General features: G+C 41.2%; 3 protein-coding genes across 3 annotated transcripts; 2 read left to right on the top strand and 1 right to left on the bottom strand.

Moving 5' to 3' along the window:
* Positions 1-3313: 3313 nt before the first annotated feature.
* On the bottom strand, positions 3314-18495 carry Crym (crystallin mu). The gene is made up of 8 exons (XM_057779690.1): positions 18239-18495; positions 17606-17759; positions 15720-15782; positions 14254-14355; positions 12580-12763; positions 7239-7360; positions 6512-6596; positions 3314-3633 (listed from the first exon to the last, which is right to left on the bottom strand). Exons 1-8 carry the CDS (start codon positions 18406-18408, stop codon positions 3569-3571), a joined length of 945 nt encoding a protein of 314 aa, XP_057635673.1. The 5' UTR covers positions 18409-18495; the 3' UTR covers positions 3314-3568.
* Positions 18496-20900: 2405 nt separating this feature from the next.
* LOC130880341 (phospholipid-transporting ATPase ABCA3-like) lies at positions 20901-126087 on the top strand. The gene is made up of 31 exons (XM_057779329.1): positions 20901-20962; positions 25517-25638; positions 25967-26216; positions 29632-29759; positions 32217-32376; positions 36273-36532; positions 44875-44991; positions 45314-45431; positions 45705-45878; positions 49198-49379; positions 55186-55317; positions 59723-59852; positions 71044-71198; positions 71397-71552; positions 72145-72355; positions 73578-73728; positions 79174-79272; positions 80072-80234; positions 81934-82231; positions 94847-95099; positions 95236-95440; positions 98272-98494; positions 103369-103530; positions 110624-110799; positions 113800-113925; positions 114126-114320; positions 116722-116909; positions 117531-117701; positions 118050-118240; positions 125474-125547; positions 125941-126087. The coding sequence occupies exons 2-31, from the start codon at positions 25579-25581 to the stop codon at positions 126085-126087; spliced, it is 5055 nt and encodes a 1684-aa protein (XP_057635312.1). The 5' UTR covers positions 20901-20962; positions 25517-25578.
* A 2012-nt stretch (positions 126088-128099) lies between these two features.
* On the top strand, positions 128100-207828 carry LOC130880118 (phospholipid-transporting ATPase ABCA3-like). Its single transcript, XM_057778991.1, has 31 exons — positions 128100-128201; positions 132902-132988; positions 133349-133610; positions 136058-136185; positions 138432-138582; positions 142039-142298; positions 146165-146281; positions 146778-146895; positions 150862-151035; positions 151594-151772; positions 156094-156228; positions 159548-159677; positions 170896-171050; positions 171701-171856; positions 172145-172355; positions 176882-177032; positions 177939-178037; positions 178283-178436; positions 179386-179683; positions 185144-185390; positions 185529-185733; positions 187737-187953; positions 189650-189823; positions 195795-195973; positions 197949-198074; positions 198288-198482; positions 200643-200830; positions 202110-202280; positions 203193-203374; positions 207249-207322; positions 207688-207828. Exons 2-31 carry the CDS (start codon positions 132929-132931, stop codon positions 207826-207828), a joined length of 5037 nt encoding a protein of 1678 aa, XP_057634974.1. The 5' UTR covers positions 128100-128201; positions 132902-132928.
* The last annotated feature ends 14176 nt before the right edge of the window (positions 207829-222004 follow it).

Raw genomic sequence — 222004 nt, 5'->3', positions numbered from 1 at the left:
TTCGAGACCAGCCTGGTCTACAAGAGCTAGTTCCAGGACAGGCTCCAAAGCTACAGAGAAACCCTGTCTCGAAAGACCAAAAAAAAAAAAAAAAAAAAAAAAAAAAGACAATGGTGTTTCTCCTCATGACTTTGCATTCTGTGTAGACCAAAGGCTCCCACTGGTCTGAAGCGTAAAAGCCAACTTAAATGGACCTAATCCTTCAACAGATATTTATAAGCAAATGGGTTGGGTTTACAGTATTCCTATCTCAGAGTCAGGACAGTGTGTAGCAGGTAGGGGAATGCAGAAGGAAAATGTGAGGAGACTGTTATGGATCAAATTTCTAAAGTTCATGTCTGAAAGCCCTAACCCCTTGGTGAGTCATTTGGACAGAGTACTTTAAAGAGGTGATTAAGGTTCTGTGAGATGATAAGGGTGGGCTCTTTATTCCATGTCACTTAAAAGAAAAGAAAGATAAATTAAGGGTGTGCTCACACAGGAAGAAAAGAGAACAACAGGAAGGCAGCTGTCAATCAGCCAACGAGAGCACCCCCACCTTCCAGGAAAATTGACAATTGTTTGAACTTCCAGCCTCCTGAGATGGGAAAAAATAAATTTCTGTTGTCTGAGCCACTCTGCCTGCAGTGTTTTGTTATGGCAGCCTAGGCTGTCAGTGTGGTGTGTAAACAAGGGGACGGGGAAGGGAGAGAAAGAAGGGTCAGGAAAGTGATACCTGACCCATTTCACAGTCTTTCTAAGGGCTAGAGCCTTGTGAGATTTAAAAGGAGGTATAAAAAGTATAGGAAGACTAGTTTTCGGAAGATTGATGGTTAAAGTAAATGTTACACATTCATGCTTGTCGTGTGTGCCTTCCCTTTGTGAGTGTGTATTGGCGGTGCCGCTGTCTGGGGAAGTGTGCTAAGTTATAGCCTCAATCTTAGATGTAGCCCAAAGAACCATAGGCTAACAGCTTGAACATCTGCCTGTGGAGCTATTGGGAGGAACTAGATACCCATCTCCCAAACAGGGCTTAGTAAAAGGAAGTTAGGTCATAGAGGTATGCCCTTGAAGTGGGTATTGGGATTTTAAATACCCCCTCCCTTTGCTTTCTGTCCACCTTGAAGTGAACGGGTTCCCTCTGTCACATGCTCTAACAGACCACATAGCCACAGGTCCAAAGCACTGAGACCAAGTAATAATGGAGCAAAGCCTCTGGATTAAAAATTCAGTGATAAATTGAAACAAACCATTCTTTCTTATGTTCAAATGTCTATTCTACCCCCCCCCCCCCAACACCAGATAGGACACCAATGACAGGTCAAAGCAACAATTCTACCCAAGTTTAGTTCAAAACCATGGAGCTGTTGGACTTAACAGGAGTATGGAAAACTCAAAAGGTAGCTGTATCAGCCAAAAACCCACCCGAAGTGTGAGAGATGATTCAGAAAATATGCATCCTGGGAGCTCCCTGCCTGAAGCTACAGGTGGCTCCACCAGAGACCCCTTTTCTCCCCAGTAGTGTTTGCTGCTTTCACAACCTTGGGAGGGGCCTTGTGAATCTCATAATTCTCTTTAGCTTCTTGAGCCTTGTGAACCTCTCTCCAATAGGCAATGTTTCAATTTGGAGGAAGTAGCTACGCAACAGTTATATTATATAATCTCTCTATATATTATGTAATGTATAAATACATATGTGTGTGCAATTGTTACACACACATATATTTCATTTTATTCTATTGTTCCTTACTCTCCATTCTCCATATCTTCAAACTTTTCACAGACCCCTTTCTGCTTACATCACACACACACACACACACACACACGAGTCTAGATTCTGTATATGAGAAATAAATATGGGGTATTAGTCTTTCTGAATGGGGCTTATTTTGCTTAACAGTCTTTGATTCCTGAGATCTATTAATTTCTTTCTTTACAGCTGAATAAAATTCCATTGTGTAACGCACTGCATCTCTTTTCCCATTCATCGGTTGCTGGACATCTCAGCTGACCCCATTTCCTGGCTATTGTGGGCAGGTCTGTGTGGTATGTTGAATGGGATAGCTGGGTCACATGATAGCTCTGTTTTCAGTTAGGGAAGGGCTGCTACGCTGGTTTCCATAGCTTACTTTCCCTCCAGCAATGTGTACAGTTCCTCTCTCGAACGTCTTGAATTTTTTTTTATGCTGACAGTTTTTAGAGGGCAATCTCAAATTGAAACCACCCCTAACCAATACCTAAGTTTTATTCTGTAACCAGACTACCACAAGGTAGAATTTACCATTGACTGTGTGCCTAATATTAGAAAACTTATTTTTGCCTAGATAATTTTCCATTTACATCTGAGTTACTTCAGGAAGCTCCATGCAGGATACAGGTATTTAAAGGTGATGAGCTCATTCATTCCTCCCCACTGAGTGGATTCAGGAAGCATATGGGTTATTGGATATGCTACATTAGGGGATAGTTGTTTACAAATTCTGTGCTTTGTTGTGGAATAAGCTAAAGCTTGTCTTCAATAATGTGCAGAGAAGCAGTTGTCATAGGAAGGAATTCAGAGGCTTTGTGGTCACTGTAGATGCCCGGATCCCCTCTAGTTCCCTAGAAACTCCTGAGACACTGTCTCCATATCCTACCCCAACTTACACAGTAAGGAGAGGCCATCAGATTGGGGGAAATGAACCTAAATACAGACTCCTGATGCTTTTTTTGGATTTATTGGTCATGAGACATGTTCTCTTTACGGGGCCTGTTGGCCTCTTAGTTATAAGGGACCAATGGATCAGTGTCACCATTGATTCACTTAGATTCAATGAATCACAAGTTGTGGTTTCTACCGATGTTGACCAAGGGAGCCTCCTTATCTGTGTTTCTTTAAACATTTAAAATAGACATGCATAGCTACGTAACCTGTGATTGATGCATGTGACATTCATTGAAGAGGCAAATCTGCAGCAGTAGAAACCTGAGACTGGGAAGAAGTGGGCAATATACTGTGAGGTTTCTTCAAGGGATGACATCATTCTGGACCTGGTTCTACAAACTTCACCCAAACCCAATGAACTACACGCCTTAAAGTTATAAGCTGTGCTAGGGATGTAGCCTATTGGAAGTGTGTTTGCCTAGCATGTGTGAGTCTCTGGGTCTGATCTCCAGAATGGTAACAGGTAACACACACACACACACACACACACACACACACACACACACACAGTTTTAGGGTAATTTTACTCAATTAAAATGGAGAAAATATTATTCCACCTCCTTTAAGGATGGAGTGAGCATTTGACCTCTTCATTTCCTTTCCACAGGAAGTTATCAAAGGACACACAGAAGAGCTGGAAATGCTTTATTTCAGAGACATACGAAGGTAGTGAGATCAAGGAAGGCAATTATGACATCACCTGTGTAACAGAAGAAAGAGCTACCTGGTTTAGCTATCTAACTACAAGCATGAGTAAGGAAGTCAGCACTTACAAACAAAACTACTACAGTTCACAGGGACCAGGCTCCCTCATTTGATCTGGACATCACGAGACAGCCTTGGAGCTGTAACATCCAGTTCAGTGGACAGCACAGCTCCTTCCTCTCACTTGCCAGATGACCAAGAATCATACACTAGTTTGGCTGCCACCAGGTCTTCCACTGCCATTCCTGTAATGGACAGAAATTTGATTCACTTTTTTTTTCCCCCAGAACAACTTTGTTCAAAAGAATCCTAGCCGTTTTCTGATACCCTGTGTGCGGGTACTGCTAAAGCACACAGGAACAGCAACTGCTACGTGAGGTGCTCTCAGACTCGGTGTACAAAGGACTGACCAATAAAAGAAATCCTAAGCAAGAAATACCCTCATTTTATAACCTCCAACATCTCGTTCAGAGGTCAGCAACATTTCAATAGAGGCTCAGTGATAGTTTAATCTCTTTAAGTCTCATGGTCTGTTACAATGGTCCAGTTCTGCCCTTACAGTGGAAAAGCACCATAGGTCACAGGTAAGCAAACGAGTCTGTGTTCTGGTAAGGTTTTATTTATGGACACTACAACTTGAACTCGCCCCCTCCATCCCTTCCCCTCTATGTGGCTGATGACCATAGGCTGATGCTGTCTTCCTCAACTCAACTCATCTTTATTTTGTTCTGAGACAGGGTCTCTCACTGAGCTGACTGGTTCAGCTAAACTGCTGGCCAGTGAACCCCAGGGGGATCTTCCTGTTTCTGCCTCCACAACACCAGAATTACAGGCCTATCCATGTGCTGCACATCCGGCACTTTCCATGGGTTCTGGGGGTGCCAACTCAGCTTATCCTGCTTGTGTGACAAGCATTCTCCTGACTAAGCGACCTCATCTCCCTCAGTCTCTTCCATATTCCTTATGTGTCTTGAAAGCTGTTCTCTATTTACACAATCCCAATCATTTAGAAATGTAGACACTATTTGTAGCTCATAGCTCATACAACTACAGGTAGTTGGCAGGTTGGGCTACCCTGGACCATTACAAATCCTGTATCTTTAGCATCCCCCGTTTGTCTTAGAGCGACTGAATATCCCTAATCCAAAAATCTGTAATCTGAAATGTTCTACAGTCTAAAACTCTTTAAGATCATATTGAAATTCAAAAGTTTTTCAGTTTGGGTTCAACTTTTAATATTGGGGGGGGTGGTGGAGCATTTGTCAAATCTACAAGCATACTCCCTAATAGAAAAAGGATTCAATATGAAACACTTGTGGGCACAAGAATTTCAGATAAGGCATAGTCAACCTGAAGTTTTAAGATATACACCTTAATTTTTGTACCCAGTATGTACAGAGAGACTCAGCATATATCAGAAGAGAGGGTATGCCAATACACCAGTCACCCAAGGTGGGAATACAAAACTTGCAAAAGAGTAGATTTCTGCAGTATTTGTCTCTTTAATGAGGTTAGCTAAGCCCCAGACACAACTGGATAAGTAGGATGTCACTGGACCAGGTACTGGATTAAGTTTACTTTCATTCGTCTTCTAATGATAAATTAAAAAAAAAACCTTACCTACCTGTCAAGGCCTGGATATTAAGTGGTGGCATAGATTCTGGGTGACCAGGGTACACATTTTATCATATGATAACATACATGCATACAATGTGTTTGATCAAATCCTTTCCTTTTCTTGCCTCCAGTTCCTTCCCATCTCCCCAACACTTTTCCCTCCAAACTTCCTGTATTTTTTTAATTAAGTACCCTTGGTACTATTTGTATGTGCATGGCAACCTCTCAAGGGCCACAACCTTGAATACTTGCCAATATACTTCCAGTCTGCCATCATTTGCCAATAACTTCTAAGCTAGGGGTGAGACTTAATGAGCTCTATTCCGCACCCAAGCTTCCGATTGGCTTGGTCTTGTACCAGTCTTATGCATCAGGTCACAACACTGTGTGTTCATGTGTGCAATAGTTCTGCCATGTCCAACAAAAACTGTTTCACTGTAGTGGCTCCAGTACTGGCCAGCATATTCTCTCTCTCTCTCTCTCTCTCTCTCTCTCTCTCCTTTCCCCCTCTCTCTGTGGTGTGTGTGTGTGTGTTGAGATAGGGTCTCTCTTTATATAGTCCTGGATGTACTGGGATTTTCTATGTAGATCAGACTAGTTTTGAGCTTACAGAGATCCACCTGCCTCTACCTCCCTAGTGTTGGAATTAAAGGTGTGAGCCACCATGCCCAACCATCCAGAGTACTCTTAAAACTGTGGTGAACGTTAAAGTTCCTGCTATTCAGGATGAAGTATGGAAGATGTTGGGCAGTAAGCACTTTTGAGGGGCCCTGGTAGTATCCATTTACCAACCATTTATAATTAATTTATTTTTAGTGTAATGTCTGATTATCACTCTAGTTACCATAAACATCTATTTGTTTAAATATGGCAGAATGAGAGAGTTAATCCAAGGGCAGCCTTTTCCCTGTGAGTCCACCCTTCCTTCATTGCGTCTCCATCCACACTGGTCTATACAGTTTGGAACTCCTCATGCTTGCCCATCATTAGCATTATTTGGGAGGGGAGGGGGAAATGAAGGGTCCCAGGCTGTATACTCCCTGTCTCAGTCTCCTTTAGGTCAGGTCTCTGTCACTTCTGGTTAGCTGTTCACAGTTCTGCTCCCTGCTCTCTTCCTCTGATGGGTATCGACTTCTGAATTCATTTATGTCTAACCCAGTAAATCAGTTCAACACTGGCTCTGTACAATATTTTTTTCTTATATATCTCACTGATGTCATAAGAACTCAGGGTGACAGATGCAAATGGCTCTGAGACGTTAGGTCACTTGCCTAAGGTCACATAGCCAGCACGTGATGTAGAAGGAATCTGATCCTGGACTGCCCGACTCCAGAGTTCATAGGCTAAACCGCACCACCCAAATATGTAAATGATTGATCAAAATGATGGACTCTGCAACGGTTTCCTAACCACTCACCCACAGAGCTTGGTAACCTATTCACTTCTCCTTCCACTGCCTTGTGTTCTGGTCGGATTTGTGCCCAGGGAGTAGTTTGTGGGGCTTACCCAAAGACTTGAACACCGTGGTCTTCTCACAGAGCGCAGGCTTCGCTCCTGATACCACTTCTCCAAGCTCAGCGAAGATGTCAGCCTGTGAAACAAACGCACGCTACCTGGGACTGAGGCACCAGCCCGCGCAGGGCTGGCTTTGGCAGTCAGTGCAGGGTATTCCTGAACTGGAGAGAATAAAAAGTGCTTTTTAAAAAGACCATCTGTGAACTGGATGGTGTTAGGAAGCCTCGGCCCTCTGATATCCTTTTGGGGCAGCACCTGTGTTCTTCATTCCATGGACACAGATCACTGTGTCTGGGTAGTTGCCTGCCAGTTCCCTGTGAAGAAACTGATGTGCGATTGCCTGACCTCGTACTTCGGCAGCCTCTTGTTGCTTCTCTATTCCGATTATAAGTGGGCATAGGCAGTCAGGGATACATAATCTTATCGCGCTGTCATGTAGGAAAGGTTTCCAGGCTACAACTGACTTCCCATCCCACTGCCTTATTGCACAGCAAACTGGGGAGAAAAAAATCAACTCTTCCTCCAAGCAGAAGGACAAGAAGACACATGTCACAGCCATATGGCTATGTTTTTCTAGAAAAAGATTTAAAAGTGCTGCAAGATATTAGGACTGTATTCCTCACCAGAAGGTGAGGTGACCAAGGTCCAGAGGGGAAGACAGTGAAACCCTGGGAACCAGGCCAGGGCCAGCCAATGGTCCTGCCCACAGAAGGCTCACCCCTGACAACAGAACATCTCCTGACTCCTTCAGCGCGGCCTCCCGGGAGTCCACATACAGCACCGCTTGCTTCATGAGCTCGTCATCCAGTTCTCGCCAGTCAGGTCTGCTGGCTCCGACGGCTACGAGATAGCAAAACAGACTCTGAGTCCAGGAAAAATCCTAGGTAGGGTACATTAATCGATAGAGTTGAGCAGAGGACCAGTCAGGATATTTAGATTAGAATTCCTTCTCATTTCCTAGACCAAGGCCTTCCCAATCAGAAGATAGAATACTTGTTAAATAGAACACCTATCTTTTTTTCCTTACTCTTTTGAAAATTATTTGTGTGTGTGTGTGTGCATGTGTGTACAGGTGCATGTGTGCATGCAGATGCATGTGCATATATGTGCAGGTACATCTGAAGGTCAGAGGTTAGGGTATTGTTCCACAAAATGGCTATCCACCTTGTTTTGTGAGACAGGAGCCCCTCACTGAGCTTGCTGCTCAGGGCGAGCTGGCTGGCTAGTGAGCCCCAGGGATTTTCCCATTTCTACTTCCCAGCGCTGAGAGATTACAAGCGCACGCCTCCATGCCTGGCCCTGATGCTCACGGTGAGCCCTTTCAGGGCCGAGCCATCTCCAAAGCTCTTCTTTTCCATCTCACACCCTACTTCATTTTGTAAGATTTCAGATCACTTAGCAGCAGTCAGGTTTGGAAAAGATTTATTTCGTTATTTTAAATCTACATGTGTATCTGGTGTGGGTATGTGTATGTGCAGGTGCCCGAAGAGGCCAGGGATCAGATGTTCTTTAGAACTGGATTTCTAGGCAGTTGTGAGCCACCCAACACAGATAGGAGCAGCTGAACTCAGGTCCTCCGCAAGGGCAGTCCACACTCCTAACCTCTGAGCCATCTCTCCAGCACAGCCTTCACGGGTCAGGCAAACACAGTCCATGCTGTGTTTTCTATGTGTGCTATTTGTGGACCCCACATACGCTTCAGTGTCTGATTCCATTCACAGAGGCACACATGGAAGCTGCAAAGAGTGAAGGGTCCTGCTACCCAGCTCATCAGTGAATCTGGGTCAGAGAGAGCCCTGGGCTTTCACTCAAGAACCTCCTCTTACTGGGAGTGACAGCTAACTGCAGAAACCACACAACAGAGAACCACCGCTTCTTCTCATCAGTTGGTGTGCTCCCCAGTCATCCCTGTTCCTCGCCTGAAACTGTTTTCTTCTGTAGTCACGACAAAGAGCCCAGTGTTAAGCCCACAAAGAAGCCATAACAAAAAGACAACGGGGAGGGCTGTAACTATAGTTCAATGGCACAGCACCTGCCCTGCCCCGCCCCGCCTGTGTGAGCCCGGAAACTCAACCCCCAGTACCGCCAGAAGGGGGAGATAAAAAAGGAAACCTGGACTTTAGACTGCCTTAGCAAAAACAAAACTGATTGATGATGGGCAAATGACCTAGTGGGTAAAGCACATATCATGCACACGTGACCATCGGAATTGAAATCTCCAGAATTTGCGGAAAACTGAATGCCATAGTGCACATCTGGAACCCCAGTGGGCCTGTGTAAGGAAACAGGTGAACCCCTGGAGCCCCCTGGGGCAGTTAGCTTGGAGAACACATGGGTGAACAACAAGAGATACTTTCTCAAACAAAGTGGGAGCCAGAATCGATAGCCAAACTTGCCCTCTGACTTCCATGTTTGTGTAATGGCATGCACGTGTGCACGCACACTTTTTTAAAAGAACAGGAAGAGGATAAGGAGGATAAAAAGGAGGAGCGGGGAAGAGGAAGAAAAAAAACCCAAACTAAGTAACACCTCACACACTGGCTATTAGATCTTGATCATTGGCCTTGTCCCCCTGCAGAGACTGGGGCAATGAATCCAGTGTATCACGCCTCCTGTTACAAGGACATAGGATAATGCACAGGCTGCAACCAAAAGCCTGCGGAGTCAGGAGGAAATGAGCAGGAGCAAAGCCAAGAGAGGGACTGGAAATGTTGTGTTCCTGGCCACACGGAAGTGAGTGTGTTCTTCTCCAGGGGTCTGTCCTTGTCCAGCCCCAGCTAATGGCTACTCCATATGGGTGCATTATCTACTGTTACCAGACTGCCCTCCATCCCCACTGTGTGTGAAGAGCAGCAGGAAATCTATTTGCATACATTACTTCTTGATTTCTCTGTAGTCCAAGCAAAGCCGTCTGCTGTCTGGAGCCAGCACCGGGGTAGCAAGCTAGTCTTTGAAAATATGATAAAGTTTTATCCAAATCTAAGGCAGCATTTATGTGCTTTCTTGAATTTTCCATTTCCTCGTGTGTTCTCTTTCCTGTTACTCTGAGCTCTGATTTCCAGAGAGCTCATCTTCAAGATTGTAGGAGGGGGAGTCTTCAGAACAAAAGTATTCACTAATGAAGCTCATAAAGAAATCATAAGGTGGTGGGAAAAGCTTCCAGTGTCTGGGGCTACTCCCGTCCCTGCTTTTTACAGACAGCCACTGCCTCCAGCAGGATGAATTCTCAAAGGGCCATGTGAGGCCACTCTGGTGGATGTAAATGCTCCAAACCACAAGCCATGAGTCTGACCCAGATCGGAACTTGGCTTTGCTTCAGCGGGGCTAGAAAGAGTGAAGATCTTGGAACCCTTGCTGATGGAATGAATGGGATGTGGGCCCTAGGAGGAAAGAAGTGTGTTGTGGGGGAGGTTAGAGCCAGGCCTGCCCTTTAGCACGGCTATAAACAACTGAAATCTATCCTTGGAATTCCACGGTTATCACCGAGACACACTTTAATGAAGTGTGTTTGAGGCTAAGTGAACACATAAAGAAACTTTGTCTTTAGGTCAAGTGAACACAAAAAGAAGTATCTTGCCTCTATATCAGGCCATCCCTTCAAGAAATATATAGATATAGAAATAGCTAGCTAGCTAGATATTAGATTGATACATGATAGACAGACAGACAGACAGAGAATGAGTATAAAGGACTCATTGTAGCTGTTTTTGGTGGTGGTGGAAGGTCCTTAGGAACTGAGAGTAACCTAGGTCCTCTGTCTCTAGCATGTGGGACTGAATCCTGTTACCACACCAGCCTGGAAAAGAACCTTTGATACTAGATGAGGTTATAACCCAGCAAACACAGATTTTGTCCTTTTGAGACTTTAAGCAGAGCATCGGCCTAGCCTTGAGCGGATTCTCGCTGTTTAGTATTAAGTTTGAAAAACAACAAAAACCAAGTCAGTCAGCTGCAGCTTCAGTTCTGCCCTGGGGAATACATTTCATCAAGACCTGTCTCTCTGGACGTCTCAAGTCCTTCCAGACTGTTTGAATCCCAAGAGGCAAACCTAGATCCACCTTTTACCTGCCAACTAAGCCACCTCTTGGCTTCTTCCTGGACCTATATCCTGGCATCAGTTTCCTGCAGACTGAGACCTTGACTTCAGTTTGACCTAGTCTTCTAATTGTTGTGTTCACTCCCCTTAGGGCCTTGCTTGGAATCTTCTGTCTGGCTGGAGCATCCTGTCTTTAGCCTTTGACACGACTTGCTCTTTCTTACCATTTGGGTTACAGCCCCAAGTCACCTCCCCAGGTGGCTCTTCCAGTAAGTAGATCAGAAGGATCTACCTCAACTTCCCCCTTCTGCTTCCACTGCCAGGCTCTCACAGGGTCCTGTTTGCTGCGCAAGCTCCTCACAAGCAGAATAAAGCCAAGAGGAAAGCCTTGACCTCGGATGCTCTGTTTACTGTGGCACTCCTCCAGCAGCTCGGACCATGGCTGGTGTGTGGAGTAGAGGTGGTAAACATTTATGAACAGACACAGAATCTCTTGGTTTCACTCTTGCCTGCTCATCCGCCTATGTGTGCGGCGCTCTCAGCTTCTGAGATGACAGCATGCTCTTGTCATTTCATGGCGGAGCACGGCTACTATCCTCAATCTGTGACTGCTTGTCTGCCAGGCAATTGAAGCCAGACTTCTCATTAGAAGATAATGTTAAGTGCTATTCAGAAGTCTGGGCTCTGAGGACAGACTACCTCAGTTCAAACCCAACTTTGCCTCCAAGAATCTCTGACTCTTGAAAGTTACTTAATGTCTCCTTGCCTTGGCTTATCCTCCAATAAACTAGGGGTTATAATAACTATTGTTCCTTATCTTAAAAGGTTGTTGTAAGGGGTAAGTGACTATATATAACAAATATACATTACATATATAACATATGTGTATTAGGTATACATATAAAATTATGTATCAGAGAGGGTTGGGGAGATATATCAAATAGTAAAGCATTTGTTGTGGAATTATGTACCCAACATCCATGTAAAAACTGGGGTCATGGCTATGCATATCTGTGACACTGTGGGATGGGTAGGTAGTAGACAGAAACAGGTGGTTCCTGGAGTTCTCTAGCCAGCAGTCTAGCTAACTAGTGAGTGTCGGATGCTGTGAGAGACCTACCTCAAAAACAAGATGGAAGACATCCAGTATCAGCACACACACATACATACACTACAAACATTTATGGGTACACATGCACATGCATGCACACATGCACAGAATTCAGGACAGCATCTACGATCGCTAAGTATTTTATATAGCCCATTTCTTACAATGATCTCTAAGGTTATTTGAAGATCTCCAGAGGCCCCAAGTGTCCTTAAGTTGAGAATACTCCTCACCCCACCTCCTGTTCCATACATTAAAAGCACCCATATGCCACATTAAATTAATTCCAAAAATGTAATTATTTTTGGAAACTGTTTATAGTTCAGCATGTCAAGAACAAACTATTCAGGCCAGAGCGGCGAATCAGGCCTGTCATGCACATCTTTGGTGGCACAGGAGAGAAGGTCACAAGTTCAAGGCCCACACAGAGGAACTTGGTCTCAAAAAAAAACCATTCCAAACACAGCAAAATGAAACACTGTTTGTCCCCAGGAATTGAATGTTGTCACATTTAAGAATGAAGTTGTAACTGACCATTTGTGTGACATTAATTAGTGAAATATTCGCCAGTTTTACATTTTGAGACGCAGTTTTTCAGGCCTTTGGCTATTTGAAACAGGTTCTCTGTAAGTAGCCCAGGCTAGCCTTCAATTCTCCATCTTCCTGCCTGCACTTAGGGGTGGGCTCATTCATTTCTGAAACCCTTAAAAAAGCAGGTACAGAAAGGAATGGGGATAAACACCTATAATCTAAGCACTCAGAAGGCTGGGGCAGGAGGATATCAAGTCTAAAGCTGGTCAAGATGTATAGTGAGACCCTGACTCAAAGAAAAATCAAACCAAAGTATTTGGGCATTCTGTATGATGGAGAAAGCACTTTGGATCCAGTCTGCGAGCACAAAGCCTCTCTACTTACCATTGATATGAGCTCCAGGCTTCACCCATTCACCAAATAAAATGGGCTCTGTTGCCATGGTGACGGTGATGATGACATCAGCACCCGTCACAGCCTCCTGCACCGAGGAACAGACCCGAACATCTCCTTGCACTGTGCTTGCAAACTTCTCTGCATTTTCCCTAGTGCGGTTCCACATTCTCACCTTAGAGTGGGTAACAGAAAGGGACACTGGTGTGTTTCTTCACTGCTAATGCCACGCCAGCCCACACTGCTCTGAGATGGTGACAGCGGTGTCTTTAAGAATGAACATTTCATCAAGGTCATAGCATTAATCCGAACAGGTATCTGCTCAGCCAAATGGAAATGGCCTCTCCTTTAAAGTAAGTGGACACTTTCCAGTTTCAGAGCAGGACGCAGCCTTGCTGGCTTACTGATCACAGGGAAGGGTCTGGAACCACGCAGGCTTGGCATGCATGGCAACTCCTCCTTTACTTTATATTATTCCTGCAATGATTTTTCCCTCATTCAGCCTCAGCCCACATCTGTGAGATGGAAATGACAACCGGGCAAAGACAGTGTGGAACTTTGTCTGAGTCTGGAGGTCTGGATCAAGGTTTCCGTGCTTTGTCATGGAAGAACTTCATCAATGAAGTACAGAGGAGGATTGAAAAGCAAACACTTTTAGGTAAATGGTGTAGCTGATAAAAAGAAAAATTGCCAAAGTCATGAAAACCTGTAAGGTGCTAGGGTGGAGGTTGACAGGGGCTGGCAGCCTTGAGAGCTGAGCTCTTGTGAGTTTACTAACATTTGATGTTTGGGTCAGAGACTGAGAGCCTTCAACTAAAAATAAGGCTCAGTGACTCTCTCATCAGGAGACATAGTAAATAGAAAACCAAGCTTTACATCTAAGCTCATCAAGCCAGGCAAAGGGGTCAACATACCCAGTGGTAAGTCACTGGCCAGCTGTGCCATTTTTTCTGATAGGAAACGGTGCAAATATTACACAAAACTTAGATAATCTGCAGCAGTGACGTGGGAACCATTGATGAAAGCACGGGCTACACAACTGTGTGCAGTCAACAAGGTTAAAGCTCCCATAAGGTGTGGGTGAGAGAAGCCCAGAAGCTACTTGCCTGTCTATGAAAACAGCTAAATGGCTTTTTCTTTTCTCCTTCTTCCCAGTCTTTATTTCTCAAGACAGCAGTATTATTTTTATCATAAAAATGCATACTTTGCATTGCTTCCACCTCTCTCACAGGCATACATTACAGTGGAAAAAAAATGCATCATGAAGCATTTCCTGAGAAGCGAGGCCACAGCAGGGCAGCAGGGGGAAGGTGGCAAGATCTGCGGATGGCAGCGGAAGGCGGCTGTGCCCTCTGCTTAGCAGGTCTTGACCTGATTCTCAATCCACAGTCCGAAATTCTTAAAGCCTCCCAGTAAGAGACACACGGGGAGGGGCTGGAAGTGCAGCTGATCCCCGAGGTGTCAGAGAATCACTTGGGTGGCTGGCGGCACTCCTAGGTGTGGGTCCTGTGAGCCACGAGCCTGAAAAGAGGTGCTCAGGCTTTGTGGGGAAGACATAAAGGTGAGGGTGATCTACACTGGACTCACCCACTGTTTGCCGGTGTTGGGTGGTACCTAGAGGCCCCTGTCCCATCTTCCCCCCTCCCAAACCCCACCCTTACTCACCTCCTTGAAGGAGAACTGTTCTGTGAAGATCTCATAATGACTATATGCCTGGACCCCAGCCCCAAGGATGCACAGCACCTCGCTGTCTCGGGGTTTCAAAAACTGAGAGGAAACAGGGTAGCAAAAGTCAACGGGTGAAAACAAAAACAACGGAACATCAGGTGTTTGAGGCTTTAGCTACCCTCAAAGGCTGGTGGGCACCATGGAGATGCCACTTTGTTTCCATTTACCCTCTGTAGAGAGGGGCAGGAAGGAGGGAGCCTTCACGGAGTGCCTACTGTGTGCCAGTACTCAACTCTCATGATCTCATTTGGTCTGGACAAGAACCCTATGGGATATACACTCCTAGTGTGTGTGTGTGTGTGTGTGTGCGCGTGTGCATGTGTACACATGCCTGTGGTGGACAGAGGCCAACCTTAGGTGTTGTTTCTAAATAATCTAAACACCTGATCTGCCATGGCAACATTCACCTGGGTCATGGCACTTCTGCTATGCATAGGAAAACCAGCATCCCACACCCTCGTCCTTCTTAAATTAATGAAAAAAAAAAAAGTCCAGATTCCAATTATTCCCCCAGAATCCCATTTTCCTCTACAGTCTTTTGAGATATGGTTTCATTATGTAGTCCAGGCCATCCTATAACTTGTGGCGATCCTCCTGCCTCATCCCCAACTGCTGAGATTGTAGCTGTACACTATCCTCCCAGATTAACATCCTAGTCTAAACTTTTGTTTTTTAAGTGATACCCTCCACAAACCCTCCCCCTTTCTCATGGGGGTGTCACTATCGCCACTTGCTTGACCTTCTGCCTGGTGTGATCCTGCAGTGCCTCACTCACTGACTTCAGTCCTCTCAAATGACACCCTGCCAGGGAGGTCACTTCTGAATTGCTTGGAGCATCATCTTTTTACTCAGAAACAGCGGTGTGTACCTGTTGACCTAGCAATGTGGGAGACTGAGGCAAGTGAACCACCTGAGCCTAAATATTCAAGTCCAGCATGGGCAACATAGTAAGGCCTCATTTCAAAAAAATAAAAAGTCACTTCCACTCCAATATTTTTAACTTTGCTTCATTTCGTCTCCCTAACATACACTATGGGTTTTGAAGGGTATTATTTTTTCAGCAAACTCTAAACATACTAGCAATTATTCACTAATTAATAAAAAATTATGAAATAGTTAAGCCTGCAGTAACATTTATTAATAATTAGTATATAATCATTAAAGAGCCATTTAATTTTTTAAAAAGTCAAATCAGTTTCCACTTTAGCTTTTGAGACAGGAGAATGGGGAACTGTGCATAGAAGGTGTTTGGGATTGTGTGGCACACAGTCAATAGCTTTGTGAATTACTGTGCGCATGTAATAACCCATGTTTGGTACATGGAGTCCCAGTTCATGAACAAGGGCAGACAGTATGTTCCACATTCCTCCCCTCTGCCAGCACAGTGTAGCCACTGGCCTTACCTTTGTGGCGATGGCAGACACAGCTGCTGTTCTCTTTGCAGTTATGACATTCCCATCCAAGACCTTGGAGGAAGAAAAGACAGTGAGGAGGGTGCTGTCCTAGGATGGAAACCCCAGAAGAGCAGCTCTGAACTGCAGTGAATGGGAGGGGCTTAGGGCCACACTCAGATCTGTTCCCTCCCCTTAGGAGGGCTTTGAGCACTAATCTCTATTGACTGGACTCTTCACCTGTAAAAACAAGGAGGGTGCCAACAGCGCAGAGGGCACCGAGAGTGCTAAAGACATCTGCGTACAGGGAAGCCACTGCGCACACTGTGCATCACCCTTTTTGTTTTCTTGCCCTGGGATTCTCAGATCTCCAAGCTGAGGAGAAACTTCAGGGGTCTGATTGTCACTTCACATCTCAGGAGCTTTGGAAAGGCACTATTCCCAGAGTCATCCTTCAGAATGACTCAGGCTGACTCTCTGGCTTGGGGTATGCACCTCAGTTGTCAAGGTCTTGGGACCCTTTCCTGGCACAAGGAAAACCAAGAAAATGAAGTCCCTAGGGGTGGGATCAAGCTACCCTTGGTTTCCAAGGCTCCCCAGGAGGTCCTGATGCCCAGGGAGGGGTGAGCATTTTGTCTGGCTGACAATAACTGCCACCCTTTCACTCATCTTGGCTGACTCTCAAAAGACAAGTGTTACTATTTGTTATCATTCTCATTTTACAGGCAAGAAGCTGAATCCTGGAGCTGCAGAACATTCAGCAAAGCCCCAAAGTCCTGCCGTCTAGTGCAAAAAGTGGAACTCCCAGAAGTGGGGATTCATTGTCATCATTGTCCTAGGTAGCATAGATGCTGCTGCCACTGGGTGAGCGCAGGTTGAGAAGGAAGAGCTAGATACTCATCCCTAGTCGGAGTCTGGGCAGACTTCTTCAGGATTCATACACTCAGAGAGAAGGAAAGGGGGTTTGAGAGCCCACTGAGAGCCCTCTAAGAGTCAAGGGTATCACACCAGCATCCATCAGATGGGGTCAAAGAATGACCTTAACTTACGAGCTGTGTGACATCAAGTCAAGGATCTCTACTGACCTCAAGAAAAAGGAAAGGGGAAGCAGCAGGCTGAGGCAGGAAGATCACGTATGTGAGGCTGGCCTGGGACACAAAGCAGACAGACAGACAGACAATGAATAGAACCTAGACTAGGACTGGATACACCATTGACTTAGACGGAAGAGGTCGAAGTCCAGCCTTGCTTAGTAGGGGGAAAGATGAACAGTACTGGCACTCATTCCTAGGCTCTGAAGTGGGGAGAAGAATATTATGTACTTCCTGGGTGGTTTTAATTATACAGGTAATGAGCTTAGAACCCTGTATATATATATATATATATATATATATATATTTATATATTTATTTATATATATATATCCCTCTGTCTCTGTCTCTCTCTCACACACATACACACAAATCACTCAGTAAATGTGAGCTCCTGCTTTTTTCCCACCTCGCTAGATGCTCAAAACAGATATCAGGAAGACAACTAACAGGCTGGGGGATAGTCTTCTGCTCCATGGGTGGGCGGGGGGGGGGGGACTCGATGAATAAATGTCTCTTTGGCTACTACTTTAGTTCAAGCTATGCGGTTGGTGTGTCTGTCTGCATGGGCACAGAAGCAGGAATAATAGGATTGTCATTCCCATAGCCACATGTTTGTAAGCCACTGTGGGCTCAAAGTGGTCTTAGAAACAGATGCTGTCCAGGTCACCTTTGCTGACGTCTCATGCTGGTCACTCGTGATCGTATGTCACTTCTCACAGCTTAATTCTGGGCCTAAGGAACACTCTCTACTCCAGGAGGGACTTGCTTTCCCTGCTCTGTCTCAAGGGAGAAGAGGTTGCTTACCGCCAGCAGGGAGCCATTGCTGGGCTCAAAGAGAAGCACTGAAGCCTGGTGGGAGGGGACGGTGGATGAGTTGCTGTGGCCCTCGTAGAAGGTGACTAACTTGGTGGTGAGTGCATCCTCAGTTGCACTGTAGGCTGGCATGACTCCCAGGAAGCTGAGAGAGAGAAAGAGAGAGAGAGAGAGAGAGAGAGAGAGAGAGGCGTTGCAACTCCATCCAGTCTCCGCTGGCACGCTGCTTTCCATGCCCTCATTCCTCTGCCCTTCTCTGGGGCAGGACTCATAGCCTGGCTTTGGACCAGAAAGCCATCACAGCCCTGCCACTTCTCAGCTGTGTAAGCGTCACTAAATCACTTTATCTCTTTGGGTCTCAGTTTTCAACCAGCGGAGTGACTACCTTGGTACCTTAGTACCTCCTTCCTTGCTAAGTAAGAACAGTGTTGAATTACAGCAGGTGGCCGCTGTAAAGCGCCCTCTTGGCACAGTGCCTGTGGGTAGTGCCCCTTAAGCGGCAGCTGTCATTAGCAGAGATCAAGCAAGACCTCTCCTCCCCTCTCCCACTGCTTTCCTCGGCGTTTCTCCGTCTTTTTTCCGAAACCTTTTCTCCCATCACCTTCTGTTCTCTTCTTCACTCACCCTCGGTGCTTGGCCACCGGCACCACGGTGCGCACGGGCTGCATGACTCCTCCATCCGAACCTCTGGAGAAGTTCGCCAGAGCAGTTTCCAAAGGCGGGATGAGGAGGCTGGAGCTTCGGAGGTGCTCCTGCACCTCGTCCGCGCTCAGGAACGCTGGCGCCCGCCTCATCTCGCCGCCTGCCTTCGAACCCGGGCCAGGCACTCACTCCACCTTCCCGAATCCGAGCCCTAAATGAGCGCACCACCGGCGGCGCAGCAACGATGGGCGGGCTTCCCGGAGCGGAGCATCGTCGCCCCGCCCCTCGATCCCACCACGCCCCCGCCACCCACCCCAATTCCTAGGGTTCCCAGATGGACGCTTCTCCCTAGATTGGAATCAAGGCTTCAGACTGGAGGGGTAATTCTTATTCCCACTCCTGTAATTAGCCATCGCCACAACCCTGAGCACGCTGTGTGTGTGGAGAGGACTTTGGGTTTCCACCTTGTCACTCCACATCAGATCCACTGGGTCTGGTATTGTGAGAAAGATAGGAGAGATGACAGGGTGCTCGCTCTTAGTGCTTGCTTTGGTGAAAAAGGGCTCGAAGGGTTATGCCATACTTTTAATTCCGTCTCCTTCTGGAGTTTCTTCTGTTCCCAGTCTCTCTCCCACAACCACCTCTAGACACTAGCTAGAGGTGTCTAACGCACAGCTGACTCGACTCAGGTTAAACACAACAACCTTCACCTTGAAGTCTCGGACCAAGGTAATGAACTCAGTCACATAAAGAGCCAAATGCGGTTTGTTTTTTGCAAGTTCATGTTGTATTTGAAGAACAGACAATATACATACAATGGAAGGAAACCAGCCAGGACAGTGACAGCTAACCGTCCACCACTGATGGAGTAGGGATGCCTAACCCTCGACCAGCGGTGGAGGAAGTGCTTTCGGGAATCCAGAGGGACTATTCTAACCCAGAGAGGCAAGGTGTCAGGAAGGAGCAAAGAAAATGAGGGTTCGAAAGAATAAGAGCAGCAGCAGCCGCTTATCTCATTTGACTACACCAACTGCTGCTGAGGCATGGAGGTACTGTTGTTAGCCTTACTAGTGAGGTTCTGGGATCTGTTCAAGGTATCCACCGAGTCAGCAGCACATGGGCTTCATCTGGAGTGTGTACGTGTACGTGCGCATGTGTACCTGGCCGTGTGTGTCTGTGTGTATGTGTAAGCCGCTACCATGCATGGGTGCACGGGTGCTATGAACCGAACCCTGGCCGACTTAAGTGGCTTTTTTTTAAAAATTAAGATTAATTAATTTATTATGTATACAATATTCCATGTGGTTGCCAGGAATTGAACTTAGGACCTTTGGACAAACAGGCAATGCTCTTAACCACTGAGCCATCTCTCCAGCCCACAGTCAGAGGCTCTTAACAGCAGTGTTGTCTCTCCTGCTCCTTGTTTTGTTTTGCTTTGAAACAGCATCTCGCCTAGGCCAGACTGGCTTCAAAATCCCTCTGTAGCCAAGACTGGCCTTGAACTCCTGATGCTTCTGCCTCCACTTCCCAGGTGCTAGGACAGCAGGTGTGCAGCCAGAGCCAGCTTTAATTTTTATTATTAAAACAATACAACTGTTATTGAGTGTAGTAATGGCTTGGAGAGAAAGGCTATTAATAAACTCACTAGTAATGTAGGAGAAGCTGCTGTGTCTCTTCCCTGCCCCCTCCTGAGACCTTGTCTCTACCTGGGGAAATTCTCTGCTGACCATCTACAGACCTAAGAAGGCGTGGGTCGCTTGCCCCTCCCTAGACTGCTGCCAACACTCTAAAAGTGACAGCAGGGTAGAGTGGTTCCCGGGCTGCAGCAATACTGACTCAACAAAATTTATTGGACACACTCAGTAAATAACAGTCAATACTCAAGAGAAATATTAAAATAAAACAATAAAGTAAAAAATAGCCAAAGGAGAACAACGATAAACAAAATATTTTAAAAATTAAATAGAAGTTAGAATAACGGAGTTTCTCTTTTGCTTTGGACTCTAGGACAGCTCCTTCAAAAAGACTGAAAATATTATATGGAAGTATTTATCCGGGCTTCTGAGTTCTGCCGTCGCCTCCACCGTCTTGCTGGCTTTACTACAAATCTCAGGTTGTGGACGAGCGAGCGCGCTAGCGGAACTCAGCGGAGTGGAAAAGGCTCCAGGGCGCACGCGTGGGCGACACCCAGGCGGCTCCTTCCGGCGCGCGCCCCGGCGCCGCTTGCGCGTTCCCGTCCGTCCCGACCCGTCCGCGCCGCCAGGCGGTTGGCTGGAGCGTTGAGAGGAGGAGCGGTGCCCGGGCGACGCGCGTCCCCTCGTGGCCGTGGAGGTGGCTGTTGTGGGGTCTGAGAGGTGCGTGTCGTGGACCTGTTCTGCTGCCGCCCTTAGACGCCCTAGGAGTTCAGCGTGGGTCTCTCCACACTCGCCTGTAGGGACTGAGGAACGAATATCATTGTGTATGTGTGTGTTGCCCGCCTAAAAGAAAGGAGCGACTGTCGGCCTGTGCATGCAGTGGCCACAGCCATCTCCAAGGAGTTTGAGACAGGACACTTCTAAAGGCAGAAGTGCGTCGTGCTGGGTTTTGAAACAGAGCCTGGCTCTGGCCGGGGTTCGTTGCAGGTTTTCACTGCAGTTCAGTAGAGGAAGACTGTCGGGCAAGATGTCTGGGTGACTTCCCTAGCGAGCGGCAGTGAGTGGAGCAACTGTAAGTAATCCACACATTCTGGAGGTTGAGGCAGGAGAATAGCAAGCGTGGGGACAAACAGGGCTACAAAGCGAGACCCTGTCTCAAAAGGAAAACAGAAAGACCCTTAGGCTGTCTTGGGGAAAGTTTTATGATAAACACGTGTGCAATGCGTGTGGTAAAGACTTTCAAAACCCATTTTACCTCCTGACTCTTAGTTTGGTTGGTTTGTTTATGACCCTCCCTTCCCCTCCTCTCCCCGCAATTATTATTATTATTATTTAGGGTTTTGTTGGTCCTTAGACTTGCCTGGTCATGTATGCACTATGTAGCCAAAGCTGTCCTCAAGTTCACACAGCCCCCTTGCCTCAGCCTATCTAGTTCTGTGACTAAGAGCATGCACCATCCCACCTAACATAACTCCATTTTGACATGGACACTTTTCAGTTTAGGGGCTCGAGGAAGGATTTGGGATCCAGATCAGTTTTAATCTTAACCTGATTTGACACAAGTCACTTGACTTCTGTATCTCATCTATAGTTGGAAATAATTCTTTATCAATCTCATGGTTCCGTTTATTTAAAATATTGCTGTAGCACAACATAAGCTTAACCATGTTTTTGAGTCCCCTTTACCACAGTTATAAATTCTTCACTAATTCTAGGACATTTCTCACTCTCAAATAAATTTTCTTACTCCCCAAAATAAATCCTGCATTTATTAAGCAGTCACTCTCAACTGCCTCCTCCTCACTGCCCCTGGCAACTGCTGTTCTTTTTTCTTCTGAATTAGTGGAGTCTGGAATTTCACACGAATGGAATCATATATGTTCTGCTTAGAATACTGTTTTCAAGGTTCCTGCCTGTTGTAACAGGTACCACACATCATTCCTCACCCTCTATGGGCAATCGAGACTCCATCATTATATGTGTTTGTTCATCAGTTAAATGGACTTTGGGGTTATGAAGGCATCATGAACATTTATATATATATATATATGTGTGTGTGTGTGTGTGTGTGTGTGTGTGTGTGTGTCCCATTTTGCATTTATTTATTTAGTGTGTGCGCGTGCGCATGTGTGGAGGTCAGAGGACAACTTATGGGAGTAAGTGCTCTCTTTCCAGCATGTTGGTTCCAGGGCTCAAACTCAGATCATCAACCTTGACAGCAAGCACCCTTACCTGCTAAGCCATCTCACTGGTTCTGTACAATTTTTGGTGGGAGGGGAGACAGGGTATGGACATACTTATGTTTTCTAGGAGTGAGATTGGAGAGTCCTATGGAAATTGGGCATTTGGTCTTTGAGAAGCAAGCTGCCAATCTGTTTCCCACTCTGGGCTGCCCCATTCACCACCAGTGGGGAAAGGTTCCAGTTTTCTACCTTTTGGGTATGAATTTTCTATTTTGTTTTTGATGTAGAATGTATAGCGTGTGGTAGATTAAGCAGCAGCCCACTGAGCTTATTTTTTCGTTTTTCTTTGAGTAATGACGTGAAATCTTTTAATGCAGTCATTGGCTATCTGTAGGGTTTCTTTGTAGAAATGCCTGTTTAGGACTTGCCCACTATTTAGTTGGGTTGTCTTTGGCTGTAAGGGTTACTGTATATGTTCAGGTTGTGATTTGGCAATGCTCCCTTCCATTCTTTGTCCCAGAGTGCATTGTTGGTAAGTGATGGTTTGAGATTCTGTTTATTCTAAGCATTTGATTTTGCTACCACATTGCATCCCTAGTCATTTTGCATATGGCATGAGGTTCGAACCCAGTTCCACTCCATTGCACATTTGTTGAAATTTGTGTTCTTTTCCGTGTTTTTGATCTTGGCCATTCTTACCGGTGTAATATCGAATCTCAGAGTTGTTTTGATTTGCATTCCTCTGATGGCTAAGGATGCTGAGCATTTGTCAGGGCTTGGGAGGTGTTTCTATTGCAACAATGGACCTTTCAGTCTCTGAAGACAGGACGGTCCTTTGTTTCTTAACTTTCTTCTCTTTCCTTCCCTTCTTTCCTTTTTAAAAAAGGAATGTTTTATAATTTTTGTTTACAGGTCTTATACTTCCTTAGCTTAATTTATTAAGTATTTTGCTTTATGATGCTCTTGAAAATGGAATAGGTTTTTAAAGATTGTTCATTGCTAGTGTATTGAAGCATGATTAATAAAAACTCAGAGACAGATATTGGGGTTTAACCTGAAGACCAGAAAAGCAAAACAGCCCGGCACTGGCTCTTACCTCAGTCTGAAAATGGCCATCATGCCTCCAGGAATCTCAGAATGAGACTGAGATTGAGAGCTGTCTCCTCCTGTTTTATAACCCTCTCTAGTTCTGGGACTAAGGGCACGCTCCACTATCACCTGGTTTCTATGGCAAGCTAGCGTGGCTACTGGGATTAAAGGTGTGTGTCATTGCTGCCTGGTCTGTAAGGCTGTTCAGCGTGGTTGTTTACTTTTCTGATCTTCAGGCAAGCTTTATTTATTAAAATACAAATGATCTGCCACTATAGGTACAGAAATAAATATTTTTGTATGTTGATCTTCAACTTGGTTAAGCTTACTATCTTGATCTAATACTTTCTTTTGTGGGGTCATTGGGGTTTTCTATATGGAATACTGTGTGTAACATCCCTGAAGAAAGAAAGGTTTGTTGTTTTCTTTTTTACTTTGATTTCTTTTCCTTCTTCTCTGTGCCTCATTCTTCTTTGTTCTTTCTTATCTTCTTTCCTCCCCTGTTCTTCTTTAACTTATTTTTTTGTCTTGCCCATTTGCCCTAGTTAACATTTCCATGCTTATGTTGAGTAGGAGGTGTGGTGCAGATAGCCTTGTCTTATTTCTAGTCTGAGGAGGTTCTTATTCAGTTTCACTAATGATTATGATGTATCTGTCATGTTGAGGAACTACATTGCTGTTCCCTCATTTGTCAAATGTTCTTACCTATTGCCTTTTCTGCTTCAATTGTGATGATCATCAATGAGAGTGGAAGAGAAGTGATGTATTCAGTGGCGGACTAAAGCCAGGAAAACTAACTCCCAAAGACTTCAGTTCTAAGGCTAGTTTGCACTTATTTTATACTCTAAAAACCACAAGCTGGAATAAGCAGGAAAGCAAGCAGGAGTTTACAGAATCATATTCATGCACAGCATTTAACCTTTTATTTTTCAAAGGTATATGTTGCAGTTGCAGGGTGTAAGTGTCTGTGGTCAAGGGCAACATCTACTATGGGGCTGGAACTTTTCAACTGCTTTGGCCCCTATTCTGTCTAGGCGACAAAGTGAAGTGATGTCTGGTAATAAGTAATACTTTCAATCAACAAGCCAATAAATCAATAAATCAGTGTCTTATAATTGTTTTTATCTACCTTATTCCACTTCACCATGGCCATAGATTGTATTATATGGATGGACCTGAATTCCCGAGATAAATCCAACTGTCACTTGATTAAAAAAAAATCTTAAATATTTTTCTGGCTTCAGTTAGCTAGTACTGTTAATGGTTTTGCATTTATACTCTTAAGTGATACCGGTCTATAGGTTGCTTGTGATGTTTTTCTCTGGTTTTGGATACAAGTAATGGAATGAGTTAGAGGGTGTTTGATCTTCCATTGTTTGGTGGAGTTGGAGGTGGCATGTGTGTTTATATATGTGTTTATATATATTTCTCCTGGTTCCTGGCTCAGAGATCTCCAAGCCCCTTGAACCCCTGATGACAGGAGTATCTTTTGTCATTCTTAACTAGTTGCTTCTGACTTTTCCATGAGTTTATCCTTACACGGTGACTACTGACATCAGGCTCTAGACTAACTAGAGCCTCAGGAATAAATTGTGAGGAACAGAGAATTGGGACTGCCGCCTCTAAGAGAGAAGGAGGCTGGAGATGGATTGAATCCCCAAGGACAATGGACTTACTCTATCATGATTGCATAATAAACCTGGATCAAATCCTCAAGAACTAAGAGAGCCTCTGGTGAGCAGGTTGTTGTGCAGGGAGGTACTCGGAAGGGGATGGAAGCCCTGAGCCCCCATCTCCTTGCCCTGTATGCTCTGTGCTGTTCATCTGTAGCGTACCATGGCTGTAAGGTGACAGTTCCTCAGTCTGTAAACTGCTCTAGTGAACGTAAAGCCAAAAGAAGGGCTGGAGAGTCCCTGTCAGTTGAAGGTTCCCAGGCAGAAGTCCTATTGTGCAATTGCACCTGGAGTGGGGCATTCTTGTGGGCCTGAGTCTTACCCTAGCGGGCTAGCCTATGCCAGTACTGCATAGTTTGTGCCAGAGTTGGACTTAATTGTAGGCTACTCAGTTGGAAATTTTGTCATTGCTTGGAAAATCAAATAAGAATCAGCATAAATTCTTTCCCACTCCAGATACTACCTGATCCTGGCCTTTTCTGTGCTGCAAAGTTGTTTACATTGTTCATTTGATGTATTATAAAAGGTCTTCCATTTGCTCTTAAAATTTGTATTTCCAGGCAACACCTCTTCCAAGGTTGGCTTTCGTCTGTTTGATTTTGTGGTTGTCTTTCTATCCATCAGCGGAGCTGTGGAAGAACGAAGCAGTAATTTTCTCGATGGCATTTAATGTGTTGGCAGGTGACCTTGATTGTGTTGCGTCTTTGTTTCATAAGCGCTGAGCTCTCACACTTTCTCATGAAATGGACTCATTGCGCATGAAGCAATTTTCAGCCCTCCTGTGGAAAAATTCCCTTTTGAAGGTAAGTGGAGGTATCTGTGGAGTCAGAGAGGAGCTGACATCTCCTCTGCTGCATTTAATTGTAGTTCATGTCCTTGCTTTTGCTCCGAGGCTGACTAACACTGCTTAGTCTGAAGAACCCCCTGAGAATCAGTAGGATAGAGTGAACTTTTGAAATGCGCGAGGAAGACGGTCGGGGAAGCCATTCTACTGTAGAATGAAGCAGAATAGTTTAGGTCTGTGTTGTGAGCCCTTACCTGCACACAGGAGCACACATATGCACGTGTTCATGTATGCACTAACACAGTCCTCCTTTTTGTTTGTTTGTTTGTTTGTTTGTTTTTTTGCAGAGGCGGAACGTGGTTGGCTTAGTGGTGGAAATCACCTTGATATTTCTGTTGTTTGTGTGGACTTTGACTATGCGCAGAATTTCAAAGAAGACATTTGTTCAGCCTGTGACTTTTAATCCTATCCCCCTGACATTACCCAGGTTCCTTAATACAAAATTTGAATATGAATTGGCTTATGTGCCTTCTGGAAGTGATGCGGCAAGAAATATTACAGAGATGGTGAAAGAAGATTTAAATTTCAACTTTAAAGGTTAGAAATTAAAACACTTGAAGCACTTCTCTGAAATGTTTTAGTATGACTCAGTAGCCTTCATAAGTCATGCATTAATCTCCCAAAGAGTTTGTTCAAATGTCTTCATGGCATAATCACATTGAAATGTAATATTTAAAATCAGATGACTCAATTAATTTCTAGTGCTAGAATTATAACTATCTTTGTTTATGATTATGCTTTTGTGTATGTATATGTGTGTGCATGTGTGTGTGCCTGTGTGTAAGATAGGTGTGGAAGGCAGAGGACGTTTTGCAGACAATGGTTCTCTCCTTTAATTGATGCTGTCACCCAGCTTGGCACCAGGTGTCTCTGCCCAGTGAGTTATCAGCCCTGTGACTATACATTCTGACCTAAAAGTATGTGATTTTGTATTAAGTGTTAGTATACAGCAGACACATTTTATAGTGCACAGATTTCATTCACATCACTAATTTATAAAAATAGTATTTAAGAACAATATATATCTGAAAGGAAATATAGTGTAGAATAATAGCAGGTAAGTCTTTTTGTTGTTGTTGTTGTTTGTTGTTTTCGAGATTTGGGGGGGGGGGTTGCTGTAGCTTTGAAGCCTGTCCTCTTGTAGACCAGGCTGGCCTCAAACTAACAGCGATCTGCCTGCCTCTGCCTCCCAAGTGCTGGGATTAAAGGTGTGCACCACCACCACCCGGCTAAAGAGACAACTCTTTACCAAATATATTTCTGTATATTAAATTTTGCTTGTCTGACACTGCTAGGAGCTTGGCGTCTGTGCCTCCAGTCCTGTCATGTGGCTTATGTCACTGTGGATTTATTTTGGTATATACTTTTAAAGCTATGCTATATAGAGAGTAGTGATAGCAAGGCAGTGGACTAGAGTTCCTCTATTTATATTAAGTACAGCAATAATTTTGCAACCATCTGTGGATAAAAGTGGTATGCAGTTAGGGGATCGTAAGTCCAAGACCTGGAAGAGCCACCTTGAGGGGACAATGCCCAGGAGGCAGACTTACCTGCTGTGTTTCTGCCTTCAGAGCTAGAAATTTCCCGTACCCTCATAGACTTGGTTATGTCCTCATCTGGTAGTCTTGTTCTTAGAACTGCCCACTGGGGATTTGGGGTGAAGGGGGCCCACTGTGTCTCCAGTAATAGACTTCCTGACCTCAACTCTGGTCACAGACCAAAAATGTCCCTGAGACTCAGTTCTAAGCAGCGATTAGCAGTGCTAGGACCCAGTCGCCCCCCACCCCCAGCTCCCCACCCACACGGCGTGGGGAAGGTTTGACTGTAGATTAAAATAGTCCAGGGACTTTGTGTGGCTCATCCCAGCTGCCCACTGAGGGCAGTCTCAGTCTCGTATACAGAACCAGGAAGGTCTGAGTCCCTGAGACACGCTTGTCTCGTAGTTACACCAGACCCTGCAGCTGACTGATGTAAGGTTCACGTAGTTGACCTTTGCAGTAGATTAGATCAACCCTGTTGGTATACAAGGGGAAAGGTGCCAGTGGGGTTTGCTGACCTCAGTCTTTGCTATGGAATCTGAAGCAGCCCTGCAAGTTGGCTTCAGAGCCCTCATCCATGGACCAGGAAAGTATGGATCTTTCCCAGAGAGCTGGATGAATGAAACCTGGGTCTGTCTGAATGCCTAGCACATTTCCTCCCTGCACAGGGTTTTGAGCTTCTTTGTGGAAATTGATGAACCAGTTCTGAAATTCATACAAAAATATGACTCACCGTTAGCAAAAATAATATCGAGAAGTTTTGGACACATGCACACATATGCGCACACGCATGCACGTGCACACACACTTTTGGTACAAAAGTAGATGTATAGATCAGTGTTTATAGAATTGAGCTTCTAGAGATAAACAGATACTGACATAGTAAATTGATGTTTTGAAATTATTTCAAAACTAAACCATGGAGAAAGAATAGTCTTGACCTATTTAGAAGCAGAATGTTCCACATACAATAGAATGTTGTTGACTTGTTTACTTGAATTTTATGTAAAAATAATTAAAATTGGGCCAAAAGTCTAAATATGAGAGCCAAAACTAAAAAGGTCTTTTAGGTATAACCAAAATAAACGAACAAACAAACAAAAGCCATGAAATGCAATAAAATAAAATTGGAAATATTTTCCAAAGGAAGCTATCAAGAAAATGAAAGACAGCTAAAGGTTGAGATAAAATATTTGTGGACTATCTATATGATAGTGGGCTTGTAACCGAATTATAAAGCATTATTAATAACCTAATCATGTAAAGACAAATGTCTGATTCATAAAACAGCAGAAGGTCTGAGTAGACCCTTTGCTGAAGACTGAAGATGGTATCCAAATGACAGAGGAGTACATGGGAGGGTGTACCACGTGCTCACCATCAGGGAAATGTAAGGGAAGACACAATGAGATGTCACTCTTAACTGGAACAGAAAGGTAATCGCAAGGTTGATTAGTGTATGGAACAACTAGGACAAACAAAAATATAGTGAATATTTTAAGTTGATGAACAAAGTATTGATATCATTTTACAAAACTCTAGCTATTTGGGTGAGTATGTGGCGGGGTCCTCTTGGCCTTGATCTGTTTCCCTCTGGTTGATGTTTTGTTGTTGCTGTTTCGGAAGGGCCTTCTCAGGACTCTGTTGTGCTAAGCCAACATCCCACAGCTGAGCCACAACCCTAACCTATGCTGACTGAACTCAGCCTCCATGTGATTATTCGCTATTTGGGTACTTACTTCTTACGGCAAGCCTGTTGACATATTTTGTTCATTTCCTGTTGAGCTGACTTATTCTCTTCCTTGCTTACAACTGTTACAGATGTACTTGTTTGTTAGACATATTGTGTATCTATTTTGGATTCAGTCTGTGACTTGTCTGTCCAATAAATGTTATCTTGAAAAATAGTGATTTTTTAAAAAAAATGTCATTAAGCCCAATTTATTCATTTTTTTAATTTGTTGTCAATGCAACTTTTAGTCAGTGGTTTCCATTCTGTGTGTGTGTGTATGTGTGTGTGTGTGTGATGGGGGATAGAGGCCTTGCATTGCATGCTAGGCAAGTGCTCTACCACTAAATTACAGGCACAGTCCTTTTCTTTTCTGAAGAACTATTTAAAAACTTATATTTTCTTTAAAATCATGAATACAGTCTTTCCATTATCTTATGGAAGAAGCGCTTGTGTGTGTGTGTCTTTATGCACTTACGTATGACATATTAGTAATTTATTTTGTATATTTTTTCATTTGTTTTCCATACTCCAGGCGTATATTAGGTAATGGTCTGACTGTCATTGGTTAAGTGGTGTGTTTGGAATTTTCACAGTTGTGACAGGGCTGTTTTTCTGGTGCCAAGAAGAACGAGCATTAGACCTTTCACGTTTATGTGGGCAACTTGGACTTTTCTCCCCACAGTTCGAGGCTTTCCTTCAGAAAAATCATTTGAGAAATACATTAAGTATGAAAACAGGTCTGCATATGTGCTGGCTGCCATTGTGTTTGATCACGTGTTCAAAACCAATGATGAACGATTACCACTTCAGGTGAGAAAGTTTTATTTAAAGACCTGACGGTTATGTTTTTAGCTTTGAGAGTTTTTAAATGTGTGTGTGTGTGTATGAATGTGTATGTATCTCTTTGTGTATCTATATGCATGTGTATGTCTCTGTGTGTACATGCTTGTGTGTGTATATGCATGTGTGTGTCTCTGTGTGTACATGCTTGTGTGTATATGCATGTGTGTCTCTCTGTGTGTACATGCTTGTGTGTGTATATGCATGTGCGTGTCTCTGTACATGCTTGTGTGTGTATATGCATGTGTGTGTCTCTGTGTGTACATGCTTGTGTGTGTATATGCATGTGTGTGTCTCTCTGTGAGTACATGCTTGTGTGTGTATATGTATGTGTATTAGTACTGGTATCCAAGTGTGGAGGGCAGAGGACAACTTTGGTGCTAATCCTTGCCTTCCACCGTATTTGAGACAGGGTCCTTTGTTTACCAGTATGTATATACACCAGGCTAACTGGCCCATAGAGAATCTGCTTCCATCTCACTGTAGGGTCACTGGGATTATGTGTGGGTACCACATCTGGCTTTATATGGATTCTGAGTATTTAATACAAGACATCATTGTATAACAGGCACTTGGGTCATTCTTCCAGTCCTCTTCTTCACTGACTATTGCTATTGAGGGATATATTGTTTAGTTTTAAGTTATAAAATTCTTCCTCCTATTGATTTCTGGTTTTCATGCTATAGTTATCAGAAGCACTGCCTATATGATTTTAATCTTCAGATTTACTAAGACTAGCATCCTGGCCCAGAGTCATGCAGGCTGTTCCACATGCGCTTGCTTGTGAGGAGGATGAGTTGTGGTTATAGGATGGACTGTTGTATGTCCATTCAGTTTACTTGTTCAATGTTTTGTTGAAGGCTAGCGTGCTTACTTACTGATTTTCTGACTGAGTAATCAGTCCATTGTTGAAAATGGAGTTATTGAAGTCCTCAGCCACAATTGCAGTATAATCTGTGACTTCTCGTTAGTGTACTCATGTGCACATGGATCCATGGAACCTCAGATATTGCCTGGATAAGTATTTACAGTTATTTTATTCTCTTGACACATTAATACATTTATAATTGTCCAATGTCTATCTCTTTTTACATTTTTTTTTTAGTCAGGGCCTCACTATATGCATGAGAATGGCCTTGAACTTCTGATCCTCCGGCCTCAGTTCTCAAGTACGGGGCTACAGGTATGCATCAGTGTGCACACTGTATGCTCTTTCTACATCTTTTGATTTAGGTATATCTGAATCTAAGCATGCTCTTTTCTGGTATACATTTGTCTACAGTGTCTTTTTCTCATCCCTGCACTTTTGTTTCTGTGTGTTCTTAAAAGTGAGGTGACTCTTCGAGGCAATATAATCTGGGTCTTGTCTTTTATCTATTCATGTACTCTGTTTCATTTCTCCCATCTCGATGGTGGCATTCTAGTAGATTTGTGTGAGTGTGTGTGTTGCGTGTATGTGTGTGTATGTGAGAGAGAGAGGAGAGGTGGGGGGGAGAGAGCAGCATGTAACTTTATAAATATGTGCTTATGTGTGTCTATGTACATGCATGTGTGCATACATATGGAGGTGAGGGGCTGACGTTGGGTGTCTTCCTCAGTTGCTTCTATACCCCAGTTTTTGAGGCAGGGTCTCTCACTTAACCCAGAATTTGCTATTCAGCTGGACTGTCTGGCTTACAAGCCTTAGGAATTCTCTTGTCTCAATATCCTCAGTGCTGTGCCCACAGGCTCATTCTGCCACACCTAGCTTTTTTTTTTTCACACCTAGCTTTTTATATAGATTATGGAGATATGAACTCAGTTAATCATGCTTGTGAAACAAGTACTTTACTGACTGAACCAGCCCCCAGCCCCTCTAGTAGATTCTGAAAAATATTTTTATATTTATTTAATCCCTTTTATGTGTATGAATGTTTTGCTTGCATACATATATGTACACAGCATGTATATCTGTTACCCCAAAGGTCAGAAGAGGGCAGTAGGCCCCCTCAAATTAGAGTTATGGATGGTTGTGAGCTGCCACATGGGTACTGAGAACTAAACCCGGGTCCTCTACAAGATCAACAAGTGTTCTTAACCTCTGAGCCATTTTCCCAGGCTCTCTAGGGTTTTGTTTTGTTTTGTTTTGTTTTTTTCTCACTCAGCAGGCAGAACAAAGGTGGGACTAGAAACGAAGAGTCGCGGTGATGACTCCCGCACCCTTGTCGCATATGGAGATGATAGAGAGGATCTGTGGGATTTATTTTGCACTTCAGCTGTGGTTATAGCTTTGCAGTGTATTAGTTGTTCCATGCCACAATGATTCTGTTGGTTTTCTGTCCCCAAAACAAACATATTTAATTAAGAAACAAAATTTACCTATCACTGCTAATCTTTGGTTTTCAAGACTCACTGGTTTAACATGTTTGTCTTTGACTCTCATTCTAGGTAAAATATAATTTGCGCTTTGGTCGTCTCTATAATCCTATTAATCCCTTTCGTCCATCTAAGGACTGGCGAGCAAAGGACTGGAACACATCGACTCTCTTCCCACCCGTGCCTTCTCTAGGACCCCGGAACTTACTTGAACACGATGGGGGGGACCCTGGTTAGTTAGCAGATCCTTAAATGCACTTTATTTTTACTGTGTATGAGCAGTCATTATTCATTATAATTTATTGTGGTTTAAATCTTATTTTTATTAACAAACATAAAATTTGATACTATTTTCTTTATTTCTCAAATTAATTTTCTTGTTTCTGTGCATTTATATCATTTTAGTGGATAACTTGTGCCTTTCTTGGCTCAATATATGTGTACATATATAGACATCCCTCTATATAAACATATATATATATGTATGTTCCACAAACATATATATCTTGTATATTTATGTTGATGAATATCAGCTTTTTATCAGGTCATGATGATAAATTTAAATTTGTGATACAAATTACCTGGAAAGAAGAAAAAAAGTAACACCAGTAAGACCTTTGTGTTAAATATCAGGTCCTGAGAATATTTTTCAATTATTCAATAGGAGACAAAAACTACGTGTGATTTTACTATTATCAGTAAAATCGAAAGAGTAAAAGTCATCCAAACAAGTACATTGTTCAGAATGTATCAGACTGGGTTGTGGAGATGATCAGTGGGTAGAGTTCTTGTTTTGGTGCACAAGTATGAGGTTCCAAGTCCGGATCTCATCACTTATGGAAAGGCTGGCATGGGTGTACTCATGTCCCCAGTGCTGGAGATGTGGAGACAGGCAAGCCACCGAGGCTTGCTGGTCAGCAGTCATAGCCAAAGCGAGGTGCTACAGATTGACTGAGAGACCCTGTCTCAAATAAGTGAGGCAGAGAAGTGAACCTCTGACTTCTGCACACTCACGCATGGGTGCATGCACTCGTGCACACACACGCACACATACATCGTCTTACCCACCTCCTCCACCCCCAAATAATGTGTCAGCTTGACAGGTTGATGTGGCTATTAAAATAATCACAAACTCTGGTGTGTATATAGAATTAAAACTATAGAAAATATATGTAGATCTCTGTAAAGATTTGAGCAATTGTCACTTTAGAGTTGAAAGATTATGAAAGATAAAAGATTATTTTATCAAAAACACTTAAAATATTTTTCTAACTATAAGTTTAGAATGAGTCTAGTCTCTTAAAATCAATACATTGCATCCTAAATGTTTTCTTTGAGAAGAACATAATAGGAAATGCCATGATATTGTTGGAATAAAAGTAGTTTCATCAAAAATATAGACATGATCTAATAATGATAGATGGACCATTTATCATCATGGTTATTGACTTTTTTAGGTAGAATCTGACTATGTAGCCTGACGTGGGATTTCACTCTGTGTGCTGTGAATATGTTTTATGACCGTTGGTTATTAAAGAAGCTGTTTCAGCCAGTGGCTTAGTAGAGTAAAGCCAGGTGGGAAATCTGAACAGAAATATAGAGAATAGGTGGAGTCAGAGAGATGCCATGTAGCTGCTGAAGGAATAACATACGGTTACCGGCAAGCCACGCCTAGTGGAAATACACAGGTTAATAGAAATGGGTTAATTTAAGATATAAGAGCTAGCTAGGAATTTGCTAGAGTCATTGGCCAAACAGTGTTGTAATTAATATAGTTTCTGTGTTATTTTTCTGGTCTTGGTGGCTGGGAAACAAATGAGCAGTCTCTGCCTACAGTAGCCCAGGCTAGCCTTAAGCTCATTATGTAGCATAGGCTGTCTTTAGCCTTGGGATGATCTTCCTGCCTGACCCTCCCAAGTGTTAGGATTACAGGTATGTACCACTATCTCCAGACTGAAAAGGTACTTTTGAAAAGAGTTTCTTTTTTCCATTTTAAAAAATAAAAGCTTTTAAAACAAGAAAGAAAGAAAAGAAAAACCAGACAAATGTAAGTTGCAAATGGACATCTCTAGTAAGTTAATATTTTAAATTGAAATTTGACATTTCTTCTGCTTTTGTAACTTGGCCTGCTTTTCTGTTTGGTTGTTTGTTTGTTTTTGCTTAGATTCTGTTATGTGTTAAACACATTGGGTCATGTTTTTTAATCTGATAAAGATTAAGAAAAGAGTCGTAAGCTCTATCATCACCAAAGTGCTGTGACACCAGTTCTTAGGACTTTGATGCTCATCTGTTTTGTGTCACCATGACTACCGTGAGCCTGAGTGATGCGTATCTGGATTGCTGTTCTGGTGACTGGATTGGTTAAGCAGCATGGCCACAGCATTCCTTCCTGTTTTTGTCTCCTCCCAGCTGCACAGCAACATAGTGGAGAAGCAGAAAGTTTTAAATGCTGAAAGGGCGTGCATGCGACCAAGGGGCCAAGGGGCAGTGAGGAGCCAGGCTTACTCACTTTATAATTGAGGCTTACAGGAATTAATTCACACCCCCAGACTTGTCTACTCCATGAAATCATGAGGCTGTCCCGACGTCAGTCATGACCTGGTCATCCCCATGTGGCTCCCTCCGCATTACCACAATGGGACCCCAGTCTTCGACAAATGAAGCCCATGAAGCAGCAGACCATATCCAAACAGCAGCTGCCTCAGAGAGGCTGAGAATGGTGGTGGGTGAGAGGGGCAGAGCAGAATTTGTTACAAGAGGTTTTAGTTTTGGTTTGGGTTTTAGTTTCTGGCTGGCCTAGAACTTGTGTAGACCAAACTGTCCTTGAACTCACAGAGATACACATCACCTCAGTTTTCCAAGTGCTGGGATTAAAGGTGTGTGCCACCATGTGCAATCCATGAACTTTACAGGTGGATGTCAAGCCTGATGTCTACCTTTAATGGTGTTTTAAAGTGCACACTACAGTGTTATTAACTATGACTACATTATTGTCTATGACTCTACACATAGTCTATGATATACACTTTTTGGTTACACTATCATTGTAATGAGTTTTAAAATCAATGCATATAAAGGCTCCAGCTTTGATCTTTTTTCTGTAGATTGCTTTGGTTGTTTGTTGGTCCTTTGAGGTTCCACATAGATGTTTATCTAGTCTCCTTAGACATGACCTTTAAATAGTATTCATTTTCCAAGCCCCAAAATAGACATCTTTTCATTTAGGTGTGTTGCCTTTATCTCCCCAGTGTTTGTAAGCTCTTCCTCTCCTTGGATGTTTATTTGTGTTGACTTTACTCCTTCTGATGTATTGTGAATGGGATTTACTTCTTGTTTAGAATTTCCTTCCAATGACATACCTCAGTGTGTAGAATTATCTTAGCCAGTTCCAGGGTGGCATAGCAAAATGCCACGATGCTTATAATAGCAGGTTGTTTCTCACAGTTCTGGAAGCTAGGAAGTCCAAGCTCCCAGCGGCCACAGACTAGGTCTCTGGTCAGGGCTTGCTGTGTGCTTTCCAAGTGGCAGCTTTTTGCTCCATCCTTGGAGGGAAGACTGGTGGTTGTTGCATCACAGAGGAGAGGGAGAAGCAGGGGAAGGATTAGACCACTAGACCACTCCCTCCCTTCCTTTTTCAGAGCAGTCCGTGTGGGTGGAATACTTAGAACTCAGTCACTTCTGACAGGTCTTACCTTTTAAAAATATACCAAGTATTAGATTTCAGCATATGAATTTTGGAAGGACACAGGCATAGGAATAGTTTTGTTTAATATTTTTAAATTATCATGGTTGATAAAGATCTACATAAAGTTATAGTATTATTTTCATGCACTATTTTAATTTTGAGGACAGCAGTAAGATTTCATGTGTCTCAAATCACAATAGGTATTTGTAAAATTGCTTTGTTAAGAGTTTTGCATTAGCAGCCGCACAGGTGGCTCAGAGGCTAAGAGCGCCGACCGCTGTTCCCGAGGTCCTGGGTTCGAGAACAGCTCGCCGCTCTATGTAAATAATGGGAAAAAAAGAGTTTTGCATTATCTGAATTGCTACTGTCATCTCCCTGGCCATATGGTAATACCTTGAAATTAACGGTCTTTGTTTTTTTTTGTTGTTTCTTTGTTTGTTTAGGATACATCAGAGAAGGATTTCTTGTTGTACAACATTCTTTAGATAAGGCCATCATGGTGTATCATAGTGGCAGAGCGGCTGAAGACATGTTTGCTAACGCCACCATTCGTGCGAACAGATTCCCATACCCTGCTTTCACCCAGGACAAATTCTTGTGGTCTTTCATATCCATGTTTCCGTGGACAATTTTATTTACATTTACTCAAATGGCACTTGTCATTGTTGGGACCATTATGATGGAAAAGGAAAAACGATTAAAGGTAATTTCATTTTATTTGTAGTATTGTGGGGCAGTAGAACAGGTATGTGCAGAGGGTTTTTATGCACGCTTTTCTCTGCTAATGAATATCCTATGGAAACAGCATGCAGATATGGGCTGGCTGGAGTGTGCATGGTGCCATCAATGAGTTTTCTGTGTTTTTTATTTTTAGAAATAAATTCTTGATTTGTCTAAATGAGAGAAAACATTATATAAAGAAGTCAAATATTAATGCCCCCAAATTATCTGTGGGATGAGATGAGCAACAAAGAAATTAGACAAGGTCTTGAATTAGATAACTTAAAATATACTTTAACTGTTGATCCTGTGGTCTTCTTTGAGATGGTTTTCAGTATGAAGTAAATCAAGACAGTGTTATCAACAATTGTGGCTACAAAGTCAGAAAGCTGTTAAAGCACTTATCTGTCCATTAATTTGTTTAATGCTTCCTTACTAATTACCTCCTATGTTCCAAGGACTTGGTGGCTTTGTTTAAAACCTGGCTTTATCAGTAACTCACTCTGTGATCATCCTCTGTTTCTCTAGACGTAAACTAAAGACTGTAATAGCTGCTTTTGTAGTTAGTGCGGTAGTTAAATGAGATATTATTTTTAAAGTGTCTAGAACGGTCTACAATCATCGTACAAATGGTAGTTTAGAAAAGAGAAGACAGACTCTTTGCTTACACATTGTTCAAAGTCTCGTATTGATGTAAGTTAGTATGTGAAATGTCAATCATCCAAGTAGGTGTTTACCAGCTGGACATTAGAGAGAGGGTTAGTGTCTAGAATATGTTAAAAAATGCAAAAAACTAAACATCAAGAAAACTGCCTGATTTTTTTTTAAAAAAAGCAGAGCGTGGAACTAAGCAAAATTTTCAAAAGATGAAATATAAATGACTAAAACACATTTTTTAAAAAGTTCAATATTCTTAACTATCCAGTGAAATTCAGTTAGAACTACTTTGAGAATTCATCTTATCCCTGTTAGAGTGGCTAAGATAAAAAAAAAAACACAAAAAACTAATGGAAACAAATTTTGCCATGTTTGTGGGGAAAGGAGAACACTTAATCATTGCTGGGGGAATGCAAACTGGTGCCTCCGCTATGGAAATCAGCATGGAGGTTCCTCAGAATTTGGATCTGCCACAAGATCTCACTCTACCACCCAAAGGGCTCTATGTCCAACTACAGAGATACGTGCTTTTCCGTGTTCATTGCTGCTCTATTCACAGTAGCCATGGGAAAAAGTTATTCTTGAAGTACAGAGATGGTTTTGCTCGTTCTGAGCAGTGGAGAATAAAGCGGTTCAGTAGGTAGACACTACCAGAGGGAGGGTTTGAAACTGGCCTGGTGGTGAGCCTATCAGTGTTGCCTCTGGAAAGAGCAGCTGTGGAGAGAGGTGTGGAGGCCTGGCTGACTTGAAGGGAAAGCCAAAGATGGTGAGTATTCTAGTTTGTATGCATCACCATTGCACATTCTTTTCTGCTTCTTTTTACTCACTTAAAAATGCAAAAAGCGTTCTTAGGTCTCAGGATGTACAGAAATGGCACATGAGATTGATTGGTTCATGGGTCATTATCTACTGACAAAGCTTGGCTATTACGGCAAGGCAAGATTAAAGGTAAAAAGGTAAATTGAAGGTGATTCTGACCCGGGGAAAGGCAGGGGGAGACTGCCCTAAGTTGGGTTAGTGAATGTACAGACAGAGATTAATGTGTGGAGCTGATCAGGAAGTAGAATTCAGTGGGCGTGCACATGTACATGATTGACTGCAGACTTTTGAAATTTATCTTTCAAGGATTTTCCCATGCATCAGGTTCTTGTTGAGACCCTTGGAGCTATCAAATGATGTCCAGCTGAGTAAGTCTGTTGATTCCCAAATGAGCAGTGATACTTGGGTTTAATAGAGACAGATTTCATGAGGGCATTCATCATCCTCTTCTTCCTTGGCTAAGGGAGTGAATCACGAGGCCCCAATCTTCCATGCTGGAAACCTGAGCTTTACGAGTGTAGCACAACGCATCCCGTCAATCTCCACCATTCCTGCCGCTGTCTCACTCCTCTGTGCTTCATCTCTGAAACGGAGACAATCACGACCATGACCACGTCAGTGCACACTGAGCAAGCCAGTCTTTTTCCCTTGGGTGTTACATGTGGGAATGAATGTAAGCCCTGTTTCTTCCCGTCCCCTCATGGCTCCTCTGCCTCTTCCATTTCTGGCAATGCCGTCTTCTAGCTGTTCAAGCTTTTGTTAGTGTGTCACCATCTGGCTATGCCAGCAGACTCTCTTCAGTTTTGCCAGCTGCTGTCTGTCCCTCATGTTACTTCATGTCCATCCCTTGCCCTCAGTGAGAACGGCTCACTTTGAATGGCCCTTTAATTTTTTCTCTCACTGTAAAAGCCTTTCTCCTTCCCTAGCTGGGGAACAATCTTTTTCAAATGTATTTTTAACTATCAGTCAAACAGCCGGTTTGTTCTTCCTGTCACAGAGACTCAAACTATCCAGTTTAATTAGTTAAGTTACTATTAATTTTGTTTTATTTAATTAAAACTATTTTCATTGCTAGGTATGGGTGGTACACAGCTTTAATCTCAGCACTTGAGATACAGAGATAGGTGGATCACTGTGAATTCAAGGCCACCCTGGTGTACATAGGGAGACCATGTCTTAAACAAAATAAAATTAAAAAAATATTCTTTGAGAATTTCATGCATCATACTTTGGTTATAATTATACCTCCCTATCTTCCAGATCCACAGCCTCTTTTATACCCACCCAACTTTATGCCTTCATTAAAACAAAGCAAAACAAAAACAATTAACAAAATCCAGTTTGTGCTCCTGTCCCTTTCAAATCATTGTGATGTCTCTATCCCAAAGGCTAGTGATATTTTAAAGTGTGGAAGCTCATGCTAGTGTTAGCTCACTTTTGGAACATAAATAGAATTGTGCAATAGTGACTCATTCATATTCTGCTCAGTTGTAATCTATACAAGTTGTTTTAACAGATGGAATGTGGCAACAGCAGCGAACCCTTGTGACTGCAATTATACTGGATAATAATTATGTTATACCGGATAATAATTATGTTACACTGGATAATTGCACTTTGAAACTTCCTCCTTCACTTTATTTGATGCTGCTGCTGTTAGTGTGCCTATATGCAATTTACTCCTTATTCATTGCATTTTATTAAACTTGTAATAAGGCATAATGTCTTTATCTCATGGTTTCCAGTTCACCCATTTTCTCATGAGCAGTCCTATTTCTCCTTTGCCATATAAGACCTCCGCAACTTAACACATGACCCCCGTTCTTCATCCTGGGCTGTCCCTGTCTTGTTTCAGCCAAGGTTCTTCTCCTGTCTGAGGCTCCAGAGGGGGAGATTCACTTCTTAGCTCTATGGCTGTGAGCAGAATTCAGCTCCTTCTCAGAATCACAGGACTTGATGTTGGCCAGAGCAACTGAAAAACTCAAGTGCAGCAGCCTCCTTTATGGGGTCCAGTGTAATTCCAGGCACAAGAGTTCACTCTTGGCACATCCCACTGACTGAAACAAGTTGTGTAACCCACTTACACCAAAGAGAAGTAACCAGAAAAGAACCTGAACACCAGAAGACACACGCGACACAGTCACCCTGGAGGCTGTGTGTGAAACATGGTAATTTTTAATTGAATTCCAGACATTGCAGTGTTTACTTTATTGGGAACTTGATAATCTTGCATTCCTGGATTTTTGTTTTATTTTGAGGCACACTTAGGTATCCTTTGAGACCTTCTCTCACTCTTATTTTCAGTGCTAAGGATGGAACTTGGGGCCTTGCATATTCCAGGGTAATACTCTTTCATTGAATTATAGTCCCAAATTTTGATTTTTTTAAAGACAGGCTTTTACACATTCTCTACAGCCCAGGATGGCCACTAACTCACAATCCTCCTGATTCTGTCCCCTAATTTCTGGGATTATAAGCATATGCCCTCACATTCAGCTACTACTTTATAGTCTTTTGATAGGCAGAATGGCAGTAGAATTTATTCTAAAGCTTTGGTTCTCGGTTTGTGGCAGTTTTGCTTCATTGGTCACTTGGCAAAGGAGGGAATTTTCACAACTAAGATAGATATTACCTCCAGTGGGTTGGAAGAAATCATGGATACTGTCGAATATCCTACAGTACCCAACATATTGTCCTGTAATGAGAAACTGAACTGTCAGCATCAAAGTCGAGAAACCTTGATATGCCTAAAGACACAGGACGATGTTCGACACAGAAGATTTTCTCGGGAGTATTTAGGTTGAGAATCCAGGTCTAGGCCTACTACATTGGACACACTACTAACATAAACACCATAATAGTACCTTCTTTTGACTGTGGTTATTATAGTTATGATTTAACCTGGCTAGGGAACTGGACCCCCCCCCCCGCCACCTCAACCTTGCCTGTGTTGCTGCTGGCCTGGCCTGGGGTATATTGTCATGGGTTGTAAGATGGAGATGCTGGGAGCACCATCTAAAGGTGTCTGGAGCACGTACCCTGCTAACCTCTGCCTTCTCTGAAACCCCAGCTGCGCTGCCCTCTCTGGGCTTACTCTGTTTCTCCCCACAGGCAGCTGCTGGGCTCTGCTTCAGTGCCCACTCCAGTCAGCGAGGCAGTTACTGGCAATTAGCTGAGCACTGGGTAGACTCCTCTCCCAAGTTCACCTTGCTCTTTCCTTCTTGTCCTTGCATAAAGAGTGCCAGCATGGTTTTCACTGCACATGTGGACTAAATCCAGAGCTGTGGTTATTTGTAGGCAGTGATGAGCGCAGGCTATTGGCTGAAACACTGCCAGAACCCACCCTGGCTCCTCTAACCTGGTGTGTGCTTACTTTTCTCATCAACGTGACAGAAACAAGGACAGGGTGGTTTATTTTGGTTCCTAGTTTCACAGCTGTGGTTTCTTCGTGTGGAATGAGGGGGAACTGTGGTGCTGTGGTGAAACAAAGCAGCTCACATCCCAGGAGAGAAAGGGAGTTGGGGAGGAGGAGGCCTCTACCTGCCATCCTTTTCCAATAATGTTGTTGTATCATGAATCAAATGATCACATTGTCTCTAGAGACAACCCACATACCTACCCAGAGTGCACTCCGCTAGTCTACTTCTCAGTCCAACTGGTTTGACAGTTCAGATTGGTCCTTATACCTAGGTGGGAAACTGCTTTCTCGTTCACCCTTATCAGGGTGCACCACAACAGTCTGTAAGTATTTCTTATATGGGGGCGTCCACCCGATGTTCAGAGCATTCTCTCATGGGAGACTCCCACTCTAACCGTAAGTTCAGCAAAACTAAACACAATTGTAGGACAATTGAATCCTGGTCTCTCACGTCCTAAAAGTCAACTTCTCATTTTTGTGCTTCCCAAATACATAGCCTCCTTTATAATTATCATGAATAATGTCTTTAAAGATGTTTCTAGATATTTTTTCTAGCATTGTATTTTTGTTATATTACACTTTCATCTTTCAGGATTTTAGACCTTGGGAATTCTAGACTTTATAGATTTTGAGCATGTATTTTTTTTTTCAAACTCTCAAACGTAAAGAAGTCATAGAGAGTCACCCAAAGGATCTGACATTATAAATTCCACACTATGACTAAATGTGTTTCCAAAGCCACCTCTCTATGCAGCATTCTGTTCCTAATGCTGCTTGACAGTCAATGCTATCCCTCGAAAGGATCCGAATCGCCTAGCAAGGGATCTCTGGGTGGTCCTGTGAAGGGCTATCTGGATTAGGCCAGCTGAGATGGAAAGACCTGCCCACCATGGGCAGCACTGCTCCATGGGCTGGGGTCTTGCTGGACCTGCAGAAAAAGAAGGCAGTGGCTGGCTGAGCAGTTGTCACACCCAGGCATTCTCTATGTCGGTGTCCCATAATGCTGCCTGCATCCATGGCTAGCAGAGCTTGGTGACTCTACCCCCTTTTTATGAACCATTCTTTCATCAAATAAACTGCCAAACTGAATTGTCTTAAGTTTTTCCTTTGTCACTGGCCTAGGGAAAAGACACACAGAGGCAGCTGGAGGAGGCAGGAACAGGGAGTCCTCCAGAATGAGTCGTAATGCTGTTGCCTCAGTTTAGCTTCTGATCTGAAACTGGCTTTATTTTTTCCTACATGTTTGTACACACGAGCATGCCTGTTTCCAGCAAAGGCCAGACAGGGTGTAAGATCCCTGGAATTGGAGTTGCAGGTGGTTCCAGCATTATGAGGGTGCCAGAACTGAAGCTGGGTCTCTGGGTCCTCTGCAAGAGCAATGTGCTGGTTGGCTCTCTGTCTCTCTGTCTCTGTCTGTCTCTGTCCCTGTCTCTCTCTCTCTCTGTCTCTCTCTCTCTCTCTCTCTGTGTGTGTGTGTGTGTGTGTGTGTGTATTACTTGACACAAGCTAAAATTGTTTGGGAAGAGGGACTCCCATCTGAGAAAATGCCTCCATAAGATTGGCCTATAGGCAAATCTGTGGGGCATTTTCATGATTGATGGGGGAGGGCCCAGCCCATTGTGGGTGGTGCCACCTGTGGACAGGTAGTCCTGAGCTGTATAAGAAAGCAGGCTGTGCAAGCAATGGCAACAAGCCAACAAGTAGCACTCTGTAGTTTGTTATTTTTTATTCTACTTTTTAGGACTTTTGAGGGGCCTGCCACCCAGCTCCCAAATAAAACACAGGGAGTCATATTCTTTCTCATAAATGCCTGACTAGCTTGGCTTGTTTCTAGCTCCTTCTTCTTATCTTAAATTATCTCAACTGCCATCTGCCTCTGAGCCTTTTCCTTTTTCATGTCTGTCTGTGGCTGGTTGGGTGGCTTGGCGGCTAGTGGCTGGCCCCCATTGTCCTCCTCCTCTTGTTCTCTTGCTCCTCCTCCTTTTCCTCCCAGATTTCCCTTATTTACTCTCTCTGCCTGCCAGCCCCGCGTAGCCTTTCTCCTGGCTCGCTATTGGTTGTTCGGGTCTTTATTAGATTATTAGGTGTTAACAAATGTAACACATCTTAAAATATTCTACACCAGCACCCCCAAGGACTCTGCATCAGCTCTTTCCTCCAGTCCTCTCTCTGAATTCCCTCAGTGATGGAAGTATAATCTGAGAGTCTGTGGGCCCATATTTCGGTTTGGCACAGTAGCCATTAGCCTGGTCTGAGCTAGGCACATAGCTCTGCAGACAAGCTGTCGCCTCCTTAACAAAAGTCAGGATGTGCTGCTCCTAGTTTCTTTTGTTAGAATGTGGATTACCTGAGGAGAGATGTTGGCTAAAGCTGATGACTCAAGAGTTTCAGAGGTTCGGTGCTTCCTTCCTTTTGTAACTAAGAGGATGTCTTATAGAGATGCTAATTCATGGCCTACCTGACTGCTAGATGCAGACGTGACCTAAGCCCAGGCACCTGGTTGCCTTGGAGACAGCCTAATGTGTTTTCCCCCACTGAATGGAGATATAAGAGGTTCCGAGAATAAAGAGTCATTCTGGCCTTTTCCAAGATGACCTTGTAAGCTGTGTCGGTTTTATTCCTCACGACTCCGTTTCAGCCGGGTTAGGGAATCTATGTTGGACCCACATGGGCTCCGACAAGAGTCGTTAGCTGAAATCAACCCTTTTCTTCCCTAAGCTGTGTTTGGTTGGGTGTTCTCTCACGACACTAGAAGCCCAGCTCTTAACAACCGGACCATCTCTCTAGGCCCCGGACACTGTAGGATGGAGCAGCTCTAGTCAGTGTTGACCTGAATAAATGTGGCTTCATGCCCATAAGACTTTATTTATAAAAATTTAAGATGGTAATCAACTCACGGGTCATAGTTGGCCTAGCCCTGCTCAAATCTACAATGGAATTGAAATGTATTTACCTTCTGAGTTTATTATTTCCTAGAAGCAGGATATAATGAAAAGAAGATTAATCTTGCTTATCTGTTTTTTCGAGACAGGGTTTCTCTGTGTAGTCCTGGCTGTCCTGAAACTCACTCTGTAGACCAGGTTAGCCTCAAACTCAGAGATCTGCCAGCCTATGCCTCCCCAGTATTGGGATCAAAGGTGTGCACTTGGTTTTTAATTTTTAGTTTTTAAAGGTTTTTTTTTTTTTTATCTCAGAATCAAAACTTGCTAAGTCTTAGGAGAAAACAACAAATTCTGCACCCAGAATTCTGGGTAGAAATTACACCTCTCATTAGGTACAAAGTTTTAAGTAGGTCATTTGGCTATTGTGAGGCCTGGTTTTCTTTGTCTGTAAACGGGAATGTGAGATTCAAGCCATGGAGGTAATTTATGTGTGGAGGCATTTTGAAATGTGTTTTTCATGACACCTGGCTTATGTTGCTTCTCCTTCAGGAATACCAGCTCATGGTAGGACTCAGTAATGCTATGCTCTGGTTCTCGTATTTCGTCACCTTCTTGTTGATGTATTTGATTATCATCTGTTTGCTGTGTGGAATTTTATTTCTCAAGGCAAGTATCCACATATACACAGCACATCACCGCTTTCAGAGGGAGGAAGAGAAGTGGAGGTGTGGGCAGTGTATTAGTTTGCTAAAGAAGAGTAAATGCGTTTTGCCCTGACTCCACTGTGGACGTTCAAAAGGTCTAGTCGATCAGAAGGTGAAAAAGAGACTAGGTGACTGTCCCTTCTGTAGGCAATGCCTTCAAAATCTCTGAGTAGCATGACTCACTTCACTGGGGCCAGCCCTCAGTATTTTCCTTTACTTTGGTGCCTTTTTTTTCCCTCATCACTTCACTTGGGATTAAACCAGCTTTCTAATTATGTCATCAGATTACACACGAGAGAGTCTTTCAACATAGTGACCCGCTGTTCATTGCATTCTATTTCCTGTGTTTTGCCATCTCCTCGGTGTTACTTGGCTTCATGATCAGCACACTCTTTGATAGAGGTGAGTCAGAGGTGCCTTCCATGAGACATCCTAAGAGCTGACTGAGAGGGACTCTCGTTTGGAAGCTCCCTGTTTCAGGTGCCACTGGGTCGGTTTCAGGAACACATCTTCTCATACTATTCATTTAAGTCAGAGTCTCTATGGGGCCCCTTCTGTGCACTAGGCACAGTGCAAGATGCAGGTGATGTGGGGGTGGCTGAAAGAGCCCCCCCTCTTTGTTTCTAGCTGCTGCAGCTTGTGTCAACTAACCATCTTTTCCTTCTCCCTTTGCAGCGTCTGTGGCCTCTTCTATTGCCGGTTTCCTCCACTTTCTCACATTTTTCCCTTACTTAATCATAGCTCAGACGTATAGTCAGACAAGCCTCGGGGGGAAGCTGGCTCTCAGCCTCATCACAAACACAGCGCTAGCTTTCGGGGCTGACTTAATATGCAAGATGGAAATGAAAGGTAAGTCTCCTCCTGGTGGTAGCGCCTTCATTAATTTGCAACCTGGAAGGAAAGGACCGGACATACAGGGGTGGGGGAGAGCATGGGTCAAGTGTGTTCGAGTGGTCTCTCATACAGGCTTTATCATAAAGCATTGTGTTGTGTGTATTATGTATGTACTTACTGTGGACATAAATATGCATGTACATGAGAACTAAAAATTACATAAACAGTATTACAAGTAATATATTAGGTATTTATGTTTGTGTGCATATGCATATATATGTCTCTTCTAGGTGATAATTTTGTCACCCCAGACAACAGAAGCTTGTCACACTGAAAGGTGTCAGTGTTCCACCACTAATGCGATTTTAGCTTTTCCATAGATGAATTTATCCCACTGAGAAAAATCCAGATAGGGTTGTGGTCTATCAAAGAATATGCTTAAGTGTTTAGCTTTATTTAGAATGATGGTAAGTGGTATTGTGTTTTCATTCTTTGTTATTGTTAGTACAATGGGCTTTGTGTTTTAACCAGAGAAGTTTCTATGATTCTTTTTGTGATGTCTTTGTTTAATTTTGGTATATTGTCATAATGCTGACCTTATATATTGACATAGGAATTATTTCATTCATCTGTTTTCTCGTTAATTATCCTTTAAATATTTGGTAAGGTACACAGTGAAAACATACATGCTTAGATGTTTCTTTGCTGAACTTTTATTGTTCTTGCTCTTTACAGATACAGCCTGTCTTAGGCTTTTACTGCTAAGCTAAAACACCATGACCAAGACAACTCACAAAAGGAAGCATTCTCTGGGATGACGGTTTCTGAGGGTTAGGGCCCGTGAGGGCAGAGCAAAGGCATGACGGTAGGATGAGAGCTCACATCCTAAAGCTGCAAGCAGAAGGCAGGCACACTCAAGATGATGGGAGGCCTTGGAAGCCTCAGAGCTCACCTCTGTGACACACCTCATCCAGCAGGGCCACATCCCCTAACTCTTCCCAGTCAGTTCCACCAATGGGGACCAGGCATTCAAATGTGAGCCTCTGGGGCCATTCTCATTCAAACCACCACATAGTCTCTTTGCGTATCTTTCAACTTTTCTGTTTTGTTTTTATTTTAATTTCTATTATATATTATTTATATAAATCAATAGGATTGTGATATTTCTATACTTTCATGTATCATGATTTGATGGTCATTGATTTCTATCCTATCTCAGTTCTTCCTGTTGCATAGTTCTTACTATCTTGTAGCTTTTTTTTTTTTTTTTTTTTTTTTAACTTTCAGGTCATCTTTTTTCACTGTTCCCATGTATTACAAAATATATTGCTTTTACACTTGTGTCTGGCTCATTTTACTTAACAAGATAACTTCTAGCTCTACCCAATTTACTGCAAATGAAGATTTCATTCTTCTTTATTTCTGAATAATATTCTACTGTGCATGTCCACCATGTTCCTTATCCCTTTGCCTTGTGACAGGCGTCTAACTTATTTCATATTTTGTATATTATTAGTTGTTTCTCAGCAAACAAAGGTGTGCAGGTGTCACCTGCACTTCAGTTTGTATCCACACCCCTGAGTGGGATTGCTGCTAGTTCTTCCATATTTCCATCATTCTGTCCCCTCCGTCTTCTAGTGTTTCCTCCAAGAAACCTACTTTTACTCCAGGTAGTTTCTCTCTGTGTGTTACTTGGTCCTTCTCTCGTGCATGTTTTAATATATTCTCTATTTGTCCTGGATTTTCAAAGATCTAACTGTAAAGCATTTCAGAGAGGTTACTCTGGAGGAGTGTAATTTATTTTTGCTGTTCTAAGTGCTTCCTGTACCTTAAAAAGTCTACATTTTTACCAACATTTGGATGCTTTGTGGTATTATTTCATTGACCAGACCTTCCGTATCCTCAACCTGTAGCCCTTCTCCCCTGGGAATGCTGATTAGACAGATATTCGGTCATTTGCTGATGTCTTGGAGATCTTGTGTTTTGTTTTTGTTGTTTCTTTATTTTTCTAGAATGTAGTATTTCAAAGTCTGGTACTCTTTCTTCTGACTGATCTGTCTGTTGAGGCTTTTATGCTTGATTTACAGAGCTTCTAATTTTAAAGGTTTCTCATGAATTCTGTTTCAAAATTGCGAGTTTTTACTACATTTCTCATTTATATTTTGAATTATCTTCCTTAATTCATTTGACTATCTATATTCATTAGCCTCTTTTAAAATCATTCTATTGAATTCTTCATCTGGCATATCACACACTTTGATATCTTTGGAACCTGTTACTAGTTATTCACTTTAAGGAGTGTGCTGTCTCATATTTTCATTTTTCTTGTGTTTGTCAGTGCAGCTTTTACTTTTACCCAGCAGTAACTTCCAATCTCCTACATGCTAGCCTGGAAAACAGAAGCTGAACCTTGTTTCTTCTTACTGACGAGTAGAAGTTTATATGTATTCTTGGTTGTTGTCATGATGATTTGCCTTAGGGAACTGGGGTACTGCTGTCTTGCAACACAGATATTTGTATTAATGGTTCTATGATTTTGTGTGATTGTTTACATCCCTGTAACTTTTAGTTGGACTTGGCTAGAAGTCTCCTTCCATTACTGTTTGCTTCCTTTTCCTCCTGGGCAACCTAAATGTAAGGGTATCACCAAATAACAACTCAACAGCATGTGTCTCCAAAATGCTGTTATTTAATCTCAAAGCAGCTGGGAATGGTGGGGGTTTCTACAAACACTGTGGCCAGCACAATGTTGATATGCAAGAGGCAAGATGGAAGTCTGGTTCAACAAGACTCAGTAGCCAATGTTGGTTCAAACTTCAAAAATCTGACCCTGGCTAGTTTATTTTAGGCCAATTTAAGCACAGCAAATTTGGAATAAAATTTCCTGATAATAATGAACTCAATTCCCTGTTCATAAAAAGCTTAAGATATGACTACATTGAAACTGTTGTAAAGTACAAGTGACATCTTCCATATTCCAGGATAGTTTCTGTAGGTTAACTAAGAAAGCAGACAATGCTCCTGATACGGGTCTGGGGGAAGAGAGTGCTATAAATTGACTGAGATAAATAGTCTCAAGATAAGGGTCTGAGGGAGCCAGTGTGGGCTAGCCATAGAGATAGCGATAGGGCACCATGCTATTAACCATTTCCATTCCTAGCTTTTTGGGAGAAAAATAGGTTATATATCTGCTTCTTTGAAGAGTCAATACTGCATTTTAACATTCCTGGTTTACCTTGTGTTTATCTGTGAACCCGAGGACCTACATGCCTTGTACATGTTTGCTTCAGCCATTGTTGGACATCTGAAATAACTGTCTTTCATTTTGTTTCAGGGCATGGTGCTCAGTGGTACAACATCGCTACAAAAATAAATGCCGATGATGACTTAACTTTGGCTCATATAATAGGAATGTTTTTATTTACTGCTTTTCTGTATGGCATTGTGGCCTGGTACATAGATGCTGTCTTTCCAGGGAAGTATGGTATACCTAAGCCCTGGAACTTTTTCCTGCAGGTGAGTACACCTTCACACACGTTCTTTAGAATCCCTAGTTCTTCTGTAGCTAGTTTGCAAAGAATAAGAAGGATTAAGTTAACAGTCTCTTCCTGGGGACTGTGGTCTAGATCTCCTGTTCCAGCGACAAACAACTGAGAGGAACAAGTTAAAGACTGATTCAGGCTTCAGTCTGCAGTCCCTTAGCCATGTCGCTTTGAGATGAGGAGAGGCAGAGCCTGACAGAACAAAGCCGCTCATCTCAGAGGTCAAGAAACAGAGCCGGGATGTCTTTGCTGGTGGGATCTTGCCCTCTTCACCTTTATTCTGTCAGTGCCTGGGTTACTGGGTGTTGCTGCCCATAGTCAAGATTGTTTCTTCCCCTTAGTTATTTTTCTCTGGAAAATCTCTCAGAGACATACTCAGAAACGTGTTTTACTGAGTACCTTGGCAAATCTCAAGATAATTAAGTAGACAATGAAGATTAGCCACCACAATTCCTCATTCTTGCTGCACTATAACTCTGTTGTTTGCCATATGTATTTATGGAATGAAATTATTTTCTGCAAAGAAATCCCATCTGAATGGATACATGGTAATATCTGTAGACCCTAGTTAGGAGAGGACAAATTGTGCCCATGTCTATTTTTAATTTTTTATTGATATAAAGCCTGCATATTTATGGACAGTGGTATATAATTTTAATATACATATATGATGGATATTTGATTAAATCAGGTTAATTGCCATTTGCATTATCATTTCTTTGTTTTGAAAAACTTTGAATTCCTCTCTTTTAGTCCTGTAGAAGATACATTAATAGATTACTGTAAATTATAGTCACCTTACCATGCTCTAGAACAGTAGGTCATATTCCCTCTAAGTTCATTTTTCCCGTTTTCTCCCTCCATTGCCTAGCCTGTAGTGACTCATTTCTAAGAAATCAGCATTTTTTAGCTTCCACATATGCATGGGAACATGATATATATCATATATATGACATCTCATATATATATATATATATATCAATACATATGTCTTCCTGTATATGGGTTATTTTGTTTAACGTTATTTCCTCCAGATACACATGTCAAGGTAAGCACATGTCACAGTCTTCTTTTATGATCAAACCTTTTTTCATTTGCATGAGTATGCCCTATTTTCTATGTCACTCATCCATCAAATCTGCGTCTTGGCTACTGAGAATGATGTTGCAGTAAACATGAGAGTACAATTGGGTGTCCGCCCAGCCACAGAGTTGCTGTTTGTATCTTTGTTCTTATGATGAACTTCTGTGCCGTTTTACTTAATGGATGTACTAATTTAGATTCCCACTAGCAGTGCGTGAGAGTCCTTTCCACATTCAGCTGCGTTTGTGTGTTTGTGTTTATGCTAATAGTCATGTCACTGTGTGTGATGAAATATCCTTGCGATTTTGATCTGTCCCTCCTGTAGTGATGTTGAGTAATTTTTACTTGCTGGCCCTTTGTATGTCTTTTGAGAAATACCTATTCATATAATTTGCCATTTTGAGATTGCATTGCATTTGTTTTTCTCAATATTGAGAGGTTTCAGTTGCCCATATCTTCTGAAAACACTGCTTTTGGACAACAGGTTTACAGATACTTTCTCCCATTTCACAGGTATGCTTTGCTGTGTTGACCGTCACACCTGCTTGCAGATGTCTCTTGGCTCAGTGTGATTTCATTGGGCTGATTTTGCTTGTGTTGTTGTGCTGTGGGAATCTTATTATAAAAAAAAGTATCGCCTATCCTGATATCTTAAAGCATCGCCCCATTTTTCTTCTAGTAGTTTTAGGTGTTTGATCTCATATGTTCTGAAACATTGGTATCTGACCTCTTTCTGTGCACAGATATCCAGTTTTCTCAGCAACGTTTACTGAAGAGACTTTTAAAATTCAATACATTTTTAATATTTGATACTTTGGTCAAAAACCAACTTCCTATACATATATGGACTTATATTTGGATTCTATATTGTGTTCCATTCATCTGTGTATGTTGTTATTCCAGCTTACCCTGGTTATATACCACAACTTTACAATACAGGGAAAGACAAGAAATGTTGATTTTATGGTCAGATGTGTGTGTGTGTGTGTGTGTGTGTATCCATGCACACATATAAGTGCATGCATATAGTCCAGTGGAAGATGCTCAGTGTCTTCCTCTGTCACTCTCCACTTTACTCCTTCGAGACAGGGCCTCTCACTGAACCTGGAAGGACGCTGATGACCAACAAGCCCTGTATTTTAGTTTCTTATTTAATTTCTTCAGAATTTCAAAATTTTGTTATAGAAGTCTGGTATTTGATTAAATTTATCCCAGGCATTTTTTGTAGCTATTGTTATTATTGGTGTGATTATTTTCTTGATTTCTATTTATTACAATTAGTTTGTTTTTAGTATCTTTAAAAGTCTCTTCGTTTCTGTGGGTTAACTGGTGAAGCTCATTGAATTTTTCAGTCATTGCCTGCAAACTGAAACCATCTGACTTTTCCTCTTCTATTTGGGTAACCTTTATTTATTTCTCTAACTTAATTGCCTGGCTAAAACTTCCACTGTACTAAATAAGAATGGTAAAAATATGAAACCCTTGTTCCAGATGTTAGAAGAAACACTTTCAATCTTCTCCAATTTGAGATGATGTTGGCTGTGGGCTTATAATAGTATTTAATGTGTTGAGTAAATTCTTACCATACTTTATTTTTTGAGCATTTTTATAATGAAGATATTTTGATTTTTACCAAACGCATTTTCTGCCTCTGCTGGGATGATGCTGTATTTTTTTTATTTTTTTGCACTGTACAATTTTCTCTACTCCTGTCCCTTCCACCCCATTCCCCTTCTACCCTCTCCTGTGACCCCCCACACTCCCAATTTATTTAAGAGATCTTGTTGTTTTCTCCTTCCTTTGTCGATCCATGTATGTCTTTCATAGGGCCCTCTTTGTTGTCTAGGTTCTCTGAGGTTGTGAATTGTAGGTTGTTTTTTTCTTTGCTTTATGTCTAAAAGCCACTTGTGAGTGAGTACATGTTACATTGTCTCTCTGGGTCTGAGTTACCTCACTTCAGATGTTTTTTCTCTAGATCCATCCATTTGCCTGCAAATTTCAATATGTCATTTTTTTTTCTACCACTATATAGTGCTTCATTGTGTAAATGTATTGACTTTTCTTTATCCATTCTTTGATTGCAGGCCATCTACATTGTTTCCAGGTTCTGGTTATTATAACACTAATTTGAACATAGTTGCATAAATGTCCATGTGGTATGATTGAGCATCCTTTGGGTATATACCCAAAAGTGATATTGCCATGTCTTGAGGTAGATTGTTTCCTAATTTTCTGAGAAATTACCATACTGATTTCCAAAGGAACTGTATAAGTTTGCACTCCCACCAGCAATGAAGGAGTATTTTCTTTACTCCTCATCCTCTTCAGCATAAGCTGTCATCAGTGTTTTGATCTTGGCCATTCTTACAGGTGTAAGATGGAATCTCAGAGTTGTTTTGATTTGCATTTCTCTAATGCCTAAGTATGTTAAACATTTCCTTAAGTGTCTTTCATCCATTTTAGATTCCTCTGTTGAGAGTTCTCTGTTTAGGTCTGTACTCCATTTTTTTTATTGGATTATTTGTTCTTTTTATGACCAATTTCTTGAGCTCTTTGTATATTTTGGAGATCAGTCCTCTGTCTGATGTGGGGTTGGTGAAGATCTTTTCCCATTCTATAGACTGCTGTTTTGTCTTATTGACCATGTCCTTGGCTTTATAGAAGCTTTTCAGTTTCAGAAGCTCCCATTTATTAATTGTTTCTCTCAGAGTCTGTGCTACTGGGGTTATATTTAGGAAGTGGTCTCCTGTGCCAGTACATTCAAGTGTACTTCCCACTTTCTCTTCTCTGAGGTTCACTGTGCAGTGTGGTTAGTTTTATGTTGAGATCTTTGATCCATTTGGACTTGAGTTTTGTGCATGGCAATAGATATGGATCTATTTGCATTTTTCCACTTGTTGGCATCCAGTTATGCCAAGACCATTTGTTGAAGATGTTTTCTTTTTTCCATTTTGTATTTTTAGCTTCTTTGTCAAAAATCAGGTGTTTGTAGATGTGCGGATTGATATCTGGATCTTCGATTCAATTCCATTGCTCCTTCTGTCTGTTTTTACGCCAATACCAGGCTGTTTTCATTTCTGTAGCTCTATAGTAGAGTTTGAAGTTAGGGCTGGGGATACCTCCAACCATACAGGAATGTTTTGGCAATCCTGTTTTTTTTCCCCATATGAAGTTGAGTATTGTTCTTTTGAGCTCTGTGCAGAATTTTGTTGGACATTGCATTGAATCTATAGATTGCTTTTGGTAAGATTGCAATTTTTACTATGTTAATTCTACCTACCCAAGAGCATGGGAAATCTTTCCATTTTCTGTTGTCTTCTTCAATTTCTTTCTTCAAAGATTTAAATCTCTTGTCATACAGGTCTTTCATTCGTTTAGAGTCACCCAGAGATATTTTGTATTATTTGTGACTATCATGAAGGGTGATCAGAGATGCTATATGTTTTAAGGATCAAAACTTAATAACTTTGTTAAATATGTAATTAAGTGGAGCAGGCTTTCCTCTGTAAATATTTAAATTGTAAAGAAGACAGGAACTACACAGTATAGTATGTTGTCCTTCTTGGTTTTGAACTGAGACACCATGGACTTGCCTTTCATTGTTTGTATAACTGTAGCATGAGTTCTAATTGTTCTTAATAATAAAAACTTGGAGTCAGATACTAGGGGTGAAAGCTGAAAGAGCAGAAGCAAAGTGGCCAACCACTAGAGAGTTCTTTTTTTTTTTTTTTTAAAGATTTATTTATTATATACACAGTGTTCAGCCTCCATGTACGGCTGCAGGCCAGAAGAGGGCGCCAGATCTCATTACAGATGGTTGTGAACCACCATGTGGGTTTCTGGGAATTGAACTCGGGAGTTCTGGAAGAGCAGTCAGTGCTCTTAACCTCTGAGCCATCTCTCCAGTTCCAGTGCTCAGACCAAAAGGGTGATCCTGTCCTCAGACCGACTGCTGCTCAGACTGCACCGAGCTTATGTCTCCTCCCATCTTACATTCCTCTCTCCACCCAGTCATGTCACTCCTGTCTCCACCTCCCTAGTGCTGGGATTACCTTTGTGTGAGCTGTTTCCTTTTAACCTGTATCAATTTCATGTAGCCCAGAGTGACCTTGAACTAACAGAGATCCAACTGTCCCCCATGTCCTGAGATTAAAGGGGTTGTGCCACCACTGCCTGGCCTCTAGTGGCTTAACTCTGCACTTTGATCTCCAGGCAAGCTTTATTTGTTAAAACATAAACAAAATATCACTACATATAGCATCAGTCAAAAGGACAGTTTAGGGGGAAAATCAAAGTGGTTTAATATTTATGAAAATGATTTTATCCATACAGACTCACTGAGAAGTTGTAGGATATCCACAATGAATATCATCATCAACCGTGCTAGAAAGATCTGACTCAGAGTGAGGCAGCGCTGCTCACTAGGCACTTCTGAGGCAACTTCATTGACTTTCTTTTGAAAAGCTGAGCTTTAAGCACAATATATGTTCTGTGATTGTATTTAGAAATTCATAGTACAGACAGACAATTTGCTTCACATCATAAAGTCAGTTATTGTAACTCTCTTCAAAACTAGAGTGAAATGAGCCTGAGAACTTTGAAATCTTTAGAGCACTTAACTTTCCATTATTATTATTATTATTCCATTGGAAATATTAATATTTCCAATATTATTACTTTGGCTGTTGTTATTTTAGAAAACCTACTGGTTTGGAGAACCATCCTCAAGCAAGGAAGAGAGCCAAGTCACTGATCTACCCCCAAATGATTTTGTTGAGCCTGAACCTGTTGGCTTAGTGGCTGGCATCCAGATTCAACATTTGTACAAGGTATTTATTCAACAGGTTTCTGTTTCTTGATAGGAGATTATCTATGAAGATTAAATGTTTGACATAGCTACAACTCTACAACCATACCAATTAAGAGGCTTTTAGTAAGATAAACTTTAAGTGTATACAAGAGAATCACGAGTTTGTGTGTTTGCCTGGGCATGGCAGCACAGGTTTGTCATTCCAGCCCTTTGTGGAGGGGGAGGCTGAGGCAGAGAAATTGTGAATTTAACTCCCTTGGATTTCATAATGAAAGTCTGTCTCTAAACATACTGTTATTTCTCTCCTCCATGTAGCTAATAACGGTATCCTCCAAGATCCTCCATGGTGGAGTCAAGATGCAGCATTTATCAGATAGTTGAAAATTATGCCCTGATTTGTTTACAAGTTAGAATTTATACTGTTTGCACTATTTTATGTCAAAATATTGGCAAATATGAATTGTTAGGCTTTTGTTTATTTCTGATTCTGAAAGGGTGTATTTTTTTTTCCAGGAAACTCATACCTGCTGACATTCCCTTGCCTCCCAAAGAACTATTCCAACTTAATTTGGATGTGTAATTTCAAAATTGGTGGCAATTGAATCCTTTTCAGAGTTTCTGCTATTTGCCGGGTTTGGGGCCAGTGGAGGACTGGTCATGTGGCTCCTTTCCCCCACTGAGCTGCCCCCACCTTCTGCTTTGATGACATTAGCACAGGTGTCAAGCAGTTCTCTTTGGGTATTTACTAACATCAGCCATTTTCCTACTATGTCAGTGCTATAGCAAAGGAGGTACATTGTGCCCTTTCTGTTGTCTCTCTCTTCTCTTCAGCTTTCTTTGCCTGCAGAATTGCCCCAGCATGCTCCTTGATTGTTTCAGTGGTTCATTCAGAATCACGCTGACACACAGCTCTGCTGTTACAGTATTTCATTTTCCCAGATCTCTCCTCAAGCTTGCATACGGAGTGTCATGAGTGTTCAGCTGACCCATGGCCCTTTTCTGTAGCATTGATTGTTTACTCAAGAAATTCAACAATTGGCTTCTGAGAATTCATTGTTTTCTAGAAGATGATTGGTGATAGGGATACAGAAATGAGTACATCAGATAAAATTCTTATGTTAACTAGACATCTGTAAAATCAACAAGGAACAGATTATTTACAAAACCCAAGGATGATAAGCCTTCTAAGCTGAACTTAGAAGGTCTGTGTATTTTCCTCCTTTGAAGCCATGTGCTAATTATAACCATGGACTGAGCATTCCCCCCCGACACACACACAAAAGAACTCTACTAGAATAATGAGACACATATAAAGGTTTTTTTGGGAGGGTGGGAAGAGAGGGAATCGTGGCTGCTGGTATGAGAGATTCAAAGCGTGGAGGATCTAAACAGATGGCCAGTCATTTAGTGATCTGTATGGCTGAGTGTGAGGTGCTATGGCTCTAAAAGGAAGCATGAAATCTCTATTCTTGGGGTACTCTAAAAACAAAGTCAGTTTTGGAGCTTGGAAATAAAACAGACTAAAGAAATAATTCCAAACCCTAGGACAAAAGAAACTGAAGAAATTTAGATCTGCCAGACAGTCTATAAAGAAGCAAGAGGGCCGGCTGGAGCAGAAATGAGCTGGAGGTGAACTAACAAAACCCAAAATCTGTCTTTGCTCTGCTGAGTCCCAGATCAGATGGAAGTGATGCGTCTTCTCTGTGTATTTAATCAAGTAAAGGGTTGCCCTATGGTGGACAATAACAGCTATCACATAGCCATGCTTTTCTCCTACCAAGTATACTGAACAACTGAAAACGTGTCAGACATGTGAAGAAGCATGAAGTAGTGACCATAACTAACAGTAAACATCTACTGCAGAAGAGCTTTAACAGGAACATGCTATAGATGTTAGGATTAGTAGGCACAGATTTAAAAATAATGATCAGTGTATTAAAGAAAATAATTTTTAAAATAATAAAAATATAAAAATAGTAAGACTATGAACATAGAAACAGACTAGTCAGTGAGCATATAAACAACTGAAGCCCATAATTTATTTATATGACCCGATAAGCACACTGTATTCAGCAAATTCAGAAAGCAAGTACATGTGGAATGCTTTCAAAAGCTGGCCTGGGTCAGAAAAAGCATGGGATAAAACCGGACTCGCTGAACATAGCGGACAATGAGAACTCAAGAACAATGGCAATGTGTTTTTGAACCTACTGCATGTACTGGCTTTGTGGGAGCCTAGGCAGTTTGGATACTCCTCTTACTAGACCAGGATGGAGGTGGATGGTCTTTGGACTTCCCACAGGGCAGGGAACCCTGATTGCTCTTAGGGCTGACGAGGGAGGGGGCCTTGATTGGGGGAGGGAAATGGGAGGTGGTGGTGGGGAGGATGCAGAAATCTTTAATAAATAAATAAATAAATAAAAAATGCCATAAGCCCATCGTGATGCAATCTCACCATAAACTAAACTCAGAGTGTTGTTCTCACCAGAGTGGGAAAAACAGTAAAAGATGAATAATTAGAAAGCCCAAAATGTCAAAAGAATATAATTCTTATTGCCCTTGTTTGTCTCCCAGAAGATACCACGTATTTTGGACCTAGGACTTGGAGAAATTAAGTTGTAATGGACCTGGAAGCCTCCTCTCTCAGGACTAGGTCTCATCCTATCAGAAACTGCTGTGAAAGCTGTCTAGAAAGAAAAGCAATAATAAGTCCTACCCAGCTGCATGAATAGTCCTACCCAGCTTAGAGCCTATGAGCCGTGGGTGGCCAGCCCCCATCTGTGTAACAATAGTGCACCCTAGTAATACCTTATACGTGATACTCGGGGGACATTGTGGAAAAGCCGGAGGTGAAATTGTAAAAAAAAAAAAAAAAAACCAGAGGAAGAGAATGCCTACTGTGAGGTAGTATCTTCTAGACATCAAGGGGAGTTTCATCTTGAAATAGCAGCACTATGGGAGGAAGGGAGAGAGGGAGATGACTTAAGAGGGAGGGAGAATATGAATGTACTTCAGTGTGTCTACAGAACAGAGAGGTCAGGTGGAAGATTTTTAGATAGGGCTTTAAGGACCTTGGTTCAGGGCAGGAGCTAATGTCTAGGTGTTTTTAGCAAGAGTTCATGTCTCAGTGTTTGGTGGAAACCTTAAATGGTACCGTGAGTGCCTGGAATTGCTGAAGGTCGGGTCTGCTTCACGCCCGCAGCAGAAAGTCTGCGGTTCTGTGTGTCACACTGCAGTCAAGGCAGGCTGGAGTTTCAAGTTAGGATGGAGAGAGAAAGCAGAAACTGTGGGGGCTGCAGATGGCTTTAAAGCTGTGAGTGACCCAAAGCCCACCCATCTGTCCCCTCTCAATGGGCTGATGGCGCACATTGGATTTTTATTTTTGTTTAAGACACCACCTAAAAGAAAATGGCAGTTCACAAATTCAGGGGAAAAAGTTTAACTTAAGGCAACCGAAGTGACTTAAATGGAGAGCGTAGTGGATGCTCGCTGAGGGGACCAGCGGTCTGCATGCAGTTTGCCCTCTTATCCCAAGCCCTGCTTCCTTCAGGCGCTGGTGGAGATCGGTGTGTCTGATTAGTCCTCGCAAGTTCCCGTCCACTGTTAGACATACGGTTTGCACAGTGCCTACTCCCATGTGCCCAGCTGATAAGATGCCTTTCTTCCTTCGTTAAGAATCTGACTGTATTTACAGGAGCATTGTTCTACGCTCTCTATTTGTACCATTGTATATATGCACACGTTTCCCCATTCTCCTGTAACAGCTTTTCTGTCATGGGGGAAGGTGCTGTGTATGGCTTCTTCACAGCTACCATCACAGTGCATGCGACACCAGTTCTCAGTAAACGGTTCCCACCCATTACTGACTAATGACTTCTTAGTGTGTGAGGGAGATGTCTGAGGTCCGTCAGCCCCACATTTTGGAATGTGTAGCTAGGCAAATAGTTGTGTGGCTCATGCAGATAAGATCATAGGCGAGAGTGTTCTTTTTAGGTGTAACAAGTAGAGTCTGGAGTGTCTACAAGCTGGTGAAATACAGTGGGACTTTCAGCAGATCATTCTGAAAACATTGGAGAAGGCCTGACTGGGGCTGACTGGGGCTGACTGACTGGGGCTGACTGGGGCTGACTGGGGCTGACTGGGGCTGACTGGGGCTGACTGGGGCTGACTGACTGGGGCTGACTGGGGCTGACTGGGGCTGACTGGGGCTGACTGGGGCTGACTGGGGCTGACTGGGGTTCTATCAGCTTTAAGACTGGAACAGAGCAACAACAGGAGACTTGTAAGCACTGTTTGGTAATTGAATCTTTTTGTTTTTTTCCCTCCAACCTTGAGATTAATGGCACTTTTCTCCAACTCTGAATAATTACTGAGTCCTGGTTTACAGGTGACAGTAATCAAATCAGTATTTGTTTCCCTTACAGAAATTCACACTAAAAGGTAGTACCCTGATGGCAGTACAAGACCTGTCTTTGAACCTGTACGAGGGGCAGATCACCGTTCTTCTGGGACATAATGGGGCAGGAAAGACCACCACCTTATCGATCCTCACAGGTGTGTATCTGGGGTCACACTGGGGACAAGCTCAGTGGACCAAGGGTCAAGTGTGAGGTTTCTGCTGACATTTCTGAAGCCAGCTAGTTAACCCGCTCAGTTCTTAAGGTGCCGTCATTATCATACGGTCGGATCAGCGCTTATTCCTGTGTCTCGGACACATCCAGCTCCCTATCTTTTGAGTGCCATTCTGAATGATCGTCCAAGTCCCCACGTTTTTGCCTCACTTCCTGCTGCCCTCTCCACACCGCAGAAAACCACTGCTGTTTTCCTGGCCTGCGTGGCTCTCACTGTGAATGCACACTATGAATACATACTAATTTTCTGAGCTTATTTCAAACACAGCTAAATTGAAGTTTTTGAATTCAAATGTCCCTATATGTGTCACCCCATTCCAACATTTTACTATACTTTTATGTACCTATTAACCCATTTAAAATACTTCAAAGTTAATTTTAGACATTAAATATTCTTTTTATTATTTAACTTAGAAATTTTCTTTTGATAAAAATATTTTGTAATGTTTAAAATTTATTTGTTGAATTTTGACATATGTACACATCTGTGTAGTTCAACAGACTACAGATGTATCTTAAGATGCATAGAAAATTCTCTAATTTCTCAAATAATCCGCTTAAAAATAAACTCCATTCTTATTTATTTATTTATTTATTTATTTATTTTGTGTGTCTGGGGTCTGGAATTTGTGCCACAGCACACACATAGAGATCAGAGGACAACCCTAGCATCTCTCTCTCCTCCCCATGGGGCTGGGAATTGAACTCGGGCTGGCAGGTGTAGCAACAAGTGCCTTTACCCACTGAACCATCCCACCAGCCTAAGAATTGCACTTTTAATACATTTCTACCAATACATGTCATATGAACCAATAACTATGTTTATTCCATAAATATAGATTATTAATATGCAAAGTATTGGGATAGAAACCCAAAGTGAATGGATAGGCCCAAAGTCCTTACCTCCAGGGGTTTTATATTGGATGGGAATTCTGATCTGTTACGAGCTGGAGGACTTAAGCTCCAGGTTCTTTTTGAGTAGTATCTATGAGGACTCTGTGCCCTTCTCCCCAGAGAGCGATGAGTGACCAGACCAAGCAAGAGAAGTGTTTTATGATGATTCTTTACTAGCAACTTCAATATCGAATGCATCAATGGGATTTACAATCTTAATAGGCATGGGGGATTGGTAATGGGCAACACACAGGCACTTCAATATCACAATTATTAATTTTACTAAACCTAATACATAAGACCAATTCATAACCTTAATCTAATATCACTTATCCATAAAACACTCCTTAACCTTAATACAACTTATCCATTACTTATCTATAAAACACTTCTTAACCTTAATACAACTTATCCATTACTTATCTATAAAACACTTCTTAACCTTAATACAACTTATCCATTACTTATCTATAAAACACTTCTTAACCTTAACTTATCCATTAACATTTCCTAATCTTATCAATTATCCATAAGATATCTCTTAACATTTTATGCACTAAACAAATGTATTAACATGTCTATGCTCTTCTCTTAACATCTCATACACTCATGAAATAGCATCATACGACCTGGTTTTCCCTGGCTTAAAAAGGGCTTTTTAAATTTCTTCAGGCTGGACACCTGACCGCACTGGGGGCTGGATAGCGAGGATTGACTCTTGACCCCATAGTCTGTGCTCGGGAGATAAGGTTCCGATGTCCTGTTCCAGGCTGGTATCGGGTGCTGGATCAATCCTTGACCGCGTAGTCTCTGGCCTGGTGCTAGTCTATCTCAGAATGTAGGGCCTTGAACTCAGCTTTTCGGGTGACCGAGTCTCGGGAGACAAGGGTTTTAGTTCTCTACTCTCGAGATAGCAAAGTGTTCTGTCTGCTTTCGAGTCCGAAGGCGAAGCTTTGCTCTTGGGATGGCAAAGCATTCTGAAAGGCAGAGTATTTTGTCTGTTCTCGGGAGACAGACCTTCAGTGTCCACTCTCAGGGAATGAGGCTTTGCATTTGGGATGCAAGGCATTAAATGTCTGTTTTCGGAAGATGAAGCTCTGTACTTGGGAGACAGAGCATTAAATGTTTAGGCAAGGTGTTTAATATTGCTGCTTTTCAGGAGGCAGGCTTGGAGGATCTCTCTTTCCACGGAGGCCTGGTGCCAGAGCCATTGTGAGAAGTGAGATAACTGTCCTGCTTCAGCCCTCTCTTTTATGCCAGTTCAAAACTGCCCCTCGTTTGATCCTTCCGATAACCAGGTGTCCTAGGTTATCAGTATCGACTGGCCACAGAAGTGTGGGGGTCCCTCTTGTGTGGCAAGATTATTTCATTACCACAGTTGCTGGCAGGGCCAGATGGGTGTGACAGCCTTCAAGCGGGCAAATGTTCTCTTAATAGTTCACCTTAGTAGTTTTCCACATCACACACAAGAAAAAATGCTTTTACATTACACCAAGTTTCATTTATTCTTATTCTATAAATTTCCTGTTCTATCTACACTACATATTCCCCTTTATTTATTCATTCAGAGGAATCTGTTTCCATGCTCATTACAGATGTGTAGACAGGAGTTTTATAATGTGGCTTGAGAAACAGATCTCAAAGGGAGAGTTCTACCCTGGCAATCTTGACTAATTCCTGCTTAGGGAGGTGGTTTGGTGGGAATGAAATCTGAGTCTGGGGACAGATGGCAAAAACCATAAACAGAAAGAGTGAGGTGCATTAAAAGGACGTAGAGAGCCTGGGAACAAGAGCATGAGACTGCCACGTGACCAGAGAAGAGGAAAAGAACGAGGAATAGCAGAAAGAACAGGCCAGGCCTGAAATCTCTAGCGCATGCCAGGTGGGTTGGGCTTCTGTGACAGTGACTGAGGCAGACTGAATGTTGTCGAATCTCCCCTGAACCTCAGTTGGAAAATCTCTGCTTAAGGGCATTCTTTCTGAACTAGTATCACATGACTGTGAAGGAATCACTGTCATGGTTGACAGCAGGGTCGAACTGCCTACCACTCACAGAATGTGCCTGTATCTGCTGTCTTGTGTTACATGTCCATGACAAGTGTGCACAAAGATGTGTCTTTGTCCCAGAACCTGTCCCTGTTGCTTTATAAGGCAGAGATTTTCAAATGTCCTTAAGGACAATGCAGTGGCTAGTCCCTTGTGAGGGCGAGGCCGCGTGGAGGAGGACGCACAAGAGAGCTGGCCGTGCAGCAGTGGCGGCGGAAGAGGGGCCAACTCCGCCACAAGCCACTGCAGCATTGTTAAACCAAGGGCCAGTGTGGTGGAATATTATTTTAAGATGTGTTACATTCATTTGTGCTGTGAAATATATGTTTAATGATGCAAAGATGCATTGCATTCTTTCATGTTGCATTTGTTTAGCTCTGTGAAGTTGTGTTACTTTGCCTGCCTAAAACACCTGTATTTTAAGAGAGCTGAATGGCTGATAGCTAGGCAGCAAAGAGAAATGTGTGGGACTACCAGGCATAGAGAATAAAGAGAAAAGAAAGAGAGGAGGAAGGAATGAGAGAAGGAAAAGGAGAGGAAGACACCAGGGGCTGCCACCCAGCCACCCATCCAGCCATGGAGTAAGAAGTAAAGAAAGTGAAATAGTACGGAGAAAGGTAAAAGCCCAGAGGCAAAAAGAAGGTGGGATAGTTTAAGAAAAGCTAGGAAGAAACAAATCAAGCTATGCCTGCGCATTTATAAATAAGAATAAAACTTTATATGTTTATTTGGGAGCTTGGTGATGGGTCCCCAAAAAGTAAAATGAAAACCAACAACAGACCAGTTTCTTCTTGAGCTTCTATTGGAGGCATGCTTTTCTAAAGATCTTTATGGCCTAGCGTCATTGACTTTAGGCTTCTATACCTAAATAAATCTGGCTGTAGCCACCAAGTCTGTGATAATTTGTTACACCAGACAAAAAGCAAATACACTTGTTGACTCTGGATGCAAGAGGCACCTCTTTGTGTCCATATCCTCACAAATTTCTTTAACTGGTCATGCCTAACTGCCTCTCCTCACACTTTAGATTTTTCTACTCATCTATGAAAGCCCAGCTCCAAGGTGGTCTCCATATCTCCTCACTGATAACTGTTAACTCTAGCCTGCGTTTGGTAACCAGTGTGCCCCGGTGACTCGAATGGTCCCTCACAGAGTTCTCAGCAGACGCACGCAGGGCTTATTAACCACATGTCACCTTTGTTCATTCATTTACTTCCATCATTAGATCCAGATTATTTGAGGCGAGGCTCACGATTTGTTAACTTCTCTAAATGGTGGTGTTTCTTTTTTAGTTAGTTTGGCAGAAGTCACCACTTCAAGCATACAGTTAAGTGGCTTTGGTAACTCATACTGTTGTGTAGCAGTTGCCCTAAAGGAAGCCTCTAACTCTCAGCCGTCACTTTTTGATTAATGTCCCATCTTTTCAGCCACTGACTGTCACCAGTTTGATTTCAGCACCCGTGGACTTGACTAATATGTAGCCATTGTGTGAGGATTTGAATGACTGTCACATGGCCTTTCCTTTTACTTCAAAGGAGACCTTTACAGATTTCCTGCAGGGAAGGTTATTATTTTCAGACTCACGCTGTATTGGTTATGTGGAGATATCTTTGAAGGAGAGTCTGGATGGATATAGCCAAGGAAAAGAAGCAACTTAGAGTTATATCAGTCAATGAATAGATAAAGAAAATATGATACAAAATGGAATACTATTTAGCCATAAAAAGAATGGAAGCTCTGTCTTTTGTGACAATGTAGACAGAAATGGAAAAATCAAATGAAACACAGAAAGACAAGACAAAAACTGTACAGTTAAATTTGCATAGGGAATAAAAATTGTTACCGTAGAAGTTGAGAGTAGAATTGTGATCACGTGAGTATGGAGAACAATGGGAAGGGATGGATGGAGACATTGGATTAATGGTTACTGAATTAAGAATAAGAAGTTCTAGTGTGTTATTGTACAGAAAGAAAGCATCTGTATTGATCACAGTAGTTCCCATATGTTAAAAAGTCTGGAGGAGAGGATTCTGAAAGCTTCCAGCATTATATAATGTATTCATTCATGCATTTGGAGGATCACATGGCTCACCATTAACTAATGCAGACAATGTTATGTTTTATGTGTTAAAAAATAAATTTAAACTTAAAAAGATAAATTAATTGTATAATCATATGATATGAAAAATACAGAGCTGGATAAGAAACATGTTTAGACTACTTTCTATTTGGTCTCGATCAGGATCTTTTGAATCTACTTCCTATAAAAATGTAAGTAGACGTTATCTACATTTACCAATGATGTAACGTTCCAGGTCCCTGCATCCTAGAGGTACAACTGACCTATACCCCAACTCTCCCAGGAAAGGTAACATTTACTGAATACTTCTCTTAAATAAATGGCTTAGTGATGCAACTCAAAAGTTCAAAAACAAGAACAAATCAAACCCAAACTCAATAGACAACAGGAATTAATAAAGTCTAAGCCAAAATCAATGAAACAAAGTAAATAATACAAAAAATAAATAAGCCAAAAATCTGGTTCTCTGAAAAAATAAATAAGATTAGCAGGATATTGGCCCAATTAGCTAAAAGAATTAGAGGACCCAAATGAACAGAATCAGAAATGAGCAAGGAAACATTACAACAGACTCCACAAAATACAGAATATCATAACAGGATATTTGAAAAACCTGTACTCTATTAAGTTGTAAAGTCTTTTTTAAAAAGGACAAACTTCTAGATTAAGTCAATCCACCAAAATTAAACCAGGAAGAAGTCGACAATATAAACAGACTGAAAGCAAATGAGGAGATTGAGACAGTAATTCAAAGTCCTCCAGCTTAAAAAGAAAAGAAAAAGTAAAGTTCAGGATAGAGTCACAGAAGAATTCTATTAGACTTTCAAAGAAAATTTACATCCAATCTTTCTTAAACTATTTTAAAAATTAGAAACAGAAGGAGCACTCTCAAACTGGCTCTATGAAAGAAATATTACTGTAATATCCAAATCAAGTAAAGACACAACAGTGAACAAAAACAAAAGCCCCAGACCAATATCCTTGCTTAATATAGAATTTAAAATACCCAATAAAATGCTTGCAGACCAAATACACACATACATCAAAAATATTGTACAGCATGACCAAGTTGGATTTAGCCGAGAGATTTGGGGGTAGTTCAGCATATGCAAGTCAATAAATATAATAAACTTCATAAATGGACTTAAAGACCAAAATTGCATAATCATCTCAGTAGCTGCAGAATAAACTTTCAGCTGAATTCAACACAGCTTCATGATAAAATCCTAGGGAGAGTAGGACTAGAGAGAACACATCTTAACATAATAAAAGCTGTAAGTATAACCCCAGTAGCACAGACACTGAGAGAAACAGTTAATAAATGGGACCTCCTGAAACTCAAAAGGTTCTGTAAAGCAAAGGACATGGTCAACAAGACAAAACTACAGCCTACAGAACGGGAAAAGATCTTCACTAACCCACATCACACAGAGGAACAATCTCCAAAATATACAAAGAGCTCAAGAAATTGGTCATCAAAAGAACAAATAATCCAATAAAAAAAAAATGGAGTACAGACCTAAACAGAGAGCTCTCAACAGAGGAATCTAAAATGGATGAAAGACACTTAAGGAAATGTTCAACATCCTTAGTCATCAGAAAAATGCAAATCAAAACAACTCTGAGATTCCATCTTACACCTGTAAGAATGGCCAAGATCAAAAACACTGATGAGAACTTAGGCTGGAGAGGTTGTGGGGTAAAGGGAACACTCCTGCATTGCTGGTGGGAATGCAAGCTGGTATAGCTCCTTTGGATGTCAGTGTGGTGATTTCTCAGAAAATTAGGAAACAACCTTCCTCAAGACCCAGTAATACCATTTTTGGGTATATATCCAAAGGATGCTCAATTGTGCCACAAGGACATGTGCTCAACTATGTTCATAGTAGCATTGTTTGTCATAGCTAGAACCTGGAAACAGCTTAAATGCCCCTCGACCGAAGAATGGATAAGGAAAATGTGATACATTTACACAATGGAGTACTACACGGCAGAGAAAAATAATGACATCTTGAATTTTGCAAGAAAATGGATGGAGCTAGAAAACATCATATTGAGTGAGGTAACCCAGACCCAGAAAGACAATTATCATATGAACTCACTCATAAGTGGTTTTTAAACATAAAGAAAACCAGCGCACAAATCACAATCCCAGAGAACCTAGACAACAGCGAGGACCCTAAGAGGGACATACATAGATCTAATCTACATGGGTAGTAGAAAAAGACAAGATCTCATGAGTAAAATGGGAGCATGAGGATCTTGGGGGAGGGTTGAAGGGGAGGAGAGAGGTAGGGAGGGGAGCAGAGAAAAATGTAGAGCTCAATAAAAATCAATTTTAAAAAGCTGTAGACGAGAAATCTACAACTAACATCATTCCAAATGAAAAACAATTAAAGCAATCTCACTGAAGTCAGGAACAAGACAGAACTTTCAATTATTCTAACTTCTCAATATTGTGCTCAAAGCACTAGTCAGAGAAATAAGGAAAGAGAAGTGAATTAGACAGATAAAAACAGGGGGAAAGGAGTCAAACTGTCTCTATTTATAGATGATAATATGCATAAGAGATTTCAAAAATTCTACCAGAAAAATTCTAAAAAACAATGAACAATTTCAATAACATGGTAGACACAGACTCAACACACACACACAAATGGATAGCTTTCCTGTGCCCCAACAATGAGTAGGAGATCGTGGACATACTCCGATTTACAATAAATAGCAAGGAGGTGACGGCCATCTACAGTGACAATCTTAAACCTTGGAATAAAGAGATATAGACACTAGAAAATGGAGAGACATCACAGGCTCATGGACTGATAGAATTAATATTGTGAAAATGGCCATTCTACCAAAGCCATTTTCAGATTCAATATAATGTCATTTAAAATTCCCATCTCATTCTTCAAAGAAATAGAAAAACTATCCTAAGATTTCCATGAAAGCACACACACAAAAAAAATCTGGATAACTAAAATAATCCTGAGTAAAAAGAACAGTGCTGGAGAGATTTACATTCTAGACGTGAAGATATATTACAGAGCCATAGGAATAAAGACAATATGGTACTGGCACAAAATCAGACATGTGCTTTTGTGAGTTCATGTGAACAAATTTGAAAGTGAACAAAATTGAAGATTCAAAAAACATGAGTACAAGTAGATACAGCCATCTGATATTTGACAAAGTTGCCAAAAACATGTTAGACAAAAGAAAGCATCTTCAGTGTATGGTGCTTAGAAAAGTGTATGTCCACATGAAGAAGAATGTAATTAGACCCATCACCTATCACCAAACACAAAAGCTCACTCCAAATCAACCACCTTAATGTGAAACATGAAGCTGGTGGAAGAAGACTTTGACAGTACCCTATATGATGCAGGTCTAGAAAAGGATTTTCTAAATAGAACTCTATTTGCCCTGGAATTAAGGGCAACAACTGATAAACGGGACATCGTAAAACGAAAATGCTTCTGTATATAAAAGGAAGAAAATCAAGTGAGAAGGATGCCCATAGAGTGGAAAAGAATCTTTTCCAGCTAAACATTTGAAAGAAGACTAATATCCAATTAGTCTTCTAACTAGTCTGCTAATTGGATATTGCAAATTGCTCCGGGCCCTATAGAAATCAGAGAATTCTCCAAAGGCTAAACATGAATGCATTGTCTGGCCCAGTTATTTAACCCCTTGGTATATGCCCCCAAGGACTCTATATTCTACTCCAAAAATAGTTGCACAGTCATGTTTACTGCTGCAATAGCTAGGAAATAGGAACAACCTAAATATCCTTCAACTGATGAATAGAAAATGAAACTCTGGTACCTATACACTATGGAGTACTACTCAGCTGTAAAAACAGCAACAACAAAAAACCCTGAAATCATGAACGTTGCACTGTACGGAGTGAGGTGACAGAGACCCAGAAAGACAACTGTGGAGTGATGTCTCATCTGCGGCTCCTAGCTCCAAATCTTCAGGTGTGGGTAAATACCCTGAAGTAACTGCAGGTACCAGGAAAGCAAAAGGGGCACTGCAGGAGTGGCGACAGAGAGAATATCAGCGTGCAAGTGATTTGAAGGGAGAAATGAAAATGGAGTTGAGACGAGATCTGATGTGGGAGTGATTTCTTTCTTATCTGTTGCTTTCATTGGTTAATAAATAAAGAAACTAACTAGGCCCATTTGATAGGCCAACCCTTAGGTGGGTGGAGTAAACAGAACAGAATGCTGGGAGAAAGAGGCCGAGTCAGGCAGTCGCCATGATTCTCCCACCGGACACAGACGCAGGTAAAGATCCTCCCTGGTAAGCCACCAGCTCGTGGTGCTACACAGAATATTAGAAATGGGTTAGATCAATATGTAAGAGCTAGCCAATAAGAGGCTGGAACTAATGGGTCAAGCAGTGTTTAAAAGAATTCTGTGTAATTATTTCGGGGCATAAAGCTAGCCGTGCGGGCAGCCGGGTGCCAGGAACTTAGCCTGCTGCTCATATTACAGCAGAGATCAATACAGGAGGAGAGGAAGAGTGCAAACTAACAGTGAACATGTCTGAAAACAACCCCACAAAGAATCGTATTGTTTCTATTCACTTAAAATTACGTATAATACATACAAGTCTAAAGGTATACATATATAGTTTAAATAAAAATTTCTCATCTGGGCTGACAGTGCTCCCCACAAGAGCCATAGACTGTGTGACAGAAACCCCAATACCAGATATGAGAAGCCCCTTTCCAGATTGTTTGGGCAAATCTAAGAGACTCCCTAAACACCATAGGCCATTGCTGTTGCCATTGGTCTTCATCCTAGGGCTTGAAGGTAAATCTCTATTCCTGATGACACCATATACTTCAGACATAGGATTCTGCGGATCTGACCTGGATCTCCCCTGAAAGCATCCTCCCTGAGGACCAGCTATCATGGTAACAGAAGGTGCCATGCAACCTTCCACAGGGGAAAGCAATCAACAGTCCTGTCTAACTGTGGCACCTCTGTACAGCAATGACCCACATGGCAAGGTAACCCTAAGGGTGCAGTAGTGGTATGTATGCCTCGGCAGTAACCACAGCTCACTAATTGGACTTAAGGCCTGCTCAACAAGAAGGATGGCATGCCTGCTACTGAAACCTGGTCAACTACCTAGGGCTAGTGAGGTGATGGATCTTGGAGGGCAGTTACACCACAGCTTTACTAAACCTTTATAATCCCTGACTATATTATAAATATTTACTCTTATAACTACAGGTTCAGGTAGACCTCTTCCCTTATCAAGAAACTTCAATAGATGGAGACCATTGCAGAAAATTACAACTGACCAAAATTCAGAAAACAAGTGTGTGGTGCCTAGCTCAGCTGAAACATCTACAACACACCTCCTGCACCTAAGGCTCAGGGAGCATCAAGGAAGAAGGGGTGGAAAGATTGTAAGAGCCAGAGGGATAGGAAGTCTACTCTGAGATTGTGTCTCCTAGAAATGTCAGGGAAGCTACACCCATGAAATCTCAATGACATGACTTCCCAAAGAAGACCCAAGCAAGGAGGATACTACTAGTAGACATCCTAATGTGGAAGGGGAATCTCACAGGGCCCCAACCATCCACAAAGAACTTCAGGCAACTAAGGAATGTTGAGACAGAGAGAGAGAGAGAGAGAGAGAGAGAGAGAGAGAGAGAGAGAGAGAGAGACCTCAAGGAAGAACCTCCTAATTGGCTATACATTATATAGACTGGGGAGGTTGTATTTACATATTCTGAAATACATATATACCTACTTATCAGCAATTAAAAAAGAGGTCACAAAATTGAGAGTAAAGGGAAGTAAATGGGAGGGGTTGGGGGAAGGGAGAAAATGTTGTGATTACATCTTAATTCCAAAACCAAACTATTTTCAATAAAGATATAAAAATTAAACAAAAAGGAAAAGTAATTTCTTTCTCCATCATTGTCAGATCATGGCCACTGACACTGTGTATCTCTGTGGGAGACATTATTGCTTTTGCATGATCCATAGACTCTGTAGGCTCGGCTCTAGGGAGCGGGATGTCATGCGCCCTTGCTGACGCTAAGCCCTGCCATGTCTTTGCTTAATTTCAGGTTTGTATCTTCCTACCAGAGGAAAGGTCTACATTGGTGGATATGACATCTCAACTGACATGGTTGAAGTTAGGAAAAGCTTGGGCTTGTGTCCCCAGGATGACCTATTGTTCCCGATGCTTACTGTGTCAGAACACCTTGATTTCTACTGTGTGGTGAGCACTTCCTTTCTGCACTCTTCACATCCTCCAGGCAGTGTGAGCAAGGACCTGCAGCTCTGCCTTCATCAAAAGTTCCTGCTGGAGGCAACAAGAAGGGCGAGCGTATGCAGACAGCTCTGTTAAAGCCCTAATGTAAGAATGTTCTAAGCACAAAGTTAAAACCACTATATAAACGTTGATTCTTCTTTTTAGATAAAAGGAATGCCTTCAAATAAAAGAACCAGAGAAATTCGTAGGATGCTCACTGCTTTTGGCCTGCTGCATAAAAGTGATACAATGTCCAAGAATCTGAGTGGAGGGATGAAGCGCAAACTCTCAATCATCATAGCTCTTATAGGGGACACCAAGGTAAATAACAGTTAGAACGGGTTCCTGTGGGGCTGGCAAGATGGTTCCAAAGTCCCTGTGGAGCACGTAGAGACCTGCTTCCAGATCCCCAGCACCCAGGTAAGAGCCAGGCATGCTTGTGGGTATCTATAACTTAAAGCAGAGATTATGTCATGGAGACAAGCAGATCCCCAGAGCTTGCTGTTCAACCAGCCCAGCTCATCGATGGCTTCTGGGTTCAATGTGAGACCCTGTCTCAAAAGAGAAGATGCAGAGTGATTAAAGAAGACATTGGACATCAATCTCTGGCATCCACACATGTAAACACACATAGTAAGAAATAAAATAAAATAGGTCTTTACTCCTCCAGATTCAAACACAAAAGCAGGCACAAATTTAGCTCTCCCAAATGTAAGGAGAGGGGCTTCCTATTATTAATGTAGCTGACATAATGTGGTCATAGGTGTGACAGTCCATGATTTATCAGTTCTCCATCCTAGGGTAGGCTAGAGTCTGTATCTTTGCTTAAATATGCCCCTTATGTACAGTAGGTTATTCCACATCCAGCAAGCACGAAGTAAATAGAGCCATGGTTACTTACCCTTGTCTCTAGGTGGTGATACTCGATGAGCCAACATCTGGCATGGATCCAGTCTCAAGGAGGGCCACCTGGGACTTACTTCAGCAATATAAAGAGAACCGTACCATCTTGCTGACCACACACCACATGGACGAAGCTGATGTGCTTGGTGACCGCATTGCCATCCTAGTCATGGGGACCCTGAAGTGCTGTGGCTCTTCACTTTTCCTGAAGAAATTATATGGTCCGTCTATTTGATTCTTTGGATACTGGTGCTGTAGTGACGTCCTCTTAGCTAGGCATGGTGGTGTGTGCCTGTGACTGTATGCATGGTAGGCTGAGGCAGGATAGAACAATGAGTTGGAAGCTCTACATAGGAGACCCTGTCTCAAAAAACATTTCCAATGTCAATTTCATTCTTTTTTTTTGTTTTCTCTAAAAAGACCTAAGTTCTATTGCATTAGATATAAAGTATTTTGGTCCTCGTTTCTGGATATAACTCATACATCACCTATCTATTCAATTTTTTTCCATTCTGATCCAATAACCATATTCTGACTTGGAAGATGCTCCTTATTGAACCAATGAACATAATCATTATATTTATTTCTTTCACATGGCTGATAATAACTGATAATTTGTCATAGGGACACAGATTAATACATTGATTGATGGATGCTTATAGGGAAGAAAGTCGATGACCACACTGATATTTGACATTTGAACATTGGTACCAAATCCCCACTGTGTGAGCTAAACCCTTTCTAGTTAATGTTCACAAACTATTCCTCAAATGCAGCACCGCATCAATCAGAACTTAATGGACAAGAAATATATGAAAAGTAGGATCAAATAGCCTTGACTTGAGTGAGTATGCAGTCTGATTAGTAAGACTAAATTATTTCCAGGCCTAGTGATATAGGCCTGTAATTCTAGCAATCCAAGAGGCCGAGGCAGGAGAATTGTGAGTTGAAGAACTGCCTTGGCTACAGAATGAATTCTAATCCAGCCTTGGCAATTTAGGGGGATGTTGTCTCCAGAAGTGCAGAGGACCTAGGGAGCTGTTCAGTGGATAGAGTTGGTGCCACACAAGCATGAGGATCTGAGTGGGGTCTCCAGTAAAAGGCAGGGCATGATGGTCTGCCCCGTGACTGCAGTGTTGGGAGGATGGAGGGAGACAGGATCCCTGCACCTTTCTGACCAGGCAGTCTAGCCAAACTGGGGACTTCTAGGTTCAGTGAGAGACCCTTTTTCAAAAAGATAAGAATATGGAGGCCCAGTTGACAAAGACACCTGCAACATCTCCATATGTTCACACACGACATCCCATAGCCCCACACACCTCACACATAACTAAGTACAATTTACAGAATAAAAAGAGTGTTGGAGGTATAGCTCAGTGGTAGAGCACCTGCTTGTCAAGGCATTAAGGCCCTGTGTTTGATCATCTAAATGGAAATTTTCAGGTGTGGGATATCACCTAGTCATGGTGAAGACTCTTGAATGTGATGTTGAAAAAATCTCCGAGTTGATTAAGGATTACATACCAACTGCTGAGATGGAGATGAATGTTGCAGCTGAATTGTCATTTATCCTGCCAAAGGAGTACACACACAGGTAAGGATCCCGAAATGCTGCACAGCGACCATTGGGTCATCAGAAACTGCAGTGACCTTTCTCGGCTTCCTCAGACTTGGCAAACAGATCCTTGCTACTTGCCTTTCGAGACATACTGGTAAGAGCATTTGCTTTCTAAGTTTTCACTAATTATACAGAAGGAAGCCACAAAGGTAGTGTCCATAGATCTTTATGGGCAAGCATTGAAACTGGGATTAATTAATGATAAGATAGGGCACTATAATGATGTTTCTTCTTCTTGCTGAGTAGAGACAAGTGAATTTATATTGCTCTATAAAAAGGTTGCTTGACTGGGCAGTGGTGGTGCACATCTTTAATCCCAGCACTCAGGATGCAGAGGCAGGCAAATCCCTGTGAGTTTGAGGCCAGCCTTGTCTACAAGAGCTAGTTCCAGGACAGTTAGAACTGTTACACAGGGAAACCCTGTCTCAAAAAAAAAAGAGGGGGGGGTTCTTAATGTTTTCTTATGATTTTTAGTACACATATATAATATATAATTTCTAAGGTACATTGTGAAGCTTTGATAAATGCTTATGTTACAGAATGATCAAATAATAAATGCATTACCTCATATACTTATTTTTGCAGAAAAAAGCATGTAAAAGTGTACAACATATGAAATTTATAACTGCCATTCTGTGCTAGGATCAGTGATGCATACTGCTCCTATCTAACTGGGAGTTTGTACTTTTTGATCAACAGCCTCATCCCCACCCCACCCCCACGAGGCTCTCATACCTCCATTGTGTTTTCTACTTCTATGAGTTCTAAATTGTAGACCTTTATATACAGGAAATCATGCACCATTTGCCTTTCTGTGTCTGTGTTTTTTTCACGGATGATAGTGTCTCCTAGACATATGTGGGCTGGAATGGATAATGACCTTCTTCTTATCTTAAAGGCCGTATGGTGCTGCACTGTGCACTTACACAGTGTAGGGCATTTTTTAACCATGTCTCTCCTGTATCTCGGATACTCTGAGTTAAGCTGTGTTAAAGAAGGCATTTAGAGATGCTGATCTGTTTATTTAGCTCTATAACCAGGAGGCAGTGGCTGGATCATACAACATTTTAGTTTTCTGGGATCTTCCCTGTGATACTGCTGTACCAAGGACAAATGGTTAAGAATCACCATCACCCTAATGTCTCCAGAATGTACTTTGTCTCTCTTAATAGCTGTTCTAACAGGTCTGATAGTTGATGTGTTTTTAATTTTTATTTCCTTGGGTTTTGGTTATGTTAAAAATTTGCAAATCTTCCTTTGAGAAGTATCTATGAGTTCCATTTTGATTGGATTGTTTGTTTCCTTCATAATTGAGTTCCTTCTACTTCAAATATTTACCCCAAAATATGAGCTGTCTCTTCTGAAAGACCCCTGGAGTGGGAAGACTCTCACTCAAGTCTCGGGATAACATGACCCCCCCCCCCCACCAGGAACTCACGAGAGACCTTTCCTGCTGAAATCACATGAGGTTTATTGACAGGAACCAGCACACTGGGGCTGAAACTCATTTCTCATTCAGGGGTAGAGAGTTCAACCCCGAGTAGCTGGGAGAAGGGGTATTTAGGGTAAGAAACCACAACCCAAAGGGGATAGGAAGGGCGTCATTGGAAAATTGCAAAAATCCTAGTGATCATCACAAGGAGGTAACTCCCCGTTTCCCAAACTTGTTCTCAAGATTATAATCTGACTTTGTGGTCAGCCAGTTCCTGGAACAGAGTCACTGAACCGGCTAGCCTAGATTTCTGGCTCTTTTCTTCCTGCTAGAATGGTCTGGATTTATCCAGGTCTTTCACTTCATTCTAGCATTAATTTAGAAAATTGTTAGCTAGATGTAATCCCTCTTTTTTTTTAAAAAATAAGTGATCTTATTGGCTGTGCTTTTGAATTTTATGTAAGAAGAAATACGTGTTCAGATCCGCATCATGGATGCCCTACTCTGTTTCCTTCTGCTTGTTTTACAGTTTTCAGATTTCATGTTCCATTTAATCCATTTGGGGTGATTTTTGGTTTTTGAAAGAAAATCTTATTATTCAGCCCTTATTGGTATTGTAGGCTGATTATGTTCCATACAATATAAGATAAGGTTTGGTTTAATTCTACTGCGTGTGAGTAACTACATTCCTGGCACTGTTTTTGTCTATGTGGGGCACCGTTAAGTATCGCCTGTCAGCTGTGTGGGTTTGCTCCTGTCACATGGCTCAGGAGGAGCAGCAGATGGCAATCGACTTCAGGGTGTCAGCCTACCAAGCGAATCCCTGGTGGGCAAATCTAGGATAGGAAAGACCCCGAGACTGCAGACCCCTGTCATGGTCTGGTGCCAGCCTGGATCATAAATTATTTCTCTGTACCAGAGGGGAGGTGTGGGAATAGTTGAGACAACTCACATGGCTTTATTGGGAGGGAGATTCTCAGTGATCCCTCATGAAATCCTGAGTTCACATCCTGAAAATTCCTCGTGTTTATTCTCCAAACAGCCTTTATACCAAAACATAAACTGAGGGGGAAATTCATTAGCATTCTGTTTCCTGGGTAACTAGGCGGATATCTGAGGTCACGTCCACACCTATTCTATGCCCATTTTGTCACGTCTTCCTATCTTCCTGCTCTGTATGCCAGCCCTGTCAAGTAGGCCGAATTAACATCTCTATCCCAGGCATCCTCCAAATTACAAAGAAGGAGCAGAACAATATTAGCATGTCCTGATCCTTTTAGGATGGCGGCATCCTGTCTGGAAGGCTCTGTGACCACCTTCCGTGTGGCCAGGTGTGAAGTGGCCTATGAGTTCGGCCACCATACAATGTGGGGCCTGTATAATGTTGCCCCACAGACCCCGTAATGTCTTTTGCTTCTGCTGTGCCTTTACCTGTTTGCTGTTGCTATCTGTCTCTGGTATCTGGCATGGTGTGAATAGGTGTGGGAAATCTTCACCGCCTATAATACAGTGTGTTTATCTCATGGATACATCCTCTTCTACAGGGCATTTTTATCTGTGGATTATTATGAAGATGATTTCTTCCTAATCTGTACTGTCTAGTTGACAATAATAATAATGCTACTTTAGAGTTTTGATGAGAAAAAATAAAACAAGGAAGTGTCCTACAGCTAGAACACATGAGTTTCTACTGAGGAGATGTATAGACTGTGGCTGAAGTTAATGATTTAGAAGAACAGTTGAGTCCCAGTAGCCCAGCTAGTTTAAATTCTTCTAATCTTAATGTTTGGAGATGTGTTCACAGGTTTCAGAGTGTATCATAACCAAAACAAAGTTTTGAAAATAACTTAGACTAAGATGTTTTTATCAAATAGTTTGAAGGTGAAAAACCCAACAAGATAATCTGAAGTTTTAGAAAGGCACACAGCTGGATGAGGAATCGTTAAGGTCAGGGAGCAAGAACAAAGCAGCCCAGTTGTCATTATCTGCATGCCTTTCTTACTAGGATTCACTGATGACCAAAGGCGATGATTAATTCCTTAGACCCATTTCTGCCCTTAACCTTCTGACATAAAAACTATTGATGAGTGGGTCTGTGCCCTAAAGATTTAAAGCTGACTGATTGTTTCTCATGTATAAAAGTTTAGTTTTGTGATTTCTTTAAGATTCCTTATAAGATCACGTCTCAAGATAAGAAATAAAGTGACCGTCCTTTCTTTGTAACCACAAGACACAGCCTGCCAGTGAAAGAGCACCTTGCTTGATGCACACTGTCAACTGTCAATCTATGACAAGTAGCTTGGATATGAATGTATGTGGGTTCTGGGGATAATTTGTTTTCACCTGTAAAATGTTTAATCATGTAAGGGATATGGAATACATGCCTTTTTTTTTTACTTGTATTTGTTGTAATCATTTACTTGAAAAACAGAATGTAACCACATTGTAATTTTTATATTGCTTGAAAGATTTTGCTTGGGATATATAAGCTGTATGGGAAGGATAAAAATAGAGTAAGTATGATTTAGAAGGAAAGCATCAAGAATGAGTGAGAGAGATCACCCGGAAAATAAAGAGTAGAGAATGCAAAAGAAGAATTAAGAAAAAGTCTGAAGGAAACCATCAAGACTACATGAGTGCCCTTTTCCCTAACCCCCTCAGATAAAAGTCATAGTGCATGCCAACTCTGTGAATTCCTTTTGAGCCCTGTTCTGCTGGCCTCCCAGGCTGGGATAGTCTGTTTTGGTGACTACAGTTTTCTATTAGATTTTGGAGTTATGTTATGGTGTGTGTCCAGCTGAGTCTTTTGCTCAGGTCCTTTTCAGTATTTGGAATCTTTATGCTTACCTGAGAAGTTTTGAATAGTTTTTGCTATTTCTGTGAAAAGACCAGAAAATGATAATAATAAAAATGACATTTGTAATTTTTGTGGTTTTTTTCTGACTTTTTCCATTTTTGAGTTTGGTAGTTAACATGTATATGTATAGACAGTCTTTTCTTAGCATTGTATTTTATTTTGAAATCACCTATGTAAAAACTGGAATATTGTTGATAATATGCACACATACCCAGAGGCTTTTCATTACATGAATGAATGAATTGAATTAAAGGGTTTAAAAATTCATCCTATCTCTCCACAGGATGAACCAGTTCTAACTGCTGGATTTCTAGTACAACCTTGAAGTTACACTGTGCATTTGTTAATGTGTGCATATGCATACTTATCACCAGCATATGCATACTTATCACTATCTTGAAAAATACATTAAAATAATGTATAAAACTTACCCTTGTTTCTGATGTTGAGAGAAAGGAGTTTGTATCCAACTTTGATTCAAAATATAAGAAACTTATCTGAGGTTTACACAATGGATTTTGTGTCCTGTGGCCATGCCAGTCCTTAGAGCACAGTAGAGGCTTTCGAGAATGGAAGATTTCCTGGAGTAAGTGGATTTTAAAGAATGAGGTTCTAAGACATTTTAGAGAACCTAGTCTTGCACCATCAGCCACATGTGTTCAAGATTGCTGAAGACTCCCTGGTTTGGGAAGGGCACTTTCCATCTGGTCTCTAACTTCTGGAATTAATTATTTTTATTTCTGTTTTAGATATCTTCTTATTAGTTTACAAATATTTATCCTGTTCACTTTAGTGTTTCACAGAAGCCATAACATGTAGTAAATTAGATCTAAATAGCAGGGAAAGCAGAAAGTCAATATATAAAGGAAACTAATGGTGGTTTATCAGGGAACTAGGAAGCAGTTTGCTGTAATCACTTGCTGGTGTATCTTCCTTCCGTTTCCCCACATTGTGATTTGCCAGGGACATGGAAACCCATCAACACCAGAAGCTTTTCAGTGATGCATTAACCACACTCTTTACACAGCTGAGGAAAATCAGCCCAGAATAGATATATACATATGTATGTGTTCACATACCTGTGTACATGGGTATGTATGTTTTTACAAATGCTGTCTCTGTTATCTTTTAGGTTTTCAGAACTTTTCGCAGAAATAGAAGAAAGACAAGAAGAGCTCGGTATCATTGGCTTTGGTGTCTCCATGACTACCATGGATGAGGTTTTTTTCAAGTGAGTACCTGCGCCCTGCCCCCATGTTAGGTGACATCATTTGCTCTCTGATTCCCGGTGCCCTGTCTTTGGAATAGTCTTTGGTCTCACAATTCTGCTTGTTCATCTGTCATGCGGAGGCAGCTTCTAAAGCACCATTTTGACTCAGAAGCCCTTAATATTTCCTTATACTGTGGTTTCTGTTATTCTGTATAGCATTTCTCCTTTATATTAACACACACACACACACACACACACACACTTCTCACATAGAAACCATCAACCAAAGAGAGCATATTGACCATATATTCATTTGCTTTATAAAGTAATCCATACATATATTAGAGTTCTATAGAATTAGAAATATAAAATAAAACTGCAATTATCACTATAATTTTGTAAAATGTAGAACATTTAATAACCATTTTACTCTAAAAGCAAGAAATACATGGTCTTGGAACTTTGTTCATGTTTTGTTTATTTTGTGCCTTGGAGCTGGGGCTGTTGTTTGGTCGCCAAGTTCTTTTCTGACATATACAAAGCCTTTAACCAGAAGTTTTGGGATGCTGGATATTAAACCCCCAGGTCTCAGGCATACTGGACAGTCTCTTGACCACTGAGATTCAATGTTCCCCCCACACCCACACCCAAAGCATGTTTTCCATCATTAATGTTAGTGTTGTGTAGAACGGTCATTTAAAAAATGTCTCTTTAAAGGGCAGGAGTTAGGGAACTAATATTATAGTTAAAAGTTATTTCTTAATATATATTGACACGTGTGTGTTTGTGTGTGTGTATGTGTGTGTATGTTTGTTTGTAGGGTCAGTAATTTGGAAGACTTGAATCTGAATACTGAGGCTGCCCATTCGACTTCCATAGAGGACCAAAGCACAAGTAAAGACAACCAGAATATGAATGTACCCAGAAATTTTGATAGAAAAAATTATCCAAGAAGATACTCTAATTCTTCATTCAATACTGGGGTGAGCACCTTCACCAAGAATATAGTGCTAGTATGTTTGGGAGGAATAAAAGATGACATTTTATTTTATTGGCTGAATTCAGAAAAGTTTTGGAGTACTTAGAGCTATTCCATCCACATAGGAAAAACCTTATAAAGAAATTCACTTAATTTTCTTACTCAGTTATGAAATAGTAAAGGGGCAAAACTGATTTATTTGAATTGTTTTATTCCTTGTGTTTACTCATTATGTGGGGGTGTGCACGTGCGCATATGTGGGGTCAGTGCTGGCCACAAATGATCACAATCACTGCCCTCACATACGAAAGACATTTCACTCGAGCGCTGCTGAGCTCCAGGACCCCCGTGTTAGCACTGGACTGTCGCCTCGTTGTCTAACATTGTTTTGTTGCTCTCCTGATTTATCTTCCTTAAAAATTTTTGCATGGGCATGCAGCAGAGATTCTTAGACCATGGATGTATCTGTCCAAGTTTCCTAGAAACACTTCTTACGTTTTCCCCATGGGATTTGGGAGTTTGTGAAATAGGGTATTATATACAACGAGTGTCTAGAATTTTGAGTCAAAGTTGTGATTCCTCGCTGTCATTTACTGGATGGTTGTCTTTGATCAAGCTCAGTTAATGTGGATGAGGCTGTTTCAGGGAGCAGAGTATAGTCATGTGCACTGTGTAATGTCTGACATGAGATGCCACCCTATGCCACCTCCTCTCCTGCTCTCTCTCTTTCTTCCTTGTATGCAAACAAATAAACTATGGGGCATTTCTGTTGCTCTCCTGTTTTTGTTCAGTTTTTGAGGGTGAAGTCTGAGTTTTCAGGTCAGTCCAGAAAGGCTGATCACTGTGTTAAAACACTTTTTATTTTTCTCATTTTATATATATATTGTATATGAACTAATCTCCTAAAAGCAGAAGTTGCCTTCTTTCGGGACCATGATGGGAGCAAAGGATTCTCCCACCACACTTTGTCATACTTCTGGTCAAAGATAACACCAGTGTGGTTTCTTCTACTCAGAACACATTGTTTGACTAGGGATATTGTCCCACTCTGACTTATGTGATGTCTATATGTTGGGGAGAATACAATAATTGTATTTTAAAATTTCAGTATGCTTAGTATGTTCTCCTTTGACTCTCAAGTACCTTTTCTGAGGAGGTATGTATTTAGAGCAAAGGGTTCCATTTTTTAACTAAAAACAAACCCATACTCAACTACACATTGCCCCCAAAGCTTGAAAAGTAGACAAAATTATATATTTATGTAATTTTCTAATTAACCATGGGGGATTGCTTTGAACTTAGAGGTTAAGTAAAAATATACTGGGCACATTGTAATCTTAAACTAAGTTATTCTTCTGTTTCCTGGTGCTCTGCAATCCTGCAGACCAGATATTAAAAGGTAGCCATAGAAACTTGATGCAAAAGGTAATGTTGAAAAATGGTGTTTAGAGTAAGAAAATGGGTATGTTGTTCTGCAGAGGCTCTATGAACAGTGACATTAATGACAGTGACTCCCCTCTGGGGACTTCCACAGTAATGAAGTTAGGTGCCAAGTTGTAGTGCCTTCAGAAAACATGGAGTATCTGGTCTACCAGCCCCACTCTTCCTTCTGTACATCTGTCACCACACAACTGAAGACATTTATGCTAATGACTTCCATCAAAATCTGTGACCACTGTAACGCTGCCTTCTCTCTCTTGTAGCGGGTTCTCTACGCCCAGCAGTTCCGAGCCATGCTCATCAAAAGGGCCGTGTTCTCTTGGCGCAACTGGAAACTGCTGCTGCTGCAGTTGCTGGCGCTTCTGGGTCTCATGTATCTTCTGATGAGAGGCATAAGCTTCTCAACGGCTCGAGAACCTGCCAGGGTGATGGATTTGGAGCAGTACAGGGAGACCATTGTACCCTTCTCAATTTCTGGAGATCCTGATTTGACCCAGAATCTCACCAAAAATCTTGAGATCATGCTAAAGGCTAAAAACCAAGAACTCCATGAAGTGCAAGGTAAGTCTCTTACAACCAGAGAAAGAGCACCAGTAGATGGAGACCTGCTTGTGGTAAGTTGAAAGGGCAGTCTCAGCTGGAATGTTTAGAAATTTGTTCCTCTCCTCTCTTCTCCTCCTCTCCCCTCCCATCTCATCTCTCCCCATCCCTTCTCTAATTTTGTAATAGGGTTCACAAAACCAGCCAATCACAGACAAGAACCATTCTTGAAGGCCAATTGTTGGCGATGGAGATACTCTAAGATAGGAAGGGTCATCTACCATAAGGAGGAGCCAAGATGAGATTTTTAGGGAAATTAAGACATTTAGAAGCAGTCATATCTCAGGAAACTGGAAAAGGGTCTTCAAAGAAGATTTTAAGCCTGTGCTCTTCTAACTATAGAGGTTATTTCCCTGAGCAGATGAAGTCCACAAAACCCAAGAGAGCAGCTATTTCTCAGCAAAAGGTCCAAGTTCCTGAATATGTATCCTAAATATGTATTTCTCCTGAAGGAGAAAATAAATGACCCCACAATAATAGCAGGGGATTTGAAGCTTTACTTTCAACAATGAGTATATCAGTAGACAGCATTTCAACAATAAACAGTGTACTTAACCAACACTGTAGCATAAACAAGCCTAACAGACCTTCACAAAACTGTGCAGTCTAGTAATATATAATTTATAATTTTATCAAGTGCACAAGGATAATTATTCAAGATATATTGTAAGTAATGTGATCTAAAATAAGTCTTAATAAAATTTAAAAATTAAAAACACATAAAATATCCCTTAAGATCTTGATGGAATAAAAATGGAAATTAGTAACAGCAAGAAAGTCACAGAATTTATGCATACAGTAGAAATAACATACTCTTCAAGGACTATTGGGGCAAAGAATTTGTAAGGGAACTAAAAGACCCAAATAAAATGAAATAATAGCACATCAAAATGTATCAGGTGTAGTAAAACAATGCTAAGGGAAAAACTTTTAATTGAGAAAAGCTGTGGGTAAACCTAACCTTACATTTAAGAAACTCGATGAACAAAATAAACCTCTGCTATCAAAGAAAAGAAAAAATAGAGATTGAGCAAAGAGAAACAATAGGAAAAAGCCAACAAATCAAAGTTTGCTTCTTAGAGAAGACCCAACTTGAGGCATTTTTAGATATGTTAAGAAGGAAGAGGGCTCAATAGCCTAACGAGAAGTTAGGGAAAGGGCGCTACTTCTCATTTTATAGAAATGAAGATTGTGGGGAGGGTCTGTGGTAATCTGTATAGGAAACAAGATGTCCTACATGAAATAAACAAAATTTCAGTAATTCACATGCTACTGAGATTCAAACATAAATCAAGGCTCAGTAGATCTGTGACTGATGAAAAGATTAAGCTGGTAATAGAAAAGAATCTGCCCATTAAAAAGCAATCCAAGAGATATCTTTATTAGTCTCTACTAAAAATAAAAGACAGCTGAGTTCCAACCTCCTCAAAATATTCTGAAAATATTGGAAAGGAAAGAATAGTTCCAAACAAATCCTATGAGGCCAGAATTCTTCTTAATACCCAAACCAGGAAAAGATATCATAAGGAAATAAATATGATATTCCCAGTGAGTACTGTTGCAAAAGTTCCTAAAAAGAGTAGCGAGTAGTTTGGTGGAGCATTTAACAGAGTTACGCTCTACGATCAAGTAGGGCTTCATTCTGGGAGTTAAAGGTGAACTCCGTTCAGAATGAGAAAAGACTGGAAGCCTTTCCTCGGACTAGGAACATGACAGACATAGCATGTGGGGTTTTCTACTTCCATTCATATAAAACTTTAAGTCCTACCTAGAAAATTTAGGTAAAAAATAGAAATAGAAAGATACCCAGCGGGGGTTATAGAGGTGAAACTATTTCTGTTCAGATGTAACCTGATATGCAGAAATACATAAGTCTCACACACACATGCACACATGTACACACACGTGCTCGCGCGCACACACACGCATGCAGGCTCACACACACACACACGCACACACTGTTACAGCTAATACATGAATATGCCAATACTGGGTTGTTTACTTTCTTGATGTTTGGCTTTAGTTCTTTGTACACTCTAGATATTAGGTATTTGCCAGGCGAATATATGCCAGAGGTTTTCTCCTGTCCTGGACATAGGGTCTCCACTCAGTCATCTTCCTCTTGGTGGTTCAGAAGGTTTCTGATTTTATAAGATCCAGCCTGTGGAGTATTCACTCTGTTTTCTGAGCAACTGCAGTCCTATTCAGAAAACCCTTATCTATGCTTGAATCTTGAAGAATTTTTCCTACTCTTTCCTCTAGCAGTTTCTGAGTTTTAGGCCTATGTTAAGATCTTTGATCTTTTTAAAGTGAGTTTTTATGCAGGGTGAAAATAAGAGTCTAGTTTCCTTCTCCTGTGTAGATATTCCCTTTCTCTAACACCATTTGCTAAAGAGACTTTCTTTTCTCTAACTAGTGTTTGGAGAATTTCTGTGAAAATCAGGTGACCATAGCTACATTGTTTTATTTTTAGACCTTATATTACATTGATCTAACAGTTGGCTTTTGTGCTAGTACCATGCATTTATTTTTGTTACTGTATCTCTGTAATGTGCCTTGAAGTCAGCTATGGTGATATCTCCACACTACTTTTTTTAAAAAAAAATGTTTACTTAATATTTTTTTGGCTATCTGAGGTCTTTTGCACTTCCAAATTATTTTTTATTTGTTTCTGTGAAGAGTGACAATGGTATTCTGGTGAGGACTTCAGTGAATCTCTAGATTGCTTTAGCAAGACAGCCATTTTCACAATGGTGGTGGTCATTCCAACCCATGAACAAGGGAGACTGTGATGGTCAGAGTTGCTTTTAGGTTGAACAGAATCTGGACTCAGAGACAAGCACCCAGGCACACCTGGGAGGGATTATTTAGCTTCCACATAAGCACATGAGGGGTTGTGTTAAGTTAATTGAGGTAGGAAGACCCATACTAAAGTATGTGGCACCACTTCTTGGGTTTGGGCCTGGTCTGCATACAAAGGAGGTAGGCAGTCTAGTGCCAGCATTCATCAGACTCCTGCCTGACTGCGCATGTGGTGTCATCAGCCCTTGGGCTCTGACTTCCCCTCTATGGTGGACCACCCTTGGACCAGAATGAACCCGTTCCCTCTTCAGTTGTGTCCAGGGTGTTTGTCACCGCAGCACGGAATAGCGAGGCAGGGGTATTTCTATCCAATACTGTTTCTCTGCAATTTGCTGTCGAGTGTTTTCATTTTTCCTGTCTAGGTCTTTTACTTCCTTTGTTAAATTAATGTCATGGTATTTTGTAGGCAGTTGTGAAGGGACTGTCTCCCAGGTCCCTTTCTTGGTGTGTGTGTAACTGGTATTTAGGAAGGCCACCACTTTTGCTTCTTTTTATTGAGTGTTAACCTTGTACGTTTCCACTTTGTTAAGTACCTATCAGATCTATTAGTTCTCTGTCAAAGTCAGTATTGTCTTGCATAAAATCATATGATCCGCAAATAAGAACATTTTGACTTATTTTCCTGTCTGTATTCTTTTTATTTGTTTGCCTTATTCTTCTAGCTAAGACTTCCAGAACTATATTTAACAAGAATGAAGAACGTTAACATCCTGGTCTTGTTCCTGATTTTAAAAGCAAAAATACTTTGAGATTTGCCCAAATAATTTGGCAATATATCTGTTTATCCTGGTTAGTTTTTCCTTAATTTGACACAAGCTGGAGTAATCTGGGAAGAGGGAATATCAGTTGAGAAAATGTCTCTGTAAGATTAGTCTGTGGGCAGGGCAAGCCTGGGAAGTATTTTCTTTCTTAATGGTTGAAACTGGAGGGCTCAGCTCACTGTAAGTGGTGCCACCTCTGGGAAGGTGGTCCTGAGCCGTTTAAGAAAACCATGAGGAGTAAACCATTAAACAGTGTTCCTCTGTGGTCTGCCATGAGTTCCTGACCTGATTTCCCTTTGTAGTGGAACTGTGACCTGAGAGTCATAAGGTGGAAATAACCCCTTTCCTCCACCAGCTGCTCTTGGTCATGGTGTTTTATGACACAACAGACACCTACCTAAGGCACTGTTGTATGTAGCTTTAGTTATGTTTAGAGATGCTCCATCAGTTCCTAGTTTCTTCAGGACTTCTATTGTGAAGAGTTGTTGAGTTCTGTCAATAAGTCTCTTCTGCATCTATTAAGATGATCATGTGGTCTCTACCCTAGAGTCCACACTGGATTTTGTAAAAGGCCTTTTCTACATCTATTGATACAATCATGATATCTGTAGTTGTGACTGTCTGTGATGAATTGGATCGTGTATATATGGACCATGCTAACTTGATTGCTATGAATAATCTTGTTAATGCAATCCAGTCTGGCAGTACTTTGTTGAGAGCTTTTGCATCTATGTTCATCAGAAATTTTGGTATATAATTTTATTTCTTTTTGTTGTATATTTTTGGGTTTTGGATAATATGTAATAGTGGATTCATAAAATCAGTTGCAAGCATTATTTCCTTTTCTATCTAATGGAATAATTTGAATAGTATTGGTATTAGTTCTCTGAAGATGTGGTAGAATTCTGTAGTGAATTGCTCTGGTCCTGATACTTTTTTTTCCCCTTAGGAAAGTTTTAATTACTACTTCAGTCTCTTTGCTGGTTACAAATCTGTTTAAATTGTTTATTTCAACTTGATTTAACTTTGGCAGGTTTTATGTGTTCTGAGATTCATCCATTTTAAATTTTTTTTTCAATTTTCCAAGCAAGTGAAACATGAGTTTTTTAAGTTAAGTCAGATTTTCTGAATTTTTTTGTATTTGTTAAACTGTCTCCTTTTCATTTTTAAGTTTATTATTTTTGTCTTCTTTCTTTTTCTTTTGGATAATTTTACTAATGGTTCCCTCCTCTTTCTTTTCTTTTTTTTCTATCAGCTGAAGATCTAAAAATTATTTTTAGTTTTGAGGCCATAGGTAATAGCCTCGGCTCATAGTTTTACAAGTTTGGTTTAATATGAAGCTTACTTTTAGGAACTTCTCTTTCTAGAGCTTAGATTCTTATTTTGGGGTGGTTTGGGAAGATTTGTAGTTCTATTTATTTATTTATTTATTTTATTGAAAAAAAAAATTTCCACCTCCTCCCCGCCTCCCATTTCCCTCCCCCTCCTCCCGCCCCTCTCCCCCTCCCCCCACTCCTCTTCTCCTCCCTCTCCAGCCCCAAGAGCAGTCAGGGTTCCCCGCCCTGTGGAAAGTCCAAGGTCCTCCCCACTCCATCCAGGTCTAGGAAGGTGAACATCCAAACTGTCTAGGCTCCCACAAAGCCAGAACATGAAGTAGGATCAAAACCCCGTGCCATTGTCCTTGGCCTCTCGTCAGCTCTCATTGTCTGCCATGTTCAGAGAGTCCGGTTTTATCCCATGCTTTTTCAGTCACAGTCCAGCTGGCCTTGGTGAGCTCCCAATAGATCAGACCCACTGTCTCAGTGGGTGGGTGCACCCCTCGTGGTCCTGCCTTCCTTGCTCATGTTCTCCCTCCTTCTGTTCCTCGTTAGGACCTTGGGAGCTCAGTCCGGTGCTCCAGTGTGGGTCTCTGTCTCTATCTCCATCCATCGCTAGATGAAGGTTCTATGGTGATATGCAAGATATTCATCAGTATGGCTATAGGATAGGGTCATTTCAGGTTCCCTCTCCTCAGCTGCCCAAGGAAATAACTGGGGACATTGCCCTGGCACCTGGTAGCCACTCCAGGTTCAAGTCTCTTGCCAACCCTTAGGTGGCTCCCTTAACTAAGATATGTGCTTCCCTGCTCACCTATCCAACCTTCCTTTATCTCCAATCATCCCGTTTCCCCAAGTTCCCCCCATCCTCTCATTCACACTTTTCTCTCCCCATCGCCCCTTACCCCCATCCCACCCCACCCCCAAGATTCCAATTTTTTGCCCGGCAATCTTGTCTACTTCCCATAGCCAGGAGGATAACTATATGTTTTTCCTTGGGCTCACCTTCTTATTTAGCTTCTTTAGGATCACAAATTATAGACTCAGTGGCCCCTATCCACGGCTAGAAACCAATTATGAGTGAGTACATCCCATGATCTTCTTTTTGGGTCTGGGTTACCTCACTCAGGATAGTATTTTCTATTTCCATCCATTTGCATGCAAAATTCGAGAAGTCATTGTTTTTTACCGCAGAGTAGTACTCTAATGTGTATATATTCCACACTTTCTTCATCCATTCTTACATTGAAGGACATCTAGGTTGCTTCCAGGTTCTGGCTATTACAAATAATGCTGCTATGAACATAGTTGAACAAATGTTTTTGTCATATGATAGGGCATCTCTTGGGTATATTCCCAAGAGTGGTATTGCTGGGTCCAGGGGTAGGTTGATCCCAAATTTCCTGAGAAACCGCCACACTGATTTCCAAAGTGGTTGCACAAGTTTGCATTCGCACCAGCAATGGATGAGGGTACCCCTTTCTCCACAACCTCTCCAGCAAAGGCTATCCTTGGTGTTTTTGATTTTAGCCATTCTGACAGGTGTAAGATGATATCTCAAAGTTGTTTTGATTTGCATTTCTCTGATGGCTAAGGAGGTTGAGCATGACCTTAAGGGTCTTTTGGCCATTTGAACTTCTTCTGTTGAGAATTCTCTGTTTAAATCAGTGCCCCATTTTTTAATTGGGTTATTTAGCATTTTAACGTCTAGTTTCTTGAGTTCTTTATATATTTTGGTGTAGGGATATAGCCCCATCCATTGGGGGCGTGTTCGCCTCAGGCTAATGTTTACTGATAAATCTGCAGCCCCTTTTGCTCTGCTTTTCCTGTTCTCCACGGGAACCTGTGGTCCTGTAAGTCTATTTCCTTATTAAAGCTGTATATATTTTTATAATCTGTCTGCATTCATTTACGCCGTCACATTTTGGAGATCAGACCTTTGTCTGTTGTGGGGTTGGTGAAGATCTTCTCCCAGTCAGTAGGCTGCCTTTTTGTCTTAGTGACAGCGTCTTTTGCTTTATAAAAGCTTCTCAGTTTCAGGAGGTCCCATTTATTCAATGTTGCCCTTAATGTCTGTGCTGTTGGGGTTATACATAGGAAGCAATCTCCTGTGCCCATGTGTTGTAGGGTACTTCCCATTTTCTCTTCTATCAGGTTCAGTGTGTTCAGATTGATATTGAGGTCTTTGATCCATTTGGACTTGATTTTTGTGCATGGTGATAGATATGGGTCTATTTTCATTCTTCTACAGGTTGACATCCAGTTGTGCCAGCACAATTTGTTGAAGATGCTTTCTTTCTTCCATTGTATACTTTTAGCTCCTTTATCGAAAATCAGGTGTTCATAGGTTTGTGGGTTAAAATCCGGGTCTTCTATACGATTCCATTGGTCGACTTCTCTGTTTTTATGCCAGTACCACGCTGTTTTCATTACTGTAGCTCTGTAATAGAGTTTGAAGTCAGGGATGGTAATGCCTCCAGAAGTTCCTTTATTGTATAAGATTGTTTTGGCTATCCTGAGTTTTTTGTTTTTCCATATAAAGTTGATTATTGTCCTCTCAAGATCTGTGAAGAATTTTGATGTGACCTTGATGGGGATTGCATTGAATCTATAAATTGCCTTTGGTAGAATTGCCATTTTTACTATGTTGATCCTCCCAATCCAAGGGCAGGGGAGATTCCTCCATTTTCTGGTATCCTCTTCAATTTCTTTCTTCAATGCCTTAAAGTTCTTGTCAAATAGATCTTTCACTTCCTTGGTTAGAGTTACCCCAAGATATTTTATGCTGTTTGTGGCTTTCGTGAAAGGTGATGATTCTCTTATTTCCCTCTCTGCTTCCATATCCTTTGTGTATAAGAGGGCGACTGATTTTTTGGAGTTGATCTTGTATCCTGCCACATTGCTAAAGGTATTTATCAGCTGAAGGAGTTCTTTGGTGGAGTTTTTGGGGTCACTTATGTACACTATCATATCATCTGCAAATAATGCAAGTTTAACGTCTTCCTTTCCAATTCGAATCCCCTTGATCCCCTTATGTTGTCTTATTGCTATTGCTAAAACTTCAAGGACTATATTGAAGAGGTATGGAGAGAGTGGACAGCCTTGGCGTGTTCCTGATTTTAATGGGATGGCTTTAAGTTTCTCTCCATTTAATTTGATGTTAGCTGTTGGCTTGCTGTAAATAGCTTTAATTATATTTAGTTATGACCCTTGTATCCCTAATCTCTCCAAGACTTTTATCATAAAGGGATGTTGAATTTTGTCAAATGCTTTTTCAGCATCTAATGAAACGATCATATGGTTTTTTTCTTTCAGTTTATTTATATGATGGATTACATTGATAGATTTGCGCATGTTGAACCAGCCCTGCATCTCTGGGATGAAGCCTACTTGATCATAATGGATAATTTTTCTAATGTGTTCTTGGATTAGGTTTGCCAGTATTTTGTTGAGGATTTTTGCGTCGATGTTCATGAGTGAGATTGGCCTGTAATTCTCTTTCTTGGTTGAGTCTTTGTGTGGTTTTGGTATCAGAGTTACTGTAGCTTCATAAAAGGAATTTGGCAATGACTCCTCTATTTCTATATTGTGAAATACATTAAGGAGTATAGGTATTAGGTCTTCTTGGAAGTTCTGGTAGAATTCTGCATTGAAACCATCTGGTCCTGGACTTTTTTTGGAAGGGAGGTTTTTGATAACAGCTTCTAATTCTTCGCAACTAACAGGTCTGTTTAGGTTGTTCACCTGGTCCTGGTTTAACTTTGGTATATGGTATTTATCTAAAAAAGTGTCCGTTTCTTTTACATTTTCCAGTTTTGTGGCATACAGGCTTTTGTAGTAAGATCTAATGATTCTCTGAATTTCCTCTGTGTCTGTGGTTATGTTCCCCTTTTCATTTCTGATCTTATTAATTTGCAAATTAGTTTGGATAGGGGTTTATCAATCTTGTTGATTTTCTCCAGGAACCAGCTTTTTGTTTCATTGATTCTTTCAATTGTTTTCTGTGTTTCTATTTTGTTGATTTCAGCCCTCAGTTTGATTATTTCCAGTCTTCTCCTCCTCCTAGGTGAGTCTGCTTCTTTTTTTTCTAGAGTTTTCAGGTGGGCGGTTAAATCTCCAATGTGTGCTTTCTCTGTTTTCTTTAAGTGGGCACTTAGTGCTATGAACTTTCCTCTCAGGACTGCTTTCATAGTGTCCCATAAGTTTGAGTATGTTGTTTTTTTATTTTCATTGAATTCAAGGAAGACTTTAATTTCTTTCTTTATTTCTTCCTTAATCCAGGTATGGTTCAGTAGTTGACTGTTCAGTTTCCATGAGTTTGTTGGCTTTCTGGGGGTAGCATTGTTGTTGAATTCTAGCTTTAATCCATGGTGATCTGATAAGATACAGGTGGTTACTAATATTTTTTTGTAACTCTGGATGTTTGCTTTGTTACCGAGTATGTGGTCAATTTTCGAGAAGGTTCCATGAGCTGCAGAGAAGAAGGTATATTCTCTCCTATTTGGGTGGAATATTCTATAGATGTCTGTTAAGTCCATTTGATTCATTACCTCCATTAATTCTCTTATTTCTCTGTTAGGTTTCTGTCTAATTGACCTGTCCATTGGTGAGAGAGGAGTGTTGAAGTCTCCTACTATTAGTGTGTGCGGTTTGATGTCTGGCTTGAGTTTTAGCAATGTTTCTTTTACGTACGTGGGTGCTTTTATATTAGGGGCATAGATATTCAGGATTGAGACTTCATCCTGATGAACTGTTCCTGTTATGAGTAGAAAATGTCCCTCTCCATCTCTTCTGATTGATTTAAGTTTGAAGTCAACTTTGTTAGAAATTAGTATGGCCACACCTGCTTGTTTCTTAGGTCCATTTGCTTGATAAGCCTTATCCCAGCCCTTTACTCTGAGTAGGTGCCTGTCTTTGTGGTTGAGGTGTGTTTCTTGTAAACAGCAGAATGTTGGGTCCTGTTTTCGTATCCAATCTCTTAGCCTGTGCCTTTTTATAGGTGAGTTGAGTCCATTGACATTAAGTGATATTAATGACCAGTGGTTGTTAACTCCGGTCACTTTTTTAGTAGTAGAGTTTGTGTGTTTCCCTTCTTTGAGTTGCGCTGGTGAAGGGTCTCTAGATGTCTGAGTTATTGTGGTCATTGTTGGACTCCTTGGTTAGTGATTTTCCTTCTGTTACTTTCTGTAAGGCTGGATTTGTGGCTACATATTGTTTAAATTTGTTTTTATCCTGGAAAATTTTGTTTTCTCCATTTATAGTGAACGAAAGCTTGGCTGGGTATAATAGTCTGGGCTTGCATTCACGGTCTCTTAGTTTCTGCAATACATCTATCCAGGACCTTCTGGCTTTCATGGTTTCCATAGAGAAGTCAGGTGTATGTCTGATAGGTTTACCTTTATAAGTAACTTGGCCTTTTTCCTTTGTAGCTCTTAATATTCTTTCTTTATTCTGTATGCTTTGTGTTTTGATTATTATATGGCGAGGGGATTTTTTTTTTTTGATCCAGCCTATTTGGTGTTCTGCATGCTTCTTGAACCTGCATAGGTATATCTTTCTTTAGGTTGGGAAAGTTTTCTTCTATAATTTTATTAAATATATTTTCTGGACCGTTGAGCTGCGCTTCTTCCCCTTCTTCTACTCCTATTATTCTTAGGTTTGGTCTTTTTATTGTGTCCCATATTTCCTGAATGTTTTGTGATGAGAGATTGTTGGCATTGCTGTTTTCTTTGATCAGCGTGTTTATTTTCTCTATGGTATCTTCAGAATCTGAGATTCTTTCTTCTATCCCTTGTATTCTGTTGGTTATGCTTGTTTCTGTAGTCTCTATTCGTTTACCTAGATTTTCCATGTCCAGCCGGCTCTCTGTTTGTGTTTTCTTCTTTGCCTCCATTTCAGTTTTCAAGTCTTGAACTGTTTCCATTATCTGTTTGATTGTTTTTCCTTGGTTTCCTAGGGTATCATTCACTGATTTACTCAATTCTTCGAAATTTCTGCTATACTTCTCATCCATTTCTATAAGGGCATTTTTTACATGCTGTTTAAGGGCATCAATCACTTTCATAAAGTCAATTTTTTCTACTTCTTCTTGATTAAGGTGTTCATGACCTCCTGTTGTGAGGTCACTGTGTTCTGGTGGTTTCATGTTGTTTTTCAGATTGTTGGGTGAATTCTTGCATTGGTGCCTGCCCATCTCTTCCTCTGAGTGCTCCCCTATGGATCTTCTTTTAGAGGATCAGGTCTCCTTGCCTACTGATGTACCTTCCCAGTGGTGGCACTCCCCAGTGATGGCTCTCCTGGTGCTCCAGTGATGGCTCTCCTGATGCCGAGATCAGATCTCCGTGTTGGTTGGGTAGTTCGTAAACAAAGCGCCTACCTTGCTTGGTGCAGGCAGGTTATTGACACACAGGAACTCCCGCCCACCCGCTTGCCCTGAGGGTTCGACCCCAGCGCCTAGACAGGCTGAGCTGGGTGGCGTTATGTGCCCAAAGAGGGAAGGCAGGCAGAAGGGAGGAGGGTTCTGGATGCAAGCTGGGTGGGATAGGAAGAGAGAGGCAGTATGCGGGCAGTAGAGCCCCTGCAGGGAGCCCAGGAAGTATGGGGGGGATGAGGAACATCTGAGTTCCCTGTCCCGGGCTGCTGCTGCGGGTCAGAAACTCACCCCAAAGATGGCTCTCCTGGCGCCGAGAACAGATCTCCGTGCTGGTTGGGTAGTTCGTAAACAAAGCGCCTACCTTGCTAGGTGCAGGCAGGTTATTGACACACAGGAACTCCCTCCGGCCCGCTTGCCCTGAGGGTTCGACCCCAGTGCCTCAGATTTGTAGTTCTTAATTTGTGTCTTCTTAGATTCATGGAATCTCTAAAAGTTCTTCTAAATTCATAGCTTTTTTTTGTTTTTTTTTTTTAACGTTTTACTATAATTCTTAGCACCCTGATCTGGTATGCTTTGTTTTACTACAAGGATGAAACAAGAAGAATTGTACAAATTTTTGAACTTAATCATCTGAGTTTTTTTCCCTCTTAAATATTTACAATCCCAAGTAACAGTAACTCTCTGTTCCTTCATATAGACTTATCTTATGTTTTTACTTAGCCCTCATATTCTCTGAGGAAGAGTTTGATTTTCTATGAGGTAATTTGTAAAAGCCAGAAACAGGAGTACTTATAAACATTTTCATGTAGAAACAAAAAGATTTGAGAGGAAGAAAGAAATTTGAGAGTCTTAATATCACTAGCCTGTGTTTTTTAATTTTCATTTTTCTTTAGTGAAATCAAGCTAAAAGGCATAAAATTTGTGTGGCCGAGGGATGGATTTTTGGGGGAAATGACCAAGATGTGCTGAGGCTGCTGTGAAGCACTGGACAAGTAAACTATTGGCTTATTTCTCTTTAAAACACACCTGGTTGCCCTTTGATCCTAGCACTTGGGAGGCAGAGGCAGGTAGATCCCTGAGTTCAAGGCCAGCCTGGTCTACAGAGAGAGTTCCTGGGCAGCCTGGGCTGCCCAGAGGAACCCTGTCTCAAAAGACAAAAAGCAAAATCAAAACAAAACAAAAAATGCACCCCCACAAAAAAGTAATGTAGTCAGTGATATTTATTGCAGTTGATCTCATGACCACTGTTATCTCCTCCTCCCAGGTGATGTCCAGGGCTACTTGCTGAAAAATAAAAAATGCATTTACTCATGCATCATTGCATTCTCCCTCACCGTTACCAGAGACAAGAAGGAGTTTACCTTCTGGTTCAACAATGAGGCGTACCATTCACCGTCACTATCCTTGTCGGTTTTAGACAATATTATATTTATGTCTCTCTCTGGCCCGGATGCCACCATTACTGTCTCCAACAAGCCTCAGCCTCAACGTGTCACTGAGAACAAATATAAAGAGACGTATGTATGTTTTTTTAGTCTGGGATTTGTTAAATTGATCCTTTTCTTCCTGTCTCACTGTGTTTGTAATGAAGTACTATTGTTAGTGATCACTATTATCATACCATTGTGTGTCCTTTATGTATTCTTTTTGTAGGTCTACTTTGATACTTCAGATAGTCTTTAACTTGTTGTTTGGGATGAGTATTTTCACCAGTGGCTTTTGCCTTATGACAGTGACTGAGCGAGTTAGTAAAGCAAAGCACATCCAGTTTGTGAGTGGGGTCTACACCTTTAATTTTTGGCTCTCAGCTCTGCTATGGGATCTCATCATCCATTTTGTTGCCTGTGCTCTACTGCTGGTGAGTATTTCATGTACTGTCTTGAGGGCCACCTCTCATACACTGTAGACATTGTCTACTTGTCGGACATTTACTAAAATCTAAATGTCTTCAGAAAAGGATAAAATGGTTTGACTAATCAATCAAGTCAGAGAATCTATTGGGGAATATTTCTCAGAGCAAAAAGAAAATCTTTCTTTTATATTTCTTTTAATGAAAACATTCTCTGCTGAAACAGCTAACTTCTGACATAGTTGAGCACCAGTATGTTCTGCTTTCAAAGCTGTTTTCTGTGGAAGAATGTGTCCCAGCAGACTGGTGGTACCCGAGCAAACACTACAGACATTTTCCTTTTCCAAGTTCTTCTCATTTGCTGGATTATACAAGAGATATTTGGACTCAACTCTTGAAGGTTTCATTTTGGTCTGTTTGAATTTGTTACTTTCTCTTGCTTTTCCCCATCTGGTGCCCTCTCCACAACCACATTTATATGGCTAAAGGGAAAGTGAGCTTCCATACTCAAAGTTAAAGAGAACCCATCCATTTCTCTGTATAGCAAAAGGATATTAAAATCATAATGACTCTGTGGTAATTTCATTTTGCTGTATGACTCGATAAAGAATTAAAACATAGAGAAGTTGTCGGTGTTGGTCCATTCTTGTAGCTATTTCTGAAACACATAACAAGATACCACTCGCTGTAGCAATCCCGTTCATGCCCACTTCTCTATGTAACCATTCTTATTAACTGGAGAGCTATGTCAAATGTATGTGTTCTAAGCTTATTATGGGAAAATTGATATGTGGAGCTCGTTGAGGTAGGTATATGTGTCCATTTTTACATTTTCTATTAGTTTTGGACCAATTGATCTTCTAGTATTCCTTCTGATTCTTTATGGAGTCATTCAGCAAAATGAAATTACCACAGAGCCATCATGGTTTTAATGTCCTTCAGAGTCTTAAGCCATTCCTCTGGCAGCTGATAGCACAGGGTCATCTCCCTCATCCAGTCAGAAACTGCTGACAGGAGCTGTGCTACAGCCACACTCTGATCCCCAGTCTTGGCAAGGGCTGCCCTCTCCCTCCTTCCCCACCAAGTACCTTGAGGAACTTCCCTCAGATTCTCTGTTTTCCCACTCATTCCTCATAATGTTGACTCCATAAAACATTTTTAAGGATTGAAATCTCAGATTATTTCCTCCACACTTCAGTTTACTAGGAAGTAATTGAAAAGTTGTGTAAACAATCTGCCCTCTTTAAAGAAATTAAGATGTTGAAAAACTAGCAAAACCCCACACCCTAAAGTAGAAAATATGGTCTTAATAACTCTGAAATTTGAGGATCCCCCCATAAAAACTGTAAGGAATTAAAAAACAAATTGCACATGTGGAATCTGTAATTACAACTTATGTAAAAGGAAAACTCCAAGATGAATTGTTTTATTTAAAAAAATCTATTTAATGCCTAAGGCACAAAGACTATCAATTATAAACCAACATCTCCCAGAGACTGATTAAAATAATTCTAAATTCATTTGTGAAGCAATTGTACCGTTGACTTATAAAACTTTATAATGATAAGAAAATTTAAGCTAGCATAATTAACATAACCAACATAAGAACATCATTATTTTAACAATAGTGAATGGTGCAATCCTTTAGTATTACAAGGTAGATCCTTTAGTGTTAACCTTAACAAAAGGAAGCCAATAAAAAGAAGGAAAGGAAGATTTCTACAAAGTGAACTGATTTGTAAAAACGGAGATATTGAGAGTGAGTTTCCTTGGAATTGGGAGTAAACGAAAAAAAATGCAACTTGATCCCCTAGGAGGAGAATGGGATGAAAGCATTCTCTGTCAAGACAAAGCAGGAGGCAAGAGCTGTGGCCACTCTCAGTGGTGAGGACGTCACTCACCAACAGAACGATTTGGTTGGTGAAAGTCAGTTCCATCAAAGGGACCTTTTTTCCCTTCACTAAGATTTCAGGCTTTTAGGTTAGGTATTGAGTGCTGTAGTCAGAATCTGAACTGCCCCACGAAGACTCATAGTTTGAGAATTTGTTCACTTCCTGGTAAGGCTACCTGGGGTCTATGGAACCTTTAGGAGGTGGAGTCTAGTTACTAGAAGTAGGCCATTAGGGGCATTTTTTTCTTTTATTTATTAATTTTTTTAAATTTATTTTACATACCAACCACAGTTTCCCCTCCCTCCTCTCCTGTTTTGCCCCCCACTTCCCATCTAGCATCCACTCTTCCTTGGTCTCTCTTCAGAAAGGGGCAGGCCTCCCATGAGAGCCAAAAAAGCATAGCATATCAAGTTGAGGCAGGACCAAACTCCTCCCACTGCATCAAGGCTGTGGGAGGCATCCCAGCATGGGGAATAGCTTCCCAAAAGCCACTTGATGAACCAGGGACAGGTACTGATCCCGCTATTAAGGGTCCCACAGACAGACAAAGCTACACAACTGTCACCCACATACAGAGGGCTTAGGATGGTCCCATGCAGGCTTTCTAGCTGTTGGTCCAGAGTGTTTGAGCTCCCCAGAGCTAGGTAAGCTGTCTCTGTGGGTTTCCCCATCACCACCTTGACCCCCTGGCTTGTGCAATCCCTCCTCCCTCTCTTCAGCTAGACTCCTGGAACAAGGCCCAGTGCTTGACTGTGGATGCTAAACAGGGGCAAGTTTTTAATATTATCAGCTCAGCCCTTACTTCCAGCAGCTCCTTGCCTCCTTGTCAGCCAAAAAGTTGAGGAGCCTCTCCCTAAAGTACCTGCCAGTTGTTATCGCCATGAAACTCGGCAATGTAGACAGAAGCTAACACACATCATTTGCTTTGTGTTTCGGTGTCCATCTCAGCTGGTGTTCCTAATCACTGATGTGGACATACTGTTGGAGAAATACCATTTCCTGGACACGATGCTCATCCTCATGCTCTTTGGATGGTCTGTCATCCCCTTCATCTACCTGCTGAGCTTCTGGTACAATAGTAGCACCAGCGCCTATATCAAAATCTTCATCTTCAACCACTGTTTAGGGTTCATGAGTATAATTGTGGATGCTGTGGTAAACATCATCCCAGGTAAGGGATTCACAAACTTTCTTTCTTTCAGGAGCTTCTTGTAAGTAAAGAAAAATGGCATTCAGGAAAAGCAGCACTACACAGTTCTTTTGTTCTGGGTTTCTGAGGAAAATAAATTAGTTAATAAGCCTTATTAAGAGCCTTTAATATTATAACACGAGATTGAGTGAAACAAAAGGCCACATTGAGCCGCTAATATCATAAATTAATCACCTTTTAAAGGCTTTGTTTTCTTGGCCTTCCTCTTTGATCGTGACACTCAAGGAGAATTAACAGGATGACGATGGTCACAAATAGGGACACTGGAGACTGAAGCCTGCTGCCACCCCTTCTCCAAAGCACAGCGTAAATATCCATGTGTTAAGTTATTTAGCAATATGTGCTGGAGGAACCAGGAGAAAGAAGCTTCTAACAAGCCCCTGCCATCAAGTCGTGTCCTCTCACCGGATCTTTGGTTATCTGAGACTGCTTTAATATTTATGTGCAGCTTTTCAAGGGATGCTACTAAAGGCAGATGAAGGAATCTTTAATGTGTAGAAGTTATTCTTCAGTCTCATTCCCCAAATTAGTCACATGGCTATCAATTATCCTCTGTAGTATTTCTTATTTCTGCTATAACAAATTACCACTAATATACAATTTATATTGATTTAAATAAGTGCCCTTAAATAAACACAACTGCATATTACCTGTCCCATAAACCTGCCTGATATTTGGGAATCAGGAAATGAGTCAAGAGTGACTGATTTGAAATGGATTCTATTATTTGATAGATCATCATTGCTGTTTATAACTTCATTTTTATAAGTTTGCTAAACAGTAGATTTAGAGAAAAGAACTATTCACATAACTGAAAAAGCAGGAAGAATACAAAATACCCTTCAGTCATCTTGAAATCAGTATCTGAGTGTGCAGAGCCTCTTACATGTTCACCTAAAATGAGAGATGTAGGGACATCTCCTCTCAGGAATCTTTAGAGATGTTCAGAAGTTTCACATGGAAATAAAAGAGCTAGTCAATACATGGAAAATGACTTCCTAATGTTCAGTCCTAAAGAGCATATCTGTATCACATTCCCTCCTCCCAAGACTCTGGGATCGTGCCAGGAGAGTGGGCAGAAAGACTGTAAGAGTCAGAAGCTGTGGATGACTACAAGAAAACTTTTCTGGACACAACGAGGCAGTTGCAAAGCAATTGAGACAGCATTTGAAAGTGCTGGGCAACTTAAACCATATAAAATTCCATCTATTGGCAGTTGATAGGTACTGGGAGAGGAAGAGTCAGTTTTCTTTAAGGGTACGGCCTCTAGTGTCGTCTAGTGAAGGCCGTACATCTAAGAGTATATATGCAGTATAAACTGCTTGAATGGTTAAAAATGAGACAGAGACAGACAGAGAGACAGACAGAGAGAGAGACAGAGAGAGAGCAAGTAAAGGAGAGAAAGGGCCAGGTGGTGGTGGCACACACTTTAATTCCAGCACTCTGGAGGCAGAGGCAGTCAGACCTCTGTGAGTTCAGGGCCAGCCTGGTCTACAGAGCCAGTTCCAGGACAGGCTCCAAAACTACAGAGAAACCTTGTCTCAGAGAGACAGAGAGGTAGGGAGAATTGGGAGGAGGGAGGGTGTAAATATGATAAAAATACACTGTATAGAATTTTCAAGGAATTAAAAATGAGGAAAAAGTCATGGGAATATCTTAATGACTTCATGGAGGATTTTTAGAAACTGTACTTACCTTTTTCTGTTTGAAAATTCTACCATAAGATGGAGGTAATAAAGTACTGGGAATATTTAGATAGGAAGTTTGGAAAAATAGCTGCATATTGAACACCAAATGCCCCATCTTCTCCTCAAAAAAATCATCAAGAAAATGCAACAGAAACCATCAGAACTGACTCTGACCAAGCTCTACAAAGTGTGAAACATTTATTGGAAATGATTGACTACTGGATCAATATTGAAGCAATGTAAGACATTAGGGAAGATTAATGGCATGCTTTCATGTCTTGCCTACCCCTTTGCCAGCTTGATGGCAGTCTTGAAGTCTTGAAGGAGTTCATGCTACCAATGTGGAACCCAATCTTTGACTATTGGAAAAGAAGCAGGTTTTCTACATTTGTATGTTGGTCCATTCTGCCCTAAGCAGGGGTTGCTCAGAGAACTGTCTCTCTGCTTTACTTAGCTCACAATCCAGCTGTTATGGGAAATAGTGTACGACTTAGTAGGATTGTAGATTATGAAATGACTCTTCAATGTTTGGAAGATGACATTACAGTTAAGATAGAAAACAGACTGTCCAAGGGTAGGAACAACAACAAATCCCCAAACATGGAAATTATATCATTCAAAGGCATTCATGTATATAATATAATTTACATCACTTACAGAATACACTAATAGCCCTTTTAAAGCTATGGAAGTCGATTAGGAGACATTTTGAAAGAGTAAGGGATCGGTGGGAGTGCGGAAAGGAAAGTGTATATGACTAAGGTACATTATATACATGTATAAAATATGATATTAAACCATTGTTTTGAATAATTAATGAAATATGACCATATAGAGAGAAAAATCACAAGAAATTCATAGGAAAGTGACTGTAGCTAAGAAAGCTCAGTCAATTCCAGGCTGAAAGAGTAACACACAAACCTCAGCTTATTTCTCTACATCTGCAACAAACAATCTAAAATTAGCTTAAAGAAATTTAACTCATCATGGGATCTAAAGAAAATATTTCATAAAACTCTAAGGAGACAAAAGGCTTGTGCACTAAAAACTGTGAAACATCACTAAAAATAAAGCAAATGTAAAGATGCCCAGTTTACAGTTCGACTGTATCAACCATGCTAAGATCCTACCCAAACTGACAGATACACCCAGCACAGTCCCTAGGAAGATTCCAGCAGCATTGATTTTCACAGAAGTGAGCACGCTCCAGACTCCTGTGGAATCTCAGTTGAACAACGGTGGGCTTCTCACAGGCTCTGCCATCAAAACTTGCTGTGAATGTGCAGCGCTTCAAGTGGGGTGGTCTTGGTGCAATAACAAATGCATAGGCTGTGTATGGATAATATAATGAATGCACCGGAAAGCCCAGACATTACAAAAACCTCCTCATTTATAGGTTCTCTTGATTTGCAACAAGACTCCAAGATCATCCAATGGAATAGAGTCTTTGATAAATAGTGCCCTCCCTCCCCCCTCAAAAATGAGAGACTGCGCCCAGAGAAGTGAAATTGAAACCTGTGTTACAACATTGACAAAAGGGAGCTCAGTGGTCTATATTTCAGAGTTGGAACATAAAGCTAGGAAAGAAATCAGTACTAAGTCTCTCTGAGCTTGGCAAAGGAATTTTCCATGTGACACCAGAAGTGGAGGAAAAGGTGTGTGAATTGACCATGGCCAAAATGAAAGCCTTTGAGTATCAGGAGTCAAGGGTGGCAAACCATGTCAGCAGAAAGAACTCCCATGTGCATATGTGACAAGGGCAATTATAATCTAGTCTATAGAAAAGACAATGATCTCTTACTCATCAAAAACAAAAAAGGCAAATATCCCCCCAATAAAATGTATGAAGGGCTTCAAACAAGTGTTTCCCATGAAACTTACATGAATGGCAACTATATGAAATGTTCAGCAGCACTAGATATTAGAAAATGAAATTTAAAGCTACAGTGGAATGTCAGAGAGTGGCACAAATTCTCCGTATGAACCATGGCAAGACCTGCAGTGCATCCCTGACCTTTGCAAGTGCAGGGTGGAGAATCTCGTGGAGCAAATCCAACAAGAAGGCCATGCTGCTGTGATTGGTACGTGGTGTGATTTGTTGGCATTTTGCTCTGTCTGGTTAATACTTGGCCACAGAAAGTGGCATGCTTACTCAGGGATAAGTAATTTAATACCTGAGCCTCCACATTGCATTTTTTGTCCATTTTCATCTTGCTCTGTACCCCATTATGTCAGTTTCTAGCACCTTATCTCCCAAGGAGTCACTTTGCTCTTTAGAAGATATTGGTATGCTCGGTGACAGATGCCAGGTAACTACCCTTTAACACTATCCTGTAAGCCCTGACATTGAGAAGTCAATGTCCCAAATTATTTTTTATTTTAAGACTTTATGTACTAACAGCAATTATGACCTTCTTTTTAATAATCTTGTCATGACATCAACTACTAAAAAAGCTATAAATTACATAAGGATTTCTCTCTTCCTCTATCATTTGTTCTTCTCTACTAGTGGCTACCTTTGTTCTTATAAATACAGAAAGTATATAGATTATATATAGTTAAATTAACACATCAGAATAAAATGTCATAATGAAACCTATTTTGTATAATTAATTATGCTGTTAGTCTTTTGAGAGCCTCAGCTTTAAATTTCTTCCTTTAAAGATGCATTTTTTTCAACTGATCAATCACTTCTTACCCATTCTTTACTGTTGAATGTTAAACTAAATTTCCTTTAGTTAAGTAATACTTGAGACAGGGCATAGAGTTTTAGGGAAGATTGGCCTAGAATTCTCACTGTGTAGCTCAAGCTGCTCTCAAACTCCTGATCTTCCTGCCTCGGCTTCTGAGTTCTAGGACTGCAAGTACGTACCATCATGCCTGATATAACCTTACTTCTTCATGGATCACACAGGAAAGGAGGTGCAGGAAGTAGCACCCAATGCTCTTCTGCTCTCTCAGATAGCAGATCATATACACATCAGCTTTTCTTAAAGGATTTTCCCAAGCTGTAATCACTGATCTAAGTTGTGTTCTAGAACATCAAGCATTCCTTGAGACTAGAATTCCTTGAGAATAATACTATGCCTTGTCATTTTCTCAGTTTAATTTTGTCAAAGCATGCTAATGTTATCTTTTAAATTATAGACATCAGCACCAGTACTAAGGACTTCATACTTAACTCGCTGCTGTTGTTACCCATCTATAACCTTGGGGTGAGCATCTACAAATACTATAACATCCAAGAGTTGAAGAAACTATGTACTTCTTCAGAATATGGTAGTGCCCCTCAATTTTGCCGTGAAATTCGTAAGTATTTGAGGCTTTCTGTGATTCATGAGAGTCAAGAACTATCACTTTACATGTGAATAATTTTTAGTATCACTGGGTATCTGTGCAGCAGATCAAGTTATGCATTGCCATCTACTATTTGAGAGAATATCATGCACTATGTCACAAACGCAGCTTAGCTAAGATTCACAATGTGTACACATTTCCTCTCGTGAGAAGGGTCTCCACAGAGAGGAGGTACCTACATTCTTCAATGAATTTACATTTCTGCCAGGCTGCTCCCCTACATACTAGCGTTTGAAGAGGAGGTGCCAACCAGTGTTAGATTATGTCTTGTCTAACATGGGGCTGGGCACATGAGACATGTGTAAAGGTTTGTGAATGCGTAGTTAAAGGGTGGAAAGAGTTACTTTGGTAGTGAGAGGAAGAACACAAGTTCAGTGAAGGGGCAGGGGTAAGCATTCCAGCTTGAGAGATGTCTCGTGAGGAGGCCGCACACCTATTGTACACTGTGAAACCCTTTCACTGTGCTGGGGAAATGGAGAGTAGGCAAGTCACCTGGGAAGTACAAGCCAGGCTCTAGATGTCACAATAAATATGAGTTTGTGCGACAGGAGAAAATAGAAGCAGTTGTGCCCCAAATTCCAGTTATGCCAAAGGGGAGTTCAAAGGATGGAGCCAGAGGGGAAGCGAGAGAGGAGTGGGAGTCTGGAAAGTCTGGAGAAAGATACAGCGGGTAACTTTATCAGCCTCGTTTCTAGAATCCAACAGTTTAGGAATAAGTGTGACTGGAAGCACACTAGATGTGTAGCCAAGAAGTCAGGTCATTCATCAATTCATAAGAGTTAGGAAATTTCAAGTCAAATTTGAGAGCAACAAGCCAAAAAGTTAAGTCCATAGTGCTGGCTAGAGGTTTAGTGCTCTTTTTTGAACAAGAAGTCTGGGGATCAGAAGAGACACATAGGAGCTGGAAAACTCTAGCCAGCAGCTACACCAAGTTCATGCAGGCTAATCCAACAGCAGCAGAATGCATATTTTTCATGTGTGTACATAGAATGCTCACCAAAACAGACTACAGAACAGTTCTCCTTGATGCGTGTAAAGCATACTGTGTGTGCGCACGCGTGCACATGTGTGGGTGCCTATTTTATATTACTTAATGTCCCTCAGTTCCATCCAGGTTGTCACAAGTGCCAAGAGTTCAACCTTTTCTATGGATGTAGTCCCCTGCTTGTCTGTTATAGGAACCATGTTTTCCCTGGTCTGGTCTTCACGTGGCAGACATTGTACTTTTTGTTCCTTGGCCGTTGTTGATAGTGTTGCAGTAAACACAGAAGCACAGATGTCTCTTTGATTCCATTTCCCTTGTATATAAACACACTACTGTTGCTACTGAGTAACGGTAATTGCACATCTAATGTTTTGAGAAACCTTTGTATATTTTTCATTTTCTGTGCTAATTCACATGCAACCAGTAGTGGCCTTTCCTCTGCCCCCACATCCTCATGGCCCTTGTCACAGTCACCCTTCGATCATAAGGAATGAGGTGATACTGTTGCCGCTCCAAGCTACATGTCTCTCAGGGCTAGTGGTGTTGATTAAAGGACAAAAGGAAAAGAAAATTTTGTATTTTAACTGAGTTCCCCTACCCCATGTCTGCTTGCCCACACATTTGTAGTTTTGAAGGCTCAGTTTGTGCTGTCATTGCAGCTGTTTGTTTTTTACTTGTTTTTTAATCCTCCCATCTAGAATTGTGTTTTTTATTCTCCCAGGATAGTGACATTGGAGGTTTTTGCCTGGATGGTTAATTTTACTTGTAGCTTTTGTATTGTTGGATGTTTGTGGCTGTTGGGACTCACGGAAGCTCTTGGGCGTCCACTCTTTCTTACAAGTTAGGTCAAATGATCATAAATTCAGCCTTTACATGTCTTGGAATGTGTTTTTGCCTCTCTCCCTATTTCCTTCTTTTTTTAAATTTAATTTAATTTTATTTTGGATTCTTTTTTTCTTTTCCCATTCCCCTCCTCCTCTCCCACTCACCGTCCTACCTCCTTCTCCCTCCTTAAGAGAGGGCAGGGCACCCTGTCGTGTGGGAAGTCCAAGGCCCTCCCACATCCAGGCCTAGGAAGCTGTGCATCCAAATAGACTAGGGTCCTAAAAAGCCAGTACATGCAGTAGAGACAAGTCCCAGTGCCTTTATCAATGGCTTCTCAGTCAGCCCCCATTGTCAGCCACATTCAGAGAGTCCAGTTTGATCACATGCTCATTCAGTCAGAGTCCAGCTGGATTTGGTGAGTTCCCATTAGAACAGGCACACTGTCTCAGTGGGTGGACCAACCCCTCACGGTCCTGATTTCCTTGCTCATCTTCTCTCTCCTTCTGCTCTTCAGCTGGACCTTGGGAGCTCAGTCCGTTGCACTGATGAGGGTCTCTGTCTCTATCTCCATCCATCGCCGTACAAAGATTCTGTAGTGATATTCGAGATAATCATCAATGTGATAGCGGGGCAAGGCCAGTTCAGGCACCCTCTCCTCTGCTGCTGGGGACATCACCGTGGACACCTGGGATCCCCTTTAGAGCCAAGTCTTTTGCCAAGTCTAAAATGGCTCCCTTAATGTAGATATCTTCTTCCCTGCTCCTATATCTGCCCTTCCTCCATCTCCACCCTCCCACTCACGCAAGCTCTCCCCAGTCTTTCTCTTCTCCCTTCTCTCTCCCCCTCTCGCCTTCTGTCTCCTATTTCTAAAGGGGAGTTTGCCTGGTGTAGTATTATCAGTTGGCAGGTTTTCATTCTATTTGTTGGTTTGTTTTGTTTTCCCTTCAGTATTTTAAATGTACCATCCCATGTGCTCTTTGTTGGCCTTGTGTCTAGTGAGAAGTATGCTGGTTTTTCTGTTAAGACTTTTTATATGTGCTGTATATTTTTTAGTATTTTATTTTTAATCATGTGTACATGCATGAGTGCAGGTGCCTGTGGAGGCCAGAAGATGGCATCAGGTCCCATGGAGCTGGAATAATAAGTGTTTGTGAACTACTCAATGTGGGTAGAGAAAACTAAATTCTGGTCCTCTGGAAGAGCAGTCAGGGCTCTTTACCACTGAGCCAACTCTCCAGCCTGGTGATATAGTTATTTCTTGCTGCTTATACTTTTTATTTATTTATTTTTCATTTATTTTACATACTGACCATAGTTTTCCTTCCCTCCTCTCCTCCAGTTCCCTACCTCAACTCCCATTTCTCGTGCCCTCATCCATTCCTCCTCTGTCTCTATTCAGACTTCCATAGGAGTCAACAAAGCATGGCACATCAAGTTGAGGCAGGAACAAGTTCTTCATCCTAAATCAGGGCTGAGCTAGGCAACCTAGCAAAGGAAATAGGCTCCCCAAAGCTAACTCAATCACCAGGGACAGGTCATGATCTCACTGCTAGGAACCCCACAAGCAGACCAAGATACATAACTGTCACACACACACACATGCAGAGGGCGTAGATTGCTCCCACGAAGGCTCCCTAGCAGTTGGTCCAGAGTCTTTGAGCTCCCAGTAACTCAGGTCAGATGTCTCTGTGGGTTCCCCCGTCATGACCTTAGCACCCTGGCTTGTACAATCCATTCCCTCTCTTTGAGAGGATCCCCCTCCTCCGTGCTTGCATGTAGATCTCTGCATCCACCTCCATCAGTTACCAGATGAAGGCTCTCTGATGACAATTAGGGAAGTCACCGGTCTAATTAAAGGGGAGACTAATTCGGGCCCCCTCCACTATTGCTAGGAGTCTCAGCTGGAGTCATCCTTTGGATTCCTGGGAGTTTCTCTGGCACCAGGTTTCTCCCTAACCCCAAAATGTACCCTCCAAATCAAGTTATCTCTTTCATAACTCTCTTCCTCCGCACAACCCAGTCTCTCCTGTTCCCATCCCTCATCTTTCCTCTCACCCTTTCTCAGGGAAATCCATGATCTCTCCTTGGGCCCTCTTTGTTACCTAGCCTCTCCGGGGCTGTGGATTGTAGCATGGCTATCCTTTACTTTACAGTTAATATCCACTTATTAGTGAGGACATTCCATGTTGTTTATACTTTTTCTGTCTTTTAGATCTGGTATTTTGACCATCAGGCTTTTGGTGAACTCCTGGTTTGGGTTTCATTAGCAATCCCATGCTTCCAGAGGTTAAGTCATTGACGCTTTTCTGGGACATGGGAATTTCCACATAAGTTCTTTAACTATGGTTCTGAGTCCCTCTCTCCCTTCTTACCTTCTTTAAATTTTATTGCAGGAAAGTTTGATCTCTTGATGATGAGCCAGAAAAATTCTCTAGATAGCCATTCCTCTTTTTTTTTTTTATTAGCTTTCAAATTTGTTCCTTTGACTGGCAGTCTTTGAATGTTCTGTCTTTGAGTTTGCTGATTCTTTCTTTAGTTTGATAAAGCTTGCTGTTAAAATCTGTTGAGTTACAGATGGTTGTGAGCTTCCATGTGGGTGCTGGGAACTGAATCTGGGTATTCTGCAAGAGCAGAAAGTGCTCTTAACTGCTGAGCCATCTCTCTCATATCAAACTGATGGAGGAAGGTCATTGGCTAATAAAGAAACTGCCTTGGCCCATTTGATAGGCCAGCCTTTAGGTGGGTGGAGTAAACAGAACAGAATGCTGGGAGGAAGAAGAAGAGAGCTCAGACTCGATAGCTCTCCTCTCTGGGGCAGACGTGATGAAGCTACGACCCAGGATGGACGTAGGCTAGAATCTTCCTGGTAAGCGCACCTCGTGGTGCTACACACATTAATAGAAATGGGCCAAGCAGTGTTTAAAAGAATACAATTTGTGTGTCGTTATTTTGGGGCATAAGCTGGCCAGGTGCCTGGGGGCTAGGTGACAGGAACGAGGCCCGCAGCTCCCTCAACATCAAACCTCATCTGTAAGTCCATTATTGGAGGTGTCAGTTTGGAGTCTTGTGATCCTTGTGGAAATAGTTGTAAACTCTTGTGTACGTTTGTTGAGACTACCACCTTTTGTTAGATTTAATGTTTTCTTTGACTGATGAATCTATTTCCTCAATTGTATCTTTAGCACTTGAGATTCTGTCTCCAGTCTCTTATGTTCTGCTACTTATGCTCGCATTTGTGGTTCCTGATCATTTCCTCATAATTTCGATTTCTATCATTCCCTCAGTTTGGGTTTCCTTTATTGTCTCTATTCCGGTTTTCAAGTCTTGAATCATTTCTTTCATCTGTGATTGCTTTTTCTTGATTTTCTTTAAGAGATTTGTTGATTTCTTCCCAGTTTTTTGTTTGTCTTTTCCTCCATTTCTTTGAGGAAATTTTTCACTTCCTCTTTAAGGGCCTCAAACATTCTCCTAAAGTGATTTTTTAGGTCATTTTCTCCTGCTTCATCTATATGTGAGTGTTCAAGTCTTGCTGTTGTAGGACCACTAGTTTTTATTGGTGTCATGTTGCTCTTTGTGGTGTTGTGTTCTTACCTTGTATACCCATCCTTTCCTTTGATTGGTGTAGTTGGGGCTGTGTCTCTGGTGATCAATATTCCAGGTGCCAGTGGATCCAAGACTCAGATAGTTGCTCCTCGTGGTGCAGTCAGGGCCACGGTTCCAGTCACCCTGGAGGTTACTCAGTGTTAACAAAGGTTGCTCAGTGCTCTGGGTATTCACTTGGCAGTTCCTGGGCTCACTTGGGCCTGCTCCCATGGAGGTTGCTTGCTTGGGGCTGCTCCTGCTGAGGTTGATTGATGCCTTGGGCCTGCTCAGCAGAGGTCACTGTATCAGGTCTGCTCCAGTGGAGGTAATTGGCTTGGCACTGCTCTGGTGGAGGTCACTGATTCGCTCCCAGTGCTGCAGAGGTCTCTGGCTCAGGCCTGTTCCTGCTGATGTTCCTGGCTGGGGCCTGCTCCCTCTGAGGTCCCTAACTTGCACCTGGTCCCGCAGAGGTCTCTGACTTGGGCCTGCTCCCTCAGTGGGTTGCTCCCTTGTGCCTGCTCCTGTAGAGGTCACTGCCTTGGGACTGCTCCAGTTGAGGTCACAGGCTCAGGTCTGCTCTGGTGGAGGTCACTGGCTCAGGCCCCTCCCACAGATGTCCCTGGCTTGGGCCTGGTCCCACAGGGATCTCTGGCTTAGGCCTGCTCCCTTGGTGGGTTGCTCCCTTGTACCTGCTCCTGTGGAGGTTGCTCCCTCAGGCCTGCTCTAGCTGAAGTCGCTGGCTCAGGGCTGCTCTTGAGGCCACTACCTTTTAAAGAACTAGTAAGTTCTCTCTTAGAATGATAGGCTTTCGCTATTTTGGTGGGGCCAGCCAGCAATGTCCTTCAGCTAGTGAACCTTTCCTTTGGGTTCTTAAAGTTCTCTTGGTTACTGGCTGTGCTCTGAATTTAAGCGTACCCTTGGTGTGGTCCCTTGTCTAGAAAGGCCACTAGACATAGACTATAACTAGCATAAAATGCCATGGATCTGGCTTGACCAAGGGACTTTTTTTTTTCTCATAGTGTAGCAGATTCCTCCGGGGGTGGTGTTTAAGGCACATGGCAGGAGATGAAATGATGATATACCTGAAAGCTAGCTCTCTTTAAATCAATCCAGGTAAGCTCTGCCCACTTCCGGGAGTAGAGAGAGCAGCTAAGCTGAAGAACTGTGTTAGCTGGCATATACCACTATTGGCAGGTGCATTTCTCATTCAATAAAATGGTTCTATGGACTCTGTTTTACCTGCTTACTTTCTTTTTATTTGACTTTATGTGTGGCCCAACGTTCAGTCTTCTGATAGGGTTCCCAAGAGGGTCTTTAGAACAATATGGAAACGGGTATCTGCTCCCCACCTTCTCCTTGCCTGGGGGTGTTTCTTCTCTGTGCTCGTATGCCATCTTCTGGAAAGGGAACTGAGATACATTCCATAGCCTTACATTTCTCTCAGTCTCTCAGTATGTATTTTTATTCAGGCCCACAGAACACAGAGATGTCTCATCCTTATTTTTATGTTTTTTGGGTTACTGCAAAACATTTCTGCTAATAGCTGACAGCTGATCTGCTCATGAGGGGGAGTGAAGGCAGGGATCTCCCACTCAAGCACCTTGGTGACATCTCATTCTGCTAACATTCTTGTGTTGGTCTTCTCGCCATCAGTCGATATTCCTGTATACAGTATGAGCCAAAGCTCGATTGGAAGACATGTGATTGCCATGGCTGCCACAGGAGCGGCTTACCTCTTCCTCATTTTCCTTCTGGAGCTTACCTCATGGAACTTAAAAGCATTTGTATATCGCTCTGTTTTCTTTGGAATTTATAAGATATTTAGTAAGGTAAGTAGCAGAATGTAGACCTTAAGGCACTTGTTTTTAAACATACTTTTATTGAAAAACTGTTTTTTCCTATACCATATATTCTGATCATTGTTCCCCCAGATCCTCCCCACCCACCCAACTCTATGCCCTCTCTTTCTTTCTTTCTTTCTTTCTTTCTTTCTTTCTTTCTTTCTTTCTTTCTTTCTTTCTTCTTTCTTTCTTTTTCTTTCTTTCTTTCTTTTTCTCTCTCTCTTTAGAAAACAACAGCCAAACAAACAAACCAGAACAGAACAAAAAAAGAAGAAACACAAACACACACACACAACCCATAAAATCACAAAATCAGAACCTATATCATACAAACAGAAGGCCATAAGACAAAATATACCTGAACAAAGCAAAAACCGAGACCAAAAAAAATCTACAAAATACCTGCCTGTGAGTTCATTGTGTGTCAGTCATCTCCTGCTGGGCATGGGGCCCACCCTCAAGTGTGGTTATTACACCCAGTGAGACTCCATTAGAGAAAACTAAGTTTTCCTTTGCAAGTGGGCGTCAGTTGGAGGTAGCTTCTTGATTAGGGATGGAGCTCATGTCCACGTCCCCCTTGGTGCTCGCATGCTGTCTCATACGTGCGGCAGGCCCTGTGCATGCTGCCACAGTCGCTGTGAGTTCGTGTGTGTGTCCATCCTGTTGTGTCTAGAAGGCTTAATTTCCTTGGTGTCATCTATTCCCTTTATCTCTTACAGTTTTTCTGCCTCCTCTTCCACATAGCTCCCTGTCTTAGTGTTCTATTGCTGTGAAGAGACAGTATGACCACAGAAACTCTTGTATAGGAAAACATTTCACTGGGGTGGCTTGCTTACAGTTCAAAGGTTTAGTCCATTATCATCATGATGGGAGGCATGGCGGCATGCAGGCAAGAAGTAGATGAGAGTCCTTTATCTTGAAGGTAACAGGAAGTGGCCTAGACACGGGGAAGTAACTTGAGCATATATGAGACCTCAAAGCCTGCCTCCATCAAATATATCCACACCCACTTCAACAAGGCTATAGCGCCTAATAATGCCACTCCCTATGAGCTTATGGGGGCCAGGTACATTAAAATTACCACAGGGTTCATTTTTATTCAAACCATCATATTCCCTGAGCCCTTAAGGGAGGGGTTTGATGCAAACATACTATTTAGGACTGAGTGTTTCGAAAATCTCTCAGTTTGCACCCTGTCCTGATGTGGGTTAGAGTTAACCCTTGAAATGAAAAGTGCATTCATATACACATTTAATTCCATTACTGGATTGATTGGCTTTACCATCATTATGACCAGAACACCTGATGGAACAAGTAGAGGAAAGATTTGTTTGCTCGTGGCTTCAGAGGCTCCGCTCATGGTTGCTTGTCCCCATGTGCTTGGGCAGAGCGTCACAGCAGCGGGAGAGTATGGCTGAGAATCCTGATTGAACCCTAGGGTGAAGAAGCACAGGATGAAGCAAAGGGACCAAGTCCAAGGCCCTACGTCCTGCAGCTCGGGTCTCCTTCTTGGTTTCCAAATAATGCCAAACCAGTGGAAAACATTTCATACTCAGATCATAGCAGTGGATCAGGAAAATCAATCTGTGTTTATTTCTGACATCTACATGAATCAGAAGTCTACATAAAATGTCAGTTTTGTGATTTTGTTGCAATGCATTGATTATTATTGAAATTTTTCCTTTGAATACTTTGTATGTTAGATGCACATTTCCTCCCCCATCAGCCCATTTGTCCCACTTTGACTCTGGCTTTTGTAAAAGTTCCCAAGTTGCCAATCCATAGAACACACATTCCAGCGTAAGGCCGTGTGATAGGTATTCTCATCCACAGCATGCCTCAGACGTATGCACAGGGCTTGTTACACTATAAATTGCTGGTCTACACCAAGCCTCCTGTGTTTCTGATGTAGTAAATTTAGGGTATACTTTGAAAATTTGCATATGTAACATGTCCCTCACTGGTTCTTTTGCTGCTTATAGAAATGAATATTGGAATTAAGTGAGGCATAGAAGGCAGGAGTTTCCAGGCTATGTCCTATAGTTTGGGAAGACACAATAACACAGACTCAGCCTTGAGGACACCATTAGAGGCAGCTTGGTGTCCAAAGCTGATGGGAGTTTCCTATTCAGAATGAAGGAAGAAATACCTAATGGTGGGGCATAACCTCAGGACTAGGGAATCAGGCCAAATCAGCAATAGCTGGCCAGCACCAGAAGTATTGCTCCTTAGAAGTAAAACCTGATGCTCAATTCCAGGGTTGTAATACATTTCCGATCTATCCCCCAAGTACCTACTGCTGCTCAGTGTAACCGTGCATGCTGCACAGAACTCAGCTTCCTTAGGTCTCGCAGGAGAGGTGAGAGGAGGAGTTCATGGATAGTCCAAAGAAAGGGCCCCAGGATGGACACCACGTCAGAGACCAGACAGATGCCACTCACAGGAATGAGGGTTTTGATTTTAAAAAGTATAAAATACTGAAACTGTATCCTGTAGGAACCAAACTAAGTTCTGGCGAATGTGTAATACTTAAGGGAGTAAATTCAAGACATGGGGTAGGGGCAGCTCAGGTGGTGAAGCAGTGGCTGTTCAAAGAGCTGCAGATGGATACTTCACGTCAAGACCCGGGTACAGAGTCAGGGAAATCCTCAGAGACGCAGGAGGAGGACTCATTTGCTTACAATTTATTTTTGTATATTTGATGTTTGTTAGAAATTTGTGGTTTATCTCCCACTTACTCTTTTATTATATTTTACTTGATTACCCTTGCTAGGGCCTTGTTAATATCTCTAAACCACCAAATTTGGGTTTGTTTGTTTTTTTAATTTTACCTTTCCTTCCTTCCTTTCTTTTTTTCTTTTTGACATGTTTTATCCATTTCACTGATCTCCATTCTGAAATAATCCTCATTTAACCTTCATGAATTCATCCAGCCTAGACCAGATGCTCAAGCAGTATCTCCCATCCATTCTCGTCTTCACAATACAGGCCAGACTGTCCCGAGAGTTATCCACAGAATCCGAAGATGAAGATGTACAAAATGAAAGGGAAGCTATCCTGCAGCATCCTCACGAGTCCCTGAACTCTACTGTGCTCATTAAAGAACTTGTAAAGGTAATGTCTTTCCATGGCCAGCGCATGGCTCATTCCCCAAGATGAGCACCAAGGAATCACTGTGGGCCTTTTGGATCTATGCCTGTTCTCCAAGAAGGGTTCTTATGAAACCGTCTGAAGTACTGTGGTCTGTAAAGGTTTGAAACTGTGTGTCTGACCCATCCGAATACATAGTGTTTTGTATTTTCTTTGTTTTTAAGATATATTTTAAAGTGCCACCCATTCTGGCTGTGAGAAATATCTCTGTCACCATCCAAAAGGAGGAGTGTTTTGGATTGCTTGGACTAAATGGAGCTGGAAAAACTACTACCTTTGAAATTCTGACTGGAGAAGAGGTTGCTACGTCTGGGGATGTGTTCATTGAAGGCTACAGCATCACGGAAAATATCCGAAAGGTATGCTAGTGTATAGTCTGAAGGTGAGAAGCATGGTGCCTTAGGGGTGTGGACGGGAGGCAAATGGCAGGAGCTCCCAGAGAGGACTGGTGACAGGTATTGAGATGATTCAATGCATCCCATCGGATGCTTCTGGAAAGAGAAGGAAAATGTAAGGGGACACATGGAGGTATGAAGGGCAGTGTCCTCTGAGTGAAATGCAACCTCTCAGCAGCCCCTCTAGCATACCACACAATGTGCTTAGTGTGTGTAGGCATCTATTAGACTCAGAGTCTCCAGCCTAGTGTTTAAGAAGAAACTTGAGGTTACCAGTCCCACCCTAACAAAACTCTGAACGAGATGTGCATGGTGGCACATGCTTTTAATGCCAGCACTCAGGAAGCAGAAGCATGTGGATCTCTGGAGTCCTAGGCCAGCCTTGTCTACACAGTAAGACCTGTCTTACTGGGAACCAGCTGACACCCCAAATTAAGGCCCTGAGAAAGTGAAACATGAATCACCACTTAATCTGGCACAAAACTCCAGGGCAGGGCCAAGGAGATGGCTGTGGTTCAGGTGCTTGTCGTGCAAACCTAACAATCTGAGTTCGGATACCCAGAGCCCGGTAACAGCCAGATACAGGAGGATGCTCCTATGCAGTCCCAGCATTTCTGTGATAAGAGGGCAGAGATGGGAGAATGGCAGCTAGCTGAGTGTACACAGTGGTGAATATCAAGATAGCCGCCTCAAATAAGGTAAAAGTTGTCCACTGACCTCTGTGCAAATTCCCATCCTCGTATGCATGCAAGCACATAGACAGAATAGACATCCAGACCCAGACATAACAACTTCAGAGTAGGAACTCTGGGGGAACCAATATTGGGGCAGGAAAAACTGCACCTTTAATGATGAATTGCTGGAAGCTTGGGCAGAGCAAATCTTAACACGTATAGAACTTCAACAGGAAGCTGGTCGTTTGGCTGGCACTTCTGTACTTCTGTGAATTTTATCTCCTTGGGTTCAATCAGGTTCTTAGTGTGACTGGCAGAGAAAAATCCCTTGGACAGCCTGCAGGAGGAAGGAGACAGGAACCAATACACAGAATGTTCTGTCCTTAAGAAGTTTGCACATAGATGGAGTTATTCAACCAGGGCCTGAAAGACCAGGACAGAGGAAATGTCAACTCCAACAAGCTCCAGCCATTAGTCCCACCTAAAGGAAGAGGAAAAAATCAAGAAGCACCTAATAGACCATGCTGACTGATGAAGCTACTACTTCAGGCATTATTTTTAATATAGTTGGGGAGAATAGACACCCTTGCCTTGTCCCTGATTTTAGGATTTGTTAATTTTTTTTTGTTTTTCTAAGAATGCACCTTTAATAGGATAATTGAAATAATCCATGCTTATCTTAGATATATGACCTAGCTCTCAAATTACAAAATAACTCACTACAAAACAACTCAGCTGAGGTTATTTCCTGCCTCCCTTTCATTATTATGCAGCTGTACTTGACATTTATTGAAAAATTCATGTGAACCAAGAAACTTGTAAAGTATGTTGTTGTATTGAATACAATACCTGTTGAAGCAGGTATAGAAATAGCTACACCTGCAGAGGCGTCTTCTAATTCATAATGCTTCATCAGCTGTAGTTAATCTATGTTAACCTCAGTCTCTATAGTCATCTTTCTAAGTCCCTCCCTAGTACTTCCTATGTCTCTCTATATGTCCTGGATCCTCCAAAACCTCTATGGCTAATTCTGGTCAGCTAGTAGCTATCTCTGCCCTCTGATTAAAGGTTTGTTTTATTGTCAGTCTCAGAAGTATCTGAGTGTGATCAAAATATCCCACAACACTCCTCTCATCCATTTATCCTCACACACAAGAATTCGGGGTCTTCTTAAACCCAGCCTAGACATTGCTAATTAACCTCCCACCTCCATCGCAGGCTTCAGTCTTGATAACCTGGTGTTCCTTGGGACAGAATAATAAAGGTGTGTTAATGAACAATGTTCCAAATTTCAAAAGTATTTATTTACTTATTGAGGGTAGGCTTCACACTACTGATTAACCTCACAAAGACTATAGGTTAAGAAATGGTAGTCCGGCCTCCTCCAGGCAAATATGCTTGTATTGCTCTAACTCTAATGTCAGCTTATGACAGTTATCTGGGCACATGCACCTTCATGCATGAAGTTCTTCATGCCTTAGAGTTCTAACACATGTAGTCACCCCGGCCATGGTAATCCTGTGACCACTGGAAGATACAAAGTTCTTTGCTAGAAGGGCATCAATTTGTTCCCAGGCCATAGGTCAGAAAACTTTGAGTTTTTTTTTTTTTAAAAAAAATGGTATTCATATTCACTGTGTGATGCTCAGTGAGGTAGTTGTCTTATCTCTATCAATGTTCTCTTATTTTAGGTAAGGTCAAAAATTGGCTATTGTCCACAGTTGGATGCTTTGCTGGATTTCATGACCCCTCGGGAGATCTTGACAATGTATGCCAGGGTGTGGGGGCTTCCAGAGGACAGTATTAGACCCTATGTGGACAACTTGTTGGAAATGCTGTACCTGCAACCACAAGCCGAGAAGTTTATTTACACCTTGAGGTGAGATCACGTGCTCTGCTCCCGTTGCGGCCGTATTCTGACATCTGCCATGTTTGGGGTCTGACAGCTGTGGGATGGATTGCCACCTGTCTAAACAAGCTCCGTAACAGGCAGGCAAGGGCTGGAGTGCTCAAGTGTTCTTCTCAATGAAGCAGACCCTAGGAACATCACACCTTTTTTTTTTTTATGATAAACTCTCAGGCCTGGTCCAATTTGAATTCTAGCCAGTGAACTAGACAGATGAGTGTCTCTTTTCCTGCCTTGCTGTGATTCTTTGTCTCCTCATAAAGGACAAGGATGAGGTTCTCTGTATTGCTCTGGCTGACTGCCATGTAGCTCATATGTTAGAAAACCCCAAGGAACTACAAGAATAAGAATCTGAATTTAACTGATAATATAGCTAAAAATAAATGGAATAAGCAAAAGTCATTATTCTGCATTGCAGATGAAAGAAAATTTCTGTGTACAGTTGGGTTTGGTCTCATGTCCCAGTACAGTCATGGGTAACCAGCAATTTTTCCTGTAACTAAAGTCCGAGTGCTAATTAGATATGTTACCTACTAAATTACTGTACTATAAAGCTATCTGTGCTTCCACTTCTCTCCCTTCCTGACTCTGAAGTGGAGGAAGCAAACGCAGGCTGAGCACCGCTGTCGCCATAATGGGGAAGTCGTCCGTAGTCTTCCTAGATGAGCCGTCCACTGGCATGGACCCCTTAGCCCGGCGCATGCTCTGGAACACAGTGATAAGGACACGAGAGAGTGGCAAGGTCATCATCATAACCTCTCACAGGTGTGGCTCACGATGGGCGAGGGCAGAATTCTATGGCAATGAGGAGGAAATGCCTGGGGCCAGGAATAGTGTATAGAAAACTTGCCTGAGTATGTGAGCTTCTTCTTAGCATTTAATCCTAAGAAGTGTTTGAATATGTAAGGGGAAGATATTTATGAGCTGTTCCATTTGAAGAGCTGGTCCTCTCCTGTTCTGAATTATAAAATACCTCCATTCCCTATGGCCCTAATAACTGGCAAATGAGAATTATCTCTTCAAGAGGCTCAAAAAACATTGAGTATTTGAATGTCCTCTGACATTCAAATAACATAGTTCTGCCTTATGTCCTCTGGCATCTTGCTTTTCTAGTATGGAGGAGTGTGAAGCTCTCTGCACCAGGCTAGCCATCATGGTGCAGGGAAAGTTCGTGTGCCTGGGGAGCCCTCAGCATCTCAAGAACAAGTTTGGCAATGTTTACACCATGAATGTCAAGTTCAAAACTGACTCTGGTGATAATGTAATAAAGGATTTTGAAGGATTTATTGCCCAAGTTTTCCCAGGTAAGTTGGGTCAGGTTAACTTTGCCAAGTAAGTCATGTCTGTTGTCTGACCATCTGTGTGCTGTTTGTCTCTAACCATGGTTTCCTGTGAGGCTTCTCTATGCCTGACACCTAATAATGAGTTCTTTGGAAGAGGTTTGTGCCTGTAGCTGTTTCTGTTTATGCAAGTGTTCAAAAAATGATAAGAATTTGTCAGTCTCATATGTGAACAAGAAGTCATAGAATTTTTTAATATTTATTTATTTATTTATTTATTTATTTATTTATTTATTTATTATATATACAATATTCTGTGTGTATGCCTGCAGGCCAGAAGAGGGCACCAGACCTCATTACAGATGGTTGTGAGCCACCATGTGGTTGCTGGGAATTGAACTCAGGACCTTTGGAAGAGCAGGCAATGCTCCTAACTGCTGAGCCATCTCTCCAGCCCGAAGTCATAGAATTTAAAGTTTGAAGGTCTGGGTTTTGTTTTTAAGCAATTCCAATTTTTAAAAATATGATCCATATCAGTCTACTCGGACTGACTCCCATAGCACAATACCACAGAGAGGGTGGCTTAACCAGCATTTATTTTCTCACAGCTTTGGGGGTTGAAAGTCCAAGATCAAGTCGTCAACAGCCCTGTGTCTTCTGAGACCTCTCTGGCTTACACTGCAGACAGCATCTTTCCACTTTATTCTCATAGGATGTTTTCTGTGTTTTTGCATTTCCCTGGTGCCCTGGTGTCTAGTTTTGTTTTTTCTTTTTTTCCCCCAAAGGATACCAGTCCCAGTGGGTCAGCAGTGTCACACTTCAAACCTCCTTTAGACTCAGTCACCTCCATAAAGGCCCTATCTCCAAAGTCTCCTGGGGAGGTGGGACTTCAGTGCATGCATTTTGAAAGAGATAAAAAATTCAGGCTATAACATAATCTGTGAAAAATATTAAGTATTTTTGTCTTGTATTAAAAATTATAACTCTTCCGGTGGTGGTGGTGGTGCACACCTTTAATCCCAGCACTCGGGAGACGGAGGCAGGCAGATCTCTGTGAGTTTGAGGCCAGCCTGGTCTACAAGAGCTAGTTCCAGGACAGCTAAGGTTACTGTACAGAGAAACCCTGCTCAAAAAATAAACACAGACAAATAAACAAAAAATTGTAACTCTGACCATTTGCTGTCTCAGCCAGGATATGGTTTTGAAATGCAAATGAGTATGGTTTCTTTCAAGAATTTCTGTTTCTGATGTTGGTTGCTCTTAAAAATCTGATAACTCAGTGATGACAAGAAATTTTAGGGGCTGGAGAGAGGGCTCAGTGGTTAAGAGCATTTCCTGCTCTTCCAAAGGTCCTGAGTTCAATTCCCAGCAACCACATGGTGGCTCACAACCATCTGTAATGAGGTCTGGTGCCCTCTTCTGGCCTGCAGGCATACATGCAAAACAGAATATTGTATACATAATAAATAAATAAATAAATATTAAAAACAAAAACAAAAAAGAAATTTTATAAATGTTATGACTCTAATAAAGTATTCATTTGATAAGAAAAATTTTTTAAAAAAGTAATTCTGTTTGGTACGTTAAATCCAACAAGAACTGGTCTGCTAGCCACAGGGTGCAGTGCAGATCGTAGATGCTACTTTTGCTTCTGGTTTCCCACCTCACTCTCCAAAACTTAAAAGTACTCTCTGATCAAGGATTCTTGCACCCATGGGCTTTATCTTTATTTCCACCTTATTGGGCTGAGCAAAACAACAACAGAAGCCCCTCTAGGGTTAAGCTGAGGATTTGGAATTTTACAGTCTGAAGCCATGGGAAATAACACAGGAGAAGCTGGGATCTCTAAGTAAGTGAGGGCCAGCAGGGCATCTGTGGGAGTAGGCGTGTGGTCCTGGGCCTGGTGATAATGACGTGGTACGGGAATGCAGGTGCGTATGTCCTGAGGGTTAAAGATCTGCTTATGTGCCCATTCTCAGACATTTTTGAGTACTCAACAAAGTTTTATTTTCTGTGGTGCCTTGTGGTCCAAGAAGTTGATTTGCTGTTAGCTCTTCTGCTTATTTGCGGCACTTGACAGAGGAACACCAAATACTAACCCCCACTAAGGATGTGGACACACGTATCTTATGGGAATGTGGGCTTGAGAAAGGCCTTAAATGTAAGCCCTTCCCTATATGATTCTTGAGTAAAGTATGAGTAGATATTAATCATTAAAAATAAGAAATAAACATTAGCCAGAGGGCAGTTGAGTAAGCATTTCTTGTGGGGTTACCACAAGAAAGCGGATGCTTTTAACATATAAGTTTTATATAAACTCAAGGAAATTTAAATAACCATATATTTGTTTTATGAAAAATGTCAGAAATAGGATGATTCTTGTCTTCAATATAGATTTTATCTCTGAAAAGCATTGTGGGGAAAATTAATCTAGAATCTTGTAAAATTGTAACAAAATGTTTCAATGAAATAATAGGCTCAAAAATAAGGTATTTCCCCTTTTAGCCCCAAAGATAAAATATTAATAACAGGAATGAAAAACATAAAGAAATAAAACAGAAAAATAAGCTGTAAGAAAATATAAATCCTAGAAGCTAATGGCCATGCCTTTGCTGGGATCTGAGGTGATGCCTTGGGCTGTCTCTGGGGAGCGCATGCTGAGAGGGCCACATAAAGGCAGGGCCTTCAAAGTGGATAAAAGTCAGTCCTCCGGAGCATCTTCTTCCAAGCAGAAGAAGGCACAGCTCTGCTCTGGAGGACTCGGAAGAGCATGTGGCAGAGCTCCCTTGCTGCTGTCTGTTAATAGATCCTAAAAGACTCTCAGCTGTGAAGCTACAAGCATTTTGCCCTACTCCATTTCCTACATTCCTAAACTACAAGGCAACTCATCTCCCATAGGCACAAGGAATTGGCAAGGTTGTGGTTGATCTCCGCAGAAAGCGCTGCTAGTGAAAAGCAGAAACCCTAGCATGATGGAAGCACGGTGCTATAAAACAGAAAGACATTACCTCACAACATACCACAAGTGGGATAGACACCATGACAGAAGAGCAAAGAAACTGGCTGACAAAACAATAGAAGGATCTACAGGAAAGCCAACAGCCTTGGAGAGGATTTTCTCAGCAAAGTTTCGTAAATACTTAACTAAAGAATAAACAACATGCAGTGTGCAAAGGAAGTGGATATTGCAGAAGAGAACAACAGGGAAAAACAAACTAATGTATATATGGATCTGTGGGAAAGTGAAGTAAGGCAGGGACAGGCCAGGGAAGCTGGTCACAAAGGGAGTGAAGTCAGCAGAAGAGAAGCAGTACTGAAATTTGTCAGTCGTGTTCCTGAAGCCAAAGAAGACAGACCGAACATGAAAGTCAAGCAGGCACTTGGAAGACAGCACCAAGGCATACTCTAATGAAATCACTGCCCTTTAGTATAGCTCACTCTGTAGACCAACAGCCAAGTAAGTCAGTGACAAGCAGAAGAAAAGCAGAATGAATAGATCAAGCATGTGTGCACGTGTGTGTCTCTCACTGTGTGTTCACATGTGTGTATGCATGAGGAATCCAGAAGAAAACCTCCGATATCCTTCTATTAGAGCCACCCATATTACCTACACACAACACACATAGGTGTGTAGTGTATGTTTTTGTCATATGGGTATGTGCTCCTATACATGCAAGTGTATGTGTACGTACATATGATTGTGGAGGACAGAGGTCGGTGTAGTCCTCAGGTCAGTGAGGTCCTCAGTTGCTCTCTGTCTTTTGAGGCAGTGCCTTTCACTCAGTATGAAGCTTCCCAATTTGACAAAACTGACTCTAGGAATAACCTGTCTCTGCCCTGCTAGCACTGGGGTTACAGCATAGGCTAGCACTCCCAACTTTATGTGGGTGCTGGGGATATTAACTCAGGTCCTCATATTTGGGGAGCACACACTTTCTTGACTGAGCCATCTCCCCAGACACAGTGTCTTGTTGTTGCTATGTCATAATCTCTTACTGGTCTAGACCTCACCAAGTAGGCTAGGCTGGCTGGCCAGTGAGCCCCAGAGATCCACCTGTCTCTACCTTTCCAACATAGGGATGAGAAGTGAATGCCACCACACCTAGGCTTTTATGTGGGTTCTGGGATTCAAGCCTAGGTCCCCATGCTTATGCAGCAAGCATTTTACCAACTGAGCCATCCCCCAATCTTGTGCGGGAGAATTGTCTGTATTCTGTCAATCATGTTTTAAATAAGTGCTGATTGGCCAGGCAGGAAGTATAGGCAGGTCAACCAGACAGGAAGTAGAGGCGGGGTGATGAGAACAGGAGTATTCTGGGAAGAAGGAAGCTCTTCCCCTATTCCAGCCCAGATCACGGAAGAAGCAGGATGTGAGCTGCTCTGCGGAGAAAGGTACTGAGCCATGTGGCTAACATAGATAAGAACAATGGGTTAATAAAAGCTACAAGAGCTAGTAAGAAGCCTGAGCTAATGGGCCAATCAGTTTATAAGTAATGCAGACTCTCTGTGTGATTTTCTTTGGGGCTTGCCAGCTGTGGGGTACCAGGCAGGACAGAAACCCTAACAGGAAAGCCCTCCATGTTTTACAAATCTTTGATAAGAATGTTTCAAAACAACAGCTTGTAAATATATTTAAGAAATGCAGGAAAGGAAAAATGGAAACAAAAAAAATTTAACCCCAAAATGATCTTAAGGATTCAGAGACAAAAAAAAAAAAAAAACCAGGCACCGGGCTGTGGTGGTTCATGCCTGTTATCCCAGCACCCGGGAAGCAGAGACAGGTATATCTCTGTGAGTTTGAGGCCAGCCTGGTCTACAAAACTAGTTCCAGTTCAGGCTCCAAAACTACACAGAAAAACCCTGTCTCAAAAGCAAAAATCCAGGCATTATTGTTCCCATAAGTTCTTTCTGAAGAATATGCAGGTGAAAATTTTCAGATTAATTGAAAATGTTATTGGAGAAACATTTGCATAAGAACTAATGGTGAGTATTGGGCTGGGTTTATTAGGTAGTACACATTTAAAATTGAATGCCAGCACCAGGGAGGCTGAGGCAGGAGGACTGAAAGTTCAAGACCAATCTGGCCTACACAGTGAAAACCTCCCTCATTCTGAAAAGAAAACAAAATGCCAGACCAGTGGTTCTCAACCTGAGTCCCGACTCCTCTGAGGATCGCATAGCCGACATCTTTTATATTAGATATTTATGACTCATAACTAAAGATGGATGTTATCAGTAATTCTACACTATCTCAGAACTGAGTATAATAAAGGGTTCTCTATTCAGGGATAGACTTACAGATCACAGTCCTCTGCTTGAACAGGGAACCGGAACTAAATCCAGCAATGGAGAGAGAGAGGGAGCACAGGCAAGCTTTATGGCTACATTTATAGCATAAGAGACCACACCCAAGTGGGCTGATATCTTAAAGACTATTGGCTGAAGGAATTCCCATAGCACATAACAATAGCAAAATTACAGTTATGAGGTAGCAATGAAAATAATTTTATGGTTGGGGGTTACCACAACATGAGCTATATTAAAGGGTCTCAGCATTAGGGGGCTTGAGAACCACTGGGCTAAATGAATGCTGTCTGTCTGATCACATAGCATATAATTGATAAATGTTTTAGTAATACATATGATAATTTTAAATGAATGCAACCAATATAAAACCCTAGCCCCATATTCTCTCACTAGCCCAATACTTGGCATTTGGGACTTAATTTTTTTATTTAAGTCTTTGGTTTTGTTCAACCAGTTTGCAGTGTCTTCCTGTGTAAATGGACTCTCCTGTCATCTTCCACAGCAGGCACTTGTCTCCACAAATGCTGCCTTAGTCATCTGTTCAGTCTTAGTCATTTGCCCATCACAGAACACAAGTATTCAAGGAAGAGTCTCATTGTGAATGGTGGGGGCAGCATCTCTGCCGTTCTCTGTATCTTCAAATGACTTAAAAAAAATACTGAAAAGGGCAGTGACCTAGAAATTCCATGTCTAGAAACAGACTGTAAACATTTAAATCACCTGTGCTAAGGGCTAGATTTAAAAAAAAAAAAAAGATAATCGCAATATTCTGATACAAGAAACAACTTTCAGCAGTCAAATGAAAGTGAAGTATGGGATATTAATATACTAACTGGTGCAGAAAGGATAATGAGTTAACTATGACGATATTAAATGCCATGAATAAACCTTTTAAACAGTGTTCAATGAAAAAAGGATTAGAAACTTTACCCAACTGGGCTTAAAATATAGATTGGGGGTAGATGACTTATCTACCAAGTATGAGGACTAAAAATGGGCAAAATCAAACCATTAAGATAAAAACAAAAGAAAATAACGTATAAGGTGTTAATTTACTCAGTTACACTGAGGCACTGGAGACATTTTGTTGGGGCAGAGGCTGGAAGGTGTCATGTGGGAGCAGCTGCTTTGTTATTTGACCTGAATGGGAGGCTTCCTGTGTGTTGATTTTAAATAATTAAGTTCTGTGCTTGAAACAGTATATAATAAAAAATTTGTGTGGCAAAGCATCCTTTAGGGCTGATATTAAAGAAAATCCCACATCATTATAACTACATATGAGTTACTTTCAATTTTTAAATCCAAGTCAATTTAATCTACAAATACACAATTCAGATATAAACAAGTATGTGTTCAAAATTCATACAGGATACTACTATTTTCCTTCTGATTGTACTAGTGAATTCTTACACACTTGTAAAGCAAACTAACAGACTTTGGTGGCCTGTATGCTGTCTGGGTATTTCCTTTCACGTGGCAGCAAGACTGTATAATCACAAGAATATTGAGGCGGTGTCATCCCTGCTCCCCTCCAAAGCCACCATGGGAAGATGCATGACCAGGAGTGCATTGCCTAGGAGTACATTGCCCCAGCCCACGTTCTCAGCACTGGTTTAGCAGTTCTCAGCACTCATGTTAATTTTAGAAGGACCAGTATCTAACATTAGACATGTGAGTTGAACAATGTATGCTCAATAACTGCCTTGTATTCCATGACAGTATGGTTTCCTCAGTAATAAATCCTCTGAAAACAGTAGCCATGCTGGCTCTGGTGGCTTGGATGAGAATGTCCCCCATAAAGCTCATGCTTTTGAACACTTGATCCTATCCACTTATGTCTAGACCCATTAGCTTCTTCACTGTATATACTACTATGTAAATATAACATCATTTTGGCAGTTTTAAATGAAATAGGTAAGATCACTCACCTGACCTATTTTTCTGTCCTAGGTAGTGAGCTGAAGCAAGAGAGTCAAGGGATCCTTAATTACTACATTCCCAGCAAGGACAACAGCTGGGGAAAGGTGATGCCCGAAACCATGCACTTGTATGCACTAACGATAGGCAAGGACTAACGATGGGGAGACTGGGGTCCAGGCAGTGGAATCGTGCCTAGCATTGTGAGGCAGGAGCACATGTATGTTGCTTTTCAAATACCTTTAGAATTTAGTTGCCTTTTATTTCTGCCCCTAAATCCCATGATTAGTCTATGGCCATCAAGAGGACTGGTGCAGAGACCTGCCTGCTCTTGGTTTCTTAATTACCTATTCCTCCAGCTTTCCCCTCCCACCCTTCTGTCCTTCTTTCCTCTAGTGTGAGCCCAGGGGACATTGGGGAGCGGAAGGAGGGACTTCTCTGATTTGGGGTCTGGAGGGAAATTGTCAATGGTGACTGCATGTCTTCTGTTGCTGCTGAAGGTGTTTGGCATTCTGGAGAAAGCAAAAGAGCAGTACAATTTCGAAGACTATTCCATCAGTCAGATCACCTTGGAGCAAGTCTTCCTGACCTTTGCCAATGTAGATAACCCAGAAAGTGATCATGCAAAAGCAAAAGCGGTGCCTTGAAATTCAGTTACAGCCAGCGATTAGGATGTCTTCATTCAACTCTACTTGGGTCTGGACAGGGGCATGTGTGTGTATGTATATATATAATTCTGTGTAAATATATTCACATAATAAAGATTTCCCTGTTGGAGAACATTTATCCCCTTCATTATAGACTTAGATGAGTCACTTGTGAATATATTATGTATGGATTTAAAGCTGTTGCTGAAATATCCCCTTTTCCCTCCTAGAAACAAGAAAGAGCAGAATTTACCAGGGTGGAGACAAGGTCTTGAGTATTCTGAGAACAGAAACATCCGAAAAGTACGGTGGAATAGATAGGACAACGTGAAGAGCAGTCTCACTGTGTTCTAGCGGCTGGTGTGTATGGGAGGAGTGTATGTGTATAAGAGCAGTCTCACTGTGTTCTAGCAGCTGGTGTGTATGGGAGGGGTGTATGTGTATAAGGCCCGAGACAAGTCATCTTTCCCAGGACATACACATATTCATGGAAGCACACAACTGATGCCAAAGATTAAAAGGCCAGTCAAGTAGTAATTTCCCAAAGTCAAATCAAGAGTCTTTTCACCAAGAACATGCAAAGTCCAAGAAGAGAAAGAAAACATTTTTTAATTGTGTGTTTTGAGCCACATACACTTGTAATTCTATCATTAAGAAGGACAGGGTTTCCCAGGTCCTCAGCCTCTTAGCTAAAGAATTAAAACCAAGGACTCACACAGATTTGCAAAAGTAGGAAGATAAATCATACGAATGCCCAATCACACATAGGCATAAGATGTAATTAGTGGATTCTCTTTGAAAAAAAAAACAAACAACAAACAAAAACTAACTAGCAACAAAATGGCATTGAGAAACCAATCTATGTCTTACTGCTGTAGCAACAGTACAGTTTTCTTTGGGTTTCCTCCCCAACAGAAAACATGAGTGGGTCTTCCACTGTCCACGCTCCATGACTGCATCATCGAATCGTCTCAGGACCAGAAGGTAGGTTTTGCTACTTCATTTTTTGATGGAGGTGGTTCTTGTATTTTATCTGTTGCTTTCATTGGTTAACTAATAAAGAAAACTGCCTTAGCCCGTTTGATAGGCCAAACCTTAGGTGGGTGGAGTAAACAGAAGAGAATGCTGGGAGAAAGAAGCTGAGTCAGGAGTCGCCATGATTCTCCCACTCCAGACAGACGCAGGTTAAGATCCTCCCTGGTAAGCCAGCTCGTGGGGCTACACAAAATATTAGAAATGGGTTAGATCAATATGTAAGAGCTAGCCAATAAGAGGCTGAAGCTAATGGGCCAAGCAATGTTTAAAAAAATACAGTTTCCGTGTAATTATTTCGGGGCATAAGCTAGTCGTGCGGGCAGCCGGGTGGCGGAACACAGCCCCGCCGCTCTTATTACAACAATTTTTGTCATTGAGATTGGCAGGTGCTCAAAGGTTTGACCAAGGTTTCAGGTGTGCCGGTCACTGTTCCCTTTGAGAGAAGATGTCACGTTGTAATTTGCACAGAGTTTAAAGAGTTACTATCCTGACTGGATATCGCCAGTGACTGAAAACATCCAACGATAGGTCCTGAAGCAGCAACACTCCCGAGTGCATGAGCTGCCTAAACTGTGAAAACCGCTCTTGGGTCTGGGTTGTTGGCAGGGGCAGGTTCCCGCGGAGAAGCAGACAGCTGTGGCTGGCTCTGATGATCTTGGACTGTGAGCGCGAGGGAACGTGGTTCACACTAATAAAGGCAGGTGCAAGGCCAGAGCCAAAAACAAAACAAAACAAAAAAACAAAAACAACTGCGGTGTTCCCACAGCGCCCTCTGTTGACAAGACGTAAGGTCACGTTAGTTCCCGCTCCTCTGGCGCCAAGACTCAATAAATTCCTATCACATCAGAGATAGAGAACTTGCGATGCTTGCCAGAACTCAGAGCCTGTGACTTTAACATGAAGCTACACTGGAAAGGACTGAGAAATGTGGCAATTGATCCAGTCCTGGGAAGCACGGGAGAGACAGAGAGACGGACAAGGAGAGTGGAGGTGGGGGGTCAATGGAACCCTATGCCACTGGAATTATGGACTACCCCACGTTTTGGAAAGGAAGCAAAGGATGGTGCGTGGTGGGCTGAGTAAGTAGTAGGTGATGCTGAGAAGGATTTGGAGCAAGCAGAGGTCTGGGCTTGGCTCGCTCCTCTAGCGCCCCTACTGCCCCCCCCCCCCAGCTACTGTGTATGCCTACAGCTCCCCACTACCCCTCACATACTGTTTCCCCCTGTGTTGATGAATTTAGGGAGCAGGAGAAACATATGGTCGTGGCATATGCTCCATGGTCCTGTTTTCCTGGTTCCCGCTACTCACAGCCCATCCCCTGTTCCTTCTCCAGCTCGTGCCTTGGTCTCCTCCCCCTGCTCCTGACTCTCCTTGACCGTTCACCGTACTTAGCACGTGACTTTGGGTCGTGCCCCCCCCCCCCCCCCCCCCGCCGCACCTGTACTTTTAATTGGTTTGCACGAGGCCAGGTCGCATCCTTGGGAAGGAGAAGGAGAGCACTGCCCTGCAGGACGGTTGGCTAAGGCACTGAGTGCAGGACAATTCTCTCCAACTAGGAGGTCTGATGCTTTTCAGTGGATAAGGTGCTAGGGGTCAAAGTTGCTAAATTGGAGCCCTGGTGGTGAGTCTTTCTGCCTTCCCTTGTGTCCACTGCTTTCAGATGCCCCGGGGGCTTAATTTTCCTTTCTCTTTGTCTTTCTGTTTTTGTCTATCTGTCCCTGTTTATTTCTGCTGCTCACCATCCCCTGCAATTTCTTATTTAAGGGATGAGGATAATGCCAGGACCACAGCTCAGGGTGCAAGGTCACAGGAGGTTAAAGGCAAAGAGGCAGGATGCTCCATCAGTGCCCCTTGAGTTGTAGATCAGCCAGATCTACACAGTGAGGCCCTGTCTCAAAAGAAAGAGAGAGGGGCAGGGAGGGAGGGAGGGAGGGAGGAAGGGAGGGAGGAAGAGGAAACTAGCAGCACATTTTTCCTTCATCTGGAACACACAGAATAGATACGTTTGGACTGTGTAGGATTTGGATGCAACGGCTCCTGAACTTCACCCTTGTGCTCGGTTAGTTTTGTTCGTGTTTTTCTAGTTCCCTGGTGTGTTGGCAGGTTGTTTATTTGAGAGTCTGGGGTGTAAATTTCAATCCTCTAAGCTTTCATGGTGGAGAGATTTTTGCTGCATCTTATAAGTTTGGTATGTTGTTTCTGTTTTCATTTGTCTCAAGATAGCAGAAATTGCTTTTAAAAAATGTCTTCACTGATACTTTAGTGTGCGGTCTGATTTCCATTTGTCTGTGAATTTTCTACGAGTACTTCCTCCTGTTATTTATGTCAAAGTTTCATACCACTGTATTCAGAAAAGATACATGATGCAGGGTCCATGAGCACCGGTCACAGCCTCCTGAGTAGTTAAAAGTACGTGTCTGTTTTAACTAACACAGCTACTTCTGTACTCTTTTGGTTTCCATTTTCTTGGGGATATATTTTATTTTTAACTTCTGTTATGGCCATGTAATGTATACACACAACAATAATAATAAATAATTATTTGAAAACAGTACTAGAGATTTTTCTAGTAATATTATGGTCATGTTATATTTGTTGTATTCCAAAATATTAAATAGTTTACCTGAGCATCATTTTTCCAGAGAATAATTGTGTGTGTGTGTGTGTGCGCGCGCGCATGTGCACGCGCATGTGTGTGTGTGTGTGTGTGTGCATGTGCACGTGTGGGCTTGCACATGCTGACAAGGTCCCTGATTTGATTGCTGTGCCTGAATTTGGGTTACAGTTCCCGCAACTGACAGTCTACCTCAGATTCATCCTCAGCACACTTAAGATTAATAAAGCTTTAATGACTCTCCTTTATGGCTCTGAGCTCCAGCTCTTGGCCTGCCTCAGAGCTGCCCCCCCCCAAAAAAAATTCTGCCAGCTGTGCAAGGCTGTGCTCAGTGGTGGGAATCTGAACCTACATGCCTGATTTCAGCTAGGAAGAGTGATGATGGTTGCCCAAGTGAATGAAATCCCTGACAAGAAGCTGTGTCTGGCTGTGAACAGCAGCAGCAGCAGCAGCAGCAGCAGCAGCAAGACCTTCAGGAAGAAGTCTGTGTCTGCAGAGACTGTAGACCAACTGGGATTTCAGCACCGAGGGGAGACTAGACTTCCGTAGGTTCAGAAGCTAATTACTTTATCTTGGTCTGGTGTTAGCCTACAGGGACAGTCAGTATCTGAACCGATACCTCGTGATAATAAATAAAAACCTTTTAGGAGCTATTAACTTAGTGGAACACTAGCTTCCACCGACCCAGGAGCTAAGAGTGTCAGCAGACAGCATCCAGGGCCTTACAAAAGGTAAGGTCGCACCAACTCTCTGGTGGACCCACCAATGCATCTTAAAGTTGTTTTGATTTGAGACTTTCATTGTTCTGTAAAATTCTAAAAGCCCTGTAAAATTGCTTTCACATTGGAACATGGAATTTGGGGTAACCTAAATCTGTGTTCCTAAGTCATGGTAAGATAAAAGCTGCGGTTTTAACATCAATACCTGCCATGTCATCTACTCCATAAGAAGTGGATTTCATTTTTCCCAACTATATATTTGTACCTAGTATAAAGTATATTAGATATATAATATTCATTAAATTTAAGAATTAATCTCTTCGTAGTTCATTTGGCAGCTACAACAAAATCCATAGGCTATGTGACTTACAAACTACAGGAAATTTTGGTGGGTTTTCAGGAGGCTGGAATGTCTGAAAGGAAAGTGCCAGCAGATCAGTGTCTTGTGAAGTCTCTTTCCTGACACACAGGGGGCTCTAATGTCTGAATGTACTCACATGACAGACAGATGAGATAGAGAGGCTGGCTGTCTCTGGGGCTTCATGTACAGCTAGCAATCCCACTTACATCACCGCTCAGCGTTCCCATTTCTAAATAACACCATCTTTGCTATTAGGATTTAGCATATGAGTCTGGTAGGAACATAAACATAAATGTTCAGTTCGTTACAAACCACTCCCCTTAGTATTGTTATTGGTGGTAGTTATTTCCGTATTGTAAATTTGAATAACAAAGTAATTAATCTTTGTTTAGTGCATGACATTTTGTAGATGTTAGGATCTCCACAGATGCTGAATACATTTTAAATGTCAGAATATATAACTACTCAGATAGCCCAAATGATTAGTTACTTTAAAACTGTATTAGAAAATTAAATGAATACAATTTAAGTAATTTACTTGTCTAAAGGTCACATGCTGCTAGATAATATTTTTTTTGCTTTAAAACTTTTTATTACTTCTTTGAGAATTTTGTGCAATGCATTCTGATCATATTTGCCTCCTCCACCAATTCCTTCCCTCCTCTAGTCATTCAACATGGTCCTCTTTTAATTTTTTTTAATTCATTGAGTAGTTTATGCTGCCCATATATGCTTGGGTGTGTAGTCTTCCACTAGAATGTGATGGATGAACCATGGGCCACACCCCTAAAGCTCATATCAATTACCAACACCTAGTTGGATGGGATGGGACTTTGTGTTCATCTCCCCACATGTTGGGCTTTGACCTAGCGTTCACTTCCCCGGGTCTTGCGCTTGTTGTCATGAATACTATGAGCTCATACGTGCGGATGCCCTGTTGTGTTCTGAAGACACTGTTTACCTGCCGTTGTGTAGCACCTCTGGTTCTTACACTCTTTCTGCCCCCTCTTCCACAATGCTCCCTGATGGAGATACAGATGCAGTCTCTTATTCTGTGTACTTGGGTCAGCTGTATGTCTCTGTGTTAATCTCTATTTACAGCAAACAGATTCTTGTCTGATGAAGATTGGGAGATGGATTAACAATCTTTTATAATGACAAGCCATTAGTAGTCAGTTTAATACTGTGTGCATTGAGCAGAATAATGGTACTAGGTTCTCTCTGGGGGGTCCATGATCTGTCTGACCACAGAGTTCTTGGCCCTCATAATTAGGATAGGTATAGGTTTCATCTTCTGGTGAAAGGCTTAAATCAGTCATTGGTTACTCCCATAACATTTATGGTACTATTGTGCTTAGTATTGCATATATTATTGTATATGGTATTGTACTATACCAGTGGGCTTACCTTACCACTCCAGTCATTACTGTAGCTTACAAAGTTCAGAGCTCGGTGAGACTGGTGCTAACTTTTCTTGCTCCAGAGAACCAATAGTGTCTTTCAGCAGCACAAAAGCTAGGCAGTTAGGGATGAAGCTTCCAGATGAGAACCAACTTGATTCTTTTCTCGTGTTCTTTAAGTCAAGGGTGCAGTGTCTTCAGAATTATGGTTTTAATCCAAGTTCTGGAGTGTAGCCAATAGTGCTGGCAGTAGCCTTTAATGTTTGGAGGGAAGTCTTTGGGACCTTACTGGCCAACAACTCCAAAAGTTACAAAGTTACAATTCCCCCCTCCTCTGTGTGTGTGGGGGGGGTGTGTGTGCGCGCGCGCACGTGTGGGCGTGTGCTTCTGTAGTAGCATGCAGGTCCCCATACAACATTTCTGAAGGTCTTTGGAGGTACTTATCTCTTCACATATTACCTCCTCTACCCTGCCCTTCCATCCACTACCCAAATTTAACCCTTCCTAATCCAAGATTCCCCCTTTAAGTCTTTATACCACCGGGTTCTCTCTCTTGCCTGTTGAAACTCCTCCCCTCCACCCAGATTTTCAGACCAATAATGGGTGTGACAAATGAAACACACGTATCTGAAGATTCAGGTAATCTTCATTTTCTTTCCTTTAAAAACATGTTTACTTCCTCCAGAGTTGAACTTCCACTCCGTACAGAAGAATGGCTTCACTGGAGACCAAAAAACTTCTAATTCTTCTGTGGAAGAACTTTACTTTAAAGGTGAGTTGAGCTCTGCATAGTGTTCTTGCAGAAGCTCAGAGACGGCCAACACTAATTCTCCCATCGCAATCCCTGCCTTTTGATGTATACAGTTTTACTTTTCTTGGTTCCAGGGCTGGGGCTCCCTATTCCAAACACAGAATCTACACAGAGTGAGGCAGTAGCGGAGTATTATTACATGGGAGAGAGAAAATGGCAGTCTGTGAGATTTTTCTGTCCCAGAGTAAAGCCTTGCTTATTGGTCACATGTGTTAACTGAACGAAGTTTCTTGTTAACTCAATGCATACAAATTGCCATTTGTTAAATCAATGACCTCTTAGAAAAACTAACATGATATTGTTCTTCTTTAATTCTTTTAGAGGCGGAAGTTTGGGGCTTTGGTTACTGAAATAGTCCTGATGTTTGTATTCAGTGTTGTGCTTTTGGCAACACGCAAACTTCTTCCTATAAAAAAGATTGAGTCTGTCCGTTATCCTCATCAGCCGGTCAGTGGTGTTCCCTCCTTCATCCAAGTCTTCACCACTTCTCATCCTTGGGAACTGGCCTATGTGCCTTCCAACAGCACCGCGGTACAGAATATTGTTGAAAATGTGAAAAACGATTTAAACTTCCATATGAAAGGTTAGTTAAGATTTTCATAAAAGCATATTATTCAATTATTTTAGCAAAAACATTATCTTTTTACCTGGACAATTATCTTCCACACAAAACACGACAGGATATTCTCATAGCCAAGGGTCACCTTTCTAAGTATGCTATTATAAAACTGGTTAAACTTGAAAGTTAAGTTTCTCTTAACTTTTTTCTCTATACCCCCCAAAACAAAATAATATCTTAACATTAGATGATCAATTGATGGTTCTCCAAATTATTCTCCAGCTCTGTGATACTAAGTCCACATTGTTTCTGAATGAGTTTTAAAACTCTGGGCCAGAATAGCATCAGGAGCATTGCTGTGTTCAGCAGAGACACACAGGATAAACATGTCTTTATTCTGAATTAGTGGTCAATTATTTAAAACAGTATTGCACAATCCATAGAAGGTTATATCTGAGTCCATTTTATATAAGTGCAAAAAAGTACCTGACACAGATGGCGTATAAAGAAAAGTTTATTTAACACATAGTTTTGGAAGTGAAAAGAACAAGATTGGTGTCCCCATCTGTATCTTGGCTATGTCACAGTGTAGTAGATAGCATTGTGGGGGAGGCACATTTGGTAGAGAAAGGCCATATGGAAAGACAGGAGGCTACAAGCTATCTAGAACAGGCCCAGACCAGCTCTTTTCTAACCACTCTCTCACACAGGAGCTAACCTGGGTCCTGCAAAAACTTCATTAGCCACCCCCCCCCCAGAGAAATCCCTCCAATGGCTTAACTACTTCCCACATGCACCCCTTAAAGTTCCTACCTCCTCCAAGTTGTGACTGTAACAATTGAGCTACATGCTCGAGGCATATCCAGACCACAGTGGATATTAGAGAAGCTATGTAGAATTGTTTTAAGTTTACAGTTCCTCACTTACCTTCTTCACACTCTTGGATCTTGTTCTCCCCAGTTTCTCAAGGAGGCAAATACTATTAGAAATTCTGTGGACTTCCCTCTAGTGAAGTCCTCTCTTTGAATAAGCATACAGTCCAGCTCCTCTGCGTCAGGAACATCGGGATCAGGGTCAGGTCCTGAGTCCGTAACCTCAACCATCCTTCTTTCTTAGATCATAGCTATACCTTTATTTTCTGACCAACACAGGAAATACTCGTTTTTATGCAAGCATAAATGAATACTCAATCATCATAATCACTTAAAGAGAGGTCTTTCAAGGGTTGAACCCAACCAAGGTCTCCTATAATTACTGGATAGGAAAGATAGGCTAAAATGATGGGGAATTCTTTAGAATGGACTGTTTGGTTGTTTATGGATTTGTTTACAAAAATGAGTGGAGCAGAGTCGCTGAAGGAACCTGATTCATGGTAGTTCTGGCAAGATGCAGAGACAGTGACACCCGGAAGCACAGGTGACAAGTGTGGAGGAGGGTGTTTTAAGGGTGGGAACTCAAGCATCGAGAGCACCTCCAGTGAGAATGCCAGAACCATCAATAGTGATGACAGTGGAGCTTTCATTGTGTGCCTTTGGGAATCAGGGATTTGCTGAAGGGATTTACACCAGCAAAGCATTCTCAGTCTAAGGGGTAAAACTACATGGAACTTGATTTATACCACAGCAGCTGTTAAGTCTATGACACAGCGTTTACATCAACCATGCTTTTGATTCTAGGGAACTCCTTTAGGGTGTACAATGTACTGTGTAAAAATGGACTATATATTGAATAACTAAGTTTTTTTTTTTTGATGATGTGGGAGTCCCCTCTGTGTGCTGCTTTTCTTGGTTAATAAATAAAAAAAAAAAAAAACTGCCTTGGCCTGTTGATAGGGCAGAACTTAGGTAGGCAGGGAAAACAGAACTGAATGCTGAGAGAAAGAAAGAGTCAGATACTATGGATCCACTGGAGACAGATGCTGGGAATTTTACCCAGTAAGCCACTGCCATGTGGCGATACACAGATTAATAGAAATGGGTTAAATTAAGATGTAAGAATTAGCCAATAAAAAACTAGAGCTAATGGGCCACGCAGTGATTTAATTGATACAGTTTCTGTGTGGTTATTTCAGGGCTAAGCTAGCCAGGCAGCTGGGACGAACAAGAGGGCCCTCCTTGTAACATTTTGACTTAGGAAAATATAAATTACACATTTTCTAAGGTCAATCAGGTTGCATTTCAAAGTTAAACTCATTGATTAAAAATCTCAATTATTGGAATATGCTCGCTCAAACACTAAAATCATGAGGTGGCTTCATTCCCCAATTTCCACATATTTTTAATTCAGATAGTAAATATTATGGAACCGTGGTATGACACCTTTCCCACTAATTTCTCCTCAAACTGGAAATGCCTTAGCACTGGGGCACTTTCACCAGTCAGCTTACTCCAGCAGGTGTTCACAGCTCCCACCCTACAGGCAGGAAGCGCTGTCATTCATTCTGCTTTCCTAGATTCTTCCTCTCTCTACAGTTACAGGGTTTTCTTCAGAAAGTGATTTTGAAGATTACATTAGGTCAGCTGTCAACTCTAGAAATGTTCTGGCTGCTATTGTGTTTGACCACAGCTTCACAAACAGCAACGATTCCTTGCCAAAGAAGGTGAGAAAGTTTTCCATAGAAGCCTATGGCTGGGGGCTGAAGAGGTGGCTCAGTGGAGAACACAGAGGGTAATATTGTTCTTCCAGAGGACCTGAGTTCAGTTCTTGACACTCACACTGGGCAACTTATAACCACCTGTAACTCCAGCTCCAAGAGATCTCACACACCCATGTACATATATACCCCCACACAGAAATACACAAATATACATAATTAGAAATAAAATAAATATTTTAAAAAGAGAAACCTCAAAACTGTACTTTTGATTTTTAGAGAGTTAATGAACCAGACATATCATTATTGCATTTAATGATGAACTTGTTCCTTGACCATGGCATGGAATTGGATCCAAACCTAACTAATTCCAGTGTCTGTTACTGTGCTAACGAAAGAATTATATTTACTGCCTACTAGACTTTCTCCAAAAACTGGAGTCTTGGGAAATCCAGACATACTTCTGCTGCTCTATCCGATGTAGCAGCTTCATGTACCCTGCTGATGCTGCTGAAGTAAGCACATGTTTCCTGGGTCAAAACGCTTGATATGATAAAGTGAGTGTATCATCACAAATGCTAAGAATGCCCTTAGGTAGACACAGAATATTCAAATGGAGTTTCAAGACAGAAGTTTTAAAAACTTGTTGCATGGTCAAGGACAGATCTGTTCCTCGAGAACTAAACTGTAGTTGAGAACTCATGTGTCTTAGGGTTTCTGTTGCTATGAAGACACCATAACCATGGCAAAGGGAAATGTTTAATTGAAGTTGCGGTTACAGTTTTACAGGTTTCGCTATTATCATGGCAGGAAGCATAGTTGCACAGACACAGGTGTGGTGCTGGAGAAGGAGCTGAAAATTCTTGATCTTGCAGGCAACGGGAAGTGAACTGTCACATTGGACGGTATCTTGAGACCTCAAAGCCCACCTCCACAATTGACACATTTCCTCCCACAAGGCCATATCTACTCCAGCAAAGCCATGCCTCCCAATAGTGCCACTCCCTTTAGGGGCCATTTTCTTTTAAACTACCACAACATGCATTTAACAGGCCACGCTGAATCAGAAGCAGGACATCTACAAATACTGGGGATGATTCTGATAACTGCACCCAAGGAAAGACAAAGACTATTTTGAACTTAATGTCCCTGGTATCGAGGGAAATGACCAAGTATAGAATGTAGATGTGTATAGAGGCAAAATTCTGTGTTCAAGATACAAGCAACTGTCCATGGGAGGCAAAGAGAGGCCTCAGCTAGAGGCATTGGTTTCTCTTTATTCTGTCTTGTCACTTTGGTACTTCCATGCGTCACCTACCCTCAAGCTCCTGTTCCTCGAGAGCTGACGTAGGCGCGTCAGTGTGTGGAAATGCTTTCAGCGCAGTTTCAAGCCTCCATCTTCTGCCTTCATTCATAGTCTCCCCTGCCCTGTCCTCGTCTCTCTCAGGCCCTTTACAAGCGTGTTGGGCTGGTGCATATTGTCTTCAAACCATGCAACCTCTTTCCTTGGCCGCCCTTCCATAAATATTCTAGATGCATCTTTATCACCAAATTTGAACTTAACATGATTAAATATATCTTCGACTAGGGCTTGAGCTCTCCAAGAAGCAGTATCTGTCCTTGACTGTGCAGAAATTCATCAAATGTTTCGTATATGCCTGTACTTGCTCATCTAACCAATTTCCCTAGTCCAATTCTTGCAATTATTTGTTTGTTTGTCTCAAAGAGATTTTTTGGCCTAACGCAGTGTACCTTGAAGTTTGCTCAGTTCTCTAAGATTAGTGACCTTTTCTTTCTGTAATTATGCAACTTCCCACATTTCTATCTTAGCTCCTTCCTTCTCTGTCCTCCTCAGCCACTTTCAGGAGAGGAAGAGATTTGTTTTTAGGACTAGCTGGCTAACATAAAGGGAAAGGAATCAATGCTCCCTTTTGGCATATCTCATTTTAGTTTGCATGTCAGATGTCCCCCTAGGGAAAATACCTTCATCATATTCATGAGTTCCTGCTGTGATTGCTTACTACAAACCTACAGCAAAAATCCAACTGTCGTTGACACTTCAGAATTTCTCACATGTGATGGGCCACATGACAGGTTTGCCATCACCTTCTGAAGTCCAGAATCTCCTCAGATACTCATCAAAATACCTTCAAAATTTCATATTCTTGACATACTTTAAGAGTCATTTTGTTTCTGATTCCTGTCATATTTTTCTTTTTTTGTTTTATATATATTTTTATTGCTCCTCCTAGGTAAAATATTACCTGCGTTTTAGTAATGTTAAAAAGAATGTGAATGCTGGGGCATATTTCCAAGGACGCAGCTGGTTTACAAATTTTCTCTTTCCACCTGTACGTCTTCTGGGATCTAGAAACCCATATGATACGGACGGAGGCAGCCCTGGTGAGCAGAGGTTTATGCTCCTTATTTTGGTTTCCCATTGCATTATAAGATGGATGGATTCATATTTCCTCAGTCCTGTGGTAAAAAGTGTTTAATTAATCAATTAGAATATCTTTTAAATTAAAATAGAATTACATCACTTTTCCCCTCCCCTTATCTTCCTCCCACCCTCTTCAGGTAAGCTCCCTCCACCCCTCCCATTGCCCCCACTCTTACAAAAAATCTTCTTTTTCTTTGGTTATTATTGCTTTAGATATAGGTAGGTAGATAGGTAGGTTGGTAGGTAGGTAGATAGAGGCAAGCTGGGGAAGCCATTTTAATATCTAACAAAATAAACCAGATCAAAATCAATCAGAAGAGATAAGGAAGGAAACTACATATTTATCAAAGAAAAAAATACACCAAGATGACATTTTAGTTCTTAACATCTCTGCCCCAAACACGGGGTATCTAAGTTTGTAAATGAAATACTGTGATAGCTTAAATCACATTTTGACCCTCACACACTGATAGCAGGAGACTTCAAGACCCCTCTCACCAATAGACAAGACATTCAGACAAAAACTAAACAGAAATGCTGAAGCTAGCAGACATTGTAAACCAAATGGACCTAACAGATATTCATAGAACATTTTACCCACACACAAAAGAATATACCTTCTCTGCATCTCATGTAACATTCTCCCAAATTGACCACATACTCTGATACAAAGCAAATCTCAATAGATACAAGGAAATCAAAGTAACTCCCTGTAGCCTATCAGATCACCAAGGATTAAAGCTGGACAAAAGAAACAATAGAAAGTTAACAAACTCACAGAAACCAAACAGCTCTCTACTGAATGAAAAATGGGTCAAGATATAAAGAAATTAAAGGCTCCCTAGAGTTGAATTAAAATGAATACACAGTATATCCAAACTTAGGGGACACAATGAAAGCAGGGCTAAGAGGAAATTTATAAAAAATCAGTGCCTGTATAGAAAAGCTGGAGAGATCACACACTAGCAGCTCAGCAGTGCACCAGAAAGCTCTAGAACAAAGAAGAAAAGGAGAAATCACATCCCAAAGGAGTAGACAGCAAGACATAATCAAACTCAGGACTAAAATCAATAAAATATAAACAAAAAAAACAATACAAAGAATCAACGAAGTCGAGTTGGTTCTTTGAGAAAATCAACAGAGCCTGTGATAGTAACAAAGCAATACCTGGTTTGACTTAAGGCCACTCTAGGAGATGGAATCTATACCCAGCACTGCCTGAGTAACCAAGAACCCATCACTAGATAGCCCAGGAACATATGGTAAAACAAAATAATACTCTTCTAAAAATATATATGTAGCAATATAATAACTCCTAATGGCCTCTTGCTATGCTCATATAGATCAATGCCCTGTTCTGCTATCATCAGAGAAACCTCCTCCTACAGCAGATGGGAAGAAATACAGGGGGACCCACAGACAGACATTATGCAGAGAGTAGAGACTTTGGGACACTCAGTCCTAAATGGGATGTCTCTATCAAATCCCTCAGCTCAAGGCTCAAGGAACTCCATGGAAGAGGAGGTGGAAAAAGCGTAAGAGACAGAGGAGATGGGGAACACTAAGAAATCAAGGCCCTCTAAATCAACAAGACCCACCTACATATGAGCTCACAGGGACCGTGGCAGCATGCACAGGGCGTGCACAGGTCTGCACCAGATGGAGTCCTTGAGAGGAAAGGAGAAATGCACACATGCCTCCACCCCAACCCATAAACAATCTCCAATTGATAACCTCTTACAAATAAAAATTTAGTTTCCTCCAAAAGAGTCCATTGGCAAAACAAACCCTCTTAAGGGTAGGCTCCATTCCCAGCAGTAGATGGCCAGCAGGAAATTAACTCAACGGCCTCTTTGAAGGTTTTATCTTATTTTATTTTTTTGTCTCATAATGCCATGTCAGAGCTTTTTTTCTAGAATTTTACTCCATTTTCAATTTTTATTTTTATTTTATATATACATATAGACACATAATTTTATATGTGTATTAGGTTATATATATATATATATATATATATATATATATATCTTCTAGTGTAGTGTTCTTATTGTATTCCTGAATGTGTGAATGAGAGTGTCTCTGATTCTAGTAGCTTCTCTTGGATTCTTTACCTCCTGTTTGTTTTGTTCTGATGTGTTAGTTTTTGTTTTATCTTATTATATTTTATTGTTACCCCTTAGAAACCTGTTTGTTTTCTAATGAGTGACAGGGATTTGGATAGGAGGAGAAATGAGGAGTAACCAGTAGGAGTAGAGGGAGGGGAAATAGTAATTATGATATTGTCTATGAGGGAAAGCTATCTATTTTTGACAAAAGAGGAAAAAAACACATGAACAGTTTCCGTAGAGTAGAGAAGACCGTGTCAGCTTAATAAATAAGCCCGGGCATCATTCTGTGCAGGAATCTGGAACAGAAAAAGAACACTGAGGAAAACCTGGAGAAACACAAATCGAGTTTATATATTAGAAATAGCATTGCCCCAGGATTAAGCTCTCAGTTTTGAGAGGCATGCTGTGACAACATATGAGGCTAAGGAAGCGCGATTCAGGGTCAACAGCAGTTCTTCTCAGTCTTTGCATTATTGCCCTTCTAAGAGCCTTTGGGGACTTTTAAAAGCCTAGATAGCCTTCCCTCTCATGAAGTTTCAACATGACAGAGCTATGTCTGCTCATGCAGGGTGGCATGGTGTGATCCAGCCCTCCCCACTTTGAGGATGCATGGCATAGAAAAACCCAGTGTACTGTTTTATCATTTGCCATCATACTGATTTTTCCAACGTGAAAGCATATTAAAAAAAAAACTAAGCCCAAACTCCCTTACCCAAAGGTACCAATAAAAGTATATTTTCTCTATCCAATAAAGCACAGCTGTGGAAAATGTGGGGCTTACTAATTCAACATTGTTCATTCCCCTTCTAATGCCAGGAATGAAGCAAATATATTTGTTCTCGCCAGTTCTGTGTAGTAATTACTCTAAATTCTTGTCCATAGCAGAAAGAGTAAATAGAAAGTCATAACACTTGAGAAAGAAGGCTCTTTATTCCCAGCATGTAGGCTCATTCTGTTTGTGCGGAGAAACTGTGGGGACTTCTCAGGATCTTAGACCAAGAGGAGACCCTGGTTAAAGTTAACTTGGCTCTTTCCCATTGACATACAGCCTTGTGTCACCTAACAAGGGATACGGTCTCAGAAGGACATTGCTAGACAGCTCATCTCCATCTCACCATGTGAGCATCACAGTGAGTTCACACAAGCTAAGGTGGCTGTACCGCTTCATCACAGATGGCAGAGCTATGAGATCACCTTCATGCCAGAACAGTGATGTATAATACATTGCTGTACACGAATTACTGTCTTCTTTGTTTAGCTCCGATGTCGGTAGTCATTTTACTGAGCAATCTTTGTTTTCTCACTTAGGGTACATCAGTGAAGGGTTCCTGGCTGTGCAACACGCCTTGGACAAGGCCATCATGCTACATCATGGCGGTGCTGCTGCCACCATGCTCTTTAATGACACTACCCTTCTCATTCAGAGATTTCCATACCCGGCGTATCAGGATGATTACTTCCATACATTCGCTAATATTTTTATCCCTCTAATATTGGCATGCACCTTCTTTATGAATTATCTTACCCTTGTTCGGTCCATTGTGTGGGAAAAGGAAAACCAATTGAAGGTAACTCTATTTTCCTTGTAGACAGCATTTACATTGAAAATTTTGAATGTATGGGATGAATTTCTGTGGAAGGTTGAATTATCTATTCATGTCCAAAACCGATGGTTCTGTTTCCCTTGCAGCCACTCAACACTTGCTTTTGTGGCGATTTGCTATAATTTTGTCTTTATTCAAATGTGTTAGTATGACTCTTAGTTTCAGCACACAGAAGACTACTTGATGGAACTCTCCAGATTTAGTTTGACTATGAACTACCCTTAAACCACTCAGTGCATCCAGTCCAGGGTTAGTGATTTACCAGGCAGCTTTTGAATACTGATTTGATCTCCTCACTAGTTACAAGTCTGGACAGGTGTTCTGTTCTTCCGCTATCTGATCTTGATAGGCATTGTATTCCTCCACATTTCTCCACGTTCTCTCCTTTACTCAAAATTTTGTTTGCCCTTGAGCAGTCCATAATACTCTCTGGTGATTCATTTCTGTAGAATCAGAAGTAGGCTCTCGGCTTCTTTTCTGGTTGGAGGAATGTGTTTTCTCACCTTTGTCCTGTGAGTCTAGCTAACTTCGGCCATTTAGGCTAATTTTGGCACTGTTGACTTTTCTCTGTTGTTTGCATCTTCTGTTTTATTTGTCTCAGTCTAGTCTGGGTTAACGTCTCCCTCTGGACCTGTGTCTGGTTTGTCCTTCCTTTCTAGGCTCATGGGGAATAGCGTTAGGCTATTAGTGTACTGTTTCTTTTTAAACTTAGGCCTCTCTAGCTGTGCACTTCTCTCTCTGAGCCCTGTTTTCACTGCACCCCATAAGCTTTGGGAGGCTGCGTTTTCATTCTGTACTTTTCCTTGTTATTTCTTCAGTGGTTGTTGAAGGACGCATTGTTAATTTCTACCTGTAAATGATTTTTTTTTTCAGTTTTCCTATTACTGATTTCTGGTTTCATTCCTTTGTGGTAAGAAAAGATACTTCACATAATTTTAGGCTCAAAAAATAAAAGAATAAAATCTAAACTTACAATGGGCAAAGTAAATAAAAATCTAAGAGAAGTTAAAAAAATAAAGCATATTAAGACTTCTTTATAAGCTAACATTTATTCTGGAGATGGTTCAGGAGGAGATGAGAATTTATTTTGTTTGATGTCATGTCCTGTCAGTTGAGTCCAGCTGGGTATAGTGTTGTTTGAAATCCTCCATCTTTCACTGAGCTTCTCTGTGTCCAGAAGATCTGTTACTGAAAACGCTGTGTTGAAGTCTCCAGCCATTATTGTAGCACAATCCCTCATTTGATTCTGCTGCGTTTTCCTTCCTGTCTTTTGCTGCTGTTGCTTTTGATTCATACATGTCTATCACTGTAGTATCCTCATGATAATATGGGCTTTTTTCAAAACACAATATCCTTGATTTTTATAAGTTTTGCTATCAAATATTTTTGTTTGATATTGCTACTGACACTTCAGCTCTCTTTTGGTGACTATTTCACGGGATATTTTTTCTTTCCACTTTAACTCAATTCTGCTGTTAGATATGAGGTGAACCTCAGCAAAACTCACAAATACATTAAATGATGCTTATAGGATCCTACACCCAATGGTTCTGGAATATAACATTGTTTGTAAGCACAGTGGGTTTGCCAGAAGCCTGACATAACGGAGTATGATCTCTGTCCCAAGAGAATTAAATTACATATTTACTAAGAGTCACATAAGTAGGAAGACACAAACATTTGACCAATAAACCAAGACTGGGTATGAAGCAGTCATGGGACATGACTTGGAAAGCGGAAAAGGCCTAAGTAATAAAAAGCATGCTTTTCTCTGGGAACAGCAGAGCGAAGATTAGAACTCTCGGTAATTTGGTAGTTAAACAACATATAGATCAAAGAATAAATTCCTGGGGAAACCTTAAAATATTCCAGCCTGTTAGCAAATGTGTAGTTCACCGAGATTAGTGGTATACATCTAAGGTGAACTGTAAGGTACACGCAGAACTTCCTAGTGAGCTGTGCACAGCAAGCTCAGTGCAGCTTGTATTGAAACCAGGTAGTGTTATGGTTTCTTCAAGATTGTTTTGGCTACCCTGGGTCTTTTGAATGTCCATATGAATTTTATTAGCATTTGTGAATCTCTAAGTTTCTTTTATGTGTGTGTATATGATACATATCTGTGTATATATTTATGTGTGTGAGTGCAGGTGCCTACATGCCACACCATGCTTGTCAGAGGACAGTTTTGGGTGTCCTCTTCCACCTTGTTTGAGACAGGATCTCTCTGTTGTTAGTGGCTGTGTACACCAGGCTAGCTCATGAGCCTCTAAACAGTCCCTGTTGCCACCTGTCATCTTATCACAGGAGAGCTAACATCACTGACATGCTACCATTCTGAGCTTTATGTAGGTTCTGGGGTTTCATGTAACTCTGTACAAAGATTTTTGGAAAGAGATCATGTGCAGTCTGTACATAATTTAAGGTATCTTAGCATGTTAACAACGTAAAGTGTTCTGGTTGGTGAAGCGGGGAGCCTTGCATTTATTCAGACTTCTGTCATCTCATTCAGCCACGATTTGCAGGTTTTATGTACAAATCTTGCACTGCTTTTGTTGAATATGCTTTGTCACTTTAAGTGCTTATTAAAGCTTGCTAAGTAAGGGTCTACAAGATGGCTCATAGGTAGAGGCACTCGCTCACACACGGGCCTGATGACCTGAATTTTATACCTGTATCCCAGAAGGTGACAGGAAAGAACCAACTCCCAAGAATTGTCTTCTGTCTTCCATGTGCACCATGCCACATGCGTACCTGCATGCTCACACATGTGCATGCATGCAGACAACTAAATGAATAATAAATAAATACAATTTTGCAGAGTGAATCTGTTCCAATATTAAACTGTAAAATCTCAATGGCACCTTTTCTCTTTTGTTTTGTCTCTACAGGTAATAACACAAACCTGTAACCACTCTAAAGAGATTTGGATAGCATGCATATGTTCCTAGATCTTTCCAGTATGCACTCATTAATTCAAAAGACATTCACTGAGAACCTTGTATGTACCACACAGGTAGAAACTGGGGGGAGGAAACTATATTAATAGAATTTAAATATTAACATATTAGTAAAATTCAACAAAAATATTTTAAATAGATTCTGAATATTCAGACCTCTCAAGTAACTTTTCTTAATCTATGCTAATATCATATTTTTGTGAAATGCATTGAATATGCTATTATTAAACTCAAAATACCTCATATTTCTATAAACAACTACTTCTGAAGAAAACACATTGTTCATAAGGGTATCGCTAAAGTTGTGGGCATTTTCTCTTCTCATCTTAAATTTAGTGTTTTCAACCTTTATGATTGAGTTTAAATACTTTTTTTTTGAGACAAGGTTTCTCTGTGTAGCTTTGGAGCCTGTCCTGGAACTAGCTCTTGTAGACCAGGCTAGCCTAGAACTCACAGGATCCACCTGCCTCTGCCGCCCAAGTGGTGGGATTAAAGGCATGTGCCACCACTGCCCCGAAAATTTAAATATTATTATATCTTTTTCTAGAAATATCATTGTAAAAAAGATAAATTTAAGTAGTTGTAGTTTTGCTTACATGCCCCCAGTGTCTTTAACAGTGTCAGGAAGTTAGTTATCAGAGAAATGACTTCTGAGCTTATAAAATCTACAGGACTCAGTCACTAGCTGAACAATTTTAAAGAAATTGCAGGAAACTCTGGGTCAAGTTTATCCTCTATAACTTGGAGATTTGGGCCATAAATATGAGGTTATATAATATGTCAGTATATTTTGAGAACTTTAAGGCACTGTGTGTGTGTGTGTGTGTTTGTGTGTGTGTTCATGATGTTTAATTTGTGGTAATTCTCCTACAGGAATACCAGCTCATGATTGGACTGGGCAGCTGGATGCTCTGGGTTGCCTATTTCCTCACGTTCTTCTGTTTGTATGTTATTAACATCGTATTTATATGTGTGGTTTTATTTGTCAAGGCAAGTGTCATTTTGATCCTGGTATGTTGTGGTTAAACTTTAAGAGGGAAACAGAAGTATAGAGCCAGCCTAACGTCTCACAGCTTGTGTGGCCTTCATTATAGAATCTCAGAGGCTGCCTGGTTTCTCGGCAGACTTCAGTTCAAGCCTAGGTGGGTGGATTTTCTGTGAGAAATAGGTCATTTGGTGCTGGAGATGAGGCTTTTTAAAGATAGTTGCCTAACATGCACAAATCCCTTCATAGACAGAGAGCAATGGTGCATGCCTGCGATCCCAGCAGGCAGAGGCAGAGGCAGATCATCACCTGCTACACACTTCAAGGCCAATCTGAGCTCTTTGAGATCCCATCAAAAATGACTATTAATTTTTCATCTTCCTGAGTGCATCACTAGTGTTGGACAGGAATAATAAAATATTTAAGGATATTTCTTTTCCTATGCTTTGTCATCATAACTCATCATCCATGACTAAACTGGATTTCTAATTATTTTGCTAGACTGAACCTGCACCAATCTTCCAATACAGTGACCCAATCCTTGTCTTCATCTTTTTGTCATTTTATGCCATCTCATCAATATTCTTCAGTTTTATGATTAGTACACTGTTTAATAGAGGTGAGTACATGGTTCTTCCCGGGAAAGAGCCTCAGCAACAAAACAAACACTGTGTTTGAAAGCCCCTTCTGAATGTTACCTCCCGCCACCCCCATGGCCTCTGTGCTCTGAGATGGCCTATGCCCTTGTAAGTACTTGAAATGGAGTGAGTGCAGAGTGTCAGCTCACGCCTGCAGTGCTAGGACTTGGAAGGCGGAAGTAGGGGGGAGTCAGGAGTTTGTGGGCATCCTCAACAATATAGTAAGTTTGAAGCCAGCCTGGACTGTATGAGATTTTGTCTTAAAAAAAAAAAAAACGGAATAAGGTGAGCAATGAAAATTGATGAGCACAGCATTTGTGTGATGGTATGATCATACTTGATCATATTTGAGAGTTCTTTCTAACACTGGCTGCCTCTTGTATCCATCTAGCCCTCCCACCAGGAACTGTTGAGATGCAGACCCTTCCGAGTTTGCTAGGATCTGATGATGAGAAAATCATCAACCGCAGAACTGCTCCTTGCACTTAAATGTGTGCTGTTGGTCTGTTATGTATTTGAAATGCAGTGCCTGCCCACACAGAACTGGCATTGGCCTCTGGAGTATGGATATCACATGCATGAAACATTACTATAGAGTTCTCCAGAACCACAGAGGAACCCTGTCTCGAAAAAAAAAAAAAAAAAAGAAGCAGAAACAAAGATAAGAAAGATAAGGGGGTATTATGATGAATTAGTTTGTTTGGTTATGGAGGTCTAAAAGTCCCCCCATCTGAAATCTGTGACCATGGAATTCAGGAAAACCAGTGATTAATTACAGCATGTGTCCTAATGCCTAAGAACAAGAGGAGCCAGTAGGGTTACTCTAGTCCCATGGCAAGATAAGACTAGTGTTCTGACCGGAAGGCAGTCAGGAAGAAAGCGAGAATTCTTCCTTCCTCTGTTTTTGTTCCTTCCAGGGTCTCGGCATAGGTTGATGTCCACTCATATAAGGTTGGGCAAATACTGACCTCGACTGGGGGCATACAGACACACCCAGACATAATGTTCAATCTGCATGTCCCACAGTGCATTCAGGGTGACTTGTAAAACTAGCCACCAGAAGACATGCTGATAGCAATGAAAATTAGCAAGTCACAGCACACACACAAAAAGGTCATGGATCACAAGATTGCAAGCGAAGGTGGCAGTAGGTAGGTTTGAAAGATTTTGAAGGATTGAAAGATGAAAATAGAACATAAAATCAATGAACATTCGCTCATTCATCCGTCCATTCATTCACTCACACGCTCTTTCTTTGGGCTACATACTTTGTGCTTAGCATGGTCTGTAACAACAAAGACAAAACTTTCTTCCTCACCCTTTGAGGGTTCCCATGCCAAAGGATTTTTGTAAAATTACAGTCCCTCTGTTAGGTGAGAATTCCTATTTTTCTATGTCCTTAATATTAAACTTGTGCCAAATTATAGATATGAAGTGTTAAATAAATGCAATTTAAATCTGCATTTTTCAAACTGCAAGTACAGGCAGATGGCAGAGCCCCGTTTGGTGTGTGTGATACCCTAAATTCAGTTTTCAGGACCAAAAAAGAGAAATTGACAATAAATTTGCATTTCATCAGTTACTAATGAAACTTAAGTGTGTGTTTCTAATGAGTCAGGTGTGTTTTCTCTTCTGGAAAATTTGTCCATGTTGGGCAAGTATAGCAGCACACACTTATAATTCCAGCACTTGGGAGGCCAAGGCAGAAACAGTACCAAAAGTTGGGGTCCAGCCTGGACTACATAGTGAGTGCCAGGCCAGTCAGGGCTACATAGCAAGACTCTATCTCAAAAAATTATCTACAATATCCTTCTTTGTTACTTAGAGTCTATCATTCTGCCTGATAGTTTAGTCACTCTCTCTGGGTAGTGGCACGGATGACTTTTTTTAAACTCATGATTAATTTGTGTCTTTGACTTCCAATACATTCTACCACCTCTGCCTTTCCAGAATTTAATGCACGCCATTGCATTTAATCCATTTGCAGTAATAACTAATCGGTAAGGATTTGCCTCCGCCAGCCAGACATTTATTTTATATAATGCCTCATCTTTTTCTCCCTTGTATCTTCCACTTTGATTCCCATCTCATTTCCTCTTCTATGTAGTGTCTGATTATTTTCTTATATAAATTATAATTGATCCACAATTATGAACAATTTGTGACTTTAGTTTCAATAACATTTTTTAACGTTTGTTGAGCCCCAGCAAGTGCTAATGGTACACTGTCTCTTCTCAGAAAGATGCTAGAGTGAGGATGCTTTCCCTAGCTTTTTGTTTGTTATTAGTAAATGATACAATAATATTTATTAAGGACATCAAGATCCTGATCTGTGGTCCCAGCACAAGAAAGTCACTCTTGGATTTATAAAGGACAGCTTTGCCTCTCATACAGTATTCTTAGTTGACAGGTTTTTGTTTCGTTTTCACAGTGTCTCTCCAACGACTTCCTACCTCTAGACTCCAAGAGGAAAGTACTCTGTAGTCTTGTACTTGGCAGAATTCTCTCCCTTGATACTCTATAGCCTTTTGTTTTGTTTTCTAAGGCTACAATGTAACTCAGGACCTCAGGTACACTAGGCAGGCACACTACCATTCAGAGACGCCCTCAGCACTTTACTGTGCCAATTCTCTGCCTTTGGAACGTGGACATTTTTGTCGTGAATGTGTCTCAGTGTAAGCTTCTTCTATTGCCCTATTTGAAGTAGTGGTTTTTTTTGTTTTGTTTTGTTTAGATGAAGTTTATGCCCTTTTTTTTTTTAAGTGTAGTGATTTTCAACCACAGTTCTTCAAATCAGATGCGATGTTTACTTTCTTCTTCTGTGACTCCTATTTGCATATGGAGGTGACTTTGATAGTGGCCCAAGGCTTCTCAGGCTCTACTAAATCTCTATTTTTCTTACTGCTCCATACGATTGTATAATGTCAATCGTGCTGTTTTTAACTGCTGTTTTTTTCCTTTGTCTACTCAGATATGTGAAGTCTTCATTTTGTTACTTTACTTTGCAGTCTGAGCATTTGTGCAGTCCCTTTTCATAATTCCCATCACTCATTGACAGTCTCTATATGTAGAAATCTCGTTTTCCTACTTCCCCTCAGCTCGTTCTTTTAGGAATTGAGCATTTTAAGACAGATTGTTCATAGTCTTTGTTTAAGAAGTCCAGCCTCTGGCCTTCCTCAGGGGCAAGTATTTTCTGTGTGCTGTTGTTTGTTTTCTCCTTCTTTTGTATATGATAGCTCATATCATCTTGTTTGCATGCTTCTTAATTCTTTGTGGAATACAGAAATATTTCAACTATTATTAAACGCTAACTCTGAAAATCAAATCACACTTTGGAACTCCAAATTACTCTAAAACCAAGCTAATAGGCTTTTTGTTGTTATGTTGTTGAAACACTGAATTACAGCTTCTTGATTTGTTCAGGAATCATTCTTTACATCCACTACCGTGACAGAGACTGAATCTCATAACACATGAGGAATATTTTGATTATTCCAATAGTCCTGTTTAGATTTATAATTTCTTATATTGAGTGGTAAAGAATAAAATTATAAATTTCTAATAACTGTTAAAATGTTCATAATAATTGCATATAGAGTGTACAAGTCCAGAAATATGAGCTTCTTAAGTGTTTTTTTTTTATCCCTTTCTTCAGAAATATCTTTGTGCATACATTGCGTTCTAGACAGCCCATTTATGTTCTGGAGAAAGCAGTGGCAACAAAAACAGACATTTTCATTTCTTTTTTTCTCAGTTTTTTTTATTGATATTTATTGAGCTTTACATTTTTTCTCTGCTCCCCTCCCTGCCTCTCCCTTCCCCCCTTCAACCTTCCCCCACATTTAAATTTCTTGAAATGCCTACTTAGTGTACACATAACAAGCCAATTTAGACGTTGTGTTTTTCAAAATTGTTTAAATTGATCATACTTCCCTTTACTTTTACAGTCAACTTTGCTGTGACCTTAGGAAGCTGCTTTTTTTTCCTCACCTACTTCCCATGTATTACAATGTATTCGAACTATGAACACATGACATTCAAGCAGAAGCTAATTTGGTGCTTCAACTTTAATGCTGGGATGATGTTCGGACTTAAATTCCTGATCGATGCAGAGACAAGGAGTGAGTAGTGACCATGTAAACTTTCCTGTGCTCTCAAAACTGGTTATTCATAGTTTAATTCTGACTGCTAAAATGTCCTCCAAAATGTTCTTCTACTTTGTACTAACATATTAGTATATGAGTGACTTCACAGTCTCTCCAAAAATTATCTGGTTGTCCAGAAAGATAGCAGACATCTATCCTTACACTTTGGTGATTATGTTTCTCAAAAGTTATGCATTCCTGTGAGATTTTATCATGCAAAGCAGTAAGGAGAGGAATCAGCATCCTAGTCCGTAGGTCTGTTTGTTTTTATTAAATTCTACTTTCCTGAATTTTGTGTAGTTCATTTTTATTCAATCATTTCCAATTGTTTCTGTTTGGGTACAGTGAGAAACAGTTCCACGATTACCTTCTTATGCAGATATCCTCTTGGAGTCTTAAATTCTAAAGCTAAGAAGGTAATGGACTCACATAGAAACTTCTAGAAAGCACCAGCACATCACTCAGTTATGATACAGATGAAGAACTTCTTTAGTCCCTCTGGCATCTAATTGAATGTCTCATGATTTGTCTTAGAAACTGGAATTAAATGGAGTAACATATTCTCACCAGCGGATACAGACAGCTTTTTATTTGCCTACGTGCTAGGAATGCTCTTAGTTGATGCTTTCCTATATGGCCTTGTGGCCTGGTATACAGAAGCTGTCTTCCCAGGAGAGTACGGTGTGCCCAAGCCATGGAACTTTTTCATGACGGTGAGTCTTGGTTCCTCACATAGATGAATCTTTGTGAATTTGTTTTAAACATCTTGAAAGAAAAACACTAGTCAGTTTTATACTATTACAGTATAGTAGGTGGGAGAACCATTCTTATCTATTTTCCTGCCATACTAAATCACCACTGTTTTCCTAATACAGTCTGAGACCTCATACATACATGCATAGACGATGTAGGTAAGATCCTGGAGTCCTAAATTATTATTGCAGATATCTATAATTATATGTGAGGAAACATAACCCTCAGGTAAGAGATGGAAAAAACAAAGTGTACAAATTGTGAGTAATGAGTCCACACATTTGCAGAAATGTATTTCAAAAAGGCTGTGCACTCTTTTTTAGGGGGGAGGGGGCCAACACAGGGTTTCTCTGTGTAGCTTTGAAGCCTGTCCTGGAACTAGCTCTGTAGACCAGGCTGCCTTGAACTCATAGAGATCCGCCTGCCTCTGCCTTCTGAATGCTGGGCGTGCACAACCACCACTCAGTTGAGGCTATACATTCTTAAACAAGGTACCAGCACTGAGACTCTGGACAGTTACACAGAGGAGTTGAACCACACCTGGATCCTCATAGCCTTGTCTAGATTCCTTATAGTCAGAGCTCCAGGAAGTAGTATGAAAATCTTTGGCACACATGTTGCCCAGAGAAGATGTGATAATAATATAACACTCTCTCTATGGTGTCAGTTGGCAGTAGTTACTTTACCCCTCTCAAATAATTATTTTGCAGGGGCAGTTTTTTTAAGATTATAATTTAATTGCATTTCTCCTGTCCTTTTCCTCTCTTCACACCCTTCTTTGCACCCCTCCCTATTCTCCTTCAAATTCATGATCTCTTTGTAAAAAGACTAGTTGTTATTGCATGTTGTTATTGCATATGTATATGTATGTACATACATACACACACACATATATATGTATATATGTGTGTATATATATATATATATATATATATATATATATATATATATATATCCTGTTCAGTCCATATAATGTTACCTGTATATAAATTTTCAGGGCTGACCTCTTGAAGCTGGGTAACCAATTGATGTGCTTTCACAGCTCTCCCGTGCTCTGCTTTCCTTGGTTGCCTAATGCTCTTTGTGTAGGGCTGAGGTCTCATGAGCTCCTCTCTTTACAGTTTGGCATGTTCCTTGTTCAGCTCACTTTTGGGCAGTCATGTTGATGACTCTGTGCATGTAGCTCCTGATATTATTGGGAGACAAAAATCAGAGCAAGTTCTCTGATCCTCTTGGAATCTTTCCATAATGTTCTCCAAGCCTCGGGTGTGGGAGTGTGTTGCAGATGTATCCACTGGGACTGGGCTCCACAACTCTATTGGATTAGTTGTGCTTTTCTGTTATCTTTTCCATCTGTTGCAAAGAGAGATTTTTTTAATGAGGGGTACAGACTACACATATCTATGGGTTTAAAGGCAAATGTTTATAGATTGTTGTTAGCAATTATGCTGGTTTAGGAAAGTAGTGGCTATAGATTCTCCTCTGATAACCATAGCTTCACTAACACTGAGTAGCTAGCTAGGTTTCCAGAACAAGGTGTGGTCTCCTTCTTCTTGTGCTAGTCAGAAGTCCAAGAGAGTTGTTCGTTACTGCTAAGGTATGTATGCCAATACTACACCATTAGGGTTATCATGCCAGGCTGGCCATTGATTTGACTTATAAACTGGGTGGAACTGTTGGTTGTCTCTCTCTCCTTTGGAAACTTGCATAGTGCTTTCTGGTACCATGAAAGCCGGTTGCCACAGAGGGAGCAGGCAGGTCAGTTCCAGCTGAGGGGACTCTGGGCACTGTTTCTGAAATGTGTGGTGTCTTCAGCAATAAGGATTTGCTTTCTACCTCTGGGAGATACCCATGGTAATAGCAATAAGCTATATGTTTGGGGAGACTCTTGGACAGCCCTGGCTAACAACTCAAAAGACGGTTTCTCATATCTGGTATTTAGAATTTTTTGTAAGTGAGTAGCCCAGATGAGAAAATTTCACTAAAACTATACACGTATATTTATATATGGAGTTATGTGTATTGTGGATTTTGTTTTTTGGTAAATAATTTATTACTCATGACTCTTTCAGACATTCTTCTTATTATTTAACCCAGCTCCCTCTTTCTTTTATATTTACTTCCCTTCCCTTCCATAAAGTGCCCATCCTTTTCCCATTTGCCCTGTACGATCATTTGTACCCTACTGTCCCCTTTATGTTCCTCCCACCTGTACAGTCATCTCCAGCTCCCTCCCTACAAAGCCCCCCTCTTTTCCCATTTCTCTGATAAGATCACTTGTATCCTGCTCTTCCTCTCTCTATTGCTCCACAAAGCCCATGTGCTGAAAATTGTTCTGTTTTACTTTCCTGGTTTCTGTAGTTATTACAGACTACGTTATATGTTTATATCTGGAAATTTGGAACCAGGAGCCTCCGACAAAAGAAAACATGGGATTTGGGGTCTAGGTTACCTCACTCCACCTGATCTTCCCTAAGTTTGTCCATTTGTCTGCAAAGTCATGGTTTAATTCTTCATTACAGCTGAACGGTATTCTATGGTGCACACATACCACATTTTCACTGTCACTTAGGTTGTTTCCCTCTCCTACCTGTTGTGAACAGAGCAGCTATGACCAGGGCTAACCAAGTATCTTCAGAGTAGGACGTTGGGTCTTTGGGCATATGCCAAGGACTGGTATAGCTGTATCATATGGAAGATTTATTTTTAGCTTTTTGAGGATTCTCCATACTGGTTTCCCACAGGGCTGCAGCAGTTGGATATTTAAAGTTATTACTGAAATTTGTGTGTTAATTGTAGTCATTGTGTTGTTGATGTTTGGTTTTGTTTGTATTCCTAGTGACTCTTTGTGTTTTAATAATTATGGCTTCATATGTTTCTTCATAGTCTCTCTGCCATGCTCATTTTTCTCTTCAGCCCAAAATATTGCTTCCTATGTCTTCCTTGGTTTTGGTTTGTTGGACATAATTCTTTTCAGGATGCTTATGTTATTGATAATTTTTCTTTTTCCTTCAAGCAGAGCTTTGCAGCATGTATTATTTTACATTGGCTGTCACAGTCTTTTAAGACTTGGAATACCTTGCTCTGGGCTCTTCTGGCTTTCAAAGTTTCCACTGAGAAACCAGCTGTTATTCTGATTGGTATTCCTTTATATGTGACTGGACTATTTTTCTCTTGCAACTTTCAATAGTTTTCTTTGTTATATATACTCAATGTTTTAACTATGATACGCCATAGGGATTTTCTTTTCTTGTCTATTTGGTGTTCGTGTGCTTCTTGTATCTGTCTGGGTGTGTCTTCGCGTAGTTTGAGGAAGTTTTCTGTATTCTTGTAAAGGATCTGGTCTGTGCCATTGACTTGAAATTCTTCTCCTCCATCTATTCCTATGATGTGAAGCTTTGGCTTTTGCATGGTGTCCCACATTCCCCAAGTGTTTCTTTCCATATTTTTTTTGTTAAATTTTCTTGTTCCTTGCTCATCTTGTCTTGATCCCCTATGTTACCTTTGATACCTGATGTTCCGTCTTCTGCTGACTCATTCTACTTGCAAAGCTTTCCTTTTAGTTCTGCATTTGTTATGGACACAACAGGCTGGGGAAGATGAGAGAATGTGGGAGTGGGTTGGACTAGAGGTTGGGAATGTATTGGAATTAAAGTCAAGTGGACAGAGGGGACAATCCTGGCATATATGTTGTGTTTCCTGCTCCAAGCCAGACCATGGGGGTAGGTGTGTCTGAATGGAAAGGTTGGATATTATGTGAGAGCACCCTGTGGTTTTGTGGCTAGGCGGGGAAGATTCTGACTTAAGCCTAAGCCACTTTGCAGAGAGGCAATGGAAGGCCAGACTAGGCTGGTGCACAGGTGCGAGAACCCGGCTAATCTTGTGGGGTTGAGGAAAAGGTGTGGATGAGGACACCATGGGTACTCTCCAGGCTAGGTTCTGGCAGAAGCCGAGAAGGTGGCTACACCCAGGAGGTGTTGGACTAGCAGTGGTATAAAATGTGGGATCCCGTGGAGGGTCTTGAGGTCCCATGCTGCACAGGTGTGTTTAGCCAGAGTAGGACTGGGCACTTGCTATGGACCCAGGATAACTCTGGTGAGCTAAGAAAAAAATAAGAATCTGCTTGTAGGGGTTGCTTGCCAGGCTAGACCCTGGAAGAGGACATGGGGAGTCTACAGGTAGCTTGCTCTGAAATCTGCTCTTGAGAACTATATGCACCCCACCTCAGTGTAGTGTTCCCTTTTCTATGCCACCAGTTACATCAGTTCTATTTCTTCTTAGCACTCTTACTGGTTTGGAGAAACACCTAAAATGAAGCCCGAAATCACCCAACTTCATGAGACAATTCAAAGCAAGTATTTTGAAGCGGAACCAGTTGATCTGATGGCAGGCGTCCAGATGAAACACCTGCACAAGGTATTCTTCCATGGCCACCCTTCCTGGTGAAGCTAGAACCTGACGGTGCTCACGGTGAACCTTCAGTGTAAGAAATACCCCAATACTAATCAAAGGTCGAAGGTCATAGCCATCATATTTACTTCTCCAGAGAAAGATAAAAATGTTATCTGTACAATACTTAATAGTTGATCCTCCTACTAGAAGATAGTCAGATTCCCTATGGCCTGTGTCAGGTAGTCTGTCTGTGCTGCTGTAGGAGCCAGCCATAAGCTAAATATGAACAGACCACACAAAGGAAGTTCTTTTTTGGGGGGGGGGGATTTTTCAAAACAGGGTTTCTCTGTAGCTTTTTGGTTCCTGTCCTGGAACGAGCTCTTCTAGACCAGGTTGGCCTCGAACTCACAGAGATCCGCCTGCCTCTGCCTCCCGAGTGCTGGGATTAAAGGCGTGCGCCACCCCTGCCCATGCTGCAAAGGAAGTTCTTTACTTCCAGCCATTATCACCTGCCAGAGTAGGACTCAGCCATCCATAAGTTTATCAGAGGCCTGGGTCTCCGTAGTTTACCCTGCAGCAATACCTGGTTGCAGGAAGAACCATAAACTGAGATTACCCAAGCACCATCCAAAAACAAACCATCCAAAGGAAATGCCTAATGTTATAGCCATTGTAGATAGAATTACCTACCATCACACACTCACCAGGACACCCCTAGACAAATGTCAGCCAATCAGGGTTCCTGAACCTTAGAAACCCCTCACCCCAACCTTTACTACTATAAAAACCCAACTCTAACTGAGCTCCAGGCTCTCTGATTATTCTAATACATTGGACACACGGAGAGACCGAGTTTGCAAACTTGTATAAAATAAAGGCTCTTTGCTTTTACATACGGGTCTCGGTCTCCTTGTTGGCTTTTGGGAAACTTTGGGGATCTGGGCATAGCACTGCCATTTTAAAGTGTAGCAGATGGAGCTTTGTGGCGTTGATTTCTGTTTGGTAGTGTTTTCCATTCACCTTGTGGTCTCTTTTGCCCGGGTAGTATTGGGGGAGGAGGAGGAGACACTTGGTTTGTCAGTCCTGGTGGGTTTCCTGTAGATGTGCAGCTCAGAGGACTCATGTTATCTGGGATTTCCTTCTCTCTCAAGGGTCTGCCTAAGCTTGAGGACTGAGCTCCTAAATCTGTTGCCTGAAGATACTCAGGAGGGTGGAGAGTGTTTATTTTCTTATAAACCTTCCCCAGCTTCCTTATATTACAAAAAGTCTCTATTTTGCTTTTATTCACCTAGGTGCAAAATTCAGTTTTTCCCAAGTCTTCTCCAGAATGCCAAACATTTCAATAAACTTTTTTGTGAACATTAATAACCTGTGCTATAGGCAAAGCCAGAGGCCACTGACTCAAGGAGCACACAGGCTGCGACTATTTCCCCAACTCTACTTACCCGAGCCTCCCACAGTTTTCTTTACTTCCCCCGCTTTTTGCCCCCAAGAATTTCTCTAATATATCCATAGAGCACATCCTTCCCAACCCTCTCCTGCACTTTCATATCCAGGATCATGACAATATTCAGAAGAACTAAAGGTTTTGGATTGTATCCTATTCATTCATTCATTCATTCATTCATTCTTGCTCCTGGAGATCCAGCAGTAAAAAACTCAGAAAAAGTCCACACTCTCAAGGAGCTTGCTTTCTAGTGTAAGTGAAAGCATTTTAGCAATTAAATTAATTAATTATAACCCATGCTAGTGCCATTGGAGAAATAAAAACTAATAATGATGTAACAAATTAAAAATAGAGTTCATCAGATTGTTCATGGAAGCCTCTCTAGAAACCTGGCATTGTGGATGCTGACTGCCCTACACAACGGTCATCTCTGTTGAAAAAACCTCCTCCGCCCAGACTAGGTGCAACTCTCCAGGACTTCTATCAGTGGCTGCTTGAAGTGGAGGCTTGATGGCTCAGTTGTCCTCCAGCTCGGCTCTACATCGCCCTCTACAGCTTTGAATTGGTACTGGAGAGATTTGCACATCTTTTGCTATGTGGTTGAGATTCAGTGGCTGGAAGAAATAGATGTTAGCGGACCAACTCACAGACATTGCAGCGACTATAGGACAATCCAGAGTCTGTTTGCTTGGTTTGCTGATTAAGCAGTCAGGAGCTCTAGTCTGAATACAAGAACTTAAAACACTTTCCTTAGCCTAAATCTTCTCTAGGGATACTACTTGGGAGAAACCTTCCCACCATTTGGTAAAACCTGCCACAGCATTGTGGTTTCTGTCACACAGAACATTGCCTGTCCTCATGATCAGTGGGATGTATCAGAATGCCTGCTTTAATTCTGCATGTAAGGCTTTATTCCCAGGTTGTTCCTTGAGTGGTTTGTAAACTCAGCTGTTGTTTTAAAAAATAACCCAAATCTCTTTAAATGTTCACATGGCATCTGAGCCGTCTTTCCTGGGAGTCTCTAGCATTCCTTAGACTTCAGGCTGCTTTCACCTTGCTGATGAATTTGAACACAAATTATGGTTTGGGAAATTATTTAGCTTCTACTTATTGCTAGAACCAGAAATGATGCTCTTTCTGGCTGTTTGCCCTCTGAGCAGAAACTCTGCTCACCTGTGTGAAAGGCATTTTGAGGGGCATCCTTGGTGGCTTCCATTTGGCCTTTCTTCAAAGACTATGTGTGTGTGTGTGTGTGTATGTGTGTACGCAAGCGCGCGCACGCATGCACGCACGCACACATGGATGCTCGTGTGAATATAATCACATGCCACGGCTCACATGTAGAGGTCAGAAGACAGCTATGTATGTCAGCCCTAGCCCCCTACCTTCTTTGAAACAGGATCTCTGTTGATTTTTGACTGTACATGAGAGATAAGATGGCCTACTAGCTTCCAAGTATTCTCCTGTTTCTGCCTCCCATGTCCCTGTTGGAGAATTGTTATCAAGGATGTATCTGGCTTTATGTGTGTTCTGAGGATTTGAACTCAGATCATTATCCTTGTACAGCAAGTGCTTTTGCCCGCTGAGCCATTTCCTCCATCCCCAAAATAAAGACCGACTAAGATTGTGGCATTGCCAGCTTTAGGATAGTAATTAAAATTACAAAGAAATGGATGGGGTTGTTCGTGTAAATATTGTACACCTATTGTGAAATTCTAAAACTCACATTGTATCTTCAAATAGATTTTCCCTATCTGCCATTCCTCCTTTTTACACTCTACTTCCCCATAAGATTAATGCATAGTCTTACTTTTACATAAAGTGTCTGTGTTTACTTGTAATTCTAAACTGCTTATGAAGGCTACATAGTTAACATGTATGGGCTTCCCCCAAAAGGTATTCCAAGAGGGTAACACCACCAAGATAGCTATTGAGGACTTGACTTTGAACTTGTACGAGGGACAGATCACGGTTCTTCTAGGACACAATGGAGCAGGAAAGTCCACTACTCTTTCCATCCTCTCGGGTAGGTGTTCAGCTCTGTCGAGAAGGTGTCCTTACCCAGACACTGGGGATAAAGCAATGAAACTCACATGATATAGTATAATAGTCCACTTCATTTTCATGTTTGTAAATAATATAAACATTTAAAAGTTGGTGTTCTGGGGGGAAACATTATATAATGACTAAAAAAGCATGAAGAAGACAGATATTTCTTAGCGTGTATGTGTCTAGGAACAGAGTACCGAAATCCTCAAAGCACAACAGAAAGACCTGAAAGGCAGCAGACACATTTGCACTTAGAGACTTCAGCGCTACTCCTCCAGCCAGGGATGAAGCCAGCAGACAGGACAGCAGTAGGGATGCTGAGGACTTAATCTCCAGGCTCCAGTTCACATTTGTGGAAAGCTACAGCCCGACAACAGCTAAGCACACAGTGTTTACAGCCCCCCATGACCTGGTACATCAAATCTCAGGCTGCTCAGGCAAAGGAGTAAGAGCTAAGAAATGTGAGATATTCAGGCATGAAGAAAATAATTCTAGACTGAAACTTGTGTTTTTAAGAACCCAAGAGTACCAAACATGGTCAAACCATTGGGACGTAGAAGAAATAACCCAAACATTTTTATATATACATTTTCCTTCTGAATCTATAAAATCTTAAATAAAAACAATATTCAACTTTTGGTCCATTAGGCCAACCCCATATTGAGTGCCCCAGTGACTCTGACACAGCTAAAAAAAAGAGCAAAAGACAAAGCCATTTGAAAGGTCTGCTAACTTAGAAAATGAAAAATCAAGATCTCTGGCAGGAGTACTGCTAGGGTCAGAACAAACCCTGAACACTTACTTTAAACACACCGCCACCCCCCATGAGACTGCCAAGCAAAGCATGCCCCAGGTTACTGTGGCAACGGCCAGAAGAGCAATCCATAACTAATTGAGCCTAACTACCAAGCATAATCCCCAACGGACCAGGAAAACTTAACTGAGAAAAGAGACAACCCAAGAAAGCCAGATGAAAACCACAAAGAGCTACTTGCCAGAGTAACACCCAACACTCCACATTACAGGAGAAAGGGAATTTACTGGAATCCTCCAGCTAAGTCAGAAATTAAATATGCAAAGAGACAATAGCCTGGTGAGGATTAAGGGCATCAGTATTTCAAGTCACTACAGTGTGTGTTTGTGTGTAGTGGCTAGAAGCCAACATCCTGGTTCACTTTGCCACCTTATTTATTTATATATTTTGAGATGGTTTCTCACTGAAACCAGAGCTCATCCTTTCAACTATTATGGCTGGTCTGGGAGCCTCAGGGATGACTTTGTCCCTGCCTCAGCCCCTATTCCTATTCTACTCTTTACCACCTTTGAGTGCTGGAATTATAGGTTATACTGCCATACCTGGGTTTCATGTGAGTGCTAGGAATCCAAACTCAGGGCTTCATGCTTGTATACCTTACTAACTAGCCCATTTACCCAGACCTAGAAATCTTAAAAAAAGAAAAAAGGAGGAGGAAGACCCAGTAGGAGGGAGAGGGAGAAGAGGAGAAAGAGCAGAGGGAGGAGAACCAGAAGAAGGAGGGGACCAAGGGAGGAGCAGGAGAGAGGAAATGAAGGAGGAAGAACCAAGTGTGATTTCTAGAAGAAGTACAGGAACCCAAGTAAAAAGTGCATTATTAAAAATTAACAATTGAACTGGCAGAAGAGTCAGTGAATTTGAAGAAATATTGATAGATATGACATGAATAACACAAAAAGAAAGATTAACAGCATCAGAGAAATACAGGCACCTTTATGTGTACCGAATGTATGTGTATTATCAGTGTCAGATGGGGGAAAAAGGAGAAAGTAGGAGAAAGGTAGTCTAGAAATAAAAGTTGAAAATTTGCCAAATTCATTGAAAATATCAAATGGCTTGCTCAAGAAATCAACAAATCTACAATAAGACAAACTGAAGTCTATACCCAGCATGTTATAGTAAATTCTGAAAAGCAAAGACAGAGATGTTGAACACACCAAGCGTGTCACTCGTCACGTGCAACACAGCTAAGAGGTGAAGCTAAGAGGTGACTTTTTATCAGACACAACACAGGCCAGATGTGAGTGAGGCTACACATTTAAACTGGTGAGAGAAACTGAAATGAGCATCACTGTTACCACCATGGTAATGAATTGTAAGAAAGGGAGAAATGAAAAGGGCGGTGTTGTCTTAGTTAGGGTTTCTGTTGCTGTGAGGAGGCACCATGACCCGGGCAACTCTTGTAAAGGAAACATTTAACTGGGCCTGCCTTACAGGTTCAGAGGTTTAGTCCATTATCCTCAAGGCAGGAAGCATGACAGTGCACAGACTCATGGTGCTGGAGAAGGAGCCGAGAGTTCTACATCTGGATCTGCAGACAGCATGGAGAGAGAGGGGTGGGGGAGGGAGAGGAAGATTGGGCTGAGCCTACCCTGAACATTTTAAACCTAAAACAAAGCCACACATACTCCAACAAGGCCACACCTCCATAGTGCCTCTCCCTAGCAACCAAGCATTCAAATCTATGAGCCTATGGAAGCCATTCCCCTTCAAACCACATTTCACTCCTTGGCCCCCATAGGCTTATAGTTATATCATAATGCAAAAATGCACTCAGTCCAACTTCAAAAGTCCCAATAGCCTATTACAGTCTCAACACTGTTTAAAAGTTCAAAGTCTCTTCTGAGAGTCATGCAATCTCTTAACTGTAACCCCTTGGACAACCAAAACAAAGAAGCAGTCATATAAGTCCAACATACAATGGCACACGATATACATGACCATTACAAAGGGAAGATGGGGAATGAGGAAATACTGGCCAAAGCAAAACAACAACAACAACAAAACAGCTGGGCTCTTTTCAGCTTTGTTGCCTACAACACACTTCTTTCTCTTTGGCTGAGTCTACTCCCTGTTAGCAGCAATCCACACTAGGTATCCCACAGCTCTGGCATCTCCAACATCTTAGGGTTTCCAAGGCAATCCAGGCTTCATCTTCACACAATGGCCTCTCTAAACCTCCATGCCTGGGCACCCCTAGCATATTTCTGGACTTAGTGGCTTCCCTTAGTTGTAGAAGAAGATCCCATAACCCCTTTCTTCTATCCTTGATTCTAAAGTCAGAACATGTGGCCAAAGTTGCCAAGTTCTGCTCTTTTCTGGGACTAGAACATGGCCCTCTCATTTAATTACATATTCAACAGCTTTCTGGGTTTTTTTTTCTGTTTTATTTTTTTTTAAATAATTTACTGCTTAAGCTTGACTGTCCTGGAACTGGGTTTGTAGACCTGGCTGGCTTCAAACTTAGACATCTGCTTGCCTCTGCCTCTGAAGTGCTGGGATTAAAGCTGTGTGCCACCACAAAGGGTCCTACATTTTTCTTTCATTCCTTTTCACAAGTTGGAAACCTAGCTGGGTGGGATCTTTCCCTAAGGTCATCACTCCCGTTATTCTATCTAACAACAGATTTTTCCTTTAATCTGCTTAGCTCCTTGAACACAGGATTTAGCTTCATCCCACTTCCTGGTGTCCCTTTGCTCCTTGAACTGTACTCTTTGTATTTTTCCTTGCTCAACTTGCTCCTTTTCATTAAAGATCTTCTTAAGAGTGAACACTAGTAATCACAAAGTCAATACTAGGCTGTTGTGAGATTTTCCTCTGCCAAGAAATTAGTCCAAAACTATTAATTTAGTCTCAAGCAGATTTTTTTGGACAAGGGTAGAAAGAAGCCCCACTCTTCACCAAAATATCACGTACTAATATTCTTCTCTTCCGAAACCTCTTATTCCAGGCCTCCACAGTTCAAATCATCCTCAGCAGCACAGTCTTCCATGTTCCTTTAGTATGACCTGTTAGGCTTCACTTAAAGCATTCCACTGCTTTCCTAACCAAAGATCCAAAGTCCACATTCCTCTAAACAAAAACATGACTAGCTCCATGACAGCAATGCTCCAGTCCCTGGTACCAACTTCTGTCTTAGTTAAGGTTTCTGTTGAGATGAAGACACGATGACCATGGAAACTCTCTTAAATGAAAACATTTAATTGTGGGTGCCTTACAGGTTCAGAGGTTTAGTCCATTAGTCATAACAGAAAGCACGATGATGCACAGGCAGAGCCAAGAGTTCTACATCTGGGCCAGCAGGCAGCAGGAACACAGAAAAAGGCACTGGGCCTGGTTTGAGCATTTGAAACCTTAAAGCCCACCCTCAGTGACACACTTCCTCCAACAAGGCCACACCTACTCCAATAAGGCCACACTTCCTAATAGTGCTAATTTTGGGTGACCAAGCATTCAAATCTATGAGCCTATGGGAGTCATTCCTATTCAAACTATCACAAGTGTTAAAGAAGAGGGGACATGTAACAATCTCTACTAATATATTTTTACTGTTTTCTTAATAAAATTATACCACTACATCATAGCTAATAATATATAGAGATGCCATGTATAATCAATAGTATCAGAAGGAAGTGGGAGAGAGATATGCAGAGGTCACAATCATTCAGTTCTCTGGAATTAAATTACTATAAAACTTAAAAAGCTCCAAAACAACTACAAAAATAAACAAAACCTTTTGACATCCAAGAGTAACAGTGCACGACTGTGATCCCAGGACTTAAGAGATAGAGGCAGGTAGATGAGCAGTTCAAGGTCATCCTCACTACATACCAAGTTCAAGGCTTCCAGGGCTATGTAAACCCTATCTCAAACAAACAAACAAACAAACAAACAGATGAGCAATAGCGAGGAAAAATAAAAGTAATAAAAATATTGTGATAGAAATATTAATTCAATGCAAAAGAAAGTACCAGTGGACGTAGAGGACTCAAGAACACAGGCACAAAAATCTAAAGAATGTGGCAGCTGGAAACTCAACTGCATCAATAGTTGTATTAAATATGGATTATTTGCTTCAATCCAGGAGGCATCCAGGAGCAACAGCAATGGCCTGTGTTGTTTCAGATGTCTCTTAGACCCCCTGGCAACAATGCTGGAGAAGATTTCTCATACCCGATCCTGGGTTTTTCATTATACAGTTTACGGCTCTTGTGGAAGCGTATTATTACCCCAAGTGACATAACTACTTAAAATAAAGTGATATATAAACACATATATCATATATATAATTTTAGACAAATACAAAATAATATGATTCCCTATGTCTTTCTCAAACATTCTTAGTGTTTTTTCTCACATACTCCTCTCTCCCCTTACACTTAAATACTTTATCCTCTTTTTCCAAATCTCCCCTTCATTGCACTTGCATTAGGCTCTTCCACATCCTGGCACTTCTCCCCAAGCCCTGATCCCTTTTCACTGTCGTAGTTTCTATGGTTACTATAGGTTATATATTCACATCTGTCTTTCTGGGTTTGGATTACCTCACTCAGTATAATATTTTTGTTGAAGATACCACACACTTTGGACACAAGATTTGAAGGCAGTGAACTAAAACAGGCCCATCAGCCTCCTCCTTGGGGACTAGATCTCATCGTTTCAGAAGGAGCTATGCAAGCTGTCAAGGGAGGAAAGCAATCAATAGCCCTACCAAATGTAAATCATATGAACCATAACGATGGCCATCATGACAAGATATTCGAAGGGTGCAGTAGTGGCCCTTTAACTTGGGGGTAACCAACACTGTCTGGTTGAACGTATGGCCTGCACAACAGGAATTCTTGCCTAGTACACCAGACCTAGCCAACTACCCATGACTGGAGAAGCCATGGACACTATAGGAGAACCTACTACTGCCATTTTCATAAACAAACAAAATTTCTAACTGTATCCTAAATGCTTATCCTTACACCACAGATAAGGATGGCTTTCACCATTCACCAAAGAAGACTTTTTCTGCAACAGGTAGAGACTAGTACAGGATCCCACAACTGTACAAAATGCATATAATACATGACTCAGAGGTGTCCAACCCCAACTGATACACCTGTAGCACAACCCTTACATGTAAGACTCAGGAAAAATTGAGGGAAAGAGAGCAGAAAGATTGTTTGGAGCCAAAGGCCCAGGAAATCGGCTGTTTATGGCCCCTGGACATGACAGGGAAAATGTATCCATGACCCTCAATGACATGGTTACCTGAACAAGACTCGCAGGATGAGTTGACATGCTACTGTAAACGGGGGAAATTACACATGGACCCATTCCTATAGAAATGCTACAGGCTGTCAATAACTGCTGAGAGATGGAAAGAAGAGTTGATGTATCAGTTGTCCAATCCCAAGTGGTCAGCACTAAACACTTACATATGAACAAAAACAAAACAGGCTTGATAGATTACATATACATACACATATACATACATATATGCATATGTGTATGTACATGTAACAATAATAAAACACCTTGAATTTGGTGTAGATGAGGACTGTTCACTTGTTTCCTGGCTACCCAGACCTGAATAATCACACAGAAACTATATTAATTACAACACTGTTTGGCCAATAGCTTATGCATATTTCTAGATAACTCTTACATCTTAACTAACCCATTTCTATTAATCTGTGAATCATCATCAGGTTGTGGCCTACCAGTAAGGTTCTGGCTGGTGGCTCATGTCTTTCTTCTTTGGCAGCTATATGATGTCTCCTTGATTCTGCCTACTCTATATTTATATCTCTTTCAGCCTGACTATATTCTGCCTTACCATAGGCCAGTGCAGCTTCTTTATTAACCAGTGGTAATAAAACATATTCAAAGCATACAGAGGATAACCCCACATCATCTCCTCATTTCTGTCTAAATAAAAAGGAAGGTTTTTAACTTTAACATAGTAATATTACATATAACTAAACAGGTATCAAGCAAGATTTACCGTTGTAATATTTCTTTATGAGTCTAAAGTTTCATATCTAACTTATCTTTTATCATAAGTAAGGAAAACTATAACTGTCTTCAATTCATCAAAGACTCCAGAAGGATATAATATTACTTAAGAGAATAGGAAGTGCATTGTAAGCAACTTCCAAAGTTGTAGAATTGACAGAGACATCTTGCTGCCTGGACAGTCACCCAAAATTCTGTAACATTGGGGCATCCATCTTCAGCCTACAGGCCCATAGTATCAGGCAGACTTTTCCATGAAGCAGGAAATTTGAAAGACTGTTTTGTCTCTATTGGCAGTTTGTCAGTCACTTTCTTCTGTGTCCTGCAGAATGTCTGGTAGACTCTTTCATGAAGCAGGCACTCTGAAGGATTGTCTCACCTTCAAGCAAGTTCAGCAGTCATTTTTCTGTGGGTCCTGCATGTCCAGTTCATACATCATACCATCAAGCAGTTCAGGCAAGAGCAGTTTCTTGCCCAGATGGCTAACAAACTCCATAAGGAGCCTCTTCGATGCCCATCATTCTCTTGAAGTAGAATGGTGTTGCCAGGAGCAGATGTGTCTCATTGTCATGAAAAGCCCTAAATTATTAAAACATTTTAAATGCCATATTACATAGGTCTTTGAAAGATATGAAGAATGCCTATCTAAGTGAAATATATCCCTGTATATCTAAAAAACCTAACATGACTACATTATTCATTTATAATAATCTATCTAGTAATCTGTATTTCTTAATTATATATTACATTTTTAAATGAGTCTCCCAAACACATAATACCTTAAACAAGAGTAGAAATATACATATAACAAAATTGACCTTAAGTTTGTATCAATAAACCAAAATCCATACCAACTTATAGTATTCATTTCTATATCATATCCCCCTCTAAATAAAAACAAACATTCATAAACAATCATTTAGTGAATTTGGGTGTTGTTCTCTATACTACTTCCTGATGATTGGGGCACTGTTAATCATGTCTTTCATGGAGTATCTTGTGTAGCAGGTCCTTCTCAACCAGTAGTCCTGAAACTGTCATGGATGTTGGACCATCTGGGTAATTGCTTCAGGGGGATCTTGCTTGATCAAACCATATTAGCTAGTAAGGAATCTACAGCTTTCTTTCCTTTGTGGAAACAAATGCAGAACCGCTTTTCCAAAGCAACATATCCTTAGACTCAAATTTTGAAATCAAGATACCTTAAATATATATATTTAGCTTAGCAACTGATGGAGGTGGGTCATCTGTCTATCTGTTGCTTTCATTGGTTAATTAATAAAGAAACTGCTTGGCCTTTGATAGGACAGAAAATTAGGTAGGCGGAGTAGACAGACAGAATGCTGGGAGAAAGAAAGCCGAGTCAGCCAGACGCCATGCCTCTCCTCTCCAAGATGGATGCAGGTTAAAATCTTACCAGTAAGCCACTACTTCGTGGTGCTACACAGATTATTCGATATGTGTTAATCAAGATATGAGAGTTAGCCAGTAAGAGGCTAGAGCTAATGGGCCAAACAGTGTTTAAAAGAATACAGTTTCCATGTAATTATTTCTGGGACTAAGCTAGCCGTGTGGGATCCAGGTGGGAATGTAGCCTGCCGCTCCCTACTACAAGCAGCTTATACAATGAATGTCTCTCTGTACTTAGTTTATTCACAATCAAAAAATTGAAAGAAAATGTAATAATATACATAATCCAGACTCTCTGTGTATTTTCCATTTTTATGTGGCTTATTTTTTTACTCTATTACTTTTTAATATTTATTTATCATTATTCCTTTAATCTATGACTATCTATACTCTGTCTCTTTAAAGACTTTGTTTTATTTTTTTAAAAAACTATTTCTTTTCATAACTCTCTATATACTTTTCCGTCTCTCTCCCAAGCCTATGTTCATTTTTAAACACCGTGTTCAGAGGTTTATGTCTGAATCTGTCTTATTGCATATCCGTAATCATTTTCTGACCAGGAGTGCTTTTAAAATGGTAAACAGCTTGGTTACAGTGGCCCTGGATGCTGACTCCACCTCTCTTGGCCTTTCAGTACGGTGGAGGTATGTTTACAGTCAGTTCTGGGACTGCCAGGTGGGAGCCACACTCACCACCTCAACTCTGGTAAGCCGTTGGCCCATGCTGCCACCAAGTAACTTGCAGCATGCTGCTCACAGACCCCATTCAAGTGCTGAACCTCCTAAAAGAGCCAGAGCTGTTAGTGCAACTAGCCCGAACCAGGAAGCCTCCTTAAAGAAGTCTCACAGTTTTTGCTGCTACCACGGAGTCAGGAAGCCTTTTTTATTTATTTATGTATTTATTTTTATTCTTTTTTAATTAAAATTTCCACCTGCTCCCCGTTTCCCATTTCCCTCCCCCTCCTCCCACATATTGCCCCCTCCCCCCACTCCCCTCCCCTATCCCCACTCCTCTTCTCCTCCCCCCACTCCATTCCCTCTCCCTCTCGATACTGAAGAGCAGTCCAAATTCCCTGCCCTGCGGGAAGACCAAGGTCCTCCCACTTCTATCTAGGTCCAGGAAGGTGATCTATTGGGAGCCCACCAAGGTCAGCTGATCTGGGACTGAATAAGCATGGGTTGAAATTGGACTCTCTGAACATGGCAGACAATGAAGGCTGATGAGAAGCCAAGGACAATGGCACTAGGTTTCGATCCTAATACATGAACTGGTTTTGTGGGAGCTTAGCCTGTTTAGGAAGCCTTTTCTTAAAGGAATCATGTTTCTGCTTGCTTCTAGCAAACAGAGCCCACCTGAGAAAATGCTGCTACCATGAAGCTGGGCTTAACTCTGTTTTGTTGTGTCTAGAATTCCTTTCCAAGCTCTCTCAGGTTTTATGTGAATGTAGCTGACCCACATTGCTGTGCCATTTTGTAGACAGAGACTGCTTGTTCATTTCCCGACTGCTCAGACTTGAATAATCACACAGAAACTGTATTACTTACAACACTGCTTGACCTATTGTCTCAGGCTTCTTCTTAAGTAACTCTTATATCTTAAATTAACCCATTTCTATCCATTTGTGTTTGGCACAAGGTTGCAGCTTACTGGTAAGGATCCAGCATCTGTCTCCTTTGGCAGCCACCTGGCATCTCTCTGACTCTGCCTACTTTCTCTCTATATCTCTGTTCAGATTTCCCACTTGACTTTATTCTGTCCTGCCATAAGCCCAAAGAAGCTTCTTTATTAACCAATGGTAATAAAACATACAGCATACAGAGAGGAATCCCACATCAGTTTGGGAAAGGGATATTGGAGGAGTTGGAGGGGTCTAGAAGTAATGTATAAAATTACTTTAAAATTCATATTATTAGTCTATACATAAAAGATTATCAGATGGGATAAAATATTAAGCATCATCACTATAATACCTTTAGGAGACATAGGTTAAATTCTAAAATGTAAATACATTGACAGTAAAAAGACAGAAGTTGCATCATGCAAATAGCAACAATAAGAAAGTTGGAGTGGAAATCCAAATGTCAGACAAAACAAAATTTTAAACAGAATCTCACTAGAAGCACAGAAACATACTTTATAATTATTAAATCCAGGAGCAAAATGTCCATGATAGAAGTGAGATGTCAGAAAATGGTAGTTTCATTTTAGAACAACTAAATTAGGCTGATTTGTTTAATTTGAAAACTTGGCAACAATCATGAAAAGGGATCAGACTCCAGGACAACATGGGCACTTTGTGACCATGGTCACTCTGGATGTTTTCAAATAGAATTAATTAATAGGGAATCCAGCAAACCTGTAGCCCCAGCTACTTGGGAGACTGGGGTAGGAGGATTTCTTGAGGTCAAGCGTTCAACAGATCACTCTGAGCAACATAAGATCCTTTCTCAGAAAGATTTGAGTAATTTAAAGTAATATTGTTCCTTATTAAAATTTACCACTCATTACAGCTGCCTAAGACTGTACAACCATCTGAACCGTTTTGAAATTATTTTAACTGATAGTATACTTTTTTATTCCAAGTAAAATTTAAGTTCTTCAAAGATTGCAGTTTTATGGTGTGGGTTTTCCCATCTAAAAGGTGCCCAAATCTATTGCAGTGAGCAGACTGCACTATAAATAGTAACTGTTGACAAGTGACTGGTGGTGGCACTGGGCTGTTGCTGTGTTACACTTCCATGCTTTGATCACCCCAAGTGATTTTCCCTTCTCCACTGAATGTTAAAAATCACGACATTCAGAAAAAATGCTGTAAACTATTTCTAATATGGTCCCCAAATTGGCCAATGAAAACTTTTTGTGATCTACAGCATTAGTGAACAATCCATGTGTAGATTTGCCTACAGAGCTAATGAGCACGTTTCCTCACCAAAACTGTTCTGTTTCATCATCTTCCTGATTCTAGGTCTCTATCCCCCAACCAGCGGAGAGGCCTTCATCCATGGATACGACATCTCACAGCACATGGCACAAATCAGGACATCCTTGGGCCTGTGTCCTCAGCAGAACCCGTTGTTTGATCACTTGACAGTATCTGAACACCTTTATTTCTACTGTGGGGTGAGCCAAGGATATCTCTTTTCCCTCTTCATTCTCTTCAGGTAGATCACCAACTACGAATATTCTTATAAAGTTGAAGAAATGATTTTAATTTTCCTCTAAACGTAAGACATGGAAAGGGAGCTATAGCACTCCAGAGTTGACATAAGGAAGGAGCTGCTGTGAAATATCTCTGTGATTCAGCAGCTGGGAGGGCCAGAGCGTAAAGTTCCCTTTGGGACAGTGATTCTCATGAACCCGTAGCAACTGTGGTTGCCCGCACAAGACAGAGTCAGTTGACTCTCCAGTACAGGCTGCAGAGGAACTCACAAAGCCTCACCTCTAGAGGAAGAGCTTTGGCAGTTGATTGCTGTTGAGACAGCTGTTATTGATTAGCAGCTAGTCGGTGACTTGTGCTCCAGCAGCAGCTTCACATGGATCCTTAGACCAACGGCATAGATGGGACTCAGTGCGTTATGAAAGCCAGTGTGAAGTTGGGAGGGAGACATGGCAGGGAGTGCTGAGGGAAGCCAGAAGAGGAGAGGGGGTTGATATGACCAAAATACATTATATAAACATATGAAATTCTTAAAAATCAGAAAATGATTTCTAAAAGAAACATATAAGACTAAACTTGAAAGTGCCATGCAAACTCTGCCTCCCTCTTTTAGGTAAAAGGAATACCTCAAAAGATGTGTCTTGAGGAAGCTAGCAACATGCTGACAGCTTTTAACCTGCTGGAGAAACATGACACATTTTCAAAGTCGCTGAGTGGCGGCATGAAGCGCAAACTCGCCATCATTATAGCACTGATGGGGGGCTCCAAGGTAAAGGGGACAAACTAAGTCTGTACCACAGCTAGTTTAAGAATCCAAGTGACACAAATCAGAAAGCTGACTTTGAGAGAAGCTCAGATGGAATTCACATTGTCAACCTCATTGGTATAAAATGACCATGGGTTTGATTTTAGTACAGAAGTCCTAGTTTTATATAAACTTATTATCTAGGCTCAGTTGGACATTTGGCTTAAGAGTCAAAATAAGAGCAAGCCCAGTCCTGGTAGGATACCATGGCACCAGTGTGTAGTTGTGTAGTCAGAATTGTTCTGTCTCTAGGTGGTGATACTTGATGAGCCAACATCTGGCATGGACCCGGCCTCAAGGAGGACCACCTGGGATCTCCTTCAAGCCTACAAACAGGACCGTACCATCCTGCTGACCACCCACTACATGGATGAAGCTGACGTGCTGGGTGACCGCATTGCTATCATGGTCCAGGGAACCTTGCGGTGCTGCGGCTCTTCAGTCTTCCTGAAAAGACTATATGGTCCATTTCCTTTAATTATTCTTAGGATGCTGTTGCTTTAATAACATGCTTTAACTTAGTTCCCATTGGTTTTGAGTATATAGTGAAAACTTGAATGATTCCTCAAGTTTTGTTGCTGTTATAATTCAGCTGTAAGTCCTTTGAATAGTGTTCTATTTTCTTCAAAATGATCTCCCACTCGTGTGTTTGTTGTGTTGTCCAATGTTGACACTCATTTCTCTCACATGATTTCTAGACAAATATGATCTAATGCAGTTGTCCATCCAGTGACAGTATAGCTAGGTACAGAGGTATAGAAATAGAGATCAGAGACGGATAGATGACTTTCTAATTTCCTTGGATTTTTTTTTTTTTTTTTTTGGACGTAGCTCACTGGCTCTTTAAGTGTTTGCTGTTTAATTCCCAAACAGTTCTGAAGTTCTCAGCATTTTTCTGTTGCTGATCTGTAACTTCATCCTGTTTTTGTCTGAGAAGACACTTTGTCTATCTTTTAAAGTCCATACTCGTTTTGTAGCTCTGTGTTCTGTTCTGGAGATGGTCCTGTGACGGCAGAACAGGCCTTCTGCTGTGTGAGAGTGCTCCCTCCTTCTGCTCTCTTGTCAACTTTCTCTTATTTCAGTGTGAAGACCTTGCTGTCTAGACACGCCTAATGCCTGCAAACGCTCAGATTGTACGTACCTGGCATGCCTTAGTTTCTGGTCCACTTCTATTTTCTTTCGCCCCTGGCTAGGCATTATCTTATGCTACCTAGAATATCCAGAACCTTTTGATTGGTTGCGAAAGCTTCCATGCTATGTTATTGAATAGGCAGGCTTTTGTTGAGGAGATGTCTTCCAACAGTTCTGTGCTCTTTCCCAACATCCAGCCGGAACATTTTATGCATCATTAAGGCCTGCCTTTTGCCTTTGCTAACGTGGATCTGGGGAACCACTCACCAAATGGAGTTCAATTTTATTGCACAAGCATGAGCCCCACGGAGTCTTCATTAAGTTTCCTGACTGATCATCATGGTTCATCACTTTGCTCTAGTTATGTAATCTCTAGTCTTTTGTAAATCCAACCACACAGAGTTCCTCTTGGTGTTTATATAGCCTGTCACTCAGCAAAGACTAACAGAGACACCCTTATGAAGTTTCTGGTTACTTTTTTTTCATTTTTATTTGAATGTATGTTTTATGTGTGCTGTGTGTGTGCTGGCACGCATGCTCATGTACTCATACGTAGAGTCCAGAGTAAGACATTGGATATCTTCCTCTATTGCTCTCTGCCTTATTTCCCTGAGGCAGGGTCTCTCATTGAACCAGAATTGCATCTCCCAGGATCTGCCTGTCTTTTCTCTCCAACTCTGGGGTTATAGGCAGGCATGCCATACTGGATGTCTGTTGGTCCTAGGGATTCATTCAAGTCTCACGCAGGCACATAAAGTGCCCTTGCCCACTCAACCATTTCTCCAGCTCTGGTTCCAGGGTGACTTTGCTGTAGAGCTCTGCACTCAAATCATCTTCACAGCTTGTAGCTGGAGTCTTATTTTTCCGACTGTTCAATCCAGGTGCGGCTCTGGAGGCTGCTGGTGCTCCCTTCTGCCGCACCTCCAAGCCAAAGCGGTGTGACCACACATCTCATCTCACTCTTCTCTCACAGGCATGCCCCGCCCACCCCTCCGCCCCAGCTGCCTCTTGTCTATAAGCAAGGCTGTGCTTTCGCATTTGCCCATTTCTTTCAGATGTTCATGGTGGCGTTCTAGGACATGCTAACATTGCCAGGGCCATGAGCTAAACTCATCCTCATTTATCATGAATGTTTTCATTGCATGCATAATTTTTGCCTAACGGAATTTTGATAGCTTTTCAGGATGTAATTTTACAATGACATTTTTAAATTTCCAATTATTTTCTGCATTGTGATAACTGCGATTTCCACTTGTATTCTGTTTTCTCACGCTTCACTTTTTACATTCCCATTTGGGTGACTTTTAGTGATCTTTCTTCGGGACTATTGATTCTTTCTTTTCCTCTTTCTGCTGCTGAGACTATTAGGTGACTTCTTTATTTGTACTTTTCTGATGTTTTATTGGCTTTTTTCAAGTAGCTTTCATCAGCCTGGAAAATGTCTGATTGTCTCAATACCTTCTTTTTCTATTTCTAGTTTATTGGTTAATTATTTATCATGATATTTTATAGCCTTTATCCAGTAATTTCTACATCGAGGCCAATCTCTGCTTCTAACTTTCTATAACATATAGTATTACATTTACTATATATGCTTGCTTGCTTTTTTATTGGCATAGTTTATAATTTTTATGAACAAAATGACACTAGAAACTAAAGTATGTAATATTTATCTCAAAGAAGCATATACCCTTGTCTCTGTCAGGCCCTGTTTATGAACAATAAAGTCAATAGACTGTGTATTTTGGCAATCCTATAATATGGTACAGCTTTGTTTGGATTCTGCTCATCATTGTCTTCAAATGTTTTATGAAGGAAACAGAATGTACTGTTAAGAGGGCTTGAGATCTATATATAGACAGATGGTGCTCCTTCTAGGCAGTAGCCTCATCACAGGCCTTCTGACTCTGGCATATCATCTTTGATTTCCACATCCCTCCTCCATTAATTTCATCGGTACTCTGTGCTCACTTGCTGTCTTATACTCTCTCTCCTCTCCTTCTTTACCTCCTGTAGTAATATGAACAGCGGGCTACATTCTTGGCACTTGGCTGCCCACACGGCTAGCTTTATACAAAATAATTACACAGAAACTGTATTTTTTTTAAAACACTGCCTGGCCCATTAGTTCCAGTCTCTTATTGGCTAGCTCTTACATTTTGATCTAACCCATTTTTAATATTTTGTGTAGCACCACGAGCTGGCTTACCAGGAAAGATTTTAACCTGCGTCTGTCTGGAGTAAGAGAATTATGGCAACTGCCTGACTTGGCTTCTTTCTCCCAGCATTCTGTTCTGTCTACTCCACCCACCTAAGGGTTGGCCTATCAAATGGGCCTAGGCAGTTTCTTTATTAATTAAGCAATGAAAGCAACAGATTAAAAAAAAATCACTCCCACATCAACCTCCCCTCCCCTTTCTTTTTCAAAGGACTCTTGTCAGGTGATGGACTCCGATACCCCAGAGCCTCTTCCCTTAATTCTGCTGTCCAAACCTAGGGTACCAGAATGTCATTGCTAGGAGCACAAATCCTAGAGTTTCATGGAGGGACTTTATTCATACCCTATCCCACACCTAGCTTTTGGAAGACCAGTGAAGAAGGAGAAGAAACAAGAGGAGGCTAAGGTGGAAGAGATAGAGGAGAAAAGGAGGAAGTACAGGGTGGTATGGAAGAGATGATGACAGAGTATAAAGATAGAAGATTTTGAGAAGATTCCTCTGATGTGAAATGACTTCTATTCAATTTATATAGTTTCTGGTGTATAATATGGACCCAGGAGTTACCTATTTAATGATTCTTAGTCTTGATTTTTCTAATTTCAGTATCAGTAGAAAGAGAGGTCAGGAAGCTTTTTAATGTTATCTCTGCTCTATCTGTCTTTATAATCTAGATCATTATTAATCCCTTATAGAGCTATTTATAATTATATCATTAATTATGATTATATTACACAATGATGAGCCTCTTAGAGTTGTAGTCAAATAACTTGTTTTTTTTTTTTTTTTGTATGTTTGGGCATCTCTTGGGTATATTCCCAATAGTGGTATTGCTGGGTCAAGAGGTAGGTTGAACCCGACTTTCCTGAGAAACCGCCACACTGCTTTCCAAAGTGGTTGCACAAGTTTGCATTCCCACCAGCAATGGATGAGAGTGCCCCTTTCTCCACAACCTCTCCAGCAGAGGCTATCATTGGTGTTTTTGATTTTAGCCATTCTGACCGGTGTAAGATGGTATCTTAATGTTGTCTTGATTTGCATTTCCCTGATTGCTAAGGAAGTTGAGCATGATCTTAAGTGACTTTTGGCCATTTGAACTTCTTCTGTTGAAAAGTCTCTGTTCAGCTCAGTGCCCCATTTTATAATTGGATTGATTAACCTTTTACGGTCTAATTTCTTGAGTTCTTTGTATATTTTGGATATCAGACCTTTGTCAGTTGCGGGGTTGGTGAAGATCTTCTCCCAGTCAGTGGGTTGCCTTTCTGTCTTAGTGACAGTGTCCTTTGCTTTACAGAAGCTTCTCAGTCTCAGGAGGTCCCATTTATTCAATGATGTCCTTAGTGTTTGTGCTGCTGGGGTTATACGTAGGAAGTGTTCTCCTGTGCCCATGTGTTGTAGAGTACTTCCCACTTTCTCTTCTATCAGGTTCAGTGTGTTTGGACTGATATTGAGGTCTTTAATCCATTTGGACTTGAGTTTTGTGCATGGTGATATATATGGATCTATTTTCATTCTTCTACAGATTGACTTCAACTTGTGACATGCTCTATCTTATTCTACTTTACACAAACCACAAAAAGCCTCATGAGAATATAGGAAGCATAAAACCACTCAATTTGGTCTTCTGAATGCATTTTCTCAGGTGTTGGATACCACATAGTCATGGTGAAGGAACCTCACTGTGACATTGATGAAATCTCAAAACTGATCCATTACTATGCATCAGCAGCCACTCTGAAGACTAATGTTGGAAACGAATTATCTTTTATTCTACCCCAAGAATACACTCACAGGTATGGATCTAGAAAATGCTAACCAGTTGATTTTAAATAGTCAGAAATAATTGTTCCTTTTTCTTGTTTCTTCCTGCTTAGCAAATAGAGTTTATTTAAGGAAACAAAACTTCTGTGATTGCTGCCACTTGCACTGAAAAGAGACAAATGTTACCTGCTTATTCTAGCTTCCAAGTAACTGGTGATAATGAACATTTTGTTGTCCACAGAGTCAATGTGACTACCAGTACATGAAGGGAAGAAAAGTGCGAAGAGAATGACAGGGTAGTGGAAAGTGCTTTGCTAGCATGTACAAGGTTCTAAACTCAATCTCAAACCACACATACAAGCTCCACCACTACAATAATAATAGCCTTAAAAACTAGGTAAGGTGATTCATACCTGCAATCCTAGAATGAGACATGAAACAGGATTATGAGTTTGTAAGCAACATGAGTCAGAAAGAGAGACACTGTCTCAAAAACTATAATGAAAAATAATTAGGACGTTTTAAGTGGTGGCCCTTGTAGTAAAGATGACAAAAATCCACCAGGAATGGGCAGTTGGTGTGAGATCCATGGGCAGCCTTACAGTGGTCATGCCTCAAAAGAATAGTGACTCTCCTTTGTCTGTCAGCCATCATCTGACAGTCTCCTCATAGAGCATCTTAATGTTTTATTAGAAAATCAAAATATGTCTCTAAGAATATCAAGTATCTTAAAGTATCATGGGAAGCAATCTAATATAGTAGTTCGCTGTCGTCTTGTTTTTTCTGTTTGCCTCACCTTTCTGAATCCACAGAGCAGAAGCATGACATTATAATAAACCTTGAAGTGTTGGTGAGGGGAGATCACTTTCAAATAAAAAGAAGTAAGCCTGAAAAATCATCTCTTTTAGTCCCAGCCTGTCATCCTCTCCTGTTTGTAGGTTTGAAGCTCTCTTTACTGCTCTGGAAGAGAATCAAGAGAACCTTGGCATTTCTAGTTTCGGCGTCTCTATCACTACGATGGAAGAAGTCTTCCTTAGGTTAGCAAGCATACTCAGAGGGAAAGACTCTAGCCAAACTTGGAGTGCACACCTTAGAAGCTTATGTGTGACAAGCCTGGAGGTGTGCTGCTGCTTGGGAGCTAATGTCACTCTTACTTAGTGGTCACCATTAAACATGAGTAATCCAAGGGACCTGTGGAGTCGGGGGTTGCAACTCACATTCTTCAAGCAAGGGACAGTGGGATGAGCTTGAAATGACAAGCTTTGTCTGTTTCTTCATATAGAGTCAGTCACATGGAAGATTCAAAACCAGACATCCAAGCTACTCAGTCTCCCTCAGTGGGGAGCAAAGAGAGCGAGAATAAGGATGTCCCAAGCAGCATAAGAGGAGGCTTTCCCACCCAGAGAGAAGACCCAACCATTATGTTTAACACTGGGGTAAGAACCTTGGCTAAGAAACAGGTGTCTGAAGCAAGAGTTAAGATTTAAGAGTTTTGTTTTCTATTAACACATGAACCAAAAGAATGCGGCATTCTCAGCTACTGCAGAACCAACATGGTGTGGGCAACTAGGACCCCAACCTATTCAGTGTTCAAATGCAGAGGAATGGACTCCAGAAAAATGCTATCAGCAGTTACTGTCACTATTGCTATTCTGCAGTTCTTTTGTTTTATTTTTTTTCCCAAATTGAAAACCCAGAAACTTACCTGCTCTTTCAAGTTGGCATAAGTGTACTAGGGTGCCTGAGTTTTCAAATTATCAACTAGGAGTGTGTTCTAAGACTTTCAATATGAGGACCTCCAAATCAGTGAGGTCCTCATCATGGGAGCCTGGCTGGGCTGCCAAGCCTTCTTTCCTTGCTCTTACATCTCTAAAGCATCCTGGTCATGGTGGTTACCAGGAGTCAGGAGAAATCATCCTGTTGCCATTTCTAGTATTATGTATAACGTTAAACTTAAGCACTTTACATTATATGCTATATCAGAAGTCAGGCAACTCGATGTAAAGAGATAACAAATGTTGAAGGTTCAACAGATGACATGATCTCTGTCACCAGCACTCAGCTATCATTGTACAGGCAGCAGCCATGGGGCACAGGAACAATGTCCTCAGCTGGATTCTAGTAAAGCTGTTTACACCAAGGTTGTGGTTTGTTGTCCTTGCCTTAGACTAACAGATGGATGATATTATTGTTGGGTAACACATCACAGGTTTGGGGTCTCCTCTAAGAATTTATTTACTTACATATGCTGTGTGTATTTAAGCCATAAGCCTTTTACACCACAACTTTCCAGAGCATCGATGTCAATGGATTTCAGTGTGAATTTCAGTGTCAAGGTCTAGAGGCTGTGGTAATGTTGTGTCTGTTTCTCTCTGCTTTGCTTAGTGTCCCCTCTACTGCCAGCAGTTCCACGCCATGTTCATAAAGAGGCTGCTGCACAGTTGGCGAAACTGGAGGGTGCTTTTGGTGCAGACACTGGGATTTGTCATCTCTACTCTCTTCCTCCTGAAGTCTGGTGACCTTAGATATGAAGATGAGAAAACAAGACAAATGAATTTGGATGAATATGGTCAAACCATTGTGCCTTTTTCTATTTCTGGGAAATCTAATTTGACAACAAGTCTATTAACACACCTTGAGAATATGCTAAAACCAGGCAACCACAAAATTAAGGAAGTACAAGGTAAGGCTAACTTAGAAAGAAACAGAAAGTTGTTTTTTCAATGATTTCCCTGGGCCACTTCCAAAGAAAGGTGATAACTATAACATGTTAATTTGCTCTATTCTTTTCCTGATACTCATTATGCCACAGAGACAATTAAACAATAGCAATGTCCTTATTAAAGCTACTGGTCTCAAAAGTTAATTAGTATTGGTTGCACTTTGACTGCTTATTTCTAGTTAAACACGATAGATAGATAGATAGATAGATAGATAGATAGATAGATAGATAGATAGATAGATAAAAGGAGGTGCCCAAGTACATTTTTTTTTATGAAATTGGGCACAGTTTTACTTTTTGGCAACAATAAAATACAGTATGGAATTGTGGCCTCCAGTCCTGGCCTTCAGTTTTTTCATAGAGATAGCTGTTTGGTTGGAGCCTCCAGCTCACCCCTGTGAAGTTCAGGAAGCCCCATTCCCATCTCTTTCTCTCTTCAAACCTTGCCCACCCAGAGAGTCTCCAAATGAAAGATGCCAAAAGCCCAGTTCCGCATTCTTGGTGACTATTGCAACTTCCTCCCCTGATGCCACCAGCTGCCCAAGTCCCTGTCTAGCTGCTCAGCTTTTGACCAGACTTGAGCACAAACACAGCTTGTGGCAGACAAGTCATCACCCCTCGCCTACACTCCATAAAATCTCCCTGCTTTATTCCAGGGCACAATTTGTCTGGCCTCATTCCTTGAGGTCAGTGAGTCCACCCATGAGTTACTTTGCTCCATATATCTGTTGTTATACTTCTTCAGTCAGCTTGATCTGGCTTACTGTGTCAGCGGAGAAGCTTATTGTGTGTGTGTGGTGTGTGTGTGTGTGTGTGGTGGGGGACAGAAATCCTATTAATACCTAAAACAAGAATCCTTAAGGCTTTGGGGGAGAGCTACTAAAAACAGCAATGAAGTTACATTTGCTCTGCCTAGTACTTGTCATTTAAGTTGAGCAATTACCATATTCAGTAGATATTTTTGCTTCTTTTACAAATAAGCTTTACTTACATTTAAACAAGTCAAGTGTTTCAACCCAGATCAGACAGAAACCGCAGATTTGGGATTAACCTGATCTGCCGTCATCTATAAACTACTCAGTATAATACACCACATCTCTGAATATAAATTATGTTCTCTTTCAAATGTAATCATTTCTTCCCGGATGGGTAATATTTTCTTCACTACCTGATGGACACTGTTCCTTTGGAAAACACAGTCTTCAGAATAAGCAAGTCATTTTGTTTTGTTTCTCTCTTCAGGTTTTGTTTTAAAGGATGAAAATATGTTTAAGGATGTTATTGCTCTTTAAAAACATAATCCCATTGGAACAACTTATAAGTAATAGATTGGCTGATTAAAATAAATTGTCCCTATTCTTTTTCTTCACACTGATGGGTGAGCTGGACCAAATTGTAGTCTTCTAAACTATCTGGAGGCTGAGAAAAAATGATCACAAATTCAAGGCCATCCCCAGATACAGACTGAGACTTAAACAAGGATTTAGCTCACTGGAAGAGAGCTTGAATAATATGCATGAGGCCCACACAGAGAGGTTGAGGGGAAAAAGGAGAGAGGGAAATATGCAGCTGTTAACCAAAACCACACCGAAAAGATACTAGATGAAAGCAGTATCTTGACTCATAAAAATATTATCTAGATTGAAGACTGTTTTGTACATTAAAGATCAAACAAATAACTGAATATGCTATTCTTTTATTAAGAACAAGGGCAGAAACAGAACAGAATGATATAATAGACCCACCATTGTCACTTTCCTTCAATGACACTTAGTCAAGTATAAGAGATATTTTGACACGTTCTCAACCCAACCTTGTTTTAAGAAACAGACACATCAATTTTTAAATTTTGTTTTAATTATCTTAGTCACAGAACCTTTAATAAGTATTTTTATTAATTTTTATATTGTCTCTCTATTTCAAACTACATACCTTTATAAAATTTACAGTAAATAATTGACATTAAATCCTCTAGAACTTGCTCTCTTTGCCATAGAAAATAGAAAAATGTTTTCCAGTGGGGAAATAGATTTCTTGGTAATTTTTCATCTCTTCTTCTCTTCTGAAAGGAACTATGCTTTAGCAACACTAAACATTTTTTAATTCTTGAGAATGTCATACAGATGTACTACAAAATATAAAAATATAAACCACCTCTTTTCCCCTCGAATTCCCCTAATATCCTCCCAACATGCCCCCCCCACAACAGTATTTTTCTTTATAACCCACTAAACCAATCAGTGCTTCTCATATGTGCATGGGTGGGACCAGCCACTGGATCATGGGAAGCCTACCAGTGGCCAACACTCAAAAGTAATTTCTGTCCCCTAGAGACTATTAATTACTCAGCAAAGAATGAGATCTGGGGATCTTCTCTCTCAGCTGTGTTGGAATTCTGACTGCCTTGATCTTATGAAGGGCTTCCACAGGCAATCACAGCTGCTGTGAGTTCATGTCCAAAAGACAGCGTTTCATAGCTCTCTTCCCTATTCTCTGGCATCTACATTCTTTTGGCCTCCTCTTCTGAGATGTTCCCTGGCCATGGTTAGAGGGTTAATATAGATGTCCCACATTTAGGTGTGCAATCCCTGATTCTCAGTACAATCACCAGTTTTGCACCTTCCCATTGACTGGTGCCCACTGCAAAAAGACGCTTCTCTGAACAAGGCTGAGTGACCTCAGGCCTCCTGGTATAAACATAAATGTTTAGACATTAATTTGACAGTATGACTATTTAGCAAAATAGCAAGTTTTATCCTAGGGCCTACAACCTCCCACTTCACGGGCTTGTGACCAGTAATTCAGTATAATTCAGTACTATGTATTGAAATTCCCTCCTGCGGAGCAGATCCCAGACCCAATCATGAAGTGATTAGCTACCCCATAACAATCATGGCACTATGGCACCAGTGGTTATATCTTGCCTGATAGGTCAGTTTGTAGCATGCCGTCCAGTGCTAGGTTAGACTACAGATGTCTTTTTTTTTCCTCTCAGCAATCTCTACAGCATCAGCCAGCACTATGAAGGCTAGCCAATAGTAAGGAGGTCTCCTGGTCCAGTGGGGATTGATTTTTCTCTGTCGTATAGTCAAATGTGCAGCATCTTCAGTGATAGGGTCTTATTGTGACCTTATGGTGGGGACCAAGAGCAATGGCAATAGCCTGTATTGATTGGGAGACCTCTGAGACTGCCCAGTTACTTATAGGTAATGCAATAAGTAACCCATGCCTTGCACTGAGACTCATTTCCTGTCAATTCTAAGAGCAATATAGCACTTTAAATTTTTTAAGATGTGCCATAAATTGAGTGAGTGTGAGCTCTGGGAGGGTATTCTAGTACCACAGCAACTCAGGAAGCATTTGCCTATCTTCTCAGACAGAACAAAACGACCTTCTCTTCGTTCATTAGAAGCATGTCCTGTTTGTGAGCTCCATCACATCAAATTACAACTGTGCATCATTCATCTGGCCCTCAATAGAAATTACAGGGAGGTGAGAACCTCCTCCGAATCTCTAGCTCCTAACCCAGTTCCTGTCACATAGCAAGCATACAGATCAACGTAATCCTCTCATATGCAATATGGGGAAAATCTGAAGAGGGGAGAGACTACCACCAAATCAGCTGTGGTGTTACGGTCTAGGCAAGGGAACTAGAGGAACAAGGGAACTAATAGGGCTAGAGTAGAGGATGTGTCCAAAAGATGCATCCTACGTGGATTACATAGACATTATTCTCTATATGCGGAAGAGTCCAAATAAGTACCATTTAGCTGTATTGATTTGCTAATACTTATTTTGTATCGGTTTATTGTGTAGGTTTACAAAATATTGAGAGGCCTTGTGCACTGATGTAATTTCTAGCAAAGTTACAGTGTGAGAACGGAATCAGGCTATTGAGATACAGTTAACACAGAGACATTTTCACCACACTTTTCCTTCCTGTTGCCCTTAGTACCACACTAACTTCCTGTCTATTCCCACCCTTATCCCTGGACACTAAAGTCTCTGTTCTGTTTCTGTGAATTGATCACTTCAAGAGCGATATAAAAATGGAATCACACAGTGTGTAACATTTTGGAATGGACATTTTCACTTAGCGTGATGTTCTGATAATCATGTGTATCCAGCATTTGTCTCTTCGGTGGCTAACTACTAGTCTTTCTCACGGGCATAGCACAGTTTATTTAGCCATCCACTCACTGAAAGATGCCTAAGTTTCCCCGGTAAGCACAGCTATCCATGGAGCTGCCATTAGCATGTGACTGTGCATCTTTATTTCTCCTTCTCATGTAACAATTGCATTATAATCTGAGAACCAACTGCTCTACAGAGTACTCGGTGGTTTTACTTCTCCAATAGCGGTGTGTAAGTGACCCAGTTCTTCTGCACCTTAAACATTTTTCTTCATACACTTACTTGAGTAAGTGATTTTGGTTAGCTGATTGGTATCACGAATAGTGTTTATTTTCACACACTGAGCCAGCCTTATATTCCTGAGATCCCATTTCTCAGGGTTCATAATTCTGTATATGTTATACTTGTGTTTCTTGGATGTTAAGGCAATTCTAGCCTGTAAAATGGGTTAAGAAGCAGATTGAGAAATAGAAGACAAGTGGTTTGAAAATAAGTATAATGAAGTGCTATTGTGTGTGCAGACGAATGAGTCTACACACGCCTCGTGGTGAAGCTGGGGTCAGTTTGTTTGGGTTAAGGGATTTGCCCATCACTGGTAAACCACATTTCCAAGTGTGCCCATCAAGATGTTTCCAGAATAGATCAGAGTTGCAATCAGTAGACACAGTGAAGAGATTTGCAACTGAAGTCCATGGGGGTAGGCACCAATCCACCCCGCTGCGGGGCTGTGTGAGCCTTATTTGAGGCTGGACAACCTTTGTGCAGCTTGGTCTGTCTCCTCCTCACTACTGTGCAAGGACCACACCGAGATAATGGAGGCTTAGGCTTTCCCACCACTCAGAAGGGAGCAGAATGTTGGGCTCCCCTCAATGCCTTTATTCTTCTTAGGGTCTTGAAAAATGCTGTTGCTTTCTACTGTGGTATATTCTCAAAAGGTGATTTTTAAAATTGTTCACCTAGTTTTTCCATTTTATCAGAGCAGAGTTTTGTGACCTCTGTGATATGAGTAAAATTTCTTACCAGTCTATTAAAGACAGGTAGGTGAGTTGGAGGAGTACATCAGGTTGCGTTTTCCCAGCAAAACTGTAGTTTGGGTTATTGTAAATACGATGAGAAATCTTCAAAATTAATGATAGAATAAAGTTCCAAGGGTAACAACAAAGCTTCAAAAAAAAATATCTCCACAAAATTTAAAGTGGTAAGAAGGATAATTATTTGTTCTGGATGCCATTCATTAGTGTGGTCTATATGTTGGAAACACTTACCAGTGTTGTGTCTTTGCCCTAGGTGACCTACTCAAATACTTGGAAGGAAACGAAGAATGCGTTCATTTATGTATTGTGGCACTTTCCATCAAGGTGGTTGCAAACAGAATGGAGCTTACTGTTCTGTTCAACAATGAAGCTTACCATTCACCGTCTCTTTCCCTGGCAGTCGCAGACAACATTCTCTTCATGTCACTTTCTGGTGCTGATGCTTCCATAACAGTCTCCAATAAACCTCAGCCGCACCCCCAGGCTAAGGAAAGCCTAGGGTATGCTCTGTTCTGTGTTTTCACTGTTGCGCTTGAAATGCCCTCTTCCCAACCTATCCAGTTATATTTCTGTGATAAAAAGAGCCATTGGTGAAAATCTGCATCTTCTGATGGCTCTTCTTTTTGTTCCTTCTGTAGGAGTGCAGAAGGAAAGGTGGTTGCCTTAAAAATTCAGCTGGGCATGGCTCTTTTGGTCAGTGGCTTTTGCTTCCTGACAGTGACCGAGAGAACCACCAAGGCAAAGCACATGCAGTTTCTGAGTGGGGTCTCTGTCCTTGTGTACTGGATTTCCGCTCTTGTGTTTGACTTCATTGTCTTCTTCATTTCTTGCTGCCTACTACTGGTGAGTGACAGGCAATGTTTTGAGAGTTTATTTTCCTTTTGTTTCACAAGGAAAATCCGTCTTCTAATTGATGTTTTCATAAATATAGCTAGGCCGATCTTTGCTCATTATCTTATAGAGCACATTTCATCACTGGGAATGGTAGTGACTATCTGGAATTTCAGCACTTGGAAGGTAGAGGCATGAAGGTTAGGAGTTCAAGGTCATCCTCAGTTACATACCTATTTCAAGTTTGGTGGCCATGAGACCCTCCCTAAAATAAAAAATCCAAAAGTCCTAAGACTAAGAAAATAACTTCAAAATACTTTATTATAATATAGTCATAGTACAAGTGTATCTCATGGACTAATTTCCCAATGTTTCCTATTTAGCTTTTGCTGAGTAAGTTCTAAAACTATTCAAAGTAAAAAGCTTCCTACTGTCTTTTCATACTTCATGCTCCCCAGCTCTGTTAAATTTTGTCTCCTTATATTCTTAACTAGACTATTGCCACCTTTCCTGGTTTTAGGTCTCCTTCAATTTATCTTAAATATTTTTTTAAAAATATTTGTTAGGATGGCTATTACAAAAATAAATAGTACAAAGTAAGTAGTTTTGGAAAAATTGGAAACCCTGCCACCTGTTGGTGGGAACCAGAAAGGAGGGTGCTATCAGAAAAAAATGTGGCAAATTCTCAAGGTATTCAGTGTTACTCCTCTATAATTAAACATCCCAGTCCTAAAGGTAAGAGATGGAATGAGAATCTCAAAGATACATCATCTTCCTACTCCCCCTATACACTAATCACAGCAGTTAACATGTGGAGGAGACTTTATGACCACCAGCAGACTCATTGAGAAAGAGAACGTGGTATCTGTATGCATTGCAGCATCAGTTAGCCTGACAAGTTGCTCCTCATGTGTGCTGCTACTGTAGATGAAGGCAGAGGATATTTATACAAATACAGCAACCACACGAATGTAGTAGGAGGCTGCTTGTTCCTTTGTTCCTTGTTCCTGGCTGTCCAGACTCCCAAAATAACCACACAGAAACTGTATTAATTAAATCACTGCTTGACCCATTAGCTCTAGCTTCTTATTGACTAGCTCTTACACATTAATTTAACCCATTTCTGTTAATCTGTGTATGGCTGTGGCTTATGGGCAAGGTTCCAGCTTGTCTGTTCCCAGTGGCGGCTACATGGTGACTCCCTGACTCCGCCATCTTTCTCTCAGCATTCCGTTGAGTTTTCCCCACCTACCTCTGTTCTGCCCTACTGTAGGTCCAAAGCAGTTTCTTTATTAATCAGTGGTAATTACAGCATACAGAGGGGAATCCCATATCACACAAAGCCAAACACTGTGTGATTTTACTTCATGAAATGTACAAAACAGCCAAATTCAGAGAATCAGAGTGTGGAATGATGGTTTCCAGGACTCCGGCGAAGATTCAGTCAAACAAGATTTCAGTTTAGGTCTCCCTAAATTTATGCTTCCTTATCTGGTTTCCCACATGAATTCTAGATAACTAGAAAAGGGTTCTGGAATGAATGTGAGAAGTAGACTAGACTTACAAAACCTAAATTAAAAACAAGGGATATCAACACAAGGAAATTGATGAAATATGAGGAAAACATTTAGAGAAATCATCTATTTCTGAGAAAGTTGGTGGCTGCCATTAGTATAAGAGTCTCCTGTTCTGTGTAGGAATCTTTAAAGAAACTCTTCCAAAGAGGAAGCCAAAATAAGAAAAGACCATGGTTATGATTCTGCTTAAGGGACTGTGCTCTAGAGAGGAGGAGGTGCCTGACCTGAATGCTCATAGAGGCAGACAATGAAAGTCTTGGTATTTTCTCTCTCTCTCTCTCTCTCTCTCTCTCTCTCTCTCTCTCTCTCTCTCTCTCTCTCTTTGCGTGTCATGGCATAGGATGTGTGTGTGTGTGTGTGTATTGTTTGTGTGAGAGAGAAAAACAGAGACAGGGAGAGACTCTGGCCTCACTTTTGTCTCTGTCCCCTCTGTTGCAGGTTGTGTTCAAATACTGCGAAGTTGACATTTATGTCACAGACTACCACATTCTGGAAACATTGCTGATCCTCACACTGTTCGGATGGTCTGCCATTCCGCTCACATACCTGATGAGCTTCCTGTTCTCTAAAAGCACCTCTGCCTACATCAAACTTATCATGTTCAATTATGTCTCTGGCATTTTAAGTATCTTCATAGATACCGTAATAGCAGCCAGTAAGTGTGAGCATTTCACAAAATGTGCCCTTACCCAGAGACAGCAATAAATAAATCAGTAGCAGCAATGGGCCCAAAGAGATGGGCATTAGTAGACCGTCAAGTTCTAGTCTTGGACATATCTGTATTAGTTTTATCTCTTGAGATTCTATGGTTATGTGCTACCCACAATCCTTGTATTAAAAAGCCAAGACCCAACCTGAGCTTCAGGTCCTCGGTGGGACCTCTCTCCCACTTCTTATACCTTAGATTCAGAGATTCTGTAGTAATTTCAGAGCTTTGAGTATTATTTGAGATCTTTGATCCTTTGGAATTGATTTTGATGCAGGGTAAGAGATACATATCTAGTTTCATTTTTTCTACATGTAGATATCGAATTTTCCTAGCATGTTTGTTAAAAATGCTGTGTTTTTTTCTTCACTGTGTACTTTTTTTCATTCTTGTCAAACCTCACAAGGTTGGTAGCTACATGGACCTTTTATACCCAATTTTAGAAAACTCCAGATTATTTGACCTGGATAGAGACAAAAATAAATATTTCCTTTAAGATTTATCAGTACTTGCACACAGTTTGTTATAAAAGTATGACTATGTGAGAAAAAAAGCAAAAAAAAATTGGTAATTTGTTTTAAATAATTTCAGTTGACTGTGGTCCCAGGTGATAGTAAAAACATAAACAAATTCCCTGGCTTCCTGATAATCTGAGTTAAATTCCATATAAATAAGATTCTAAGTTTCTCATGCTTTTACTTTTATGTGTGTGTGCCTGATTGCCTGTCTGTGTGCATACCATGTGCATACAGATGTCTCTGGAGACCAGAAAAGGGCATCAAATCCCCTGGAAATGGAGAGACAGGCGGTTGTTTAAGTCACTATGTGGGTGCCAGGAACTGAACTTAGATCCTCTGCAAGATTAACCAGTCCTCTTAAATGCTGAACCGTCTCTCCATCCCCCAAAGAAGATACTGCAGTTTTAGAACCAAACCTGAATATACGTCAAACTTAAACATATAGTATATACATTAAAATGTACACTATAACAGAGTCTCTGAGTATGAACAAATAATAAAACACTCAAAGCAAATAGATTTGGAAAGTATTTACAAATAAAACTTTGAATGAAAATAAAAAGTATGGTTAGGCCAGAGGAATCCATTCTAGGTTTATATTGCACATCAAGGTGATTATTCTTCATAATAATGTGTACTTTTAAATCTCTAAGAGATTATTTTAAATGATCTCACCACAAATAGGGAAGGGAAGGTAGGGGAGAAAAGGAAAAAGGGAGAAAGGGGGAGAGAAAGAAAATGTCCTCTTACACATGACAAGCTTGGCTCAACAAACACAAAAGCTTGTACTTCTAAAAATGCAATTTACTAAACCAGATTTCAGAAAAGGTAGAAAATTGGAAATATACTCTAAGTATCAATTACTTAGTTAAAAATTTTTTTCATGGAGGAAATACTCGCTACAGGTAACTCTACTTCACCAAAAAGACTTTTCAGAATCCTGTAATCATCAGCACAAACTCAAGCTGTAAACGATGCCACAACCTATTAGCAAGTAGCAGACTGCTGTTCAGAGATCACCATCTGGGTTTCAGTTCCCTGTGCTTGGTTTGATCATTCCTAGGGGACTTCTCATCTTAGAGGTGGTTCGTTTCCTCTTACATAGCCTGTTCTTGTCACCCTTCTAGAAATACCACTCACCTTGTCCAACACCACCAAGACGGTCCTGCTCAACTCGCTGCTGCTCTTCCCCACATACAACCTCGGGAAGTGTATAGGTGACTACACTGTTATTTACCAGAGGAAGATACAGTGCACCCAGCGACAGAATGTTCCCAAATACCTGAACTGTAGCAAAGAAAGTAAGTATATTGGGGATGTCTAAGCCTCTAGGAGATCTGATGCCCAGAGCATGGATGGTGGGAGGTATTTCTTAAACACAAGTCATTTTCACTAGGCAGGCCTGTGACTACTTGGAACACTGACGCAGGAGGATTGGAAGTGGGAGTCTTAAGATCAAGGTCATCTTAAGCAATTTAGCAAGACTGTCACAAAGTAAGAAGAAGGCTGTGGCTGTAACCCGGTGGCGCATGCATTTCTGGTATGCACATGGCCCTAGATTTTGTGCACAGTGTGGGGAGATGAGGGCAGCGAATGTGGTATCAAAACCAAACCAAGTTAAGCTTAAAGGCATGTAACCATGCAGGAAAAGCAGATCTGCTAGGAATTAGCTGTCTACGAACTTAACATCTCCACAACAAACTCAAATTAGGCTTTTTGTGTGTGTGTGTGTGTTCACTTAAGAAAACTGACTTTTTGCCTGTGTCACAAAGTCTTTTTTAATAAGTGTTTATCTATATGTGTGAGAACATGCCAATGCTCAGTGGAGGCCAGAGGTTGACACTTAGTGTCTTCCTGGGTCCCTCCCCACATTGTTTAGTGAGGCAGTGTTTCATTCTGAGTACATAGTTCACCAATTTGGCTAATTTATGTAGCCAGTTTACCTTTGTCATGCCTACTGAACGTTTAGTGTGTGATAGGGACCCAAACTCTGATCCTCACATTTGCATGGAAACTGTGTTATCCATTGAGCCATTTCCCTAGCCCCTATCACACAGATTTTATGGACCAGAACTCCGTTAGGGGTAGAACTTCCAGGAGAAAGATGTGTGTTGTAAATGCATTACACTTGCTTTTGTTATGCCACTCTCCCACATAATTGCGCACAGCTCATAACTTATAAGGAAGCAAAACCCATCCCCAGTGTCTAATACAGTCCTGCTACGTGAGGGACTCAACAATACTGTTCAATAAGGAAATTAAAGTTGGCAGTAGCGGTTTGGCTGAAGAAATCAGTAAAATGTAGGGAGAAAAGCCAGAAACAAAAGCAAAGATTTGTGGTAAAGGAAACCATAGAATGAATGACTCATTGATCTGGGGAATCCTTTGAGGCAGAACATATCACTCAGTAAGTAATTCTGAAAATGTCTTGTTTGTGGGAGGAATGATGAAGAGAATGAGTCTTTAATAAGGTCAGTCCTATCTAAAACAATCATGAGTGACCTCAGAGGGCATCCCAGTACTCCAAACAGGTCAACTGTACAGGAAATAAACACTAGGGATTGGAATGGTTGGGACTCGTAAAAATCTGGTAAAAATTTTCATGGAGCAATGTATAGGTTTTGCCGCCTGGGGGAGCAGCCTCCAGCAGCACAGAAAACCGAAGGAGTTGGCATACTATGACTTATTTATCTGAGGGGGAAAGACACTCACACTCTTTTGATGGTTTCCTTCTGCAGTCTTTAGTCTGTGTTCTCCATTCTCTGTTGTTATCTCTGTCCAGCAACGTCCCTTCTGTCTCTCCTAATGTTTTTCTCCTAACTCTCGCATTCTTGATGGTTTCCTTCTAACTCTATCTTTATTCTTCCTTGTTCTCTCATTCTTGATGTCTTCCTTCTCCTTCTCTTTATTCTTTCCCTTACAGCCTATGTACCCCAGAAAAATCTTTCAGGCAATATAAAAATTACAGTGGTTACGGTATATTCTTCAAGTAAATGACTACAATGAATACAAGTAAAAAGACAGCATATTTTCCATACCCCTTGCATGATTAAACATTTTATGTATTACAGGTGAAAAACAAATCCTCCCCAAGAACCCACATACATTCATACCCGAACAATTTGTTATAGACTAACAGAGTGGAAGCAAGCAAGGCATTCTTCTCTGTTATTTTACCGGCAGGCAGGATTTGGCGGTTACAAAGAAAAGAGCAGTCACTTTATTACTTATCTTGAAAGGTGATCTTACAAGGAATCTTAAAGGAACTAAGGAACAAAAACTAAGCTTTTATACATAAGAAACAGTCAGTTCTACTTTAAATCTTTAGGGTGCAGATTCACCCATCAAAAGTTTTTTTTATATCAGGAGATTGAGGACAGAAATGGGTACAAGGAATTAATCATCATCTTTGGTCATCAACCAACCCTAACAAGACAGGCACACCAGCTAGTGATAGTTGGGCTGCTTTATTCTTGTTCCCTGACCTTAAAGAGTTCCTCATTCAACTGTGTGCCTCTCTAAAACTTCAGATTGTCTTTTTGGACCTTTTACCTGAAAGCTATCTAACAAAAACATCTGTAAGGTTTATGACTATAATCTATTGGCACTTGTCTTTTCTTTCTGTTTGTGGGTATGTATACATGCATGCGTGTTTTGTTTTGTTTTTTGAGACAGGATTTCTCTGTGTAACAGCCCTAGCTGTCCTGGAACTAGCTCTTGTAGACCAGGCTGGCCTCGAACTCACAGAGATCCGCCTGCCTCTGCCTCCTGAGTGCTGGGATTAAAGGCCGTGTGTCACCACCACCTGGCTTTACTTGTGTGTTTTATTATGTTCCATGTTGGCAGGTTAACTGTCTAAGATCATAAGAAGAGCTGTTAAGATGTTTATTGGCAATGTGTTTATTCTCTTTCATGATTAGCATTATTTCAATGTAACTTAAGGAAATCAACATTTCTCCTACTTCTATTGCCTGAACTTAAAGGATTTGTGGTTTGATGTATTGGGAAAGTCCTCACTCTTTGGTACCCTAGTCACAGTTACTACTGTTGTCATGAACCATGACTAAAAGCAGGTTGGGGAGGAAAGGGTTTATTAGGCTTACACTTTCACATAGTTGTCCATTGTTGAAAGAAGTCAGTACAGGGAGCTGGGGGCAGGAGATGGCTCAGAGGCCATGGAGGAGTGCCGCTTACTGTCATTCTCTCCCTGGCTTGCTCAGCCTGCTTTCTTACAGAACCCAGGACCACTAACCCAAAGATGTCACCATCCACAATGGATTGGGCCCTCCACTATGGATCACTAAGGAAATGCCCTACAGCTGGATCTTATGAGGACATTTCTCAATTAAGACTGTTGTTTTTCCTCCAGCACATCGGCTATACCTGTTGTTTCAACCAATAATTGTGGCTCCACAGTTACTGGCTGCTTCTCAGGTAGCAACCTGGCAGGCCTTTTATGTCCCACTGGGGCTGGATCCGCCTCCTGTGGCTGCCCCCAAATGTAACTTTTTTTACTGAATCTCTATCATTCTATTTATCAGTAAGACTCAGGAGTCAGAGGCTAGTGTGAAAACCTGCTAGTTCAGAGAGATTGAGGAGCAACTAGCAGCTGACCTCTTTGCCTGCATCTCAGAAAGCCCTCCTGTTCCACCATACCACAATGTCCCTCCCTATTACTTACTGTGTGTCTCTCCATCTTCCAGACTTCCTCTGACTTTCCATGATTATGATTTCTGTCAACAAGTTGCTGGCTCCATCTCCTGACCCAAGGTTGATTTAGTTAGCACACATGCAAACTGGGGGTTCACAGTGTATTCAAACATCCCAACAAGGCTCCCTCCTTTCCAATGATCCTAATTTGTGTATGTTGACATAAAACTAGACAGAACACTTGGAAAGAAAAAAAATTGAGGAAGGAAAAACTGTGGTCAGGGCGTATTGCATGAAAGAAAAAGAATAACTTGAAAGGCAGAATTGTCTCTTAGACACTCAAGGTTGTACAAAAGGAAGAAAAATAGCATCAATTAAGAACACTGCAGAGCACGAAGCCCGCCAGGGAATGAGAAGACTGTATCCACTACACTCCCCATCTTACCCCAGAAAGCAGTGAGCTCCTGCTCTTCACTCTACAAAGAGACATAGCTTCCATACTCCACACACCCAAGTGATCATCCCAGATGGACCAGCACCATCCCACAGAATGGCTGCAGTGTTGACAGTCTGTGAAACAATCATTCCCAGCCAAAAGAAGTCAACATCATTCAAATGGTATAGAGAGCAAAAAAGGTGCAAAAACAAGACATACAATAAAATGACCTTAAAAAAAAAAACCCATAGAGGCGGTCTATTTGCAAATTATCTTCTGATATCAAAGTATGGAGGTGAAGTAAATGTGACAAAATACCAATGTTGATACTGGATAGAGGAAGCCATGATTATTTTGATGTTTCTATTTCATTTCCCATTTAAGAATTGTAGAAATTATAACATAAGGAGAAAACAGTTTCCATAAGACAACACAGAATGTACAATTTCAAACTGTTCATATTTAGAATTAATATGTTACTACTTTAAGAATATATAATTGACCTGCTTATATCTAGATAAAAATGTATACAATTTCCCCTGGGGTGGAAAAGTGAGAGAGCAGGTAAGTATGTGTGGACCACTTGAAGGGACTGGGTTCATAGATTCACTATGATACTATGCCTACAATGTGTAAGCATGTAGCGTATTAGCTTTGCAATGAATCAAGTGTTTTAAAACCATAATTCTGAAGTGTGAGAAATAAAAAGACTACTAAGAATACTAACTATTATGGTCTCTTTAAAAACATCATAGTTTTCTTAGTAAGTTATTAGATTTTTTAATAAATTAATGTAGCAGTTGAATTCAAAATACACAAAAACACAAAGATCCAATTGCAAACATTTATGGACTATGATTCTTGAAAAGGAAAGTTCAGGACCCACAGTGTCTCAGTAGGTAAGGGTACTTGTCACACAAGCCTGGTGACCTGAGTTTAGTCCCTGGGACTCACACAAAGACAGAACAAAGTTGTCTTCTAATCTCCACACTCATGCTATGTTGTATGTTCATGCGCACACACACATACACACAAGTGCAAACACAAACACATATGCAGGCACACACTATTTAAAAAGCACATGGAGGAGTCCAAAGACCCAAAATGGAGCAATCCGTGCAATAGAAGTAGAGTTGTATTATAGGTCAACGTGTAGAAAAAGATTATTAGCCCATTTTATGTAAACACGGAAACTCTGATAGTTTTTATTTTTATTGGTTATATTCAAATGCATTTATCCAAATTTGATATTTCAATGCTCAGTATGGAGAAGTGGGAGAAGGAAGGGGTTTGCAGCAGAGAAAGCTAACAACATGACATCAAACAGGTACTCTAGTCGATAGTGGTAGAACTAATGCACACTAATAATATGATGAAAGGGCACTTTCCTCCGAGGGCTTCATCTCCAAAGACCGCAACACCACCATAATCATTAATTAGGAATAAAATTACAGCCAGGAAAATGCAGGAGATGACTGCTAAGGGTCATGTGTCTGGGATTGGGGCATGGGACAGAAAGGGGGCATTACATTAAAAGCTAAGAAATGTGAATGAATCCTGTACTTTAAAAATAATAATAAAAATCTGGTAGTTTAATAATAATTATAATCTTGTATTTTACAATAATAACATCGGTGCACTCATGATAACATGCGGCATACGAATATACCTGGTGAATAATAAGGGAGACTGGGTGTAGGGCATAGGGAACTCTCAGTGCCCTCTTTGCAATTATTTTTGTAAGTATATTTTTCAGTTATTAAACTGTGGAGATAGTTCAGTCGTTAAAGTACCATATAAACATGAAGACCTGAGTTCAACTCCCAAAACCCACATGAAAAAACCAGGGCTGGAGGCACATGCTTGGAATCTCAGTGCTGGCAAGGTGGAGAAATGTGACCCTCTGGGGCTGGCTGTCTTAACTTATTGTTAGACAATCAATACCCATGTTAATATTTATATTCTTACTATGTTACTATTCAGTCTATTAGTGAGGATCAGTCTTCAAAGTTTTTCTTTCAAACTGTTTTTTCATAGCAGGATATCACTTCTCAAGCTCTGAGTACTGTGACTAAGCTCAGCCTAATAGCTCACTTTATCCTGTTTCTTATTTGGTGTTTTAATAGTTGTTCATGTCAGTGTTGCAGAAGAGTGTGATATCCCCATTTTCTCCCCTCCATCCTCAGATACCGAGAAGAATATCTATTCCTTAAAGGAGCACATGATCGGAAAGTATTTAATTGCTATGACCATCGCAGGTTTAGTTTTCCTTCTCTTCATTTTCTTTTGGGAGAATATTTTTTGGAAATTACGATCGTTTATCCATCAACACATTTACTTTGGTTTCTTCAAGAAATACAAGACAGTAAGTACTTAAACATGGAGTAAACCAAGGAAACAAAACTCTAGCAGCATTGAAATGAGACAAGGAAAGTAGGTGCTGTATATTGCCACCCCAGATAACAGAGAAAAATAACAGTGTCTACAGGAATGTCCTTCCTTAAAGTCCTGCCGAGGTATTACCTACAATAGACTGCATTCATTTTGACTGTCATTTTGAAGTGCTAGATCTGTCTTTATGAATTTTATCTATTACTGACAACTTTCTCTTGCATTCAATTTTTTATATTTATTTTTATAATTTCCTTTTTCTACTCACTTACAGTTTTTACTTCTCCTTTGTTAGTCCTGATTTTTTTTTTTTTAGCAAGTTTAAAGCCGTGGCTCTTAAATCTCTCACTGATTCTAATATGAGTATTGAACAATACATACATCAAACCGCACAGGGTGATATGGGTCTATAGTTCCAGCTACTCAGGAGCCTAAGACAAGAGGATCACAAGTTCAGGGCACTCTTGAGCTACAGGGGAGTTCAAGGTCAGCCTAGGTAACTTAGACACTGTCTCAGGAATGACAGGACAGCTAAAGAATGCCTAGGCAAAGGTGAGTATCCACGAAAGAGAGTAAGCCAAGCCACGGGCAGCTCCAGACACATGGCTTCCTGGTGGAAAAGGGAAGCTTCACCTAAAAGGCAAGTCAGATGATGCAACTGAAAACATAGTTCCCGGTAAAATTTGGCTCGAATCAGAAGCCTACAGCTTCCACTCCTAGATTTACAAGATGATGGTTGTGATAGAGAGCTCATCCTCAAAGACCTTCTTACATAGCTATCCACAAAAGCACAGCTAGCCTGGAACTCCCATTCTCCTGCCTCTACTCCTAGGTGCTGAGATTATCAGTGTCTACCACCGCCCATATAATTCCCTTTTAGTTCTTCAAAGTTTACTTAGGACCACATTTTAAAATGCATTACTACATTTTTTTTTTTGAGGCAGGATCTCACTATGCAGCCCAGCTAGCCTGGAACTCAGATGAGAACCAGACCTTGAATTTACGGAGAGTGTCTTGCCTCTGCCTCCTAAGTGCTGTGATTAAAGGCACATCTCACCACATCTGGCCCAAAGATTGATTTATTTTTATTTATGTATATGTATGTGCCTGGGTGAATGTGTGCGTCCCACATGTGTGCAGGAACTTGTGGAGGCAAACAGAGGCATTGAATCCCCTAGAACTGGAATTAGAGATGATTATGAGTGGCCATGCAGGTCTTTGGAACTGAGTCTTTTACAAGAGCAGTAAGTGTTCTTAATTGCTGAGCCATCTTTCCATCCCCATTACTGTGTGTTTCAGTTTCCCTAATCTCTTTGGGTTAATTCCATTCTTAGGTCCAAGTGATAAAATAACTTTTCTGCATGGTTTTTTTTTTTTTTTACTAAAAATAGATTTCTTTCTCACATGATATATCCTGATTGCAGTTCCCCTTCCCCTACTCCAAGCTCCTTCCCACTTTTCCTCCCATCTAGATCCACCACCTTTCTGTTTCTCATTAGAAATCAAACAGATTTTTAAGGAATTATAATACAATACAATATAATACACATAACAAAAACAAACATCAGAATAGGATAAAACAAACAACAGAGGGAAAAGAGTCAAAGAAAAGGCACAAGAAACAGAAATAGATGAAGAGATCCATCCATTCATGCCCGTAAGTGTTCCAAAATTTTGAATCATTCTTCAGAGCACACAGATTCATGGTTTCCACCTTGGGAAGAACTTTTCCCTCTTCTCTGCTCTGCTCCGCACCTTCATTTCTGTGGTGAACCACGTGTTACTACTGGTTGTGACCTCTGAAATAGCACTCAGAAAGCCCCTTGGAGTGACTCAAAGCATCCATTTAAACATGTTCAATATTATGCCTCAGTTCATTTTTCACCAACCCACTACAGATGCCTCTGAAAAGTTATCCACATGCATGATTCTTGTCTTGAAAAATACAGGATAGAATTTCCAAGGAATTATCTGGGGAATCTGAAGATAAAGATGTAGAAAATGAGAGAAGAAAAATTCTATACCAGCCTGAAAAGCTTCTGAATTCCCCAGTTCTTATTAAGGAGCTCACCAAGGTAAGGGCATTCCACGGCACCCGTTCTGCCTTCAGCCCCGTTAGGAGCATCTGTGGGTGTCAGTTTCATGGTGGTTCTTCATAACCTTTGCAAATGCTTGTAGGAACTTCTTGTGACAGTCTCCGAGGGTGTGACTACTTTGCCCACAATATCTATTTATGTAACCTACAAATATCCTTTACTAAATTGTTTTTTTTTTGTGCCTTTTTAAAGATATACTTTAAGTGCCCCCTAACTCTGGCTGTGAAAAATATCTCCCTGGCTATCCAGGAGAGGGAGTGCTTTGGATTACTTGGATTCAATGGTGCAGGTAAAACAACTACCTTCCAAATTTTGACCGGAGAAAGGACTCCTACCACTGGGGATGTGTTCGTTGATGGCATTAGCATCACCAAGAACATCCTAAAGGTAAGCGATTTCAGGCTAAGATGCGAACAGATGCATCATAGGATGCGAACAGATGCTCATAGGATGCAGGCAGTAAGCAGGCGGCTAGGGATAAGACATGGCAATGGTGATAGGCACAGATGTTGATGCTGTGGCTTCTGGAGAGGAAAAATACATTTGTAAAGAGAAAGTAAGGTCATAAGAGCATAACCTATGAGAAGAGTTTCTTTTGAAACTGTATGAGTGGAAGGCATACAGTGTAGAAGACATGCATTGCACAGGGCTAGAAGGGTGCAAGGCAGCAAGAACAAGCAGAGAATGATCTGCATGCAGTTTGGCTGCAACTGGGGCCTTGATCCATGTCACTGAGAGCTCTAAAACAGGATGGCCTTTCAGAGTGGTCGAAAATCAAAGCAAGACCTCCAGCCTTTGTCTCCTTGCCGGCCTCTGGCTGCAGGACCTGGAAAAGATGGGCAACCTCGGGCAGAAGTATGGCAACAGCTTCAAGCAGAAAAGAATGTCAGTTTCCCATTCCGGGAGTCAACAGCACATGTCGGACCCCTGAGGAGACAGCAGGGCAATGGAACTGCCCACCTGAGACTGTCAGGATGCAAGGAGGTCAGGTGATTTGTCATCAGGAGCAAAACCTGAATTGAGAATCAACATCATGATCCTCTGAGAAAAAACAGTCCAGCTCCTGCAAGGTGTTAAGAACCATTATAATACACTGAGAAGATTTTAGGTTATTACTTCAAACTGAAAGGTTAGACTTATTGTTAACCATGTAGAAACTAGCCCAAACCCAGAAAGGACATTGCTGCTGTCTGTACTTAGTGCATCCTCCTTCAAGTCACATCCCCCGCTGAGTGGCTTGGGCCAACCCCTTCCAGTAATTCACCAGTCACTACTTTAGGACAACTCCAACTATGAGCTCAGCGAGACAGAATGATTATAAATACCCCCACACTCTGATTTTACTAAGTTCCATAAACTGAGATATGATGATTTTCATTTTCACTCATCTCTAAATAATTTCTAAGGTATTTTATGGTTCCTTTCACAATCCACCCACTGGCTGATGAGGTGTTCTTGAATGTCCACACCTTTGGAGCGCCCACACCCTGTCCTTACAGCGACGCATGCCTATTATGTTTCCCTTGGGGTTTATTTCTCTATTAAGAACTATGTGTCATGTTTCCTTGACTTTCTCCACAGCTCCTTTAGTTAATTTAGCACCTAAGACGATTCTTCCCAGGTCTTTGCTGAGCAGATTTGCCATCATAACTTTTTTCAGGTTTCCGAGTCCTGCTCCCATGAATGAACTGCTTTCTTTATTTCATTGTATGCTTGTCATTTTTTGCTAAGACCTGGACTGACAATGTGGTAACTCTAGCAATTATAGTTTTCCCCACTCTCTGATGTTGTTTATTATTTCTCGGGAGTTTAGTTGTTTATTTTCTATCTCTGTGCTTAGAATCAGCATGAGATAGAAGCTGAGGGTCACCACTGGTATTTTCTGCTCATCTCTGAGATAATCATTTTCTAGCTTTACTTGTGCTAATTGCAGTCTTATTATATCTTTAGTATATGAATTCTAAAGAGAGATCAGGAGAAAAGTATGAGTGGAAAACATGCTATCCTTAGAAGCATTTCAGCCAAAGAGGATGGGATTTGCACCATGCCAACACTATGAGCATTAATAATCTAGGACCAATATAAATTAAGTATTAATCTAAGTTCAAAGCCTTTTTCTCTAGCTAACTAGGCTGTGTGCACCTACTGGAAACACAACCATCATTTCTGAGCTTCTGTTTGCACAGATGAGGGCTGTCTTTGGTTTTGTTCAGCCTTACAAAGAGACAGGCATGTACAGGGCTGTGTAGGTTGGACAGTAAAGAAAGGATCCACATTGGAGCCCCTGATTAAGAGGAAGACCTGTTGTCTTAACACCGCCACAAACTGAGTGGGACCTAGGACTTGTTTTCTGACTTCTTTCTCCCCATGACGATTAGAACTGCATTTGAGAACTGGTCATTCCATTAAACTACAATAGACTTGCCAGCCATAATTTTGTAGCCCTTCAGACATGGTCTAGAGAACTGCAGGCTCCTGCCTCATTGATGAATGTCCACAGGGCGCTAGATGACTTGAGTTTTCACTTACAACAATTATTATTATTAGGTGAGGTCAAAAATCGGCTATTGTCCTCAATTTGAAGCTTTGCTGGAATTCATGACTGGTCAGGAAATAATGGTCATGTATGCAAGAATATGGGGAGTCCCTGAGCATCAGATTCAGTCCCATGTGGGCAAGCACTTGAACTCCTTGGATCTAGAGCCCCATGCCAACTACCTCATCAGCACCTACAGGTGAGTCATTATTCCATAACTTCTTAACTACTGTTGTCACTGATGTTCATAATGTCTAAGCATCCCTTGTTCCTGGTGTTTGACACACGTGCCCAAAGCTGCATCTAAGCTTCTCTGTCACACAATTACCTGAGTGTGTTTCCATCTGTCCTAGCTTCATTCTGATGCTGTGATAAAACACTCTGACCAAAAGCGACTTAGGGAGCCGGGCGGTGGTGGCGCACGCCTTTAATCCCAGCACTCGGGAGGCAGAGGCAGGCGGATCTCTGGGAGTTGGAGGCCAGCCTGGTCTACAAGAGCTAGTTCCAGGACAGGCTCCAAAGCTACAGAGAAACCGGATCTTGGGGGGAAAAAAAGGAGGAGAAAGATGCCAGGAGGTGGTGACACACACCTTTTATCTCAGCATTTGGGAGGCAGAGGCAGGCGGATCTCTGCGAGTTCCAGGCCAGCCTGGTTTACAAGAGCTAGTTCCAAAGCTAAATAAAAAAAAAATAGCAACTTAGAGTAGAAAAGGATTCATTTGGCTTCCACTTCCAGGTCAGAGTCCGACATCAAAGGAAGTAAGGAAGTCAGGGTGGAGACCTGGGCAAGATTGTTTACTGTTCCCTGTACCGTTATCTCCACCCAGGGAATTGACTCCTAACCAATGGTGTACAGATAGGAAGTAAGGAGGGTGCTGCTTGCTCGCTGGCTTGCTAACAGGCTGGAGCTTAGTGACCTTTCTTATCTACCTCAGGACCTAACTAGATAAGTCCTTTTGAATCAGTTAATAATCAACACGGTCCCTCACAGACAGTCACAAACCCACCTGATAAGAGAAGTTAATTACTGGAGCGGGTGAGATTCAAGGTCACGTCAAGTTGACTGTCAATGCTAAGATAGACACCATCTTACTCTGTTGGGTTTCGGATGCCAGTAACAGTTCCATGTTCATGTCCTGATTCTATTTGAACTATGACTCTGAAACCTAAATAGGGCATGTGTTCTTCTCCCTACTGTTCCTATGAAATGTAGACCTTCAAATTAGGGTGGCAGTTATGCACCCTAATAACAAGTAAACAAATGGAGCCAAAACCACACATGTGAAAGATTGCCCTTCTACATTGCATACGCACATGCACAGATGTTCTTGAACCTGATGCTTTGTCAAAGCCATGCTGAATCTACATGAGGATGTCTACACCTGGGGCGTTTTGGAGCTCTCAGTACTAGGAGTGTCTGTGCTAGGTCTTTCTTTACAGTTTCATTTCTTCCGTGTGTCCCCTTCTTTGACCTGAAGTGGAGGAAACAAACGTCGGCTGAGCACTGCTATTGCCACAATGGGAAAGCCTTCCGTTATCTTACTGGATGAGCCATCAACTGGCATGGACCCAAAAGCGCGGCGCCTTCTCTGGGACACAGTGATAAAGATCCGGGAAAGTGGAAAGGCCGTCATTATAACGTCCCACAGGTGTGGCTCTTTGGAAAGCTGGGTTAAGTGTTGGCAAGAATTATGGTAGTTATACTGGCCAATTATTTGGGGGCCAGGACTTGGTTGAGCGATGAGTTTATTTTTAGGAATTAAGTTTCATATTAATCCTAATAAATAAGATAGCTATGAATCCTCAGTGTGTTTTTAAAGATGAAGTCTAGGTAGAGAACAGGAAGTTAGAGATATGTACATTTGAGGATTTGGTGTTCTGTTACTTATCCTTTAAAAATGCACACTTCTCGGGGCTTGGGGAGGTAGCTCAATTAGTAAAGTGCTTGCTATTTACATACTGGGACCTGAGTTGAATTCTCAGAGCCCACATACAAAACAAAAACAAAACAGCTGGGTGTGGGGCTGGAGAGTTAAGAGCAGTTAAGTTGCTCTTCCAGAGGACCCAGGCTCAATTCCCAGCACCCACATTACAGTTCATGGCCATCTGTAACTCTAGTCCCAGGGAATCCAATGCCTCCTCAGGCCTTCATGGGTACGTGCACACATGTGCGTGGACACACACACACACACACACCCCACAGACATACATGCAGGCACAACACCCATACACAGAAAACTAAAGTGTAAATATGTTTTAAGGTGGATGTGGTGCTGCATGCTTCCAGTTCCAGTGCTGGACAGAAACAGGCAGATCCCTGAGGCTCGCTGACAAGGCAGCCTAGCCTGAATCAGTGACCCTCACCCCAGAGCCCAGGAAGAGACAAGGCAGACGGTGCTTAAGGAATGACACTCGAGTTTGACCGCTGGACACCACAATACATTCCCTAACCATGAATTTGGTCATTGGAAAATACAACTTGTGGTTAAGAACAAGATCCTGGCAATGTCCGAATGCACAATATCTTAGCTTCATGTTGTTCTGCTTCCTTGTTTTGCAAGCATGGAAGAATGTGAAGCCCTCTGCACAAGGCTCTCCATAATGGTGAAAGGGAAGCTCACGTGCCTGGGCAGCCCTCAGTACCTCAAGAACAAGTTTGGAAATATTTATATTCTGAAGGCCAAGATCAAGTCTGTGGAAACATTAAAGGATTTTAAAATTTTCATCACACTGACATTTCCAGGTATGTTCAGGTATCTTAATGGTGTTAGAGATGCGTTAAATTTTTCATCACACTGACATTTCCAGGTGTGTTCAGGTGTCTCAATGGTGTTAGAGATGTGTTAAATTTTTCATCACACTGACATTTCCAGGTATGTTCAGGTGTCTCAATGGTGTTAGAGATGCGTTAAATTTCGCGTTTTGTTCTCACCACCCATGAGGTTTATGCTTTAAATCCAGTTTCCATGTGTTGCTGATGTTCAGTGACCCTCCATGCTTCCTTTGTTACTGCAAACCTAAGAAGTTTCACAGACAGCAGAGACTGTCATCAAACTCTGACATCACCTTCTAGGGCCTCTTCATAATTTGTTGTATCCATATAAGTTACACCTCTAAAGTCATATTTTAACGCAGTTCTCATTGGTTTTCACACATCATTCATGCAAAGCATTTAAGGGATATTTCCCTTCTCATTAAGCGTCTTACTCTGGCTTTTGGCTATGCGTGCCAGTATATGATTTGAAATGCAAGCAAGCTCCAGCATGCGTGTCTCTCTCAACAAAAATCCTGTGTGTGAGCGACAAACTCAGTAACACCTCTCTGCCCACAAAGTACAGTGCAAGCAATAGAAACTATTTTCTCTTTCTCAGTCTCTTTCCCAACCATAAGGCACTGATATAATAACAATTTTTAGCAAACTCTTACAGGAGCTCCTGGTGCATTCCAGGCTGCTGAGTTACAATTTCATCTTTTGGACAATGAAAAATATTATTTGTTATACTGTAGGAATGTAAACTTGAAAATATATTTTAGAAATCAATGCTCGAGCAGACATGGAGAATAGCTGTGAGGAAAACCAAATAATCTCCTTAACATTGGTCTTAGTGACTATGATTTCCCCCATGAGACCTACAGATGTATGTAACCATAAAGAATTGATCATGCTCCATACCATACCAGTTATGAGCAACACAAATTGAACTTTCTCCTTCTTTGGGGGGGGGGGAGGTCACAAGGGTGAAGGCCAAACTTGGGGAGACTGGGAAGTGAGTGTGATAGCGATGCATTGAAATTCCCAAGAATCAAAAATTATGTTGGAAAAAAACATTGAATTCACATAATAAAATCTTTTACATAAAAATAATAAAGAATGTACTTGTAATCTTACTAAGCAAACATGTTGTGTGTGTTCCTATATGTGGTATATATGTGTGTGCACACATGTGCACAGGTGTAAACCATCTGTGCGTGAACTTGTGGAGGCAAATGTTGAGGTTGGGCATCTTCCTCAATCACTGTCCACCTCGTGCTTTGAGGCAAGAGCTCCCCCTGAGCTTCGACTGGCAGATCTCCTGTCTCTGACTAGAGATGTCTCTGACCTGTGATGTGCCTGTTGAGGGGGATTTGGGCTCCTCATTTCACTAGTATTCAAAAAACAAAGAGCAGGAGCTTCTTAAATCCTTCCCAGCACTAACCTAGAGCCTAGCAACCTACTGCTGATTAGATATCCAAAATAAGTCAAAAGAATATGTCAAAGTGGTATATGCATGCCTATGCTTGCTGCATTATTCACAATAGCCAAAAATGAAGACGATTTGAGGATCTGTTGAGGAATAGGGGATAAAGAAGATATGACACACATGTGGGAATTAGCATGCACACACACAGTAGAGAAACTAATCCTGAAAATGAAAGGAAACTCTCATTTGTGGCAACATGAACGAAGCTAGATGATATTATATTCAATGAAACATGTCATGCATAAAAAGACAAATGTCATATGATCTCATTCACCAAGTGATCAACACTTAGATGCTGAATCTAAGAAAGTTACATGGAAGTAGCTGATTAGTAGTTAGTGGGTGCCATGGTGGGGTGAGGTTGGGGAGACTTTGAACAAATGATATAGAGGTTTTATAGTCACTATTCTGTGGCTGCGAAGAGACATCATGACCAAGGCAACTCTTATAAAAGAAAGCATTTGATTGGGGGATCGCTTATAGTTTCAGAGGCTTAGTCTATTATCAACATGGCAAGGAGCATGTGCTGCTGTCATGATGCTGGAGAAGGAGCTAAGAGCTATATCCTAATCCATAGACTGTGAGAAAGAGAGATGCTGGACCTGGTGAGAACTTCTGAAACCTCAAAGCTCAGCCCCAGTGACATATTCCTCCAACAAGGCCACATCTCCTAATCATTTCCAGATAGTTCTACTCCCTGGTGGCTAAACATTCAAATATATGAGCCCATGAAGGGGTTACATTCTTATTCAAACCACCACAGGAGAAAAATTGCACAGTGTGATGACTATAGTTAATATTAAATTATACTCTTAGTAATCTTTTATAAACATAAAAGAAGGTATTTGAGATACCTTTTAAAGATTTATTTAATTATATATGTGTGACTGTTTTATTTGCATGTATGTCTGTGTAGCAGATATGTGCCAGGTGTTCACAGAGGTCAGAAGCGGGTGTCAGATCCCTGGAACTGGAGTTATGGAGGATTGTGAGCTGGCATGTCAGTCATGGGAATTGAGCCTGGGTTCTCTCCAAAACCAACCGCTTCTAGCCATTAAGCCATCACTCTAGCCCCAAGAGATACTATATTCTTAACTCAGTTTAGCCCATCTGTATGCATATATACTTTATTATCACATCAATTGTTACATTAATTTAAATAAATAAATAGATGAACTGAAAAAATGGAAATGCCTTCAGTATTGATGGAGATACTGCCTATTTTTATGGGTTGTAGAACCTGAAAAACTGCACCTGACAACAAATAGGTAAATACTACTTTAACTAGATGGGTGGTGTTATAAGTGCTTTTAAAAAAATATATTATGTTTTATATTTGAAATATGCCACAGTAAAAGAGCTCTACATGATCATACAATAATATACACATTAAGATTAATACTAATGAAATCCACACACATTTCAAATACATAAAATTCTTTAAAACATTTTGAATTAAAGCATTTAATTAAAGTTGTAGTGATTTACAAATTGACATAAGTTTCTTATGAATACATCTCTTCCCCCAATTGTGTTTGTAGAGCCTTAGCTGTACAAAAAAAAAATCTAAGATCACAGTAGTATGATTGGTGCATAATTCCCTTTTGCACATGGACAGACATGGTATAATCACGAGAATGAGACACTGTGTTGTCTTAGTTACTTTTATATTTCCATGAAAAAGCACCATGAGCAAGACAACTTATAAAAGAAAGCAGTTAATAGGGGCTTACAGTTTTAAAGTCCTAGTGCCCGTAACCACCATGGAAGGGGACATGCACACATGGTTAGAACCTGCACACAGGGAAACTGAGAGCTTAACATCCTGATCCATAAGCACGAGGCAGAGAGAGAGAAAACTATCTGGGAATAGTATGATCTGTTGAAACATCAAGGTCCACCTTTGAGACACACCTCCTCCAACAAGGCCACACTTCTTAATCCTTCCCAAACAGTTCCAACAACTAGGAAGCAAACATTCAAATATATGAACCTATGGCGGTTATTCTCATCACAATCTTCATACTTTTCCTCCTTCCTCCTCTCTCAAAACTGTGTCCTCATACACACACAACCAGAAAAATCTCTATCCATCCTCAGCATTATGCTTAGGAGTAAATATGTTTAGTAAATTAAAAACTCGAACTTTTACACTGGATATATGAGTTGACAACTTACTGAGCTTAAAAGCCTCAACAATTGCTGTCAGTTCCCTAGAACAATTTTCTATATATGCACACCAAAAAGAATCTCCTCCTGTGTTTACCCAACTCTTAACCTTTGTATGATACCTAACATGAAGCAGATACAGCACTATTTTGATAGCTTAAAAAGAAATCTGTAAGATCACTCACCTGTCCTATTTTCCTGTCCTAGGTAGTGACTTGAAGCAAGAGAATCAGGGGATCCTTCATTACTACATTCCCAGCAAGGACAACGGCTGGGGAAAGGTGACCAGTGCGTGTGAGGGAGCACTAACAAAGGGGGTACTTGGGGTCCAGGCAGCGGAATTGTGCCTGACGTCATGGACGCTGTGGAGTGTTTATGTTCCTCTTCAAGTGCCTAGACATTAAATGTCTTTGGTTACTACCCTTAAGTACCATTACTGATTCATGTCCATCAGAATAGTGGAGACAGAGAACTGTCTCCTCCCTTTCTCATCTGCCCATTTCTTTCGCTTTCTGATTGTGCCCTTCTGGGTGTCTTTTCATCTAACTTCATATACCTGACAGACACGGGGAGGGAGGAGGAGAGGCTCCTCTGGGGGCTGGAGGGAGACGGAAATGGCAACTGCATGCTTTTGTCGTTGTTTAAGATGTTTGGCATTTTGGAGAAAGCAAAGGAACAATTCAATTTAGAAGATTATTCCATCAGTCAGATCACCCTGGACCAAGTCTTCCTGGCTTTTGCTAATCAAGACAACACAGGAAATGATTATAAAACAGAGGTGCCTTGAGATTCAGTTACAACTAGTGTTACTGGTTTACTACAGCTGCTACAGCTGGGATGATGGGAAGGACAGCCTTTGCCTGTATATCTTCATGTAAAAATACTTGTTTAATAAATATTTCCCTGAAAGGAAAAAAAAAGTGTGTCCTCTTTACTGAAGATATAGCTGAATGTCCAAACCTAAAAATATTTCTTAGAGTAATTTTTCTTTCCTAGAAAAATGGAAATGCAGCAGCTTTCATCTTTGTAAGGACCTATTCCTCCATATTCTAAGTACTTGAGCAGTGCTATAAGATTTGCCCAAGGGCTGGAGAGATGGTTCAGAGGTTAAGAACACTGACTGCTCTTCCAGAGGTCCTGAGTTCAATTCCCAGCAACCACATGGTGGCTCACAACCATCTGTACTGAGATCTGGCGCCCTCCTCTGGCGTGCGGGCATACATGGAAGCAGAATGTTGTATAAATAATAAATAAATAAATAAATCTTAAAAAAAAAAGATTTGCCCAAGTAGAAATGCACCCGTTTTAGCAGCTGACTATGGATAAGAGCATAAACCTTGAACAAACCAAATTTTCCACAAGCATGCACACAAAAATATGCACACACACACACCAACATATTCCCTAATATGTACAAAAGTTAAATTAATATCAAAGTTTGATATTACTGTTTCCAAAATTCTAAAGTCTTTTTCTTCAATGATAAAAAGAGAAATTGAAGGACACGGACAGAAAAAAAAAGCTTCCTTTAAAAATAATGTACTTTTCTTTCTAGTATGCTTCCCCTGTAGTAAAGAATAAGAGTAGAGAATAAATGGAGTGATACAAAGATTTGTCTCCTGATTCCTGTCTAGGAAGCTTGTATCTTCTAGGAGGTGTTTGCATCTCTCTGCAGTTCATGCCAGACAAGTAGGATGGTTCTGGGTAGATCTGCAAGAGAGTCTAGGAAGCTGCTGTGGGTCAGGTGGTGTCTTCAGTTTTCAGTCTTTAGGTGGAAAGTTTCAATGATAAAAGAGTATCCAGGGCCAGTGAGACAGCTCAGTGGGTAAAGGCACCTGCTGTCCAGTTTGACGACCTGAGTTTGATCCCCAGGATCCCCATGGTAGAAGGACAGAACTGACTCCAGCTAGTTGTCCTTTGATCTCCACATTCATGTGATATGCCTCTACCCCAAATAAATAAAATGTAATTTAAAATGCTTTTCATTGTATACAGAAGATACTTCTCTGTTCTTTTTATATAAAGAGGATTTGGTTTTTATGAAGCTCTAGGACCATGAGAACTTTGTAGCTTTTCCTTTGGTGCGTGTAGCTTAATGCAAGTCAGCAGAAAGCTATGATTAATTTCTAAAGCAACAGTCCTTGCTGTCCTGTTTACTGAGTGGAGAGAGCTATGCTTCTCTTTTGGATTTACAACAATAGATATATACAGAATATAGGTTGAGCAATAAAAACACTGTCATGGCAGCCATTGTTAGAAGGTATGAACAGCACAACACTCCAATAGGAACTTAGGCATACATATGTTAAACATTCCCACAAATAACAGAATATACATCCTTCTCAAGTGCAACATTCTCTAGGATTCACTGAATCTTGAATTTTAAAATAAGCCACGGTAGGGGTGGGTTGGTGATTTGGTTCAATGACGGAGCACTTGCTTAGCAAGCACCTGGGTTCGATTCACAGCTCTGAAAAGAAAAGACAAAGCAAGCCTCGATGTAAAAGTACTGAGATCTTACAGCGTTACCTACCCAAGATGTTTACTAAAACTAGAAATCAATATCAGATGAAGCAGTGGAAAAATCACACCCATTTGAAAGTTACATACTACTAATTATGAATCAAAAAAAGAAAAAAATTACAAAATATCTTCAGGAAATGAAACAAGATCATAACATACCAAACCTCAAAAAGCAACAGCAGAAGAAAAAATAAATAAAAAATAAAGCAACAGCAGAACAGAGGAAAATGTGTAGCTATAAACGAAGACTTCTAAAAAGAAGACATCTTTTCAAATCAAGAATCAAACTGTGTGCCTAAGAATACAAGAAGTAGAAAAATAGGGAAAGCATACACTAGCAAATAAACAACCAATATAAAAAAAAACAAGAATTGACAACAGAGAAAAATTAGTGAAAACAAAATTTAGTTATTTGAAAACACAAACACACTGACAAATGTTTGTCTAGAATAAGAAAAACTGAAAATCTGGAATTGCTGCAGTCAGAAATGAGAGCAGAGACATTTAGTGCATAATAAAGTACTTTCGCTCCTCCGGCTCCACACACCGCGCCCCCCCCACACACACCCCACTTCCGGTCAGACTTGGCTCCTGTAGCGGTTGACCCAGGTGCTAAGAGGAAGTGCCCCGCCCAGCACACACGTGACGGGGGTTGAGGGGAAGTGCAGCGCCTGATAGACACGTGACTAGGGGTTGAGAGGAAGTGCAGCGCCTAATAGACACGCGCACGCAGAGGCGGAAGCAGGGGCCTGCCGCGGCGGTTGCAAGGACGCCTGAGCAGTGAGTATCTGGGACGCCACAGTCGGCTTTCTAAACTCCCCCAGACAACTAAAACTGTGTGAGGTTAGGAGCACATCTGAGGTCGGGGCTGGGCTGTAGCTTACTGGGGAACAGCTGGCGTCAGTTCTGTCCTTCTACCATGGGGATCCTGGGGATCAAACTCAGGTCGTCAAACTGGACAGCAGGTGCCTTTACCCACTGAGCTGTCTCACTGGCCCTGGATACTCTTTTTTTATTATTATTATTTTTATTCTTTTTTAATTAAAATTTCCACCTGCTCCCCGTTTCCCTCCCCTCCTCCCAAATATTGCCCCCTCACCCTAGTCCCCTCCCCCTATCCCCACTCCTCTTCTCCTCCCCCCACACCATTCCCCCTCCCTCTCGATACTGAAGAGCAGTCCAAATTCTCTGCCCTGAGGGAAGACGAACGTCTTCTATCTAGGTCCAGGAAGGTTAGCGTCTAAACAGGCTAAGCTCCCACAAAGTCAGTTCATGTATTAGGATCGAAACCTAGTGCCATTGTCCTTGGCTTCTCATCAGCCTTCATTGTCCGCCATGCTCAGAGAGTCCAGTTTCAACCCATGCTTATTCAGTCCCAGACCAGCTGGCCTTGGTGGGCTCCCAATAAATCAGTTCCACTGTCACAGTGGGTGGGTGCATCCCTCGTGGTCCTGGTTTCCTTGCTCATGTTCTCCCTCCTTCTGCTCCTTAAGAGCTCATCCCGTTGCTCCAAATTGAGACTCTGTCTCTACCTCGATCCATCGCCAGATGAAGGTTCTAAGGTGATATGCAAGATATTCATCAGTATAGGATAGGGTCATTTCAGGTTCCCTCTCCTTAGTTGCCCAAGGTACCAGCTGGGGACATCTCCCTGGACACCTGCTAACCCCTCTAGAGTCAAGTTTCTTGCCAACCCTAGGATGGCTCTCTTAGTTAGGATATATACTTCGCTGCTCCCGTATCCTCCCTTCCTATATCCCAACCATCCCAATCCCCCGAGCTCCTCCCATCCTCCCCTTCTCATGTTTCTTATCCCATTCCCCTTTGCCCCTTGCCACCTCACCCGCAAGTTCCCAGTTTTTGCCCTGCAATCTTGTCTACTTCCCCTCTCCAGGAGGATGACTATATGATTTTCTTTGGGTTCACTTTCTTATTTAGCTTCTCTAGGATCACAAATTATATGCTCAATGTCCTTTATTTATGGCTAGAAACCGATTATGAGTGAGTACATCCCATGTTCCTCTTTTTGGGTCTGGGATACCTCACTCAGGATAGTGTTTTCTATTTCCATCCATTTGCACGCAAAATTCGAGAAGTCATTGTTTTTTACCGCTGAGTAGTACTCTAATATGTATATATTCCACACTTTCTTCATCCATTCCTCCATTGAAGGGCATCTAGGTTGTTTCCAGGTTTTGGCTATTACAAACAATGCTGCTATGAACATAGTTGAACAGATACTTTTGTCATTTGATGGGGCATCTCTTGGGTATATTCCCAATAGTGGTATTACTGGATCTTAGGGTAGGTTGATCCCAAATTTCCTGAGAAATCGCCACACTGATTTCCAAAGTGGTTGCACAAGTTTGCATTTCCACCAGCAATGAATGAGTGTGCCCCTTTCTCCACAACCTCTCCAGCAAAGGCTATCATTGCTGTTTTTGATTTTAGCCATTCTGACAGGTGTAAGATGGTATCTCAAAGTTGTTTTAATTTGCATTTCCCTTATCGCTAAGGAGGTTGAGCATGACCTTAAGTGTCTTTTGGCCATTTGAATTTCTTCTGTTGAGAATTCTCTGTTCAAATCAGTGCCCCATTTTTTTTATTGGGTTCATTAGCATTTTAAAGTCTAGTTTCTTGAGTTCCTTCAGCTGATAAACACCTTTAGTAGCGTTGCAGGATACAAGATCAATTCCAAAAAATCAGTTGCCCTCCTATACACAAAGGATAAGGAAGCAGAGATGGAAAGCAGAGAAGCATCACCCTTCACGATAGCCACAAATAGCATAAAATATCTTGGGGTAACTCTAACCAAGGAAGTAAAGGATCTATTTGACAAGAACTTTAAGTCTATGAAGAAAGAAATTGAGGATACCAGAAAATGGAAGGATCTCCCTTGCTCTTGGATTGGGAGGATCAACATAGTAAAAATGGCAATTCTACCAAGGGCAATTTATAGATTCAATGCAATCCCCATTAAAATCCCATCAAAATTCTTCACAGATCTTGAGAGGACAATAATCAACTTTATATGGAGAAACAAAAAACCCAGGATAGCCAAAACAATCTTATATAATAAAGGATCGTCTGGAGGCATTACCATCCCTGACCTCAAACTCTATTACAGAGCCTCAGTATTGAAAACAGCTTGGTATTGGCATAAAAACAGAGAAGTCGATCAATGGAACCGAGTAGAAGACCCTGATTTTAACCCACAAACATATGAACACCTAATTTTTGATAAAGGAGCTAAAAGTATGGAAAAAAGAGAGCATCTTCAACAAATGGTGCTGGCAGAACTGGTTGTCAACGTGTAGAAGAATGAAAATAGATCCATATCTATCACCATGCACAAAACTCAAGTCCAAATGGATTAAAGACCTCAATATTAGTCTGAACACACTGAACCTGATAGAAGAAAAAGTGGGAAGTACTCTACAACATATGGGTACAGGAGATCACTTCCTACGTTTATCCCCAGCAGCACAGACATTAAGGACAACATTGAATAAATGGGACCTCCTGAAACCGAGTAGCTTCTGTAAAGCAAAGGACACTGTCACTAAGACAAAAAGGCAACCCACTGACTGGGAGAAGATCTTCACCAACCCTGCAACAGACAAAGGTCTGATCTCCAAAATATATAAAGAACTCAAGAAACCTGGATACTCTTTTATCATTGAAACTTTCCACCTAAAGACTGAAAACTGAAGACACCACCTGACCCACAGCAGCTTCCTAGACTCTCTTGCAGATCTACCCAGAACCATCCTACTTGTCTGGCATGAACTGCAGAGAGATGCAAACACCTCCTAAAAGATACCAGCTTCCTAGACAGGAATCAGGAGACAAATCTTTGTATCACTCCATTTATTCTCTACTCTTATTCTTTACTACAGAAGAAGCAAGACTAGAAAGTACATTACTTTTATTTTATGGTTCTCCATAATTACTCACTTTTAGTAAAAGGAAGTTGCTCCTCACCATCTTCCACAAGAGCCAGAAAACTTTGAACTATCCTGTAGCATAATGTTCTACTGTATTCTCGTCAGTGTCTGTCCTCATCTGGGCGAAATCTAATTCTAGGTCTTCATCGAAAGCTGAGAGTTAATGAACCCAGAACTGACCTCGCTAGTCGGTTTTTCTTTTTCTTTCTCTGCACTTTTAAGATACCTTTTGTCAACACTTGTCAATTTTATTGTGTCCAAGATACTGTCTTAAGCAGGTGTCAATTTTGTTTCAGAAAATTGCATATGAAAAACACTTCTTATTAGATTTCTTTTAAATTGATATATAAAATTATACATGTTAAATGTTGTGTTATGTTTTGATGTCATATATTGTTGCCTATTAATTAAGCCAGATAAAATATGCTTGTTACTTTTTTTTTTTTTTTTTGGTTTTTTCGAGGCAGGGTTTCTCTGTAGCTTTGGTGCCTGTCCCGGAACTAGCTCTTGTAGACCAGGCTGGCCTCGAACTCAGAGATCCGCCTGCCTCTGCCTCCCGAGTGCTGGGATTAAAGACATGCATGCAGGCAGGGCACTTACAGATATATAAATAAATAAATAAATAAATAAATAAATAAATAAATAAATAAATAAATCTTTTTTTAAAAAAAGAAATAGCAGTTGACCTTATGACCTATTATCTTGCAAGAACAACAAGTTTTATTTATCAGTCAACTTTTAGAATAGTCTTCCATGTCTGGGGACAAAAGGGAACTGGGCTGCTAGAGTATAATTTGTACAAACTAGGGGCTTACATGTTAGAGGCAGTTTTTGCCTTTTTTTTTTTTGATCTCTCAAGAATAGTAATTAAAACCATAAATGTAATTAACTATTACATTTTTATCAATAAATGGTAGACATTATCACCTAATAGAAAAACTTTAACACATTTTAAAAATTTATTTTATTGTGCAGTGGTCGTAGAGACCAGGGTTTTATTGCTGTGAAGAGACACCATGACCATGGCAGTTCCTATAAAGGAAAACATTTAATTCAACCTGACTTACATTTTAGGTTTAGTCCATTGTCGTCATGGCAGAAAGTATGGGACCATACAGGCAGACATGGTGCTAGAGAGGTAGCTAAGAGTTCTACATCTGGATCTGTGGGCAGCAGGAAGTGTCTACTAAACCTGGCTTGAACATTTGAGACCTCAAAGCCTGCCCCCTAGTGACAGTCTTTCTCCAACAAAGCCATACCTGTGCCAACAAGGCCACACCTCCTAAAAATGACACTCCCTATGAACCTTTGGAGGACATTTTCTTTCAAACCACCACAATAATTTAAACAATAATAGCATTGCAAATGAGGCATAGTGTGGCATGCCTTTAATCCCAACAGAGGCAGGCATATCTTTGAGTTCAAGACCAGCCTGGTCTACATAGTGATTTCCAGGACACCTATGTAGAGAGACCCTGTGTCAAAAAAAAAAAAAAAAAAAAAAAAAAAAAAAAAAAAAAAAACACAAAACATTGGAGAGGTATCACTTGGGTTTGGGAACTCACCTATTTTGACTAGTTATGGATCTTTGTGATAGTTTCCACTGTTGAACCTATAGACACAATGAGAAAGGCAACTGACCACAAATTAGGGCCAAATCAAGGTAAGATAATTGTGCACAGAGGAGCCAGATCAGTAACTATCACACCCAATGCAGGGTTTAGGAGAACAATGCTGAGCCAGTTTTTCAAGCTCTTTTTATAAGGGAAAAATGCAAGGTGGGGAATTTGGCAAACAAGCATGGTTACAAAAGTAAGACAGGCAGTTAAGGCAGAAACCTTCTGGGAACATCTGTTTAAGACCCACATTGTAGCCACATATTGGGGCACAGTCCAATTCCAAGTAAACAGAAACTTCAGTGGAATAGAGTATCAAATGGCTCCAGATTACAAAAATAAAGTTGGTCTGGTTTCTCACCTGTGTGTTACAAAAAGAAGCGTCTTTGGCGAGGTGTGAAAACTATACTTATCTGTGAGTAAAAGTATTTAGGTTAAAAATTATATTGGCTTAGGAAAATGGCAGTAACAGATTCTCCCCCAGGGTCTGTGTCCACTCCAGTCTCAGGTAGTTGGCTAGGTTTGCAATATCAGGCATAAATTTTCTCCTGATGAGTTTGCCTTCTGGAAAAATCATGGAAGAAAGGACAGAGAAGTTATCAAAGTCAGAGCATTAGGATCCCTGCACCTATATAACATCTTCTTGACATGATAGGAAAGCTGCACACATGAAACATGAACAATATGGTTGCCCACACAACTGCACAACACCAATTGACATGCCAACATAGATGAGAGATGTTTTCACAAGACTTCACCACTAGATGAAGAGCTACAAGCAACCAGTGGCTGCTGAGAGAGATAATCAATTTCCTCCTTGGATGAACATCCTGAGAATTTAACTAATTCTAAGTGGTCAGTTATAAGCACATGTATATGAGCAGCACTAAATGGACTCAGTGGATTATATATAAACACAACTATAAACAACATGCAGAGGAACTACTGAACTAGATCACTCCATGGGTAGAAAGAAAGGTTTGTTGGGAATCAAGTTGCCAAAACCATCTCTCAGGGCAGAGAGAAGAGCAGACCTGGCAGAGAAGCAAGCAGATTTTATGTGACAAATAGCAGGGTGGGATCTGAGTTGTTATAGGCTATCCATATTGGCCTAGAAGTAGGTGCCCTTGTCTGAGGTAGTTGACCTGCGGGGGAAGGTTTAGAAAGTGGTCAGAAGAATTAAGATCTCCACCTTATGAGATTTGTTTTTCTGTTTTTTGTTTTGTTTTGTTTTCCAGACCGTTCTCTGTAGCTTTGGAGCCTGTCCTACCTCTTGTAGACCAGGTTGGCCCTGAACTCACAGAGATCTGCCTGCCTCTGCCTCCCAAGTGCTGGATTAAAGGTGTGCACCTCCACCACCTGGCTGAGATCTGCTTTTCTGATCTCCTTATTTACCCAGGAGCAATTCTTCCGCTTACCTGTCCAAAGTCACCAATGCTGCCATTTGGGGAAGAGCAGGGGTTTGGGGCCTAACAATAATAATTCAAGAAGAAGTCATGAATTTGAGACTAGGAGCACTAGAGGAGTTGGAGGGGAGAGATCTGGATGACAATGATATACAGCACTTATGAATGAAAATCTCAAAAAAAAAATTAAAAATTATAGCAAAGCAGGAGATTGTTTACTATACTTTATGAAATAAGGTAATTTCAGGAAGTTGGAGTCACTTAGGCTCCAGTTCAGTCTTAATCTACAGACATTCCACAATTTGAAATAATCATTTGCTCCTTTTTGGTATACTTCATTTGATACAGTCTTGATCAGCATAGACTGGAGTTTTGCCTCTTGAACTTTAGAAGAATTAGAATTAATGAATATGCTTTATAGCATGCCTTTATCCATCAATATTATATTGAGATTTATTTCTAAATAATAATAATGGATAGTTGCAGTTCATCATTTTACTTTGTGACATTTCTTTATATGGATAAGCTATAATTTCTATGATTAAATTACTGACTTTGGGATTTTAGACTTTACATATTACAAACTATTATTGCAGGTTTATTTGTGTCTACCTTTATTACTGCAAGTATATTTGTATTTTATTTGGATAAGTATATTATTGTAGAATTCATCTCACCACATTTGGTAGACAAAAACTGTGTTTCTAAATGCTCATACCAAATTGTAATTCCCCTGCAGTATCTTGGAGATTCTGGTGCTCAGCATCTTTCTGAGCAACCGAAATTATCTTTTACTGGCCTTCAACTTTATATATTTTTCATTTTTCTTTCTTTACGGTTTCTATGGGATTTAAAAGAATGTCCCCTTTTTTGTTTTTCATGTCCTTTTCTTTCCCTTTTGGTTTTACTAGAGTTCATCAGATTTTTAAGTTTGTTGATTGTATGTTATATTTATATTTATGAATATATTTATATTCTTATATTTTGTTGTTAAAATTGAAATATAAAATAATTAAGTATGTCCCTACTTAAATTCATGCTTTTTTGTGCCTGTCAAACTGTGTTTCTGTCAGGTTTACTGACTTTACAACTTTGGTACTGTGTCTTTCACAATAGAAGACTTGTCTGTGATGTCCTCACATGTCACCTTAACAGAGAATATTGATTTTGATTCCAGGTAGATACAGCTATATAGTCTTGCTTCTTCAGGTATAATCAGCATCTGGCAATTCTTGCATATGTCTCCATGGCTAAGTCTGCAGTAATTTCTTGGATAACTCTGCTAGCTAGGATGCAGTTCTGTTAGATAGATAGGGAAGATTAACCAGCAACTCTTAAGTTTGGTATGTGTTTGCAGGTGCCAGACATTCATTAGTTTCTATCGATGAGATGGATGTAAGACCACTCTGGTGAGCAAAGTCAGCTATGCTACAGCATGCTCAGAACTGGAAATGGGACCACTCTTTAAAAAAACTGTTTACAGTTTCTAGTAGATCTGGGCAGGTATACAGTGTTCCCAGCAATGAAGATGAAGCACTCATTGAATGTGGATGGTTACCCTATCTTCCACACTCAAGTCTGTTGGCTGGGGCTAAGAGTCAGATGGGCTGAGTGCCTCATCTCAATGATGAGGTAAAGCCACTGTCACTGACAGCCACCATGCCCTTACTTTGTTCCGACACCCTTTTCAGTATTGCCATGTTCTATTTGTAAAGGGATTGATGTGGGATTCCCCTCTGTATGCTGAGAATATCATTGGTGAATAAAGAAACTGCCTTGGCCTGTTGATAGGGCAGAACTTAGATAGGCGGAGAAAACTAAACTGAATGCAGGGAGAAAGGAGGCAGAGTCAGAGAGAAACCATGGAGCCACTGCCAGAAACAGATATGCCGAAACTTTGCCTGTAAGCCACTGCCATCTGGTGATACACAGATTAATGGAGATGGGTTAAATTAATATATAAGAATTAGTCAATAAGAAGCTAGAGCTAATGGACCAAGCAGTGATTTAGTTAATACAGTTTCTGTGTGGTTATTTTGAGAGTCTGGGTGGCTGGGAAACGAACAAGGGGCCTCCTTACAACAACGTATGACATAGAATGGACCATTTTCTTTTCTAATGTAACTTTTCTGCTGTTCTTCTGTTTTACTGGGTGGTAAAAATATGCTCCATTTTCCAGAACTCATTAATATTTCTGTTGGCCATTCATCATTTTTTCTTTCCCTTTCTTTTGTCAACCTTTTTTGCTTTACAAACTAGATAGTATAATTTGACCTAATTTCAAGCTTGCTGATTCTTTTGCCTATTCAAATCTTCCATTAACCCTTTCTTGATTTAAGCCTCTAATGTTATATGCTTGTTGATATGTTAATTTGTTGAAATACCATTGTATTGTTTCCTTTAGCTCTCTGAATCTATTTGAGGCAGTTGTATTTGAGAAGCCATTTCTAAAGTCTAGTGTCCATGTCCTTTTGTTTATAGACCTGCTGTAACAAAATAGCACAACCCGAGTGGCTACAACAAAAGTCAATTTTCACACTGTTGGCAGTTGGAAGTTTCTTTGGGGGTTGAATGTTTCCTGTAATCAACTGTGTGTGTGTGTGTGTGTGTGTGTGTGTGTGTGTGTGTGTGTTTCAGCCCATAGCTCCTGGGATAGGCTTCCTATACTTATGAATGAGGCCTGGATAAAAAGAGAATCCCCAAGTCTCTTATTTTTTAATAATTATTCTTTATTATTGAGAATTTTATACATATATGCAATGAATATCACATCCCTCCCCATTTTCACCCTCATTTCATGTATACCCCTATATACTCATGTATACTCCACTAAGTCAAGTTAGTGCTGCTTATATATTTATGGATGTGAAGCCATCTACCAAAACATGATAAACTACCAGTGGCCATATTCTCAAAAAAGAAAGATTTCTCCACACCACCCCTGTAGGTGGAGTTTTTCGTCATGACCGCAATCAACTCTGCCAACTGCTTCCCAAATAACCACTCAGAGACTTATTAATTATAAATTCTTGGTCCATACCTCAGGCTTATTACTAACTATCTCTTATAACTTAAATTAACCCATTTCTATTCATCTGTGTGCTGCCCTGCATGTCCTGCCTCATGTCCATCTGGCTAGAGATTCCTCTGACTCCGCTGTACTTCTTCCCAGCATTCTCTCTGCCTGGAAAATCCTGCCTAGCCTTTGGTCAGTCAGCTTTTTATTAACAATGAGAGCAATACATACTTGCACTATATAAAGATTGTTCCACAGCACACCCCAGCAGCTATTAATTGTCAATAGTTCCTTTGTAAAGGGTATGTTCTGAGAGCACCTCCCCAAGCTGCCAAACTTTTGTCTGGCTTGATCTTTTGCAGAGAACCACAGCTGTTGTGGATTCATGTGTGGGCTAGCTTCATGTTCAGAAGACAGTATTTCACAGCTCTCCTCCCCAATCTCTGTCTCTTAAAGTCTTTCCACTTCCCTTTTTCAAGTGTTCCATGACCTTTGTCAGGAAGCTATTACCGTTGCTTTTGATTGCTCACTCTGACTACATGGTAAAAAACCCTATTGCTGAAGACACCACACACTTTGGATGCAGAACACACAGCAATTAATATCAAATTGTCAAGAACTTATTTCCTGCCAGCTAGTTTTCACATTATTAGAGGGTGCTCTGCAGACTTCGGGAAAAAGTTATGATCTTACCCGCCACTAAACCCTGTGTGCTACAATACCAACCTGCTAGGCAGCATGTGCCCTTTGGTGCAATTGTAGCACACTGTTAGGGATTAATGACCTCTTTCTGATTGAATTGGAGGCCTGCTCCATGGGATGGAATTTTATGCCTGATACTATAACCATGGTCAAAAGGTCTTGACTGGGGAGGTTGTAAGTCCTAGCATAGAACCTGTTATTGTTATCTTGCTAAATGGTCCTGATGTCAAGTTGCCTTCTAAATATTTATATTTATGTTTATGTTCATAGACCTAGACAGTTCTCAACTTTAGAGGAGCATATTTTATATGTAGTTGGTCGAGAGATGTATAATGGATCAAAGTTCTGAGAAGAAAGACTGGGTACTCAGCCTAAATGGGGCATCTTCATCTTCCTCTTATGGGATCAATCATAAAATTATATCAAGAGACTTAGAGAGACCCTCATCTCAATCACATTTTCCTAGAGTAGAACTAACATGGAGTCAGATGGGAAAAGAAGACGAAGGGTTAGAAGGGAGCATGTGTGAGAGATGGTTAAAATGCACTGATTCAGTGTTCTTTCCAAGACTTAGTGGATGATCTGAAATAAATGTGTCTCTGTTTTCTAAGTTAATTTTAAAAGTTTTTTTTTTTGAAACCAGCTCTACTTTATTTGAAATGAATATCTTGTGCCTCTTTGGCATGACCAGACCTGCCTTCAGGCTGGCTTCTTCCTTTTTTTTTTTTTTTTGGATTTTTTTTATTTTTATTGAGCTCTACAGTCTCTCCCCTCCCCCTTCACATCTCCCCCAAGGTCCCCATGCTCCCAATTTACTCATAAGATCTTGACTTTTTCTACTTCCCATGTAGATTAGATCTATAAGTCTCTCTTACTGTCCTCATTGTTGTCTAAGTTCTCTGGGATTGTGGTTTGTAGGCTGGTTTTCTTTGCTTTATATTTAAAAACCACCTATGAGTGAGTACAGGTGATAACTGTCTTTGTGTGTCTGGGTTACCTCACTCAAAATAATATTTTCTAGCTCCATCCATTTTCCTGCAAAATTCAAGATGTCATTTTTTTCTGCTGTGTAATACTCCATTGTGTAAATGTACTACATTTTCCTTATCCATTCTTTCGTCAAGGGGCATTTAGGTTGTTTCCAGATTCTGGCTATGACAAACAATACTGCTGTGAACATAGTTGAACACATTTCCTTGTGGCACGATTGAGCATCCTTTGGATATATACCCAAAAGTGGGTATTACTGGGTCTTGAGGAAGGTTGTTTATTAATTTTCTGAGAAATTGCCATACTGACATCCAAAGGGGTTGTATCAACTTGCATTCCCACCAGCAATGCAGGAGTGTTCCCTTTCCCCCACAGCCTCTCCAGCATAAGTTGTCATCAGTGTTTTTGATCTTGGCCATTTTTACAGGTGTAAGATAGAATCTCAGAGTTGTTTTGATTTGCATTTCTCTGATGACTAAGAATGTTGAACATTTCCTAAAGTGTCTTTCAGCCATTTTAGATTCCTCTGTTAAGAGTTCTCTGTTTAGGTCTGTACTCCATTTTTTATTGGATGATGTGTTCTTTTGGTGACCAATTTCTTGAGTTCTGTGTATATTTTGTATACCTCTGTCTGATGTGGAGTTAGTAAAGATCTTTTTCCATTCTGTAGCTGTCATTTTGTCTTGTTGACAGTGTCCTTTGCTTTACAGAAGCTTCTCAGTTTCAAGAGGTCCCATTTATTAATTGTTTCCTTCAGTGTCTG

This window comes from Chionomys nivalis, chromosome 8 (genome assembly GCF_950005125.1).
Source record: "Chionomys nivalis chromosome 8, mChiNiv1.1, whole genome shotgun sequence".
Classification (NCBI taxonomy): domain Eukaryota; kingdom Metazoa; phylum Chordata; class Mammalia; order Rodentia; family Cricetidae; genus Chionomys; species Chionomys nivalis.
This window is presented reverse-complemented; position numbering and strand designations above follow the sequence as displayed.

Excerpts from the sequence above, each read along its gene's own strand:
- Crym (XM_057779690.1), bottom strand. The coding sequence starts at position 18,408 with ATGAGGCGGGCGCCAGCGTTCCTGAGCGCGGACGAGGTGCAGGAGCAC. Across the intron at positions 17,760-18,238 it reads CCGGTGGCCAAGCACCGAGG|CTTCCTGGGAGTCATGCCAG; the intron begins GTGAGTGAAGAA and ends TCTCTCTCTCAG. Across the intron at positions 3,634-6,511 it reads CACGGTGTTCAAGTCTTTGG|GAATGGCAGTGGAAGACCTG; the intron begins GTAAGCCCCACA and ends TGTCCATTACAG.
- LOC130880341 (XM_057779329.1), top strand. The coding sequence starts at position 25,579 with ATGGACTCATTGCGCATGAAGCAATTTTCAGCCCTCCTGTGGAAAAAT. Across the intron at positions 32,377-36,272 it reads ACACGATGGGGGGGACCCTG|GATACATCAGAGAAGGATTT; the intron begins GTTAGTTAGCAG and ends TTGTTTGTTTAG. Across the intron at positions 95,100-95,235 it reads GAGAACAAATATAAAGAGAC|GTCTACTTTGATACTTCAGA; the intron begins GTATGTATGTTT and ends TTCTTTTTGTAG.
- LOC130880118 (XM_057778991.1), top strand. The coding sequence starts at position 132,929 with ATGGCTTCACTGGAGACCAAAAAACTTCTAATTCTTCTGTGGAAGAAC. Across the intron at positions 171,051-171,700 it reads ACCTTTATTTCTACTGTGGG|GTAAAAGGAATACCTCAAAA; the intron begins GTGAGCCAAGGA and ends TCCCTCTTTTAG. Across the intron at positions 172,356-176,881 it reads CTTCCTGAAAAGACTATATG|GTGTTGGATACCACATAGTC; the intron begins GTCCATTTCCTT and ends GCATTTTCTCAG.